Raw genomic sequence first — 260,654 nt, 5'->3', positions numbered from 1 at the left:
GAATTTTTACACATTAATCAAGCAATCTAACTTAGCCAGCCAGCAGAAAATAAGCAGAAAATATTAATATTTATATTTATGAGGGTTATGTCAGGGTGGTTTAAACCTATTCTTGCAACTCAATTGTTCGTAGCCCAGGAAAAGTAATTTTATTGATATAATGTAACACCTTTTTTATTTTCATTTTAGCAGAGGGAATAATCAACGAGGAGAGGTTATAAATAAAATGCAAATTTGGTAAAATGTTTGTTTATGGTATTGATTTAAACGTTTTCGGGTTTAACTAATAATTAAACTGGTAACGTTTTTGTGAAACTGGTGTGCTGATGTGGCCGTGAACTAACCTGGACCTGATTTAAGACGTTAAGCTACAGTGCTATATAAGATATTCTGACATTCTCGTAAGGCCCTACTTTTAAAAATTTAATGTGCAAGTTCGGTACTTTCCCTACATGTTTGGTTATTTCTAGCTGATTGTGCAACGTCTCGCCTTTTATTTTCTCAACTTAGGGTAATTCCCGTATATGAATGACGTACCCAATATTTGTAAAATGAAGGGGTACTAAATTATGAACATCTAAACTACACATTTTGCCTATTCGAACAAGGTATGTGCAATAGTTTTCGCGCTTTGCCCGAAAATTATTTGCCTTTGTATAGGCTATTTTTTGCTTGGTCCTGCGGGTTGTTTTAGTCCCATGTTTAGCCTACTCTTTTTTGTTAACAAAAGGGGTACAAAATCGAAAAAATAAAGATCATATCTAAATCACATTTTTTAAACTTAGCCTAAACTAGATAAACAATTCAGTGCAGCATTTTTTGAGCTTTTTTCCGGTCATATAAGTGCCCATATTTTTATTTAACTATTATTTCCTAATTATAGCCTACATTACACGGATATTAGCTCTTTGTAATTGGTCTTCTTTGTTAATTTTTGATTTTTTGCGTTTTTATTTCTTTGCGTTAATGTGAATGTATTTGGTGTAATTGGTCCAGCGATGAGTTGATTGTTATCGTATTCACTAGTTCGGTAACATCATGGTAGACTGCTAGTAGAAGTAGACGGAGGTTCTTTTTAGCAGTATACGCACTACGCAGTTAAGATAACTGAGACAAAAATACATGTTTTAGTTGTATGCAAACCATTTTTGTATAAGCAGTGTGTCGTAAAAATAAACTTAAAACTGCGATTTTTCTAGTGCGAATTATTTGACTCTCAATTCTTTGCAAAAAATCGGAATGCCGGTAATTCTTCTTTAGTTGCAAATTTTACGCAAGAATTCGACTGCCAACAACAAGCCTCTTTAAACTGCTTGTTTTGCGACGCCAGGCCATGACGTAGTTTTCTGACGTCATTTGTAAGTGACCAAAAAGTGACGGGAGCGTTTTACATGCCATTATATGCCTATAGACTTTTTTTTGCTCATTGCGTCATTAGGAAAAGAATAGACGCTAATTTTCGAACGTCTTATTACGTGCCACTTCCTTGAACGTATTTTACGATTAAATATTTTCGGCTGGGCTCGTCACAGTATAAGTCTGTAATTTTGTCCTGCACCTATATAGTGTATAGTTTATATTTAGTATAACATAACCCTACCCTTGTGCAAAAGTACACGATAAGGAGAATTGTTTGGTCTTTCTGCCAAATGAGCTTTGTAGTGTCTGGGCTGCGACCTATTGTTGTGAGTTGTATAGGTACGATAAAGGTGTCTACAATGAAATCGATAGCGAGCACGTCGGCCGTTATGATAGCGCAGCTAACGTACAAGCCTTGCTTGAATGCGCTTATACAATCCTGTTGTGTTTGGCCTGAACGCCAGAAAGAGAAAAGGAAAATTCCTGTGTAGGGTGAGATGTCCATGAATTTAAGTTTTTTTATCGTTTAAGCTAGCAAAAAACATTTATTGTGGGAACCCAAGCTAGTATTTTAAGTTTTGCGTCTGGTATAGCAACACGGTCTCAGACAATTGGGCTGCCTATAACTGGCAGCTGTGTTAAATCTTGTTTTGCCTGTTTAAAACTAATCTATTTATTACCGGTACTTAGATGGTAACGTATTTTAGTTTCAAGCTGATAAAATGTCAGAGTTGATTTTACCGTAAACTGTGATAAAGATAAAGTTTATGGACTAAATTATCCCGAATAACGACGCCACCAACAAAGCCAATGGATGTATTTTCTAAAACAAAGATAGGTAAGTTTGACGATTCCTATCGACTAAGCATCTGTGGCGTATATGTGCTTCATTTTTGCAAAACTTTTTCACGCTAAAATTAAAACTTTTTTGTCAGACAAAATTTCAATGTTAAGTCTTTTGACTATTTTTACTTAAAACAATTTCCTTCCAATGCTGTTGTTCACGACAAGGTTCAAATCCAAACGGACAAAGTTCAGTTCTAAACAGAAAAAACAAATTTTGTCGCCTATTTTCCAAATTATAGTCTTCAAACCCTACAATTTAGCCGCTACACACGGCCTGGTGGGTGTTGAGAAAAAGCTTTAATGAATGTGTTATTACTTATTAACGTGTCGCCAATACATCAATATACGAGTGAAAATGTTTAAAAATGGATTTGAATAACGATGCTGCCACGCCTTGTAATAACAGCAGCGGAATTGCTTCAAAAGAATCTAGCTGTCCGTACAGACCGACTGTAGCCTACTTGTTTAGTCGTAAGAGTTCGTGGTTTTGCAGTTAGTCTTGCAAATGTCTGAAAAACAAGAAGTACGCCAAGCGAAACGAAAGGAGCATGGCTTTCTCTTACACCGTTTGCATTTGAAATAACGAGAGTGGTAACTCCACTGGCAAACATAGGATCACACTAGGCACTTTGTTTGCTTTGCACATATATCTATTGTTGTGGCGACGCCGCTTCACTTTTTAAGGCGTTATTTTTTTAAGAGGTTGTAAAAGTTGGCTTAGACTTCGAAGCGAAATAATTGGCTAGACATTATAGGTTAACACAGGTCGGTAATGGCAAATGTTTCAAATAGAAAGGCAACTAGAGCAAGCCAGAATAGTGAGCTAAATCTGTAACGTGTATAACACGAACAAAGGCAAAAAGGCAATTGGAAAAGTAATCTAACACTTCAGAAGAGGGAAAAGGACGAACAGACGTGCCTGATCACAAATACACAAATACATATCTGCTCAGCTTAAAAACAAGCACCGACCACAAAAAGGTGGTTGTTTAGTAGAAAAAAGGCCGCCTTAAAGTTCCTTTTGTTGGTGGTCGCCGTTCGGCGGTTGTTAGGACAACTGGCACGGTCGGTCAGTTATGCCGTTCCGCACGAACGGTTGCTGGTTTATCTATGGCGGCTCGTATTGTTCGCGTGGGATTGAATGAGTGTTATATATATATGACTTCCGTACAGCATTGTTACAGTTTGGATCGAAAAGGATACGACCATGGACCATCTTGTGTAAAAATTAGATTTGAGCGCAGATTTTGTCAGGCAACTTTATTGGTAATATTTGCTGACTTTTGATCGAATTTTACCACAAAAGGTATTTTACGCGATTAGCAGTGGACCTATTTTTTACGCGCTTTTTGATTGTTAAGTCCTTTACAGGTAGTGCCGGTGACAACCTAATAACAGATATCCTTAATCGTCGCTTAAAAAACGATAAACTCTGTGTTTTTCTCCATTGGTAAATTAGAAAGATCCTAAATTTGAGTACTGTCAAATGTAAAGTAAAGGGAAAGCAAACGAGAATCTCCTCCTGTTAGTAACGTATTGGTCATTAGTCAATATATATTGCATCGGTAAATTAGTTCGTGGCAGCTAAAAAGAGCATCAAATGCCATAATCGGTCGTGTGTGGATTGCATCGATACGCCACGTTTTCTACTGGCTACGAAACAAACCTTCCACAGACTATGTTATGTAGGTTAATTTTTCACTTCAGATAAAAGTCGCAAATCGGTTCTATTGTTTTGTGAGCTTAACTGTTGTTTTAACCGCATATAGGTCGCGCAATATTAATTGTAAATTAGGAATTTCGGTCGAACACAAGAAGGCTTGGAGCAGCCGGAAAATTGGTTCGTGGACTTTAACTGACTGAATGAAAAAGTTAAACTGCCAAAAAACTTGATTAAACTGGATTAACTCTGGTCTATGAACAAGAGACAGCAATCTGATCAATCCTCTTTGGTATGTCGCGGAAAGACAGAATGAGCGGTCAATCGAATCTCGGCTACGCTCCAATGAACTCCGATGACGAAGGAGGAAGAAACGAGTCCGTTCAGCTCTTCGAAAATCCGGAAGACGCCTTTGGATTTGCCGGAGTCACACCTTCGGGGGGTTACGGGGCCGTTGCTAGGGACCCCGTTGCCAGGTCGCCTTCCCCTGAGGAGGACAAATGGGCCGGACACTACCCCGCCGGGTTTTCAGAGTCGGGGGCCAAGCAGCTCCCGATCCCTGGGGTCCCCGATTCCCAGATCCCTCCTTTGGATGTCTCCACCACTAAGAAGAAGCGTAGGAGGAAGAAGATTGCCCCGATAGACACCAGTGACGTTGACGGTCTTCAAGGTATATTTGCGGCGGTTAGGATTGCTAGATTTTAGTTGGTATTGAATTTTAGAGTTTAGGGTGTTTAGCGTGATTTTACCTTGAAGAGAATAAGTTCCAAAAGTTCCGTTGAATGAATATCAAAGCCCATACAGAAGTGGGTCGCACTTTGTATGCGTTTCAAATAATTCTTTATTCGTTTACAACACGTTCAGTGTCAATCACCCTGACGAAGGCGGCTTGTATAGGTTGCCGAAACGTTGGTTAACAATTACAATTACCAGAGGAGCTGTTTTTTGATTTATATTACCATGCCTGATAGCAACAGTTTATATATGTTAAAACAAGCACTGGTCCAAGACTTATACCAGGCAAGTCAGTCCCTTCTTTGTCATGTTGGAAACTAATACCATCGAAAAGTTCACAAATTTATTTTTACAATTATGCGGGCTCTGATATTAATTGTACGTCTAACTACCACGTATAACCTCCAGCCATTGTGCTCCAAAAGTTTGATGTGTAAGTTTTTTTTTTTGCCTTTAAGCAGTAAGGCATTTAAACTTAAAGGGCAAAATATGTTTATTTTTTATTAGGCTAACAACTAATGTCACTGTTTTGATTCATGATCGAAACAAAAAGATTGACTTTTTGGATAAAAGTACCTTTTGCACCATTCCAATTTTCTAATAGTTTGCTCTATTCGTCAACTTGTTAAAAAAGTTCTATTTTTCGGTTTCAGGCGTATAATCTTTCTAACGAGGAAAAGTAACGAATAAAAAACGTTTTTTTAATGCCCGGGAAAGTCAATAAGCGATTTTCAATCGAATCGACTGGGTCCAGCGTAAATCATAATATTTTTATAACTCAAACTATGTCAGCACTTGTAAATGGAGCTGCTATTTCTCTTTACAATTAAAAAATTAAATTTGTTTTACAAAAAACGCGAAGTCTTTGGGTAACGGCAATGGGCGATGCCCAAAATTGCCTACAGGATATACCCTAGTTTCGTGAGACCACCTTTATGACCATTCAAGTGCCATTAGGAGACACTTCAGTTTAGGCTGGCGACATCTAATTATTTGGGAAAACGCTTTAGCATAGCTCCTTTGCAGCCAACAGAGAGCATCTCATTGATGTATACACAATACTGTTGTTTTACAAGCCAGTTTCGAAAATTCTGCAATGTCCAATTTTTCAGGTCAGTTTTGGTTGCGTAACTTAAAATTGCTGACAGTAAGATCAAAATAACAGTAGTCTGTCTAATAACTTTTCCTAACCATGGTATTTGCGCTCGATTATGAGAGAAAAACTGAGAGCATGCGAATTAAGTTAACAGGAGCATATAGGTTAGCTTAAACACAAAAGTTACTGATGGTATTTGATGAAATTATGTGTTGAATTGATTCGGAGGCAACTGAACAAAGGCGATGGCTTCAGAAAAGAGTCGTTTGTCAAGTTTTTCGTGTCTGCAATGTAAAACGTTTAGTGGCTAAACACGTCGAACCAAATCGCAAAAAAATATCACAAGCCTAGACCCTGACCTATAGCTGATGTCATTGTGTAGAGCAGGTGCTCTTAAACTGTTTTCAAAGCAGACCAGTCAAAATGTTTTAGGTTCACTTGGACCAGTGTCGGCGTAAAATATTTAAAGAAAAACATGATGTTTTGGTCCAAAAATTGTGAAACTAAAATGAAGTCTACTACACGAAATGAAAGTATTTTTTCGACTAAACCCTTTCTTTTACAAAGTTCGTTTTATATTTTGTCTTATGGCCAGTTTTAACCCGGGATTCGGTTTCAAAGGCACTATAATTATAGAAAGCAGATATTTCATAACTAATGATATAGCAACATTTGCTGGAGTTGTACGTGTGTTCAGGTATAATTGTAAGACCACTTGGCATTTAATTGAGGAGAACGTTATTGTCACCGAAATACTTCAAATAGTCACTTTATACAGCCAAGGTTTGGTTTCGATACCTCTATATGCCAGCTGTGAGAATAAACAGCAAAAGTCTGCTATGTGAAATCGAATCGGGTTTCAGCAAAAGACGCCGGACCAAAAGCGCTGACGTAAACAAACGTGAAGGCCCTTTTTCTTAAAATTGAGACTGATTAGCGCCATACCCCGAAGTCACGAAATAAGACAACTGGAGGCCAAGCCATTTCGCTTTGTAGCAGTTCGCAGGCTAAATGTGTAGCCCCCGCAGGCCAAAGATAACACGTTAGCGCACTGTATACGTCAAACTGATGGCAGCCACGCCGGTTGCTAACCGGAAAACGGTAAAAATTTGTACCGGAAAAACTGCAGAATTTTGTTGCGCAGTGAAAGTGTATGTTGTGGTCGTTTCACTGTGCAATTTAAGCTAAAGCGTCAGGTATTTTACAAAATTTTGTGCAATGTGAACCTTTGTTGTTTCAGCAGAAAATGGCTAAGCCTGAGTGATAAACAATTTGAAATGCGCATATTGTGGGATTTATGCGTATTTACTCAGAATGATTAGGATTAATATCGCGTTTAGCAAAGCTTACAGCAGGCTGCTAGTTGAAAAGCTGTAGCACAGAGAATAAGTTATAAGTTGTAGTCAGAATTTTACGGCGGTTGTTTCGCTAATGGTTGAATTTTTAACGCTTGGCTAATTGACTGTTAAGTTGGTTTGGCGATTGTGTCTCGTGGCGTGTAAAATTTCACGAAACGTTAGGTTTAAAGGGCAGAAAGGGAGCATGCGTAAGTGTTGACAGATCAACTCCAAGTAAAGATGACACTTTTTGTAGATTTATGTTTCATTTTGACCCTGTTTTGGGTCCTTTTTTGTATTAACGTTGTGGCCAAAACGTCTGAAAGGTGTAATGCAAAACGATGGTTATATGAGGACTTCATTTTTAATGGACATTAACCTACACCAAAACTTTGATAACATTGCAAGTTATGTACAAGAGGTCGAGGCGACTTTTGCCAGCTTTGGAAACAGATAGTTTACCACGGTGTTTTTACACAGTAATTATAGATATGTGGGGCCTGTTTTTTGAGCAATTATGTTAGCTGAGTAATGGTGTGAAAAAGGGCATGAGTTCTCAAGAGGAACACTGAGAAATAACACGCCAGCTTTCAGGGATGCGAAATTTTCACGAAAGGGGAGCTCAAATAAGGGAGCAGTAAAAATGAGTTTCTGCTTGATAATGTCCTGTAAAACAAAATGCGCCTAAACTCCCCAAGGAAGAAGATGGATTTGGGCACCCAGACCAAAATGGACTTACATTGCTAGATTTACTCAGAGTACTTGAAAATTATAATGTGAAGTTTAGATAATGTATCCAGCAGATTGTCGGAGTTACATTAAAATATTGTTTTGTTATTTTCGGGTTGTATTTTAGGAAAGTTGGCTTCTTATTTAACATATATCTGCAATATTTAAAAAAATTGCTAATACCAAAATAGTTGTTTGCGTTTTGTGCAAAGAAAAGTACCAAGTATATGCTCAGGAAAGTGTATTCTTATATACTGGAGTTTGTACGAACTGACCAAGTTACGTCCCTGTCTTTCAGGTTGTTGTATCTTCATGTTACAACAAAAAACGTAGGGTCGAAAATAGCCAATTTAGGGTAATTGTTACACTTCTTCACATTGTTTTGTCTTATTTAATCGCAAGACGTTTTAAAGGTGCAAAACGGAAACATTTTTCCTGAGACGCCAAAGGCGCCTATATAACAGTTTCAATCAGTCTATAGATAGCCAGGCGAGGTTTTAAAATCCTTCCTAAAATACCACCCTGGTAATTTTCGCCCATCCAATAAGCATCGAGTACCCAGTGTGTGCGAGCTGAACATAACAATGAGTAACCCGTCGACAACGCCCCATATAAATGGCCAGGATGGCACGGCACACAATACAAGGCCTTTCCTTTCCGGGTATGCGTTAATCAGCGAGGACAAACAATGCGATTCCAGCAGGCAACCCTTATTTATTGTAAAGTGTGTACCCAAGGGCGCGTATGCAATTGCCGAGCCCTACAGATTAAACAGAGCACCAGCTAGGATGAGTCATAAACTAGCAGCGTGTTGAGACTGAGAGCCAAGTTTTATCGCTTCAATGTGTGGCATGTTGCCAAGGTTGTTTTACGAGTTTATAACGTTAAAAGTAGTTCGTCGTTAAAATCAGTAGTTTATTCTTTATTTATAGTGAGACCCTTTTTGCTTTTAGCTTGCAAATTAGCTCACAAAGGAAGGAAGTTAGGGAGAAGTAAAGGTTGCATTTTTTGTACGTTTCATTCAAAATAAAAAAAGTCGCGCGCTTTTATGTGCTTTTCTGCGGTTTTGCTTTGCAGAAGTTTTTGTGTAGCGCCCAGTTGGAAAACTAAGGTCGTATAATAAGAAATTGCCTTACTCTTTTAGCACACTGCAAAGTTCACTGAAAGGAAAATACTCGACAAAGGTAACTAAAGTAAAAAGTGTGCTGGATAAATCAATATAGACCAGTGCAGTGGTTCTCGGCGCTTTTCTTTTCTGCACCCCTTTCAAATCACCAACCAATTCTCGCAAACCCTTCTATATTTGCTTATGTATCATAAGTTATGAAATTTAATTGTTAGACAAGTAACTTAGAAAACAGTAACACAATATCAGAATGGAAGTTTTACATTTAACTGAGCAAAGAAAAAAAATTACAGTAATTCATTTTCTGTGTCTGATTCAGAACCCCCGCACCCCCTTGGAAAAGGTTTCGCTTTCCTGGTTAAGAAACCCTGATATAAACAGAATCGAAAGATGTGCTTACTGTATAAATTTATGTATGCAGAATCGAAAGATGGTTTATTTGACGAATTAAGAGCTGAATGTTGTATACCGTACGAAAAACATGTTCTTATTTTACCTTTCTGCTGTAAAGGTGTCACACAATTTTTTTGTTTGACATATCACGATAAATGGAGGACAGAATGGTGTTTTATTCCACGAAATAAAATGCAGAAGAAGCCATAGGGGCATGTTGAATACTTTTGTGCGTTAAAGGTTTTACAAAAGATGTTTGCTTTGGACACAGAATTATATTTGAGCTAATTTTGCAACATTCTCTCTTTAACCTACCCAGAACCTACCAAGGGCGACGTCGAATTCAGAGACGGCGAATTCGTGCAAAAGGCTTTCACCTCACCCACCTACACCGAGCCCCTGCCCCGGGCCCTGCCCCCTATCAACGCTAAGGCGGCCACCTTCGCAGTGACGTCATCGGCCATTCTCGGCCCCACCCTTCCCCAGCTGGACACATTGAGTCGACCCACGCAGCTAGTCGACGATAAGGGCGAGATGTCCCACGACAAGAATGTGAGTCATTACCAGTGTTAAAACAAGTAGTTTTTTAAATGAGTCGGTTTTTTTAAATGACCCAAGTACCAGTCATTTCAAAAAACAATTTAATAAAGTCAAGGAAATTAAAAACACTGCGAGGCAGGTCTGACATTAACGATAACAACACTGATCCACTTTGGTGGTTACGGCACCACATTATACAAGTTTGCAATTTGTTTTGCCATGTTTAACTTCTCAGAAATTTCTTTCAGTCATAAAGTAAGGCGCCAAGGTGGTTGACAAAAACAAGACTCTAAAACCGAGCAGCTTCTCTTTAAAAAATGCGCTGCACCTATGAATATTGTCAAAACTTGAATAACAAGTGTTTTCATAACAAGGTTTTTTTTTTTAAGAGTGTACCCTATTTTACAGGCTTCGGTGAGGCATATGAATCACACCTCGTAACACCAATCGTTAAACGTTAAATCCGCGATGAACGACTATAATAGCGCTGCATCGTATTTGCACTTGTTGTCATTTTCAGCTAGTTGTATAATACAAGTGAATTGCATTGACTTTTCGTCGGCGTTGTAAATGTTTGCTTTCATGGTAAAATTAGGAAGCCTGGAAAATTTACAAATCCCAAAATTGAAATGCTATTCTATTTGTGTTTTTTTTTTGCTTTGCCAAGTTTTTATTATGTCGTCGTTTACCTTGTACGTAAATGTCACACATTTTAACATGAAACACCACTATATTTTAATCAATTTATATTTATTCACTCTACCTAATCCTACTGTTATATATAGTTAAAATATGTTGTAAAATACGCTACATTTGCCCGGCGTCCCAACTGCTATAAAAAAAACTATTTAAGGGTCCACAATACGTGGCATTGTGGCCTACCGGTTGAAAAGCAATTTGCGGGAATAACAGTAGTCAAAGTATACGTTAGTTTTATTTTTACAAAATACAGGACAATAGGACATAACTGTAATGTTGGAAGGGGCATGTTGTAAGAGAGCAAAGTCGCCAAGCGGCAAATGAAATTTTGTATAGAATCAGATCGCAATATTTTTAGTCCAAAATATTAGGTATCGGTTTTTGAATAAAGTCCGTTTCAGACATCCTAAATCCTAAAACTAAGATAGTTTCATTAGGATTTAACTTTTTGTTTTTACCCAGGGCACGCCAAACCCGGCTTTCGACGGAGTGACAGGATTCGTCTCACAATCTCCCGGTTCGCTGAAACAGACAAACATTCAGCTTAAGGGACCCGTTCCGGGACAGACTTCCGATTTCGAAAGGGTAAGAGCCGGATTATCTTGTGCGAGGAAGAAAGATGTTAGGCAACAACTTTCAATAAATGTTTTTTTTAAAGCGACGAGTACGGCCCAAGTGGTCGGACTAGATACGGTCATCACGACTAAATTTTAAAGTGATAAGCAGCACTAGGGGTAACAAATCATCTACTAATAGATACTGTATTTAATTAATTGCCTAAATGTCGGTGAATTTTGTGAATGTTTTTTGCAATTGAGCGGTTTATTTAGTCATTTCCGCGGGAGGTTAGGCAGAACCTTTAATTCCGGAGTAAACTGTAAAAAAACTGTATACATAAACATATTTTAGTAATGACATCTGTAGAACAACCGAATTGCAAATTTTAACTGCTATTATAGGTAACAATAAAAGGGTGCGGTTATCAATATAGTGTATATCCCTATAAGTTATAAACAGTAAACTTTAGAAGTTGACGAAACGCCAAACGACAATAACAGTGAGTGTGGTTTATCATTAGTCGCATGCAAAGTATTATTTTCCTAAATTAGCGTTCGTTTTCCTATTATCACACTCCGCCCAAACAGTGTGTGTTTGCCTATACTTGAATCCGACACACAGAAGTACAACTGTGCGAATGGCTGAACCAACTTAGCTGGCCTTGCGACGTACTTGCACAGAGTGTGCTTCGCCGCCCTGATTTTGCCAGCTGTTTGCATTTTACCCGCAGCCTTACGCGAAAACAACAGAACAACGCAGCTTCGCACAAAAGCTAGATTTGCAAATCGTTATATGCCAGTCTGACAACGCACTTTGATCGACATCTTAGTTCAGTTCTAGATGGGCGGGGCTTGTTTGAAAAATCTTAAGTGATATGCAATAGCAGCTACAACTGGCATAGCGCGTTTGGCTTTGTTTTCTCCTAAACTAAAAGTATTTCGTTATAAACAAATTAGGTTAAAAAGAGCACGAAAACAGATATGGCTAAATAGCATGTTTTAGGTTGTAATATTGTATTGTTTTGTCATGTGGTGTTTCAAACTCTTTGATCACATAAAATATTATAGTACCGCTACATGGCAGTATAGGATTTACTACTTTGAGCTATCTAAACTTACACAGAATGAAATCAGTTCATCGAACCGCCAGGCCCATTGAATAACAATAACCTGACCTGAGTAGCCCTGACTTAATGGTTTTGCTAGCGTGGCTTATGACAATTATTGGATTACTTTCGGTGCTTCCCTGCTGTTTAACTATAGGGTCTCTTGCGTGTATGGAACGTACAACAATCTCCCAAGGGAGTTTAGTTCACAGTATATATCGTGCGTTCTGCGAGATTGCTATAGTTATAAATCTAGCTGAACGACAATAGATTGCGCAGAGTGTTTAGTATATCTTTGTATAGTAGTAGTCTGTGTCGCTAATAGCCTGTACGGTAGTTATTTGTACAAGACTGTTAATTCTATTAGGCTTGCTAAGTGGGTAATTGGTAGTTAGAAATAGCGACGGGGTATAGATATACAGTTGAAAGTAAGTTCAGGTATCCTTTTGATTTTTGTGTCACAGCCAAGATATCGTTACCACCATGTGTATTAAAATACACTAAGAAATAGGTAGGCCTACAACTGAATTGTTAGATCCCAAGCACCGTATTTAATATAGCCTACCAGGGCAATTTTATTGTATTTAAATTAACCTTACAGTTAATAGTTTAAGAAAAGATAAGGCAGTTAATCGGTGGAGTTTGTCATTTTAAAATGAGGCCTAATTATCGCTACGCATGATTGGACACAACCTAACGCTTGGATAGCGATTAGAATACTTGAGTGTCCTTACCCAAAATCATAACTGGTGATATGAAAAGCGATAAAAGTCGTTTTTACAAATACTACTTAGTCTTAAAGGGTCCACGTTCTACACTGACTGTTTTTGCCTCGTCTTAAACGTTGCTGATTGTTAATGCCTTTCCGGTTCAATTCAACGTAAATCATTAATAATATCGTAACATAGCCAGTGCTGCTTTTATTGACAAAGGGGTATTTTGTCGACAATAAATGTTTCATACCGGTAATGTAAACGGCTTAACTTCTTTTTTACTAAAATGATAAGATAAAATGTGGTAAAACAGCGTTATTTTCTTGTGTGTTTTATAGCAATTTAAACTCTTAAACACTTTTAACAATTATCATTTTAACTTTATTTTAGTTTTTTTGAATATACAGTTTGTTGTGTGAATGTCTATGGCCTGCTGTATAAGCAATAGCACTTCCATATCCGCAGTGTTGTCCTACATTAAAAATCCCATTGAATGTGGACCGTGAGATAACTTCTGTTGCTGCGAACATGCGATACACTAGGTTAGTGGTCTAGTACTGCTGCATCTCATGGCAATGTGTTGATGTATCTAGTATGTCTACTGTATAGCCTTCTGTTATGGCAAAACACTTCCATATCCGTAATGCTGTACTACATAAAAAAAATCCGTTCTAATGTGAATAGTTACTGATGCTGCGAACGAGCGATACACTTCCTTCGTGGTCGACAATGGACAATTTATTGATTTTCGGCCCTTCTTCGTTGTATTCCACGCTAGTCAAACACTACTATTCAATGAGCACTCAAACACTGCACAGAGAGGCTTGTTGTCAAAAGGTGGAAGTGCGAAAATCAAACACATCCTGACAGCTTTGCAAAGAAGTATGTGAAATACAATTTAATGTAAAGCCTAGCAAGAGAGAAGAAAGGCCAACTTTCTATGGTCTTTATAAAGCTTCTGATTTCAGTAGAAGTGCTTTTTAGGTTATGATTTCGCTTGAGTTACACTTAGGGTCACATGAAGCCTTTATAAAGTGTACATGTGTAGTGTAGTGTAGTGTAGCCGAGTGTAACGTGAGTTTGGCGGGTAGACTGAGCAGTTTTACAATTAGGTAATCAAGCGCAGCGTGTTAAAAGAGGGAAACGTTGGCGTTTTATTGCCCCATGTCCTCGTCTGGCTTAAAACAGCGCAAAATTAATATTTTACAAGGTCTGGCTCGGGTTTTAGTACAGGGCCGTAATCTGTGACAAGATATGCTGTAAACAGTGTTTCCAGCATTCCGTTTGTTGACCGGACCCTGCGGTTAAACAAATTATATCAACCATGTAAACCCCAAATAATTAGAACTAAATATTTGTACCTTACAACAAAACGAAATGGTTTTGTTACTATAGCTGTAACATCATATTATTCATGTTATTGTTTTAATATAAGTTGTAGTTGGTTTAAAAGAGTTACTTGGTTTATCGCACTTGTCAAAGAAAAATACTTTAGAAGATGACTGCAGATATTAGTATTTTCTAGATTTAATGCATTTATGACGTTTAGAACTTCTCAAAACTACTTTTCCGAAAGCCACGAAGTTTGGGCACGAACATATCTACGAATGTCAAAATTCCAAGTAACCCTGAAAACGGTTTAAAATCGTAAGCTAGCGGTTTCAAAAATTCAAAATACCGATAGAAAGTAGGCAATTTTACTTAACCCCTATGCACATTTTGACCGCGGCAAATCACAATCGCGTGTTTTCAAACAATTCGCACTTTCTGCTAATTTCTCGGTTGGCGTGTAACCTGTTTGCAAGAGCGCTCGCGACTGCATTTTGTCCCTGAATAATGCATGGCCTCGCTGTCCGAACTAGTTGATCGGCCACTTCGAAGGTGTAATGTCCGTATCCAGTTTCGAGAGCAGGTCGCCTAAATCTACAGGGCACCAAGTTACGATAGACTTATTTACTTTGGTTTCAAACGCACTGGAGCGTTCTAATCCATATGTGTTTTACGTAGTTGTCAGCAAAACTGGTTTGTTTGTAAACAGGGCAAAGATTTGTAGAAAGTTGATACAGGTTTTGTTAGAGTTAGATCACGTTTAAGTGTATATACGCTATGGTATACTATTAGCTGAAACATACTTAGTATAAAAAGTGGTAATATCATAGTATTGTATGTATTGTTAGTTGTAAGCCAACAGCGTTGGTTTTGTATTTAATTTGTTCCTTTTGTCCAAAATTTGGCGAACTAGAAGGCGGTATCATGCGGTTTATGAAGTGATTTATCCCATTTTAAAAGTAACTGGTAAAACTGAATCATGAGCAACGAGAACAGTCGAGCAGATAAGTTCGATGCTATCCCCGAAAAATCCGGGAGTTTACCGTCCGCTTCACATCCGCATAGTGTCGCTAGCGAGGGCGACTTGGAACACAGTGGGGAGTCAAGCGAAACCTTTGCGTCGACAAGTAACCTCATGCAAGGAATAAAGGTGGGTGCAGATGTTGAAAAAAAATGGTGAAAGACGGTATTTAAAATGCCAATTCCATCGCGTAAAAAGAAACTGTGCTTAATCTATATGGTACCTATTGAATCCCTTTTTAGGATTTGTAAACTACATTTGTTTTATGTAGTTCAGGGGTTCTTAAACTAGGGTTCGTTGAACCTATTAGGGGGACGCGGACTATTATAGGGGGTTATAAAGGCCTAATTGACATCTTAGTAAACAATTAAAATAAAACGCATTTGGTAAAGAAAGTGAATTTATTTAAAAAACACGCTCTGGCGCCTTTTTCTTAAATGTATTTAGACTCCTTTCCAGTTTCATATTAGTTTGACCGATAACAGCAAGTTTCCTTAGTCTACTTGCTTGATGACGTCAACTTACTCAAAAAATTTACGCCGACCCTGGTCCATAGTAAATTTTTTTTATGGAGTTCGCGTTAAAAAAAGTTTAAGAAGTACTGACACAGTTTTTTTCCCCATTTTAGTTTTCTCGCGCGACAAGGCACTTAAAACAATAACAAGTAAAAAAAGTGTTGTATTTTGGTTTGGAAAAACTCATAAATAGATTTACAACGGCCTTAAAATGACGAGGCAATTTACGATTGTCTTACTATACTATGATTGCAATCTAGTCTGTGACATTTGACATAGGCAAAACGAGGTGGTCACTAAAAACCGGTTTTACAGTTGACACGAATCCTACGAATTGTTTATTGTTGACCGATGCAAACCTGCTAAACCAGTGTTTTTATGTTTTTTTCCGTGGCAGGCCAAACTCTAAGCGTAAGTTTAACAACAAATGTTTGGCGACCCAATTCTTTTCACTGAACGTTTTGTAAGCTGAAAGTGAAATGAATTAATATGGCCCATGTCTTTGTAAACCATGTAAACTACTTCAGTCGGCGGTCCAACCAAATCAAACATCGACCCAATTTCGGTGCGACCCATAGGATAAAAAAAAATATTTGCTAAATCTATCATTTGCTGAATTTAGCAGAACATTTTTTACTCGGTCTTCTTTTTAACCCAAGCATGTTTAAAATCATGTTTAAGCAGGTGTAAGGGTATAGCTAGTTTTACTTAATCTTTTTTAAATGTATACCTATATCCAAAAATTAGCCAATAAAAAACTTGACCAACATCCCGAACTTGATCGACAATTAAAAACCACTGCTATATCGCACGATTTTGTAAGAAAAAGTAAACAGCGGAGTCATTTAGGCTGTAAAAGTGCAAAATTATTTTACAAAGCTAGTCGAACACTATTGCGTATTCTTGGCAAAGTTCGCCTTGGCATATACCTTGCCTAAGGCGTGAAGAAATATTTTGCAAATCAGGTTTGTGGTTGGGATTGGCTTGAACCTACGAGGTGATTGAAACTGTAGCGTGGAAAAGGCATTTGAGTCTGCAGGATATAAACATAATCCATTATGCAGCTGAGAGAGATGGGTGTCGGGCGTCGGGCGTCGGCGTTATTAAGCGTTCTCCAGGGAGTTAATTGAGGTTTGTGGCACAGTACAGTAAGGTTATTGTGTTGTAGCCATTGGAGAGAGTCCAAAAAATAGGACAGTCAGTCAAGCTACAGCGTTGGTCATTGCCAGGGAATTTACAGATATAGCAAACTTTTATCTGATTTTAAGGTTACTATTATACTTCTGCCTTTTAACGGGTATCGTTTTATTTAAAAATTAGAACTGTGGGTAGTCAAAAATTTGCATGTAAGACGTTCATGAAAGAGAGGCTAAAACAAGCGGATTTAAAAACAAACAGCCTTAGCGGTGCCTTGGTGACCGCATTCAAAAGAGGTGAGGCTACCGTAAGCAAATGCGGAAGCAATACATTCCAATTGAATAATGACTACTCGGTACGGTTTTCTAGTGACTTGTCTACCGGTGTATTCCCACGCAGAACACATTTTAGACTAGTTAGTAGTTACGTACTGACATCGTTGTTTGAACAATGATGCCTTGTGTTTTAAAAAGGCCGTCATAATGCACTTTGTTATGCTGGCAAAACATAAAAAGTGTTATCTTTATTGCAAGAGAAAACATTTATGCGCTTTTGAAAAACAAGTGTTTGTTGCGATAGCTGTCAAATTATTTAGGCCAGATGCAGGCGCCTTTTTCTAAGTCACCTGGTTGGCTTTGCTGTGGGTGGATATCGAAAGTGACCGAGATTTTAGGTGATCTTGACGATAAGGTAAGATAAGATTCCAAGTATGTCAGCTTAAATACTAGCTTAGTGAACAATTGTATAATTTATGATGAGCAACTTTTACTTTAAATAAGTCTTAAAAAATCTACAGGTATGAGCAGTTTGATTAATGCTGTTGTAAGGTAGAGATATATGGCAAGAAAGTTAGGTAGGTTCGGTAAACAAGTTAAAACAAGCTGTTGAGCAGAAAAAATCTGAAAAAAGATGCACAGGATAATAAATCTATGAGAATTCTGAAACTAATCTTTATTCATATTTTTGTTTATAATACCTTAGTTAGAGATAAATGCCATGTGCTTCAGCTGCTTTGGTTGCTGCTTTGACGAACGGAGTGAAAAGGTACTTGTTGATGATTGAAACTTCCTGAACTATCAACTGTTAAGATGAATCAGATTTATGCAGGGCCATTAATATTTTGTGCCGTTTTAGTATGACAATTCTTCTAAGTAGATACTCAAGATGGTAAAAATCATGTAGGATTGTTTAAAATTCAGTCAATTAAGATTTACACGAATATTCAGAAAACAATAAAGTTAACAAAGCTACAAAAAATCTTTTTTTGTTATGTTACCACGTTTTATAATTATTCTAAAATATTTTTTATTTCAAGAATAACAAGTTGGTCGCTGATAATCTGTTTAGCTATTTTATATATACATATATTGCTTATTATCACTAATTTTCTAAATCCAACATTCGGAACGTCAAATTAACTTGTTTGGCGTTCACAACGCCTTTTGGTAAAACACAAAGCTCTTCTAATGACCAGATAAGCTCTTCTAATGACCCAAAATAAGCTCGCAGCCTTTCGGAATTCGCTTTTACTTGGTATTCCATACAGCAAAAGCATGAGTATTTGCCTGTGTGCTTGAACCAGCAGTTATATTGAATAGGCTGCACGTTTTTACGGTCAGACTTGACTTGGCCACGTTTGTTTACACTGAAAACAAGAAAATTAGTCCGCTTCTCCCAAATTTAATTGCAAATGAGATATTGCATAGTGCAGCGCTTTTTATCCTTTTTAAATCGCGCAGCAATTTAACAAACTTTTTTCTTCGGGCAAACCGGTGAATCTTTAGCACTATACAGTGCTTCTGTTACAAAGACAAAATGATTCCGAAAACAAATTGTATCATGTGTTCCAGTAGGTTAGTGCTTTATGTGCTCCAACCAATGTTTAAATAGATATCTCAGTTAAAAGTGCACGGCAAAAACTTTGCGTTCCACCGGGTAAGAAGGTAGGATAAGAAAACTTCTACTGCTTTTAAGGTGATCTTCCTGTAACCAATAACTGCGTTTGTAATGTGTGCATTGCACAAATAAACGTGTAATACAAGTATGTAATCAATTTAATTAACAAAAGAGTTTGGCGATTTTTTGGCGCACGCAGTAGACCAGTCATTTAGTTCTTTGTACTTTATTTTATGCAACTTGCTTAAGCGTGAGCGTTTTATGCCTTTATATCGATTTAGCGCTTGATCTTATTTTAGATATTGATTTTCGACGGCAGAGAATGACACAACACATCGAAAAGCGACAGTATCTTTATTCCCAATCCCATCACTGTATTTACCCCCAATCTTTCGACAGCTTATCGATATATGTCAACTGCTGCAGAAAAATGTCAAATTGATTGGTTGTTTATAAAGTTTGTATCAGACCTACTGTCACAAAACCAATGGCAGGGTTACCACCAATCCGCCACTCAAGGACTACAGGAAAAACTGGACAATGAGAAGAAATTTGAGATGAAGACCTCGAAACTGAGGTCACTTTTTACTTGCCATCCCTGTCTATAGGCTAACGAGAGCTTCAAAGCATAGGTTGTTGCGCTAAATGTCGCGTTTACATTTTAAAACGCGTTTCCATACCCAAGTACATGGTGCCCTGACATTGTGGTTGTCTTTACGACAGACAACTACTGTAGAATAACACATCTGCGATTTGTACGCTGCTACAATTTACGGAAATCAAACTACCTTACGCGATGGTGTTTTTTCTGGCCACCCTGCGCGAAATGAGAACAAATTCACGATCAAGACTAAAATGAGACCTTGAAAAATTAAAAAGGACGATGCGGTATCCCTGTCTATAGGTCAACATCATCACTATTCCACAAGATATCTGTATAACAAAGTCAAATGTCGCACAGATTCCGAAAGCGACGCTCTACTTCAAAGACGGCGTGCGCTACATCGATTACGTCATTGCTTACGAGGAGGATGAAGAGGACACAAAATGCGCGGAGAAGAGGGAGAGGTTCGAGCGAGGACTGGAGAAGAAAGGATTGCAGCTTGAACGCGAGCCAAAGGAGGTTTGGCGCCGACTTATATATATATATATGTTTTGAATAAGTCCTGTAATTTGGGGCAGTAAGTTTTTGTTGTGGCTTTAAGGGCAATAGGCCACATTGCAAGCTCTTATTTTTGTTTTACTACATTTTTAGGCCCCCATAAGTTTAAGTTTGAAATATGGCTTTTCGATTTCAAAGTCCCACTTTTAGCGCATTTTTGCCCTAAATTTTCTACACAAACCTTGTATTTGCTTCAGCAATCCAGCGAAAACACTAAAATAGCGTATTTTTGTCCACTCCAACTTTATAAAGTTCTACCTTGGCTTGTCGAAACGCGTTAACGAACCCACATCATTTTGTGCAGGAGTCTCAAGACCAGAAGACCTGCTTCGTGAAGGTTCACGTTCCCTGGGAAGTTGCGATCCGCGCGGCCGAGAGGATGAAGATGAAGATGCCGCTCAAGGAGGACCGCATCACCGATCCGCTGGATAAGGAGGATGAGTTGGACTGCACCTCTTGCACTAACCTCCTCATGAAGGTCCTCAAGCCCTGCATCCTGGACAGCGAAGAAGTCAATGAAAGGGTAAGTCAGGGAGGGGGTATTTTGGGCTTTTGCGGCTTTTCATGGGTTACTTTATCGTGCAACCGTAGGGTGCTAGTGTTACTTTTTTTTAGTTTGGATTTAGAAAAAATGCATTTTTTAACATACTTGATGGAAAAGTGTTTCAGATCTAGCTATCCAGTACAGTCACGCCAACGCTCGTAAAGCATTAACTTTTTGATAAATTGTATACCAGGATTGTTGATTAGGGATGTGTTCTACTTGTTTTTTCGTCCCCATACCTATACCCGAAATAAGACATTGGTCACTTTCCTTTGATTTTTCGGTGTCTGCCAACTTTGTTGTGCAAACGTTTTTGTGGTATTTTATGTTATACATGTGGCTCGAAAAACTGACAAAAATTTTACTTCAGATTTAATTTTAGGGAAAATGAGGAAAAAAAGCTTTATTTTTTACCATATTTTCGAGAAAAAGAGCTTGACATATTTTCTATTCTATTGTTTTAATAGTTTGTTCAGGACGCAAATTTCTGCACTTTTCTCTCCTTGCTTGAAAAAGTAGTTTAATACTCCTATTTAATGTCGAGGTATTCTGTTCTTGCAATGTACATCGGTCCCAAAAGTGTTACAGGCGTTAAACTAGGCGTTGCTTGTAAGAGCGACTGTTCAGTGTTCAGTGTTGTCAAAAAAAATCGCTCGAATATTTGAGAAGTTACCGAAAATGTTAATACTGTCAAACCCGGCAACCTGCATAGCGCCATATATGCAAAAGTTAAAAGTGGCTAAAACAATATTTAAACAATTCAATAAAAGAAGTTCTAAAATTTTAAGTTAACCTTTCAACGACTACATGTGTTTATCGTTATCCTTCTATTTTTGTGCTTAAAATCTGCGTATTGGCGTGTTATGTTCAATGGTTTTGCTGTTGCGGCGCCTGCATTATGAATTATTAACCATGTATTGATTTGTTGTCGTCTGGTTCATATTGGCCGGTTTCGAAAGCCTAATTAGCTGTCAATTTTACGGGCCCCAAATGCACTAACGGTGTAGAGTGTAGACGCTATCGCAATAATCTAACCGTTGTTTTAACTCGAAAATATTTTATAAAACGATTTTTTAACCGTATAAATATAAATTGGGCAATTATTTTTTGGCTTGTCAAAAAAAGTTAAATTTGTGTCAAAATTTACACGTTAGGTCAAAATTGGTCAAAATTTTTTCGAATTAAAATTAATTAAAAATGCGCATGATTCACAAAATTAAAGCAACTATAGTCATTGTTCAGTTGAAATTTTATCAAATTTGTTTTTGATTATAGTAAACGACATTTTATCAGTATTATAATCTTATACGGTATACGCGAGCCGGTATAATTAACCACCCAGGCCTAGTTTATCGCATTAGTTTCAGCTCGAACTGTGTTTTTACTTTATAAAGTTGTGTATGTCTGATTTGGACAAATGTATTGGACAGTATTTGCTGTATTTTTTCATTCAAAAAAAATGTTTCGATTTGATTTGTTGGTTAAAAACGAAACAAATTCAATTGTAAATTCTTTAACCTTTCAAATCGCAATGATTGTTGTCTCTTTTGCACCTAAACAAGCGAGAAACGGACAGGTCCTTGATTTTTTTGATGTTACAAAAAAGTACCTTGCTTGTCAGGCGGACGACGACTGCTATACTGCCGAGTTCACCAAGGAGAAGATGGACTTCTTCGACATCAAAGACAAGAATCACTTCTTTAGCACTTCGGAACGTTCCAGGATCGTGAGTTGCATGAAGCATTTTAATTGCTCCCGAATAAGGTTGTTCGATACTAGACATTTATTCCGATACCGATACACGGTATATTAGACAAGAAGTATCGCGAACCGATCTGATACCAAATGACGTCACTACCATGCTTAAACAAGCAAAACAGATAAAATTGAAACGTTCAATAGTAATTAATATTAGGTTATTAAACCAAAATTTGCGTTAAGAAGTATAGTTATTATAGTTACCTTTAGTTTTTAACCTAGCTGTTTTGATTCACCTTTAAAGCGGAAATCACTGCGTTGAATTGCAAATCATGGCCAAAATCCCGATATTAATTTGGTATCGAATCGGCACCGATATCACGCTATTATCGAACGAGTACCGATACTATACCACTTGGCATCGGGCATAGGCTCCGATACGAAATTATCGGATATTTCTACTCGTAAATTAAGTTCTTTGTTCAACAACATTTTTTTTGTAAATCGATTGTATGTTATATATATAATTTTTTTTAAGTTTTTGTGTCAAAACTAAAAATAATACACCCAAAAAAAACGTTACATTTTTACAATCTCAGCATTTCTTCCTGGTTTTACTGCAGTTCCAAGTCATTGTGGCGTCAATAATGTGTACTATTCTATTGGAACGCCAACACAATGCTATAGTACAGTGCTTTTTAAACTTTTTTTAGTTTTGTTTTGCCCTAGCATCTATCTACAAATTTCATTCACCCTTGTCTCATGATATCATAAAACTATCTCGTCTACATATAACAGCACAAAATGACTTACAGTACAAACCCTTGTATATGTTTCAAAATTTTTACACCCAAACCCACATTGACAGCAGCTATATCCACAGGCTTATCGACTAATGAGTGAGACTCGCTACAGTCCCAAGCCAATCCACGTCGGAGTAGTTCAGCTGATCGCAGATGGAGCATACAAGGCTGCCTTTCCTCTGCACGAGGTACTTATTGTGTGGCTTACAATTTTGCTTGTTATTTTAAAAGACAAAAAAGCTTGAGCATAACAAGTTTACGATTGGGGCTGCAAAAATCAGTCTGTTGCAGAATTCCTTTTAGTCCAGTCAAGTTTTTAAACTGTTTTTGAAAATAAGCACATTTATGGTTATTTCTATGTGGTAAAAAGTGTATTCTGAAGGCGTCTACTTGTTAGATCATGTTTTTAGTAGTTTTCAGCACGTATCAGTTATCACACATGGCGATATGCAAAAAGGTTGGAGAACACTTACAGTTAACGTAGTAGAATTAGCTTTGACCTTTCAGACTTTATATTTAAATCTTAATAAGGAAAATGCGATTTTCAATGTTTTTTTAATTTTAGGCTAGAGCTTTAGTTGGCTAATTTAGTTAAACTTGAAGAACTTAAAAAAACAATTTTTAATATGCCAAAAATTAAACTGGTTTGTTTCTAAAAACAAATCATGAAATTACAAAAAGTGTTGCAACACTTTATCACCTCAGCCGGGATCGAACCCCAAACCCTTTACCTGTGGTTTTATGGTCCAGCTTCTTAACTGTCACACTAAAGTGTTTTTTTGTTAGGGCAAGCACACGAGCAAGGAAACGAAGCTTAAGAGCAACGAGAATATGCGTCGCCTGCTCTACTGGGAATGGGCGAGGTGGGGAAGGTGGTACAAGTTCCAGCCGCTAGATCTTATACGGTAAATTGACTTTTGCTTATATAATTTTGTTGAAATATCCATCCGGTGTAAAAGCTCATGTTAGTGATTTCGATACATCCATAATTAAACGCTTTTTTAAATACTTGAACTTTATTAAATCCAATTTAACGTATCTTTTATCTTAAAATATTTGAAAATTCAAGGTTGTGTCAATTTATTCTTGTTAAGTGATATTAGTTAAAAAAGTATAGCAGTATATTTTATCAAAAAATAACACTATAAAAAGGGGATTTCTCTTCCTTTCAAGCAAAAATCAACATAACGGTTACAACAAAGATTTAATCTTTAAATGGAAATTGCCTTTGAGTTGATTTGCATATTTAAACGTATAAAAACCTTATATTTTTCCAAATTCCTCGAATGTTCTTTGAATTAATTCATCTGTGCACCTTAAGGTATGTGCTTTAAAGTGTAACAGTAAAACAATTTTTAAAACTATTTGATATTTTATGCTGACCATGGCTTACTGTTTTGTTTTCCCAATTATATCCGAATTACGTCAAACGATCCAATTTTTTTTCTTTGAAAAATCTTCGAATGTCTTTGATTTGATTTCATAAAAATGTATGGACACCCCTACAACATCTTCTAACCGTTTAATGAACTCTAAGCGCTAAATATGGCCGCCGCGCCGCAGGATATATCTAGGTGACAAGGTGGGCCTCTATTTCGCCTTCGTGGGCTATTACACCACGATGCTGTGGATTCCAAGCCTGGTGGGTATGGCCGCTTTTGCCTATGGATTGGCCACCCTGATTCTTTGGGAGAACATCAGGTATTGGCGAGCCCTAAACGGGTCGCTTGTATGCGCGGTGCTTGCTACTGTTTGTAGGGGTGGGAATGCCCTAATGCCCTGCCCCACTAAAAAACGACCAACCGCGCGTTTTTGAGCTTTGAATTAAGGCCTAAAGTTGCGTGAGCTTAGAAAAATTCGCTAAAAATTGGCCGAAACTGATTACTGGCTATCGCTTGCGAAAAATTGGGAAGCAACTGATCTAAAGTGGGCCAAACACGAGCTCCAATTACGGCTTTATTCGAAATTGAGACAAAAACGCTAAAATTCTGTAAAAAAACGTGTGGTTTGCAATCGTTTATTTTTGTGGGGCATGGCTGTTGGATGTTGGTGGTTATAGGCGGGATATTGACCTATTGTGCAGTTTATACTAGGTCACCTTCAATGTATTAACTTGTTCACTCGGTGTTGGTGGCATGTGACGCGAATGCCTAAGTCACTTACTCTGCTGTCTGTTGCGAGGCGCGAGGTCTTTGAAACGAGGACCTCGAAAGCCTTAACTACCGTGAACCGCGGTTCTTCCAAACTTTTTAAATGGATCTCGCAAATGTACTTTCCCACTATATAAACAGCAGAAAAATATTTAATCAGGACGTCTAACATAGTTATTGAAATATGAGTATAGAACAGGGGTCCCGGAGTCCATGGACCCCTTAGTAGTACCAGTACGTGAACTAGTATTAGGGGTTCCATCTGCTGTAATTATAATAATGATGTATATTTGTAAAATAAATAATTATTTCAAAAGCAGAAAAAAAGTAGTTTAAAAAGGGTTTGCTGCCTTCTTTTCAAATGTATGTTGTACTAGAGTTCACTCTCACATTTGCTGGCCTGAAACAGGCGCGACAAAACAAGTTTATAAAAGGGATCTGCGCCAAAACAAGTTTAAGCACCCCTGAAGTAGAAAAATCCCATTTTTGACAATAAAATCGATTCAAATTTTAGGGCCTCATTAAAGTCAAACTCTAATAAAACCAAATTTCACGTCATTTGGGCAACTATCTCGACCAACCGTACGTTGATTATTGTAAGTGTTGTGCAATTTTAGCGCGGTTAAAAGCAATCTGTTGAAACGCGCCGCTTGTGAAATATTAATTCGTCACGTGATATGCCTTAGTGTTCTTTTCGCGTTGCGGATTTGCACGACGAATTTAGAACTTTGGTTCCTGGCCTGTATATATACAGTAGATATTTTGGCTTAACCGCACAACGTATATCCAGCTTACGCGACTGCTTTAAAAACGTTTGCTTTTACGACTCAGAAAACTATTTGAAAAAGATAGAAACAGAAAGCATTTTTCGTAATAATTCAAATAAATTGGCGATTTTAATCAGTTAAAAAACAGCTGATATTTCCGAAAAGGTAGAACAGAGTATCAACGTAAATTCTGGCAAAACGTAAAAACGCTACCAGTTTTTGCCTGAAGTTCAATCAAAACCAAAGGTTTCCTGCGAGAAACGATTTTTGCAGACAGCGGTTACAAATCGTTAGTTGATAAGTATTTCTTCTAAAGAAACATATCCCAGCAAGTAGCCTTATGCTGACAAAACCAATTTGCTGACAGTCTCTTGCAAGCTGAAACAAGCTTGCGCCCAGCCCCAACACTACCCCAAAAACGTAGCTTTTAGCTTTTACTTTGCAAGCCGGGTGGCTAAATGCATGTCGATGTTTTTTCTTTTCCGTTTTCGCCCAATCCCGTTCCGTTCCACCAATCGGCTGCGCTTTGCACGACGCGCCACGCCATTGGACAACGCGACGCCCACGTGACCTGCGGCTCGACCAATGGGAGCAGGCAGTACCTCGGCGACAAGGTGGCCCTCTACTTTGCATGGCTCGGCTATTACACGGAGATGCTCATCTATCCTACTGTGGTGGGCTTTATCGTCACCATTTACAGCCTGGCTACCCTGTTCACGTACACTCCCACGTAGGTGTTATAGCCACCAGTTTGGTAGCGATTTCGCGAGCGCTTTGAAACGCTAATAAAAAAGCGCCCGCTGAGTTAAAGTTGATCAGTGGGGCGGCCCCAGAAATTTAAAGTCTCGCGGCTTAAAATCGAATTGGTAGAATATTTGCATGGTTGATTGATAACAACATGTTAACCTGAATAAAAATGCTTTGGAATGCATGATACTTATAAATATGGTGGTGGATTTAAAAAAGGTGTTGCACGAAAATTTCAAAGAAAAAGTGCTTTGTAAATTTCCCACTTGATTTTTAATTTTTCTGTGGCCGCCTGCAGATTATATATACGTGTAAAGTAGTGTTGCACTTGTACGGGTAGAAAATGTAATAGTAGAGGTGTAATGTATGTGGGTATGTAGTAGTGGTGCCTTAGTGATAATTTGTAGTGTTTTATATATTATATATAGTATAAAAATTCTGATTTTTTTAACAGATATATGATTTTACGTTATAAGTTATATAAGTTATTATATAACAATAACTGTTATAAATTATTATATTGTACTGTTAGTTTGTACTAAAACGCTTGATTTATCATTTAAGTGATTCATTCATAGTGCACCCCAAACAATTATACTCTATTCCTAGTAAAAGTTCAGAAATTTTTTTTGTTTTGTTTGATTTGTCCAAAAAAAGTTTTTTAAGTGACCCCAATACAGCAGTAATTACCATATTATACCAACGTTGCTTAATTATGAAGTTGTATACGGGATTTGTCACTATAAACTGACTTTTTCTAATATAAGCTATTTGCGGTGTGTTATATTTAATTAATTATTTACTCTTTTTATGCTGCTACCTGGCCGCTTTATTAGGCTGTGAGTATACGCACTTGTTTTGCGTGTTTGTTTGCTTATATTCACGAACGCTTGCGCCCAATTCTGCCGCTTTTTGCCTGTTTTGCTGGACTGTGTTTGTTTTGATACGCTACAAGAAAATATTGGTTTAGATTAGTGCATTTTAACCAGTGGGCGGCGAAACCAGGCGGAATATTGAAGTAAGCGTGTTTTCGTTTAAAGACAACTCAAAGTTAATTAGTTCATCTTGAAACCAGTGATTCTTATACTTTGTGCACTCGAGGTCACAACAACTTTACATGATTGTCAAGTGCGCCGCAAAACGTTTTTTTTTTCGAATTAACTTTTTGTCATAGTATAGCGGGCATACTGATATGCATGCGAGACTTAAATAAATACTGTTTATCACATAACTCGTAATAGTATGGTTCTAACCTATTTCCTTACCGTGTAAGAAATAAGATTGTCGAGGGAGAATATTCTCATGCCGCTAATATTTTTTTGATTTTATAAGTATTTTGATTTTTAAATCTAAAAAATGTTTGGGAACCACTATTTTAAGCGTAAATCGATCGATCTACTTTGGACTTCTCTGTTCAGATGTGTGTTTTTTTCGTTTTGGCTTTATGGTGTAGTGAGTCAACAAAAAATTGTTTGTTTAAAGGTTAAATGGCGCTAGTTGAACCGATTAAAAGGCTCTTTTTTGTTTTTCGAAATTGAAAATCCTTTTCCACTGATTTTATATCATTTTTGTTCTACTAAAACCGGACTTAATAGCAGTTTGTGTTCAAGAACAAGCCTTGCCATCCTACTAACGTGTTTAATGTAACATAATGCTTGCATCACGTGCACTAAAAAACTAACGACAGAATAACACATTTGCCGGTACAAGTTTTAACGTGACTGGTAAAACGCCTTTTACTACACTTTTTAAAATACACTGCATGTGTTATGTTGTTTGCTAGAAAGTATTGAAGCTAATTACTTTCACATTTTCCGAGCAATATAGAATGAAACTTCGAAGCATGATTTTTTCTGGCATTTTAATATTAACAATACAGTAAGTATTGACCTTTGTAAAAACTTAGATTTGTGAATAGCGAGGCCGAATTCGAAAAAAGTCTATTAATTAGTCTGTTTACAATGATTTCGAACGTAATTTAATACGAGAGTACATTTTTAATGCGATTGTGTATGTTTTTAACGCACTAGGGAAATGTTCTGTATACAGTGTAACTTTGAGACAGGTTTTGTATTATTTCTACTAAGCTTATCAGGCCTACTATTTGCTCTCGTAATTTTGGTCACCTTTTGTTAATTAATTATATATTACTTACTATTAAGGCCCGTTGTTACCTTATTGCGCAAAATTTTTTAGGCCAAGATACATTTATTCTATAGCTTATTCAAAAACTGTTCACAAATTTTCCCATAAAATATGTTACAGTAACTTTTGAATAAGTCTTACTATTTCTAAACGCGAACGTGCTCATTAAAGTTTTCCAAAGTTCGAAAACACTATACCAGTGTATACAAACTAATCAAATTTACGAGCTAAATGCGTTTTTTACATTTCTACTGCAATACCGACAACCCCCCTTGACCATTTCGTCAAACTAACCTATACAATGTTGTGTATGTTTGTGTGTGTGTGTGGAACAGCCTGGAGGTCTGCGACGAAAACTACCCGAGTTACGCGGGAAACATCACGATGTGTCCGGTGTGCGACGCAGACTGCGGCTACTGGAAACTAGGATCTACATGCCTGTCAGCGCAGGTAGGTTTAAAAGCGTATTTTCTTTGCGATTTTTAAACGCTTGTCGCTTCTTTTTAGTTGTTGATTTTGGACCTCGTGGAAACATATCGCAGGTTAATTGTTTCAGGATAACAATTTGCCTAAAAAAGGCACCATTTTGTATATCATACAGTTTGCCAAATCTGTTTTGCCAGATGTAACGCAACAATGTAGTATCTGCCATGTCAAATTTATATTTGTTATTAAAAACTGCCGCTAACAAATCGTAATCGATGTTGTCATTTCTACAGTGATCGTCAGTTCAGTTTTTGGACTCATAATTCCTCACTATCAGTACCGAAATATGTATTTTTACCTGTATGTTCCCACAAATGACTTGCCGCATTTGTTATAATGATACGTTTCTGCATTTGCAGGTGACTCACGTGTTCGACAACGAAGCAACGATATTCTTTGCTGTTTTCATGTCTTTATGGGGTAAGTTCGCAAATGTAAACCTATATATGCGCTGGCGATAACTTTGTTGTTTGTGTGAAACTGCAAAAAAGTTCAAGTAATGTTTTTCTCCTCTCAGACTAATAAAATCAGTGCTACAAAGGAAAAAAATGCAGATTTTAACTGTAGCGAAGTTTTAGGTGTGGAATTCGTCGCAATACACAAGCCGTTCAAAATGAAAAAAACGAGTCAAGATTGCGGCTATTAATTAAAGCAACTACCTTAAGCGTGTATTCTTGTAGCAGTGTCTATGATAATGTCTTGCATTAACAATCTTTGCCTCACTGTAGTTAACCTTACTGGTAAATAAAGCAATAAACGTGTTTTCATAACGATATTCGCCCGAAAAAGAAACTATAGAGTCCTGTAGCCTTCGGTTATATATAATTTTCCCTATCCCCAAAAAATTTTTACCAAAGTTCGCAAAATACAATTGCGCAAAATATTTTCTTTGAGACAATGTTATGACGTCTTTAAAAAGCGCAAATAACATAAAGAGCTAAAAAATTAAAACAAACTTATAAAAAACAAACAAGAAAATAACGCAAAAATGTCGGCGAACAACAGAGCGCGAAAATAAAAAAAATACTAATTTTTCTCACCAGCCACGATGTTCCTGGAATTCTGGAAACGCAAGCAGTTTCACCTGGCTTACGACTGGGACTTGGTGGACTACGACGAGGACCGGGACCTGGTCCGGCCCGAGTACGAGGCCCAAGTGACCCGGGAACGCCTGAACCCGGTCACGGGGCGCCGGGAACCTTACCTGGCCGCCAAGGACCGCTACACAAGGACCTGCCTGTCATTTACCACCGTTATCTTCTGGGTAAGGCTTGTGGAAGATTTTCGCTGTCTTTTTCGGGGTAATTAATTTTCAAAATTAAGATTTTTTTGACATGATAAAATTTGACCAACTGACGAAGTCTATTGACCATTACTTGCTGTCTTTTTTCGGGATAACTTTTCGAATCCAAGAATAGAAATATACAAAGACAATATTGAAGCAATCCTTTTATACAATACAAATACAATGATGATCTTATTGGGATAAAATATAACTATAATTTTGCTCCTAAACGAATTTAAATTTTTTTGTGAGATCTTATACACTTGGACGAGAACAAAATCATTTCTTTTCTCCATTTTAGGGTAGTTATTTGAATATTTTCGAAACTAAAATTTTTTATTATATGATAAAAAATTGGCCGACGAAATGTACTGAACATTACTGATTAGTAAGGATAGTTTGTCAGGTTCGTCAATTTGATCCCAATCCAATTGGATTGATGACGTTAAAAGTAAAAGGAATATTCAGAGTCAGACTTTGTTCGCTTTCTCGTCGTTTTCCAAGTAAAATTAATTTGATTAAATGATGGAAAAAATCACCTGTGTTTGTTGCTAATCGCAACATTTTATAAAAAAAAGTCTAACTCAGGCTTTTTGTTTCGTTTTTAGAGTATTTGGTTTTACGTATAAACTAATTAACTTATTAAAAATTATTGCTCGAGAATCTACGGGTTTAACAAATTCATCTAATTTTTGTCAATTGACTTTGTCTGAAAAATCAATAGATTTTAAAGTTTTTTTGTGGCTAATTTATATTTATTTTGAAGTTAATTGTGGCCACCATGCTTTAAAAAAATGTATTAAACTTTTCTTGCGACCAGTTTTGGCTATCTCGGCTTAAATGTTTACATTAGGGTATACTGACCTACCACTATTAGACGAACAAACAAATTATTAGCCTACAGTCAAGATACATAAGCTTATCTCACACACAACTGCTCTTATTAGTAGCCACAGTTTGTGGAGTACCTTACAGCAATTATGATTTTTTTAAAATATTTTTCGGTCCAAGTATGTTAAACAAATGAACTACAAACGTACATAAAGACTTTACCCCCATTTCCTTACGCACAGGTCCTCATAGTGGTAGCGGCCGTATTTGCCATCATCGTATATCGCCTGGTGATAGCTGCAGTGTTCGCCGCCAACGTTGACCTCTCCAGTCTGGGATCGCTCTCCCAGGTCGCAACTCCTTCAATGCTCACCACCATAACCGCCTCACTTCTATCCCTTATTATCATCATGTCGCTCAACTTTGTGAGTATTAAATTATTGACAGTGGTTTCGTTTGAATATCTATTTTATTATTATTATTATTTGAATTAACAACAAGCAGAACACCTTTTGTCGTGAAACAAATGGCTATTCCGACTGTTAAAAAGCAGAAGACGTTTTAACGTGGCACCATAACTATTCCGACTGTTAAGTTTATTTATCCTTTAATAAACGAATCAAATTCGAAATTCTGTGTACTTCTATTTAAACTTTTTTTCGAGATAACATAACTTTATTATTCTTTTTCGTTAGGTCTACGAGAAGATGGCCCTGATCTTAACGACCATGGGTAAGTTCTCCAGAAAAAAAGTCTTTTCCAAACGTAAAACTTGTAGCTTTTGTTATTTTTCCGAAGCTTTAAATTGTTTTTGTTTCGTTTTCTGGAGTAATTTGCGTAATCAGTGAGGACACTTACGAGAAAGCACTTTTTTTGAAGGATCATTTGACTTATAGAGAAATCAGGTGGCACTGTATAAAGACAAATTGCATTTGATTCTCGACAAGCTTTCGCACAACCGTGCTTCATCAGGTCAAAGTATAAATGAAAACAATTAAAATGCACGTAAAAGCACAGGCGCAAGTAAAAGGCGATAAGAATGGTATTAAAAAAATGGTAGTAAATGGCATTTGACTTATGAATAGGATAAATTACGAGCTACATGAGTAGCTCTAAAAATGTTTCCAAATAATGCTAAAAATTAGTGTTTCTCAACTTTTTGCGCAGCGACTCAAATACTAAGCGAGTGTAACAGCGAAGACTTGGTGACCCAATTATCTTCACTGAATTTCTTGTAAGCGAACAAAATGTAAGAAACTAGCATAAGTTAGTTCGAATTTATGCAATATTAGCCATGCCATGGTATTGCCTCCGCAAATTTAAGTATTGAAAAAATCTTGCCCAGAATCAATCTCAATAAATCTAGCCTTGTGACCTACTTCAGTCGGTAACCCAGCCAAACCAAACGGCGACCCGAATTCTTGACAAGCTTGGGACACGTCCCATGGGTTAAGAAACACTGGCTTGTATACATCACCAAAATAACAAAAATCATCGTGAAAATCCAGCTCTTTATTATAATGCTGCCGTCTGTCGTCAGTTGATCAGAAAAACCTTTGTTTTTTCATCAGAGCTTCCGCGGACGCAGATCGAATTCGAGGACAGCTTCACGTTCAAGATGTTCTGCTTCCAGTTCGTCAACTACTATTCCTACCTCTTCTACGTTGCCTTCTTCAAACAATCCTTTGCCGGTTACCCAGCCGACTACACTTACCTGTTCGGACAGTACAGATGGGACGAGGTAATTGTGTTGTCCTAAGAAAAATTTTCCAAACATTTTGGTCTGTGACCTCGCTTAGTTTATTGGATTTTCACAGCTGTTTGAAATTGACACGAAGAAAAAAATGTCGATTTCCGACTCTGCACGCGTTTTTTTATTTTCAAGTATGTGCAACTATGTAAAATGATTTGTGTTTTGCATTACGTTATGACATTTAAATACCGAAAGTTAGGAAAACACGTTATATAGCGATGTTAACACTTGGCAAAAAACGTAGGCCTTCTCGCTAGCCTCAAATTTATTGTACACCAAGAAGTAATTTCACTTTCAGGATTTTGTTATTTGAAACGTTTATTAACTTTTATGGAATGGTCGCAGCAGTATGTTCTAGAATAGCCGAGCCCCATGTCAATCGCTTTTCCCGCGATCAATGCATTTGCATGCTTTGGGGATGATCTATTTGGTTTGTCAGTCTTTCTAGATATTGCAAACTCGATTTGCATCTCGGTGTGTGTATAAATTCTGAATGGTCTTTACTCAGCATTAAAGAAAGTAATTTGCTTACATATTAAATAAAAATTCGCATCCCTGCCGGGACTCGAACCCGGAACCTCTGGATTAGAAGTCCAGCGCGCTAATCCATTGCGCCACAGAGACGACGTTTGTTTTAGTTGATTTTCATTTGGCCATTCCACATTAAAGCTATTCAATGTAAACCATATAGCTCAAATCCCCACGCGCAATCGCTACATCCGCTTTCTAAAGAAAACAACGATGTCTAAGCTATGCGACTACCGTGCTTACTGCCGCTGAGGGCTACTTGCAGTTCTTGATAAACCGATATAAACCATTACATTCGGTATGTGTATAAATTCTGAATGGTCGGTCACACAGAAAAACTTTAGACGGAATTATAAATGATGTAAAGATTTTTATCCGACTAAAAACTCTTGCCTGTCCTTCGCTTTCGTTAAATTGATATTTTTAAGGCAGAAATAATAACAAAGTTTTAGAAGACAAAAAAATTGTTATTTTTTTTATTTTTACCCCACGGGGTTCACCATCCACCATTCCCGAATTTCGAGATAAATTTTGCATATATATATATTTTTTTTAAAAAGAACTGTATCACTAAACAGAACTAGTAAATTAGCCTTACCCTTAGAACCCATCTTAACATTGCAGTGGTCATTTTTTTTATTGTTTTTTTAGTGCGACGCGGGAGGTTGCATGTACGAGCTTTCCCTCCAGCTAATCATCATCATGCTTGGCAAGCAGATTTGGAACAACTTCATGGAGCTCATGATGCCCTGGATCCTCAACAAATACAGGTGACAAGAATCAAAAATCACGACACACCTTGCTCGGCAAAATATTTTATTTCTAAACGATCACAATATCTTTATTTACGAAATGTGTTTTGTGTATTCAAAGGAATTTCATTGGCCAAACCAGCATTTTGAACTTACCCTGGAGTTTATATTTCTCCAACTAGTACATTTTTAGCATGTTAACAAGTTCGAACTTTGTCATAAATCTTGTTTAGATATAAGTAGAATAATCCCTTGGGGTGAAATGTGTACTGTACAATTAAACATTAAAAATCAGCAACACTTCAAGTAACTGTGAGTTTACCTAAAATAGTATATTATTTTTCTATACTACTTGTACCAAAGACAAACAATAAAAATCTGCTTGTTTTATTTCTTAACACATTTGTGTAGAGACAAAACGAACCAATATTCTCGAACATTCTTAGTCGTAGTAAATTAGTTAACCTGTTAGCTATATTTAAAATACATACTTTTTCGGCAGTCACTAAACCTTTTCTAAACACATATCATATGCCAACCATAAAAAATATACTGGGAATTTTAATGCCTTAAACAGATCTTTGGAGGATAATGGTTGGACATTGTAGTAAGATGTATTGAGAATATCAAAGCCGATACAGAAGTATTATCTTTTGAAACATTTTGAATATATCGAATAAATAAATAGATAACGTTTAAAATGATACCTACTTCTATATGGCCTTTGGTATTTTGACTACGTAACACGGATGTCTTTCGGAAAACAATAAATAAGGAACATTATTGGTGGAACAGTAAATTGGCTAGAAATCGCCGTCACTGTCTGTTCTAAGTACATTACTTTTTTCAACTCACAGGATCTACAAGTCGGCACAGATCTCGAATGAGATGACAGACAACGAGTACACCCGATGGGAGCAGGACTACGACCTCACTGCATTCCGGCAGATGGGACTCTTCTACGAGTATCTTGAAATGGGTGAGTCGATCAACTTTTTTTTATTCGAATTTTTATCGAGGCCGCGATTTTTGTATGATCTTTCGTTAGATAGTATACATTAACTTAAACATGCAATCGTACGTATACACAATGTGGATTTTGTTCGGTGATTAAGCTCTTCTAGAGTCGTACTGGCCAAAAATAAGGGCACCCATATACAGTACGCAAGATGCCATAACTCCAGTTGAGATACCCGGCCTTGCCCACGTATTACAAAGCTAGACTATATTTAAAGTTTACAATTAGAAGGCTATGTACCACTTTCAATTCTTGAATGTATGATCTTGATTTTAGCTCAATCTTTATTCTCTTATTACTCAGCATTAATGAAAGTAATTTGAGTATAAATTTAATAAAAATTCGCATCCCTGCCGGGACTCGAACCCGGAACCTCTGGATTAGAAGTCCAGCGCGCTAATCCATTGCGCCACAGAGACGACGTTTGTTTTGCCTGCTTTTCATTTGGCCATTCCACATTATAGCTATCTAATCTAAACCATATTGCACAACTCCCTGCGCGCAATCGCTACATCCGCCTTCTAAAGAAAACAACGACGTTTAAGTCATGCGACTGTCGTGCTTACTGCTGCTGAGGGCTACTTGCACTCCTTAATAAATCGATTTAAAGAATTACAGTAGGTCTTTAGTGAAAGCCGTATATGTCTTATTTAAGTCGCGTAAATTTGTGTTTTAACATGGACAAACCTTTACACAAACTCACGAGTGTTTTAATATAACCAAACCTTCACATAAATAAGTTTCTCTATTATTTAAAAACATTTTAGCCTGCGTTTCCTTTTAACTTATTCAATTTTTTCAGGGCCCTTTATTGGTAATAAACCTGAATTTTGTTGCTATGCACTTATACATGAAATTACTGTAGTAATGTGCAAGAAATAAACATGAAGCACAAATGTAAGGTTTACGCTCCTAAAGTAAACGAAAAAACGTCCAAAAATTAAACACATAAAAAATAAAGTTTTAAACTAAAATTAAAATAATTTAAATGAAGTTATCTTTGATTGAAAATAAAATAAATTGAACGTTTTTAACACTTTTGTTTCAAAAAATAAATTAATTTTAATTACTTTTTTTTACAATTTAATTTAAAAATACCACGTTTTTATAAGTGTCGCCTTCTCTGTTGTTTTCAGTTATCCAGTTTGGCTTTGTGACGTTGTTCGTAGCGGCCTTCCCATTGGCTCCCGTCCTCGCCCTAATCAACAACATCATAGAAATCAGACTCGACGCTAACAAGTTTATTTGCGAGCTGAGGTAAGTACCGTGGATGGGAAATTTAAATACTCGGCTCGCCTGATTGACGAGTTACTCGCATTGCTTCCTGGGTACTTGAATGCACTCTATGACGTCATTTGTGGATGTTTTAATCAAACGTTTTGCGTCGGCAAATAGTTTATTTATTATATTGATTGAGTGTAGCGTATACAAACGATGTACTGTTGCTGCTCTTTTAACTTACAAAATTTAGATTTTACTTAATTTACATTGAAAATGATTTCAATAGTATTTCTGTAGTAATATTTATTCTTAGCCCTGATGTGCGCAATAATGGTTGATTATTTACCAGTTCGAGTACTATTTTTCGGCTCGTCGCTTCCCGAATAAGTAAAACGAAACTTAGCTAGCCGTAGTGGCATAAGATAAACAAAAAGCCTTATCGCATTTGATTAAGTATCATACTTTGGAGCATAATGGTTGGAGGTTGTTGTAAGACGTAATAAGAATGTCAAAGCCATACAGAAGTGGGAATCATTTTAAAAGTTTCGAATAACTCTTTATTTATTCAACATCATTTTTCATTAAGGTGTTTCAAAAGAAAAAAGAGGTATCCGAAACGTTCAAAATGATGGGCTGTTATACTCTTACTACGTATCTCCATACTTTTGTGACATTATTATGTTGGCCAGCATTAGTTTAAAAAACTGAACAATTTTTTTCTTTTATAGGCGCCCGCTTTCGCAGAAAAGTTCGGACATCGGAGCCTGGTATTACTTACTCGATTTTCTCGGAACCTTGGCGGTCGTCACCAACGTAAGTGCCATAACTCTGCTTTCGTGAATCAACCATGGTCTTAGCACCAGTGTTTTTAAACCTTTTTTGAACCACGGAACAATTATGCAGTAAGTGTTATTGTCGGAACACCAAACGAAGGTTTATAATAAGGCAATAAAATAAACAACAGAACAACATATTTATCACTTTTAGTTTTTCCTCGTGCGATATCTGGGCGTGTTTAGATGACAGCCAATTGATATTCGAATTGTATTTGTGTATTGTAATAGCAGCAACAGGCCCACGAAATTACAAGCGGAATGTAACTTTAATTTTATGTTTTAGGCTTTCACGATCGCCATAACTTCGGATGCAATACCGAAGATGGTTTATTACTACGTCTATTCCGTCAACATTTACGGACAATCGACGCTTGTGGTAAGTAGACATGTAAAAAAATATTTAAAGAAAATACGTTAACGCTTTTCCACACTCACTTTTTTGGAAAAGGTGTGCTAGTATTGATTTTTGTTTGTTAAAGTTTGTAGCGGTATTACTATTCTAACTAAGGTCTGTTAGAAAAGAAAAAAAATACAGTTGTTATTTTAAAATGCCGCTTTTTATTTTTTTTTTTAAATGATATGCATGTATCATTGTATCACCTGTGGCCAAACTTTTTAGCTCTTTCTTTCGCAAGTGGCATTCCAAATTTTAGTAGTTTAATACCACGCGTAGCGTAAATTAACGTGTGTCGTTTGTTTGTTTAAACACGCCAGAGTACGCGGGCGTAAACACCGTGAGTTTTAAAATATGGCCACGAATTATGGGCAATATAAAGTTTAACAAATCTTTCTCTTATATAAACTAGTGTGACAGCCAAACATTGTTTCGGTTTGGTTATTTGAAGCAGTTACACTGTAATGTTACATCGTCCAGATTTTATGTACGTTATATTGGTGTTGAAGTATCCACCCTAAAGTATTTTTTAAAGTACTATTAAGTTGTTTTGTCAATGCCTGGTTTTGGTATAGAAATTCCAAGTATACAGGAAAATAACGTTGTTATGAGGTCGCTGTATATCGCTAAGGTTAACATGCCAAGAAAAAGCAATTCGAACCAAGCTTTAAAAACTGTCTAGTTGTCAAACCAATTTATATACGCACTTTTTTAATTATTTCAACCCATTGAAATTGAAACTTGACACAAATACAAGCGTAGATTTAATTGGTCAGCGCTGCGATGTGACGCGCATTGCGCTTCAACACGCCAATTTCGCTCACACTTACTCGTCGTCTCTGTGGCGCAATGGATTAGCGCGCTGGACTTCTAATCCAGAGGTTCCGGGTTCGAGTCCCGGCAGGGATGCATTTCTTTTTCTGTGCCCTTTAAGATGGGTTTTATTGTCCCTAAGAGTTTACTTTATCAAATCAAACCTAGTGATAGTTACAATGTGTGTTTACATTTATTAATTATAGCCCAATGTCGCAAGGTTTCTTGTTCGAATCCCAGTTAGTAGTCCTTTAACTAAATTTAAGAAACCCTTTTTTGAAAATTTGGCCTTTCATTTTACGACCGATTATTTTCTTTATAGGGGCTCATAAATCATAATTGTTTTTTGTTTTATTACAACTAAGCGGATTTTTGCCGTAATATTAAGTTGTCTCAAAACTATACCTTTATAATAGTACAACATTGCTTCTGTTTACCCAATGACCTAATTTTAGTTCGATTTTTGAGCAGCTGTATTCTCGTCTTCAGAACTTTAGTTTTTGCAAAATGTTATCACTCAAGTCCATGACTTGCCTTAAGTGCACTTAACTCACTGGTTTTAAATGACTTGACTTAACTTGAGTCTTTTAGACAAATGATTTGACTTGGAATTTTCTTTCTGTATACTGAGTTTTTTATTATTTTTTGTTTAGACATTGCTCACAATTAATCGCACGAGTTTACCAATTTTATTATTTTAACCTTTTATTTTAATGTCAATAACCTGACTTGAAGTTGATTGCTCTTATAATGACGTGACTTGGACTTCACCTGTTATTTATTCAAAAAGACTTGACTTGGCCTTATGTTATTTTTAAAATTACTTGAATGGAACTTAAGTCAATTTGAAATGACTCGTTTACAACACTGTGAATTAGTTGATTTTAAATTAAACGAAGTTAGTTTTTTCGGCTTGAACACTATAAAAAAACTTGGTTTAAGTTTAAAATTTAAACCTTCTAACTGGCCAAAACTTGTCGAACGAAAAGGCTATGTTCAAAGTCTGTGATAAGTTTTTCTTTTTTTAGGACAAATAAGTGTTACCCTTTAAATTATGACGCTATATTATCGCACGTCGCTTAACTTCCAATATTCACCAGGGCTACACGAACAACAGCTTGTCCTATTTCGATGTGAACGACTTCAGCAATATTAGCAAGCCGACCCTTAACCCAGATGGCTATACGGAATGCAGGTGGGTTAGAAGCAATCGTTTTACTCTTAGTCAAATGGTAAAAGATACAAGACTAATAATTTGATAAATTAAAAAGCTTAGGCACGTTACGTCGTTTTTTGTTTTCGAATTTTCAAGCGGACGATTTGCTAAAATATTTTTAATTCTTTTTGAAAAAAAACTTAAAGTATATTGATAATAGTTTATCTACGTCCTGTTTGCGTCACACCTAAAATAAAGTATATGCATCCAGGCACCGCCGCGGGAAACAAATTGTTTAAAAATATCATTTTAATTTTACTTTTATCATAAATGTCAACTAACCAAGTCTATTTTTTGGTAAATGTTTTCTCTTACCTAATTTCATTAAAGCCCTTATGGACCTTTTGCGGCATCGTATGCGCTACAGAAAATCACGAGCTATAAGCACCGCTGGTTTCCTCAACTAAGAAAATACTTTTGCTAAATAAAGTCTAAGGCGTCCTGTTTTCCATCTAAAAGCATCTGTTTTCTACACAGGTATCGCGACTACCGCGCCCCACCGTCGGCCCCCGACAAGTATTCGCTTACCCTGCAGTACTGGCATGTTATCGCCGCTAGGCTCGCCTTCGTCATCGTCATGGAGGTAGGAAAAGTTTGCCCTTTTTTTTAATTTTTCTATCGAACTGATATCCGATTATTTTATTCACTTATCCACCTAACAGCCTTAAAAATTTAACCCCTTTCTTATTTTTTTGAATAGACTATCTTGGTTTGGAAACTCTTTTTTGTTTAAGTGTTCCTATTTTTTCGTGTAGTTTAACTCACGTACTATACTATATAACAAAATTTATGTTTTTGTATAAATTTTTATCTCAAACTAATATCCGAAATTTGGAAGATTCTGAATTTTCGTCGATTATTATAAGCTAATTTAAATGCCTAGTAATGTATTTTTTTAAAGTTATTTAATATAATTCAGGTATAATTAAAATAGAAATGTCGTAAACAGCAGATTCTTAGATAACAAAATATTCCATAAACCGCCAGAATTAATCCGAATACACAATGCAAAAACGTCAATGCAAAAACAGCTTGTTTAAGAGTTAGATAAGAGAGTATATAAAGTAAACATATTTATTGAAACGTTACAATTAGGTTTTAAAGACCTATATTAACAAGTGGCGATAATTAAACGTTTGGGTGAATTATGTAAGTAATGCATTTATTTTTTCTGACCTTTAAACTTCGAGTGAAAACCAAGAACAAAATTTGCTTATCTTCTATTAACTTGTCGTTTGTATCGATTTTTACAGCACGTGGTCTTCATTCTGAAGCGTCTCATCGACTACTTGGTGCCTGACCGACCCTTGAGGCTGCGACAGCAAATCAAACGCGAACACTTCCTCGTACAAAAAATGCTCCTCACCGACGGTAAGTAACATTGTTTTATGCCCCAATATTTCTAGCATTATTAATTTTAGTAAATAACTATTTCTTGAAAATGACTGTGAAGTCAATAGGTCAGGTAAATCGACATCGTGTTAAAAAATACGTTTCAAACGCACTTTCATTATTTATCAGGTAAGGTCGGCCTTTTGTTTATTTAGGTTCATTATGCCCGGATCTGTAATGTTGTTTGAAAATAAATTCATTTATTATCAAGTAAAATTATTACTGAAAACGCATACGTGTAGAACAACTGGAATCTAACCCTTGTGAATTGCTTGTTTGATCGACAATAACGGCTTACTGTGTAGCCCAGTTAATGGAACGAGGTAACCGGAGGTCGTGAGTTCAAACCTTAACGCAGGCCAATTGTTTCTCTAGCAAGGCTTTCATGATATCCCTAATTGATCGACTGATTCGATCAGTCTGTTGAAGACCTACGGTTTTATTACTTAATAAAATTTCAATCACATGCCGGCCGTAATTTTATTTATTATTTTCTAACTATAATTATCAGCTTGTAACTTAATAAACAGCGAATGTACATTAGCGATTAGCTTTGTCTGGTCGGTTTAAATCAGTCGCAGCTAGTAATTATAGTAAAGAAAATGATAAATGAAATATAAGGATGCTGAAAAGTGTCATTCTTTGTCCTCTAACATTTATCAATGAATAATTCGATAATGTATAAACGAATGATATTAAAAAAAAGCATCAAATTTTTCATAACTTCGAAGTTTCCGTTATTTGCTTTAAAGGTGCATACTTTTGTCGTATTACGTTTTGGGTTGATTTTAATTTTTAAAAAGCTTCTCCGGTTCGCAAAATTTGAATATTTACCAGTCTGCTAAAAGTTAAGAATCATTTGTCTAACATTTATCAATGAATAATTCGACAAATTGTCTAACCTCTTCTTCTCCTCCACCTTGGATCAGATCCAGAGGAGCGAGCGAGTCTCCTGACTCCTCAACCGTCATCCGCCAGTCCATCCAAGAGCAAGGACGGACGCTTCTTCGTTGAAGACGAGAAGTCCGCATACGAAAAGCGGAACACGACGCCACTCTGATCGGGACTACCCCCTGTACTCTCCCTTACCGGGGCTTTTCCTTATGCACCCCGACCCCAACAAGTCCCGCGTTGCAGTTTTACTCTATAGGTTCCAAGATTCTACCTTGAGCAGTATTTTTTACCTTCGTCAGGTCGGAGTCGGCTTTTTAACATTTAAGCAACCTTATAAGATATTTTTTTTAATTTTTAAATACTTTTGGAAAGTTTCAACATGCCCAAAGTTCACACCGAATAAATTCGCCTGTTTTCAGGAAAATCGGACACATTTTAATATGATTTCCCTTAAATGCGCCTTAAAAACAATGCTTAGCTGCTTAAATTCGAATTAAATAGCAAACAGTGTCCTACCAAAACCTTTTTTCCGCAAACGGCATTTCTAGCTGCATAAAGATTGTGATCAAATTGCGTGAAGTGCGTGGTGTATCGCCATTCCAGCTACCAGTAAGGTGTATAAAGTAGCAAAAATGAGTAGTCCCGCTCAAAAAAGCGTTTATTCGGATATTGTTTCTACCCCTTAACACTAAAATATTACTGGTTTAAATGTTGTTCCGTCCCGCTGTGCATATAGACGTCATTTTCCCTTACACTGCAAAGCCGTTGTTATTTTTACACCTGTCAAAAAAACGCACTGAACAACTCTGTGCATTTCCTGAGAACCTTGAACGTTTTTAATCCACGTAAAGTTAGACTGCTGGAAAAGTAAATAAAATCCACGTAAAGTTAGACTGGAAAGTAAATATATTTCCCCTCGCATTTAATTTTTCTAAACACATGATAGGAGGCAATTTGAAGGATTGTTAAGGGCCTCTTTAAACTTAGATTCGGTTTGTTTAAATTAAAAAAGGTGCAAAAAATCAAAATAGACGAAACCCAATTATCAAAATAGACGAAAGCACAGAACGGCTAAAAATACATTTTAGTCGCCGTTTCAGGCTGTTTTTATGCTTTCGCCGTTTATCGCATGGGCAAGTGTAATTACTAGTGAAGAAGCAAATTTAAACTCTTGTTTGCTACCTTTACGTACCTTTAATAAACAGCTGATGCACATTAGCGATTAATTTTGGTCTGGAAAATGACTCGTATTATAACGCTACCTGTTCCTTTGCGTTCCCAACTACCCTTTTTCATATATCTTCAAGTTACAAAGTGCTTTGCGTGTTACTGGCACCGACGTTGCAAGCCGTTACAATTATTCGTTTATTAAAAGGCATGTTGCGAGCAAATTACAAACTTACCTTTACCACCGCAATCTTTAATTGATTTATAAGCGCGTGTAGCGTACGCAGCTTTATGATGGCTTAATGACGCTTTATGTTTTATATCTGTTTTGCGTTACGGTGATTAAACCACCTGCATTGATGATATTTTTGGTAAAAAACCTTCTGTGTCTTTCCGTTGTAACAAAACAAGCAATCACTTATCCACCTATGAACCTCAAAAGAATTTAATCATTTTCAGATTTTAGAAAGAATACCAGAAATAGATTTATTAGCCCTTATAATGAAACGTGTTTTTTTTGTTTTTTTTAATGGTCCTATGTTTTTCTGTGCAGTTTAACCCTTTACACGTACTACTATATACCATAATTTATGTTTTACTGTGATTTTTTTGTTAGGGTAAATTGTATGTTCATTTCGAAGCAGTAAAACAACCAAATTCCATTTTTATTATTTAGTATTTTAGGATGTAGTTTAGACAAAATTTGATTTACTGCGATTCCAAAAAGATTGATTAATACAGTGTCGTTTTACAATTTGGGTATTTTTGTTTGTTAAGTTTAAGCAGTTTTAAACAACGTCATTCAAAATCTCACATGTAATTATTAGTTCCTCATTTTTCCTTTGTGCATTTTCCATTGTTTCGCAAATACTTTTCGTTGATTACAAGAGTTTATTCACCATCTTCACGCGAAATAAAAATGAAAAAAGCGACGTTTGTTTGACTCGATCAAAGACTAAAGAGTGATATACTCTGTATAATATATATTATTTGTTATGCCTAATTGTCTAACATACAGTATATAAATGTATTACTTAGTTGTCTAATAACTATTGCTAAGATATGTGGCATGCAAAACAAAATGACACGATTTGCAACACAGGCATATAGGTCTAAGCACTTTTACCATTGAAGACAACTTAGTGTTGGTACCCTTTGCTTCTCTATAACAACAAATCTCGCGGAACTATCCGCTTATGAACGTTTGAAGTAGCTGCGTTGTAATAACAATGTCCTCAGTTGGGTTCGAGAGGGATCTCCTCATACACGCTAGGTGTCAGCAGAGGGAGCCTCACATATCGTCATCGGACTCACAAAAAATTTGAGAAATTTAATCTAAAAACGTAGCAATTTTACCTTCATTTGTGGCGCGTAGGCTCAACGATTTGCCTACGCTACGCCGAACGCTCAGCGCTGGTTTTATTTTACTTTCATTTTGTTTTCTTCGGCAAGACTTCCAGCGCCTTTTTCGTATTGCTTCTCTCGCAGCACACCGCTATAGGCACAGACGCACGCAGAGATGTTTCGACAACTTGAAAGTTAAATATAACTTATTATAGCCCGTTATATTGACGAATGAGTCCTCGTTGCAATAAGATGTTGCAAATAAAACACACCTGACACATTTTCAATCGCAATTTTGTTCGTACGTGCGATAAAAATATAAATTTTATTCTCTATAAAGGGTTAAACAGCGACAGACAATTAAAAAATGGAACATGCTAAGCAAAGTTCGTTTCATTTTGCCCTTAAAACGCTTTAAACTTTTTCCGGGTGTGTTTTTCTACCAGCGGCCGGCCGTACTGTAAATCGGCGTTTGGCGTGTTAAGCTTTTAGTGTAAGTAGCAAAATTAAATAGTAGGTTCGCTTCGAAGATACTTCCGACCAAAGTATTTGCTCTACAAATCCCACCTTGTATAGGGTGAAGAGGTTGATCGTGAAAGTAGTTCATTTTCTGCTTTTATATTAATCCGGATATAACGCATTTGTGTGCATACATAACGTGCCCCATGACCATTAAGATATTAATCAGATCAGTCCTAAGCTGCTTTAATTGGCACTCGTGGGTAAACAAAGTAAGTGACGTTTAGGCGTCAAAAATATCGTAGACTGGCGAAAAAAGAAACTTTCAAACTGCATTATGATAGTTTAAAAAGTGACCAGGCTTACAAGCAGTCAAAGAGCGACTTCTGTTAATGACAACACGACTTTAAAATGCAAGTATAAGCCTATGTTTTTAGTTGTACGTGTGTATTTTCTAAGAGAATATTTTATTATGTCAGATCAGCAGTTTAAAAAAAATTTGTATTTTATCTTTAGGGTCCCAGTAAATACCATGCAATAGATATTTTTTTTGGAAGAAATTCAAAAATAACTATAGATTGACAATTTTATTTTCGTCGTTCGGTTGTTATATTGTGGCGAGCAGGTCTTCTATACCAGGGGTCGGCAACCTTTTTCCAGTCGCGGGCGAAAACCAAACTCAGAAAGGTCTCTGCGGGCCGCACAATTTTGAACTTAAGAAGTAAAAGTGTATGTGAAATTGATTTGTGTCCAATTTGTCAAAGAGGCGGCGGGCCGGATGAATTACATCGGCGGGCCGGATGAATTACATCGGCGGGCCGGATGCGGCCCGCGGGCCGTAGGTTGCCGACCCCTGTTCTATACAATGAGCGCTATTTAGCAAAGTGAAAGCGACTAACCCGATGTAAAGCAAAGGCTAACTTTGAGAAGGTTTAAGCAAACGCTACTGACGTGGTTGTAGAAATATGACAAAATGTTCTTATCCTACATGTTTTTTACATTAGGAATGTCTTTTTAGACCGTATAGCCCTAACTAAACGTAAAAAAAACTTGAAAGGTCAAAAGGATTCTCTACTGTTTGATTGGCGAATTTAATTTAGTGCATTTTTTGTACGACATTCTCTTACATGTGCGATAAAATCGAAATTTCTACCGTTATTTTTATAGCCTAAAACCGTATTACCTTTCTTGACTTAAAACCGCTTTAATAGCCGGTTTAAACTCTCTTTTGTAGTTGCTTTCAAGAAAGATTAATAGGTTCTGTATTACACGCATTGCTGCGTTTTTCTACTTAGCTAGCAATGGACGGAATCAGTTGTCAGAACGTGTCCGCTTACAATCCAGAAATGGCCAAGTTTCTTTTTGTTTGCGGTAAACAGCAAATCAAAAAGCGGCGGGACCCCAAAACAGCCTCTCTCTACTTTCACGAAAGCGTCGAAATCTGCCACAAACTGGTTAAAACCGGTTTCGAAACCGAATCAGCGGCTATCCTAAGAAACATCAGGGTTCGTGGCCTGCAGTTCCTCGCCGACATTTACTGGTCGATGGGCGACGAGGAAAGCACAGCCAAGGTGGTTCTGGAAGCTTTGGAAGCAACGCGAGATTCGCAGTCTGGTTTGGTGAAAGACGCAGCCGAATTCGGCGAAGCGCAGTGCTTTTGCTTCAACACCAAAGCAGTCAAAGCCAAAGGAGACTGTTCAGACAAGTTGCATAGCAACACCAGCTGCGTGTCACGCCTGACCGCCACCGTAATGCGCATGTGCGGCGGGGTGCATGGAGACCGCAAGGTGGCGCTGAGGTACGCCAAGATGGCGTTGCGTTTCGGCAAAAGCTCTGGGCGCGAATGCAGAGCCGCCATCTTGGTGGCCGTGGGCAGGCTTTACTTTAATCTGGGGCTTCCCCGCAAGGCCACAAAGTACCACAGGAGGGCGCTAAGCACGCTGCAGAGAGAGGCGAGCGAGGGATCTAGTTTGTCTCCATGAATATATTAGATTTTAGTTTTTAGCTTTAAAGTATTTTAAAAACGCTTTGTTTTAAAGCAGTGTTTTTTCATACTAGGCGCATACCACCTCATACAGTGGTTCTCAACCTTTTTCATCTCGTGAACACTTTTAACTACTATTGAAAAGTAAATTCCCCTTGGGAAAAAACACTTTTAAATACGTCAATATAAAATAAATATCACCTCTATAAAATTGCAATATTTTAATAAGCTACGAAATATTTAGTAATCAACTACTAAATGATGTTTTGATAAAAGCAATATAAATTGTTGCCAAGCACGAAGAGCGCTTTGTGACGTCCGGTGCTAGCTTAATGCAGTGGCTTAATACATAGTAATGACGTAATTTGTTATTAAATTGGAACGCAGTACTTATTTGTTTCGGAATTGTATCGTAAATGGAATAAAATGAAAAAAAAATGTTATTCATAACCTCAAGTGTAATTATTAGTTCTTCATTTTTTTTCTGCATTTTTCATTGTTTCGAAAATACTTTTTCGTTGATGACAAGAGTTTATCAATCCTCTTTCGTCGAAATAAAAGTGAAAAAAGAGTAAAACTATAAACTTATCTTATATAGATAGATATGGAAGTTATTCTATAGCAGTAATGTTTTGCTATATGTTTATTATCTCGAATTGTTTTGAATTATCAACGTTTAAAGTTGTTACAGAAAGTGCACTTGAGTTAACATGTTGCACAGAGAGTTTTTCGAGTGTCGCTAACCCGATCTTTGGAATTTATTCTAGTGGATAACACTATTTGACTCAAGATATGCTTCGTCCGTTGACAGGTATTCGAAAATTCCAATAACCCAATTGTTAGACAGGCGATTAGTGTGCTTCTTCTACTACTCATTGTTTTTACTACTCAGATTACAATTTTCTTGTTAATTTTTTAAATCATATACTGCGACCCTCAACACTCGACCCCTTAGGGTTTTCGAGCCCAAGGTTGGAAATCACTCGACTAAACAAATTAAAACTAAAAAATACTTGTTATACGAAGCTCATTAAATCCATTTCGATAAAAAGTATTAAATATATAACAACAGTCTATGCTGTCCAGCAATGCAGCGAAAAAACACAACTAAAATATTACATTTTAAATGACTGTAGCACAGAAAGTAAAGGCAGCTATAACAAAGGAGACATACAAATTACGGACATTTTAGCAATTAACGGGGCTATATAGGAAGTATAAGAAAATATTTGCGTTCGTCACAAAGAAATGACCATATTTATGGGAGCAACTTCTTGACATCGGTACATGCATGATAGAGCTGGGCAGCCATGATGACAAACGGAAACACGAATTTTATGAATCGAAAAGAGAACGACGGATCCGTAACATACTCGGTAGAAAGTTGCACAAAAATCGCCACCAACACTGCAAAAGTCGTTGAAAGGAACTTTAATATAATACAACACTATTGTTATACCAAAATTTTTAAAAAAGTTATAAAATGTCCCCTTTTTATGTTTCTCAGTCAGTTATTAAATATATTTTAAGACAACAATACAATTTTGTGGTTTCAAATGAACTTAAGTCACAACACAAATATTTTAAAGTTTTTGTTGGCAATTTTTTGTGCGATTAACTCTCGCTTATGGCTCAAAACGTTTTTTTGCGTCAAAGTTATGTTTTTTTTTTCTTTGTAGTTTTGCAGGTTTGTCGATAATATACAAAAATAATTTTAAAGTCGCAAAACCAAAATAGTAAAATCCATGGTGCTAAGCAGCTGATCGCGTACAGGTACCGTTGACATTTTTATCCCAGAATAACAGAAACATTAAGTTTTATAATAAACAGTTGCTACTTTGCGGTTTTGCACGCTTACCCTCTATGCATTGAACAACCAACATCCCGAATGCAGTACAAGCTCGTTCGGAATCAATTTGATCGCAGCAATTGCATTCATCACAATAATATGCAGTCCCAAATGTCACATACGACCAAATAAGCTGTGCCAAAGCAATCTCAATGCAATGGGATCGAACAAACGAAAGTATTTTGTTGAAGGTTTCATCTGGAACTTTTAACTGTTCTCCAGAAGCACAACTGAAAACGTAAACATGTGTGTTGCTGGTAAATTTAACTTTACTCAGATACAGTTCAATAATCTGAAGACAGGTCTTTTATTAGGCAAAGCAACGCTGTTTCAGGCCAGTGGAGAACAACTGTTGTTTTCTCAGGTTAGTGCAGGCTTTGAATTTATGGTAAGTACTAACATCTTACTGAGCAAAATTTGACTAAGCCTGCATGGCTATTTTTATTATAACAAGACTTACCTTATATTCGGATCGAAGTAAATCCATAGCAGATGGACAAGGCCAAAAATGATTTGAAAACCACTCGCAAACAACATAAATTCGGAAGCCGGGCTTCGACGCATTTTTACCGCTGACTACAAAATATAAAAAATCCTAATAACTTTATATCCTACAAAGCAATTTTCGATCACTGCCTTCAGGATTGCGAGATATAGCTAACAGATTTGTTCTATATGCATCATATCTGGGGACAACCCAACCTACTACACGTTCTGATCTCCTACTCGTTTCCACGACATTTCCTTTTATACTTGTTTGGCGGTGCGTAATTAACCAAAGCGCCAACTCAAATCTTGAGTGCTGGATGTTAAACGACGATACGAAGGGGGTATATCCTATACCGCGTTAGGTTAGCATTGATTGTGAAAACAATTCATCGCGTTACACGAGAACAACCTGAAGTCGCGCGTTGCTACAAACACTACTTCGATTTTCTGTTGGTTTCAAAGACTAAACTCACACAGATCAAGTCTAAACTTATTATTCACAAGGGGATAGCAGAAGTGCAGGGATGTTTTAGGTGCTGAGAAACAAGGTTATTTCCCAGTTTGCAAGCACCGTTTTTTATCTTTCGCTGTGCGTGAGCGAGCGTGAAACAGTCTTTGGAATGGCGTCTATTCGAACGGCTATTCCTGGTTTCTTAAACTGTGCGTCGTTTTAATTTTCCAAGGGCGTCGCATAACGTTAAGTATAAAACTCATTTGCGTCAACAATACAATTACAAACGTTGCATTCTTTTGGCATGCGCATTTGAATTATTAGTACAAAAACACTGCACCAATTAAACATTAGGATTTTATGATCAACAGGTAACTAAATATAATAAAAAAATAGGTAAAATTTATTTAGATGAGTGCGCCATAAGTACGAAACATTTTTCCAAAGATGTCGCAAGAAGAAAGATTGAGAACCTCAGGGCTATATTAACGTCGGGGTAACACGGTTGAATGACAAACACACAAAAAAATGGTTTCGAAGCAACAAAAAAGTTCTACTAATAAATAATTAGAACTGTTTTCTTGAGGTAAAATCGATTTTAATTAGTTTCAGTGATTTTTCAAGCAATATACCCAAAACTGGCAACACAAAGTATTCAGCATCTAGTGTATTTTTCGTAATTCATTACAATACATTACTTTCTGCTGGTTGTATTTTTTTGGTGTTTTTGTAAGTATTTCAGTTTATACATGGTTGTAATTGTTTTACAAAAGTTAACTTTGTTTGGCTGGCATTTTTAAAACCTGTATATTTATAAACAACAAATATATGTTTTAATTGTTGCTTTTTATGCCAAACCAGCGTGGCTACATAACACATAAACAGCTGGCAGCGCATTCTAGAGGCAATTTTAAAAAACGCACAATTCGAAGCGCTGCTCAAAAATGTTGTTTCTTCGCGCATGTTTTTTTCTTGTTAACTGATTATGCGATTGACTTGATTTTACTATAGCCTTTCCTTGGGACTCTTCATCGAATTAGACCAGGAGTTCTTAAACTTATTTTACCGCGGAGCTCTAACATTTTTTTTGTTTCGAACTGACCAGTGAAGCCAAGAAATGTTTGGTGATGACGTCATAATACAAACAGACCTCAGAAATTTGCTGTTTCCGGTCCAAAAAATGTGAAATGAAATAAAGTCTAAGTATATTTAGTGCAAAAACGTTTAATTTTTAACTAAAGCCTTCTCTTTTCGTTGAAAAACAGATAGCTTAAATATACACTCATAGTTCAATTAGGCTTTGATGGACCCATAAACCTAGTTCACGTACCCCCATGGACCCCAGTTTAAACCCCCTAAATTAGGCGATATTTAATACTTCTCGCAAATCCAAGATAAAAGACCTGAAATAGAAAATGGGTGGGCGCAAGTAACTCATCGCACTTCTTGACGCAGAAAATGTGCAACGGTTGTTTTTTGGTTGTATTCACAATCGAAGCAGTCGTGCGCAAAAGAGCGAAAAAAACGAGCGCTTGAGTGCGTTTGTGTAAGGGAAGTATAATTCGCCGTGCTGGAAAAGGCCAAACTGCACAGCAGTGAAAATATACACTCAAAAACAAACGTAAACACAAACAAACCTAAGCACATGAAACATCTCTACAACCACTCGAACCGTTGAACGAGTATCGCGTACTTTTTACTCCGTTCCGCCAAGACATTCGAAAAGTCATTCCAACGATTCCGGTATGACACAGTGTCTGGTTAAAAATAGGAAAAGACAAAAAAGTGAAATTTGAGTTGGATTGGGTTTTTTTAATGGAAAACTTGATTTGGGACTATGTGTATTCTGTATTATTTTGAATCGAGAGTAATTTGCAATACAATTTCACTCTGCTGTGTGAATGTAAGATAAATGCCGGCCTCTGCCGATGGCAAGTTCAACTCATATTGGACCAACAAACGCAGTTTACGATTAAAAACAATATTCCCTAACTACAAAAGGGTCGTAATTAAAAAAGAACGGGATGAAGTTCAGTAAAATAAGAAAATGGCTGTACAATACATACACTTGTTCATGTGCGTAGTCCCGAGTACAACTCTAGTTATATTCACCATAACGAGGCTAAAAAAATATCACCATCTAAAAAAACGGCGAAAAAAATTGGAAACCACAAAAAGGTCGCAGCGATACAATCAAACAAAAAACGGGTTAAGCAATGGGACAGGATGTATTGAGTAATGAGTGGTGTGTCGACGTATGCGCGTAACACGAAAGGACAGTTTCACTTCTTGTATAAATAGTCACGTTCATAGAAATAGTGGAAGCAACGAGTGCGGGTTTCAAGCGGCAAATCTCTTTAGCGAATTTTCCCCCGAAAATTCCCGACCTCTATAAGCGTCGCCGATTGCAGTTCAAAATATTGAGCTTGGGGTCGAGCGACGCTCTTAAACATTGAAAATTGCTGACATACGAAAATAACTCAAAGAACATTGCAGAGTTTAAGGTTTTACATTTCTAGATGCTGTAGTTAAAACGCTTGTCAGAACACTCAGTTGAGTTAGCGCGTCAGCTAAGCATTTAGTGCGTGATAAATAAAAGTGCTTGGAGGCAAGGTAATTTCATTGTGTCACGAGTAGTGGAAATGTCGCGGGAACTTTAAGGTGAATATTTATAATATGAAAGGCGCCAAGATATTCATATAATCGGGCGCTGTTCAAAAGAATTTAAAAAATGTGGATCACGTCAACATCACGAATGCTAGTTACGTGAATCACATGAATTCTGTTCATAAGAACTTTATGAAAACGTTTCACAGAAACGGCATAAATACTGGTCACGGGAAAACTAACTAAAGCGTTCACGAGAATATTGCTCATGTGAACAAACACGGGCATGAAAAATTGTTACACCAACTTTACTCATTCTTTTCAAGAGAGTGGCATTACAACAGTTATGAGAGGAATCCATGAATAATGTTCACGTGAACAAGTTGAATACAATTCATGAAAACTTTATTTATATTGTTGATTAAATCGGTAAAAAAAAATAATCAAGAAAACTCTGAACGACGCTCACTGGAACGGCATGAAAACTGAATAAACAATGCTTATAAGAAAGTTAAAAAAAAACGTTTCTAAATTTTATCCGTAGCAATGTAAGTAACGTTTACCTAAACGGCAGAGGAGTGTTAACAGCATAACAAAATGTTCATTTCAATGGAACAGATTGAATACCACAAAACAGACTACGAAATGGTTCGCGAAATGATATGAGTTTTTTTAAGTGAACGAGATGATTACATGTATTGATGAAAGTTTATGAAATAAAATACACAGTACGTTAAAACTTTTCAAATTTGGCGGGTCACAAAAGTATCAAATGCTGTTAAGCGCAATCCAGTTTAATATTTTAACGAGTAAAAATATGTGAATTATGTATTGTAGAGTGTACGGGTTAGTTCAACAAAAGTTAATTTCGACAAGTGCTGTAAATTGTTGGCATAACGGCGACCTGGTCACGTATTACTAAATCGTACTAAAGTGTCTCGAGGTAAATATAAATAAGCCAACTTTAGTAAAAAACGAGACTTTATTGGTTCGGGCACAGAGAAAAAAAAGTTGCACACCTTTAGGTTACCTTGACTAAAAAGTAAAGCACAAAACCGATGCGATCACTACGTATACTACAATAAATAAGAAACACAAAAGCAATAAACGAGTTTTTTTGCATGTGATGTGCAACTTAACTGTGGAGAGAGTGTCAAAATACGGTGTCTTGAAACGTTTCGATTCAAGTTATTGTAATTTATTCTTTAATTTAGGCCTTTTAGTTTTACTTATCGAAGATTCGAGTTGCGTGTTTCGTACTGGGTCATACACTTAAAATTAGAAATATATATTGAAACAGGCGGATGCAACAAAATAGTGGGTCCGATCAAAATAGATATTTCAGTGGTCGACCGACAAATCGTGAGGTTTGAGACTGAAATGGATACGGCTTATTAAACAAACGCAAAAAAAGAGCTTTCTTAAAACAACACGGGGAATAGACATCAAAGTACACACAGACATAAAATGGTTTAAACCATTGCGACAAATATTAAACTAGTTCAAGAACATATACACAAACACCTTTGTATTCGTGCACCCTTACCAAGGCCTAAAAGGACTAAAGTGTCTATTTCAATCAGTCCAGGAACTCAACAAAACTTTACCAAGATCGATTTTCGCGTCTCAACGATGGCAATATCCGAGCGAATTTTTTCGAAAGGCGATCATTTCGTTCCTTCAAGGCTTTTATCGTCGCATTTCCCCAAGAGTACTTTCTTGTACAATCATGATTTTTTGGGGGCGATTTTCGATCGGACCTCAAACATTTGACTCTAGTTCGAGGTGGTCGTAGGAACCTGGCACCGGGAGGAACCGGGCCATGTAGGAACGCTTGGCGTCTTCGACGTCATCGTCCGTCACGGGCCGGTGATTTTCCTCGTAAGCCTGCAAAAGGTTCAAAGAGAAAATGTTTGAAGTATAAATAAGGCTGCCGTGCGTAGCTCTGCGATAGTTTTTAATGCCAATAATTCACAAAACATCATGGTTTTTAATTAAAATGATATTACAGCTTTTGGTGTATCACATTTTTTTTTGGTATCCCAGTTGTTAATGGATTTCAGATGTTAATGACAGTTTTTATTGGCGCTATTTAAGACAGTTTTTAATAGCGGTATCAATATCAGTTAACCAATCAGATTTTTCGAAATAGGTAGTGCACTATATTCGGGGTACACTATATTTCGTGGAATCGTGCGGACAAGTAATTTTCTTCCACACAAAGTCAATAAGATCCAGTAAAACACAAAGTTGACTTTTTTGAAACTTTACCTGAAAATAGTAACAGTGAAGAGTAAAAAGCCCCGCAAGCTCTTAACTAATACTTTATACCAAAGAAACATGAAAAATCATCCCTCACCTCTTTTGCGACCTCGCGCAGGTCTCGGGCTTGGGACTTTCCCGTGGCGTCTACCATTTGCGAGAAGGCACTCTCCTTGTTGGCGAGGAGAAGATGTGGCTCGTCGAACTCCGTCACTCTTCCCGCGTCCATCACCTGAGGAAGAAGAGGGGCATCTTAATCATTTAGAGCAGGAGTCACCGAACTTGTTTCACACAGGTCCGAGTAAATATAAAGACTGGCGATCGCCGAACGGATAAATGTAAATATTAACTATCGCGGGCCGGATATACATATTTGTCCAGACCAGGGTTTCTCAACCGTGGCCCTCGGCCCCCCTGGGGGCCACGGAGCGGTAATTGGGGGGCCATGGGCATAGGCGTGGCCAGTGGGACACAGGGGCCATTTTTCAAAAAAAATTATAATATATTTTACTCTTAATTTTTTGTAGCATTTATTAGCAGTACACAACTGTCGATCACAGGCATGCCACACCTTCAATTGTCATGCACTGTTACGTCACAAACGATATAGTTATTATGTTTGCTGTATACTTATTAATGTAGTTTTATTACTTTTAGTCATTTGTTTTTTCTTTTTAAAAACATTTTAAGCATTGCGTTAAAAGTCGACCAGTTGCTGAGCGAAACATTTTGCTAGTATGTTTATTTGTTTTTGATACGACCGTTAATCAGTTGTAACGAGCCCCCCACTTTTTTGTAATGTTTTATAACACAGTTTTCTAAAACGTTTTTAGACGAGAGATGTTAAAAGTAGAAGCGTGAATCCTTTTCTTTCGTTTATCGAGGAAAGTTAGGCCTTACCCAACGTACATGTGCTGCTTTTATATGTATCCAATATCATCAGCACTTTTCAGGCGGTCGGGCCGATTTGTTGCCGATAAATCATTAAGAGTCCGTCAAATGCCGTTGGGCGAGAACTAACGTATAATCTCAGGTGTAGAGATTTCGCAATTCCCTTAAGGAGTGTTAAGTTGCAAAATAAACATTCCGTAGGAAAACGCATGAAGTACGCTGGAGAGTAACTCAAGGTCATTTTAGGACAATACTCAGCTAGGTTCGTTATGTAAATTAATAGTAATTCATAAACCGAAAATCCATAAATCATCTCGACGAATGTAGTAACATTGGCTTGGCTCAATACAAAACAGAGCAAAAAAATAACTTGGCAAGATCAAGCTTTGCAATGACTAAATAAGTTAACTTAAATTAAAATAACTTTTTTGTTAATTTTGGAGCGAATAAGTGCATTCATTCGTTGATTAATGTCTGTATTTGATATTAACTTGGAGAAGTAAAACAAGAAAAAATACACGTAGAAACAACGCTAAATATTTTTTTATAAGCAAGGGGGCCACGGGTGTTGAGAACCTTTCAAAGGGGGCCACGAAGCATAAAAGGTTGAGAACCACTGGCCTAGACCTTATTTAACTTAATCTAATTTATATAAAACATAAGAAACGTTACCAAAACGGGGTAAGAATATCAAATCCCACAGGGGTAGGTTGCAACTTGAGCGTTTCGAATATCTCTTGCTTTTTTAACGGCATTAGCTCTTGCCACAAATAATACAACTAAAAACCAGTCAAACATGGCACAAACTCAAATAAGCGTTTTTTTGTTTATCTTTTCAAGGAGTAAAACAGTCTTAAAATTTCTTCATAAGAAAAATGGCTTTTTACTTAGTGTTTATGATTCACAAATATTTCTGTTTTTTTTGCAATTAGCGAAAATCAAGGATTGGAGTGCGAGCCGCTTGTAAGACAAACATGTTTAACTAAGGTCTCAAGAAATCATGTCCGATACTTATTGTTCCTATACTCCATATTTAGGACGGAAGGTAAGGCCGTTCTATCTAAGCAATCTAATTTTAACAGTAGAACAGGTATGTTGGTTTGCGAACTATTGGTATACTTTGGCATTTGACATCAAATAGACGTAAGTTTTAATCCTTTAGGAACAGCGTTTTTTAACAGCGCTTGTTAACCCACGAAACATTTCTTTTATCTTCTTTTACTTTATCTTTCGACTTAACTTATTCGGTTATGGGGCGTATAAAATACAAACTTGCAAGGACTTCCAGAGCAATACCGGTCTAACCAAAAATTGAGCTCGCTAGGTGCACCGCCAGGTTCTAGAGGTCTACAGGTGCGCCGTGAGGTAAGAAAAATAAGAAAACAGCGCCTTTGCATGTCAATTTCCAGTTGACAACAATTTGATTGTGAAATCTTGCCAACTTATTTTGTTTGGTCGTAACAAAACTTTCAGTTTTCAGTCATAAATGAAACTCACCAGCACACGATCCGAGTCGATGATGGTGTTAATCCGGTGCGCCACAGTGATGACCGTGCAGGCCCGGAAAGTTTGCCGGATTGTTAGTTGGATCAGCTTGTCGGTTCTGAGCAAAAAATGGTTCATATGTTTAAGTGAAAACCTTAACAAATAAAAAAACTCTACACTGAAATAGTTATAGGAATGAACACTGGAAAGCGTTTCTTGGATATTTGTGCTTGAAAGGTTACATTATCACTACAAATAGTGCAAAAACATTCAATATTTTAAAAGTGCTTTAATCAAAAAGCTACCGTTGTTTACTGTTAACTTTTGAGTGTTTTATTTTATTAAACACTGCTCCTAGTGGCGCGCTTTGCCTCGAGCAGAAACGTGTCTCCTTCGTGTGGTTCATTTTTAACGTGACTTTGTTGGTGGGAACAGCTAACTTTGTTGCTGTTTAAGTTTACATTTACGCTTTGTTGATTAGAGTTGGTAAGTTTGTTTATTTGAATTCTATTTAAAAAAGGAACTAAGTTGTTGTAACCATCATTGTGTTTACTGCCAGTTAACTGATAAAAACTTTAGTCGATCAACTTTTATTAGTTAAAAAACGTTGTTTAATGCTTGCATTTAATTAACTTACTTTTAGCGAAATATAAACATTACACCTAAAACTGAGGTTACAAGTATATATATATTTTTTTTCTTTTGAGCTTGTTTTATCACTACGTTGGTGCGAGTTTGTAATCGCACGATTTGTTATCGCTGTTTTACATGTGTGGATGGTTGCAATTAGTCGCTTTATAAGAAGTCTGTCTTGCATCCTGATGAGGCGTCTTGTATAGGACGTGGAATCGTCGATTGATTACAATAAAACTGCTGGATGAGCAAGCCTCGGTTATACATTATGCCTGGCAGCAATAGCTTATTTTTAGTATTATTGGTATATTTCTTGCCCGACCTCATATCGACGTTGGCGGTCGCCTCGTCCACGATCAGAATTTTGCTTTTCCGCAAGATGGCTCTCGCGAGACATACGAGCTGACGTTGACCGACGCTGAAGTTCGATCCGGCCTCGGCTACTTCGCATTCCAACTTTAGCGGGAAGCTCTCAACCAGATGACGCAGCTGGACCTGTGTGTGGAAATGGATTCAATTATGTTCCGTCGTGTGTAATATCGTTAGCGTGAGTTTATTTTTTTGAGCTAGGCATTTTTAAGGGTGGTCGGATGTAACACATCAAATTGAAATTTATAGAAGTTGATTTTTTTACACTGCTTAAAGTTAACGATTTCCTGAATTTTTCGCAAGTCGTGATTTTTTTTACAAACTTTTATTGTAAAAAGGTCTAAAAAGTTTGCAAAACTTCCAATTCGAGATAAATTAAATCTTCTGTCTAAGAGAAAATGTAAAGAGTTCAGGCGAAACCATTAAAGCTATGGAAACTGAAAATAAGACAGACCAATGCTCCGTTTATATCCTTGTCTCACAGACTTTTTCAAAAAAAAAAGTCGAGCATAAACAAAGCATTTCACTTTTAATTTGATTACCTGCTCCAGAGCGTCCCACAGTTCCGAGTCAATAAAAACCGAAAACGGGTCGAGGTTTTTCCTCAGCGTTCCAGCGAAGAGCAAGGGGTCCTGAAATTGATAAATACGAAACAATATAAAAACGGCATTTGCTGATGATTTAGACACGCAATTTTGTAGCAGACGCTTCTTGTGAAGTTTGCGCGAAAATTTCAAAAAGTTTTTTTTAAGCAAGCGAAAAGCGTTTGCCAGCTTTCTGAAACTTAAAAATGACAATAAAGAAGCAAAAAGACCTAATATATTTTCGAAAATGATTAGCTTTCGCACAAACATGCTTTTTCAGGTTAAGGTATGAATCATTGGATGAAGCAATTGGGTTGCAGTTATAAAAAAGGGGTTTTATAAAAAAAAAAAATATATATATTTTTTGCGATAATTACATTTCTCGCCATTTTCCCAGTGACGTAATTAGGTATTTTAGAGTTGGTTTTGCTAAAACCTTTTAAAAAGTATTTAAGACATTGTACTAAACACAGTTAAGTTTAAGTTGATTCGGGCTTAAATTAAACCACGCTCAACTAATAAAAATAAAACCTTGCGTGGTGATGTACCTGGGGAATCACCGACAACGCCGACCTTAGTGACGTCAGACCCAGTGAAGACGCGGCGATGCCGTCGATGTAGATCTCCCCGGTGGTGTACTCGTTCATGCGGAACAAAGCGGAAATAAGCGAGCTCTTGCCTGCCCCCGTGCGGCCGACGACACCGACCTGCGAAAATAAAAAAATTTGAACTTAAATTTTCAAAGAGTATTGAACTCGAAATTAAACTAAACGAAAAAAAAATTCATTGTACGCTGTATTAAAAAAGAAAGTTTTTTGTCAAAGCACTATTGAGGAAAGAGACTCTACAAAACTGTACATTTCAAGTGAAAAGAAAATAGCAATTTGATTTGCTTGAAAAATATAAAAGTTCTTAATTGATCGACTGATTCGGTTAGTGCGTTAATCTATTAAAGGCTCCCCCCCGTTCAATGCAGCAAGTATGGTTTCATGGTTGTTTATCGACTCGCTTCCCTCTAAGCCTGTGTAGCTCAGTTGGTAGAGCGACGATCACAGTCTGGCCGGAGGTAAGGGGTTCGAACCTCACTACAGGGTAGTTTTTCTAGCCTGACCTTGTTTGCATAAATCAGGGATTCCCAACCTTTTTATGATCTCGTACCACTTGGACGCACTGTAGTGTCACGCGTACCACTTTTTGCAGAAAACTAATTTGATCGAATCATATTTTTTTCTATTTTTAGCGCATTATTCAACGCTAATTGTAGTTTAAGCTAAAAACACTAGATTATATCTATCAAGAGCAATCATTTGACATAACCTTGGACCACTATCTCACAGCGTTGTACGCTTTACAAAGCAACTCTGCTCACAAAATATAAAATAAACAAAATATAAAGTTGTGAATCCAGGGTTTTGTAAAAAAAAAACGAAAGCTACTTGACGAAAAAAACGAAAGCGTACCACCTGAACAGCCTTCGCGTACCACTAGTGGTACGCGTACCACAGGTTGGGAACCCCTGGCATAAATGATAAACGACTGATTTGGTTAGTCCAGTGGTACTCAACGGGGGTGCCGCGGCACTTTAGGGTACCTTTTTTAACGCTCTCAAGGATGCCGAAAGATATTTTAAATTCTTTAGGATTCCAATTTTGCTCTATTGGTAAGCTTCTTGATACAATTTTTTGTGTACAATAAAAGTGCCAAAACGTTATAAGTTTTTTTCGAACGTTGTTGCACAGTAAATGTGCTGTTTCAATCTCGTTTAATGTAACACTGCAGTTTATCACTCAGCAAAAATACGAGCAAGGGTGCCGTAAACTATTTATAATTTCTGTAGGGTGTCGCAAGCCAAAAAATGTTGAGAACCACTGGGTTAGTCTATTAAAGGCTTGATCAAAGTTGGTAAACGTATGTGTGTGTGCGTGTAATGTGTATCTATCATTAGTGTCATATTAGTTCTACTTTCACTCTTTACCTTCTCGTGAGCTTTCACGTTGAGCCTTATCTTGTGCAGTACGTCGGGGCCGCCCCGGTAGTGAGAATAGCACAGGTTGTCGAAGGTCACGACCCCGTACTGGGGCCATTCGGGGGGCGGGGTCGGCCCCTGGTCGTCGTGGGGCGCCTCGGGCTCAATCTTGTAGTACTCCTGGATGCGCTCGACTGACGTCATCTGTAACGTAATGGGATTGTGTGACGTTGCGAAATGTACGGTTGTAATAAAGTAAGGCGGGGTTTATCGTTTGTGTAAGAACTCTTATTTCTCTTTACTGTTTTTTTTTACTTTATGTGTACTAAGCCGGGGACTAATGGCGGTGATTTTATCTTCTTAATGTCTTACTACTGAATAGAGCTCTTTTTCAAGAAACATTTATGACCTGCGATCAATTTATAAATCAAGTAGACTAGAACAGTGCTTCTTAAACTTTTTTAGTTTTGTTCACCCCTAGCATCTATCTCCAGATTTCATTCACCCTTGTCCCATGATATGATAAAACTATCTCGTCTATATATAACAGCACAAAATGACTTGGGTTGTTTCGATTTTTTAATATCAACTCAAGCTAAGTTTTACCTTTGCAAATCTACAATTTCTCGAGTCCAGAAATATAAAGTTACAAAAGCACAAAACAAAGTCACCAAATTTTCGTAGTGATACCCCAAGTGAAACCAACCTCACTATTACAATTAGCAAAAAATAACTAAAAACAGCAGGTCAGTATAGTCGATTTACTGCAGAGCTATCATCCATTTCTGACGGTTCACCCTTATACACCCCTTTTGGTTGGTTCACCCCTGCAAAAATTTTATTCACCCTGGGGTGAACCATTCACCTGTTTAAGAAACACTGGACTAGAACACTAGACTGTCCAAATCAATTGCCTTTCGATCATTAAAATGTTTCAAAAGATAAATACTCTTGCGTTATAGCGGTCATAGATAGGATCTAATATATTTTCCGATATCACCAACAAAGAGTTGCTAAATGAATGCTCTGACGTTATTTTTTTTTGTTAATTGGGCAACTTTGCAACGAATTGAGGACTTATTTCGACAGGTTTTGTTCAATCATACGATTTGGATCTACTGCCCTTGTGGCTTTATTATGTCGTTGGTCTTAATGCTATGGTGTAGATTGCTTTAGATATTGTTGCTTTGTAGCTCTTATTGTCTGTTTCCATCACAGGCTTCACCCAAAACAAAATAAAAACACAGCGGGTTACCTGATTTTCGACCTCGGTGCTTTGTCGGACGCCCCACTGGAACATTCCCATCAGCATGATGGAGTAGGACAGGGTCAGGCCCACCTGACCGGCGTCCAGGTCCATGTGGTGTGATAAGATGACCGAAGAGAAGGCCACGGTTCCGATGAAGAAGGCGCTTAATGTGTCAAGACGAAGAGCCAACCACCGACCGCCACCAAGAAACAGAAACCAAGCGGCTGCAACGAAACTTTGCATGTTTTATCACTGTTAAGGGTCAAAGCAGACTTGGACAACTAGCAATCTTTGTAAATGGTCGTATTTGTCTAATTATTTATAGCAAAACTGAAGATTTACAAAAAAATATAAAAAACAGACTGTTTAAAAAGTATCGCTTGGCCTATTTTACATGTATATTTACGCTCTATGAAAACTTTCATGATAACGTTTTCAGTTGTTCAAAAGTATAACTTCTTTCACGTAAATTCTTGCGAAGTGCAATAAACTTTCATGCGAGCAAAAAAAGGCAAAAGGACGTCGGCCACACCTGGGCCTGTACTTACAGCTGTGCAGATCTTGCATCTGGTGAAATGTCTGTTCGAAGTAGTTCTGCATCCCGAACGCTCTCACAGTGGCAAGACCTTGCAGTGTGGAAGACAGGTGGGAAAACACGGGGCTGCGACCTGCATAAAAAGTAATGTTTAGTTAAAGGACTCATTTCACGTTGCTGAGCGATAGGGTGCGATACGCTGCATTACATTGTGGTAAGTTGCGATACGTTACGGTACGATATGTTATGATAAGATGCGTTACTAAGTGCTACTATAAGATGTGTTACGATTTGTTAGGAATTTAGGATACATTACATGACTTTCATTAATATTCGATACATTTAAGCGTGAAAACCAACATTTTTCATATCCGACACGTTCGATAAGATAAAATATTTAAACCCAAACAACGATTTAAGCTCTTGTACTATTTCGAAGAGCTGGTAAAAGCTGCTTAATTATGGCATCAAAATGTGCGTTTGGAATTTGCCTAAAATTCTGAACTAAAAAAGCAAGGAATCAACTTACTGGCGCCCTCCATTCGCTTAATGTCACGTGACGTCTTAATGTAGTACTGACGTAGCCATACGAAGTAGCACAACAGGGGAAGAACCACGATGAGTACATAGAAGTTAATGATGACAGCGAGGAGCAGGATGCTGAAGATGGTGAAGGATATCTGGGACAATCGGAATATTTAAAATTGGATTACATTGCTTGTGTCGTTTAAATCAATTTAATGTTATAACAAATGTAGGCTGGTTAAGGTGAGCTGCTAAACAACTTAACCAATGCATATGTGGTTTGCTAGTCGTTTAGATTTAAAGCCAGTCGAAAATGCATACAACACAGTTTTTTTCCAATTTCCAAAAAACGCATGCAAGAAAGAAGCTTAAGCCAAGATTTGAATTTAGCTTTATTATTTTAGGATTAAACTTCTAAGCATTGAAAGTTGAACACCACTGACACCTGAATCAGCAGTATGTTTTCGTTGACTCTGGCAGCCAAGATCTTACATAAATAAAGTCCATGAGCGTCAGTGGAAGAATCTCATCGACCTGTCCCATGTCCTTTGAAAATCGGTTCAATATTCGACCTACAAATAAGGAACAACTGAGTTTCATGTGTACTGTGTATACAGTTATAGTACACTCAGAGCGGATGCAGAAGGGGTAAAAACACATTTTTTCTTTTTTTTAAGTTGTTTACTTTCCCGTCAAATAAAACTTTCTACTCTTGTGTTTTAAGTGCAGCTGTTTTTTTTTTATAAAGATATGCTTTTTTATAAAGATATGCTAATTGCTCGAAACACATTGACCTTTCAATAACGAAAATAACAAAAAAGATTTATACAATAACGTTTTTTTAGTTTGCATTGCACGAACATTCCGGCAGGCCAAAATTTCTTTACAAGTAAAATATATATATTAGTTTCAAGATAAACGTGTTTGTAAAGTCACACGGAAGCCACACCTACCGACAGGGTTGACGTCAAAGAAGCGGATTGGCGCGTGGAGGATTGCGTGAAACATTTTGTCGTGCATGGAAATTCCCGATATCACGCAATAGTAGAACTGCGTGATCGTTCGTGAGTACATGGCGACTATGAAGGCCGCAGTCAAAGCTGGAATACAAAGCAGTGCTTATTAAAATCGAAAAAATTAAAACCGACAAATTCATTAGAAACGAAAGTGTCAAAACATAGTGAAGCGTAAAGTATACCATTATACTATTTTATTACAATGTCAAACTTCTGTAAAAAGGTCTTTGCTATCCTTGCGTAGTATTGTCTTTTTTAACAAACATTTTTTTAGGCGCTAAGTATTTTTGTTACCAAAACAAGAAAGTTAGTATCACAGTACAGGGTGGCCACACAGTTTTATAAAATAATTTCAAAGACATCAGAAAATGTCTTGCCAGTCAAACACTTAAAATGGGATCGTTCGAAGTTTTTGACTATATTTCGAAAACAAAACTGTTAAAAGCCATGGTCCACACAATAAAAATAGTTAATTTTTTTAACCGCACTTACTTAACACATAACTTGAAGCTGCACATAAAATAAAGTCAAAGCAATCAAATACTTTCGGAAAAACTTAGGGCTTTTTAAAGACTTTTGAATACACAAATAAAGTTAAAGACCTAGTGGCAACCCTGGCAGCCCTTTGATTCGAATAGTCATTCCATCACAGGATTACAACAAATAAAACCATTGCAATAGTAACAAACTAAAGTATTTCAATTAAGTAGCACAAGCTTACAGCTCTAGGTACAAATAAATTCACAACATTAATCAAGCTACAGGAGCATACAGGTAAAATAAGTACAATAGAGGTTAAGAATTACAGTTCAACGAAAGGCTTAAGATGCTGAAAGTAAACATTCCCTTACCGCCGAATATAGCGAGATAGTAGTTGTCGTTGAAATCTGCGTCGGGGTCACCAATCGTCGTAGTTGCTGTCGCCATGGTCGTTACTTGGCTTATGCTAGTGTTGAACGCTGGAGTGGTGGTAAAGTTGCTGAAGTAACTGGCATTCTTTGAGTTATTTGCGAGTCGCTGTTCGAGCGATTTGTAGAAGATCTCCGACCTATTAGCCCTGGAAACGTCCGAAAAAAGTTGCGGTTTATTTACGAACGTGAAAGTTTGGTTTGTATTTGGCGGCCGTATCAGTGAGTTTTTGGGCTTCGTTAAATACGCATAGAGTGCATTTAAGCGCTTTTTTACAGTAGTGATGGCAAAAAGCAAAATGCTTTATATTTGTTATGAAAAAAATGACTCAATGTGTAGATTTTTCCAAACCATTGATTTACTGTAGAGCCTGGATCAACGTTCATTGCTAAATTTAATGCGATTTATATCGACCAACTTTTAATACAGTCGCCTATCTACAAAATGGCAAATTTGTCTTTTCGTACAAATTCACCGTAAAGGCGTTAAGAAAGTAGTTACTACTATTGGAACAAAAATATGTTAACAGATAAAAAAGTTTAGATTTTGTAAACAAGGACTATTGTGCCCCCACTTATTCATCAGATAGTATTACGTCGTATCGGTCAGGTAACGATACTAAGCTCAGGAATCGGCTCAGATTTAACATTATCGGATTGGAATGTCCGATACTTGGTACCCAAATCCTATAACGAAACACACAATCTTGAGCAAAAGCAAACCTGTTAACGTTAAAATGTACAAGTAACTTGATTTTTAGGATATAAAGCCAAGTTTTGCCTTGACATTAAACGTATACTGAGCCTTGATTGTTAATTCATTGTTTTCTAAAGTGATTGCTTTTAGGTTAGAAAAACACACATTATTGTCTAGTTTAAGAAATTTAGAATAGGTTCGGCACCAATATCGCCCTGGTATCGGACGCGTAGCGATACTGCCACATCGGGTATTGCCTCCGATTCCACATTATCGGACAAACCCTACTCACCAGATCGAGAGCCACCAATCGCAGAGTAGATAGAGCGAGTGGTTGGCGATGATGAGTACGGCGAGAAATACAAGTAGCGGTTTGTTGGATCCCAGGTATTCCTTGTACACGTCGAATCCGATGCTTCCCATCACTCTAGTTTCCTCCTTTTCAACGTGCGCCACGTAGTCGACCTGCGCGTGTGCGACGTAACAAAGCTCAATTGTTGGTTGTTGTTTTTCAAATCGCATTTTAGTTTTTAGCGTTGGTAGCTTAGCAGGTTTGCAGGATGTAGTACGATTTAGCAGGGGAAATACTATTTGACCAAATTCAGTAATCGAATAAATTAAAATGTTTTTATACTATATTTTTTGTTAATGAATATTCAAGTTTAAAATATTAAACAAATTTAATTACACCATCGCATCTGTTAACCTTAGTGTTTTATTTTATTAAAACACTGCTCCTAGTGGCGCGCTTTACCGAGAGCATGTACGTGTCTCGTTTGTTCTTCATTTGAGACGCGCCTGCGTTAGTGGTAACATCTACTCTGTTGTGGTGTGAAAGATTTCAGTGGACATCAACTTTCAGAGCATCGATTAATTTCTAATCCATACAATACGAACCTTGTCCTTTGTGATCAAGGAAACTTGTTCTTCTTCTGAGTCGTGGAGTTCGCTCTTCTCTAAGTTTTCCTGGTTCTGCAAACGAGAAAAACAAAGTTAAATATCAAACGAGCGATTTTTAGCCAGTATTTGTTCGTATTTACGAATCCTGTTTTAAAACAATCGTTTTGTGCGCGAAATAAAGGATTTAGTTTGAAATTTAATTTATTCTGTGTACGACTGTACTACCTTGTATGCAGAAGAGCGTCTTGCTGCCTCCGCATCTGTACCTTCGAATTTTTTTTTTAATAATTGACGTGTTTTTAAGTTGCCTCGTTAAATTCAGTTGACTAAATCGCACCGAAAATCAAACCGACTGCTTTAAAAGTGTTACTGAAAGATGTAATCAATACAGAGTAAGCTATGTTTTTAATAAAAAGTCCATACATGGTATACCGATGTCAAACATGTAAAATGTAACCAAGTAAAACCTAAAAATAAAGGGAAGATAAAAATTATTTAGGCATTGATTTTGGGTATCGAAATCTTCATATTAAAGCAATAAAATTAACAAACAACTTGTGCCAGATTCAATATTTTACCTTTCGAGCCATTCTTGGTGTGGCGAGTGCCACGTCACTTCTTAACGTTGACTCAGCGATTCCTTGGTCTAAAAACAATAATACAGGATGCAATACTGGCAGGTCGATGCATAAAAATAGTCTAGAAGAGTGGTTCCCAAACTTTTTAAGTGCGACACGAATCAAGTTTGTAAATACCTCGCGCCCAATACATGGAAAACTATATCATGAAATATATTAGTTTTGGCTAAATTTAGCCAATTCTCTCGCACAGTGCTCTTTAATTGGTCTGCACGGTGTCGGTGCACCCTAGGGTCCCTCGGGTGCACCAAAATATGTATGGGGTGCACCAGTACGAAAATGTATGCTAGGGACACTAGGGTGCATCACAAACTTTCAATAAACCATCAATATTTGACATTTTTAATAACAAAACAATCATTAAATAGTCTCTTTAAAATTTCCTCAAGTTTGTTTGAATGCTGTTGACATGCAATAGTACTCGCAAGCAGTCTACAGCCATAATAGAACTCTAACCGACAAGTGAATCACTTGACAGCTCCGCTCAGATTATCTGAGATGATGATTTTGATATCCATAATGATTTTTCATATCGCTTTTTACCTCAGTTTACCTTTTAAGTAAACAGGGTGCATGAGTTCGTCACAACAACTTTAAGAGTTTAACAATAGAGCACTGCTCTAGCAAACAATGAAAATCGTTTAATGGAGTTTTACTCCACTAGCATATTTACTTAATTATTTAGCTCCAATATTGTTCCGTAATCAAATGACCTTGTTACAAAAGTGCGCCGCAAACCGAAAAACTTTTAAGAACAACTGCCATAAAGTGCCGATCTCAAAAGTTAGGAGACCCAAGTGTGACGTACCTATGACGTCACCGTCCAAGGGAAAGACGAACTGTGAGGAGGCGGCGCTGAGGGTGGGGCTGGTGGGGTCATCCTCCTCTTTCTTGAGGAGCGAGGCGAAGTCGGTTCCGTCGGCCAGAAGCTCGTCGAAAGTCCCGCGTCCAACGATCTCGCCCTGAAGATAAGGAGCGGTTTGAGAGGAATTTTGTATGTATTTTTCGGCAGGAAGAAGGACGAAAGGCCTTTACCAAATAATATTTTTTTTGAAACTAGTAGAAAACATTTTTAAAACAAGTCGAAAACCATTACCAAAACAGTCATGTTTTTTAAACAAGCAAAAACCATTTTCAAAACAATTCAAAAAGCATTACAAAACATTCTTTTAAAACAAGTAAAAACCATTACCAAAACATTTTTTTTTTCAAAACAAGTAAAAAACATTTTGAAAACATTTCGAAAACGATTACCAAAACAATCATTTTTCAAAACAAGTCAACCATCTTTAAAACACGTCGAAAACCATAAAAACTAAAACTACAACCACTTTTTAAAACAAGAAAAAACATATCACAAACAGGTAAAAAACATTTTCAAAAAAAGTCGAAAAGCATTACCAAAACAGTCCACATAAAAGCAACAACCACTTTTCAAAACAATTAAAAAAGAATTTTTAAAACTATTCATAAACCATTACCAAAACAACTAAAAACCATTTTTAAGATAAGTCGAAAACCTTTACCAAAACAACCAATTTTCAAAACAAGCCGAAAACCATTACCAAAACAAGTAAAAAGTGAATTAAAATTTAAAAAGTGATCATCATCACGCATTGGGAATGATGCGGTACATGTCTTCTTGTTAAATCTAACAGCTTAAAAACAATTGTCGAACTTATTGATATCTGAAGCGTTTCTTGATTGCTTGTCTTTGGTCAATGGTCACACAAATATAAAAACGATATGTAACAATATTACTGATTAAAATCTGGCATTCGAACATTTATTCATTTTGATTTTTTTCTTCTGCAGTGCTACTACAGACTACAGAGTACTTGTTTAAACAACATTTATACTTGGCTCGGAAGCTGCTTTGCCATTTGGAAATTAACTCTTTTAATTATCAAAAACGTTAATAAAAATTATACTGCTTTTTTAGAGATATCAGTAAAAGCATATAGAATAGTGCGTGAATCACATCAAAGTTGGATTAAGTCACAGTGCGCAATGTGTCTATATTAATAATATTGAAATGCGAATATTTCAAAACCTGATGTACTAGGAAAAAAATGAGGGCATTTTCAGAATCAATCTATCACATCTTCCTTTAAAATTTGCTGTTGACCAGTGACCAGCGATAGTCAAAAAGATTTAAAAAAACAACTAACGGAAACACAAGGCAACAAATCTTGTTACATACTTGGTAAATAACAACACATTAAACAGCTGCAGTGTTTTCAAAATATCGTGCAACTTCCCCGTTGCGTGCTATACAACATCCCCGCTGCGTGTAATGAGCATGTGAACGTCATTTTTGTATGAAAACTTGGTCGCATTTCGATTCAAGTCCGCGCATCAGTTCACTTGCGCAGAAAAACATTGGCCATAGACAAAATTCATACTGTACCTTGCGGGAAGTATTACAGTTTAATAAACTAACCAATTCTGATATTTTTAAATTTTATAGTTTTTTTTTCACGAAATATCAAAACTTAAACATAATTGGGTGATACAATCTTATCGGTCATTTTTTTCATAACAACCTTAGGATTTTTTTAAAAATAATTTTTAACATTGAAATTCAAATTATTACCACCATTCGTTATGGCAATAGTTTGCTGTTAATCAATGTCAGCGACAGCAATTAAAACTCTTAGGGGCGTTATTGGTGTGCTTATAAACGCAAACAAACGTTTTAAATTCAAAAGAAATAAACAGAAGTATTTGCTTACATATTTAAAGATGAGAATTTCGTCGGCGTCCTTGAGAAACTGAAGCTGGTGGGTGACCAGAATACGAATCTGTAAAATAACGATAGTTGGCTACTACAGAAACAATCATATACAAAATGTGTATAATGTAATCAAGCCCATCTGAAGTCGTACTGACAAACGATAGCTACAGACATTATATAGTACATAAGATGCCTTCGGAAAGGCCTAGCGAATCAGTTAGCCTGATCAGGATTATACTGGAAGCGTGTCCACTGTCCAGGCTAGAAAACAACTAGCCTGCGGTGAGGTTCGGCGATTAGAAAGATAAAAGTGCACAAGAACTACAATCCAGAAAGTTTATTTTTATTACTTGTTAGGCTAAAAAAGTTTACTTTGATAGCCCAGTAGAAAACTACTTATAGCCTGGTTTCAGTAGCTTGTTAGGCTAAAAAGTTTACTTTGAAAGCCCAGTAGAAAACTACTAAACGTCGGGTTGCAATAATCTTGTGTCAATCAAACCAGTAAAATTCGGTGCAAAAAAGGCCGAACCTTGTCTTTGAGAAATCCGCAAATACAATTGTCGAAGAGCTTATTCGCTACAGCGACATCGACCGCACTCAGCGGGTCGTCCATCAGCAAGATGTCGCTCTCGAGTCGGTAGGCCGCCCGGGCCAGGTTCACCCGGGCTTTCTGGCCTCCGCTCAGGGTAACTCCCCGTTCGCCCACCAAGGTATGGTCTCGCTGAGGTAGAGAGGCAATGTCCTGAAAATATAAGATCGCATTTGTTCAAGATTTGAAACGTTTTATAATGCTTTGTAACGTTATTCCTAAATAATTGACACGCAATTTCATTATGCGGTATGTTTTTGCTTGATGCGGCCCTTGTACCTGTCAACCCTGAATACAAGCATCAGCTGATATATTTTCCATCTCATATAAAATTGTTAGAAATTCCCCTTCTCAATTTGTCGAAATTTTTCGGGGTAATACCCACTAGTTTAGAACCACAGCCCTAAACTCAGTGCTGCGGAGTCGGACTCGGCACTTGGTCGGTTTATTTTTCTGGAGTCGGGACTCTGAACTCGGGCCTCCAGTAAGACTACTTAAGACTACCCGAGTCCGACTTGCGCAGTAACAAATTTTAACTAAAAATTGCCAAGGTGGAAATAGCATATGGTGGAATATTTTCCACCCACGTATTGCCGTGAATAAATTATATTTGCTGAATATCCAACCTATTTTGGTACGTAACAATGGGTGAAAATATGCGTAAATGGGTGAAATACAGGATAGAGTCGGAGCCGGACTCCGCACTCGACGAAATCGCACATTTGGCTCGAGTCGGACTTGTTTATTTTTTGGCAGGATTTAGACTTTGCAGTCGGACTCGGGTTATTTTCGACAGACTCCATAGCCCTGCTTAAATCCATAGCAGAAGACCTTTACCCTAAACAAGTTATAAGACAACTTACGTTGACGAGGGCGCAAGACTTGATCACTTGTCCATAGCGCTTCTCGTGGAAGGGCTCGCCGAAGAGGATGTTGTCTCGGATGGAACCGGAAAATATCCAGGGTACCTGACCCACGTAGGCCACGCTGCCCCGGACCATCAGGGACCCGCCACTAGGGGCGATCTCGCGCAGAATAGCGTTCAGGAACGTAGACTGAAAAGCAAAAATGAGTTGGTCGTTGTCAGGAACGTGGACTGAAAAGCAAAGACATAAATGACCAAGTCGTTGTCGTAATGTAGATGTGTTTGTTAATTTGAAAAACAATGTAAGTATGAAACTTGCTTTTTGAATGCTAAAATTAAAGCCTACGAATTTTTCAACATTTATTTAAGCTTTTGGAAAGTTTTGGAACAAACTGTGCTCTTGTCTCTGTTAAACTGAACAAAAAAATCCGAACCGTTGAAAACGCAATAAAAACTAAGAAAACCACAATATAAGTAACGGGAGACAATTTTAAAACCAACCAATTTCATGCCTTTAAAATGCTTTTCAAGCAAGCGTTTAGCATTAAAGGGTAATTTTGTAAACAAAAGAGTAGGCACTCGATTGAACGAGCTGCTGTAGGTACTCGATTGAACGAGCTGCTGTGGTTTGGCAGTTCAGAATAAAAAAACACTAAACAGAAACAAAATAATAAAGAAAAAATTGCTTACAGAAGCTAGTAAAGGCTTTAGTAATAAATTGGTCACGTTTGTAGAAGCCATGCTGAGGTCAGGGGCGATTATTGGCACTTATCACTTGTTAAAGGCGGCTGACACAGCAATTGCGTCGCGGTGCATTAAACTCTGCCGACACTTACACGTCGTGAGTCGAAAACGCCCAACAAAAGAGACGGTAACATGAGACTTTAACAGTTAGGCAAACACATTATAAAAGATGCCAACTCATTTGATGTCTGTTTTTATACTTCACATATAGTAGAGGTGAGAATCGAATGGTAAGAAGAATACAGTGATATTTAGAGGGCTAATAGCAATAATAGTACCACCAGTGCTATATGGGAAAATTGGGAAAATGGGAAAATTTACTTTGGGAAAATTTACAGGACCGGTTTACAGACTGAATGATAATTTTCTGCTGTACTTTATTAGGAAGGCTTTATTTAGGCGGCCTTTAGAGAAATTTAAGAGACCGTTCTGGTCCTTAATACCTTAAAAAAAAAATTTGTACCATTCAGTTTTAGGGCCAATATTAGAATTTTTCTTTTATATTCGGTCCTTAAAGTGCTTTGTAAAATATTGTTTTTACGTCCACAAAAGTATGGCCACTGACATAATCTGTCGAAACAGGGTACACTAACGAAAATGCATATGCGCCGTTAGTGAATTAAATTATAACTAGACGGCGGTGCTAATATCAGTAGAGCAAAAATTGGTGCCCAAAACCAATGCGAAAAATCGTACCTAACAATCATTGCGAAGACTGCCTTTAATTGTTTTGACCCGTCTGTGGTTATATAAAGGGGATAAATAAATCATATACAAATGTTATTGTTTTTGGTTTACATTAAACATTATAAATGAAAAAAAATGCTTTGTGCAGCAATAAACGTTTCACGAACTGTTCAACCAAACGATAAACAAAATTAGATGACATTGAAAACGAGCGGATATTAGACAGCGTTTTTGCTAACACGTCATACTGCAATCAAGCTACTTTGCGTGGGTTACTGGGTTATGTTATGTCACCCCATCCGTCAGAAATCAGTGCAGGTCTAAGCAAAAAGGTCTACGACAATCAGTGCATTCAAAGGATCAAAAAGTCCGACTTTTAGACTTTGAGGTCTTGGACAATGCACTAATTTGCATTAACAAATGTGCATAAGAAGATTAAGTTTAACAATACTTGACCCAACCAAACCCAAACGCTAACCAGCGCCCTAACCCAAATAATGTGCGATAATTTAATAATTATAACGCTTCAGGCCCCAATACCTCAATTTGTGACGGAATAATCTTAAATACAATGGACGAGAAACCATCTTATGCCCTTACGAGTTTGGGCCTTTTTCCCCAGCATTTAAAGAATTATTAAAATAACGCACATTATTTGGGTTAGGATTCGGGTTAGCGTTAGGGTTTAGGTAGGTCAAGTGTTATTAATCCTATCTCATACTTTTTGTTATCTTTTCTGAACTTTTAATGCATATTTTTAATTTATCTACGCCGGGAGTTTACCTAAAGGTCCAAATCAGTGCATTGCCAGGACCTCAAGGTCTAAAAGTCTAGACTTTTCTGCCATTGGATGCCCTGATTGTCGTATACCTTTTTGCTTAGAAATGCACTGATTTCTAACGGATCGGGTGGTTATGTAATGTTGTACAGCGTTTTACGCGACATGTTCTCCTTCTCCAGAGGAGTAGGCGCTTGTCTCTTTTTTAAAATATTATTGAAAGTTCGTGAGTGCTTAGGATTAATTAAAGGACAATTTCAAGTTGTGCAGTTGTTGCGCGTTTTTTTTTGCAAAAACCGCCCTTAAAATTGTAAACTGATTTTTTTAATCTTTTATTAGTTACAATTGATTTTTAAAAGTCACTGAAAAAACAGTATGACGCCCAGTCAGCATTACGCCTAAACTCATGGTGCAATTTTGCGCACTCCAGGTATCGTTTATTAAAATATGGAAAGCCGCAAATCATATACCAAAGCACGACCGAATGTTGTTGGTGGTATACGCATAATGCAACGGCTACACTTCAAATTATCAGCTTTTTCTTTAAATCTATAATCCAATGCAAAAGATTAAAACCAATTCAGTTTGACCATGTGTATACCCACTAGCTTAAAGTGGTGGACAGAAATCGTTTTGTACAAGCTTTTTCCAGCAATTTTTTAAGGGTTGATCGAACAGGGGTCCATTTGTTTACTAAACGTTGCTTGCTTATTACATAGTTGTTTGCATCACAAGAAACAAATAAAAAGATACAATCCATCATTTAATGTGTTATGCCCCTTTCCCATATTAGCTAGGTGTCGGTGTGATCTTTTACACCGAAAATTTGAACCAGAAACCCTTTTTTCCCACACAGGCAAAACTTATATTTTTAACTTAAAGTAAATACCCGATTTTTATCTTTTGTCTTTACGAGAGTGCAGTTTAAATATAAAAACTGCACTCTCGAAAGGCTTGTAACCACAGGGCCGATATAATCCGACACTTAACTCGATACAATGAGATTGCTATCCAGCAAAAGCGCAGGATCCGCGAACCCGAAATCAGATAAATGTCCGATAATATCAAATCGAATCCGATAATCAACAACAGATTGTATCGGTACTCGTTCGATACTACGTTTAGGAACAACGTACCGGTTGAACAGACAAGTGATTAACGCAGGCATTTTAGCTGAATACCCTAAATTAACTTTTGACATTTTAAGTATGACGTGGTAAGAATATCAAAATGCATACAAAAGTAGGTTGCATTTTGAAGGTGTCGGATAAAATTCTTTATCTATTTTCAACGTAAGTATTAGTTGTCGATTATCCAATGAAACATGAACACACACATGTGTGTTTACACCTGAGATCTAGCCCTTCTAAAGCTGCTTTTCGACAGATTCGGTGAAGAGTCTGCAATGGCTTTCGGTATAATAGTTGTCGATTATTTAGAATGACAGCTTTTTATGCAGGTCAAACCAGGCTAGGTTTTAAAGTTAAACCAATCTTCCTGTGTCCTTGTTTAGAGCTATTTTGTTGACTAAAGTGCGAAAATATTGGGCCTTAAATCTAACGGTCGTACATGTTGTACAACATAAAATCTCTACACGCAAACAAAGTGAAGATTCCACTTTCAAAATGCACTTACCTTACCCGATCCGACCGGGCCAATCACCGCCAGGAGCTTACACGTATTGACTTTGACGTTGATGTCAGAAAGGGTGGGCTGGGCTTGTGAGTCTTCCTGTCAATATCAAGGTATATCACAATCAGTCGTTTAGCACAATTTTTTGCAACCGATTGGTAAATAATAATTGAATTGATGAATATCCAGGAAAATTATTTTAAAAGCGCGTTGAGACAAATATTAAAAATTTAAGTTCGAATTTCAGGCTCGAACGTTGCACAAGCGTAACAAAAATCTTAAAGTCGCATTTTGTCAGTATCGTACGCGGGTTAACTAAACAATAAACTTAACAGGTGCAGACAAGTAATACAAATTTAGGATTAATTACTTTACTACTACAAGTTTGTTATTTAATAGCATGTTTCAACGAGTTTTAATCAAAAAAGGTAAAAATAGGTCTTTTTACAAAAAAGGAAAGCAATTAAACGAAAAAAAAATAATACAAAGTTTATTCCAAATTGGAGCATTTAGTTATACAATTTGATAAAAACTGGACGACCAAGTTAAAGTCGTACTTCTCTGTCGGTCCACGATGCGGTGAAATCCCGAAATTCGATCAACTTTTTTGCGTCCGAGTCAACTTTTTCGTCCGCGTCCGATTTTTCGCCGGGCTTGATTTCGTCGAGCAGCAAAAATTCCTGGTAGAAATATTTTTTGTGAATTTTTACCAGGGCACAAATTCTACTAAAAATCTACAGACTTCCGAAACGAGCTAGAACTGAACGAATAAAAAGCAGTAATAAAACGGTGGAATGCAGTCAAATTCAAGACAAAGCGGCTGAAAAAAGCATTAAAAAAAGTTCAAAGATTTAACAGGGGTCCGCTTTGAAATCCTGGCGAGTCAGCAGGGAAAATAATTTTTTTATATGTATTTACTCCAGGTCGCAATACAAGTTGAGCACAATGCTGATCATTTGTTGCACACTGCATAGCAGTAACGCACAAGTGAACCTGGTTAAAATTATAATTAACCATGCCTAACTAACTTACGCAGACTTCAGAACACAATATACGTTTTTTTAGTAATTTCAATAAAACTACTAAATCCATTATATTCGACAAAATCGACATTTCACTGTTTACAAACGTTCCGTAATACCTCACGCCATCATCACGGTAAAACACATAACAACATAAGTGTAAACTATTTTCGTATTTACACTGATGATGGGATGAGGTATTGCCGAACCGTTTGTAAACAGCTAAATATCGGACATCCCCCAATACACCATACCAAAACAAAAATTAAGAATTTAAGTTATGCCTGTTACCTAATTTTGAGACTTAAGTTAATCATTTTTCTTTTTTCAGTTTTTGGGTCAGTCACGTTATGGTTTTTTACCTATTCCATTTTGCCCGTGTCAATATTACTACTGTTCAACAAGTTTATGCATGCGAAATCCAATAATTGAAATGTCTTCCTAGAAGAATATTTACCGCACTATATTTCCTTTTAGAAATACTTTGCACATTCTATATTTTCCTTCGTTTTTTTTTCAGTTTTTGTGTCAATCACGTTTTGCTTTTTTCACCTATTTCCATTGTTACCCGTTTCAGTATTACAACTGTTCAACAAGTTTACAAATGGCAAATCAAAAGCAAAAATGAAATTCGCGTAAATGGCATGTACAAACGCGTGAGGGGAATCGAAGGGAAGGGCAATGTCAAAAAAAGGTTAATCATTCCCATAAAGACGTGGACAGAAAGGATATCGTGTGCAATTGGGCAAACAACGGCAGCTAATCTAAAAACGCGAGAGTTCACCAAAAGAACAGGCAAACAGCAAAATCAGGTGAAAACTGCTTGGTCATGGGTAAAGCGCTTTTGTATGCTTTGAACAGGGAAACGACTGACTGAACGCAACCTTGTGAGACCGCCTTGCCGGCAGAATTTCGAACTTCGTACCTACGTACAAGGAAGTTATGTGATTTTGCAAAACTGGCAAATTGGATAGTCAACGTTTCACGTTATAAAGTGAACCAAATATCCTTAACATTTTTTTTCTAAAATAAATAACATTTCCCAAATCTTGGCTTGTTGCAACGCGCGATTGTAACAGAACATTTGAATGCTAGCTTAAAGTTAAGACACCTTGATATTTTTTTGCATATCAAAGGGACAATTTAAACGTTTAGTATGTCTTATTTGAAATATTTAAAGTAGTTACAGAAATTACAAGTGTGTTATTTTTCTAGCGAAAAAAAATCCAATATTCGAAAGCTAGTTGGAAGAATATTTACCGCACCTTGTTTTCCTTTTAGCACAACTTATTACAGGAACGTGTATAATGGCATTAGGCTGGTCATATTTTACTACATAGATTAACTAAAGTTGATACAAAGTGCGTATCGAAAGGTCTTTTTTTTTCAAGACGATGTCAATTTACTTGACCTTTTTTATTTTTTTCCTTTTCGGCTATGATATTCATTTTATTTTCATATTAGAGTTGTTACCATTTATTGAAATCCAGCACACATACTCACTGAATACTGGTGGAGTCTTAATAGTAAGTTTAACCACTTAAGATAACATCACACGGTTTAACAAATTCGACCTAATTTTAAAAAAGGTCAAACAGAGCACGTTTAAACGCTCGTAGCAAATTAACGCAATTTTCTGGCACCTTTAACAGCGCACCTTAGGTGAGGCTATAAAAACAGCCTTTTGCGCGTCAAATGTCAAACAACAAGAAACGGCCATCTCAGGCTTCGCTCTGTCGTGGATGTGGGCATCAAAGCACCGACCAGATTGGCATTTAAGGGTATATTTAACCAGGGCAGAGTTTAAAGCGAAGATGTGTGACATACAACGGATGCAACCTGTCTAGGGGTTGGTCGCTAGATTGACAAACAGCCAAAAATGCCCTTTACGAGGTTGCTTTGCTGGGTTGAAACGGTCTAGGGCAGTGGTTCTCAAATTTTTTAGCTTGCGACACACTAAAAGAATCTTACATTTCGCGGCTCACTTTTAAAATAACAACAATAGAGTAATTTGACAATGGCCCCCAATACGATAAACTATATGTAAATGTCTCAACATTACTAATTTTTAATGCATAGTGCGTATTTAAGTCTAAAATGCTTGCGTGTATGCCTATTGGCAACACAAATAATTATTTTCCAAAAATGACAACAGTTTCGCGGCACACAGTTCGGGAATCACTGGTCTAGGGACACGGGTAGAAGTATTTGCTTGGGCAGTGATTTTCAACCGCTGTTCCGCAGTTCAACCAAAATATCGCTAGGTGTTCCGCAACAATTTTTAAATTTTGGCTAATGTTCCATTAAACATTATTTAAAAAAACACTAGTTAGTAGGAAAACGTTGCTTTTGTTGTACAAAATCCTTTGCCAGTTTAAATGTTCTATCAGGATTTTCTTTATTTGGGGGTATTGTTGTGTAATGTTAAAATAAGACTCAACAAGTTTAATAATACATGGTGACTGCAAGGGCCTGCTGCTGCTTATACAGCCCGAATAATAATTTTCTGCTGTTCCAAACAACTCCAGAGGAAAAACTGTAGAGGAATAATTTGGTATTGTATTGTTTTTTTTGGATGCCTTATTTATAAACTTTCGTTTAATGTTCCGCAAAATTATTTTAACGCATAAGTGTTCTGGGGCTCTAAACAGGTTGCAAAAACACTGCGCTAGGGTGTAGGGGGGTGTTCGATAATGGTGTTGAACAAAAGCCCGTCAAAATACCGTTGTATTTTTTTCCTTTGTACTAAAACTATGTCGCATGGGACGTTTTTTTATCCAACATATAAGGGTAATTTATATCGGAATAAAATGCGTACATTATATGGCATATTTAGCGTAAATAAACACTCTTTTTTAGGCGCGACTGAGTCGTGAAATTCAGATGGCTTTAAACCGTGATCAGCCCTGCTGAAGTAGTACTGAACAACGATTATGGCATACTCGTAATAATATACAGGTGCCTTCGAAAAGGCTATTACCGAAACTTTTTGGTCTAATAAGGCCAGTATTGTAAACAAGAAAAGGCTAGAATACTATCTTCTGCGAAGTATATAAGTTTTCACCAACATGGGTTTAATAAATATTGTCAAAAGAGTTATTAATAAATCGCTCAATGATAGTAAATCAATGCTTGCTATGTTTTGGCCGTCCCCGTGGTTCGTCATACAACAATTAAACTACTTTCGGTTTTATATCCTTTGTTATTTTGTGTTTGTTTTGTCAAAACTGGGGATATCGTTTAAGAAAAAACGGTATTTTTGTAATAATATTTAACTATTTTTAGTCTATATTTTTTTCAATGCCACTAGTAGGGATATCCGATACCTTTTCCGATATTTCAGACAAAAAGTATCGATACCACCCTGGTATCGGACGATTAACGATAAAATACCACATATATCGGCTCCGATCTAATATTATCAGACATCCCTGAAACTGTCGTAAAAGTTTTTGACATGGGAAATTTCGACCACATTTTTTTTTTCGACGGCAAAAGTGGCAGGGGCGGGATTCGAACCGGCGCACGCTCAAGTCTCAACCTTTCAACTTCGAAGAGGGTTTTACCAACCTGTATGCGACGCATGCTGATCAGGGATTCGGCGAGCTTCTCAATGGCGAGCGGGAAAAAGATTCCCATCGAGACGCGAATGACGTTGTACAGGGCGATCGCCGAGAAGACCTTGAAAGTGTGAAAAAATGGTTTACTGATGGATCCCGTAACAAGATGCTATAGGCTAGGGTGGTCCAAACTCATCGGGGCCACATGGGAAAACATTGTTTAGTGATGCCGTGTATCAAGTCGAACAATGTTTAATTTAATGATGCCTATTTTTTTTTTTTTTTTAGGCATTTGGAGGTTTCGTAGTGTGTTTACGAACAGCATCTACCAAAAAGATACATTAAGACACATTATATAAATCAAAAACAGCTCCTCTGGTAATTGTAATTGTTAACCAACGTTTCGGCAACCTATACAAGCCGCCTTCGTCAGGGTGATTGACACTGAACGCTCGTGCAATAAATGGAAAGGAAAAAAAGAAAAAAACAGAAATAAACGCGAGCAACAAAACGATAAGAAAGTAATTAGCGACTGCCGCTAGTCCTTCAGCAGGTGCTTGTAGCATGCAGAAAGCATCACGTCAGTTTTGACGTTCATGGTGTTACCCTTCCTATGAATATTCCACGATTCCAAAAATAATCTTTTCCTGTAGTCTGATTCTCGTGCTATTATTGAAGCGCCACCAAAATCAATTTGGTGGTTTCGAGAAACAGCATGGTATGAGAGTGCAGACTTCTTTGCGTCGTTATTTGCCACGTCCCTTTGGTGTTCTTTACGGCGAGTCTTGAATGACCTTCCAGTCTCGCCGATATAGACCAAATTACAATCCGCACAGGGGATTGAATATACCACACCTCGTTGGTCAAAGGAACTGATGGGATCTTTGGGTTGACTAAGAAGCTTTCGAAGAGTATTGGCAGGTTGCACACCAACCGCTATACCGAAGTCTCCCAACATACGTCTTAACACATCGGTTAGTTTTGGTATGTAGGGCAACGTAACAAACCCATCTTTTTTTACAAAACTAACCTGCGTGGCAACAGAATTCGGTCGGTCGTGGAACATCCAGTTGGGGTAACCGTTGGACTTCAGGGCTTCGTGTACCTTTTTAAGTTCCACCTCGCGCTCAATGCTGTTAGAACATAGGCGTCGCGCCTGGTCCTCAAGTGATCGCACGACACCTCTCATTTGGTAAATAGGGTGATGCGAACGAAAATTAACGCGCGAGCGTTCAGTGTCAATCACCCTGACGAAGGCGGCTTGTATAGGTTTCCGAAACGTTGGTTAATAATTACAATTACCAGAGGAGCTGTTTTTGATTTATATTACCATGCCTGGTAGCAACAGTTTATATATTAAGACACATTATCCGGAATGAAAAAGAATGAACAATCTTTTGTCAATTCTAACGTTACAAGGTTAAAAAGACATTAACATAAAATAAAGGCTAATGGCGTTTAAAATGATTATCCAATTACCTATAAAGAATTTTGGATGTCAAACTTTACACAGACAACAGACAGGCTTTTAAGGGCGGCTTGCTTTACTACTGGTTCTTTACAAATGGCTCTATTTTACAATAGCATTCTGTGAACCTTAGTTTATACCCGCTTAGGCCTATTCTTTGAACATTCAAAGGCATCCGCTTAATGGCCAAAATACATTGTATGTGTGTGTTCAGCTTGTGTAAATGCTGTATCAAACAGCCAGCATTTTTTGTTATTACATGTACAAACATTTGGCTATTAAACGGACTTCGCCTTAGCTTTATAAAAACAATCAATGACTGCTAAAAGGCCATAAACTTCGATGGCATGCTACAACGGTTAGCATTATACAAGTCATCATGGCCTTTTGTCGCCAAGCAAGTTAAATTAGGAGCTTGATAAACTACGCACGTGATGGTTTTGCTGAATAATTTCCGGCCACCATAGCTCATAACAGTTCTGTGTTGTTAAAAGGTCAGCAATAAGTTCATTAAATACGTGACAGGACTCGACAAGAACGTCTCTAGTACTTTTGAACATAATGGTTGGAGGTTATAGTTTCACGTAATAAAAATATCAAATTCCATACAGAAGTAGGTAGCATTTTGAACATAATAACTGCTGCTAAAAATAAAATAAGATTCGACCACTCTCAACCCCAAATTTATCATGCTTAGCTAAATAAACATCAGTCTGATAATTTTTTAGTGGGAACACTGGTAACGACTTTCACTTTTTACAAACATTTCGAAAATAGCTCATGCAAGGATGTCCGATGCAGACATTTTATTTCGATATCGATGCGGGATAGTTTAACAAAAAGGATCGCAATCCGATTCGATTTAAATAACGTCATTATTACTATGCTATCAAATGACGCTGTTACTCAATTAAATGTCGTCATTACAACAATTAAAATGAAATTTTGACATTTAAAAGTCTTAATTTATAGGTTATAAGGTTATGAGCCAAAAACTTGCTTTGGCGCTGAGAAACTTAGTTATATTAGGTTTTCTAACTAATTTTTAATTCAAAGTAGAAATCTTTGCATGGGATGAAAAATCAAGTCTGAAAAACCGATATTAATTTGGCATCGCATCATACCACTGAGCATAGAATATCGGCTCTGATACGAAATCATTGCACATCCCTAGCTCACGTCATCAACAAAACAAAATTCCAGTGACTGTAAAAAAACGCGACCTATTCACCTTGGACGCGGTCAAGTGACCTCCAGTCGAGACGTAAATGGCGACTGTGGCGAAAATGAGGAGGCGTGACGTCACAAAGATCATCGAGAAGTTGCAGGCCTTCATGATCGACGACACGGCCACTTTGCGAATTTCCTGCCTGCACGAAAGAAGAACGAAAAGTGAAGTTAAAATTTAAAACGGCAAAATACTCGGTTCGGACACTTTGCCGGAATGTCGGATTAAATAAATAAGTACCTTTAAGCAAGAGCTTCTTTTTATTATACTATGTCTGGCATTACTAGTATATTTACAAATGCCCGTGTATGTGCGAAGCATTGTCAAAAAACAGAACTTAAAATGTAATTTAACTTAGATTACGATAAATTTAACTTGTCGGTCGGATGTAAGGGAGTGAGCGAGATGAGGTCAATATCCGTTGGCAAGGAGGGAGTGCTGTGAAGCGTTTCAGGACATGGCGCAATTTCCCTTTATGCTCAGAAGTTGCGGCATGTGGTTTAACGGGTTGCGTAACACTAGGTAATTTATAGCATTCGCCACGGCGGCGGTTCTTTGAGCTACCTTAGAGTGCGAGAACTGCTTTCTGAAGTGATTTTTTCCGCAATTACGTCAGTGCTTATCAAGCTTTTCCGTTTGCATACCACTTAGTATATTTACTTTCGTAGCGTTCCATCTGTTTTTTAACATTTCGCTAAGTTTACTGACGTTTTTTTAAAGTCTATAAAGCTGCGAATTTTAGATTACGGAGTAATGTAATGCGACAAATGGAGAATCTAACCAACGGCAGCCTCATAAATGTTTCACATTTTAGATTCTTATTACACTTTTGGCGTTAATGTATTACACGTTTTTTACGTAGTTTTTTTTACGTAATGACTTTTTTGCCTTAATTTATTGCATTTTTTGCGCTTCGACAAGAACGGCTAAAAGCCGCTTGAATAATTTTTGTTTTAGCATTACAAAATCAACATATTTGCAACACAAATTACAGAATAAAAACGTAGCTGTTTGCTGTTCAAGTGGAGTTAGGTAAACTGTCCTACATTGCCTAATATTTTTTGCTTTTATATGATTCAGCCTGCGATCACACAAAAAGCCCAACATATCACCACGAAAACTTTATCAACCAATCGTGCTAATTTTACGTAGTAAGAATATCAAAGCCCATAAAAAAGTAGGCAGCGAAAGTGGTTACTATAGTGTTCCCCTTAAAAAATTATCAGGCTAAGCAAATTTTATGCTAAGCATGAGAAATTTAGGGTTTAAAGTGGTCCAATCTCATGTTTTTTATTGCGTTTTTTGTTAAAAAGATATAATAGTACCAGACACAGTGAGAACACCAAAGCCTATATACAGAAGTAGGTAGCATTGTCAATTGTGAACGTTTCGAACATCTCGCTACTCATTCACAATATCTTTTTAGTTTTTTGTTTTTTTGTTCGCCAAACAATAGATCCCTAAGGCATCAATAGGTAATACAGCAGAATAAATATCAACAAATTTTGTGACGGACAAACAATTTTTACTTAATGGCTCCGATGTGTAAGGAAATGATTCCGTAAAAGTCATTTAAAGTCATAAAGTCATTACATATAACATCCGCTATATGTTTATTGTTTGTTTTAGCAAAACGAGGAAAGCTTATGTTTCGCCAAGAACCGATTGGCTGCCTTTTGGAAAAAATACAGGGCCCAATAGTAACCATCTAACACCACACATATACAGGTTTAATGGCTTTGCATATAGCAGCCATAGCACCCCAAGGAAAATGCCTTCAAGCATGAAATTTCTGCGTTCTTATCTAAAGCGTAGGTCGCAGAACGATCGATCGTTTAAATCGCAAAAAGATAAACGGGCGATATAAGAGATTATGCCCGATTTAAGGTATGACCGCATAGCCTGTGTGTGGCGTTATTATGGCGCTATGACAATAAACCGCGAGTACAATGCCCTGGGCGAAATCTAGATGGCACAAAGTCAATGTTACATTGGTCTAGATTTTTCGCATGCTGTCACTAAATGGACTTCGGTTGGACAAACGGTAGCGCGGGTTACGTGACATGACGCTGCAGATTTTACTACTAACATGACGAAGCACATTCTCACCGAAGTTACTGTGGGTTGCGTAACCTTTCAGAACAAGAAACTGCGCGTAAATTGATATTTTGTAAGTTTGTGATTACTCTCATGACCAATCCGAAAATTTCAAGCTTGGCTGTTTCTACTTTTTTTTTTTTTTTTACACGTTTTGGACGCAATTTTCAAAAATCAACATGTGCAAAAAAATTAGAAATGTAGTGTTAGGCCCTAACATGGCTTTCAGGATTATCACTACTATCCATAAACGACGCGAAAGAGTGACAATTGCATTTTAAGCGGTTTATAAATGTGACGTTTAAAATCGTTTAAGATATAACGATAACGTGGTCGTTTGGAGATAAAATAATACTAAGGCCATTTTACCTAAATAAACAAAGCATAAGCACAGTTGCTTAAAAATGGTTTGCTTCACTTTCCTCACATCAAAGGGCAATATGTCGGGTATCTTCGAAAAGGCAGTTATATAAATCAGTTGACCTAATCAGGATTGTGCTACAATTAAGCAAGGCCAGAAAACAACTACCCTGCGGTGAGGATCGAACTCACGACATCGTTCATTTGGGACCGTTGCTCTACCAACTGAGAGACACAGAAACAGAAGGGAGCAAGACAAAAAACAACCGCTTGATCCGTTTGTACATACAACTTTATGTTAGGTCATCAACAACAGAAGCTTAAAATACCGAAAAATAGAAAATACGCATTTGACAACGTAATGGTCGTCCTGCGGCTTATATTAAGTCAGGCTTGAGCGCTCGTATAAAGGCCGCAAACAATTACTGACACTTACCGCAAATTTAAATTGCAAACTAAGCTCCATTTCGGTTTATCATGCAGCGCATTGAAGCGTTCAAGGCGTTTCACCACTTATTACACGCCGTAAGTATATAACAACCCGACTGTTTTGCTGTCCGCGGTTCGTTAAGTAAAGGACTTAAGAGAAACGGGGTTTGGCGGCAAGGCTTTTACCATAATGACGTCATTAAATGGTAAGAACAAAGAACATGTAAATACAGTTACAGGTTTGTCGCTGTTTGAACGTTTATCTTGCAAGGGCGTTTTTCGTTTTTCGTTTCACTGCGATCTTAAACTTTAAGCTTACGACTACACAAAGGTTTAGCCCGGAGGTAATCGGCCACACCTTGCGTATAGCGTGAAATAACTAAAAAAAACGAATAGGTGAAGTGCGTTTTAGATAAAATTAAATAAATACCCTTGATACACCTATAGTTATTGCAAAATTGGGACAAAATAAAACAACACTAAATAGAAAAAGCTGATTATATTATACGCGAAAGGATTTAAAATACTAAAGGTCCGAAGGCAATATTTTTGGTACTTCGCTAATACTAGGAAATAGGTATTATGGCCAATTTGAGCGGACTATTTTTTTTCTTTTGACAAAGAACTAACTTTTAATAAGAGTTAAATTTGAAATAAGAGACACTAAGCAGTTTGATCAATTGTGAAATGATGGCCTAAAATCACAGAACATCTTTTTAAGATATTCAATAATTTTTGTCTAACATTTCACCAGCTCAAAATATAAAGCGTCACTAGTCGTGTTTTAATCGCGACTTTTTCTGAAACGTGACAATTGTGAACTTTTGTTAACACTATACTACACACCCTCTAATGCACATACAGAACACCACTGAAAGAGCACAATTACCGAATATGCCTATTGCCTACCTTCGAATGGAACCGATCAGACTTTCAAATGGCTTTTCCCAGGTGTACATCTTGATGACGCGCATCGCAGTTAGGACCTCGTTCATAGTTCGTACTCGCCTGTCGGTCAAAACCGCCATCTTCGCTCTGCGAGAAAATAAACATACAAATAAAACTCCAGACAAAAATTCGGTAAAAAACGCACCAATCCAAACCGAAAAATAAATTCGGCAATAACTAATGTCCAGAAAATACATTTTCGGCACTATTAACTTAAAGCAAGGGGTTCTAAAACTAAGGTTTAGGACAGCAATTGGGGGGTGCCCGATCGGGATGTCCGATAATATCGGATCGGAATATATATTCTAAACCAGGTCGTGTTATCGCCAATCATTCGATACTACAGGGGTATAGTGAGCGACAAAAACGGATTAATTGTGCATTACGTCCAATTGATTTACTTTCATAGCGTATTCCACCTTAAAAGTACAGTGTTAGAACACTGAAACGTTTATTGATAACTTTTTAAAAATAAATTTACTACTTAACAATCTGGAAATTATTACTTTGTAAGTTTAAATTATAGCCTCTGAACGCACAAGTTTTTCGGCCATAATTTACGTAAGTAACGAAATAAAAAAGTATCGTAAATCTCTAGTCCAGAACAAATTTCTCATATTGACACGATTTTCGACAGCAATCTTTTATATGAGGAAAAGCAGGATTCTTTGGTAAACATCAAGTGTACTTAAAGCGAAAATCATTGCAATTATAGTATATCAACGTGCACTGTTTTATTTACAAACTACACATTTCACCTCAACGTATCAAGTTACGTACACGCCGTTATATTTAGAACGAAGCTTTAACAATTAACAACAATAAAACGGTCTGTAGTTCACCTGAGACGCGCAAACTGCCTTCCCAGCAAGCTTTGAGTTCCCATAAAGACAAACATGATAATGATGCCAGCCAACGAAGAAGGTCCTAAATCTTTCCAGAGCAGGTAAGTTATCACCAGTGAGGTGACCGGGCTGATCCATATAAAGTGCAGGAAAAGGGTAAGCTGTGAAGTAAAATTAAAAAATGTCAAAAAAAATGATAACCTATAGCAGAATTGGACAGCTGGTAGTAGTTCTAAAATGAAGCTCTTCCGGCAATATTTTTTACCAACGTTTCGACTACCTATACAGGATGCCTTCATCAGGGTATGCAGCGAAACAACGTGAAGTAATACAACAGTGGTGGTGTTGGCATCCAATATGGCAGATGAAAGCGTTGGATGAAAGTACCGGAAGAACTTCTTTTTAGTGCACTACTAGCAACAGCATATTATGAGGTAGTTCTGTTTTGCTTGAGAATGCGATCAGAATTAAGTTGGCAAAAACTAGAAGTTGGGCTTAAATTTAAACTAAAATTACCCATCGTTATTTAGTGAATTCATTCCATATCAGGCCTATTTTTAAATATTATGCCTACAGCACTTGATTTCTGCAAAATTGACATAATATTGTATCTTTTTATTGCATTATTCTGAAAAACTTTGTATCTCGAATATTGGTGAAAATATTTTTATTTATTCATTGTGCTACAGAGAGGAGGCCTCAATTTTAGTCTATATTTAAAAAAATATATAATTAGTTTACAGGTTAATAATGTTTGACCTTTTCATGGGCTTAATATAAACCCATTAAACACATGTACTAACGACGTTTTAACAATTGAAACATGCTATATAAATAAAACTCAACAACAAATGGGTAATTACCATGTCAAATCTCATGACATCAGTGGCACCGAGATTAACAATCTGGCCTGTTGTGGCGCTGGCCAAAGCTTTCTGGCTGAGGCGGAGAGTCTGAAATAAACAAATGCAGTTTTAAACAAGTAGATTGCAAATTTGGAATTTAAATACCCAAAAGCTTTTATTGCAGTAATTAAGATATATGTATAACATATGAAAGCAGTTTTTTCTGAGGTGTTTATAGCGCCGATTTTATGAAATCATCTTTGACACATGCCAAACTAGGTTAAATTTTGATGAAATGTTAAACTAAACGACCATTTTACAAAACTAATTATATTGTATTCAAAAATTGCAATTGTTTTCTTTGTTTAATAATAGTCAAGTCAAATAGGTCAATACAAAGTTTTAAATCCAGCCGGCGACATTCAATACCTACAGTTCTCAGGCCATTGTTTGCCAATCCTAGAGAGCTATCGGTCCCTAACTGAAAAAAGTTTGTTGACCCCTGCGTCAAAGGATTATGACCCTACTTTTGGAATCATTGTGCTAGCATCCTTAACACACAACCAATCCAGATGACTAGTGAGTAGAGAAAAAGCCAGAACTTTAGTACCACTCACCTTTTTGTACATCAGGGCGCAAGTTCCTGCCCTTATATGCCATCCCATCCGCTGTAGGTTGAAGAAGTATATGTGGTGAAATAGGCTGATGAAGAATGGCACAACAAACATGCCGGCCGCGTAGCAATAGGCATTCGTTATCGGTTCCCTGCCCTCAAAGTATCTCAGGATGCCAGCAATTAGCAAAGGGTTAATCACCATAAAGACTTCCTGCGAAAGTTGGAAAGAAAAGTTGTCTTCGTAAACTGGCCTGATACAGTTGGAGGATAGGCTGACGTATTTGACCAAAATACATACAGATAAACCCCACAATAGTAGCTTTGCCATGGTTTCTACCAACATTAGGAAAGATAATAGAGCTGCCTACTTCTTAATTTTTTTTTAATATATTACAAAACAATTAAAAAAAAACGATTATTATCAAAAATTCTTATAATAATATAATGGCAGTCTTCTACATATATTTAACCACATCTATAAGCAAAAAAACAAGATTTTTAAATTATATAATATTAATGCAATGGCATTCCGCTACATATATATAATTACATTTACAAGTTTATTTGATGAAAAAAAAGAAATCACTTTTTGATGTAATGAATTCAACAAGTGTTTTATTTGCTTTCTTACCTCTAAGCAGGCAACTAAACCAAAGACCAGCCAGCGAAGAAAGAAAGTTCGACCAACGGCTTTAAAAAGACTTGGCTTTTTGCCGGTGGCATGATATGCCTCAAGCTCTTTATTCCAGTTTCTGAAAATAACAAAACAATTTTAAGCTTAAGTTATGCTTTGATAGAGTGAACAAATGTTAACAATAAAAGATAAGCTATAGGGGTGTTACAAATGATAAACCAGGTATTTATAGAGAATCTTTCACCAAAATCAGTTCGCCTAATAGGGGATTTCCTGCAAGGCTAAAAAATAGTCTGTGGTGAGGTTTGAACTCTTGACCTATGCTAACCTGAAAGGTCAAATACTGGTGCATAGTTCCATATTGATTTTAATTGAACAAAACCTGCTGGTTAGGCCAAATAAGCTAGAAAACCTTTCCGAGCACACACCGTATATCATTTATGAGTATGTGATAGTTAGGGATGTCTGATAATATGAATCAAAGCCGACATCTGATGCCAAGTGATAGTATCAGTTCTCTGAAACAGTGCCAATCTGATACCAAATTAATTTGTGCAATTTAGTCATGTGTTGCATTTTAACCTAAAGTTTTCCACCTTCAAAGGCAAATTTCCTTGAAAACATTACATTTAAAATTAAAGATAAACTAGCACAAAAGCTAATTTCACCCTAATAACCTAAAAATTATCACCATTGCATTTTGATGTATTTTGTTTATTTGACTATAGCAGTGTTTCTCAACCTTTTTTACTTGGGGGCGCACCTAGAGACATATGAAAACATGGCGGCGTACCTTGCGAGCGAAGCGAGTGCGAAATTTTTGAGGTGTACCGGTATTTGTTTTAAATTGCTTGCAATTTTTAATTAATAGGCTTTTAAGTTTCAAATCTTTAAAAGGACTCTTTAAATTGCTTGCAATTTTTCATTATAATGGCATTATATAGGAAGTTGCAAATCTTTAAAGGGAGCCTTGAGACCAAAATTGGAACAACATCAACTTTGGAATAAAAGACAGTTAGGAATAAGGCGTACATAGGACTAATATCTAATAGTCGTAATAATGACGAAATTGGAATCAGACCCATATGGCCCAAATAAGGCCTATACAACCTTTGTCTAATTCCAAATCCAATGCATAACTATCACTAACTCTCTTCATATTTTCAACTCTAACCAAATTGCTAACATCACCCATAAGCCAAAACAGGTGCAAAAAATCCGTGGCCAAAATAGCGGCGTCCAAATGTTGACAGCAAACGGCCAATGCCAGACAGGTTGTCCCCAATCATCCTATACCCTTTCCCTACAGTCTTAGGCGTTATTTTGTTCATTTAAGTCTTATTCAGATTAATTTTGGACTTATTTTAACATGGTCCTATCTAGACTATTTCAGATCTTAATCTGTTGTGGTTATTCCTGCAAATTTGGCGTTATTATGTCGGTGGTTTTATTACTATGGTATTATAGATTATCTGATTTAGATATTGCTGCTTTGTAATTCTTATTATGTTTTCTACTTTAAAGTACTGTGAAATCAATGAGCTAAGCTTAATAGAAGAGTAAAATATATATATATATATTTGTTGTTATTTTTTTTTCTTCCTTTTGCTCGCGGCGCACCTGACAACCTTCCATGGCCCACCACGGCGCACCGGTTAAGAATCACTGGACTATAGTAATGACGCCAATGGTATCAGATAAAATTGCGAAACTTTTTTCCAAAATACCGGGTATTAGACACCCCTAGCCCTAATCATTGGTAAGTACTACTTTATTAGCGCTAGATCATAGGGTTTACCATGTGAATCGCATTACTCAGCTGCTGTTATAAATAAATAATACTAATTTTTATGTGTTGGTTATTTAAAGCAAAAAAAGTCAAATAAATATGGTAAACAGTAAACACCTTTCAAGCTTGTCGCAAATGGTGTTCGACTGATCCATTTTAAGCAACTCAAACATGTCAGTCTCTTGTAGATCGCGCTCTTTACCTTGCCGGAAAAACCCATTAAGCCACCTGAAAGAAAAAGTTTAGCGTAAATATAATGAATAAAGCCATGTCAATTTACTTAAATGAAATTCAATATATTGACCATATTTAACATATTAGGAAAAATCTTCAATCTTGCAAAGAAAAGAGCAATACACTTTATATATTATAAATTTGAAGTATGTCAGAAGTAAATTATTAAAGTTTACTGTAAAACCATGTTTAACACAGCAATAACACTATTGAAAACGTTAAGTAATTAGAATTTATTTATTTCAATAGTTCAAAAGAAGCACTTATCAGAGATGTAAACAAGTCATTTTAAAATGACACAAGTCGCAGTAGAATTATTTGTAAAATAAACATGTAGTTAAGTATTTTGGAGAAAAAACAAGACAAGTCAAAGTTATCAATTACCCAAGTCAAGCCCCAGTCAATATATTATTACAGCCAAGTAAACTTCAAGGCAAGTCATTGACATAATAAATAAAACATTAAACTATTAAAATTGACCACTACATCATTATCTTAAGTCAAGACAGCATTGCTTTTTATTCAGATTGTATCTAAATCAGGGATCTAGTTTCACTTTAATGTTTAAACACACACATAGGCAACTCAACACTTTATAAATATTTAACAAAAATACCAAATTTAAAAACAGTATTTACAGCTTACCAAAAGGTGATCATGGAAAGGTAGTTAGCATTTTTTAAAGGGTTACTTTTCAGCTCCTTCTGTTTGGTGACTTTCATGTTGCACACATACAAAAAACTTTAAATATTACAAAACATTTAACGAATTATACTGGGCAATAAAGAAACTTGTGTTACACAAAACACCTTTTTTATATCTGCTCAAAAATGATTCAATAACATTTATTTAAAAAATACAAGGCAAGGTTATTCAAGTAAAACAATTCCTTTACAAATCTTTAGCTCTTTCTGGAATTCAACAATGAATTATAAATTCATTATAAATTTAAAACTATACCCAAGTGAATACTTAGTAATTACCAATTCCTTTTTACAAACTATTTTTCTACAATTTTTTATAGGGTTCAATGAAGGTTGTTTAATATTTATGCTTCAACATGTGTGGCAATTGAACCTTTAGCATGCTTAAAGACTAAATTTAGAATGGAAACAAAAATCCTTAATGATTAGTCAAATAATGTACCAAGTGAACTTTCTGAAAAGTATAGCAGATCTCGAGAAGACCTGGTATAGGTGCAGGGCAAAAAAGGGGGGTGACCAGCTGTACCAAAAGTCAAAAGTGTACCACACCAGGAAAACCCTGCTGCATATTCAATTTTCGAATTGTAGGTTTGATCTGTTAAAACCAACTTTTGGTGCATTTGCCATACTTTCCACAGTGGCCTAGTATAACTCTTGCCAATTATAGACTTTGTCCCAAAATGATTATTATCGTAAAACATCTTTAAAAGTTAGATACCAGTTGTAAATCAACAATTATATGGCTTAAAATACAGCACACAATCGATAGATTCATACAAAATCTAACTTATTTGTCTTCCACTTGACTACAATAGCTTCCTTCTTATAGCATTAACGCGGAAAGGGGCATGCATTTAATCACTTTAAAAGTCGGGTAGGCCTTTTAAAAGAGCGATTCGAAGAGGCTGGCAAATATATAATGACTTTAAAGCCAGAGAAATGCAATCGCCTCTTGCCTACTGCGTGCGACGATACTGCCAAGCCAAGCCAAACTAAAACTCAGAAATCTACAGCTGTTCCTTTTACTTTTTCTCGGTATGGCTTCGGGGGATTACCCCATGACCTTTGTTCGTCAATTTAAAAATGCACACTTTCAGGAAAAAAATAGGCATGTTAGGACCGCTTGCGTTATTTAGAGTAAACTTGTCAAGGAAATCTTAAACTTGCATTTTCAAAAAGATTCAAACACAATTTTTTAAGAACTAACTTAAGCGGTCCATTGTGCTAGTAAAATATAGTACTCAATTTACACCCGATCCGTTAGAAATTAGTGCATTTCTAAGCAAAAACGTCTACGATAATTAGGGCATCCAATGGCAGAAAAGTCTAGACTTTTAGACCTAGGTCCTGGCAATGCACTAATTTGGACCTTTAAAACTCCCAGCGTAGATAAATTGAAAATATTCGCTGAACATTCACAAAAGATTACAAAAAGTGTGAGATATAGCATTAATAACACTTGACCCACCCTAACCCAAACGCTAACCCGAACCCTAACCCAAATAATGTGCGTTAATGTAATAATTATTTGAATGCTGGTAAAAAAGCCCAAACTCGGGTGGGCTTAAGATAGTTTCTCGTCTATGGTACCATAAGATTGTTACGTCACAAATTGAGGTATTGGAGCCTAAAGCGTTTATGTTATTATGTAATTATTAATTCAATGCACATTATTTGGGTTAGGGTGCTGGTTAGCGTTTGGGTTTAGGTAGGTCAAGTATTATTAAACTTAATCTTTTGAAGCACATTGTTAAGTCAAATTAGTGCATTGTCCGAGACCTCAAAGTCTAAAATTCGGACTTTTTGATCCTTTGGATGCACTAATTGTCGTAGACCTTTTTGCTTAGAAATGCACTAATTTGTAACGGATCGGGTGCAATTTACCAGGTCTCTTCCTTTTACTGCTATTTTTGCACAACGAACTATATGCAAAAAAGTGTGGCCAGTGGCCATCTGCAAACTCTACTGCTTCGTATTACTAGTTTTCCTCTTCGTTATAACTTTGGACCAGTAGTTCTTAACCCTTCGTTGCACGTCCATAAGCTCGTGTAGAGGTTTGGCTCGCACCCACACGTAGCTCCCTGCTCCTAAATAATGATAACTTTTTTTAACGTGCTTTTATTTAATCTATCTAATATAGTAAATGAAGCCTATAACTATTTTTAAAGAATAGGTAAAATACATTCTCGATATTGAACAAAGCACTGTTAAGTTACTTTAATTGGTCAAGGCGTATATCACGGACTTGGACGTAACTTGTTATTTATTTGCACTGGGACTTAAGTAATTTCAAAATGGCTTGTTTATACAACACTGTGTAAAAAACATTTTAAAGAAATCAGTCAGACGGCAACACCCTTTAATTTCCTTTGCGCGAACCTTTACCAGTTGTTTTATTTGCATACCAGTGTTCTGTATTAATTATGTAAAATCTGTATTAATTATGACTAAACTTTATGGTGATCATTGAATAGACAACATCGAGTTATCACACATTAGTTTTTTCTGTTGTGTAGAATATTCCTGTTGATTTTAAGGTTAGTATTTTCGTTTTGTGAGGAGATGATTCCACAAAAACTTTATGCTAACGCATTAATCACGTGATTAAGTTACCCGCTCTCATCGGCCATTCGAGGAAAACATGGTGTGGGCCGCACGCACGCATGCGATTAATAACGATAGCCTATTTGTTAATACCAAAATTTGTTTAATTTTTCGTACTGTTCAATAAATAGCTCGAATATTCACAGAGAAAGTGCTAATACTGTTAATTGTTCAAAAATATTGTTCATTGTTGCGTCACACACTACCAGGTTTATGGCTTTTTAATCATTTTGTTTTCGCTTTGAAGAGTTTTTGCGTGTTTCAGATTTAACTTTTTTTTGAAAAATTATGTTTTCGGCTTGATTTCCCATTATGTGTCACATAAAAATCAGTTTCATAAGTTTATAAAACAATTGGACAAGATTTAGGGGCTCCGTAGACACTCCAAATTACAACAGTAAAATTTGCTAAAATCTGGGACTTCCCCTAACACGATACTGTACGTTTTTCTTTAAAAACACAGAAGCCTTGTAATTTTTATATTAAACAATGGCAAAAAAGCATTACTAATCTATTTTCCAGTTTATTGTAACTTAAAATGTATTCTTAAAGCCCCCAAATCCATACTCCACCCCATTTTTAGAGATTTTTGACGTCATTTTTGAGTGTTTTTAAGGTCCCTGATCTGGAATTGGCCACTGAAACCGCGGTAAATTTGTCAGAAATTCCGCGTTTCAAAATATAGCAACCCTAGGTTAGGCTGGGTTAAAAACAGTTAGGCCGGGTTAAAAACATCCTTTGCATTAATGCAACTTACCTAGAAATAAGTTGCTGTTATGCTTATTGTTTTTTGATTTTGAAACAAGGTGGGGCGCGAGTTTGGTTAAAATTGTAAAAGGGGGGCCTGTCTCAAAAAGAACCACTGTATTAGATAGATATTAAGAGTAAGAGGACTTTGTGATTGACTCTATACTGCTTCTAGTGACTAATTTTTAAAGTACAGTAATAGTATTTTATTAATTTCGTTGCCTGATGCGAAAACAGTTGGCTAACTTGTATCAAGCCGCCAATCATTAATTTATTATAACATGGTTCAAGTATTTGAAATTATAAAAGCGCACGTTAAGGGATTAATTACACTGAGCTGCGTTTAAAATTTTTTTCTCGAAGGTCAAAAATGTTTAACTATTTCTAAATCAATTTTTTGTGCTGAACCCCAAAATAACAGCAGTTTATTTTAATCAGTTCACATTTTTTATTTATCACCTGTTTAATTATTCTAGCTGTTTTCATAATTATGCACAAAGAACTACTAACTGGTCATACACGATGTCATTTTTTTTATTAGAATACGTTTGTGTTTATGCACTAAAAAACTTTTGCTTTGAAGGTTGGAATTGAAAAATCTCTTTTCAGGCACCAACAGTAATCTGCAAGCATATTTACTTCCCAGTATCCTTGGTGCCTTTCTTCCACCTGGTGAAGGTCTTGGTGGAATCTCTCTCCCTGTTCTTCACTGTAGTCACCGCAGTTTTCAGCAATCGGGGTGAAAGTGCATTTTCACCGACATCCGCGCTCCATGATATCGAAAGCTTTTAGGAAACTTTTTAACTTGCTCTTCGTAATTAGGGCTCCTTGAAGACTCCTGCTTGTAGCTATAAGCTTTAGAGATACGGGGAAACTTCATTGGCAAGAACTTGAAGGTTGGACCATCTTTAACAAATGAATTTGTATAGTTTTTCTTGAGAACAAGTTTAATGTGAAGAGGTGACAAAACAATATAATTTGGATTAACTATCCGTAAGAATATTTAACACTTTCAAAAACAGGTGTGAAACTTATTCTACGTGGTCAGCTAACTTGTGCGTTGTGATATCAGCCCTGGAGCCCAAAGACACAAAAGACAGGGATGTTTAGTATAACCAGCCTGTGACCCCAGAAGTATTAAAACCATGTTTAAGTCACCATTTATTTATTTTTCATTTGTATTGGAAATACTGAAAAGATTTCAACAGGAATTTAATGTCTTCATAGCATTCTGTAAGCTTTACTGAATGTCAAACAAGTAGAGAACCAATGTTATTCCCATTGTGTAGTGCAGCGGTTTTCAACATTCTATGCTTCGTGACCCCTTTGATAAGGTCAGGCTCTCAACTCTCGTGCCACACTGCTTATAAAAACTCGCATTGTATTTAATGTGTTTTTGCTTGTTTTACGACTCCACGTTATTAACAAATACAGCCAATAAACGAAGTCTAACGAATAAATGCACTTACTTTCTAATAACTTGCAAATCATTCATTTTACTTTAAATTAACTTATAGTTAGTCATTGCAAAGCTTGTTTTTGTATTGAGCCAAGCGAATGTCATATTACATACGCCAAGACGAATTTTGGATTTCGTTTCATTGCACGCCAGATCAGAAAGTCCAACTTCGACTTCGTGAAGATAGATATAGCGAATTAGATGCACATTACGACGGCCTTCTTGCTCAGTATTGTGTATACAAATCTCGAATAGACACCAAAAAATGGAGCATCACTTTTGTTATCATATACCAGCTTTCATTGCAATGGTGAGGAGGAAGATTTGGCAGCAATTGCTTTTTTAAACTTAACGAGCCTCTGTGGTTCGTCTGTGATTTATAACGTCTGACGTTTTTACGCCCATCCTTGATTCTATTCTGGACATGCAGTCGATAATACCGAGGGTTTATAATGCCACGATGCTGAATATTGGCTTAAGTTGACCTTATGTAACCGCCTAGCGAAATTTGCACGTTTTACAATGGATGGTTTCTTTGCAACTTAACGCCCTTTAAAAAAATGCGAAATCTCTGCACCTGGCATTTCACGTATGTTATTTGCTTGCCTAACAGAATTTTATGGATCCTTAGTTATTAGGCGAAGGCTATCGGCAAGTATAATGGACGCCCGAGAAAACACTAACGCCACTCGCGTATGGTACGACTAGGCATAACTTTTCGCGACAAGACAAACACATCTTATCGGTTTCAATTACCCGATATAAACGGCTGATTATAATCTGATTACAATTTGGATTCGAATTTTTGGGATTCAAAAAAATGCGTTATAACAGTGGTTCTCAACCTTTTTAGCTTACGGACCAGTAAAGTTACAAAACAAATTTTGCGGACCGCACTGTTAAAAAAATTCTGTAAAAATTACACGATTTTCCTGTGCAGCAGTTTTACATGGAAACACTGTAAAAATTTTACTGTTGAATAACTGGTAAAAATTACTGACTAATTTTTGTAAATATGGATTTCTGCCTGTAAAATTTACTGCGTAATAATGTAATTTTCACACCATTTTTGCAGGTAATTATTACTAGATTTTGAGGTAAAACTGCTGCACGGGAAATTCGTGTAATTTTTACAGAATTTATAGTCTGGAAAATTTTAAGGATTTTTTCTGTAATTCTAATAACACTAAATTTCATTTTTTTAGTACCCCACTTTCCTTTTTTTAGTTTATTTTCAAATAGGCAAGCAAACACGATACTGAACACTGTGTTTGACGTTTATTTGTTGGAATTGGATTTAGGTTCCTTTTGCAATCAAATTGCAAAGGCGTAAAACCCTTGGGTGGACATCCTTCCGCTTCCGCTTTATACCTCTTCTATCTAATGCCGCAAAGTATCTGAAAATAACAAAAAGCCAAAGTGATTGTATCTCAAACAATAAAATACCGCTACAGATTGTATTTTTTTTCTGTTTAAAATTTAATAATGTAACATGACTGCAGGTTAAACGGTAGGCTATACAAAGGATGGTTACCACTAAACCCCTAACCAAAACTATGACCATTATTAACCTAATACATTTACACATGTGCATTTATGGTAACTTATTACTCACTGGCGTCATCTATTGAAGTCGCAAATTGGCTTAGTATATTTAAAATTAAAATTTAATCAATATGATAACGATGAAGCAAAGTAAAAAAACCTACAGGCAAAAAGTCTAAGATAGTCAAGTTATTTCTGTTAAACTTCCCAAGGCGAAAATATGTGTAATTTTTACTATTATCATCCAGTGGAAGCACTGTTTTAAATATTAAATTAAAAAATGATAAATTACAAAGTAAAACCATACCTTTGCACAAACTCCAGCAATATTTCACAGCCTTTTTGGATATACCATGTTGAAAACATAAAATGAGCAAAATTGGTAGACAAATGCTTGAAAAAAGTCACTGAATGTGCAGGCCAAATTTTTTTCTACCAAGACAACAAATTTTGTGGCATCAACAGGAGTCATACCTATTCAACATAACAAACAATAGCATAACTTAACTGACAAAAGTAATATGCTAAAACCCATCAACCTATCTTTATTCAACAACCATTATCAAAAAAGGCAAAGATTAAAGTTAGGCTTTAACAGCATTGTAGCCTGTCTTGGTAATACAGTTGCACTGCACAAGCAACTTGTTTGGTTTTATGGTTTCAGGTTCCAAGTTGAGAAAACATACATGCTCATAAAATGATCGCATAGCGCAACCAATATATATATATAATATATATATATATATATATATATATAGTAATTAGTTATGTTTACTAAGTGATTTTGTAACAACATTATTACTAGCAAAAACTTTACCTAGCACTACAATAAAAGGTGTCGCTGGTGCATCTTCAACTATATTTTCAAAAAGAGTGTTGCTCTGCAAAATAAAACTTATGTAATAAATTACATCAAATATCTGACCCTAAGAATGTACAATTATTATTCTTAAAAACTTTTATCCAACCTTACATAACTATTAAATTTCCTTTAAATTCAAACTATAGCAATTGATCTGGTTTAAATGGTTAGCATTTAGATGTCATAAAATTAACAAATCAGATAGACTTACCGAATAGCATTTGTATATATCGGACACCTCTTCTTTAAAAAAACTTGACAGAATATCAAACAAACTATATGATTTGGCCAACTCTGTGTTTGGTTTTAATTTCAGTTTTTCTTTTATTTCTTTAATGTTCAACTCAGCAAAAGTTCTGTAAAAAGTCACTAACTTTACAAAGTTGAATTTATAAGAATTAACGCTACGACAAGATTTTCTTGCACTAAGGAAAAATGTCATCTTTACACTAAACTATCGTTATAACAGGTTGGTGAAATTTTGATAGTCACAGGCCAAAAAAAAAACACTCAAAATGTTTTGGCAGGCAAGATAAATTCTAAGTGATAATTTTGTTGTTATAACCTGAAGTTCTTAAAACATTTACAACTGAACTTAGGTCTAATTACATTTAAGAGGGTGGTAATGCATTGGCACAAAAAATGTGTAAAATTTGAGTGCACATGGCGTCATCCATAATCACAAGTAAAATGTGAAATAAAACAATTATCAAATGGACATTTTACCTCATAACCAGTCCGGATGTGCAGTTTTAGGTGCCTAAGCAAAGACTTGGAATCACATAAGGTTTTTTGACATATTTGTAAATTGCACTTAAGATTCATTTTAAACTTTCGAATTACGAAATGAGCAGCAAGTAACCTACAATATAAATACATAAATTTACATATTTGACTGAACAACCACAACCTAAAAAGCATCAAATAGAATTGATTATCTTCTCTTACACTGACAGCTCAAAAAATGTGTTACACTAACCCTGACTATACACAAACATTTCTTCTCTTATTACTAAACTCAAATATTTCAGTTCGGCACATGTTATAGGTTTTATCAAATCAATATACCTCGATGCACTACTAACTTAACACTGATATTTTTTTATAAAAATTATGAACTCATTAAAATAAACCAAACCAGAGTCTATTTTGCTATCCTTAAGTTACAAACATATTAACTAATTAAATTATTTTCTTAACGTTTCGTAAGAATTTAACAACCAACAAAATATTTTACTTTTCCGGTTCTACTAACCACGTTTTTTTTGGATGCTCAAAGAAATATTTCCATTTCACTGTTACGTCACCGACTTTTTTCTTTCGTTTGAGACGAGCGATTTGATTGGTCGGCCTAAAGTTCCCGCCAAACATATTAAACATTTTTACACTATTTTAGAGTAAAACGCTTTACAATCACCAATGTAAAATATTTACCGTTGTTCTAACGGTAAAATTTACAAATTTTTTTAACAGTGCGGTGGACCTTTAAAAATTAAAATCAACCCAAAATGTAATTACGACAAAAGTATGTAGTAGGCCAGTTGCATGTTTAACTTGATGGATTCTAAAGGCAATCTTTATATGGTTTACTTTTATAGTGGCCTTAATTTCAAACAATGTCAAATTTCTAGGAATACACAAAAGTTTTTAGATTTATGTAAATCAAATTTAAGCAAAAAGGTTGGATATAACCAGAAATAACGACCAGAAATTGCTCGACAAAACAAAATATACAACAAGACAAAATATTTAAGTTACAAAGAAAGATAATCTAGATGTGTTCTAAACACAAAAAAATAGTTAGGATACTTTGTAGCAAAATACCACGGTTTTACCCACACAAAATCTATTTTTTTAAATTACGGTACCTGAAACTTTTAAAAACAATAAGCTGACACAATATAAATAGCTGTTTTCTAATGAGCTAAGTCAATGACTTGACTTAAGTGCACTCAAGTCATTCATTTTAAATGACTTGACTTGACCTAAGTCTTCTGGGCAATTGACTTGACTTGAGTCTTTCGGACAAATGACTTGGGTTGAAATCAATCAAGTGCTTTTCTTTAGTTCAGTTATTGCTCATAATCATGGGAGTTTAACAACTCCAATAGTTTAACGTGGTATTTTATGACAAGAACGTGACTTGAATTCGACTTGCTCTCAATATGACTTGACACTTAACTGGCACCTAGGCATTTTAAAATGACTTGTTTACAACACTGGTATAGTAAATATTTACTAACCTTCTATAAACGTTTGTCGTCGTTTTGTCAGTAGGATAGTTGTATGACACCTATATGGGTGATTACTGTATATTCACCCTATTGTGGTTACGTCAAAGGATTAAATACAGGCTTGTGGAGTCAGGGAAGGACTCGTTAAATTTGGCTGGGTTTGGAATCGGGGATCGACCATTGTTTTGGCATGGTCGAATTCGTGTTGTTTTAAACCGACTCCTCAGCATAAATAACCCGCTTGTAAACAGGCCAATGTTGTCATCATCATGAACGAAATCTTTACTAACCTTGTATCAATGTTTCGTACTGAACCCTGGGTCATATAAAAGTTCACGCTTACAGAAGCGAGCTTGCGTTTCGGAATGTCGAGGTCGCAAGTTCAAATATCACCTTTGGTTAACTTTCTCAGCATTGCTTTGTAAGCAGAAGAATACTTGCCAGTTAACTAATTTTAAAGACTTTTAGGGGTACCAAGTGTATATAAACTGTTGATACCAGGCATAATATTATTCAGAAAAAAGCTCCTCTGGTAATTATATTTCTTTATCTATATTCTTTCCAACAAACTAAGTGTATTATTAAAGGTATTTTTAGTTGGTGTACAACTTTACGAAGGTTAATTCACATACAAGGTTCGTCTTCATCACAATGGGTTGGTTTCACCAGATTTTATTTTATTTACAGGTGTCGAGACCAGCGCGAAATGCAATACCGCTCGTTAACTCGCCTTGCAAAACAAAGAGTGAAAGAAGAAGCACAAGAACAGCAAAGGCGCGTCTTTCAGGTAGGATATCGCAATTTCTTCGGCTCTTTACACTGCTGCTGTAGGTACGACGTCGAAACAGTTTTTTTTTTTATACAAGATGGCGAGTTTAAAACGGCGACGCGGCAAACAGTAAATTCTGCAAGCGATACACACCGGAATTAAATTTTGGATTTCGTCTAGTGTTAATTGTTTTTCCTATTGACGTAAGCAACGTTGATAGCGCTATTTCTCTTCTTGCTCAAAAAGCGCGACTTAGAAGAAGTAGTAAGCATAATTTTTACATTTAAAGTTCAATATCCTAATTTTCAAGTCCAATAAGCAAAATATAAGTATTGCGTTCCATTGAACAAACGAAAAGAAAAAAATCAAAATGCCGCAGAAAATAAAAAAACGACTGGTAGGTTTTGACTCCATGTTTGAAAAACACTTCTTTTATATCACGAACTGAGCGGGCATTTTAAGCGACGGGCCTCATTACAGGATTGCCACAAAATTTTATGAAGCTGTTCAAAAAAAATTAATAGATTCTCAAAAACGTTAAATTTAACGTTTGTTTGAATATTTTTCAAAAACAACACAGTATAAATGCAATAGTCAACAAAACAACATCAAGTTAAAAAAATTGTTTTCGCAACAACTTTCTAAGCACATAATTTTAGCTGGACATAAAAATTTCAAAACTTAAAAAAAAAATTTCAAAAAAAAAATTCAAAAACAAAAAATGACAAGGTTTTCAAACACTTTTCAAAACGCAAATCACTTCTATGACTTTCATATTCATAGACTTTTGTAGCAATCCTGGATTAGCAAGCGTTCGAAATTCATTCGAAGTTTTGGTGTAAAAGCATGGGCGGCGTTTTAAGTGAACGGTGCAAAGCGTCAGCAAAACGTAAAGGTGAACTTTGGAAACGAAACAACACTGCACGATTTCAGCACAAAGCTCGGATAGGCTTCGCAGGCGAGACGAGTGCTTTACACGGCTATGCAAGCGAGCGTCAAGGGTAGTTTCGTGGCAAAACACTGTACAATTGTAGATCTATAAAATTCTTTCACACCTTGGGATTGAAACGTAAAAGGGACAATATTTTTGACGGACAGGCGCAGTGGAAGGGGAACCATCGGGAAAGCTTTCGAAAAGCATATTTATATCGAGTGGGGATAGAAACATGATTGACGAAAAGCAAGGGAACAGAGCGGGGCGGATAAGATAGACGAAGTGCAATGTTTTGTCTTTCAGGATGATCAAGCAAGCCACGGCTAGGTGGCGCCAAAGGGTGGTTGGATGGCAGATAGCCAAAAAAATGTTAGTTGCGAGTAAGGATGCCCGATGTATCGGTATTGGATATCAAATGATCCCGATTGAAATTATGCGTTTAGTCACGTTTAGCGTTCAAGGTAGGCTTTTGCACTCTGAAAGTTGAATTTCTCAAAAAATTAAACTTTAAAAATCGTTAAACAGGCTTCCTAGCTGAAGCATGTGCTTTAACAATGACAAAAAACTATTATTTTCTTTTTGCTCATATGACCACAGTTATAAATATGATGTAAGCGGTACTTTTTACCCAAAATATCGGGTAACGCTTCGGAATATAATAAAGAAGTATAGGACATCCCTAGTTGCGACTTGCGAGAGGGTTCAACGCACACTGTACACTGTACAGTAAATCGACGCAATTTGGTCGAAACGCCTTTCTGCGATGTTCGGCGTTTAAAAAAAAATCGGTAAAACAAGCGTGAAAGTTAAAAAGCAACGCTTCATAAAACGGTGGGATAAAGCGCGTAAGATAAAAACAGAAACGAACGCAAAAAACAACAAATGGGCTGCCGTTGAATTTCGGGTAAATGTAAGGAGCGGGACGTATGCGAGTGCATGGTCGAAAAAGCGAGAGAGAGAGAGATCTACAAGGTAGTCTGGAGGAACCATTCAGGCATTGTTTTCTTGCTGTCTATATTTAAATGTAATTAGAGTTCATTTCAGTTTTACATTTTTCGGACTGAAAACAGCACGATTATTAAGGTACTGTAACTTGTTAATAACAACATCACTAAAATCTCATGCCGACCCTGGTTCTCGCGAACCAAAAATTGTTTTTTAGGAAGTCAGCGTTACAAAAAGTTTAAGAACCCCTGTTTTAAACCTTAATGATGGGAATTGGGTTCAACCGATTTAAAAGCACCGTCGCTAATGGTTACTCTGTAAAACTCTCGGCAAGCTCAAACTTTGAAGCTTACGAGGGTCGCGGTGCACAGGCAACTTATCAGAATCGTCGTTCGCCGTCGTGAGATTTAGCGGTCGGAATATTCCATTGGTTTAACGCCATCGCTGCGGCAAGAATTGAAAAACTCTGGACTTTGGGAGCGCTGCAAACAGGCCAAGCATTGCCGTGGAAAAGGAGGCCGTGTCCCGGGGTCCGTTTATGTCGTCACAGCTGGGTGCCGTTGGGGGGGAGGTGGAGCTAGAGGGCGCCCCCCTCGTCGAGGGCGTGCAGACAGTCGGGCCCCAGGGGGAAAGCCCCGATGAGCAGGGGCGCGTTGACTTCGCAGTCCTGGAGCGACAGTTCGGGTAGTAGGTTGTTGCCCACTGCCGAGGGGTGGTGCAGTTTCAACACTGACGAATCTGCGAGAGGAAAAGTTCGGGTTTGAGCTCGATCGACTTGGGGGTCGGTGGAAATAACACAAATATAGAGTTGGGAACCGAAAACTAGCCAGCAAATGATTAACGAGTAAAATACGACCAGTGGTGTGGAAATAGATAGTTGTTGCAAACAAATCGGCGATTTCAAGATTGAAATAAGCAAGACCTCACAGTTTTTTACTTTATTACCTCATGTTTCATGAAAACTTGGCGCAAACTTACTCCAGTGCTTTTTTGATTGAAAAAAAAGTTTAAATGAAACATGACCAACGCGGCGTAGCAGTAGAATACTATAATTTAGCATTTTAGGACGATTAGGTTAGTTAGACCATTTTTAGGTTAGTGGATATTTTTAACGAACGAAAATGATAAAATGGGCCAAATTTTCTGGTCCCCTTAAAAAGCGTCCTGTATCCTGTTTGCACTATTTTTCGTCCTCTATAAGGATCCTGTCCTATTTTCTCCTAATCGGTATCGCTATGTTTAATCAGGGTCGGCCCCCGACAGAAACGACAAAAGACTGGTCGAAAAGAGGGCCGGCTGGCCGTTAGTGCGCAAAACGGCCCAAGAAAGCGGCCAAAGGTCAGGTGTGTGCATTCAACGAAAGCGGATTACGCAACAGTAAGCAATCGATGTTTGTCTGTCTGGCGGTGACGCGGCCTTTTTTTCTGCGGCAGCCTGTATTTGGACAACTGGATTTTTTCCTAAGATCGTTAAGGTGAGACAAGAATCGAAATTACGAGTCTTTATATTTCGTCAAAATAGACTTGAATTACAATTACCCGCAATATCACTGAATTCCCAACTAGAATTACATTTAATTAATTAAAATAAATTTTACACGAAATCGCATTTTATTTCCTTTCTGTAGTTATGTCACAGAATGATATGTCACGATTGGGCGCCGTACGATTTACTAACATGGCTGGAACCAAGTTCGGATTAAAAGTCTACAAAAACCAGTTGAAAAAGCCTTTTCGTTCAAATGGAAAGTTAAGTTAGAACTCAATTATTTCTTGTAATAAATTAGAAAGATATTTTGTTCTAATTCGTCGAATAATACATCTATAACAATGATCTAGTAGTCCAGCCTAATCGCGGCAGTAGTTAGCCTATAGGCGCCTCTACAGAAGCACAATGCTGGGAAGCCTAGGAAACGACGGAAAAATACACGAGAGAAAAGGTCGCGGTCGCCGTTTAAGAAGCAAACAAGGCACTGGGAGCAGCTAAGGCGCCACCCTTGGCTCCTATCGTTTATCGATTGCTGAACTCGTCTGACATTTTTGCCCAAATGCTGTTCGCTTTTTGTTTTTGAGCAAAAAAGCACAAAAAACAACGGGTATTTTTGGTAGGTAATGGAACGCAGTTTGTGCCAAGTAAGTTTATTTTCACGCTGATAGATAGGTGTTTTGCGCCAATGGCTTAAATGCCGTCTTGCGAATAAGCAAAAATTAAAAAAGACAGGTATTTGTTGCACACTGGTTGCGTCGTTACTGCGTAAGCAAAAATCGCCAAAAACGACAGACATTTGTTGAAAAAACAAGACGGTGTCAAAACGAAACTGTCGCCGATGAAATAGTCTTTTGTTGAAGTTTCATGGCTTGGTCTCTATTATGAAGTACGTACCTCCTACAAAACCCATTCGTGAATCACATTATGTTTGTCATGATTCATGATTGACATGAATACATAAATATGATGGAAATAATTTAACTTGTATGTTAAATCTTAAATATAACGCGATGAAAAGTAATTTCTACATTGTTCATTAGGCATGCCCACGAATTTTGTTTGCTAGCAAAAAGCGTTAAAGTTTGTTTTAACGTGTTTAAAGAAGCACACGAAAGAAACCCAAAAAGCAATAATAAACAAAAAAACATTGCTGTTTTTATTCCTTCATAAGGGGATTTCGTTTTGATCTAAAATAATTGTGAGTTAAGCCTAAATCGGTAAGACAACAGAATGTGAACTGACAGAAGGTCAAACGTAGCCCCAAGTAATAGACAACCACAATGTAAAATGAACCGATGGCAGGTCAACCTAACACTTACAACCACCACATAAGGTAAGGTTGCAGTGAGAAAATACGTAAAACGACTAACCGCAGACCTATTAAAAAGACCCTTGCCACTTAAGATTTGGGATAAATTTACACCATAATCGTCTTTTCGCAACCATAGCAGAAATAGCTTCGAGAAAGCAATTGATCGCAGGAACACTTCGGCTAATATGTGGCAAGAGTACCTCAGTTCACAGGGGCAAGGTACACATACACAAAATACGTTTTTTAGTATTTGGAAACCCCCAAAAAACGGCCTGGATCCCAAACACAAGGCGAGTAATGATTATATCAGACTATAGCTAAGGATATGAAAAGTATTCACATAACAAAAGTTTTAGGCGTTTTTGTTAATTTTGTAGGCTATTTAGTTCAGAAGGTTGAAGTACCGTGCACTTATAAAAGGGGTTTTGTTTTGGCATGCACCAGTGTTTCTTATGCTGGGGTTCGCGACCTGGTTGCGCAATGACCGACACGGCCGACAGTTTTGCCGAAGGGCAATTGTTTGTAAAAAAAATTCCAAGTCGTGCCATTCGAAACGACGATAATTAGGTGGCCTGGATTTTCCTTATTCAGATAGCTTATAAATGATATCACTGGAAGATGCGGAAGACCACGATAAAATTCCCATTTCAAGCTAACGGGCCCTGAAGGCGCACTAATTTCTAGTTCTCAGCGAACACTTGCAAAGTCACGCTGACGAAGGAAAGTTTAAGATACAATCGAAAAAAGCAAAACTAAATCGAAAAAATTTCCAAAAAAATCCGAATGTTAAAAAACAAAACGATTCTGATCGCACATCAATGATAATTTGATAAATATTGAACTAAGTGCAAAACTTAGCAAGCCGAACATCAGTTTGTTTGGATGTTACACGATAAATATATTTCGCTTCTAAAAGCATCATTACTATATTATTTATGTAGAAACAAATTCGAAATGGAAAAACGTGATTATTGAAATACCCTAGGATAGGCCTGTACAACATATAGCCCACGCTCGACTTGTAATGCGAACCACGATATGATTATAAAATTTATTACTTCGATTTTAATTAAGTGCGGACTCACCACAATTTTATAAATAAATTCAATTTTTTGCTAAACCTTATAGACTATTCAAATCTTCAATTAATGATAACACAATCAGAGATATTCAAATGCAAAAGTCTTTATGGCTACCCTGCGTAACATTTCAAGCAGTTTGTTTCGATTTTTCTAAAACTATTGCATTGTATAAAACGATATATCGTTCACACAAACGTTATAAGGTCAACAAAAAATATTTTTCCTTGTTGCTATCCTTGTTGTTCACTTTTACGCTTAAGTAGAACTAAAATTAAAAAAAGTAAAGCTTACCATTCTGCGTGTTCAGTTCCGGTTGCAATAACGACCTGAGTAGGTAGTCGCCTTCGCTGTTGTCTCTCTGGTCTTCTGCGAATAAAATATAAGGCAGCTCGTTAAAATAGGTGGAAGAACGCAAAAAAAAAAATACCTTTAAAGACCTATTTTAAACCAAAGCTATATTTTTTTTAAGGTTTGAACCCTGCTATCACAAAGAAATATCGAGTTTTGCATGGTTTATTCATTTTTTAAAAGAGAGGACGTTTTTACCCAAATTATGCTTATAACTTACGTTGGTATCCGTAACCGTTTCCAGGTTGCAGTAGAACATTAACCATCTGATGCAGGGGTCTTTGATCTTGAAAGGCCCCTTTACGAAATAGAAGTTAACATGAATTCGCTTTTAAAAACGCATCACAAGCAAGGTAGGACTAAATAAGTAAATGATTAATTTAATCGCGAGTATAGATGAGTGGTAAATCCCGCCCATGTGACTAAAGCCTATTCAAATTAAGATTAAAGGAAATTCCCAAATGAAAATCGCATCTCTGGCGTTGGTTTTTGTTCAGTCATTTGAAACATTTTTTTTTAGCTAACAGCTTCTGTAAATTTGGGATTTGGCGTGTCTGGAATATATCAATGCCCAAATAAAGGTAGGTACCATTTCGGACGTTTAAATATGTCTTTATTGATTTTCAACATAATGAGAAGACAGTGAATCTATGCGCATGTTGTACATGGTTGTATTTGGTTCGACAAGCGTTAATTATTGCTTTTGCCTTTGCGTCCGAAAAGTCCCGTCTTGGAGGCTTTCGTTTTATAAAGTTGGCTTACCACATAGCAAAAAAACACACGTACCTCGCTTCTGCGGGTCCGGATCAAGGGCGGCGCGAGCGTTTCGCTCGAAGCAGCGTCGCTTGGCCAGGTGCGGGGATTCGGGGGGCGGGGGAGCCACGTTCCGCTTGCGCGCGCAGCTCTGGCCCGGCTCCGGCGCCTGGTAAGACGTGACGTAGCCGCGCTTGAGGTTGGCCAAATGCTCCCCGAATTCGTCGCCGCGCAGAGAAACCTGCTGGTAGCGCTGGTGACGGCCGAGATCGCGCGCCAGGGACCTGGGAGCCCCAATTGAGGCCCCTAGGGGATCGTCGAGGACCCCAGGGGGGCTGCCGCAGTAGGCACTGTCGCCAGGGCTGGACGGATTGCTTCGGAAGTGCTCAGAGTTCAACGGCAGCTGCTGTAGTGGCTGTTGGGTCTTGCTCGCTATTTGCGGCTGTTGTAGGTGTACGGAAGGTGGCGAGTCAACGCACATTCTTCCCATGCGTTTTCCGCCTTGTTGCTGTTGGCCCTGCAAAAAGTCACGCGCGCTCTGTTTATTAATCGCTTTAAAACTTGTGGCCAAACAGGAAGGGGTGGAGGGCTTGATTCGATGACGTGCCGACGTGATCGTGGTTGCCGGGAAATTCCGCGATAATGCAACTTTGCAAAAACTTTGGGCGGAAAAACGTACGACTTGTAATAAAATACACTATAGATTATAGAGTCCTGAACTAAGGCTTTGTTGGTAGCCGTATTAGTTAAATTCTAAACCTGGAAAAAGATTTTAAAACAATTTATCGTTAAACAGTGCCATCTGATTTCAAGATCGCGTACATTGTCCAATTCAGCGGTTCCCAATGTTCAATGGTTCTTCTTATACTTCCATCGACCCCGTGGCCCATAAAAAACAATATAGAGAACTTTGCCTCTTAAAATTTGTTTCTTAAATAAAGTTATGCAAAAACATACCAGACATAACTGAATTTTAAAAAAATTTTAATTCACGAATTTGGGAAATGTTTTTGAAAAGCAGCCGCACATCTTTCAACTTTGAACACAATATTACGCTTTATTTTCCAAAACCCATTACGCTTGCGCTTTTTTCGATAAGCAACCGAAAGCAGAAAGCACAGGCCTCGACAAACAGGTGAGTAAGACAACGACCGCCAATGACTTAAATGAAAAACTGGTGACGTGGCGTGACGCGATTGGCTGGCGTGGGTAAGCAGAGGTTGCCTGGACGCGAACCAGTGCATGGTTCCCACCTAACTTCACCCAAAAAATTTGTCACTCAAAAGACTTTATAAGAGAAAATTTTTAGGTTTTTAAGATCTAAGATTGGAGCGCTCAACGTTTTTTTAAAATTTAATTCGAAAACAACACAGTGTAAATGCCATGGTCAACACACTTATTTTTAATCGTTTTTTTTTAACAACACTTTCTGAACACCAACTTAGGTTCAAAATCAAAGAAGATTTCTGGAACACATTAAGACATTTTAATACGCAAATCAATACTTTAAACATTTCAAAGTTTTTTAAATATTTAAAGTATTGGGGCAATCCTGCAATGATGCCCTGCCGGATTTGCGTCACGAAAGGAAAAGCTACTTGCACTGCTTGCTGTTCGCTAAACATTTTTGCAACTTTGCTTGGCTTAGGATTTTTTCACGCCAATTTAAAAAACCGGCGCCCAATTGTGCCTGAAAGATTGCGTTGTAGTCACGTATGCGAAACGTTTTCAAAGTGTATTATCCGGGTCGCGTCAGGTTCAAAACCATGGTTCCCAACCTTTTGGTTCCACTTACAAAAAATAATCGCGACTGATATTTCTTTTTAAGGACCTATACTACAATTTTGCAAAACGAAATTTGCATTTATAAATTTTAGAAAACGTTAAATGCTAGATTTTGGTCCAATTAAAAGAGCATGCTTGAACATAGAGATTTTGAGTTTTAAAAAAAATTTAGCAAAATTTCCAGTGCACTCGCGGAACACCTAAAAGCTAGAACACATTTACGGGCCCCTGGTTGGAAACCGACGTATTAAAATAAAAGGGGTCAGTGTGACAAAGATCTTTAGCGTATATGCCGTTGTAGCATTGACTTTAAGATAAAGGAAATTTTGCAACGTTCTAGGTCTTGCAGGCCGCTGCAAAACGGCCGATCACTAAAGCCAAACAAAAATATAAACTCATGGCCAACGCGGCCTTTTTGCAGCGTTGCGCAAAAAATGAAAAAAAAAGTAAAACAATATGCCGGAATAGCCACCGTACATCAATCTCTGCGAAAAAAAAACTCATAGAAAGTTGCACGTCCACCTTGCATTAAATTCCCCGGGAAGCACGTTAAGCAAACTAACACGATTAGTAACTAACGCGGGAAAGTTTCTAGAATAAACAGGAAAGAGTAGGGGCACGGGCGTCTAAGAGAATCGTGACCCAAATCAGGGGTGGAAAGGGGCGGTTACTTCCGCAACGCAAAGATCCCAGTTAAGCTAACCACTTGCTGGGTCTCGGGGGAAAAAGGTTTGAATCCCAAATGAAGCGAGGTATATCTTAATAGAAATAAAGAACCAAGTCTGTGATTACTGATAAAAAATGGCGGGGCTGTTGTTGCGTGAAATGAACAGTGACCCTGTTTGTGTAATCACTTCACTGAATCGCGGATCAAAACTAGGGACCAATAAATTATGAAATACCGTGGAAGCTGGCCGGATACAAGTAAAAACCATGATTATTTAAAAAAGGTCAGTAATGGAAGAAGTGCCAGTAAAAATACGGATTGGGGGTTACTTACTGCCAAACATAGAGATTGTTTAACCACAACTGGGCTTAGGCCATAATAAGAGGCAACAAGGTTAGAAACTCTATTAAAGTAAGGCATATAATGAAACAGATAACGACTAATCGCACTCCAATGAAACAGCCAAAGACTAAGCACGAATAAAAAATTGGATTCAGGGCAGATGGTCCGGCAAAACGCGACATCCCTGTTAGTTCCACCACGTTTCCAGGCCGCGCACGTACAGGACAAAAGGCCATAAAGAAACACTAAATGCACGGCATCGGCATACCGTGAAACAGCTAGCATTTCGGGTCTTGCAAGCGCCTTTAAAAGATAGTGATTGTGTGAGGAGGGGGTGTAGTTCCGGTATAACACAAAAACGCTGTTTATAAAACCGCCTGCACAGCGGGCCAAAAGGGCAAGTCGATTTCGAAAAATAGCTGCCACACGCCGACATTTAGAGGATTTGGGCAAAAGGAGGTCAACCGAACCCCGACAATCATTTCAACGAACACAAACAAAGATATTTATAGGCGTTTTCTTACCTCAAGACGACTGGCGACTTCGGCTCCATGCTGATTGTTTTCGCTGTCTAGTCCAACGTCAAACAGGTCTTCAAGCCGTTCTGTGTGTTTAAGAATAAAAATAAAAGCTGACAATGAGCGTGTAATTACTGATCGCAGAAGACGTGCGCAGCAATCTATAGAAGATGGAGGACAACATGTGGCACATTGTACGGTTACGTTTACAAGCGGCTCGCTATACTGCAAGTAAAAACAGAAAAAGGGGGGTGCCCAGTTGTAAAAATAATAATACCCGATTTATTTGTTCTAATGTAAATATAGCAACAATTTTTAGCGTGGCGCATCCCAAAAAGAGAAAAAAAATGCGGCATGGTAACAAAAGATAGGCAGCCCCTATTGCAGACGTTTCATTGTTAATGATTGCGTTTGTTGAAAGTAAGAGTATTTTTATCCAATTTGCATTTCTCAATAGAAAGACCCATCCAAACAATAATAAGGATGCACCAATAGGTCAAATAAGCGTTACAATACGCAATGAAAGTTGAATATTTTAAATAAAGATAAATGATGTGTAAATACAACGAGTCGTTTCACGAAATGCGTTGACCTAAAATAATAATGAAATTTATTTCTATGACATGTCAACCAAAGTATCTAAATAATAAAGGAAAGAACTGCAAAGCTTTACGTACCCAATTACCCATCGCAGAATAAATTAAAAAGTCCACAATTTAAAAAAAAGTTGCACACCGGTTTGAACCATTAAATTTGTTTTTTAAGGGTATAGGCAAAAACATAAAAAAAACAGCTTAACATATTAAAAAATCACCTTTCTCGGGCAGAGGCACCATCCATGGATCTCCGATGCACGGGGCGTTGTTAAACAAATCCTCGGACAGAAAATCTACGAAGCACAGTTTATGGTTAGATGCTAAACGGCATTAACATCAATATTGGACAAGGTAAAGGTAACCAACAGTGTCCCATCTAAGGTGCGCAATGCGCTGATAATAATCAACAAATCATATAAAAGCAGTAATAAAATGCTTATTTGGCATTTGCAGAATCTATTTAGATTCAGCAATAAACCTGGTCAAGTGCATTGCTATTGGAAAAACACAAAACAAGAAGTAGTGTGAATTAAACGTGTTTGGTGATATAATTCCATAAAATGACATACTTTTCTTACTCTCAACTAGGTTGGCAATTCAGTTTAAGCCTCTGCTAACTCGGCTAGCATATTAAAAAAATTGCCCTGGATTAAATTTTTTTTTGAAGGAATACTGATATAGAACCCATCACCCCTTATAAAAAAGGGAATAAATTAAAACACGTTTCTGCACCCACAGACGGTAACGGCATCAAATTTTAAATGAAATGTCAATTTATGAAGGGCTGATAGGCGTATTGGGTTCTTCTTTTGACGCGCCTGATCCGTTTACAATGGAAATAAGGAGTCTCTTCGGGCGCCAAATTTGCCGAAATGAAATTCAGATCGATTATTCCAGATCGATCCGCAAGGTCAACAGGAAGTCAGTTACCTTGCGGCCAAAATTTACGCCAACAATTTATTTGCCAAAAAGAATGAGCGGACTAATGTAGAGCCAGATATAGCAGCACGCTACACTTGTGTTTTCTCTTTGAAGTTATCAGGTTGTTTTACTGCGCTGTAGTCTTTTGGTGCGTCATTTTACGGGTAACAAAGTTAACTGCGTATAGTAATTGACTTGCTGTACAACAGTGTTTCTCAACCCACCAATTTGGTTGGGTCGCCGACTGCAATGGTTCACATGGTTCGATTTGTTAACATTCGTTATTAACAAGAATATCAAAGAATTTGATAAAAACTGTGAGAATTTATTTATGCTCTAAGTCTTATGTTTTGTCCTTATACAAAAGGTTCTGAGCAAGATGCGCAAAAATCTGAAAAACTGTGGGAGAAATAGGAAGACAGCGGACATATTTTTTACAGTCGTATTAATTCGTGCTATTCGCCTTTATCTTCTATTACAAACTTTTAGTCTGGAGAAAAGGGTCGCCAAAGCTTTGCTGTTGGACTTAACGCTTAGTATTTGGTTGGCCGCGAAAAAAAGGTTGAAAAAACACTGCTGTACAAGGTCATTGGCCACGTGGTGCCTTAACATTCAACTTACTTTACTTTTATGGTGCTAGTCTTTTGTTTTTTTATGATAAACAATATAACCATTTGTCGGTTGTGTATATATCAAATGGAAAATTTGAATTGCTTGATTGTTTGGGTACGTCATACATACACCAGCTGAACTGACCCAATTAGACACAAGCTCATTTAGGGTGAAGACTGAAAAGGCTAGCTGCCTTTCGCTAAGAAACGACGGTCTATATTATTATACCACACGAGTGTTGTAATCGATTGATATTTAAGACAGACCTGGTGCCGAAATCCAATGCGATTGCTTTATAATTATAACAATGGTATGGTCTATACGTGTTTTTGATTTGTTTTATTGGGGGTTTATTGATTTTTAAGTAACCAGGTGCGGCGAATTCAGTGTAATTTGTAATTGCCTTCCATGATTTACACTTTAAAAAAAATTTTGATGAACATTTAGTCTGATCGACCAATTCAAATTGCGTTATACCCAAAAGTTACACGTTTCAACAGATATAATATACTTTTTTTTACCGTATTTTTTGTGCTGATTGTTTAACCTGGCTGGCACACTACATTGGTAATTGCCTTATGACTGTGATTTACACACTTTATTCTTTTTGATGAATATTTAAGTCAGATGAGCCGACTCTACTGGAAATTGACCGTGTGTTGTACATTTGTATGGTTTTTAATGAATATTTATTATAGACTTGTGGGTCAACTATACAATTTACAGTGGCAATTGCCTTATGAGTTTAATAGCAATTATCGCACGCTCCTTCTCGCGAGCCACGTAAACGATTACGTCATAAAAAAATGACGTGGCGTGACGTAACACGCAAAGCGAGTTAATTTTCTCGAATATTCTCTTACCGTCACTCTCGTCCATGTCGGTGAACTGAAGCGGAACGATCTTGCATTCGATCAAACCTAAAAAAGAAAGGAAGTTTTTTAAGTTGGACACAGACTTGGGACAACTAAATAATTCTAGTTTTCTAGTTCAATGCATAAGAGAAAAATGCGTCTAATTCTAATTCTAATCTTATTTGAGAATTCCATATGTGCGATATTCTAGTTCTAATTCGGATTTAACCAAAAAAATTCTACTTTGTCCCACAGCATTTTTAGTATCTCAGTCGAAACAAAGAATTTGAACTAAAACTCTTTGGTCTGAACGACTTGTGTGTAATTTTTGAAAAGCATATAGGCTATGCTAAAAGGAATAACATCAGAACAGGAATACTTAGCATTCAGATTCTTATGAAAATAATGCGATTTAAATTAAATTCATTGTGAATAATAAATGTAATTCTAGTTCTAATTCGTTTTTTATACGAATTTGGTAATTCTAATTCTAATCTAATATGAGAAAACTTAAAATGATCTAATTATAATTCTAATCTAGTTTGGAAAAAAATGAAATGATTTAATTTTGAAAAGCTAAAATAAATCTAGTTGTCCAAGTCTGGTTGGACATATTCACAATTACGGCGGTGAATTCGAATATAGATTCTGTAGCACAGTGTTATAACAACTGTTACTAACTTACCATCATTGTCGTCCAGATCTGAAAATTCGAGCGGCACAACGCGACATTCGTTGTAGACTGGATCCTCCATTGCTGTTTAAACAAAAGAAAGACCGTTAGTAAGCCAAAGTTGACCAGCAAAGCTAATAATGGGTTACGTTTATCAATGTTGTTCAATATAAACAGAAGCCGGTGTGTTATGCAGTTCCTTGTCAATTTCAAAGTCCTCGGTTGTCGTAAGCTTATAAAAGGGTGTTGTGTCTGCCTTAGGGGCAGCGTCCAACGCTCAAGGTTATGCTTTTAAAGAAATCGTAGCTCGAACTGCTGGTTAATGGTTAATTCCGGTGGGAACACAAAGGCCTTATATAGCGGGACAGCTTCATTAAGAGCGAGGGTTGACAACGGCACACGAAGCGTTTGTGCACTGATACGGATTCGTCCACTTCATTTTAACGAACAATGGAATCATTTTTATCGACGTTTGCCCAAACGATAAGGCTGTCAACATCGCGGTCGATGCTCGTTTTTTGAGCAGTTCAATTAATATATTAAAGCTTTTCAGGGGGCCGTTTTAAAACGGACTTGGTACGAAAATCGGTACTTACGCCGCGACGGTGCGATTTCGCTGAGGCTGTTTTCCAAATAAGCTTTTTCCACTTCTGCCTTTTCCTGCAACAACAAGTTCAGCCTGTTGAAAGGGAAACAAAACCATAGGACCGACAGAATGCGGTGTCAAAATGTAACCAACGTTTCAATCGTGTCGTTTTCTCTTTCTTAAAACTTTATGAATTCCTCAGACCTCTAGTTTTTTAAATAACTAACATTTAAAGGTGTTGCAAAATACAAATAAATTCGGTGTTACAATGTAGGATGTTTAAAAGCATGCTGTTTTCTCTTAAAACTGTCTATAAGAATTCCTTAGATTTATGTTTCTTTAAGTAGCTAGCATTTCAGAGTGTTACAAAATACAAACGAATTTGGTGGAATAAGGTAATTTATAGATCGTTTTGGTGGATTTCTACTACAGACGTCAAACAATACTTTTGACCTTTAGTGTCCAGGCAAATGCTTTAGCCCTCGGGCATGTAGACCTTTTGGCATAAAATTTATTTGTTTTCACTCACAATAATAGTAGATCCCCTCCCACTTTTACGGTTAAAACGTACGAAAGGCGTTATAGTCAAGTGGAACAAAAATAGTACGGTTAAAAATACAAAAATTGAGTGCCGGATTCAGTGAAACAGACCGTGACCATCTAACAAAATGCTAAAAAAATATATGGAACTAATAATTAAAACTCAACAAAGAGCTTATGACAGTTAGTGAACTATGGACAGGGGAATCCTATATTGCTCTCGATTGTACAATCCGTTCGCTTTTGTTCATTATGTTACACTGCTTGTGAGTTCTTAAAGTGATCTACAACCGACAGTCAGTGATTATCGATCGTCAAAGGCAAGTTGATTGGGAAACGAGCTCAGGAAATTTGAGCGTTTACCCTTGGCAAACAACTCAAGCTTGGTCAACTATTTACCAACCACGAGTTTGAGCTGTCATATATACCTGACTTAACGAGGTTGCCACACGTTTTTATGAAAGACATTCAAAGGCGTTTAAAGCAGTTTCAAAGAAAATTTATGGCTGTTCAAAGACCTAAAATTGGATTTATCGACGTGCTTCGAATATAAGATCGAAAACACGGGAGTATTTATAAATGCCATGGCAAACACTGTAACACACAGTTTGTTTTACAACGACTTTCTAAACACATACGTTAAACATAAAACAATAGAAATACTGTTCACATTTCTCCTGCCATCTTATAAAAATACTGACTTTGATTAGGACAGAAAAGTCTACAAATATTTACAATGCCAAAAAATTGCAAAACACAACGCTTTGTTAAAAAATCCAAGGATTTTCATTATTCAAAAACTTTGTGGCAAGCCTGCTAAACGCCACAATCTGTGTGTTTGAATCATGTTCTATTAGCTTGACATAAAAAGCGAACGCACCTTTTCGTCCACGTATGACATGAGGCCGGTGCAGTTCTGTTGGTCCACAGAGAACACGTTGTGTGGAAGAACTGGTTCGCTGCGAATACAGGAAGAATAACACGTTAACAAGATTTAGGCGAACTACACGGGCCAACAGATCAACAACATTTACAACAGCATCCGCGTAAACAAAATATAAACCCGCACAGCATGCTGTAATTCGGGTAATTTATCTAGCTTTGAGTTTCAGAGGCAGCATGGGAAATTGACTTTATAGCTTTTGAACGAATTTGGCGTTGCAAAAGAAGAGAAACGCAGAGTTTATAAAGATATGGGCAGAACAGGGAATTTCAAACTTAATCGTTTGACTATGGTTAGGATCAAATTCCACAACACTAATAAATGAAAGTACGCAAAATGTTCAAGGTCCACTCAATAAAACAATGGAAATTTAAACATTTAGTTTTTACCCAGAAAACTACAGTCGTTAATGTAATGCCAACACAGCTGACTACAGTATCGCCAAGACTTTACAGCACAAAGAAGTGAAAACACTGTTCAACGAACTGTCAACGGCAAGGACGGCCTACCTCAGGACGAAGTGAACGCACACAATACATTGCGGTTTCTGTTTCTTGGGACACGGTATGACGGTGGCCTGCGTCACCACCCAATGGTATCCCCCGGTTTTGGCCAGGAAGCGATACTGCGTGGTTTCGATTTGGTTGATCCGATACACTGTTTCACATAAAAAACAAAAAAATTCTAAAAAGGATAATTTCATTGAAGTATGAATTCTATTGAAGAGTAAAAAGTAGTACAGTGATGGTAGACTGTTTAGGGTTTTGGCTTCAGTAGGAAAATAAATAGACCGAAATACTTAAATCTAAATAGGTAAAATAATCTGTTGAGGATATTATAGTTCCGTTCCTTTATGCTAAAGCAGTGGTTCCAAATCATGATCGTTTCGACCAACAAAACTTTTCCAGAAGGTCCACGATCATACTGAAAACTCGCATTATTTCAAATGAAAAGCCATATTGTATGTTTTGAGCATATTGTTCGACTACAAATTACATTTGAAGTAAGTAGATATACTTTATTTATGGCTAGGGTGATTATAAATAAATTAAAGGTCTATAAGCATGACAATTGCTTAACAAGGTCTGTGAACTAAAAGGTTGGCAGCCACTGCCCTTAAGAAATCTGTTCAACTGTATGTGCTTAGAGATGTTAATTCCACGATATACGTTATAATCATACTACAAGCCTAATTACTACATCACAAAACTTGACGAGAGAACTTACATTTATGGAAAAAATCTTCAATTGGTTTGATGTCCAGGACATGACAGTACTCATAGAAGGACTTGCCCAGCATGTCGCTCTCATGATAGCCGAGAAGTTCGGTTATGCTAAAACAACACAACAGAATCTTTTGAATCCATGCTCTTATTTATGCAGAATAGTATACTATTATAGCCACATACAGCTTTTGTATTTTGGCAAATTAAGCTGGGTAATCGATCTCGTGAGATATGAGAGGGGAACTTATTCACTTCATGGCATGTCACGGTCAGAACAGATTGGCGGGGATTTTTTGGCATAAGGCAAGCTGCCGATAGAATTTGAATGACTGTCGCACAGTTCACGGCTGCACTTCAAAGAAAGGAAGGAAGGATCCAGAAGGGCAAGGCAATCTGCTAAATTATCCTAGCTTGCTTAAAATCTACATTGTGTTGAATGCCATTACACAATTACAGCTGTACAAATTAAACAGGCAAAGGTGGCTTACTGAACAAATAATAAGTAAAGGACAATCAGTTGAGGTTCATTTGTCGCAATACTGTGAATTAATTTCGCCACACGGCAAACAAGCAAATGGCAACATAAAGATATATTCAAAAATAAATGAAATCATCAAAAATACTAGGCATTTTATCAGATGGCTGTAATTCTTTAGAGTTATGTATTTAAAACTGAAAAAGTTTTAAACATTAAAAACTGAAAAAAAGCAATAATAAAACTCATTTTTTTAAGTAGGCCACATACCTTTGATCGCAGTAGGAGAACTTCATGTCAGGAGTGTGCTGAGTGAGAAAGGTTTTGCTGTCCATGAAATGCTCAATGTTAGAGGGGTGGGGAATGGGTTCTGCTTGGACAACAAACAAGCCGCCATCGTTGCCTAAAAAGTTTAAATAGATTAAATCAACTGACGACTGGTTAGATCACAGTATCAGATATCAATGTACAATCAAATATTGAATACTTTAAAAAAAGTAATCTACAAAACAATTGAAATCCTTTAATATAAAAGAGTTTGTGCCCTTCTAAATCCCAAATTTTCTTATTGGTTGAAGGTAGTTAGTTAAATAGGCTGATAAAAGTTAAACAAAAATTTCTGATTGCATAAAATTTAAATCAAACTAAAAACACCAGCCATTCATTGTTCACCAAGCAAGAATAGTACATGGTTAGATTTAAAATCATGAAAATGGCTATTATTCATTTTCAATCCTCTTAGAACAAACACGTTAATATATTTAGTTAAAGTTATACAGATTAAAATGGTATTTTTTGTGTGTTGCATCCCTGATTGTTACCAAAGCAATAAACCTCCTCGTTTTTATGGCTTTATTGTAATTGTAACACATTTACATGAAGACCATTGCCTTACATTGTATGTACACCCCAGGCCTAATCCTGTTAATATCAACACGCATGAATGAATTTTTCAATCAATTAAATTCAGACAGCATAAAATCGAAAACAATAGGCGATTAAAACTAACACAAAGATCGTTTGCCCACCTTTTGCATTCTCCCGAAAACCGGTGCACTGCAGCACCTAAAGAAACAAAAACACAAAAGGTTAGAAAAGTCAGCCGATCGACCGTAAATTTGATTGAAAATATCGCTAGAGATTAACAGGGCATAATGGCGTGATCACAGCAGGTAGGGTTTGGTGTTCTTAAAAACGCCAGAGGCGGTGTTAAGCGTCAGCGAAGTGTTTATTTGGGCAACGGTCAAAGCCCTTCAGGCGGCGACAAACACGAGCGAGAGAGGAGAAAGGGAAAGAGAGAAAGGGAGGTGAGAGAGAGAAAACAAAGAGAAAGGGAGAAACAGTTTAGAAGAGAGAGGGTTGGAATAGAAAGAGAAAATCATAAAAGAGAAATAGGATCCGTTCTCTTTCCATTCTCGAAGATTCTCGTTTTATCACCGGTTTGCTCGCATCGTCCAAAATCGAAAACAATATTTTGCAGATGGACGCTGTGATGTCGAACGCAAATACACTTTTAAGCTGGTTGTTTTTCAGCAATCGTGCTGGCAATGAGCTATAACGGTTGGCGCAGCTAACCATGGCATAGCCTGGAGATAAAACTTAATGTCAATGCGCCCATTTAACGATATGCAAAGATTGGGATTGGTTAAGATAAAAAAAACATTGTTTGTAATGGCAGTGAATTTTACAAAAATATGGGTCAGTCGTACCTTTTCACCATGTATCGCAAATAGCATTTTTTGTGGGGAAGTAAAACCATAACTTAAATTTATATATTTGGCCCTAAAATGCAAATATTAAAATATTATTGAAACCACTTTTACTCAGAAAAATTTGCAACCCAACGCAAATCGTTAAAAAATGTACTGTAAATCACGAATGTGCTAATCGTCGCAAAACTTGTTATTTAAAGAAAAAATATAAAATAATTTGTTTTAAGCTATTCGTCTTAATTGCTTTGGTGGAATACGATTTATGCAATAAACCACTTTTAAAACTTCGACTTCAACGCTTACGCAAAATACAAAAAAGCGTTAACCACAAGTGTAATACAATACGGCGTCAAAAACTAAATTGAGTTTTTAGCCTCGGCATTATAAATTTACCAAAGCAAAATCTCGGAAACCCGCGCGGCGTAAACACGAGTGCTATGAATATGCTCAGCATATTAGCGGAATTGACCAATGGTGAGCGCGCCACGGGCGACCCCGCCCACATCTGGCCTTCTGTACCCAGGGGTAACGAATGACGTAGGCACCGGGTCGGAATGTCCGGCTTCGTGTCCCACTTGGGCCACAGCGGCGGCGTCAAAACAAAATTCCTTTCGACTTGCGCCTGGCGGTTGCGCAATTTGCAAAGACGGCGGGCGCTATGGGACGAACGTCTGCGACCTGTCGTCGGACTAAAGGCGAATAACTAAAATGACGACTTGGTATTTAAGCAATTAACACACATGCAAAACTCATGTGTTTTTTTACACATTAGGTATACCCGAAAAACAATTTTTTACATGTTATAAAAAGATAATTTGAACAACGTTTATAATATAATGTTCTCTGATTACCACTTAAAACGAAAACCATAGACGATTGATGGCGAACTGATACCAAATCAGACTGTGACAACAATCTAGAGCAATGGTTTGTTTATTAAGTGTGAGGATACTTTAAAAGTTAAATTTTACGTGTCACAGAAGAAAATTTTAGACAAAATTGATATAGTATCTTTGATGACTTCTTAAAACGGATTAAAAAATGTCCGATATTGGAAAAAGACGTAGAACCGTGGTTGAACAATGGGTAATATCCACAAAGTAAATTTTACGTTTGACTTAATTGCTATGATATCTTTTATTACTACTTGCAAGTCTTAAACAATTTAAAATCCAAATGTTATTTAAATGCAACTCATTATTATATTTTTTTTGCAACTTGCTTTCTTGTAAAAAAAAAGAATTTAAGCTGAAGGGTCCTTTCGATAAGAGCAACAGAATAAAGAGTAGTTAAAATATTACGACCTTAAATGCTAATTTCAGAAAAAAAAATTTTTTTTACACAAGTTACGATGAACAGTAAACAAGTGATACAAAGCAAAATACAATAAAAATTTGTCACTAAAACCATTAGGTAATGTCTTGCTAATCAAGGTTTTCAGATCCCTTAGTAGCAAACAACAAACAACTGCGTAATTTCGGTTTTTACCACGATTGCGAACGCGGGTTAGAAACAGCACACTTCGGGCAACGCAAAACGGACAGCCCATTGATTACCGCCTTAATAGTGATTGTTGTGCGGAAGTCTTTAACGACAAAAACAGCAGCTTTTGAATTGCGGCTTTGCGCTAAAGTTTGCGACTATTCCAAAACCACGCTTAACGCGCAGTCATGCCGGTAAGAAAAAAAATGCGAAACGAAAGACTCCCGGACAGGTTAAAAGAGATAAACGCACACCGCCGCTCTGACGGGCCAAGCCGGATTGATTCAAGGAAAGCTCAAAACAGGACAAACACCGGCCTAAATCCTAATTGCATTGCAGCGTTCGGCGATGGCATGGAGAGATAGAGAGGTGGCCTGACACGGAGGGGAATCACCACGACGTGAATGCTCCCAGCTACTGGCTACATCTAAAATTACACGGCTCCATTTCTCTGTCTTTCTCTCTCTCTCGCTCGTTTTTTCTTACTTTCCTACTCGGAGCAGTGACGTATGAGAGAAGGCGCAGAGTTTAAAGAGAAAATAAATGAGAGGTGCGTACGTGCAGCTAATTCGACGGGCAATGGCCGCTCGAACTAGTCGAACAGCAGCCACAGTAATCGCTTGTAACTGTCAGTCAGCACCAAGTCAAAATCGCCAAAGGATTTCATTCTCACCTTAAATCGCGATGGTGGCTGAATAGCCAGCCATTTAATCAAAATAAGGACAAGCTATCAACCCCCAAAACCAACTTTAAAAAATTTAAATGTGGTATTGCAAAACGCTTAATACAGTTATACAACCCTATCATAACTGATTTAAACTAAGGTGCTTGAAAAGCAAACGGCAAATGCAAAAAAGATCGTGACATTTAGAATAAACAAGACGACACAGCAGCTAAAATAAGGCAAAATCTTAGCAATTAGGAAGGAATGATAGTCATGTTAGTAGCAGCGCTCCCATACTTAAAAATTTCAAAGTAGTGTAGAAGAATGACATTTCAAGTCCCTACTTATACAAACATTCTAATCACAGACTCTAGAAGCTTCTTCAGGGATTTAAAAGCTCGAGAAACAGCAGTCTATGGACAATCGGTTTTTCAAAACAATGTACAGCGCAATGACGACAGTTAAGTTTCATGTGTCGCAAGCCCAAATAGGATTGCTTTCATTTATGAATGAACGCACGGAAGGCCATGTCCGAATGGGATCGTCTTACCTTGTAGGCGGCGGATTTAAGGTTGATGCTCTTTCCGCTGACCGTCAGCGTGCTTTTCATGCGCAGAAAGAACGACCGTCGCGACTGGATCTCTGCCAAGGATAAAAGTGGTAAAAAATCAGTTAAAATCACAGATTTCTCAACTTTTTGCTTGGCACCCCCTTTGATACTGTTTATTGAAACTCGCGGCCTGTCCTTTAAACGATATGTTTCATGGCCACAAAGCCTGTGTGATTTCACTATTACTGTTAATTCGATATGACCTGCATTATACAGCGTCAAGGTTTTTCAATTTGTATCAACAGCACACAAGAAATTAAAAACAAACTGTTGCTAATCAGGCTTTCACAGGAAGTCCCTATGTCCCCTTGATAACCCTTTCAAGCTGCACTTTTGAAAGCGTCCCTAGCTTAAGAACGCCTGGTTTTAAGCTTTGATTAAGTATTATATTCTAATCTCAAAAAAAAAATTATAATGTCTTTAGAGAGGGTAAAACCAGCGTATTACACAGTGACACACTATATTTTTAGTGTATGTTTATGCTATGATTGACACACAGAAATAATAACTTGACATTACCAAAACGTAATCTCACCCTTTGTATCGTTGAAGCACTCCCTCACTTCATCATGATCTCCCTCGTGGACAAATGAAAGAACGCTTTGGCCGACAAGATCAAACTGAAAAGAGTTCAATACAAATCATGAAGCAATGTTGCTATAAATGTTGAGCTAAACACCTACGAAGTCACTGGCCTAAATTTACCTTGGAGAGGCCCAGATAGGCTTTCACATTTTCCGACACAAAGAGTATATCAAAGTCCGAGGATAAAACAAAAAGAAAGCCGTTCAAAGCGTTGACGAAATCGTCGCTGGCCACTAAGTGTGAGTTGTCAGCTAGAACCTCTTGCTTCACAGTTAAATCTAAAATTAAAAAGTTTTAAAATTTACTTTTGTAAAATCCTTGAAACTGGTGGTTGAATTAGCTCAAAATTCAAGAACCAGTAGAACCCACCTTCTTTATCTAGTGTGTAAGGATTTGCTGGATCCCTGATTAAACTTTGTCTCAGTCGGATAAAGCTGTTTACCAGTCGCATAATGGATGAACTGGAAGAAAGAAAGGGTGAAGGATTAACATATGAACAGGGAATTTATTATGTTGGAGAAAATGCACAGTACAAAAGTTGCAATTCTGTTTTGGGGGATTGGGTTGTGTTTTAATGAAAAAAAAAACTACAAAAATATTTAACAATTGTCATATTTGCCACTACATTTTAAGAGAAAACGCACTGGATTATTACAAAAATATGTGCCAGCGGTGGAGAACAAAATGCAGAAATTTATAGCAACTGTTTTTTAAACAAAAGGCACCTAATGTGACATAAACAAGTCTTACATACATACAAAAGACTGTAATACACTAAAAAATCTTATTCATGATACAAAAACATGCACTTTCGATGGCCATTAAAAAAATTACCGGTCAAGGTTGCTGACAAGGTCGTGTGGCATTGGGAGCATGTCCGTGATCTCATCGAACATTTTCGACTCCTTGTTCCTGCGGTGCCTGGCTGCATTTCTGCTCTTCTCCCTTCTAATTTGCCTGTTTTAACAAAATTATAGTTGAGAACCGTTTAAAATTTCAAACATTATTTCAAATTTTTTAAAATTTTCAAAAAAAGACAGCTAATATAATATTTCTTTTAAGTTAGGAAGTCGGCAAAACAATATGTGCGGATTAACATCATTATAGAGCTTTGAAAGTTCAGAAAAGGCAACTTACTTTTTGACATTTGTTGGCTTCTCGTCAAACATGCACAACATACTTCCTTGTAGTTGGTAAGCTTTCACACACAAAGAATTTTAACGAAACTGTTTGGGTTCACATCACATATCTGCAAAACAGTTCAGCATGCATATTGCAATTAATAAAATTTAAGAAAAGTTTTGTCTGTCTATTTGTTTGAATTCTTATTCATTGCAGCCTGCAATGTTGATCCTTCACATTTGGAAGACTTGCCTAAGGTTTTGTGAGTTAGGTTTATCAGCCTTGATAAAAAAACAAACAGAAAATTGTGTAAATCAACTTTAAGCATTACCTAACTTTAAACTGCACAGATCTAGTCCCTTTTTTAGGTTAAAAAACAAAACCTTGGAAGAATAATAGCTTGTAGAAGTCCTGACATTTGTCCAGGAATTTCTAGAACTTTGCAAGCTGCATAAACAATCGGCTGCCAGTGCTGATACAAAATCAATATCCGATAAAGTTTCCAATTATTTTACACGGGTTTTCTTACATTGTGCACACCTGAAACCTTAAGATTCCTGCCGTTGTCTAGAAACTGTAGTCTCATATTACATTTCTTCCGGCGCACATGAAAACAACAAAGTACTTTTGAGCATATTAATCCAGGGGTTTGGAAATGACATGTGACTACATTTTAACGAAACGTCCACAGTAACGCCGGTTTCAGCAAGCCTCGGCACTTTTCTCCAGACGGCGAACCTATCCAATTTCAACAACACATTTGGTGAAAAGATCTTACCTGACCTTTCCAGAAAAAAATGCTTTTTTCTCTCGTTTCTCTCTTATTTTGATGTCCACTCTCTTTTTCTTTCTGTCTCTCATTTATTTCTCCGCTTCACAGGTTTTCTGTTCTGCTGCAGCCAAAGCAAAGAGGACTGAGCCAAATAAATGACGAAATAAAAATGATGCAATCTAAAACTAAATTGTTCTTGAAAATATTTGAATTGCCAATTCTTTTAAAAAAGTACTAAGTAAAAACTATACATACGGACTAATGGACAGTGCTGGGTTTAGGGTAGTTTGAGAAGTTACTTAAGCAAACGTTTTATTTTTTTCGAAAATTGCAATTGAAAGATATTTATTATGAATATGTTATCACTTGTTCATACCACAGCCGCCATCTATAAATATCAATAGTATGTTGCGATGGGAAAGTTTCACATTTTGGAGGGAGATCAGTGTAAAAAAGACTGTTTTGAATTAATATTGCCACTAATATTGGCACCTTCTTTAAGATTTTGCAGTATTTTTCATTGACAGCTGCTCGTTTACGGCATTATAGAAAAATTTTATATTTTAGGCTACTCATGAAAACTTGTTTATTGCAATATTCAAGTCACGTTTTCTACTCTCTATCTCTGCTAGTGGAAAATCTGTTTGGTATTTTCAGTGACCTCTATATATGAGCTTGTATAGAGATCCGTGCAGTTTCCTACTCAAGAAGATATTTGTGTGGATTAGAATACACTCTCTTTTTTATTTTTGACTCGGAGTACTTCATTGAGCGCCTAATTCAAACTTGGAAGTTATTTTTATAACAAAGCTGCATAACTTTTAAATTGCGCTTTGTAATTTTTGTCTGATGTTATACTTTTTAATAAGGCTCACAGATTATGCATTGCTTTATAATATTTACTCATGACAAAGTTAAAAAAATCCTTGAGACAAATCTCTCTTAAGTACATAATTACCATAAAAATGCACACTATAAAATAGGGCTACGATACATCCTCTTTTTATAGGAATCACCTTTGAAATGACCCTTCGAGGATACTGAAACCTTCCTATATTTTGTCATTTAGCATTTTGTTTTATACTTACAACATATATAAATTATTAGTAGAGTTTTCAGGATGGAACATAAGTCAAAATGACTTTTCGGCGACAGCACCAGTTCTGATCATTTTTCTTATAATTCTTTTAAAAATTCATATTTAAAAAAGTGGAAAACTCTAAATATTTATTATGTAAATTGCTAAACAAAATTGCCGCGTTTTATTCAAAAAACAGTAGATACGTTCATTAAACTTGATATTATTTTCATGGGACTTATGGATTTTTTAGGCAAAATTGTCCTCTTTTTAAGTGACCAGACTTTATATGTTGCGCGACTCGGGTCAAGTCTTAGTTAGGGTCCTCAAAGTTTGTCCCACAGTGGACTTTGTTTCGTTTCGCTGCCAAAATAGCTGTTTGAGCAATAACACATTTTCTATTACTTTATACAAGTAAAGCTGTTTCTCTGCTCGGTGTTTACGGTGTACACACTAAACGGTTGGGAACCACAGTTCTATAGTAACTTTAGTCTGTTCAAAATACTATTTTAACTACACGTGCGCTTAACGGGTTTTACGGTTTATTTTTCTCGTGATAACTGAATGTCTTTGGGTTCTTCAAGGCTTGAGTTCACCGCTGTTGTTTTGCCTCAGCTAATAAATGCCTTATCCTACTAATTCTACAAAAATATTACTTTTAATAATTTTAAAACACTAGACTGCGCACATGCACAACATTTATTAAAACCGTAGACCTGAAAAGAGATGTGTATTGCGTATGGTATATTGGTCTAGTGGCCAAAGTGAAGTACGGCAAAAAAATAAACGTCACGTTTTTTATGATAAACGTCACGTTTTTTTATCACCTCTTATGCTGGTCTCATGGCCCCACGTGATAATCGTAAGATGGTAGCACGATTCACAAGGTGGTAACCGACCTTTAATAAATGGCACAAATATTGTATACAATTGGGGCAATGAGCCCAGTTTACTTATAATTCCCTAAGAATATTTTTTTTAATTTTTTTGAACGAATTTAAAATAAAAACACCGTATTTAACTTAAATTACAGTATACATAACCAAAATCTGCTTTATTTTTAAGTTGACATTGTGAAATACTCGTGTGTAACGCACGTTTATGTTCAATTTAAATGAACACGTCTTTCGTTTCTTTAAGGCAGTGTTTTTCTCAACTTATGTGTCGCGACCTAAAATTACGTCGCTGTTTAATATATAGTTGAGTCGCCGACTGCAGACATTCGGCGACCCAACCAAATCAAACAGGGACCCATAGTTTAAGAAATAAAACAGGCAATTGAATAAATTAGGCTGGACTTCATTAATACTAACCACGTCTTCGTATACTGATTTAACTCAATAGTCGTGTGGCGTTTAATGGATTCCACGAAGTGATTTTTAATAGTTGAAATAAAAACATATTGAATATTACATTGTACATTATGGAGATTTCTGCTGCTTGACATTTTATTCCGATACCGATCCCTGATATTTTGGACAAAAAGTATCGCGATCCGATACCAAATGACGTCATTATTTTGCTCAAAGAAGACAAATAGATAAAATTTAAAAATTCAACTGTAATTTTTCCATTTTTAGGTCAAATCGTTGTTAACCTATTTTTTTGACAAACTTATATTTTATGGTAGACTGCGTTGGGTGTCAAATTATGACTGAAATGCCCCATTTATTCGGTATAGAGCAGGGGTTCCCAACCTGTGGTACGCGACAGTTTATCAGGTGGTACGCGAGTAGCTTCCGTTTTTCACAAAAACATGGATTAATAACTTTACATTTTGTTCAAATAGTCTACAACCTAAACGTAAGAGCCGTGTAAAACTGGTTGAAGAGCCGCATGTGGCTCGCGAGCCGCTTGTTGGCCACCCCTGATCTACTGTTTTACGGCTTAGTCTACAACACTGTGGTCCAACTGCAGGCCCGCGGGCCAAAGTTGGCCCGCGAGCTCCGCTTTTTTGGCCCGCGAACTGATAGTCAGCTTTTCTTCAATCTAGCAATATCACTTCAATTTTTGTTATTGTAATTAACAAAAAAACTTCGTAATTGATCCTTTGTGATTTCATAACTTCCATAGCTGAACAAAGGTGTACATTTTATATAGTTAGTATATATACCATAGGCCAGCGGTTTTTAACCTGGTGATCTTTTGAAGCAAGATAACGTACTGTTTAAATCAATGTGTCGAGCACGAGTAATTTGTTGTGTGGCCAATGCGGAAAGCCTCCTGAATTTACAGTTTAGCGCCAATCCAACCAATTAAACTAAAACAATTTTCCAACAACTCGCGTTACTATTTTTAAATTGTCTAAGTGATATTTAATTGAAAATTCCGAATTGCTTTTTGTAGGGGGGCGAAAGGCATTGCAAAATTACCAAAGGAGGTGCGGCTGAAAAAAAGTTAAAAACTATGTATAATTTGTCAGCAATAAGCCTAAGAATCGCTATTTAAAAATATTGGCCCGCAAGATATAACAAAAATTGTTTTTGGCCCGCGATGAAAAAAATTGGCCCACGCTGGTCTACAAATAGCGTTGATAAATGCTAGTTGTAGGCTAAAAATAGATAAAAAAATGATTTAATGAAATTAGTTTTTCGTTAAGAAGTGGTACGCGTGGCAGTACAAAGCGTCCAAGTGGTACGAGATCGTAAAAAGGTTGGGAACCCCTGGGATAGAGGCTATAAGTCTTTTGCGTGTGATTTAGTATGTATCCGACTCATAAAGGGCAGGCCGTTATAATAACTGTCCGTGTCAATATAATTTCTTGAGCTCTAAACAGAGTCATTTCACTCAGTCAAAATTGCCTGTTATTTATATAGATAGTTAAATCTCAGTACACACCACGATTTAATCCGCTAGTGTAAAGCCGAGTAACTAAAGTAGGCCTACAATATGTCCTCTTTTAGGAGGATTTGTCCTCATTTCTTAAGGAAAGTAAAAGGTCCTACGAGGACGCTAAAAAATGCCCAAATGACCTGTTTTTTCGCATTTCGAGTTAGCTGCTTATACTTTCAACAAGACAGTTAGGCGAGACGTTGCATTTATTTCCAAAAAAATACTGTAGCCATGAAACATGCTGAATGGCTGGTTTAAAAGAGGTTTTAAATTGCCCTACCAGCCCTATACCTTCTTGATTGTTATTGCAAACATTGCGCCAGAAAAATTGCAATAGAAACTCACATGTAAAAAGGCTCATTATTAAAGCAAAGGTGTGAGTCTCGTGGGCCTAGCCTATATCAGTGTCACTGTATGTCCAGCATTATTTCCAGCTTTTTCAGAACCGAAGAAAATGTTTATAGTGAACTGTTAAAGATCGCGTAATTTTACTTTAGCATTATAGCCCATAATGCAAATATTAAACGCATTTTTCTTGCAGCCACAATGGTGCCGAAGAAATAGACAGCCTATTAGTTGGATCAGTTTCGAGCATCTCGAAGTTTGTATATAATTTCACGATCTCAATAAAAATGATCATTCCTTGTTAGAAAAATTAAGGGAACCGCAAAGTATTCATGCAACTATACCAAGGAAATATAAAACATCATCAAACTCAAACGTAACAATTCTACTTTTCGTTTTACTTTAAAAAAATGTTCTCTTTTTGGGTTTTGGAAATATGGTAGCCCTAATACTACAGGCGGCGCAGTTGGGTAATTTTGCCAAATATTACTTGCGCCTGCTATACATTGGCAAACATTTTAATTCCAACTCACCGGTTTTAAACTCAACTTCAGTGTTTTTTTTTACATTTGAGGATTCCAATAATATTGAATCTCGTCGATATCCGGTGCCAACAAGTAGTATCGGAACTCCTGCGATGAATTTCAGCCATGATCTGCGCACCAACGCAGCGATTCTACCTTGAAAGAAAAGTTCAAGAAAAAATTGTAATTTAACATCTAAGACATAACTTAACTTTCCAAACAAAGAAAATTTGGCCACAATAGCGTAAAAAACGGTTAAATATTATCTATTTTGCCTGTTTTGACATAGTAATAACGTCAATCGGCGTCGGATTGCCCAGGACTTCCCAATCTGGGGACCAGTAAGATTGTGCGAGTTTACATGGGACGGTCTTCAGTAAGATTGTGCGAGTTTAATGGGACGGCCGTAAAGCTCCATCAACTCACAAAAGTGTTGTTACTGTAATAATTGTACATTTTCGTCCTTTTGATATGTAAAGTTGCAAACTAATGCAAAACAAACCCATAAAAACCCAATAGGTTACTAACAATTTATGCATGCCAAAACAGGGGACAATAAGTGCTTTGTTTAACAGTATAAGATCTAAGGGGCGTGAAAATTTTTAATTCATTACGTCATGCAAATTTTATGAAATTGTTCAAGAACCACTTGGAATCAAAATTTCCAACCTGCGTTTTCGTATTATAGAACACTTAAAAGGGAGTTACCCCTGGAAAAAATAAACCTACTCAGGCGTTACGTAAGGTCACGTGATCATTGTTATGTTCTTTTTGTAAACATGTAGTTTCTCAAATAAGAATAAAGTTTTTCACCGTGACTTGCCCTGAAACTAATTGCTTTATTTATATATTTAAAAATATTGTATTTTTTACACCACAATGTTGACCAATCTTAGTATTTTGTAGAAACACGTTTAGCATGCTTTAAACTACGTGACTTTTCCCATGTTTGCAATGGTTTTCTTTAATGACACATCATAAACGTTTAGTTGGTCGATGGTAGTTCACTAAAGGCTAGATACAGAGACAAGGACATACATAAACAACAGATAGAGCGCTCAAGATATAAACTTGTAATAAATTTTTATTTATATGTTTTATGTATGGCAGAGCTCATAGTTGCATACCAGATTGTTTCCTAAACATGAGAAGTTTACTTGTATTAAGTCGGATACTGTGTGGACCTGGAAGAACAATTTCAACGTCTACAAAGCAGTTTTCAGGACTAGGAACAGTGTCACTAAACAAAACAGTCTGTGCTCCCCAAGCTTCACAGTAAGTTAGGAAGCACTGGTGATAGCTCACAAAACAAAATTAGAATTTCTTGATTAAATTGACTGTGGGTTATCTGCAGTCCTGACAGCATAATTTGTGGCCTACAAAGATTTCCACCAAAAAATATTTTTTGTGAAATCTTACCAAAATTTGTTATTTACTAGGCCGGCGATATTTAATACAAAATAATATCACTGGCGGGTTTTGGGCACACACATCATAAATCTTTTGCAGCGAAGGACTGGAATGTAATGGGTATGCATTATTTGCATGATACAGTTTTTTTCTCTGTCTTTTTTAGATTAAAAGTTTGTTTTAAAATACTTAAATTTTTTATTTTATTTTTTGAGGATTCAACTAGCCCGACACCAGCATGCCCAGGTTAAAAGTGACAGACAAAGCCTAATATTTCGCCAGGTATTATCAAATATTAAAATATATATTTACCAGTTACTTAAATTTGAAAATCGTTATATTAATGAAAGATACATGCCATGTTAATAATACATACCACTTAAAGGTATAACATTATTTTTCAAGTTATTTCATGATGAATCCTACACTTACACTTACATTCTCGGATGCGCAAAGACTCATAAAGCTGTTATCATTGATCCAGTAATTGAAATGGTAGGTTTTTTTTATTTTTTAGTGACTTTTGTTTATTTGTATGTTTGAGAGCATTCCATGTACTTTTTTGCCTTAAACAAAAGAAGCAGCCTTCAGATTTTACAAGCAAATTCTGCTAGTGAAGAGCTTTCAAATGATGTATTACACAAGGTGATACCTTCTGTGCTCTTCGAGATACAGGCATCAAAAGTTTTCGTTACGCATGAATAAACATGAAAACTGGGCTCCGATTCCCCCCCAAACACAGGGGGAGCTAAGACGTCAATGTTTTTTTAACAGTGAAATATTGTAAAATACATCTGGGTAGCACCAGTTTTCAAATAAACAAATTGATAAACTGATTAAAAAAAAGTTATAGTGGTTTAAACTTATGCTCATGCTTTTATGATATATTTCATGAGCGAGAACCACCTCACAGGACCCAAACTCAAATTGGCGATAACTTTCTCGATTCTCGAGCGATTTTTTTTTTCTTAGACTTAGTTTTTTCAGAATCGTGGTGAAAAGTTCTATAAGACTACCAATTTTCAACAAAATCTGAGAGGGTGGGTTAACTTTTGCTATTTTTCTTGGACGTTTGACATGGAATGACTCAGCAGTATTTTTTATTGTGATTACTTTTTTACTGTTTAATAGGCATAAATTATTTTTTTGATAATTGTGAAAATTTTTTGTTTAGGTGGAACGGGATTTGAACTTTGCCAAGGAAATGAATTTAAATCTTGTTTATGGATGTAAGTTTTTCTGCTTGGTAAATGTTGTCTTGTAAATTACACTGTTTCTTTTACACACTGTTGCAATTTATGGTTCAGCTAAATGTTTATCATTCATTGGAAGTACCTTAAAATGGTATTATCTTTGCCATGTTAATGTTTGATTAAATAAATTTTTAAAACTATTTTTACAGCATAAATGTACATTTGTACGTGGAATTTTACTACAAGCAAATAAAAAATACTTTTATTGAATTCGTCAACAATTTATGACACTAAATAAAAACGAATGTTTTTTTTATAATGACATATATTTTGTATTGCTAGTGAACACTCATGTGCATGCTGATCATGTTACTGGCACCGGAAAGCTAAAGGAGTTTCTGCCCAACTTCAGTTCAGTTCTTTCCAAAGTATCAGGTGGCAAGGCCGATCTGTTAGTTGAAGATGGTCAAGTGATACCTTTTGGAGATCAGGTTGTCTCCTGTTTGTGACCTTTTTCGTTTTAGTTAAAACAAATTTGTGAGCTTTATTTTTACATAGAAACATATTTTAAAGAGAGAGAGAGAGAGAGAGTTTTTTTTATTAAATAGCTAGTGATGTTAAAATTTTATGCTACAGGAGATAGATTTAAGTGTAAAAAGTTTTCCAAATTAGTATAACCATTGTATTTGCTTGTAACACAGCATCAACATTGTAATATTTTTTATTTGTTCATCCTTAAAAAATTGGGGCAAGATAAAGACTATTTTCTTTTCTTATTAATTAATGATCATTATTCCAATTTATTAGGTTAATAAATATTTGTTTGTGTGTGGCAGTCCATCCATTGTTCAGCGACACCCGGTCACACAAGTGGATGTATGACTTACATCCTTCCTGACCACTCCATGGCCTTTACAGGAGATACTCTGCTAATAAGAGCGTGTGGTAGAACAGACTTTCAACAAGGTATTCTATCGTTTATGAGATATAGCTACTTTAGCGAGAAGCTGCATGTAAAAACGTGGACAAAATTATTTTTTTTTAATAAAACAAGTTTATTTTCCCTTTTACACAACCCTTGCATTTTATCTTGCACCTGCACACCTGGGTAAAGTAAGATAGTTATTTAGCTGAATACAAAAAAATCATTTCAAAAGGCAAACATTTTTTAATTAGACCTAATATACCAGTCAAAAACTCCTCATAGTGTTTTCAACAAAAAGTAAGCGATAAACCAAAGCCTAATTGTTTTGGCCATGTTGCATTTTGTGCAAAAAAAAAACGTTTTAACATTTTTGGGCGGTTTTAATCCAGTTACATATTGTAGGTAACTTTAAGAAAAAACTGCTTAATTGTTAGACAGTCTCTCCATTAGGCGATTCCAGCAGATCACGTTTTTCCACCGTGAGCCCTTTTTACTACACAAGTGGATGTCATAAATGCCAACCTGTAACCTGAAACGCCAGCGACCCCATTAATGCCCTGATTAAGCACCTTAAATATATGATAGCTATTATATTTTGGTGAGGAAGTTAAACCAGAGTTAAAAAGCCAGCAAAGTACAGTATCATGCGTTTAAACCCTTGTTTTTTTTTACTTTTTGCGTTTACTTTTTGATTGTTAATATACGAGTAAACGTAGCGAAGTTGAAAGGCAAAAAATTGATATCATTGCTTTCAGATTCAGTAAAAAATACCTTAGTGTTGTAATGTTTTCTGCAAAAGTGTGTGATCCATTGTCAAACACACTGAAAAGGGTGGTGCAACATACTAAAGCAAAATTGTTTACTTCAAAGGGAATGAAGCGTAACAATTTTTTTGTTCTTTTCTCAGAAAACTATTTTTTCCCTTTTAAACAAAATTGAACTTGATTTGTTTTTTGCAGGCGACTCTTCACTACTCTACGATTCCGTGCATCATCGCATTTTTTCCTTGCCTGACCACTACTTTCTCTACCCGGCTCACGACTACTCGGGTAAACTACAACCTTAACTTTCCGACATACGTCACACAGTTGTGTTCGATATTTAGCTCAAAACCAAAATCAAATTCAGTCTATAAGGTCAACGATGTACTTAATGATCCAGTTTAAGCTTTAAATTGCTAAACAGTACGCCGTATGCGTCCTACCTTTGACTTTTAAGGCCGGTCAATTACGAGTGGTTGGCCGGTTGTTGATGGCCAAACAACAAGGAAAGCGTTAAACAGTGAAATAAAGAATCATTGTGCTATAGTTGCGACAAGTGATAAAATGTGTTTGCGCTTGTTTAAGCGTTGCACCGTGTGTTCGTTAAACTCCACGTCATTCCTTCCGAAATTGAATTTGTCAATCGTGAAGAACTACAGTGGGGTATTGTGTCTGAATTAAACTAGACGCCCATGCTTGTTTTTTGTCATGTCCCGCGTATGGGCTCCCTTTGTGTACCTACGAAAATAGCTTATCACAGCATTTTAAATGAGCCAGCAGTTTCTCTCTTTGCTAAACCCGAACCTCACCGTTGAAGGCAGACAGCGTTAGTAATCAAACGAGTCTATTTATAGATTGGGTAAGCTATTATTTGGACTTCTTCAAATGCAGTCAAGTACACGTCTTAACAAGGATTTTCTTTGTCTTTTTCGTACCGAAGTGTCTTGCTATTTGCAAACACATTTTTTAGTTTGTTTTCCCGATATCACAACTTAAATGGATTTTCCCCGGAATCCATTTTACCAGACGGTGTAATGTGCTTCTTTCTTAAACATTGGAAATATTTCTTAATACCTTTATTAACTTTTTGGTGCTTTTGGGGAAAAATCGTTTTTGAATGTATTTAGGGTTGGGTGTTTCGTATAAAATCTATACGCTGTAGTTTTCTAAATATTGACCATGAAATAAAATGCATTAGTTACACCTATTTAAGTTTAAAAAAATATTTTTCATAGGTTTTTCAGTAACGACGGTGGCTGAAGAAAAACTGCTCAACCCGCGTCTGACCTTGCCCAAGGACGAATTCGTTCAGTTCATGAAGGAACTTAATCTCAAGTATCCCAAGATGATAGGTGACTTATCATTTTCACAACTTGTAAATTAAAACCATATTAAACGGTACTAATCAACCGAGTTATCAAGCAAAACAGCTTTTCTAGCTATTGTATTTCTCAGATGAGCTTTTGATTTATATTTCGTCTGACAGGAATAGTTTATATGTTGACTAAGTTATAGTCGTTAAACGGTTTTCCATCACGTGGTTTTCCACCAATTTACATTTTTCACTGAAAGCTTTTTTTTGTGTGCTCCAGTACGTTTTTAAAACGCAACAATTCGAAAATCGTAAAACTGAAAAACTAAAAAGAGCTTTACAGTATTGCAGACACGGTGAAACCGCTCTCAGCAATGCTTTAAAAAAACAACGTCACTCTAAAAACACCTGCGGTTATATGAGGCTGCTGCTATGTCGCGTTTCTATTAAGGTGGTATAAACGGGTAGCTGATGGTGTAACTAATTTTATAATTGGTCACCCGATTGTTTAAAAAGCTTTTCGAAAGGCCTTGTAGAGTTTGTGTCCTTCGGTTCATCTGTGGCGTTCAGTTCGCAGCCTCTAACTAATAATAGGGGGCGTGGGGTGGGCGTGTGAGCTGTTGCCATTGGCTGTAGTGTGTTGACATTGCGACTGCGGCTGTGGGCTGATGTTTGCTTTTAGGTAACGCCTACTGCTGTACACTGTAGGCCCCCGGCTAGCTATGTAAGCAGTGCAAAACGCGTCGTCGGCAGATTTTGTTTATTTTTAAGGTTAAATACACTGCCGTCCTTTGATTGGAATAAGGCTTTGCATAAATTTAATAGCAAGTCATGCGGTAATGTGTCTTTAGGCAGCCTGGTTTATAGCACAAACAAACGCAAAAAGAATTGTGTTTATTGTATGCTAGTAAAACGTAACCGAATAATTGACCTAAGTATTTGCATTAAGTTTAGCTTGGGTCAAAACTTATGTGGTATTGAATACAAAGTTTTACAAATTTTTTTATTTATCGAATGCCACGCAATTCTTACAATTTTTAGTGTTACTTATTGTAAACGTCACACAATTTTCCTTAAAAAAATAAAAATACCTATGCTCAAATGACCATTAAACGTGGATTAGGTTTGACAATCATATGAAATACAAGGTTAATAAGCAAATAATATAATCCATCCTTTCGCTTGTTTATTTATTTTTATTAATGCTGTGCGAAATGACACTAAAAAGGTTAAACCATGACCATAAATAACTAAAATATTATAATTGCAGCCGAATTCAGTATTATAGCGCAAGTGCCAAAAATTACGTTTATTTGATTTAAATTGTCAGCACTTCTAATGTAAAAGGTTCTGTGACGTTGGGCACATAAAAGAGATTCACATGTTGCGCGAAATAAAATAACTAATAGTGTAATTTGACAAAAAATTGAACTTTATAAAGTTTATAACTTCACATGAGGTAACATGCCAGAGTATGAGGGCTGAATAGATGTCCTTAAAACGAAAAAAAAATAAGTATAATTTGGTACAGTGCTTGCCTAATGTTCCGCCCCTGACGGCTGCCCTGTGATAACCCTGCGACGCGATTAACTAGTATTAACTCATATACACGTTTGTCGTTTGTACAGATGTTGCCGTGCCTTCCAACCTGAAATGCGGTAAGCTGAGCAAAGAAGCTTTTATGGGCCAGGGCGATCTACTAAAAAAGAAGTGACTTTCGCCTGCTGATTTGCGATTGAGACGCTGACAATCTCCTTCCTACAGGTTTTGCAACAATTTCTCTTCTTTGTGACTCCATGGCAAATCACCTTTTGATGTAAAACGACTTCCGAAAACGGATTTATTTGAGTAAATTTTATTTTTTAAGATGCAAATAGGTATTGACGTTGCAAAGGGCTATTTTGTTGATCGTAAAATCAAAACAATGTTAGTTGTCATTTTCAGTGTAAAAATCAGTTTTTGAGTAAAATAGGAAATGAAATGATGACGCAAAGTTTTCATTATTTAAAAAAATATTAGCTTTTGTCATGTAGTTTGGGGCGCAAGACGATTTAATCGCAAAGTGAACGCTTTTTTATTGCTTTGTATGTGCTTGTGTGTTGTTAATTTGTCTTCAGTGTTTTTTTATGTACGATGTACACGTAAGTCGTAAAGGTATGTGGTTAGATTGTGCTTATTGTTGCAATTCGCGGTCGTCAACTACGCGCTGATTTTAGCAAAGTTATCAGGTATGTTGGGTGAAATGTAAATAACAAATGTACTTCAATAACACGTTTTGCGATACTTTTTAACTTTCCATGTAACCTTTCAAATCAGTCTGGTTTTTTAAAAAGTGAAATTTTGTGACTGTGTTTCGAGGTATTTTGCGATTTAAGTCATCCACAAAATGTTTGCGAGTTGCCTGTAACCTGTTTTATTCTGAAGTTTAAAGTGAATATTATTCTGAAGTTTAAAGTCTTGATTTGTCACAGCTATGTTATAAGACGACGCGTGAGGTATTTCTATACATGTTTCTGATAAAAATGTATCTTAGCGTAAACTGCACATTACTATATTCGGTATGATGTATACTATCGTCGTCCAAATATGATAAATAAATGTATTTGTGAGTTTATTTTTAGATTTTTATTGTCGCTTTTACGTAAAATGCGTGTATTGCTATGTGCTAATTATACAAAAAAATGTGTCATAATAAAACATAAATAAAAAAGCAATTTTCGTGTATTTTAATAAGAAATCACGCAGTTTTCAAACGTTTTTTCCCAACTCTTTCAGCAGTAGCCTTTTCAGTAGTAACATGTAAAGAAGCATGGTATAAACAAATCTGTTCCAGCAAAATGTCCAGGCGTTTAACTTTTCATTTTCTTCGATATCCATAAAGTAATAGGTTTCCAGTATAGTATGACGAGGCCACTAATTTTAAACGACTTATTTTTACCTGAACTGTTAATCACGTTGAGCGAAATACCTCCCAATCAATTGTATAAGATGTCAATATAATTTTTAATTGCCTATCTCGACTCACATAAATGTTTAGCAGAAATTGCGTCCAATTTTCGGATTTAGGCCTACGTATATTATATTGAGGTGTGAAAGTAGACTAAGTTTCTTAACGGAACCACAAAACAGTGTTTTATCGGAACGCTTGATTTTTAAGATAACATCACAAAGTACCGTAATAATGGGACGTCTAAAGCAAGTAGCATTGGAAAACCTGGGGTTTGTATTCTATGTAGTACACAAAGATGCAATTAACATCTAAGTTTAAGTACATTCAAGAAGAAGAACATTTATTTACCGGTACGCGTACCTGCATAAATTGTTTTTCTGGGGCGCCGTTCCGGACCGTTCTGGCTTACTTTTACCACTTACCATGAGTCTTACAAATTTGGATTTAAACTATAAAAAAAACATTGGTATTCTGGTATTTAACTTGGACATTTCTCAAGAAACTGGTGACTCTGAGTGTCTCTTGCTTAGGTAAAAAACAGGTTATAAACATTGAACTGTTTGGTACAAGGCTATTGGGCATGGCAAAAAACCTGCCGGTCTACATAATTTACAGTTGACATGACACAAGGTGTTGCACTTTTGTTTGTTCAGATTAAAAATTTACAAAAAACACTGTACACATACCTTTACCTATTCATACCCACCAGACAGTTTTTAAGGTATAGTGCTTCTCAACCTTCTTTTGCGGCGACACAAGTACTTAGCAGATATTTATAACAGCTGAGCTTTGACGACCCAAATCTTTTCACTGAACTTTTGTAAAAAGAAATAAGACAAAAAACTCATAGGTTTGAATTTATTTGATGTGAGCTATGTTTTTGCATTATTACCGCGAATTTCTAGAATTTTGTAGCAATCTTGCTCAGAACAAATCTCAACAAATCTAACAATGTGAACTACTGTAGTCAGCGACCCAATTTTGTGTGACGACCCATTAGTTGATTAACACTACTTTATGGGTGAAACACTGGTCAACAGCAAATTTTAAACAGAGATGAGATTGATTTTCAAAGTGATTTTCGGCGCTGATTTTATAAAATAAGTTATATTTCAGACGTTTTTAGGGCATACCATAGCTATGCATTGTTTTCGATGTGTTTTTTTCAAAAATTTAAATTTGAAGATCTTTAAAAAGTTATGGGTTTGAAAAAAACTAAAGGGAAATTCGAAATCAGCGCAAAAAAACATCTAAGATTAAATGCTCATCGTTTAAAAAACTGAAATTTTGTTGACCAGCAAAATTGATGACATTTTATTTTTCATGTACGTTGAAAATGAACTCTTCTGGGTAATGTACATATGGAAAGCATGCAAAGATAACAATGAAACGAAATTGCCCTTATTTATCGCTGATGTTTCTTGCTATTAACCCAGTCAGTTGTACATCACAACTTCTTGAATGATAATCCGCGACGACGAATTCCAGCCTGTCTTGACTTCACCCAGTGGGTATTCCCCGCCGCATTCACCCACCACGAATCCGATGTCGTTAACTCCAGTCTCCAGCCCCCGACAAACTCCAATCACTTAAAAAATAAAAACGAGTGACCATGGGCGCCCCACGGGGGGGGGGGGGGGGTATATGTTTATTAGTTTTACTAAGTTACTATCGGGATAATATTGATTTGTATATAAAAGTCTACTGATATATACAAAAGTCTATTGGTAATAAGTGTACATATTAATATGACAGGTACTGAAGTTAGATGATTTGTATATTTCCATATTTAGTTTCTACCACAATTAATCACTCATATTTCACGCTCTTGGTTTATTTTTTCGCCTGAAGTTAACGATTGCACACTGTGGTTTCGCAGTTGGCGCCTGACAGGATGGTTAACGACGCACGTGGTCGCTTTGCTGGACGTATTTGGCTGTTTCTGATTAGTTTTTTTTTATGACGTCTTGCAATCACCATTCTATGACGTCATACTGTCACTGTTTGATAACGTCATTATTCATTAACGTCAGACGAAAAATAGGGGAATTCGCTAAGTTGAAAATTCATGACCCTCCTTTTTGATTTACTGCGGGCGCCCCTGCTTTAGCTTGGAAGATTTTATCAAATGTAACCACCCAATTTGTTATTATTTATCATTTATTATTTTACCCCATGCCTCCATTTGCAATTGTTTTTATTTTGAAATTGCCACAAGAAAATATTTAAGAAGGACAAATACTCACGCCATTTAGATGCGTTCAAAATAAAGCCTATTAATGATCCCTATTCACTCCCATAAGTATAAGCAAAATGTGGATGTAAAATTCAAAACATCTGCTGTGTTTAACCAAAGAGATTTAAAACAATGAGTAGAAAGTTACGAAAAGGCGGATTTGTTGTGGAGTTTCCACTCATTGCTTGAAATCTCTTTGCTTTTACCTACCGTTCATGCTTCGGTGCACCGTATAATGGTGATCGACGTACACGAGTCCGTCAATAGGCTGAGGGTTTACGCATTCGCCTCCGTTGAACGTAAAGTGCCTGGTGGTCAAGACAGAGGATTTCATGTTTGTAATTGGGTTACGAAACGAAATAGCCGAAAATCGCGAAATGTAGAAATAAATTAAAAATTATATCCGGGTATGAAATGAGAATGTAAAAAAATCATAAAACGAAAAAAACGAATTTAAAGATAGATATAATCGATCGCCCTAAACGCCATAAAATTACCGCATTTTTGGTAAAAACGCCTGGTGGTAGAGTCCTTCTACATTGGTTTATTCCTTTTTCATCGTACATCTGTTTATACCAAACGCAAATTAATTTCAAAGAGAGTCAAGGTTTGTTTTTTTAATTATGCTAACTGGACAAAAAAGGTCATTATCAAACGCAGGTTACAACCTGCCAAAATTTAAAATATATATTGTCTTGCAATTAAAATTCTGAGTAAAATTATATTTAATGACTGGACGATTTGTCACAATGTTTACAACGTTACAATTTTATTTTACGTTGTTTGTCGACGTAACACTTTAACCATCACGAATCAAGCTAAATAAACATGGCGTTTAAAACTGTACCAATGTACTTATCAAAGCATTCCAATTTGGTCAATACAACAGCTGATCAATCGATTTTGTGAGATTAGTTATGCGGTTTCAGCCAAATAATTGCAATGAGCGTACCAATTTATTTACAGCTGCAAGAATATGCTAGATATGGGTATGGCGGTCAACTACAGGCAATAGTTTGCACAATTTCAATATGCGGCAATTGTGACTCATAATACAACATTGGTAAGAATGTTGTCGTTTGAACTTACCATCTGGCGCAGCAACTTGTATTATGAGGTAAACATCTCAATCGAGTGACGCCGTGCCATTCCACGCGGAGAGCTGTTTCAATATTTCTCTGCACAAAAACCTTATTTTCTCAAACTCATGAGTAAATTTATTGAATCAAAAGCGACCCTCTTATAAACGAAGTTTGAGTAGAAAGTTTTTATCAGCAAACCGACCCAAATAGCAATTGCTCCATTTTTAATTAGGAAAGATAGCTTTTCCATTGGGTGCAAACTACTAGTAGTAGAGGCTTGGAACGTTCGCTAATTTTTTTAATTTTACTTAACACACCCCCACACTACTTTTTTGGTAACTTCGTCTGTGACCAGCATTTTTGTAATGACGTAATCAATGACTTGACTTAAATGCGGCTAAGTCACTGTTTTGAAACAACTTGACGTCTTCGGGGGAATGACTTGACTTGATTAAAGTCTTTCGGACAAATGACTTGGTTTGAAATAAAGTGTTTTCATTAAGCAATTTTTTTGTTTTTTAGTTCAGTTATTGCTCATAATCGGACGAATTGACCAATCTTAATAGTTTAACGTTTTATTTTTATGAAAATATGGACTTGACTTGAAGTTGATTTGCTATAAATATGTCTTGGTATGGGGCTGTGGTGCAACAATGCAAAACGAAACACACGCTTTTCGCCTACTCACCTTATTAAAAGAGCAGGTTTGTACTTGGCCGGTGGAAATCTGCATGTTGTGTTTGTTCCACGCGCATTGGCGAACGTGCGTTAATCCAGGGGTAATGCTTTCCTACAAACAAATTCTCCATTACCTGCAGTTCCTAACTTAACGAAACTCGTTGTATAAGATCATAGCGTTTTTGAACTCACTTTTATTACTTTAAAACACAAGTACAGCGGTAAAATTAAAATCAGCCGAAATTTAATCCGCCTTGAAACTGTCACACTGACAAGAAAAAACAATGAAGAGTATTTTACACATTTGTTATCTAGCCGTTAGGACATGTATTGACCAACGCTAACATATATTGGTGACTGAACACTGAATAGTACACCGGGTGCCTTTAGAAAAGGCGTTACCAAACTTAGCGGTCTAAAAAGGGTTTTGTGCAGTGTTCCCTCTAAGAAAATTTTCTACTGCGCAAATATTTTTTGTAGTGCGCAAGAATATTTTTTTTTTCAACTTTTAAAGATGACGCCACAAAGCGTGACGACATAAAACAAGGATATGGCAAACAATGCGGACGCGCGAAAAAAAATCCGAATACTTGGATTAAATTGACAAAAGGTTTAATTTTACAAACATAATGCGTGATGCTTTTCGCGCACAATCAAGAATCACAAACTATCCGCTCATTTGCATTTATCAAGATGATTTTGTCAATTTGTGAGGGCGCCATTATTGACCCCACAGCTGTATCTGCACCTAAATCGCGTAAAAACTGTAATTGTTTTAAAAATTTACGTCCTGAAAATAAATTTCTTGATTTTTCTGAGAAGACATTTAATTCTACGTGAGATAAAAAACATACAAGCACAGCATGGAAGTTGAAAACCGATTAGACAAAGTAATTTATTACGTCACAATCGTCAATGCGAATTTGAGTTATTTACTTGCTTTTAGCTACAAACATCAATAAAAAGATAGCCAAATGCGAAATGCTCAAACTTAAAAAAGTGAAGATTTTTAGATTTTTGGTTTTAGTATGAGAAGGATTTAAGTGCGCAAAGGCAAATTTTACTGCGCAATTTGTCTGGTGTGGCTGCGCAATTGCGCAGTTGCGCACCTTAGAGGGTACACTGGTTTTGTGTATATAAGAGTAAGTTTTAGTGAATCTAGCCCTTGAGGCACAAACAGATGCAGCAAACAACGATTCTTTTAAAGACACATACCTTTTGTAAAGCCTTTTTTAAAGACACCCTATGAAGCTACTCAGAGGATGTTGTTAAGTTTTAGGTCTATCTGAACGTTATATTTCTTACCTTTTCTTTCGGACATATTGTCGATGGTCCTGGTAGCCCCGGGTAGCCCGGTTGGCCTGGAATGCCGGGGATTCCATCTCTACCGGGCGGACCTTGCAAAACGTTTTGCGGGGCGCCGCATCTGCATTGCTCGCTGTCGACATTTGGCCTTGCACGGTTTGATGATTTGCTGTCCTGTGAAAAGACTCGGCTAGTTTGATCTGCCTGAATTGTTTATATTGAACGGGCCATTTTATGAGCTGACGACTTAATTTCATCGGCAAAAGCTATAAAAAAGACAGAGAAAAAAACTTTTTCACCACAAATATTTTCACAGCTCCGCATTTTTAGTTGAATGATTAATAATCATGTAATTATATCAGAAAATACATATGCTAACCTACAGAGGCAATTCGCCAAAGTAAAATCATTTAAGTCTAAGTCAAGACATTTTCAATAAACAGCAAGTCAAAACACAGTACAAGTCATTAGTTACGCAAGTCAATTTCAAGTCAAAGTGTTGGTATCAAAAATCCATATTAAACTTTGGAAAATGGTAAACACGGTCGAATTCGACCAACTTAAGTTAAGCCAAGTCAATTTACCTAAAATACCTAAAAAAAACAATGAGTTAAGGGCAGTTAAGTCATTACAATATTGAATTTTTCGGTCTTCAAAATTAAGATTTTTTTCCGATATGAAATTACATATCACAATTAAGCTAATAGAAAGATAATTATGAAACAAGCATTCTTAGAGAGCTTAACTTTGCATCTCGCACAACGTTTCTTAATAACAGTAAATCATAGCCCATTTCTTCCTATTAGTTGACGAACCTCACTGGGCTATATTTCTAGGCTTTATTTTGTAAAAAAATTAATAAGCTAAATGGTGAGCGTGAGGTTATATCAGTAACTTTATTGCAACACACAATCAGACGAAAAAGAATGCCCGCTTTTGTAATTCATTGAAAGAGTTCGTTACCTTCTTTGACCAGAAATATAAAACAATCGATTAAATACACTGGAAAAATAGTTGCAAAAGTATGTTCAACCGACTCACGTTTGCAGCAGATGACCTGTGAATCATAGTGAGGGCAGCATTTTCCTCCCTAAGTACCCTCTTGCGTGCCGCAACAGTTCTAGATTTTCTGCACTCTATTACAGAAACAAGGCTAATAGTAAGCAACGCAGCAACAACTGCAGCCAACAAGCTCTTGTGCATTTTCTTTTGCGAGCCTACGGGAACTTTAACGAAGAATAAAACAACATATATAAATGCAATCGTAAGTTGGAATATTTCTCGCCAAATCCGGTCTATTTTATAACTCTTCAAATCTGATTTGCAACGTACTTTTATAGCTACATGTAACGCATTCGCACGAAATCCAACGATAAATCACTGTCTTGACAGCCTAAATCGCATTCCAAGTGTGCCAGGACAAGAGCCTGCACCTGGATGTACTGCTTAAATTACACTGCAAAGAAGTGCCGATGTTTGGCGTCAATCACAGCACGTTATTACGGCAATACAATTGAACTTCAGCAGTTTCCTCAATCGGTGTATAAAGGGAACACAACTCGCCCGTGTTAAACTTCTTTGAACTTTGCAAAAGCCTGTTATTTGCAGATTTCCGAAACGGATTGCTACTTTTCTTGTAGCTGTGCTATATGCCTAAGCCCTAAAACATGCCCCCTAGATTTCCATTTTTCCAAAGTAGGTTAGTTGATATTAACTTAAGATTTACCGCCCTTTAGATTTTACAATTAATTGCGTTTAGAACTTTTAGAAAATATTCTGTTTTTTTTTTACTAGTCTACAAAACTTGGTAAATCGGCGATATGTATAATTTGTTTCAAAATAAAAATTATTGAGTGTTCAACCTAGTGGTTTTATTCATTCCTACGTTTTTCAGATATCTAAGATTTACAATGTAAACCTGGCATGTTCTCGAAACAGTAATTCGAGGCAAACTTTTGTCTGTAATTGTGTCTGTTTTTGTTAAAAAAAACGCAAGTCAGCCATCACGGTTCTCAAAAAACGAAAACAAAGAAACTTCGTCACGACGGTCATGCTTCAAAGAACTTAGTTGTTTACTTTTTGTTTACACGTTCGTAACTTTGTTTGTTGTTTTACGTTACGCTGTCTCACTATATCAGCGAGTTGTATTGCTTCTACAGTAAGTGATATAAATTATTTTTGTGCGCGCCCTTTGTCTTTTTTAATTTTGCAATTATTTGGTAGTCGCAAAAAAAATACAGTACGACGGCTTTTAAGTAGAAACACGGCCCCATCACGAGATGCATGTGTCGTCACTAAATAACATCAAGTCACGAGTTTTCCTTTTTTTGCATGTTGGCAAATTCACAATATTTCGGTCAGTATCCATTCCAGTTCTGTCAGTAGTATCCATTCCAGTTTCATTCTAAGTTGAATGACTAATTGTTTACCTTTTCCTCAACCAATAAACTATAGCATGCTCTGTAAGTTCGTTTTTGTTGTTTAATTTGGTAATACTTAATGTATTTTTTCACATTTATTTTAACCAAATACAAAATTTGAAATAAATAAACTGATTTTTTGGGTAAAACCTAAATTTATAGCATTTGTAAAATAGTAAGTGTCAAAATTCCTAGGACTTCAATGTAAAATAAATTATACTTTTTTTACACTTTGTAATCAGTGTTTTTTTTTAATTTTGATAGGTGGTGTTTAAATTTTGCAGTTTTTATTTTAATATTTTGGGCTCTGTTAGACATGAAGGCCTGTTTTTGTATTGTGGTATTGGCCTGTCTGAGCCTTGCCAGTGCAAACGTCGTCCAAGAATTTGAAAAGTTGTTTAAAGCCAACAAGATTGACAATGCATTCAATGGAAAGATATGGGCAGTTTTAGTTGCTGGATCCAATGGTTACTACAACTACAGACATCAAGTAATTTTAATTCTATTGCAATGGTACCTAACTTTCACTGTAACTAACTAAAAGTATTGTAAACTGCAATATTAATCACACTTTATGTAAGTGCATTTGATCTTTATTTGGAAGAAGTAATTTATTTTACCCTGAAGATGATTTTATAGCATTTTAAAGTACAATGTTAGGCACACTTTAAGTGAGTTCATATGTTATTGAAAAAATTGATAAAGAAATACATTTTTGACCTGCGATATTACAGTCTTTAGTAATATTTTTTGCTGAATTAAGATGCAGTTTATATTTGGCATGGCAAAGTTTCGGGCTTGGGTGTTTTCAGGAAAAGTTTTTAAATATTTTATACCATATTTAGTTTGCCAATGTTTCCTTCTTTGCTCTTACAGGGGCAGGATCAATCTAGCGAAAAATTTTTATTTACAACTTGGCTAATACTAAAAAAGCGTGTTTTTATAATGTTGTCTGTTACTTTTAGTAATAAATCGCCTTGATTTAGGGTTGGAATGCAAATTAGGGTATGTTGCTCATTAACTTGAGCAATTCACTTTAAAAGCTTTCATGATTTTTTTAAAAAGATAATAGTCAATAGAAATCTAAAAAGCAATGTTTTCCAATTTTTAGGCCGATATTTGCCATGCATATCAAATCGTTCACAACCATGGAATTCCCGATGAACAAATTATTGTGATGATGTACGATGACATTGCACACAGTTCAGAGTAAGTTAAATTGACACTGGTTTGGTAATTCGTGGTTTCATAGCAAAATACTGCCTAAATTGTTCACCTGCGTTTTTGTAATAGGTTTTCCATTCTGTGATCTTTTATTTTGTCAATAAATGACCTTTTTGTCATAAAGTCACAGTGCAACAAGTGCCATAAACACATAAAATTGTGCTTTTTATTTGAACAAAAGTATTTTATTGCCTTCAATTCGAGATTTTAACAATGGTGCATAGGCACTGCTTGTACCGATACTGCAGTCTGTTGTTTTTGCCAAAGGTCTCATGTGATTTCTGTTGCAATAAATGTTTTGCCTATTTGTGTTGTGCATAGAAATCCTACACCAGGCGTCGTCATTAACCATCCCGATGGCGGAGATGTGTACAAGGGAGTGCCAAAAGACTACATTGGCGATGTAATGACTTTTTAAATTTAATTTTGTTTTTTTAGTGTTTTTGATCAACATTTGGTTTAGTTATTATATATTTATATAACTGGGCTTTATCTAGCTCAATTGGTGTTTGCAAATTTTAATGTACATCACCCTTTATGAATGTGCACAGCCAAAATGTGTTGTTTTAATTATTCCATAATTTACAAATATTTGCTTTGGCAAATTGTTTAACAGTAAACTATTTAAAATTTTCCGCAGGATGTCACACCCAAAAATTTTCTCAACATTCTAACTGGCAATGCGCAAGCAATGGCCGGAGTTGGAAGTGGAAAAGTGCTAAAAAGTGGCCCAGACGACCATGTATTTGTATTTTTTGCTGACCATGGCGCACCAGGCCTTATTGCCTTTCCTGTACAAGAGGTAACACGCTTCTTGGTCTTGAGATATTCTTATTTCTATACTGACTTAAAAATCGCTTCTGAAATTACTTTTAAGCATGAAACTAGGCAAAACCTGAGTACATATAATTGGCGGCCATGTAAAAGCTATTACATATTGTAACATTTTTTTGTTCTGTTTTCAACAGCTGATGAAAGATGACTTGAACAACGCTATCCAAGATATGTACTCCAACAAGATGTACAATGATGTGAGTTTGACACAATGATGTAATAATTAAACAAATTAGGCACCGCAACCTTGAAGGATACCTTTACCACCCAGGCACATAAATAACTTAAAATCCAAGTATAAAAGAGAACATTTTTAACGGAGTGCATTTCGCAGTTTTACTCTAAAGTGAAATGTAGAAGTGAAGCATCATAATTACCTCCCTAAATGAACTTTGAAATTGCGTTGTTCATTTGGTCGATGGACCTACGCCCGTCAGCGCGTTTTTGTACCACCTGGCAGTGTGGTAAACAAGTCTTTTTTTAAATTACTTATGTCCCAGTCAAGCCTTTGTGAATTAAATTAGTTCAAGTCAGCTTATTTAAATAACTCCTTTTTTATATTTACCTTGTCAATATAACCTTATCAGTTACAGTCTTTAATTTTTCATTTTAACCGCAATTTGTCATCCGTTTGCAAAGTTTATTTTTCTTTTTTGTTTGGTCAAACAAACCAAAGCGAAATGACACTCTATCACGAAAAGACGCTTTCGAGAAGTAACACCATAACAAAAAGATGCTACCACAAAAATACTCTTGCAAACAGTAAACACGTCCGATAGCACTTGTCCCCGCAATGACACTACCGTGAAATGACACTACCGCGAAATGATATTGTCGCAAATCCACAAAACTCCGGTAAACCAAAACCTAAAATCACCCCAGATCTGTAACAACGAACGAACTAACCAAAAATCCTCATCGCCTATAGTAGTATCCTGCAGTCAATTCACAAAAAAAGGGTTTGTGCGTCATGTGCTCGGGTACCCAAGCGGCCTATTTTGAATAAGTTCATCCATTTTTAAAAGCATTGATGTTATACAGCGAGGTATTAATTAGGTAAAAAAACTGTTAAAGAGCTTGTGTAAAACAACTTCCTTTATTTCTTTTGGAGACTAAAAAAAAACTGACAATGTTCATATAATTTACTTTTAAAATTTAAACGAATTTTAAACAAGGGTTTGTGCGTCATGTGCACGGTCGTGACTTTTTGGAAAATCGTGACCGGACGTCGTTTTACTTTTAGCTCGTTTTTTACGTGGAAGCTTGCGAGAGCGGTTCGATGTTCGACGGAATCCTGTCCAAGAACATCAACGTGTACGCCACTACGGCCGCCAACCCGGACGAGTCGTCCTACGCTTGCTACTACGACAGCAAGAGAGAGACCTACCTCGGCGACCGATACTCCGTGTCCTGGATGGAGGACTCCGATCAGGTTAATGGCGCGCCAGAGCCAGTTTTTTTTGCTAGGTTCGTGTAATATGTGGAACGGGGGTCGCGTAGCCAAGAGCCTCAAAACTGTCCTTTCCAAAAAGTCTGCGACCCCTTGTATATAAAGATGGACCATGCTTCGACCGATACTTTGCTTCTACCGATATATCGGGAAACTTTGACCGATATTTCGCCGATATTTTAGTACACAAATATATTACAGATTTTCCTAAAAACATAGAAATTTCCTAGTTTGGGGCAAAAAATCGGATATCGAGCATCAGTTAACAAAAACCTTAAAAATCGGCCATCGGTATCGGTCCAAAAAGCGGGATCGGTCGATCTCTGTGCATTAAATGGTCTCGCTACCCTTCAAGTTTAAATGTTGAATAGAACATTTTTGTTTGTCGTCTGCTTCTACACATGTTTGTTTGAGGAAGGTACACATGTTTGTTTGAGGAAGCAACTTACTTGCGAATTGAGTTTTCGTATTTGCTTATCGGAAGTCAGAAAGTGTACAATATATTTAGATGGAAGACTTTGTTTAAAAATACTCCCGACCCCCAAAACGTTTACCTCTCATAGGAAGTGTGGCTCCCCAATTTTCCATTGTGAACCCCCCACCTAGCCTACGAATGGCGCCCGCGCTAATGTAAGGCACTGTTGTAAAGACGTCGGGCAAGATTTTTGCTGTGCTTTGTGTTTAGCGGTTAAATTGTAAATTCGTATTCAAAGCACAGAATTTTCCATCTAAAAATAAATTGCTGAAAGCCATTTTGTCCGACACAGTGTTAAATCCTAAAATTTGTACACAGCTTGCACTGTTTAATTTTTACAATAAACCTTGGCGAAAAAAAAAATTAAAACTGAAAACTTAGCCAAAATCGCTATTGTTGTTTAATTTGCCATTTTTTTGCTTTTTTAAAACGAGCTCGCAAAGAGCTAAAATTTGTAGGTTTATAAAAGTCAAAAATTCCTATTTGGAAATTGCTTGTTGCTTGGCCTCAATTAGTATCTGAAGATTTTTTAATGTTTTACAACTATCGCATTTTTGTTTGCAGGAAAACTTAGAGAAGGAAAGCCTGATGACTCAGTTCCAAATCGTCAGGCAACACACCAATCAGAGTCACGTGATGGAGTATGGCGACATGGTAAGTTGACGTTCTTTCGTAAAAATTATTTTCGTCCAAATTGACATCTAAAAATTTGGTTATCCGTTAGAAAAGTAAAAAAACGTCCCTCATGCTAATAACATTTTTGCATTTTCTTTACATTAAGTTGTTTTAGTTGTGTTAAATAAATGTTTGACTGACATTGCATAAAAGCTACTAAATGCAGAACTTTTGGGTGCTATTGTGCTTAATTTGCCGAGGAAATTTTTGTTATATGAAGTTTTATCTTAACTTTCAGTAAAACAGCGCACGATTTTACAATAGGCACTTTTTTTAAACGAAGTCAATAACATAGTGTTACAAAAAAAACTAGCTTATGCAGAGGGTAAATTATAAACGCGTCGCTGAGTATAAGTCAATTGGAAATCTCGGGACTTTTGGAAACAAAGATTTATTTCCTTGTACTTGCACGACCACGATTTCGTGCCGCCCAAAAAGCTATTTTTAATAAAACTTCCGGCATAAGTCTTAGGACTCGAATGACGTGCAATTCTTGGTATATTTGACAAAGTTTCACCGGGATACTATGTTTTAGTTTTTACCAACTTTGCTGCACCTCTGTACCAAGATGCAGTATAGGTACACGTCTGAAACTAGGCCCATAAAAAGCAGTTTCAGTTTCTTTAAGTTAGATTTTCTACCATCCATAGTAATGTCGTTTGTTATCGCACTGGGACGACCATTACTTCCTCCTAAACCTAAATTGTCAGGATCTGTCCAAAGTACTGTGTTTCGCATATGCTATGCCTGGAAACTTAAACCGAACTTGGTCTAATTTGCAGAGCATCAGCAAGGACAAGGTTGGGTTGTTCCAAGGCGAGCAGACCAGTTCTCGGTCTTACGCACCTCTGCGACCAATCGTAAGTAAACCGTGGAATGTTGTACTTTTGCATGTAAAAGGGTAAAATTTTAATTTTCCAGTGCTTTGCTCTTGTCACGTCTATTGTAACACGCAACATTTGCTGTTTTTCCGGCTTTCATTGTAAAGCGGTGTTGTACGGAATTTGTATAAGTTGACAAGAAGCTAGGTACCCAAGCGGCCCATTTTGAATAAGTTGATCCATTTTTAAAAGCATTGATGTTATACAGCGAGGTATTAATTAGGTAAAAAAAACTGTTAAAGAGCTTGTGTAAAACAACTTCCTTTATTTCTTTTGGAGACTTAAAAAAACTGACAATGTTCATAATGAATTTACTTCTAAAATTTAAACGACTTTTAAACACGTTATACAATATTCAGAGCCAATTGCCTACAAAACTAGGTTTTGCCAGTATTCTAGTGACTTGACTGCTATGAAAATAAGTTGTAAAGTTTAATCAGATTTTCGAGATGATGTAACATTGCTGACTCTCCGGGGGCGCCATTAGTGCAATTACGCGAAATGACATGTTGAAAATCACGTGACATATCACGGGTTTTGTCGAGAAACGTCAAAGACAAAGGAATCCCTGCCCTTTAGTACAAGTTTGCACACCTACCGATTTTAAAACGGAGAAAGTACCATTGTGAGAAAAAAGACCCCCTTTTTACGATTATGAAGTATAGGAAAATCACCTTTGAAAAAAATCATACTATTAATAACGAAATTAAAAAACATTTTTAAATAGCAAAAAGGAATTACCAAATTAGCTTTTTTCGGGACATGCCTTAAAAAAGCTTTTGGAAAAGCAAACCCGCCAATCCAAACAACAACAGCGCAAATAAAAAAATAGCGTTTTCAAAACATGACGGTCTTTCGCTGTTCCCTGGAATGTTAAATATTGAAAACCATTTTGATTTTGTCGGTTTTTCATGTTCCGAATAAATGAACCTATCCATCTCTTAGCGCCGAACGTTAATATACGCTTTGTTCAGTACGACGACGTTCCGTCTCCAGACGTGAAGATCCACATCCTCAAGAAGAGGATCGCGGCTTCCACCAGCTTCCAGAAGACGAGCGCTCTTGAGCTCGAGCTGAAAAAGGAGCTAGAGGTAAACTTGTTTTGTAATTTTCGATAATCAAAAAGCTGTCGTTCTAAACCAGTCCCAAATTCTAAACAAAGTATACAAGAGCGAAGCCTTGGCGACCGGATCCTTTTTACTTAAATGTTTGCAAGCGAACAAAACGCAAGACATTTACATTAATAAGTTCGAATATAATTATTATGAGCCATGTCTTCATATTGCTTCTGCAACTTTCCAAAACTTTCGTTAAATCTATAGCTTAGACCCAATATGAATAAATCTAACCATATAAACACGCTGCAGTCGGCGACCCAACCAACTCAAACGGCGACCCACAACCCATAGGTTAAGAAACGTTGTGCTAAACTATCAAATGGAAAATACGAGCGTTAGAGCGCACAAAAAGCTTGACATAAATATAAAAAACAGAAGTGCAAAAGCAAGCCACTTAACTGAAGGGACTTTTTCCTTTTCCCAGATGCGTCGCCGAATAGAGTGGACAACCAACACTATCGCCGAGCAGGTGGCGCAAAACGACGGGGCGATACTTCGATCGGCGACCAGCGCCAAGCCAAGGCTGACTGAGATGGAATGCTACAAGGACGCCATCCAGCTCTTCGACTCAATGTGCTACGAGCTTGACGACGTAAGTAAAGGCAATTTCGAAAACAAGTCATTTTTGCATAACTTGTGTCCCAGTCCAGTTATTCGAAAAACAAACTGAGATTTAAGTCACGTCGTAAAAAAACTTGATATAAGTCAATGGAATAAATACCAAATCAAGTCATCGTTAAAGCAAGTCAATTCCTAGTCAAGTTATGTCATTAGAATAAAACGTTAAACTATTAACATTGGTAAACTGTTACGATTATGAGCGATAAATTAACTAAAAACATTACACAACGCAACATATGGCAAGCTTATTGTTTACATGCACAAATTGAGATAAATGGCCCAATTTTACAAAAATAATGCTCAATGAAAACACATCATTTCAAACCAAGTCATTTGTCCAAAACTTAAGTCAAGTCATGTCATTTTGCTCAAACTACTTACATCAAGTCAAGTCATTTTAAAACAGCGACTTAAGTTAACTCTTTGAGTATCAAAGTGGCGACTTAAAGCTTATTAGCCATCGGGGCGTTAAAGTAGCGAGCTGGGCTTGGTATTATTCCCTCTTAGTTGACATTTTACCCTAAGCATGCGTCCTATTATCGGGTCACGTCTGTTTGCAAGCAACATGTCTTCGCACAAATCGAAACAAGGCTTTACAATTCTAAAATACCGTATTTCAAACATTACGACTGTCGTGTTTTTGTCATGTATGGAATGAACGGCGGCTGTTTTACCAAGCCATCCTACCCGGGTCGACATCGCTGCTGTAAATATGTCGGTATTCCAATGTTTTACGGCTTATTTTGTTGATTTGAATCTATAAGGTTGCAGTGATAGGAATATAACTATAAATCTTTTTTCCGACAAAAACAATGATGATAGAACGATGTATTGTGCAGTCGTTTTAAGCGACTTTTATACACACGTTAATTATTTCTTGTTAGAAAACGAAAATTTGTCTTAAAGATATGTTCGACGCATGTTTTTTTAATAAAACACAAATTCGGTTTCTATTATTTAAAAACAGCTCCTCTGGTAATTGTCATTGTGAATCATCGTTTCTCCAACCTTATCAAGTCGCGTTTTTAGGCTGATTGACTTCGAGCGATCGTAGTACAATGAATGGAAAATCACAAAGAAAAAAATAGTTTTTTTGCTTTTTTGCTACAAGTTGACTATTCTATGCCGCGCGAAAAGCCGTCTAACGATTAATTTATGTTGTTATTTTGCAGCACGAATACGCATACCGCCGTCTTTTTGTTCTCGCCAACTTGTGCGAATCAGGTGCTGCTCAAAACAGGTGAGTCTCTCTTGTTTGTAATTCATTCAGGTCTATTGCAAAGAGCGGCTCTTAAGAGCCACCTATAGTTTCTGTTACGATAACTGATGTTTGGGCCAAAAAGTACTGCCGTGGTTTTCGGCATCGATGATTTAATTATTAACTTAGCACTTTGAATAACGTTTACAAAGTTGAGATATGAAAAGTCATGCTTCACTGTAAACCTTGTTTCTGGCTAGTACATTTGTTGGTCTAGACATTATTTAGGTCTCAGTGGTAATAACATTTTGGTTTATATCAGTATTTGTAAAAAGAAAGTGGAAAAAAAAGAAGTGGAAAAAAGAAGTGGTATTTGGCAAATTTGTATTTAACTGTAGACAAGCTTTCGCACAAGCGTCCTTCACTACGTCAGTGTGAGACATTGTCGGTTAAAGCACGGTTGTAACACTGACCTTATAAAGACCGGTTGTGCGAAAGCTCGTCAACAGTTAACTATATATTTGTCAACAGTGCCACTTTTTATTGTTTAAAGATTGTCCTGAGCGGCAGTTTCATTTTAAGGTTGGCTTGGTTAAGAAGTTTTAAGAATAACAACTATTTTATCTAAGCATCAACTGCTAATTCTCTGTTGTAGTAACCTAGGTATAGGAATTAGATCTATTTTATGAAAGACCGTTTAAGATATTTGAACGAACGTTTTCGGTCGCTCTAAACACCCTAAAAAGCACTGCCTAAAAATAGAGGCTTTGCAGATTTAGCAATTACAACGTACTTATACACAATTGGTAAAATCATACTGGCCAACGATAACGGTACCTTTTATAAGCACACAAGATGCCTCGAGAAAGGTTTACCGAAATCAGTCAGCCTGGTCAGAATTAAAGTGCAAGTTAGGCCAGGCTTGAAAAACAAATAGCCTACTGTAAGGTTCGAACTCACCACCTCCATACCGGAACCGTCGCTCTACCATCTAAGCTGCACAGGCTCTCAAGGAACAACCATGGCACCATTTCCTGCTGCATCCTGTTCTTTCCAGATTTAACTGATATTCTTAGCTGCTAATTGTCGTATTTATGAATACTTCACCGTAACCGAACAACAAATAACCCAAACAAATTTCTTTCCAGCTAATTTCATGTTTTGAAACATCTTTGCAGCATTCTGGACGCCATTCGAAACACATGCAAGTAAACCTTCGAGAAGTCGTTCGCTCGCCATTGCGTCATATCATCATTTTCACGACACCCAATATATACAGCACAACGATCGGATTTTACAATTCCATACACAATCGAAGCGAATATTACCGACGCCTCTGTCCGCCTGTCAAATAGTGTTGTTGCACTCACTATGCGTGTGAATTGTTATCTTTTTCCCCCTATTGATTTCTTTTACTTTTCATTGTGGCTTTCTTTTCAACTATATTGCCCCTTGAATGACGTGGGAAAAATATTCATACAGTTTTGCGAAAACCGTTTTCCAACTTCACAAAATTTCGAACTTTGCGCGTATTCTTTCCTTGTGGTCACACTTTAATGTAGTATGTTTTTACTCTGATTTTAAAATGTTCCAATTGACTTTTTAGCTGTCAGTTCCACATTTCGTTCCAGCCTCCTGTCGGAATAGATTTCATCGCCTACTCCTAATGCACTTTCTTAAGTTCTTCTTAACTTATCCTTGTTTTACGGTTGATAGTACACTGTCTCCTGACTTTTCTTGATGCCACCTTGATTTTACTTCGCGATTGCATTTGATCGTTCTGAAATATATTCTCACGTGTCTTGCGGATATTTCAATTTTAATTTCTCATGTCACTGCGGATATTTGAATTGTTAGCAGTTTTTATTTTAATTGTTTAATGCGGTGTTTCTTAAGCTAGTGAAGATGTTATCCCTAACATAGACTGGTAAAATAGGGCTTCGTCTTGTAACAACAACAAGAACCCCACCCAAAAAAAAACTTTTACCAACCACGTATATAGCTTAGTTATTATGGTCATATAAGTTATAAATTTGTGTAAACCAAACACATCATGGTGTCGTAGGGATGAACACACCTAAAGCGTTTAAGAAACACTGTTTAAGAGCAGTTTGACCAACATACCGTACCCACGTATCTTTTTGCTCTATTACTTTTAATACTAGACATTGTAGTTAGTTGTTCCAATCGTACGAGTCTGTTCCATCGAATAAGCACTGCTGGTTGAAGGACTGTCTAAAAGTGACAATGACAAAACCAAGAAATGTAAAACTAACAGTAACCAATTTCGAAATAGATAGTATTTACCTGCGAAATGAACTATGTTGGTATATTTACCCGATTTACAATTTTGCTGAAAAGTCCGTACGGTTGATTTAGCATTGCACCTATATAAATGACGAAACTTTGGGGATTGCAGAAATTACAGAAATCAGAACCGTTGGTCTTAGGAGCATTTCTCATAATTGATTACTTACTAAAATATCGAATTAGGAAGGGTGGAGTGAAATATCTCTTTATTTCAATTAAAGCAAAATATTTTATTTTGGTTTACAGGTGTTTTTTATACCACGCAAGAAAGGTTAATATTAGACAACAGTGTTGTAATGACTTGACTTGAGTCTATTGGGCAAATGACTTGACTTGACTTAAGTCTTTCGGACGAATGACTTGACTTAAGTTATTTGGCAAATGACTTGGGAAGTTGTTGTTTTTTTTTGTTAATTAATTTAAGATTTTCTACAAATTTAATGTTGTTTTCCTAAACTTCAACGCAAAATAAAATCTATTTTATGCCAATGAATTGACTTGCTTTTGCTGTAGGCCTAACTAACTATAGGCTTCATGGCGATGACTTGGACAGTAGCCTAACTTGGCTGTTATTTTTTTAACATTTACTTAAATCATTTAGATCATAGAACTTTCTTGTTTATAACCCTGCCATTTCCGCCAACTTTGTAGTGTTCACAATACATAAAGCCGTTTTCCGCTTTAGTCTTTGGTATTTGCTTCTTGGAATATTGCTTAAAATGAATGGGTTACTGTAAATTTATTTTTTCGATGGAAATTAAATTTCAAAGTGACATGTTTATAACTTAAGATTATTGTGACTTTGTGCATTGTGCAAGTAACTTCTCTAGCAAATGTCGGTTTTTAGCTATTCTTTTCGTTTTTATCAACTTTTTCAACATCAGTTCAGGCAAAAAAGTTGCCTTCTGATAATTACTAACCCTAGCGCTACGCAAAATTGCGCTTTTTAAAATTATTCGATAAGTTTAAGTTCTGGAGTTTAAACAAACTATAGTCTTATTATGGTTGAGCAAAAGTGAACTTACTAAAGCATGGAAAAGTACTGCCTGGATTTTTTTTAATTCCCAATTTAGATAAGGTAAAAAACAAAACGGTTAACGGGGAAAAGCTGGGGCGCAATCTTCGACTCGGGGAAAGTCTCGTGACAGAACCATATCGACAGCAGTAAACAAGCAGTAGAACTCACAAGACAAGTTAGCCTCTAGCGATTGCGTCAGAATAAATCGCGAAATGACGCAACCCGTCTGCGTTCTAAATTTACCCGCTCTCGACCAATCAGCGGCCTCCACGCTGGCAATCGCGTAAGGCCACCTCATCGCGTACGCCCAGTCTTTTGTCACAAGGTCGTTTCTCGTCGAAAATGAAGATGTAGTTGCGAATATAGTCGAAAGACAGTTATTTACCGTGGCACGTGTCGTGTAAAACCATCGATGCTACCCTTTTCGTGCTAAGAAACCTTAGAAGACTTGTAGTTTAGTGTTTTTTTAGACTGCTATTTTTTACCGATCGAATCCTGTCAATTCATTCAAAATGGCCCCGACTGCTACGCCGCAAACGATTGTGATTTCGCCCGACAGCAGGCTGATCACAATCCAGCACGCCCCCAAGTTGACCAAGATGGAAGTGCCCCTCACCACCCCCAGCCTTCCTAAATATGCAGTGGGCTTGTTTGATTCAGTTGGGCAAGGACCGAGAAAACGCAAGCGACTGACCCACTTGACACAAGAGGAAAAAGTAATGAGAAGGTAAGCCATATTTAATTTAATTTTTTAACAAAAATTTTTTGTAAGTTATTTTGTTTGCAAACAGTATCAAAAATTATCTTAAAAAAAAACTTTGTTTGTCACATATAAGATTTTTACACTCCAGTATGATTGATTACATTATACTTTAATATTTGAAATTAATTGTTATACTTGTGTTTAAACAGAAAATTGAAGAACCGTGTCGCTGCCCAAACTGCCAGAGATCGCAAAAAAATCCGAATGGAAAGCCTCGAAGAAACGATAAACAAAGTTCAACAACAGGTAACATTTTTACAACCTACGGCGCTGGTCTAGAATCCTACCACAACGTTGAAATAATTATTAAGCAATGCATATTATGTGGGTTAGGGTGTCGGTTAGTGTTTGGGTGTGGGTAGGTCAAGTAATATTGTTTAACACTATTACTGGACTCACCCAAACCCAAACGCTAACCGGCACCCTAACCCAAATAATGTTCGTTGTGGTAGGATTCTAGACGAGCGCCCAAGATACTGTTCTAAAACTAAAAAAATACATTTTACAGGCTTTAAACTGTAATTCAACGATCCTTAACAAAAAAATCATATTTTTTAATTTTCAGGCTAAACAGCTTTTGGATGTGAACTTGAGATTACTGGAGAGGACTGAACATTTGGAGCAAGAAAATACTGATCTCAAAAAACGGCTCGGTTTAGCCTTCGACAATTCCTCATCGATCCCTCAAAACCGTCTCGAAGTGGAAAGAATTAAAATTGAAATGGACGAAACTGTTACTCAAAGTGACCAGATGCTTACTGTCCCTGTTCCTGATAGTATGTTGTCTCCTGATGAGTCTGCAGGTAAAAAAATTATTCGCTAAAAATGACAGTCTTGTCAGAGGGTTTATATATGCTGGCAACCTTATTTTGGTTCGAGAGTTTGGGTGGGCCAAAAATTATTATTACATTTATTCTTTCATTTATTCCTTGCTTGCAATTTCCATTTTGACAACTTGATTTGTTACTGCAAAAACAAAAGTGGTAGGATTTAAGTGCCTATATTTAAACAACAATTAAAACATTTTAACACGCATTTTAAACTACACCTTCACTTGTTCCAACCATTTTTTATAAGATATTTTGAAAGGTAAATTGCACTATATATATATAAATTATATATGATCCAACTTTTGTGGGTTATTTTGGAATAGATTGTTTTTCAACTTATTTTTTTTGTGTTATTTACAAGCATGTCATATTACCAAAGCAATAATTCATGGTTAAACACAGCAATTTCTGAGTAGCAGCTAATTTTTTGGATCACATTTTTGAAAAGTACTACTTGCATAGGGTACACATTTCACAACTTATTAATTTATTTTGCGCAGTTGTTGAACTATTTATGTTTGAATTATGTATTGTTTGAAGGTTTTAACTTATTCACAATTCAAATCACCTTTTTTCATTTAATTGCATATATAGTTTGTAAGAACTTGACTAAAGGCTCAATTTTTGTCTTTCAAAATAATTAATTAAAAAAATGTGACATAATTTTCTTTTGCAGATGAAAATGAGCATCATGGAAGTCTGAAGCGAAAGGTCTTCGATTTTCAGTGTTTGAATGACGCGAAGCGCCAGTGCCTCACCGCCGTCGAGCGTGCATCCTCCGAACCCGCCGTGTCCGGAGCACACGTTATTGGACGACTGATTCCTCAGCAGCAGGACGCTGTCAAGCCGACGCCGATCCGCTCAATGGTAGTGATCCCAGCGCTGTCTTCGCTCCTTCAAACACAGAAACTCGCCGCCCAAGTAAAGACCTCCAGCGATTGCTCAAAGACATCAGTGCAGACTTTGACCAGGACTCCTTCCAGGACCTTACAAACTCTTCCACAGACAGATGTAAGTTTCCCTTTTTTCACCATTTTATTAGTGTTTTTATTTGGGCTCCACACAAGACTTAACTTTTTATATATAACATCTTACTAGCAGTAAAGCTTTGCATTCCCAAGGGTTGTAAGCTTAAAAAGATATGCTGCATTTAATGCGTTTTCTTCACCATACCAATTTATTTGTCAGCTTAAATTATCTGTGTAGTCCTGACAAAACTATGAACTAGTATTTACTTTCATTTGTTCTTTAGTTTAACACAAAGTCTAACATCTCCTTTTACTCCAAGTAAAACAGTCTAAAAATCAAATATTCATTTATCCTGTAACTGTATGACTATTTCTGTTAAACCTTAGTGGTAATTACTCTTTTAGGCATTGGATCTGACCGTTTAATCGAGTCAGTCCACGAACCAGTGACGCGGGAGCAACTTGACTCGATCAAGGAGCTAATCAACGTCGATCATATCTACTCGAAACCCGCCGAAGTTCCCCCAACTGTACGACAGCTTAAAGTCGCCAAAGCTCCTGCAGTCCGCGTTCAGCTCAGTCGCTCCTCGCGCCTCACAAAGCTTATCCGACAGCATTCCGGCTCGCCGCCCAACGAGCACCCAAAGCCCGCCGCCCTTTGTGAAAAGTCGTCGCATTCGCTCGACCTAACGAAGAACTCCGCCGCCGCTTTAGAGAGAAGCGGGCGCATTGAGGCCGCAGAACTAATCAACCCGCAGCCGATGCTTTGCCCCGTCAAAGTAGAGTCCGATCTGTACATGGACGATAGCTCAGAAGCGAGCAGCGTTCTTGACTTGGACAATTTGGACGCAGAGTTAGATCTGCTCCTTAACCAAACATCCGCCACGCCCGGCGGATTCCAAGGCATCGAAATGCCGCAAGAACAGCATCATGTCCCAGCTGTATCGGACCTAACATCGATGCTCGAAACGCCAACGACACTCGGGGAAGAGTTTTCCTTTGAAAACCTGGACTACTGTTCGTCCATGGACAACAGCGACCCCACGTCTAGCGAGCTGTTTCCTCAGCTCGCGTCATTTATGTTGTAAAGAAACTTTAAATCGTCGTTCATTCCTTCTCGTATAGCTTCACCTTACAGAGTAAATTATGTGCCCTCTTTTTCAGGCGGTGTTTATTTGTGAAAGGAGGTGGTTGGGGTTCAACCGATAGGCTGGGTAACATGTGCAATTCCCCGTGTACAGAATGGTGCTCTCTCTCGTGTCAAACATCTGCGGCTTCTTTTGTGCGTTTTTCTCTTTTCTCTCTCTCTTGCGCGCGGAGCAAGTTTCTGTCTTGATGCGATCGGCTTTTCATAAAAGAGATATATTCGAAACTGGCAATGGTTATTTCCATAGGGCATAATTCCAAAAGTATGTCTAAAAATACTTTTCATCAAAACGCGTTTTCTGAAAATAGCATAACAGTAGTTAAAACTAAGGCTTTGCTATAGTATTATTAGGGTCGATGTTTTATTTAATCGCACCCTAAACAGTAACAAAATAAAAGTAGGGTGCAATCCAGTGCGAAAAAGCATAATAATCGTGTATTGTTAGATCGCAAACTGTTTCTCTGAAGTTCAAACAATTGAGAGTTGACAGCAAAGGATAGGGTTTAGAAAGTATAAAAAGGTGAACTTTTCTATTTTCAAACTCACTAAAATTACTCATTTGACAACCGCGTTTCATCATAGATCAGTTTAATAGCCTTCATTTCAATAAAACCTAAACAAAACAATTGCTTTCAATATTTAAAATACGAAATCATCAAAAACAATAATTACTATTTAATTCTCTTTGGTTCACGAAAGACAACACAGCAGAAATAATATGGTAACCGTTTGTGTGGCAGCCACGGCCATGAGAGCCACGATGACCGTAATGGACCAAGAAGGGATTTTGTCACAACTTTCAGGTTCACTTATGGTAGCCGATTCAGGCAAGTATAAGAAGTTCTTCCGCGCGATGTCGCTGTTAAGTCGTGTAAAAACAAACGGATGTTGTTCCTGCAAAGTGAAGTAAACGGATTTATACATTTTATTATGTATCGCAGGTTCGTTTACTTTTATGGAGTGTTTGACTGGTGTATAAAATGACATTTGGCAATTTAGCAGATTGTTTTTTGTTTGCAAGATTTATGCCAATTTAATATTCAGGCTAAATTTATAGAAATATTCGAAAGAGCCCAAAATTTGTTTAAGTTGAGCTTTTCGCACTCCAAACATGAATTAATTGGACAGGTGTAGTTTAACATCCAGCGCGATGATATTCTTACCTTGGCGGGACACTTCAGATCGCTTATTCCCCAAGATGTTGTTTTTTCCCCAACTGGCTCCATCTGGTATCAACACAAGAACTGTTGTTGTATTGTTTGAAGTTCAGTTTCAATAACTTTGGCAAAAAACGTTTCTTAAAAAATCACGTTTCTTATAATTTGTTCTGTCAAAGTTTTATTCTCATGGCATTTCTTTATTCTATTTTTTACTTCAGTTTTTAAATTTACACCCACAGCAGCTCCTACAAATACTGTACCTACCATGTTATTCCAAATGTTGAGGGCTCCTAGGGCGTGACTCTTGTGACTGAAGTGAAAACAATCAGGAGAAAAATAACTGAAATCAACTTTGCCCTCCTTAAAAATAACTGCATTAAACGTTGTAAGTTTACAAAACATAGGAATGTAAATTCGACCAAGGCAGGCTTAATAAGATGTTTTTTAATTAGGCCTATTAGTTTTTGACACGGTTTTTCGTTTTCTTGAATTGTATGGAATGAACAGCCGTAAATCGTATTTCAATGGAGGTTATTTATAAATAACTAAATGCGGAATATGTACAAATATGGTTAAATAGTAAATTCTTGGGCGTTTGGTTATATGCGACTACCTCGTTTAAAGGAAGCACAGTGTTTTTGAAGAAGGGTTGCGCAACTACTGTGAAATCGTCTCTTGTGTCAAAAATTCCAGATCTTATCAAGTCTTCCAGCTGGGTCTGCAAGAAAATAAAGTAGATAATGCTTATACACTCTAGCCCAGTCTTCCATTGTTATCAGCGTCTGTTCGATGAAGACATAAAATAGTCTAATATAGTACTGCTGTGTCCCATATCTTTAAGATTGTGCATGGAGATAGTTTTTTGTTTATCGTTGACAATTATTGTGCAAAAATATTAGTCAAACACCAGTCCTGTATGCATGTGATTTGTTATAATATATGCAATGCGACCAAAATATACTTTCCTTGTATTCAATGTTCATTGACTTCCATAAAAGGCCGAAGTATTATTAGAGATGTCATTTTTGGTCCAATGACAAAAAAATGATCGGACAACCGATGCCAGGTGTTTGGAACGGTTATTATGCGATTCTTTTAAAACTGCTCCTATACATATTCAGACTTATAGGCTATACTTTAGTATCAGTAAATAAGAATTTAATACTGCGAGTCCTCCACTTCAAAATTCGTTTCATACCTGATACTGTCGGTTTATCTCGCGAAGCTCAGTATCGTTTGCGATGGAAATGTAGCGACAGAAAATTCGTTGTATTGGTTTGCAGAGGGGGTTGGCGTTCTCAGCACTCGCCACTTGGGGCAGAACATACATTTCCATCATCAAGGCAACTTGAACGATCGTCCGAGGAAGCTACTTGCAATTAAAACATATTTAATGTACATGAGTATTTTCAAATAGGCCATTGTAGCACGTGTGTGTATCGTAGTTCTTTATCAAAATTTAACAAATCAATGAACTTAATTTAAACAAAATAAATACAATTTGCATCAATCAGACATGCTTGACTGCTTGTGTATCAAGGTCAACCTCTGTTCTTTTTTTAAGTACGTTGAAATTAAAAGCGAGATACACTTTGTTTCGATAAAAACGATAGAAAATGTTAAGCATTGTTATAATTCAAACCACAATAAGATTTATAGCAAGACAAAAAACAAACAAAGCGGAAATAAAAAGTTTTTTACTTTATTTAACTCAGTTATTTGTAGAGAAATTTTTATCCGTTTTGCTTTAGATTCTGTTTTTGGTGACCCAAATATATTGCATGAAATGAGCACTATTTACCTGTTGGTGTAAAATCGTGATGGCCTTTTTGATTTCGTCGACGTAAACTTCGGGCAAGGTTCCGTTTGGGTCCAAATGCACTTGGCAAATGTCGTTAAATCCGATGAAAATCGAAACAAGCTTCCAGTCGTTTTCAAAGTTTGTTCGCTGACCAACAAGTTAACGAAAATAAAGAATTTACTTGCTAATTACAAATAGATCAAAATGCTCATCTGAAGTGAAAAAAGTGATAAACTTATGTTTTTTTTACCAGTAGTTACCACTAAACTTTATCGTGGCGAATAACGCCGCTTATAACTTTAACGCTGGCAGAAATCTTGTATCAATTGATATGTTGTCTGGTAGATGTAAGTCTTTTTAATACTTGTTATTCCGATCGTTATATATCTTACCCAATACAATTTAGCAGTTTCATTGTGTAGTATAGAGCATTTATAAACCCCTTGTGGGTGTAAGTTACGTACGTTGTCGTTTTTCATTGCCGAAACAAGTCGTCTTGCTTGGTTTGTCAAATCACTGGAAAACAACAAACGTGTAAGGTGTAACTCAACGTTTCACCTTTTTCGGAATTTTAAACAATTAAAGCAGGGTTATTAAACTGAGGGGCAGAGTATTCTCAAAGCTAGATTAAAATTTAGCCACTGTTCTTTGAATAATTGCAAAAATACAAAAAATGAACATACGCGGCTCTTGCACCTGGTACAGCCTCGTTGTACCAGTTTTCTTCGCTGCCTTTCTCATCGTAATCATTGCCCACAGAGTAGCCTTTGATTTCCGGATTAAACTTTCTCAGGATATCTGTACGGTTCAGAATTTTACACAAACATAAAAAAAAAATTCCAAAAATATTATTTTTACAAAAGAACTGAGAGATTTTAAAGATCGAAGATATTTCGGGTTAGCATACGTTATGATATTATCCCTAGACTAGGGGTGGGCGATTATTTTTTACCGTGGGCCGCATGAGAAACAAAAAATGTTGTGGCGGGCCGGGTCAAAATAGGATCTTAAATACACGGTATATGACGTCAAACCATGACGCTATAAAATAAGTAAGCTAACGAAGACCTGTTATTACTTTGGGAGTTGTGCGCAAATGCGCGAAGGGCGAAAAAATCGCGGGTGTTTTGTTTAAAATGCAAACTTTAATTCGATTTGGAGAGTGCTTTTATGACGCATTGAGCACAGATAAAATATATGTGCATTCCTTGATATTGTCAATTGCTTGTAGGCATTAACCCTAGGTTAAATAACTCAAGGTTACATACGTGAAAAAAAGCCTTTTTTGCTTTTAAAGCTTTCAGTGGCCGATGTGTGTTTCCTACAATGCACATATTGCAAAGACAGTACAAATCGAGTAACACAAACATGGCATTAACCACATTAGGTTGGAAAACGGCCGCTATACTAATGTACGTTCGTATTTTTAAAACGAAATACTTTGATCGAAGCGCAAAAAATTAATTTGCAAAAAAAAGGCTAAGTTTGACACCTTTTGTTTGAAAGAGTGTCGATTGCAGTGCAGAGGGCGACTTTTGTCTGTAAAGACGATCAAAAACACGCGAAACTTACGAGAAAGACAGAAGAGGTTCGCGCGAAGCCCGAAAACAATTTCCATTTTAGTCTATAAAACAGGCTGAAAATAGAGTTTGGCGGGGACATAACATAGATTCAACCCTGGAAAAAGTGAATTTTTATGTTTCAACAAAGATGTAGAAAGTCGCCCTGGTTTGTATTTTAAGAAAGTGAGCCGTGGGCCGGATTGGAATACTTGGCGGGCCGTACTTTGCCCAGGTCTGCACTAGACCCTAATTCATAGTTGTTAAAGTTTGCTTCTTTTTTGATCATTTTAGTCTTCTTTTTTGCTGATTTCAATCTGTTTTTCTGCTGTCGTTTTTCATTGTAATCAAAATCTGTTCCTTTTTATATTTTATTAGTATTTACTTTTTAGTGTTGACCACGATTAAGGATTTTCTCACCCTGCAACAGTATTGACAAAAATAGACCTAAAAGTACAAAGCCTAGAAAATATATAGAAATTATCCAAGAATATGACTATAAAAACTTTCTTGTGACTGTAAAACTTGCTTGTAACGTTATGTAACACATTTTTCTGACACCTGCTTTGACTCGTCAGTGGGCACCCGATTCGGTTTGTTTCCACGCTCGTAGCGCTCGTATAAGGATAATAATACTTGACCCACCCACACCCAAACACTAACTCTCACCCTAACCCTAATATTGTGCGTTGATTTAATATTGTGGTAGGCTTCTAGACCAGCGCCCTTTTTTAACTTTGTTGCACCCAGTCACCCGAATTTTGATTGGAAACTTTGGATATTGCGCGGGGGAGATGTTTTGCAGCTGAAAAAATGCGCGGCTGAAAATAAAATTTCGACTTGAACTTGCGCGGCTGAAAATAAACCACCAGGCCACCGAACGTTGTAAGTTGCGACATTATAATAAAATCACAGGTTTACAGCGTTCATAGAATACTTGAAGCACTAAGCAATTTTTGTTTGGTGTGCGGGCGCAGCTAAATATTTAAAAAGTTTGATAGTGTAGCATTTAATATGCAATATTACTCGATATAGCCTAATTTGACGTCACTATACACGTGACCGTTGTCCACTGATGCATGACCAAAACGCAGAACTGTGCGTTTTTAGCGTTTCGCAGGGGATTCTATATGATGCATTATATTATATACGTCTTATAAACTAGCGTTAACAATTGTTATGCAACTTCAGTATGCGGCCCGCCAATTTTTTTTGTGCTTGTTTTGGTCCTTGTACCATTTTAGTTATGCAGGCCTGATTTAAGGTGACACATTTTCGGTCATACACGAGTGATGAGTGAATAAATGTGACGTCAGTTTTACAGGAGCCATACTAATGTTTCTATTATGTTAATATATTCTCGTAAATAGTAAAGGTTGTTAAAGTCCATGTTTATATTTTAGCAGTATTACTCATTTTTAGGTAATTTAGTTCCATACAGAAGTTTGCGCGGCTGAAGTTTTGTGCGTTTGCTCGAGTCAGATTTGCGCGGCTGAACACATTTTCTATAAAATGCGCGGCTGTGACCGTGGCTGAAGGTGCTACTGCGCGGGGGATTTATCCCAGGCCAAAACTTTCCAACCAGGGCTTAACCTATACCCAAACCGAAACGCTAACCCGCACTTTAACCCAAATAATATTAGGCTTCAGCAACAATAAAATGATATGTTGTCTGGGTAGGCTTCAGCAACAATAAAAGTCTTTAATCTGCTATTTACTGGGTAAAATTATAAACATCGCATCAACTTGGTACAGTTATAAACTTTTCCGCTTTTATAATATCCAAAACTGTACAAGATAAAAAATCTGTAGTATGCATCGCTTGGCAACGTTTCGTTATGCATGATTAGTCTGCGCATTCGCTGTTCGCCTGTATCCTGTTCTAAAACAGTCCGCAACACATGTTCTAATACAAACGCTTCAAAGCCCCGAATTATCCTAATACGAGCGCTACAAGCGTTGAAAACAAATCGAATCGGGTGCAGTGGGGATGTTCAAAGTAAAATATTGGATCATTTTATTCGTTTTATCGCCCAAAGTTACGCCGCACGTAGGCGAGTGGCAAATTTGGTGAAAGATCTGTCGCTGTGGCGAAACAATTGCTGGGCTGCTATATATGTAGTCATGTAGTGCGGCGTCAGCGTTTTTTCTAGTGGCATATTACTTGCCGATAGCCCGATACCCTTCACCTAAGCATTAAATGTCCGGCAAAAGCTGAAACATTTCAACGTAAAACGCATAAAGTACGCCACAGGGTACTCAAGGTCAATTTTAGGCCAATATTCATCTAGCTTATTTGACAAAAAATAGTAAAGCATTAATAAAACGAAAATTAAGAAATCATCTCCGCGAATGTAGTGGCATCGCTTGGCTCAGTACAAAACAGAGCCGAATTTAAAATAAATGTCATTGTAAGACCAAGCTTTGTAAAGACTAACTAAGTTAATTTAAATTAAAATGACTTATTTGTTAATTTTTTAGCAAGGTAGTGCATGCGTTAGTCATGAAGAAGTAAAACAAGTGAAAAGACGTTAAACACAATGCTAGGCATTTTTTTAAGCAGGGTGCTACGAGGGTTGAGAACATTTCAAAGGGGGCGACGAATCATAAAAGGTTGAGAACCACTGGCTTAAACCTTGTGTTTCCTAATAGTGCTGATAAGCAAAACCGTGTAATTATTTTTCATTTAAGATGGTTATAAGTCCAACAATTTATGACTTATTTTAGTAGTGTGTTCTTATGTTTGTAGAACTGTGATTTAGATGCGTTTTTTGTCCATTTTAAGCATTGTGCAGCTTTCAGCAAACCTTGGGGCAATAAAACGAACAGTTTGAACACTAATACCCACAAGTGCGTCAACTAACCTAACCGCAAATGCCCGAACTTGTTACCTAACGAGGCAAGCATGCGATAAGCGCCGAACAACGGGTAATAATTAATAAATAACTTGTCTGAATATTCTAGCTTAAACCTTACACTTGGTAAAAAATTGACTTCTGAATGAATCAAATAAAGGATATGTCTTGCTAAATGTCCGTTGCAAACCTTAATTTGTTTGGTCGATATATTTTGGCCATTCTATTTTAGACTTACTGCCAACTTACTCGTCAAAGTAATGGAACTTTCCAAAGATTCGTCCCCGCCAATGAGCCAGGATAAACCCCTGTTGTGAATCCCGACATCTAACAAGTTTGTGGCGTTGGCACCAGTACCGGCCTTAACAAAAGTCAGCTAAAACCGCGTGTGCAACAAACAAGTACTATATTACAGACAAACAACAAATAATAGTGGGGTGCAGTGTTTTGCTGCTACTTAGGATCGCTACAAAATATTCAGTAAAATGTTCGGCGTTTAGGGACTTTTGACGTATTTTTAATAGTGTTGTGGTGAAGTAATAAATACTTACAGTGATGGAATCACCCAAAGCTCCTATCACATCAATATCACGTGGTTCGAGTGTGTGAACTGCAATGAAACAAAAAACTTTTCCGATTGATATCAACTTTTTATCAGGATAGGTTTCCTGCCATTAGTTGGGTCAACACAATTTTAATCAATTTGCCCTTGGCGCAGTATTTGCCCCTAAAAACGTTACATAGAGATTTATCTTGGCCATTGCCCAATTTTCCAATTGGGCGTTTTAAGAATTAGCAAATTTTTAAGTAACGTTATTGCTATCAGCAAAGCAGCAAGGACATCCAATTATATAATATTGGCGCTGAGTTATCACTTATAAATGAATGATTTTATGGATTACGTGTTGACGATAAAAAATGAAATCATTGTCTGTGTGGGCTGGTTGTCGGTTACGATTTAACATTTGATTAGATATCAGACATTCTTTATCACAATAGGTTAACCACAGGAAAAAATGAACTATCATCCTTGGACATTCATGTTTGATGTTCGCGTTTGGGCTAAGAGGTTTTAATCAACAATTCACTCAATTTAACTCATAATAAAATTAGCTACGAGCCTTCAAACCTGTTGTTTTCTGTGGTTTTCCCTGAAACTTGACGTCGAAATGAAATGTTCCCAGATTGGATTTCAGATCTGATGACTAACAACAACATGTCACGTTATAATCTGCATATTATCACTTTATGATATCAGTTTAAAATACCGAAAACCTACCGCACCCAACAGAGTCTGTTCTAATGCCAAGGCATCTAGATTTTCTCGAACAAATTTACGTTGTTGGTGATCTAAAATATATAAAGAAAAAATGCGGAACGATAGCAATGTAGGCCTAAGTTTTGGGTAGAAATAATATAAACGATTTTACCAAGATGATGGGAAATATCTTACGTAATATGTCGGCCTGTTGTTGCTTTGTTGATCCTATTGCAATAAGAATAACCAACTTCAATAAAATACCTTTTCGATAGAAATACATGATACCTGGTTTCCTAAAATACTGATTGAGAAGTAAATCCCACAACATGTCTAGAATATTTGTTTATTGTCGTCTCTCGTCTACTGTATATTACAGAATAGACTGCCTACACCGGATTAAAATTAACAATGCAAACTACAAAATATACCGATCGCAAGTTAACGTAGCAGTATAACGCCAAAAAACAAAAAAGCTTGTTGTACATTGTATCACTCACATAAGCCTATGTCTGAATTTTAGCACCTCTCTTTTATATTGTTTGCTCGTGATAAACATTTTCTAAATAACGCGTTCAATTCCAAGGTTTATTATTGTATAACAGAACAACAACATTAGATTTCAAAGTAAATAGTTCAACAGTTTTTGATAACTTTATTTGCCTTGTTTGCCTAAAATACCAACCATAAAATATTTGCGTGTTTATTACAACAAAATATTTTTTTAATTAAGTATAGCCTAATTATATTTGAAACGATGATTGTTTGTTGTTTTCTAGTAATTTTTGTTTGCTGTTTTTATCGCTTTATACGTCTTGTATTATTAGCTATCTTGAGGTTTTAAAAAAGTAGTACGTTCCCCTTATGACAGTGGTTCTCAAAGTATGGGTCGCGACCCAAACATGGGCCTCTATGGTGGAAGTTTATATGAAATTTTAAAGAGTAACTGAAACTGCTTGCCTATTTCAAACCTGGCATAAATTTGTTGATTTTTGCGCTAGTGGACGTTATGCATTATATCATAATTAGTATTCTATGATTATACTAGCTTAGCTAATTTTTTTTCTTAATGTGGTCAGGTGCAAGATATAACTTTAATTAAAATGGTACCAGGTGGTGGAGTATGTCAGCACATTGCTGCTCAAAAGAGTAGCTGGACATAATGGCCAATAGTAGTCTAGAGTAGGCCTATAGGCTACACCAGGTCCAGGGTGGTCCAAACCCAGGTCCGCAGCCCGCAACATCATTGTTCGTGGCCGCGAAGCAATGCTGAATTAATTATTGCATGCGCACCGTTGAAGTTGAATCAAAGAACTCTAAGTGACCAACGGACAGTAAGCGTGCTGCAATTGTATCAGTATAATTACATATTTCCGGTTATAAACCATTTTTTTCGCGATAAAATGTAATTTGGCGATTGTGTAGTTTGCAACACCTCATTTCAGAAAGGTACGCATGGTTTCCGCAAATATTCTACGCTTATAAAACGCAGTCTTCTAAATTAAAAGTTTTGTCAAATACGCAAATTTTTCGCCCCTAGCACGCATGTAGCACTTTATGTGGCCCGCAAAGAATATGCAAGAAATATTGTGGCCCACGATGCTGTCAAACTTGGACCACGCAGGGCTACACAATGCAGTTATTTAAAAAATATGGGAAAATCTACAGCTTGCTTTTAGCATGTAAACAAGGTTAATTTGTTTCTCATTTGTATATGTAACGTGATCACATGGCATAACGCGCTAATTATGTTTTAGGGATTTTTCATGCCATCCAGGGATTTTTTAACATAGCTTTAGGAATTTTCTGGTTTTGATTTGTGAGAGCCCTGGTTTTGATGATGGCAGCCAGTGGCGTAGCCAGCCGAAAATTTTTGGGGGGGGGGTAAAAAGTTGGAATATTTTGTTTAGCTTTTGTCATTGTATTAATTGTCGTAACGAACACAAATACCAATGCTAGCAAACCGTTTCGAGCAGCAACTGACTGAATGTTAACGCAATACTCAAAAACTACTCAAAGAGCAAAAACTGAATGAAGTAGTAAAACTACATTATTGTATAGCAAACGAAGTAGTAAAACTACATTATTGTATAGCAAACGATATATTAACTACATCGTTTGTGACGTAACAATGCATGACAATTGAAGGTGTGGCATGCCTGTGATCGACTTTTGTGGTACTGCTCATAAATCCTACCAAACAAATTATTAAGAGTAAATTATTTATAAATTTTGGGGGGGGCCATGGCACCCCCCTGGCTACGCCTATGATGGCAGCCTGCTACAGTGTTGCTAAGACTGGTGTAAGCGGTAGCCGCAGTTGCTCGTATTACACACATATACCTCAGAATTCTGTTTAACTAGCGTTTTTTTTAAAGTAACTGATAAACTTTGATTAGAATTGAGAATATTGTGTAATATTTATTCGCAATTTGAGGTCCTGAGCAGAAACTCATCTATTTCAGTTTGCGCTATCGGTTCGTTTCTTTTGATACTAGCTATATGTTTTGTTTCTTTTAACTAAGTTATTATAGTTGCACTTGCAGGTAGTATTGGTAAAAGTTAAAATCAATCATTTGTTTGTAACAAATCATTCTTTCATAGAACATTGTAGGCTACTACATCTGGTTGTTTATGTGATTTTTCTATTTCATGCATGTCACTAAAAATATTTATTTTCTAAATTTAAAGCTTGGGTCGTGAGATGTACATAAAACTCAGATTTGGGTCGCGCTCAAAAAAGTTGAGAACCACTGTCTTATGAAAAACCTTTTTCGATAGGTGGCGCGTTATATATACAGCTTAAGTTTTTATGCAATGTTTGTTTTCGTGGGTTTAAAATGGAGACTGCTATTGCAACGTTAGTAAATTAAAAAAAGAAGGGTTTGTAAGTTTAAAAGTGAAAATTGACGTCAATTTGAAGGATAAATATAAGTGTCAACAAATTACCATAAGTAAAACCCTTTGGTTCACAAAAGACAACGCAGCACGAAAAATATGGTAAATGTTTGTGTGGCAGCTACGGCCATGAGAGACACGATGGCCGTAATGGACCAAGAAGGGATTTCGTCACAACTTTCAGGTTCACATATCGCAGCCGATTCAGGCAAGTATAAGGAGTTCCTTCGCGCGATGTCGCTGTTGAGTTGTGTAAAAACAAACCGATGCTCCTGGAAAGTGAAGTAAAAGGATTTTATATAGCTGAATAACGAAGATCACATGTTTACATTTTTTGGTATTTGACCACCGTATAAAATGACATACCAATTTAACGAATTTTAACATTAAAATGCCTCTAATTTTCTGGCTTTGAGTAAAGTATTAATTCCACACACTGTGAAAGTAGAACGAAATCTTTAGCAAGATTTGTGCCAAGTTTATAATTGAAGCTAAATTTTTTAGAACTTAAAAGTAATTGAATTAAGCTCTTCGCATTCCTAACAGTAACTAAATATAAAATGGTCGTTTAACATCCAGCGTGACGGTTTACAACCTGACCGGGACACTTCAGATTACTTATTCCCCATGATGTTGTTTTTTCCCCGACTGGCTCCATCTGGTATCAATACAAGAACAGTTATTGTTATAATAAATCTTAATTAAAGTTCAGATTCATTAACTTAGGAAAAAACCATTTCTCAAAAATTCGCGTTAAGTATAAACTGGTTCTTTTAAACTAACGCCTACAGCAGCTCCTACTAATACTATACCTAACCATGTTATTCCAAATGTTGAGGGCTCCTAGGGCGTGACTCTTGTGACTGAAGTGAAAACAATCGGGAGAAAAATAACTGGCATCGACTTTGCCTTCCTAAAAAATAACAGCAATCAAAGTTGCAAGTTTACAGAGGTCCAGATATTGGAACGTAAATTCAATCAGGATAGGCATTATAAAACTTTTTTTACATGTATTGAATGAACAGCCGTAAAACGAATTTCAATTGAGGTTATTTATAAGTAACTAAATTCGGACTATATTTAAATACGGATAAATATTACCTTTACCTCGTTTAAAGGAAGCACAGTGTTTTTGAAGAAGGGTTGCGTAACTACCGTAAAATCGTCTCTTGTGTCAAAAATTCCACTTCCAATCAAGTCTTCTAGCTGGGTCTGCAGGAAAACAAAGTAATATAATGGTATAAACGCTATAGCCGTCATACAATGTCTGTTCGTAGAAGACAGAAAATATATCTAAGACTTTGTTTAAAGATATTTTTTCGTATACATTTAACCATTATAGTATACATAAATTAAAACAACCCCAGTCCTTCATATAGGTATATATGTGATTTGATACTTTTAAACTCATAATATGTATAATCTGTTACCAAGCCCTTAAAATCGTAAACATATATTATACACATTGTGTATATGAATGTTTCAGTTGATGATACGGGATGTTGATTCCCCTTAAATCAGTTTGGATGTACGAATAGGATGTATCAGGCAAGGGTGCTATATGTTCGTTTCTCGACCAGCTACCAGTCTGCTTATTTTAGTCGGTAGTGCGACGTTCCCGGTTCGGCCGCGGTCGTGAGTTCGAATCTCACAGCAAACTAGTTGATTTTCTAGCCTGGCCTTGCTCGGTCAAAAATCTTAATTTGGCAGACTGATTTCGGAAGCCTTTCCAGAAGAGTCATGCGCAGATGTGAGTTTGTTTATATTGCAATGCGATATTCACTGACTTTTATAAAAATGCAAGAATTTTTATAATGCCTAAGTTGAGATGTCATTATGCCTAAGTTGAGAATGTCATTATTTTTTTGAGATATCTTTATTGGTTCATTAATAAAATACTGATTGGACGACCCAGCGGTTCCCAAACTTTTTGCCTGGTTTATAACCCTTTGCAATTATTTTGATATTTCGCGGCCCTACAAAATTCAAGAGTCAGTTGACCTATGTTTCTTGTAGTACACAAGTGCAGTAAGGATTCTTTCTAAAGTAACAACTTTCCAACTAAAGCGAACGATTTGCTGATAGCAGGTAGTACAGCATAATAGATCCTTTATGGTGTCACAAGAGAAATCATAAAACACACAATATTATCGAATAATAAAGCATAACTGAAGACAATAATGATGACATATATTGTTAAAACATTCGCTAAAGCTTAATGTTGAAAAACTTAAGAACTAATTCTCCTTGCGTACCCTCTGAAACTGTTGTACGGACCCCAGTTTGGGAACCGCTGGGATAACCCATGTCAAAAGTGGTAATTATACGATTCCTTCGGCACTGGTCACATATTCTGACTTTTATTACTCGTAGAAGTAAAAAATAATATATACTGCGTGTCACTGACTGCAAAATTCAGTTCATACCTGATACTGTCGGTTTATCTCGCGAAGCTCAGTCTCGTTTGCGATGGAAACGTAGGGACAGAAAAGCCTCTGGGTTAGGTTGCAGAGGGGGTAGGCATTCTCAGCTCGCGCTACTTGGGGCAGAACATACATTTCCATCATCAAGGCAACTTGAACGATCGTTCGGGGAAGCTAATGCCAATTTAAACAGAGTTAACATCAGTGGTGGGATTCAGCCGGTTCTAAAGAGCCGTCTCACGAAATTTTATGAGTTTAGCGAACCGGTTAGCATTACTGGTTACTGCCAATGCATTTTTGCAACTTATCTGATACATAGATATTTAAGATCCAAGTAGTTCGTGTGTTTCGCGAAAAAATTGCGACTATATTTGTTTTAAAATGCAAACTTTAATTTAGATTTAGAGGGGGTCGTAAAGCATTGACCATAGACAAAAAAAAATACACTGCCTGATATATTGGCGTTTATCCAGTTGTGGGGCGCGTTGACTCAAAAGAATTAAGATTAAAAACATGGCATTAACTAAATTAGGTTGACAAAAGGTGAGTCGGTGTATTTCAGAGTTTAGAAAACGGACGCTATTTCGTTCATATTATAAAGACGGAATACTTTCGACGCGCAAAAATATACAAATATTAGGCTAAGTTTGTTAAACTTTAGGGGGGAGGACGCTTTTTGGCTGTAACGTTGCCAAAAATCGAGTGGAACATACGAGAAAGTAAAAACAATTTCCGTTTTAGTATTTAAAACAATCGAATTTGGCGGGGTCACGACTAGATCCGTCCCTGGAAAAAGTGTTTACGATACAAACAAACATGTAAAAACTCGCCATTGTTTTCGCTTAGACTATGTTTTTTAAGTAAAATAAGCCGCGGGCCGGATTAAACTGCTTTGGCGGGCCGATCCGGCCGGCGGGCCGTATGTTTCTGTGATGGAGTGTCTGAAAATTCCGTTGTTGCGTCATAAGTACAAGTCATGAGACGACTGCTGCTTTTTAGCGTGGATGTTAGCAGTGATGGGATTCAACTGGTTCGAACCATTCGCGAGAACCTTAGGTTGCATCCTGTTATTGCAAATACTTTAATTATTTGCTGAAAAATATGACTTTTTGTAACAGAACCGCCTGAAAAATATGACTTTTTTGTAACAGAACCGCCTTAAAAATATGACTTTTGTGATAGAACCGGCTGACAAAATTGTGAATCCCACCACAGGTTAATATATATAATTAAGTTTTAAAGGCCATTGAAACGTGTGTGTATCGTATTTCTTAAACTAAGCTCGTTTAAATTGTTAAAATTTACAAACTAACGAAACTAAGTTCGTTAAACAGTTTAACGAACATAGTTTAAACAAAATAAAGACATTTTGTATCAGTTGAGCTAGACTTGCGTGTTTATAACGGTCAACCTATTTTCTTATTTGTGTAAGTGCAATAAAACAAAATTTAGTTTGCCTAAATAAAATTGATAAAAATAGTGGTATATTGTTATAATTCAAATCACTTATACTAAGACAGAAAAACAAGCAAGGCAGGAATAAAACGTTTTTTTATTATTTTTTATTATTTTTTTAGTTAAGTTCGTCTGTTTTAGCGATCCAAAGATTTAATATAAAAATGACATTATTACCTGTTGGTGTAGAATCGAGATGGCCTTTTTTATTTCACCAACGTACACTTCGGGCAAAGATCGGTTTAGGTCCAAATGCACTTGGCAAATGTCGTTAAATCCGATGAAGATCGAAACAAGCTTCCAATCGTTTTCAAAGTTTGTTCGCTAAACAATAAGTTCGGGAAAATAATAAATTTACTTGCCATTTGCCAATAGATGATGGAAAATGCTTATCCCGTGTAAAAACTAATAAACTGATTTTTGTTTTCCAGCAGTTACTTTTTTATCGTGGTTAATAACGCCGCTTTTAGTTTTGTTCACGCTGGCACCAAAATTTGTATCGATTAATTTGTTGCCTGATAGAGCTAACCTTATTTGAAATACTTTTTATTCTATCAGTAGCTTACTTATATTGTGTAATATATAGCATTTATAAACCCCTTGTGGGTGTAAGTTACGTACGTTGTCGTTTTTCATTGCCGAAACAAGTCGTCTTGCTTGATTTGTCAGATCACTGGAAAACAACAAACGTGAAAGTTACAATGCTACGCTTTTGCTCTATTTTCATGTAAACCTTTCGAGTTAGAATTCCATAACCAACATTAATTTAAAGATTCGGTAAAATTTAACAAATTACAAGCCTTGGTTACGAAGCGATTACTTTTTTATATTTAACTAGTCCAATTCGAAAAACAATTGATGATGATTCTTTTATTCGCGACTGTTTGCAATTTTTTTTGATACGGAAAAGTAAGAAAAATTACATATATAGATATTTTTAATAAAAGATACACACACATATGTGTTCAACAACTGTAATCTAGCCCTTATTAAGCTATTAAGCTGCTTTTAGTCCAACGATTAGGGCCTGCGATGGCTTTCAGGGTATTATATATTTTCAAGGTTTGACTTTGGTGACCTTTAAGAAGTTTTAGGAGACTTTATTTTAAAAGCACTCTTGCAAACTGGTAAAATTTGCTCAAAGCTAGATAATTTTAACCACTTGTCTTGGAATATTTGCAAAAACAACAGGAGATGAACATACGCGGCTTTTGCACCAGGTACTGCCTCGTTGTACCAGTTTTCCTCGCTGCCTCTTTTGCCGTAATCATTGCCCACAGAGTAGCCTTTGATTTCCGGATTGAACTTTCTCAGGATATCTGTACGGTTCAGAATTTTTAAACAAACATAAAAGATTATTATTTTTTTCAAAACAACTGTAAGAAATTTAAAATATGAAAGTTTTTTTCGGGTTGACATGCGTTATGATCTTGTACCTAATTTATAGCTGTTAAAATTTGCTCCTTTTTTCGATCATTTTAACCTTTTTTATGATTACAATTGTATTTATGCAGTCGATAATTTTTCTAATGTAATAAAAAAATGTTTCTTTTTTTTATTTTTCGTTTTTACTCCTCTTTCTAGAGGTATTAAAAGCCCACTACGTAAAACCACTACGACAACAGGGGAGAATCCCGGATTTATGTTAAGCCTAGGGACATGCACATTTTTACACACATTATTTTTTTAAATTGAGTGCAATAAAGTACGGTTATTAGTTACGCGGCCCACAACTAAATGATAAAACTAAACCATTAAAAAGTAGCTCGCGTCCCACTAAAAATGTATGGTTCTGCGGTCCACAGTTTGACGAACAGACCTCTGACCTAAAGGAACGAACTCTAGAAAATATATAGAAATTAGCCAAGAAGTACCTAAGTTCATTATAATGATTGTGTTCCTCAAAGATTTGTTGATCACATACTGTACAGTGTACAGCTCATAAAACCTAAGACCGTATACAAATACAGACCAGCGAAGTATGCAGGGCATGTGTTCAGCTACGTCAATCTAACAAACAACCTGTACGTCAAACGCGGTTTCCGCAAGTCTAGAGCTCGAAATTAACGCAGCTAAGCCGTTCTCTTTCAAGGCGTAACAAATGCACTTTCCCAACTATACAGTTCAATTTAAGTTTGATATCCAAACAACGTAATTAGAAAACTTCCGGAAGTATTTTTTTCCGGTAAATGCACTGTTAAAGCTTGTCTACAGCTTAATCCTTCTTTTCTTTATAGTGCCAATGAACAAAACCGTGCTTCTCATTTTATTTAAGATAACAGTTATTAGACGAACAAATTTGGAATTATTTCGCTAGTTTGTTCTTACGCCTGTAGAATTATGATTTATATACGATTTTGGTCCATTTTGAGCATTGTGCAGATTTTTAGTAAACCTTGGCGCCGTAAAACGAACTGTTTGAACACTACTAACCGCAAATACCCGAACTTATTGCCGAACGAGGTAAGCATGCGATAAACGATTTAAGGGACAAACTAACGTATCTACACAATATTTAGGCCTAAACCCCGCACTTGATTCAAATTTGACCTCTGAATGAATCAAATAAAGGATATGTCTTGCTAAATGTTAATTTATTGCAACCCTTTATTTTTTTGTCAATATTTTTAGGTCACCCTACTTTACAGTCACTACCAACTTACTTGTCAAAGTAATGGAGTTTTCCAATGATTCGTCCCCGCCAATGAGCCAAGATAAACCCCTGTTTTGAATCCCGAGACCTAATAAGATTGTGGCATTGGCACCAGTACCGGCCTTAACAAAAGTAAGCTAAAATCGCGTGTGCAACAAACAAGTAGGGTACTAATTTAGAAACTCAACAACAGAGATATTGCGCTTACAATAGTGAGCTGCAGTATTTTACTGCTACTTAGAATCGCTACAAAATTAGCGGTAAAATTGTCGGCGTTTAGGGACTTTTACGTATTTATTCAATCTCAACTTAAAATTTTTAATATCCCTGTGGAAGTAGGAAATACTTACAGTGATGGAATCGCCCAAAGCTCCTATCACATCAATATCACGTGGTTCGAGTGTGTGAACTGCAATGAAACAAAAAACATTTTCGATTGATATCAACTGTTTATCAAGCAAATTACATAAAAGTTTATGTTGGCTATTGACCAATTGGGCGTTTTAATATGGCCATTCCAATATGGCGTTTTATGAATTACCAAATTTTCTAGTAAGGTTATCACTGTCAGCGAGGCGGCAATCATACATAGAAATCATCTAATTACACAATATTGTCACTGAGTTACCACTTATAAATGACGGATTTTATGGATTACGTGCTGATCATAAAAAATGAAATCACTGTCTGTGTAGGTTAGTTGTCAGTTACGATTTAGCATTTGATTAGATATCGGACATTACTTATCACAAGTAAACCACAGGAGAAATAAGCTATCATCGTTTGGCCATTCATGTTTGCTGTTCGCGTTTACACTATAGTGGTTTTAATGGACAATTCGCTTAAGTTGACTCATACTAATATCACCTACGAGCCGTCAAACCTGTTGATTTTTGTGGTTTTCCCTGAAACTTGACGTTGAAATGAAATGTACCCAGATTGGATTTCAGATCTGGTGACTAACAACAATTTTTCACTTTAGAATTACCTTTGTAAGGTGAGTTTAAAAAGCCGAAAAACATACCGAGTTCCATAGAGTCTGTTCTAATGCCAAGGCGTCTAGATTTTCTGGAACAAATTTACGTGGTTGGTGATCTAAATAAATAAATAATTTACGCTAGCAATGTAGGCATACCTTTTGATACAAATAATATAAATTATTTTAACCAAGATAATGGGAAACATCTTACCTAATATGTCGGTCTGTTGTTGCTTCGTTGATCCTATTACAATAAGAATAACCAACTTCAGTAAAATACCTTTTTGATACAAATACATCACACCTGGTTTCCTTAAAATACTGATTAAAAAGGAAATTCCACAACCGACTTCCCTGTATAGAATATTTGTTCATTGTTATCTACATAACAGACTAGACTGCCGATCTGGGAAAAAAATTAACAACTCAAACTAGAAAAATAAACCGATATTAATTAGTTAAAGCAGCAATAAAACCCCGAAAATCAAAACTGCTTGTTGTGCACATTGCAACTCTCATATAAGCCTATGCCTGAATTTTAGCATCTCTTTCTTATATTGTTTGCTCGTGACAAACAGTTTCTTCATAAAGCGTCTAATTCTCAAGGCCCGTTATATAACTGCAGAACAAATTATTTTTGATAAGTAGATAGTTGAACCGCTTTTAGGTAATTTGCCTTGTTTGCTAAAATATCAACCAGAAAACCCCTCCTTGGTTTTATCCCAAAATATTTTTAGTGAAGTATAACAGTTGTCTCCAACCTGTGCGTCCCTGTAACATGACATATGCTTATGCTTGTGCACAGGGGAGCTGCAATTTATTGTTGAAAACAAATTGAGATTTTTGTTTTCGTACGTGTGTTCAATTTAGGGAGTCGAACCGTTTGACTTTCCCGGTTCAGGTTAGGTTCGGGTTCAAGGATTTTTTCGAAATTCGGTTCAGTTCCGGTTTCGGTTCGGAGGAATTTAAAAGTTCCCGTTCAGCTCCGGTTCGACCATCGTTATTTCAAAACCGGTTCATAAAGTCTAGTTCGGATACAATATAAGTTGCGTTAAATTTTAAAACGTGGGTGGATAAATGTAAAGAATGATTTTTGAATTGTAAGTCATTTAATCAAAGATACATGACGTATTTAAAAAACAGCAACTCATTACTGAAATATCTAAAAAATATAAAATCAACGTTTTTTATTCAATGTTCATATTTTTTCATAAAATTTCGAACAAAGCGTAACTTGGCTCTGTAAAATAGAAGTAGTGATGTCATGCTGGAGCGAACCGCTCATGTTTACAGGTTCGGGTTCGGTTAAGTTTCAGGTACTTTCAAAATGTTCGGTTCAGTTCCGGTTCGGTTCCTTAAAATCTTACAAAAACCGGTTCAGGTTCGGTTACGGTTCGGCAAAAATTGACCCAAAACCGGTTCATAAAGTTCCGGTTCGGTTCCGGTTCGACTCCCTGGTTCAATTCATATTCGTTTGTTAAATAAAATTTCCTAAAGGCAATCATTTTTATGTACATGTGTACTGCGTAGCCACAGTTCTCTAGAATTGTGAATACATTCGTTCGTGTTACTTTGTTCCAACTGAAGCGTTGAGGGGTCGTAGGGAGCTATAGGAAGGCTGCTGACCCTACAGACGAGGGCCGACGGCTGCCTAAGTCTCTTACAAGTTCTTAATCCGACTCCAAAGGAGCAGGCCGCTAGAATACCTGTCCTTAACTTCTTGTACTCTAAGCAAAGACAATCCACTCAGTAGATAGTTGCTCTTAGAGTATATTCACAAATCTCAGAAATACAGCGATAAACAGAGCGGTGATTCAAGCCGCTAATCAGTAAGACGTATAAAGTAGAATCAATTGTCAAATGCGGAAAAGCAATTCGCTAGGTGCGGCGGTCACACGTCAGTGGACAATGGTCACGTGTATAGTGACGTAAAAGTAGGCTAAATGCTACAGAAGTCCCCTTCCAATGAACAAGCCAGACGTAGAAAGGGTTGTTCATTAATTGGAAAAGAAATCTGGAAGATTGATATTAGGAATTGGTTTGGGTGCATGTCCGAAAGCTGTGGGACATGAAAAGAAATAGCATGCAAAAATGGCGAGCGAAAAACAAGCGTGGCGTTGTAAGAAAACAATATATTTACAACTCAAGAGAGCAACGTTTTATGGGTGTTTTTGTAATTTTTTGGGGGGCGCTTTTGTAAAAGATTTTTCTCCGTGATATAGATGTACACAAACGATTGAAAATGCAATACAGGAAACAATAAATGTTTGGCCGGGCTCTTTTAAGCTGTGGCAACTCAAATGAACAGCTGAAGGCTGTCTATTTGATAAACAAAGTTTGAACGATTATTTTCTTGGTCGCTCGGACCCTTTGTGACACAAATAAATTTCAGGCGTACATTGATGAAATGCGATACATCGAATTATAAATACATGGCGATAAATTTCATGCACAATTCGGTAAGCTTAGCGTTTGGCTTTTAAGTTATTGTTAGCAAACGTTAATTTAGGCCTCTGTGTCGCTGTTCGCGCTGTCAGAGATCGAATTTGTCAACGGTCTTGCCGCCGACTGTAGGTTAGGGGTGGGGGTTTGGGTAGGGTTATTTGTGTTGTTTTGTAAGGGTGGCATATTCGGGTCTCTCCTAGCAATATTGCGTAGGCGACTGCGCCACTCTGAGATGCGAATCCGCATGTTCGCCATTCGTTGTTCGAATGGGTTGTTAGGGAAACGCTGTTGAAGCCTTTCTGATAGAGCTGCGATGGTCAGTTTCATTCCCCAAATGCACGCTTGAATTACAAGGAAGCAAATTATTCCCTGAATCCAAAGGCTTGATATAGATGATATCATGCTTATCAGCGCGTTGTCTAGAACTTTTGCAAGATAGCTGAGTTTTGCGCCTGTTCCGCCTGACGACGTGGTGTTTGCCAGGTCGGTGAAGTAAGCTTTCATTGTTTCAGCAATATGACGTGATTCCTTTATGGAGTTCACGAGAGTGCTGAGGTCGGTTGAACTCGAAGACATTGAAGCAAAAGTGTGGAGCGTGTCCACGTAGTCTTGAGCTGTGAAGTTCAACGCAATTTTTGCGAAATGCATTATTAGCGTTGTCGTTGGGGCGTTTTCGTATTCCAACGTGTAGTTGTTGAAGATGTAAAGAACTCCTTGTATGACAAATTTTTGTACTCTGTTCGGAACGTAATCTTCGAGGGCTTCCACTTGGTCGTATGCAAAGCCACCGTAACCTATAGCTGTGCTGTTCGAGTGGTACCATCGGGGTGACGATAACTTATCAGCGGACGCATCGCGAACCTGCCGTTGTATGTTAGAGAAGTGATCAGTTTCCCATCTATTGTTCGGCAAGAAAGTTGGCTGATTGTGTCCGAATTTGATAGCCCCTCTGAGTTCGTGTCCTTCATGGTTGAAAGAACCTCACTGGGGTAGACGCGTGAAAGCATCTTTAATGTCATAGTTGCACTTCGTTTTATCTGACACTCGAGCAAATTGATTTCGCTTACTATTCGTGTCAGCTGTGATTCGACGTTGTCCTGTAGGTTATTGAGCGCTCGACCCACAGGAGAATATCGATCCAGTGTAAAGTTTTGTGGGGGTTGAAAGTCTTTCGTTGGGATTTTGCAGCGTTGTGGGGCGAAAATTAGTCCGCCCAGGTCACAGAAAGCTGTGGGAACTCGAAGGCATCTCAATGTGTTTTCATCACACATGTTCCACGTGTGTAACGAAATGGCGAGGCTTCGGAATTCCAAACGGAAAAGCTTCTTTTGAGTATTGAAGTGGAGAAGCATCTTTTCTTCTCCGATGGTGGTTAGTTTCGGGCATCCGATGTTTTGCGGAACTTCCCAAATGAACCGATGTGTTCCAGATAAGAAATTGCCTTTTGCAACGTGGCAATCTTGTAGTGAAGTTAGTGTGCTGCTTATCCTTTTCTTTATTGGGTCGTATAAAATTGTCACTTGTGTCAAAATTGCGTTCTGTGCTGTTCCGGTGGATTTGATTGGCCAAACGTATCGGAAATTTGGTTTGTTATTTGTCAACCACTGGTTGGGTGTTTTCTGCGTTAGATGTCCAAATTTAGTCTGTTTTGTTCTTGACCATTCTTGACAAAGATTCCTGCTTGGTGCTGCTTTGAAAGCGGTGTGTTGTTCTTTGGTCTTGGCGCCAAAGAAATACAAGACAGTTGAGTAGGTTGTTACTGTTTGTTGACAGCTGTATGCAGTTAGTTGTTGAAGATGCAAGTCCGGATTGTAAACTTTTGCTGAGCAATGCTTGATTGACCCTGTTTCGTGATAGACGCATTGCTCTGGCGTCTTGATGACGTAATTTGTGAGATTTGAGCCTTATTGCAAAGGCGTAGATTTGTTAGCTGTATGGGGGTTGCTAACGGCAAGAACAATATATACAATATCAACAGTACGAACGAAAATTAGTCTGTTTGCGTGATGCGTTAATCACGGTATCTGGCTGGGAGGCGGATGTTTCGTCCTCTTGCAGTAGTCCGTTCCGTCTCAGGTGGCGTTTCAGTGTCTTCATCTTCGGAGACATCTGTTGAAACATCGTTAGGTGACGGTTGTGTTGGAACAGTTAGAATAGCGTAAGCGGTTTTCAAGCGGTCAATGGAAACGTTATCAGGTTTTCCATTTTTGTCAAGCTTGAAGTATTTGTCGCTTCTGTCAAGAACTTTGTATGGCCCGTCATAGAGTGGGGCCAGGCTTGGTTTTGAAGCGTCGTTTCTCACGTAGACGTGTTTGCAGGTCATCAATGCCTTGTCGACGTAGTTGGGCCTTTTATTTCGCGGCCGTGTCGGCTTGTATCGCTGTTTGTCCATGTAGGAGCGAATTTTGCAAAGAATGCTTCCTGCTGTTGCCTCGCTTTCTGGCGGCGTAGTGGCAAAAACGTCATTGGGCAATTTCAGTGTTTGTCCGTACAGAAGTTCTGCTGGCGAGCACTGTAGATCCTCTTTCCACGTTGATCGTAATTGCAGCATAATGAGCGGCAGGTTGTAGTACCAGTCCTCTGCTGAAGTCTGTGCCCTTAGACACGATTTTAGCTGTCTGTGAAATCTTTCGATTTGGCCGTTGCTTTGTGGATGAAATGAGGTGGTTTTATTGTGTTGTATCCCCAAATATTCCATCATTTCCTTCCACTGGTGTGATGTGAACTGAGATCCACGGTCTGTGGTCAAAGTGTTGCATATTCCATATCTTGAAATCCAGGTGTATAGAAAAGCTTCTAACACAGTTTCGGTTGTTATGTCTTTTAGAGGTGAAACTTCGGTATAACGAGAAAAACGATCAGTCATGGTTAGAATGTACCTGTAACCGTTGCTGTTGTTTAACGGTCCCAATATGTCGGCGTGCACACATTCAAATCTCCTCTCAACTGGTTGGAATCGTCCAATTGGAGTGAAATTGTGCCGTGTCACTTTGCAAGTCGCGCATTCGTGGCATTGTCTGGTCCACATGCGAACGTGCTTTTTCATATGTGGCCATACATAGCGTTTTGCAATCAGTTCGATGGTGGGTTTGATTCCTGGGTGGGTCACGGAGTGTAGAATCCGGAAGACGTGATGTCTGAACCCTTGCGGAATGTATATTCTTGGCACAGAGCTTGAAGTGTCACACCACAATTCCGTCTTCATGGTTGGTGGAGTGAGTTTTTGTAGTGACATGCCAGTTCCGTTGTCCAATAGGGCTTTCAATTCTGGGTCTTCTTCTTGCGCTTGTGCGATGGCTTTCCAGTCGATCGCTTCCGTGTTGAGTTGTATGTGATTGAGCGCGTTTCTAGACAAGTGATCGGCTACGACGTTATCCTTTCCTGCTACATGCTCCATGGATGTGGCGAATTCGGCGATGAAGGCCAAGTGTCTCGCTTCTCGCGGAATTATGCGATCCGCGTTCGATATGAAAGCGTGAACGAGAGGCAGATGGTCGGTGAAAATCGTTGTTTCTCTCTCTCCAATGTAAAATATGAAGTGTTTCACCGCAAGGTAAATGCCAAGTAATTCGCGTCCAAACGCGGAATACTTTTGTTGGGTTTTGTTGAAGGCTTTTGAGAAAAAAGCTAAAGGTTCCCATTTTTGGTCTACACGTTGTTGTAGAACCGCGCCGCATCCATGGTTTGAAGCGTCACTCGTTATTGACAGTGGTGCATCTAATAACGGATGACAAAGTGCAACGGCGTCTGATAATTTGTCCTTTGAAGCTTGAAAGGCCTGTTTCGTCGGCTACAATAAATGTATGTGTTATTTTTGAGGAAGATCCCAAATCTAAAGTTAGAGTTTTCTGTCCATACGTGTTCATTGGCGTTCCCGTTGTCGTCGAAAAGTCGTTTTTGTTATCTGGCTTTGCGTGAGGTTTTGGGCGTATGAAGGAGAAAGGGCTTCCGCTGTCGATTAGGTACCGTTGACCAGTCGTTTTGTCCATTACAAATGGCAAAGTGGCTGTATCATTTCCTGTGACGTTGTTAACTGATTTTTCTTTCACAGGGTGGTCTGTTTTCCAAACGCAGGGCGGTATGCAACCTCTTGATTCGGCGCCAAACTTGTTGTGTTTCCAGCAGTAACGAGAGTTATTTTGGACTTCTGGGCGTCTTGATGTCTGTGGCTGATTCCAACTGCTGTTTCTTCTTGTTTGGTCTTGAAAAGTTCTGTTTCTTTTTGGGTTCCAACTGCTGCTTTTCGAGTTCCAGTTTCTGGAAAATTGTCGATGCTTCGTCTTGTCGGACTCTGGAACCTGAGTTGTTGTTTTCTCTTCTTTTATTCGTGAGAGCTCTAACATTATCTTGGAGAATTGTTTTTGTACTCCATTTTGTTCTTTTGTCTTTGGTTTTGCCTCATTGCTGGTGTCGTCATTGGTGTCGTCGGAGTCGCTGCTTTGTCCGCTGCTCTGATTGTTCCATATGCGAGATTCCTTGCAAAGCTGGTCCGCTTTTTGTGCTCTTGCGGCTAAGTCTTGTGGATCCATTGCAGTTATTGTGGCGCGCTGCCATTCGGGAATTTCGTCAATGAATTTCCTGTTGACTGAAGCTTTGACTTTGTCGATGTTTAATTCATCTTCACCTCCAATCACCCGAATCAGCCTGTCAGCAAAAAGCGAAGGCCATTCCTTCTTTCTGCGTCTTGTCTTTTCCAGTCGATCCATCCAACTTGATTCGTCTTCGAAACCGTAGGCTTTTAAAAGTGCTTTTTTCAAAGTTCCATACTTGTCAGTTGGGTGTCTTCCTGCTTTCCTCACTTGCTCGGTGAGTGTCCAAAACATAGAGCTAGGGATGGCATCTGACAAGTCTTCGTATCGCATTTGGTCCGTTGCCTTGTGACGGTCAAAGGTGTCGTCTGCGATATCAAACCATTGTTTTACTTTGCCTTTTTTCATGTCAGGCACTTTGTAGTCGCGTTTGCGCCTCTTCTTGTGCTTTGATTTCTTCTTCTTCTTTTTCTTCGCCTTCCTTGACTTCCTTCTTGTCTCTGATGATGAGGATGAAGACGAGGATGATGAGGCGGTGTCACTGTCTCCGGAGCGAGTGTCTTTGTCGTTTTCTCCTCCTTCAACTCTTTGTCTGCTTTCTTCTGTTGATGTCTTTGTTCTCTCTGGTGTCTTCTGCTCTTCTCCTAGTTTCTCTAAGTTTGGTTTTGGAAGTGACTGCTGTCCAGATGTGCTTGGTTGATCTTCGTGGTTTTCCTCTTGTGTTGAGGCCTTTTGTTCAGGAATTTGTGAGTTTTCCTGTTGTAGCAGCAGTTTACTCATCTTTTGTGATAATTCTTCGGCTTCCTTTTCTCTTTGGAGTTCAGCTTGTTGGAGTTGTTCAATTTTTTCTTCCAGCAAGCGAATTTGTTCGAGATGGTCGGCTTGCTGCTTCTTTTGGTTCATTTCCAATTTGTGCTCTTGTCTTTTCAATGTAGCTTCCACTTCTGTTTGACGATCTTGTGCCTGCTGTTCAAATACCTTTGTTGCTTGAAGATTCTTTTCAAGTGATTCAACCTTTGCCTGTAAGGTCTCTTGGTTTCCAACTTCATCAGAGGGCTTTTGTTTTGGCATTTTGTTTGTGTGGTTAGTAGGGGGGAGGGGTTAGTAAGGTTTATTGGTTCGAGTTCGATTTCTGACAGAAAACAGAGGTCTTCTCAGTTAGCTAGAGCGTAAACAAGCTTTTACGTCGGTCTCAGTTAAGCGCGGTTTAGAGCGTGAGAACCGGAAGCTATTTTGGTGTTAGCCAACGTTCGCTGTGCCTGCCGTTACGGTTAAGCGCTTTATATTAAGCAGTTTACTCGAAATATAAAAATGCCAATCCAACAGTCATTCAGCACAACACACAACATTCAATGGGCGTAAACTTATTAATGCAAATTATGCGATAAATTTACACAATTATTTTGCAGGAAAATTCGACGATTCTTATTTGAAAATTCGACAAGCGAACTATCAGTTATTTTCGAACGAAAATCCCTTGTCTATCTTACTGATTTTATAGTTGTGACGTGAAGAAAATCGCACGTCCTTCTGAAGTTCCCTGGGGACAAGGTCGTACACGAAGCCGGTTCCGTTCCTCCAAAATAATCCTTTGACGCTAGGTCGTCTTTAAGGTCGCACGCTGCCGGTGCGGGGGATGTGAAGGAATCCTGGGCTGTTCGTCCGAGAGGGTCTTCCCGGAGGCCGTTGAAAGGGCGATGTATCTTCTTCGGGGAGAGACGATTGACTGTCGTCTCTCTAATTGTCGAGATTTTTAGTCCGTTTTTTCTGAGACTTGCCTGCTTTTGATTGCAATGTTCTGTCTTCAGATATCTTCCGAAGAACAAGGGGGTCACCAGTGAAGCGTTGAGGGGTCGTAGGGAGCTATAGGAAGGCTGCTGACCCTACAGACGAGGACCGACGGCTGCCTAAGTCTCTTACAAGTTCTTAATCCGACTCCAAAGGAGCAGGCCGCTAGAATACCTGTCCTTAACTTCTTGTACTCTAAGCAAAGACAATCCACTCAGTAGATAGTTGCTCTTAGAGTATATTCACAAATCTCAGAAATACAGCGATAAACAGAGCGGTGATTCAAGCCGCTAATCAGTAAGACGTATAAAGTAGAATCAATTGTCAAATGCGGAAAAGCAATTCGCTAGGTGCGGCGGTCACACGTCAGTGGACAATGGTCACGTGTATAGTGACGTAAAAGTAGGCTAAATGCTACACCAACATTTTTTGAAATATATTTATTTATATATGAAAACAAAATGGGGTCGTATTTTAAATTCCAAAGTCTCTATAGAAATCATGTCTATGGACTTTGGTAAATTCTAATTAAATTTTATTTAAATTGGGGTCGTTTATTAAAAAGGTTGAAGCCCACTGAATTACAATATTTGAAACAAACATTGTTTATTGTTTTCTGTCATTTTTATTCGTTGTTTTTAGCATTTCATGCCTTTTTTGTCAATATTTGGGTTTTAAAAATTGTAGCCTACCATAGAGCACGTCTACCCTTATAACAAACCTTTGTCGATAGGGGGCGCCTTATATATAATTTAGGTTTTTATGCAATGCTTGTTTGTTTTTTTGTGAGTTTGAAGTGTTAGGAAACTGCTATTGCAACGTCAGTAAATCAAAGAAAGAAGGGTTTGTAAGTTTAAAAGGAAAAATGGCGTGAAGTTGAAGCGTAACTACTGTCAACAACCAATGTTTTAATGTTGGTTAAACATGTGCTGTTAATTAAATCACATGCATCTTGCTTTAGCATTTCGTAACTTCTGAAACTTTTTTTAAATGTTTTCTGTTTCTTCTGATAATTTCGCTCAATATTAAGTAACTTAATTTGTACATGTTTCACAGTTTTAACATAATATTAAATAAACAAATTTTAGTTTAGCTTAAACGTAGTCTCAAAGAGGGGTCGATTTATAAAGTTATCAAATAATTCATTGATTTGGGGTTGAGTTTTTTTTTGCCAAATACAGGTTTCATGTGGTATAAGTCGTAATTAAAGTTAGGTTTTTAAAAACAATAAGTGTCTTAATAAAGAGTGGTAAACATATTGGTCAAACACATACAGTTCCCTCCAGATTAAGTGAATGTTAAATAACCAATGCATTTTAAGTCATATGACTAAATGTATTGTAAACAGGTTAATTGCCAAGAAAGGGTAAGAAAGGTTTTTATGTAATGGTATTAGCCAAACTATCAGTGTTTTTATTGTGAAAAAGGCGCTGCACATTATTGACTAGTTGTTATTTAGAAATGAGAATGCCTATAAATATAGTATGATCACCAACTTTAATAGTTTTGTGGTATTTCACATTTGCATATTTTGAATCATCCCCAAAAGGAATCTTTTTTTTCTCCAAGATAAACACCTTTCGTGGCCAGCCTTCTTTTCATGGCATTTTGCGCCGAGCTTACAAATGTGCTGCACAAATTTCGAGCTGTGTCAATGTGCAATCATGGTTTTCGCACACAGGTTATAAATCCTTTTACAATTCCCCCTTTTTATGAAATTTTAGTATGCAACTTTCTAAATTTGGCTGTGCACGCAAAATCAGAGGAATATTTCATATGTATTTTTTTGTGTTTTACTTTAGCCTTTTACTTGAACATTGTAATAAATATGTGAGTTGGAAATCTATGGATAAATGAAGTCCTAAAATCAGCAAAGTAAATAGTTCTATTAAATCTATTAAAAAAATTTCCAGTGTTGTGATAATTTAAGTGTAAAATGGGTTATTTGTCTTAATTATTGTACGTAAAACTATTTTCATGCTGCATATTGCGTTTGTATTATTTTTAGTTGAGTTATTGCTCATAATCGGACAAGTTTACCAACTTTATTAGTTTAAAGATTTTTTTATGTGAATCTCATAACTTTAAGTTGACTTGCTCTAATAATAACTTAACTGGGACTTTTTGAGTTGTAGTTAAACTTGGAGTCATTAAATTGAACAAATTAATGTAGATATAGTGCATGTTATCTGCAGGACTAAGGTGTATTAAATAATTTATAAAATGTTTTAAATTTTGTTTCTTTCTACTATCTGTGATTAAAAAAGGTATTTTTTTGTATTTTAAGCATTGGTATGAAATTGCTACCGCAAACGAAATATATTTACTGTACAAAAGAGTTTGCTTTAATAGAAATTTATGCATAATACCAAGCTTTTAACATTTGTAAATGCATTAAAAAACTGTCTAAAATAATTGATTCATTCGAATATGATTGTGAAAAAATCGAATGAAGTAAAGTTTTGATTTTTAGTTCCACTAATATCTTTTGTTCTTTACAAAAACGAATTGCAAAGCGATTGCTAACTTGTAAATTTGGCATCGGGGCAATACAACATGTTGCATTTCTGTCCCTAACCAACAGTTATTTAAATTGTATTCTTGTTGCAGACAAAATGTCATCTTCTTCAACTTCGAGGGGAGGAGGAATTATGAAGCTGAGATTAACAGGTTTGTGCAATAATATTTTCATGCAAAAATATTTCTATGACTATTTTTAATTGGATACTAATCAATAAGTTTGGAACAATTATAATTTTTTGTGCTATATTTTTTATAAGAAGTTGTCATAAGTTAATTTACAATCATAACTGTAAGTGTGATTTATGTAAAGTGTTGATTAAAGTTTAAGTAACTGAGAAAAAAGTATATATACAAAACTGCTCAAAAAATTAAGATTGATAGGAAGAACTAGCTTGTATAATTATCTTATAGAAAAGTAATCTTGAGTTAATTTATATGGAATTTTAAGGATTACTGTGTTTTACTTAGACTGTTGATTTAAGATTGGGTCACTCAAAAGAACTGATGAAGGCAAAGTAGCCATATTTTTGTTTTGTAAGTTTTAAACTATTAAATTAATTGTATGGATAAAATGTCTTAACAAAAAAGTGTTTATAGAACTAGGCAAAACATAATCTCAGGGTTAAGTTAAAGCCTACTTGGTCTGGGCATTGTTTGTTGATTTGCCACTGAACAAAAATTAAACATATGTTAGTGTTTGTAGAATGCAAATTGGTCTAATATTTAAATCCTAAGCTTATTCCTATTCACCCATTATGGTTGTATATTGTTTATTAATGCTTATGACATAAAATGGATAATCTTTCGCTAGTGTTTTTTCGAAACCCCCCTAAGTTTATCTAAAAGTAGATTTAAATGTAGATTCATGGTTGGTACATAGGTTTTAAAGAAAAACCTGTTTCTCAATTATGAAACCCAATATGTGTAAATTATTGGGTTTATTGCTTTTGCAGCACTGTCTTGAGCTGGAAGCTTGGAAAACACTACTTGATCAAACAAACATATATGTAGACTGTGTATACTCAGTGTATTACATTTTGCACTCATTAAACATTGATCTTACTGTTAATATTTGGTTGTTTTCTTAAAAAATGTGGCCATTTTACAATTAGACAAACAATTTTTTTATAGATGTGCAACTTATTTGTTTACTACACATGGACTCTCATATTCCTTATTTTTCTAATTGAAAGTTGTTTAAATAAACAAATGTTACTTTTTGTTTACACTAGCAAATTACTTCAGATCTTTGGATGATCTTCATTCTTGAAAATTTCCCTTTGCAAGGTGTCAAAATGCTTCTTTAAAACCTCTGTCACTGAGTGCTGCATTTTATTGAGATTAATTCAATTTATAGTTTCTTAATGTTGATGAGTATTTGTACAACAGTGCAACCTTCAATAGTTCTTTTAAAAGAGACCCCTTGAATGTATTTTGAATTGTTCAAGTGTTGTTTGCCCCAGCTTCCCACATTTATCAGTGATAGAAGATTATTTGCTGTACAAACAGTCACATATAAAATGAACTAATATGTTACCTGAGAATCACCTTTGAAGTTATTGCAAACTTAACTTGCAAGGATTGCACAATGCACTTAGGGGGGCTAAGCAAACCCAAAAGTGGCATGGGTGATCTTTCCGTCTGACAAAAGGATCTGTGTGATTCTCCATACCCAGTTAAAATCACTCTCTTTTTGCTGCGCTTGGCATCCATTGTGCCCCTGTATTGTCGCAGGGAAGCCGCAGGCCAGCCTAATTGGCACTCCTGTTCTTGAATCCCATCTATTGCCGTTCTCACTCCGAAGTAGTGTGGCCTTGCATCTCATATATATTCGTTGCCATCTTTCCACCCACGCACAACGGCGGTTATAGTGGCCCGGTCTTAAAACAGGCCCACGAAACTAGCAAATTTTGCCTGGGTTTTGATGGTCGACCAAAGCTCAAAGCTGGTTTCTGTTTAACAAAGACCGACTATAGACGTCACATGTTGTGTTTTTTTTTCACAATACATGGAATACAATTGAGGACGGTCGAAAAACAAGGAAATATGAACTATAAAAAGACAATTTGTAGCGGAAGAAAAGTTCCAATAAATAAACCGTCGTAGTTTTATTTTTTAGTGAGGTTTTGTCGATACGTTTGTGAATTTAGGTATAAAGCTACATTATATGGGGCCTCCGTTTTTGTAGTAGAGGAATACGAACATAACTGTAGTTAGATATTCCTGTTAAACAAAGGTTGTTCATATAAGAGAGAAAATCAACAGTTTGGAATTCAAAACGTTTCCCCTATGCTATTTGCTTATGTTGGAGTTTATTATTTAACTGTTTATAATTGGAACATTTATTACTGGTTGTATCTGAAGTGCAAAATATGCCTGCAAAAGAATGATACGCAAAACAAGGAATGTAGTCATTTGCGACCGCCAGTGGGTAACTCAAACCACTAATGATATGCAATATCGGTATTCACTTATTGCTTTGTGATAACAAGTGTCCAACACGTTCTGTTATCTTGCAAACACCAACAAGCGAACGGGTAAACGGCAAAGATCACAATATGCTTTGACGCACAAATAAACCAAATGTTGCAGTTTGACAGCAACAAATCTTAACTGTCCATACTAAATTGAGTAACTTTTTGTTTGGTTAACATTAGTTTAATTTTCTTACGTCTTTTTACCAAACCATAAGCAAACATTTTCAGTTTTTCTAGTTTAAAAGGATCCAGATTGAATCAAGATTTATCTAAGTGGTCAAAATTGCCTTTTTTTTGAAAAAAAAGTGTTTTTGAAAATGTAGAGAAAGTCAGGTTAAAAAGAATTTAGTACGATAAAATTCTACATTGTGACAATACAAACTTTAAAAAATATCGATTGGCCATTTTCCCGCTATTTGTGTCCGCAGTTATAATAAGAAAAAAATATTGATTTTAGATCCTTTGTGAGGCTGTGATCCTACTAGTTGTCAAGTATTGAGTTGCGACTATTTGTCAAAAATATCGATTTTTATATTCCGTTGTATTCGCAATTGCGAGTTTTACAAGAATAATTACAAAATATTGATGTTTATCTTTCGTTTTACTCGCAATGCTGACAATTGTAACAATCAAAACATAACGAGATTTGTATGGTACTTTCTAATCGCGATTGAAGATATTGTAAGAATTTACAAAAAAATCGATTTTTATATGTTGTTCTATTCCTACTCGCGAGTATTACAAAAATTCAAAAAAATATCGATTTTATTTCGCATTTGCGAGTATTGTGACAAGGTGTGCGTAGAACCGGTTTGCGTGGCGTCCCAGGACAACGACCGCCCACCAAAGCACGGAGAGATTGTATCTATTTGCGCATTGTAAACCGACAAGGAAAACATCGCTCGCCCTGTTCGCCTTACCACTAAGAGACCAGGCCGCTTCTCAAAACAGCCATCCCTATTTGTTAACCTCTTAAATCGCCAATTTAGCTTTCAAAGTGTGGAAGGAAAAAATAATTTAAGTAAAAAAATTAACATGTCGAAAAAATATTTTGCGATTTGTAAATTAAGAGGGGTGAAAAGTACTCCATTTTAGCGGCTGGTAAAAGAGCCAGGCCGCCAATACCTGGCCAACGCGCCTGCCACCCGGTCCGACGCGGCGCACCAGCCAAAACAGCACGGCCCGGCGTGAGAATAAAATGCCGCGCGGGGCTCTAGCTCCTTCAATACGAAGAGAACGCTCGCGCGCGATCAGACATAGCTTCGATTTCCTCTCTCCTACCTTTCTGCCTTCTCGCCTGGCTTCCTGTGTCTGACGAGACACACTTGACTGGCGGCCGGTCACGTGTGCTCGCGGGTCAAAGGTCGCGCGTGTGCGAAATTGTGTGTGTGCGCTTGCGTCGGTCGAAAGGCGACTCGGGAATGTGAGAGTTGGCGTCGGAGCGAGACGACGGCGCCCGCTCGACCCGTAACGAGTGCGTTATTTGAGTTTGTTGCAGTTGTTCGGGTGGGAGTCGGAGCCCACCGCAGTAGTTACGTAATGCTTTTCTGCCGTTTTCACAGATAGATGGCAGGTCGAACTTCGGCGAGTTTTTTTCAAGTTTTTTAAGTGCGGAAAGTTTGTCGTTGATTTTCGGCTCAGCTCGCTTAAAACCATATAATTTTTAATTCGTCGAGGCTATTTAAAGAGGGCGAGGCTATTCAAAGTCATTTTTTGACTTGGTGGAAGGGCACAGCTTGAATGGTCCTGGCGTGCTGATTGTAAATCTACCTCGATAACCGCATCAATCGTAGTTTGCCCATATAAAGACTGTTTTATATCTCCGCAGGTATTTGTAGCACTGTAAATCCGAAGTGTAAACACGCCATTAAGTATGTTTAACTATTTGCGTGCATGCGACTTTTTTTTAAAAAAAGTTTAAAACTCTTAACATTTTGTAGCCATATCGGCCGGTCGAATGACCCACAGGTCGCAGTTTTATTTTGGTGTCAGATCAAAACCGCCTTACTTTTTTTCTTCCGTTTTGTCTGGCGGCTTAGCTGTAGACAGCAGCTTTAATGGTCATTGAATAATTATGGTGAGATCATCTCTGACTCGTATTGTTAATAGCTTTCGAGTCGACACTAGACCTATGTCTCCTTGGGGCTCCTGAAGGTTCTCGAGATTGTCGAAATGTTTTATTTGGTCTAAGTTTTTGCGACGTCTCGCCAACTGTGTCCTGTCTTTTTGGCGTTTGTCGCGTACGATTTCGCCGCACGCCGCATTGCAACTCCTTCTGTCCATTTTCACTCTATTAGCAAAGCCGCCGTTTCCTGTTCGGCCAAAAACGGTCGCCTGCCCTGACATTTTTTTGTCGCCGTTTTAACTTTTTTGCTTAGTTTTTTAAATCTACGGCCTGTTTCTGCCAATTGTTGGCCCCATGGGTCGCAGAGGTAGCCAGTCTATGACATCATCTCCGTTGATGTGTCCCTCCAGCGCGGCGTAGTCACCCATGTTGGATGGATTCCCCAGACTAGCCGTCGGCTTGTTCTGCCCTCCAAGAGGATATTACTCAGTTAAACGCCAGCGTTTGTTGTTGCACATCTGTATTCTGTATACTTCGAAACCATAATAAAAAGAGATACAAAGAAAAAAGGAAAATAATAAAGAGAGACCCGGTTAAATAAATAAAGAATAGAGAATATGGATAGATTGCTTTCAGTAAATAAAGAAAGGAGTTTATAGTAAGATTGTTTTAAAAAAATAAAGAAAAGAGAATACCGATAGATTATTTTAAATAAATGAAGAAAAGCGAATGTATTGCTTAAAGAAAAAAACGAAGAGAGAATACAGAGATATTGTTTAAATAAAAAAAGAAAAGACAATAAATACAGAAGATTTTTTCTAAAAGAGATGTAAGAGACTCGCTTAGATAAAAAGAAAAGAATAAAGAGATAAACTTCCAAAAAAAGAAAGAAAGTAGGCGTACCTAGATGGGAGAGCCTAAACTCGCCGTTGTCTGACTCTGTTTTCCTGTTAACCCTCCCCCAGCCCTCTCCCCCCAGTTGGCGCAATGTCGCGAATCTAGCAGCGAAGGGCGACGCGACTGGAAACCATTGGTGGCGGTCTCAGGGCGCATGGCAGCACCGGCACTCCGGCACACCAATTTCGCCGATAATTAAATAGTCGACGGCGTTGATGACAGCGTGTCATTTCGCCACTGCTTTTCAGAAGCCCGGACACGGCCTTTTTCGACTGTCTGTGTATTTATCTGCATGTGTGATTGTGTGTGGTGTGTCTGCGTGGGAATTAGGCTGTCACATTCTCGGAAATATTTTTTCTCGCAATTTGCGCCAAAACTGAATGAACAACAGCTGTCTGTGTCCTTTTACCGATTTGTAAAATCAGTTGCAGCAAAATTGACAAGATTCGTCGAAAAGGTGAAGTTAAAGATTATGTGTCCTATCTTTATGAGTGGAGCGAGCCGAGTTCAAACGAACTGACCAGAGTTTTGGTGCAACTCTGCAATGTATCGATTTTTTGCCGCCTGAAAGGGAGTTTTTAAAACGAGGGCGTACGACTTCCGACGAGCAAAACTTCCCGCGGTTTCAGCGGAAAAGGCAATTTAAGGGCGCCGCGAAACGCAACTTTCTGACTTTCTTTTCCATGAGAGTTCAAATGAGTTTAAGGCTTTGTCTGACTGCTTGAAAGGACACTGTTTTAAACCCCGTAGCGCCAAATATTTTTGGTCCTTCAAGTTTTTCAACAATTTTTGACTCAAATCGAACACATTCAAATTGCGACGATTGCCAATAAGCCGCAGATTCGGTAGAATATATTTCCAAACTGTTATAGTTATTCCTATGACAGACATATTGTTTATATGCTATCATAATCTTAAATATCATAGCTTAGTAAAATTTCTTTTTAGAGGGGTAATTTAACACACTGTGCCCTCATATCATTTCGTTGTAAAATTACCTTGCTGGCTGCGCGCTTCACCCGATTACGTCATAGGCTGGGTTTTGTGAAAGTTCTGCCCCAAACACCTTTTGCGGAAACGGACAGGAATGCAGTCGGGTGATTTGAAACTTGCCAAAAAAATAGTTTTGCTCGACACCGGAGAGCTTTGTTCCGAAAAAAGCGTGCTCCTGCGCTATAATTACGCCATTTCCTTTTCAACCCTAAAAAAAGAGTAAAAAACCGTTGGTTCTCGGCCCAACCCTAACCCAACGGACTTCAAGAAATTTAGAAGTCCTGAAACCCGAACCGCAAGTGGCGTGACCTTGGGCCGCTCAAGGTCACCCGAGGCATGTCGAGTTCGGGACTCACGGGGATTTGACAATTTGGCAGCTTGGCACCTACGAAACCCGACCGCCGACATTTTTCTTTCGCCTCTTTGGAGCAACTCTCTAGTTTCGTTTTGCTTTTAATTGGCCAGTTGGAAAAAGTCCGCTTTAAAACGCGCCCGTCTTTTTATTAGGCTGATATGAAAGCACTACTGGTCGTTTTTGCTCTTGTCATTTTACTAGACAAAAATCAGCTGAGAACAGGTTTAAAAAAGGCTTGGTAGCCGTTTGCCTATAAAAGGCCAAAAAATAGCTAAGTTTAACAGCAGTATGCTCTTAATAGGCCAAACATTGGATGAAAACAGAGTTACTAAAAAATTGGCAGCTGAGACTGCCGTTTCAGCACAAAAACGGCCTAAATCGCAAAAAAGAGGAAACCAGGCTTTAAGACCGGCCCTGTAATATGGCTTTTTCTCGCCGAAATCGACTCTTAGCCTAAAGTGGGAAGCTGCTGGTTAGCGGGTGATTGATTTCGCTTTCGGAACGGAATAATCCAGTTTTTGTTTTCGAATGCTTTCGGATTAGTGCTCCGCGTTTTTAAGGTGAAAGTGGAGTAACAAGCTTAACAGACCTGCCTAGTGCCTAATAGAGTAACCCGTTTTGCGTTGAACGAATTTGAGTCGGAATGCGTTACTAAGCGGTTATTGATTGCGGTTCTGTTTACTTTCCACAAAGCGAGTGCGCCTGGTTGAAGTGCAGTGTTTTCAAGTCTCGTGTATCCATTCACCTCGCAAAATATATTTATGACAATCTCGGTAATACGCGTTTTGCATTCAGAACAAGTTAGTGATGTGTTTTGGATTTGATTGCGTCATGAAATCGGAGCGAGCGAGATTCATTTGCAAATTAGTGTGGGCTTTTCAGGCTAAACTTTTTTATGGGTGGGTGGCCAAGAGTTTAAGTGCTCCATGATAAATCAAAGTTGCAAGAGAAATATATGACATTGTGTGAACGTTTTGAATAAGTATGCTTTTTTAATTCAACGGGGACAATGTGACATATTTCTGTATGCCTTTTGAAATTTATCTTTAATTCCCAACCAATATGGCCTGGAGTTAACGATTCAGAGTCTGATAAAAAATAAACTTATTTGCAATAAATATAGTTTTGGTTGACCCGACACCAAATCGCTTAGTTTAGTTTTCTTAACCTAAAACGGAGAACATTTGGTCGTAAGTTCAGGGTTGCCACGAAGTCTTTAAATGTCTTTCAAATGATTTAAGCATTGAAAAGTCTTTGAAACACGTTATGTCCAAAATTGTTAGAACAGTCTTTGAATTTACTCTATGTGCAGCTTTAAATTATGTGTGAAATAAACAATTTTCAAACTGTTTTTTTCGTGTGTTGTCCATAGCATATATCCTGTTTTATCTTCGAATCATGCTAAATAAACATTGGGCAAACCAATTAACGCTTTAAAATGGCGTTGAATTTTTTCCTATAAGTTTAGTGGCAACCCCAAAGTTGCCGTCAAAACTACTTTAAAAAACGTAGACTCCCCATACTCGCAAAGTTTACCAAAGATACATCTATAAAGGCAGGGTCAGAAAAAACGCCCTTTTGCGAATTGGCCGCATCGCCCAACGACCTCTGCAGCGACCCTAGAGCGTAGTATAGCAGCAAGTCGTTCGCAAGCCAGACGCTGCCCAATATCGGCGACGTCCTGCTTAGACGGGCGACATCTGGAGAGGTCTGCAACGCGATACAGCGGGTCAGCAGGTGCGCTGCGCCGCCCAGAACACCCTGGAAAAAAATTACATAGCCAAGGTGCCGCCCCACGCTCGCCCAAGGGGGTAACGCAACACCGAATCCTATACCCGCCCCTATAGGAGAGCCTTGGACGTGTGCGCGCGTTGTTATTTTGGCGCGCCCGCAACAGCGGCACTAGGGGACCGCGTGCTTGGTTTCCGAAGGGCAACGCGCGCGCAGACGCCTTTAATCCAGCACCGCCGCCGCTGCTGCTGATTCCTACCGCTGGCCTTTCGCCTTGCCCCCGCTTGTAGTAGTAGACCCAGGCGCGCATACCTTGACGCAGCAACGCCGCGTGACGCAAGCTGCTGTTCTGTCCCCGGTGGTGGCCGCCGCCGCCACAATATGCACGCCGGGATTTGAAGTGCCAGTTGCGCGCGCCTTTTAAGAGAGATCAGAGAGGCGAGTGAACTGCGGCTCGCTGGTATGTGTTTTGTGACTCTTATAGCTGTGCAGTGATGGATTCCTCTTTTAGTTCGTTACGTTTGTTTTTTCTTGAAGTGCGTTAGAGGTGTTATTCTTGTAGTTTTAAACAAACAACAGTGAAGCATTTGAACGAGGATGGATTAACTTAAAATTTGCTCGGGTGTTAACTTTTTTGCCATTTTAGCGTATTTGTCTCGGCCTAACTGATTTTGCGACTTGCTTGTGCTTGTAGTTGTTCTGTGCGTGCCTTTATCGTTGAGCAAGTTTGTCCTTGGACTAAATTATATGGGCGTATTACTGTACTCTATCGGGAAGCTTACTGTAGTCAGTCGGTCAAAAGTCTAGTTTCTTGGGCTTGGGAAGAAACAGTCGCAGTCGCAAAGGGTGTAGCTAGTCCGGAAACGGGCATGTTTCGCCGTCAATAGACAGACGAGAATCGGGCACGGCTTGTGTGAAAGGAAGCCGTCGCATTTCAAAGGAAATCGCATTTTCAACCCGGTCGCTCGTTGGTTTCTGGAAAAAAATTAGTACTCTTGACTGCCGCTTAGCTGGTAGATTGAAAGTCGCAAAGCTAAACCGGCGATAACTGGCAATTAGCCTGAGTTGTGGAAGTGCTGCTGCTTTTGATTGGGAGGCTCCCGCGAAATGCGGGCTAAAGTCAAACGAGGCCAGTTCTCGCCAACTCGCTGTCAGACTGTGCTGGGGCAGGGCAGCAGCTTGACAAGGCAATAGGTTTCCGCCAGCACGCCTTCGGGTTAACGCTTGTACGACCGGGTTATGATATGTTGTTTGTTGCCTTGTCGCCACTCTGTTCTTCTAGTTGTTGTATCGCTAACACGTGCGCCTTTGTGGAAGAGTTTTATCAACCAGTGCTTAGTTTTTTGCTCATCGAGAAATTGGTTTTTCTATGGGTTGTTGTATTTGTGTGACTTTTGCGAGGTTTTTTTTGTCCTTTGCTTCCGTTTATACCGTCCATCGAATACCCTCCCATCAGGGCTTCAGGCTTTAGGATATTTTAAAAGTGCAAGATTTATTTTTTGTTAGAAGACAAGTGATTATATTTAAAACAAAAGTAAATTATATAGAGCAGAGTTTCAACCGTTTAGCAATCTCCAAAATTTATAATTTGCCAAACAGTACATAAATGGCAATCTACATTGTTGCAAGCATGTCAATTGTCTTGTCTTAGTGCGTCGACGAAAGTTGTACACCGGCAAACAAACCTATGTTTTGATCCGATTAATCTCAACCAAGACTTGATGACCCAGCTAAAGTTAGGCAGACTTTTTGCCTATGTCGCAGTTTATTTCGCCACCATTGCATCTGCAAGTTAAGCGCTGTAGACGTATCGCAATTGCCGTCGATGTCGCAAGTCGTCTGGAAAAAGTGACGAGTCCTCATTTTTTAAACCTTAAAGTCAAGTGCTTGTCTAAGATACGACGCTTAAGGGAAAGTGTTTTTCATCAAGAGTGTCGGGTTTAAAACAGGTTCTAGTGTCGATGCACTTCCAAGGTTGTGTGTTCAGTTTTAGACAGGCCGTGCCTTATCTACTTCGGATTGCCCCGGCTCTATCTTAATGGAATTAGTCGGCGGCAAATATTTGCCAGGCGCGGCGAACGTTTTGTCACGCGAAGCTATGTTATCGAAGAAAACAACAGCAGAATCGCCCAGTTATAAAATTGTCGGCTTAAGCGACGGCCTGTAAATCGCGGGGAAAATATTCGCCAAACCTTTAATGTTTTTTGAGGGGAGCGAAGAAACCCGTAATAAGCTAATTTACCGATTCTGTTTTGTTTGTGAAACCACCGGTAAACACACAAGTCTGTCGGTCCTGTCGGGGTAAAATCGCGCACACAGACTGGGCTCAATGACGATGACCAGTGGCCAAACAAGAGGCCAGGCCCACAAAAAGTCCAGTAAACGCGGCTAATTTCGAACAAGACCGTATGGCGTTGTAGATACACTGTAAAATGGGTAGGCGATAAATAAAAACAGAGTTTGGTGCACATAATGGTTGAAGGTTGAAGTGATCAGGAGAATAAGTAACAAAGCCCATACGAAAATAAATAGCATACTTGTTATTTTTTCAACACTTTTTCGTCCGGCGGTTATTTTGCTACGGCGAGAGTTCAAGTTAGCGTGTGGGTTCACGGGGGTCAACTATCATTAGTAGATTTGTTATCCCATATATATTTCTTCCTTGCAATTTTAATTTTAACAACTCGCTTCGTTACTGTAAAACCGTGGTAGGGTTCTAGACCAGCGCCGGCCATGGTATTCGATATGAGGTTAAAACAGCGTTCTTGACTTTCTTCTAAGTGTATAGTAGCTAGAGTTTTTACATAAATACGCAAAATCACCGCCGAAAATGTTTCCCGAGGCTTGTTGGAGTGCTAGGCCAATACAAGAGTACCGCGCCTCGGGCTTGTCTACGCCGTATCCTGCCGGTCGCTTCCCATTCGAAAGTGACCGAATTCCGTTCGGAAAACACCCCAGACTTACTCGCTATCTCTCTCTCTTTCGTGTCTACCACTCGGCCCTTACAAAAAGCACGTTTTAATCGCCGCTCCAAACACGCGTACCTCTTTGCCGGCGCTGGAATCGGAAGCCCGGGTAAAACTATCTCCCCCCTGTCCCTTGCCGCTGTATGTGTGCTGTGTAACCAGTGACGCAACGTTTTCTGTAACGCGAGATAACGCGTTTCGCGCGCCGCCGCCGATTTTATTCGTAATGTACACTGTACGGGGATTAGTCACCCGCCTACCCGGCCGCGAAAAAACGAAACGGTGGCGGGCTTTTGGACTTAGCCAAGTCGTGCTTACATAGCTGTCATTCCAAAGTCAATATTTCTTTACTTTCCCCAAAAATTTCGCAATCGGGGAAAAAATTCTATCACGAGTTTTTTACAAGACATTTGGATTGCTTAGTCAACTCCCCGTCTCGTCGCCTTTATCGTCTCGTCGCCTTTATGGTAAAGCTAAATTTGTTTTGCAAAAAAAGAAGAGAATTTTAAAGATTTTTCTTTCGCCAGATTTAAAACCACTATTTAATTTGGTCTTATCGCCGTCAAAGCAAAGTTGGTTCACAAATAAATTCTCACAAGGAAAGAAGTGTATTTTCCTTGCGCCAAATAAAAAAAAACCTTGATTTCGTCGTATTTTTAATTACCCTTGAATTGTTCAGCCAGTTCGCCTTCATTTCAAAACCAAATTTAAAATTTGGCACAAGATAATAATTGTAGCGTTATTTTTCTCGAGAGTTTTCAAAGTCTTTTTGTTTTGCCGTGTTTTCATTGACTTTTTAATTGCTTAGCCAATTCGCCGTCTCGTTATTCCATAGGCAAGACATAATATGTTTTCACCAACAAATCCGCACAAAGAAAAAAATCTTCGTTTCGAAATCCGACAAAACAAAAACTCAACCGAAAATTTTCTCCCTTTATTCGAATCGGGACAAAACCGCGGTGGCCCTCGTCTTAAAACAAGGCCCCGCTAAAGCCTAATTGGTCGGCAAACCGCAAACCGGTTCACGTTTCCTAGCCCAGCCCTTGTGCTCAGAAATTGCCGCTGAGTTAATAAAACCAAGTCGCAACTCACCACTCTTTTTTAGCGCGTTGGAATGCTGGAATTGAAACCGTCGCGGTTTTCCTATTAAACGTTTGGCCGTTTATTAAATTAAAAAAATAATGATGCAATGTTTGCCCTAACACCCAAGTCCGTTCTTATACAATAAACCATACCTAATGTGCACAAAATTTTAATTCATTTATCATTATTAAAACTAAAGTAAATGATGGTCTCCTCTATATTATACAGTGTTTCAAACCCTTGCTTCTGAGCGGACGAAAGTTTAAGAACCACTTGACTAGCATTATGTAAAGGGAAGAATTGGTTAACGAGTTTTGTATACGTGAAGTTTATGTTTGGGTTGAGAAATGCGATTTAAGTTTTTTTGTTAACGTAAAGCGTGTACCATAACCCCGTGCCCCGCATGGAAACAAAACATTAGCGAATGCGTTTTACGTATCGTCGCAAGCCGTTTTTCTCTAATTAATGTTTAACCGCGAAGAGGTGATTTGAACCCGTTGTTGATGTCGCCCAGAAGTTGTACGACAAGCAGTAAGCAGCAACAGGCGAGCGTTGATGTGATTTTGTGGCAGTTAAGGCTTCGAAGCGTCTTACTTTTTTCTACATTACCTGATAGTTCTGTTATTCTGCTTAACCTGTCGGAATTGCAATGTCTGCTTTCAGAGCCGTTGCATTAAAATAGAAATGTTGCACCTATGAGAAGATAGTTTTAAGAAAGATGTTCTTAACTATTTGTTGTAGTTATAAATCGTGCCGAAAATAATTGTAATAAAGATGCAATTTTCCAAGCTTTCAAAGAGCGATTTTCTACTTCAAACCTTGGTTGGTTCCATGTGTTTTTCTCCGTGAAAAGGCCACAAGTTTCGCTATGCTTGGGGACTTTAGTTCAACTCTTAATTTTTCGACACGTTTTTTTTTTCGACTGTAACTTTTCCTTGTCGTAAAATGTGACCGCCTAAAAACTAACAGGCCCGCAAATTTTGTCCCGTGTTTTTTTGCCCGAAAAGCCACGGTCGGAATTCTCGCCCTCTCTCCGAATCGCACTCGAGCGTCGGTGTCGCGTTACGCGTTGCGCTTTCCTGTCGCCGCGAAGCAGCAAGACCAAATATTGAACGGGGACCACCACCTGCGCTTGGCCCCCTTACCCCCTCCCTCGCATTTCCCAACGGTTTCCCACGTTTTCGATGCCGTTTGTTTTTGTCGTCGGGGTCACGAGCGTGTCGGATCCCGCGCGCGTTATTTGGGAAACCCGGGAAACTCGTGGATGACGCTTTCCGGGTGCGGTAAGAACAAAAACTTCATCATTAAGACACTTTTGCACAACCCACAGATTAGGCCGTCGCTATCTGACTAAGAATTCTTTTTTTTTTACATTATCCTTTGCTGAAAATGAATGGTAACATTTCGGTATTTCTAGACAGACAAGTGGGTCACTAAAAATGTGTGGTATGTCACTTCGTGACCCGCGGGTCAGTGGTTCGCCATCCCTGCTATATAACCTCAAAAAGAGCGACGGTATTTAAACTGGACGCTGTTTGCAGTGCAGTCGCTTTCTTGATTTTAACTGAATTGTATTAACTGTTTAATACAATAACTGTTTTACGACAAGGTTCGAGTTAATAATGCATTCTGTATTGTGTAAAAACTGTATTGTGTGTATTGTGTTGTTACAAACGCGTACCACATCCATCGTTTGCAGTGGGCCTTGAAAAAAACTCAAAAGTGGCGTTAGTGCGTCACCGAACATAATCACCACAGACCATGATTTAGGGCTTGGGCTTGGGGTTCAGGGTTACGATTGTCTGTTTCACCCCGTCTTTCGACGCGCCTTGGGGTCAAAGTTGTTGTTTCACCCCGCGCCGCGGCAGTCCGCTTTTTTCTCGTCTCGCGAACAGCGGCGCGTCGACGGAAAGGAATGTTTGTTATCGGCGGATAGCCCGCTACTTCCCGGCAGTCGACGAAAGGCGGCCGCAGCAACAACAACGTTTAGCGGCGAATTACGCGGCTTAGAAATGTCGCCCGCCTGAGCTCCCGCGCGGGGAGTTTGGGGGAAAAGTCGGTTTTTTCGACTTTTCGGTTTTTGTTCGATTTTAAAGGCCGACTACTTGTTTTTTGTCACGTGCTATATCGAAGGGAGAACCTTCTACGACTCTCTTTTTCTTAGGTCCATTAAAGTGGGAGGACTGAAAATTGCAGATTTTCATCCGAGGTTGCTTCTTTTGGCGGCGCGGTGCACGCCAATTTGGTTGATAAACAAATTTGCTGTTTTTAAAATAAGCAGCAAGATTGCAATCCTATCGGTTGGTTTTCTCTACGAAATCCGTCGTCAGGGTAAATAAATAACAAATTTTTAATTAACTTCGTGGGTATTGCACAAATTAAGGAATTTTGTTTTTGGGTGGGAGGAATTTTTTTCAGGGATTACGCGACGTCACAAAGTTACATATTAACACAAAGAAGTATTAAAAAAACAACCGCATTGCTGAAATATTTTTTAGTTTTATCTTAAATCTTGTGATAATATTTTTGAGATTTTGTTTTGAGTACCTCCGTTTAAACAGCATAGGCCAAAACTGGTAACAATAATCATGTCAAATCAGCAATAATTTTTTTGTGTAGGAGCTTTTTTTAAATCTGGTATTTTATTTTGGACATGTAATACGCACATTTCAACCAGTTTAAACTGTTTTTTTTCGGCTTTATTTTCGCTAAAACTTTAAATTGCTCGCAAAACAATGAACCAATGACGATAACAGCGGCCACAGCCGTGGGACGACCCGTCACGCATCGCTGCCCTCCTTCACGCTTGGCTTCCCGACGCGGTGATGTCATGCCGCGAAAAAATAAAAATAAAACTCGTACCTGACAGGAATGCGTCTGCTGCCGCCGCTGTCATCGGCCATTATTATTAGCGCAGGCGGTCGGTAGGAATGAGTCGGTTGTCACCAGGTTGAAGTTTGTTGTTGTCTTGTGAGCCTTTTTAGCTGTATGTACGTGTTGTTGTGGTTAAGTCTGTGTTGTTAGAGTCTTTAAGACTGATTTTAAAATCCTTCAATGCTGGGTTCTGAGGGGTCTAAACAGCTACCTTGAACCATTTCAAAAGCCCCCTTAAAAGTTTGTTTGTATACTTACCTACAGCAGAAATTTAGCGTATAATATGCCGAGATTTGTTTTTTGAAGGACCGAAACTGTCTTCAAAACTTTTCCAATAGCCTCTGAACTTCAGTATTTCAACAACAGAAAGTTAGCGTTCAAAAACCTAGAAAATTTTTGAACTGTATTTTTTCTTTAACTTTCCTAATACCCAAAAATCAGACTTTAAATTTTTAGTCAGTGACAGACTAAGTAGCTTTAGGTCTCTTAAAATTCCTTAGCGGTTGAGCCAAACCTAAACGAAAACCTGTTTTACTGTAAATTCAAGTTTTCGGAAGTGGCCACTAGCCGTAGTAGTGGATTTAAATTCCACACGGTGTGTTGATCTGAGCTGATAGGCATAAATCCCAGGCAGCGATTTCTAACAGTTTGACAGGGTTTCTATTGTGCATTTTCTTGCTGCATTTGCTCTCCACTTTCCAAAAGTAATTTGTTCTACTTTCTTTCGCCGTGACACTTATTAAGGGCATTTTGTTTAACGACAAAAAATAGGTGGTCACCTTAATTAATTTTTCGTACATTCGTGTTTTTTTTGCATGCGAGAAAAAAAATTACTATCGTCTCCTTTTTTTATAAAGAAAAATGCGGTTCGCTTTAAAAATGTCTCACCAGGATGCGAAACACGTGTCGTCCGGGCATCAAACCTAACCAACGAACGTCCCTCCCTTTATTCGCACATTTAACGACGAGACTTAAGTAAGTCGAATATCGCTTCCTCTCCGCTACCAAATCGCCCTTCAGTTGCCAAGAAAACCTGTCTGCGGAATGCGCCTTTCGCCTGCAAACGTCGGCCTGTTAAAAATACTCGCGGTTTTTCCATTGCGCTACCGATTAGCGGCGCGTTTAGTCTGGCTTTTGCGGCCAATCGCCGCGGTTAATCCGTAATTACATTTTCGCGTCTGAGCCGTCGCGGCCGCCGTCGCAATTCGTTTTCTTTTTCTGTCGCGACGCCGAAAATCAAAAAAGAAAACCCGACGGCGAAAAAGCCGAGCGGCCAGCCGACATAAAAACAGTGCCGGCATTTTTGCGGTTTTAGCGCGGCTAATCAGCCCACGCTGGGGCCTGAATAGACTGTCGCGATTGTTTTAGGTCCAGGCCCGGGTTTATGAGTCAAAGGGAGCGATCGCCGATGACACGAACACGTGATGTATGACGGGCGAGGTTTTTTCTGCTCGAAAAAAGGGTTTAAGCGACGGTTTGTGTCTTGTGTCGGTCAGAATGCGGCGTGGTTCGTTGGCAGACTTTGATGATTTGTTTCTTACAAATGCTAAACGTTTTGTTAAGAGCTTGTTTGTTTCGGAACAGTTTTAGTTAGACGAAGACGCAGTGCAGACGTGGTTTACGATTAGAAAACGCAGTTTTTCACTTATATATTTGTGTTGTTAAATTTTAAAACAATGTAGGCTATTTCTATGTGAGCTTTAAAATTTCTTCAACAATTTAAAAAAAAACTATTTTTTTGCGCAGTAAGGTAGAAATGAAGCAGTGGATAACTTTGTATTTTGAATAATGATAATTTTTTTCCACGAATGCCGGTTTTCTGTGTTTAGAAAAAAAACATTGACCATGGACTTTTTAACGAGTTTCTAATCCAAAAAATATTAACTCGTCTACAAAAAATATAACCAAACAAAGAAAACCAGTAGAAGGGCCTCTACGTACACCTAGACCTCTCAACTTATAAAAAGCACAAGAGTTTTATGGGAGCGGTTCCTTCCAACTTTTTTTCACACTTTTCTCCCGCATTCTATAAAAAGAAGCGCACAAAACCCAAGCAAATCTGTGCCAGCAGCAGCAGTACAGCCACCTCTAGTTTTACAGTTGGACAGAGGCCGCAAGCACAGGGCTACAGCACCCCAATAGCAGCGGCTCCGGCAACGGTAACGCGTATTGGGTTCTCAAAATTTCCCGTGCGTCATCGCAACCCGAAAAGTTCTTGTGCTAGCTCGCGACCGCCTAGTCGTCCTTGTCGGGAGAATTTCGCCCCCGGAATGTAGCGTTGCGACCCACTTTTCGGGTCCCCATGGCCCCAGCCTGTCGCCCGCCTTTGTTTTTCCGACTCTGTAGACTTCTCATGCGCAAGTGGAAAGTCTGTATGCAACTCTGTACGAACTTTCACGCTTTGCCTAGGATCCTAGATTGTAGGACTTTGTCCAATTTTTGCGCTTGTACATCATTTTTGCTGTTTTTACCCAGTCTTGCCGATGTTTTTAGTTCAAATTTCGCTTTTTTGCTCAAAGTTTTCCAGTTTGTCTTAAATTTTGCGCCTTTCGCAAGCGCCAGGTAAACGAGTGACAAAACCCTTGCAACGTGTTTAATATTATTTCAAGACACATTTTCAGAAGAAAACCGTAATAGAAAAGTACTTTTTATGTTTTTGACATATCAGTAAAATATACTCTAAAATTCCTACGCGGGCAGCTAAGCCTAAACTTCGATAAAAAAACTTGATTCCGTCAAAAAGCGTGATCCCTGAATCGTCTTCAGAGCGCCACGGAAAATATTTCCAGGAAGCATCGGTAGAACACGCGGGCTGCTTCACGCCAGCAAGCCCAAACCAAGCCAAGCTTAAACCGCTTTGGCGGGCGCGAGAAAGCAAAGAAGGTGGCGTAGTTTTAGGTCGCTGCTTCCTGATTGCACGCGACGAACGGGATACGCCGACGCCTGGGGGTGTTCGTATAATTTTTTTTCCTCTGCGCCGTGAAGTAACCTCGCAGTCTGGCAAGGTGAGACGGGCAGTCTGTACACGGAGCAAGCAGTAAGCAGTCAGGCAGAGTTGAAAACAAGCAGTTGTTGTACTAGCGCTGTTTTCTTGACGTTTGCGGTCAGAAGTGAGGCGCTAGGATCGGAGGTATTAGGACGTTAAGCGTTCGACGATCGGTTTCGGGTTTTGGCGAGAGACCCTCTCCGAGCGCGGCGCATTTATTTGAACGATCGTATAGTTTTTATTGCTTACCTTACGCAGTAAAATAGCTTTGCGCTGGAGGAAAATGTCCTGGAAAGTAGCTGACAGCGTCTTTTTAAAATTACAAAAGTGGTGTTTTGAGATTTTGAAGTTCGCAATGTGAGTTTGGGTATTCATACTTTATTTTATAAAGTATTGTTTTGATTTCATACTAAAGAGCAATAATCTGTGTTAACTACGGTTGCAATCGCAACGCGTCAAAATACCGGATAAACTTTTTTAAACATTCAAAGTCTTTGAATCCATGAAATTTATACTACTTCGTTTTTGAATTATACTAAAATAAAACGTCGAGCGGTTGAAATTTAGGTGTTAAAAAAACTACTAATTAACTTTAAAAAGTCTTTGAATGTCTGATGTTTATAAACATAACCTTGTGTGTGACAGTGGCAACCCTAAATATATCGCGGCACACTTACGATTGGCACACAGTCGCATTCACGGAACCTTATTTTCGAAAAGCAGCGAGCAAAAGTATAATAACCCGCCAGTCTCCGAGTCTACAAGACGGCCTTGGAGACAGTCAGTCAGCCAGCAATTTAACGGCGCTGGGCGTCAACAACAGCTTGGGTCTAGCCGCGATCTACTTAATTGGGCACGGATTCGCAATCTTCCCAGGTGGTTAGTATAAGCGCCGACCGCGTTCGCGACGTGCCGTACAAGCGCCCGGCAGCTCTTTTGGTTTTGGCCCGTGGACGGTAAAGCGGCCGTTTTTGTGGGCCACTTCTATTTTGGCCTCTTTGAAATGCGACATGCTCTGTTTGGTGGTTTTTTCGTTTTTTGTCTTGGTTTTGGCAGAAAGAGAGCCGTTCTGGTTTCAACTGATTTTGTAGATCGTGACACCGATAGCATATCAGCGCTACTGAATTATCCGTTTTCACAAGGACAAGAAGGCTTTAAACGCTCCAAGGTAACTGATCAGTATGCTAAAGTATGCTAAAATATGCTGTGAATTTGGGCGGCGCCTTCTAAAGCAGCCGTTTATGGCGTCAGAAAGGATTTTTCGTTCATTAAAATATTAAAATCACCAATTTTGCCATGCAATCCCTTTTATAAAAGAACGGCGTCATTTTTTGCCACCTCCGATCTTAAAGATCACAAACCAGAAAGAAAAGTTCTTCAGGACAACGCTTACTATTTTTTACAACCCAACCTTTTAACCCGGCAAACATCCACGGGCGATAAACCACCCCCAAAAAGGTCTTAAAACCGCCAGCCAGCGACTTAGAAAGTCTGGCCCAGCTGAAGAGGCACTCGACTCTCGTGGCGACATCCGTTGCCCGGAGCGCGGTAATTGCTCGGCGTCGGCAGGAACAGCAGCACACTTCGTGTTCCCGACTCGCGCCACAAGTGCCCTATTAAAGCGTCTGATTCGCGGCCTAATTGAACGGCGCCCCCTCGCCACGGCCTCGTCGCTGGCCCATGTTTTTTCGGCTCGCTTTGTTGTCCAACTGCTGGCCGGTGGCTGTGAGTGGCGAGTGATTTCGGCTTGAAATTGCGTGGATGTGGTCTGTATTTGGTGGGTTGGCGTGGAGTGGAGTTTTACCGGGTAATTGTGACCGCGACTTTGAACCTTACGCGCGCCTGTGTTGTTACATGCTACAGTAAAATAAGAGAGAGGATATTTGTATTTTAACCCACTAAATAGCTGCCAAGTGCCAGCGCTTTCTGGTTTCAAAAAACTACTCGCCTAATTGAAGTTTTACCCTTTTATGGAGCAGTATTTTGCCTTAGTAAAAACTCCCAACACCCTCCAAAAATAACTACTTAATATGCGATGAAGTTTAACCCAATGTAGTGCAGTGTTTGAGTTAATCTTCTAAATATTACTGAGTATTGATAAGATATCATCTCTTACTGTTACGGGGTTGATTTTATGGCTTTCGAAAACATTAGTGTCTGAATGATCTTATTCCAATCAAATAAAATCTGAATGATCGTTGGTCTGCCGGAGTGGTCTTTTGAGACAATAATCACCGCCGCCGGAATCTGTCGCGACATATACGCGCGACATCTGCTCTCGCTTTATTCTCTCGTGACGTATCCTATTTGCGTGGAATTCTGCTTGACCGACTGGTCAGTCAGAATTCGGCCGCTCGCCGTCCGTTTGACCGAAAAGCGTATTTTATCCGCAGCGGAATCGAATTAAGTTTTGAAGAAAACAATTGTTTGGATAGGACGAGATTGTTGAGGCTTGTGAAAAAGAGGCAGGAGGTTTGAAACCTGATCGTAGGTTTGTAAATGAGCGATGTTTTGAAATGCTTTACTTTCTTTAGTTTAATGAACGCTTTTCCCTTATGGTGCTTCAGTACAAATAACACTTTATTTAAAACCTTCATTCGTAACTATAAATGAAAAAATATTCGAAAATCGGCTGAGAGTAAATTGCCTTTAGCTTACCAGTTGAAATAGTTGTTAAAAAGTTAAGCCAACTGTAGCGCACGTAAGGCGGCCATTCTCACAAAGCAGTATCGCATCGCCTGCAATTTTTTCCGAGTCGCACAATGTCCATCCTTAAAGGCTAACGGAGCAGCATTGGCAGCATAATCGCCCAGTCGTCACCCTAATGCCTTGGCGGCGAAATATAGCCTCGGAATTAATTATTTATCCTTCAGCGCGCCTAGCGTCTCGCCAACAGGCGGCTCGCCTTTCCCCTGGCGCTTGTCGCTATTACTATTGTTGTTGTATATGTCGCGAATAAAATCTGCAAGGCGAGTACGATATGAGGCTGACTGACTCGCGCAGATGTCCCTGTACGCGTCCGTCTGACATGCCGCTCTTTGATAAATACGAGGTATTTTTGTTGTTGTCCTTGCGGCGATTAAACGTCGCCCGTTGTTGGATAATAATGTGTCATCTGCCGTATTGTCGCGCTGTTTCATTTTGGAACTATCGCTTTTAATTTAAGTCGATCGTTAGAATTGGCAATAGGCATGGGAAGAACTGCAGCGTTTTCTAATCTTTAAATTAAATGATCTAAAAAGCGTAAAACGTTCAATTTTACATTTTGAGAACAAAGTTAGTATTGTATTATTTTTTCTAGCCCAAATTTTAGAAAAAGTATTTTTTACCATGTTAAAATCCATTTTTTCATTATTATAAACGCAAAGATTTTGGACCGTTCTTATTTCACCTGTTAAAAGAAATTATTATTTTCTGAAAGCTGTTTAAGTTTCAAAGTGCTTTCCTAAATTAAAAAAAAAATGGTTATTTTCCCACATTTAAAGCAAAGTTTTTTTCATTAACCCTCATTCAGTTACGAAAGCTTCGGTCATGTTTCGGCTTCATAATCAACAAAACGTCCATCGCCGCCGACTAGTGGAAATGAATGCTTTGGCGCTCTTAACCTTTCTTTATCTCGTCCAACTGGAATTCTTTCTCGGCAGCGCTGTCACCGCTACAGACGTGCCAGGGGAAGATCTAGGGTCGGGCCATTGTAACAGTTAAGGCATTGTTTCCTGCAAGCTCAGATCTTATCGCGCGTCGCTGCCGCGTCCTTATATGATGAGCGCAGCCAAGGCCAAGGGCAAATTTAAGAAGGATTCCGATAGCAGGAACATCAGAGGCAGCCCACAGTAGTTGCGAGCAGTGTGTGTAGCATTTCGACCTGACTATGCGGTCAGTATGTGTGGTCAATTTTCACAGCACCAACCCTGTAGCTCTTTCACGTATTTTTTATGAAGTGTAGATACATTTTAGAAATTAAATTTGCTGACCGTTGTGGTACTTTTACCAGGCAGTTTTTTTTTTGAATATTTGCTACGTATTTTTTATGGTTGTTGTAGATTTTATTTAAAGTGACCATTAGATTAGATGACTTGAGGGACATCTTGTTCCGAAAGTGGTTGTTATTCGTTGTCTTTGGTAAAGTTCTCGATAAGGTCGCCGGCGGTTGTCGGCAATTTCTCGAAAGGGTAAGCGGCGCCTTCGGATCGCACTTCGTTTCCTGTGCTCTCGCTGCAAACCTAGAGGGCCCTGGCGCCAAGACAGCCAGGCTCGCGGCCCCTGGCTCCTAATTACTGCTGCGACTGTCTCGCTAAAACCGATTAGGAACGCACGTTGGCAAAGGGCGACCCGCGCCACCAGCCAACCTGTTACTTCCACCGCGCGCCGACCTGCCTAGACGGCAGTCACTCTCGTCTTGTCGCAAATGTCGCGTGTTTTAAGCAGGCTTTGTTTTGTTTTTTGAAGATAATAATTAAACTTTGGAAATAAATTGCACCCAGCTCCATGGTTGTCTGCCGTGCGTGATTAACAATAATAATCCTTTCGCGTTTTAATGTATTAAAATATTACCGTCATATGCGTTGTTTTTTTAGCACAATGGTAAAATTTCAACGACCCTTGCCTAAAAATCGAGCAAGAATTCTGTTTTTTTTAGTGGGGCACCGTTGCTTAACCTGCCATTTTATTTTATTTTGCTGCTACATTTCAACAAATAGGTTCACGTAATAGGTATTTCTATTTTGCAGGACAGTATCCTTGCGAGTTTTCTTCTCTGTCTGTAATTTTGATTTAATGCGTAAAATGTCCGCATGAAAGTAATCACGTGCCTGGTTTGGCAAACGTACAAATAAACAAGCCTTCATCGCTTTCTTGATTTTGCAGGATCGGTCGTCGCGTAGGATACATATTTTTACGTAACCATGAACCATTTGTGACCAAACGCTGTCGATAAACGCAGTGTGGGCTTAAAGCTAGACCGAGTTAGTTTCGATTTTATCCGACCAACAAGCCTTCTTCCGCCTGGCCATGGGAGTCAATATGTTCAAGGTGAAGAAGCTTCGCGTCACTGGTAAGTTGTCATCCTAACCTTTAACCTACTGCTGTGGACGACTTCCAAGTGTATAAGTCACAGCAAAGTAATCCAGATGTCTGTGGAAAAGGCTAATTGTATTCTCTCCTAACCTTTCACCCTGTTTTGCGGTGATCCGACTCTAAGAAAGGCTGGATCGATTGGTCATACCACCGTGACTTTCATTGCCAGTAGGAAATTGCTGCCAACATTTCAAGGAATTGATGTAGTTTATTTCGTGCTTTTGTGGGCAGAGGCTTTCAAATCAAATAGCCTTTAATCACCTTTAGTCTAAAATACATTTTACCAATATTATCGCCGTATGTGCATTTTGTACTAGCCGTACAACTTTACTGGTATGTATAAGTCGGTTTCATAGCAACTTAAAAAATACGGCGTGTAACAAGCAGTAATGAACCTTTATCTACTTGTTTCAATTAGCATATATAGCAGTGGTTTGTTAACGCGACCCTTTGTTAACGCGTAAGTTGTTTTTTGTATAATCTAAATAAACCAGGGGATTTCGGTCCAACGAATTTAAAACTGTAATGAAGTGTTAATACATTTATAAGAAGAAAACTTTTCTTTAACAAATTTCGTCCTAACAGTACAACCCAACCAACCAGAAACAGTACAACCCAACCAACCAACGACCCACTAACAATTCGTAAAGAAATCACAATGCACAGAAAATGTCCTTTTTTGAGTTTACGACCAGTAGCAAAAGCAAAAGCCAATACAACCTGGCAGCGACAAAATTTAAATGACCAGTAAGCTTCAGCTTAAAATCACGGATTTGACTGAAGAAATAGGAATAAAAAGGGACATACTATGGCGCACTGAGACAAAAAGCGTCAACATTACCGCAGCGACAAAAAACTCGTACCGTTCTTTTGAAAGTTGATGCATACCGAAAAGACACGTTGCCGGAACCGAGACTCGAGAACGGGTCGTTTCAAAGCGTCGCGGCCCGCAATTACGCCCAGCGCTGGTCGTTGAATTTCGAGCTGCGCACGGAGATCTGTAGCCTCGGGCCAGAATCGAAAAAATGTCGCTTCCTGCGAGAGATCGGTATCTCTGCTGCATTAAAAGATGCCGGCGCGAAAATCGCTCGAGATAAGGCGGCGGTGGCGCTAAACCGGTCTGCTGGACTGAGAGATCGGCGATGCTCATTTTTGATCCGTTATTTGCGCCTGTGAAAAATATGGTCAACTTGGACAATCGTGTCTGCGGATTTTTTTGGCGAGCGCTGGCCATTTGGGCGAAATTGGACTCTTCCCTACATAAGTGCTTTTTCATTTCTCGAATTTTTTACAAAAACAAACTTTCAAGTTTCACCGAAACAGCTTTCCGGGCTGTTTTTTTACTTCACCAAAATTTAAACCGTTGAGATCCACACATTTGCTAGAGACACGCCTAACTCGCAGGCTAGTGCCAATATAGTTACCGGCATCGACCTGTATAATAGCGTTATACATGCAATCCGAAAGATGAAATTCGGGGGGACTGTTGAAAAGTTTCACTATAATTTACGCAAGTCTTTGCACCACTGTGCTTCATCACATCTAAAGTTAGTTAAGTTATTTTTGGTTTTGGGTCGAAAATAGTCTATAAGTACGTTGCACTCTAATTCAACGCGCAAAAAACATTACGTTTCGCAAAACAAATGCTAAACAGTAAATACAATGGACTCTTACACTGCGTGCAAAAAATGTTTTTATAATTGCAATTCTACGACTAAATTGAGCCTCGAGAGAGTTCAGGTGTTCCGCCGCAAATCGAATCAGGGCAAAAACCGAATCGCCATTTTCGAGTGCGGGCTGAAATTTCACACGAGAACGATCTCCGTTGAAACTCTTGATCTCAAATGCACAGGTACTAACCAGAGGGGACACTTTAACGCGATACGCGACGCAGAGTATAATTAAGTCCACGGCCCTAAAGAGCACTTCACTTTGTTGCGACCGAGTCCGTTGCTACTTAGTTGATCCACGTCAGGGATGTCCGATAGTATCGGATCGGAACCGATACCCGAAGCCAGGGATGTGGTATCAGGACTCGTCCGATATTAAGCGGGTATCGGTGCTGATCCGACCAAGTCAGTTTCGGAACGCAACGTTTTTTTAGGTATATTTTTAAGAAAGTGTAGTACGAATGAAAGGTAACCACGTATTCATGTTTTGGGTTGAACAACCTAAAAATAGACGTTTGTACGTTTTAATTTTACCTTTATTGGATGTTTGACCATACGATCGGACAACCTATAAACGCCCTATGAAAGGATGTGTGCCGTTATCGTTGTCCAGTACGCCCACCATAAGAGCTTAATTACAGAATAGACATTGTGTATATGTGCGTTTCAAAAGCACATGTAGAACCGAAATACAAAAAGTTTGCGGAACGCCAAACACTTTAAGCCTTGCGATCCGGTAATGCGATAAAATACATTAATAAAGTGAAAAAATGTTAATTTTAGGCTGAATGCTGTACCGAATAACCCCGCGGTCCCGAGCCCCGACATTACTAGTGAACTTTGCCCCGACTGAAAAGCGCACAGGAAAAACAGACTCGAAAATGGAGCGGTGCAATTTACGCAGCCTGCACTTATATTCGGAGAAGGAAATAGCTGACGAAATCGCGTAAGGAACGAACGAGCGAAACGCCGCTGCTGCTGGGGTTACGCAGGGAATAAGTGTCGGGTGTGCTTGCGAGCAGCTGTAGGCCAGTTATCCTTTGCCGGCTTACAAGTGACGCCCAAGGAAACCAACCGACTGGCGTGCCGATGTTGTTGTCGTCTTAGCATCAGGCGTTAGGATAAGGTCCGACCGCTGTTGGTGCCTTGCTACCCGCAGGTGCTGTCAGATCGTGGAATGCAGCGCGATTTCCTTTGTCTCTAGCCAAGCCTGTTTCTTCACTACACACATGCACACACTCGGGACCGTTTATTGTGCGAGTTCGTGTGGTATTGGTACCGCCGGGTGGTTTTGGGGTGTTAAAAGTTAGATTCTTTGGGTAGCTCGAGACTTTTTTGAAGGAAAATTTTATAAAAGCGAGGATATAAAACGTTCGTAATTTTTACGTTATAGTAATGTTTTTTTTTGCTCTCGGATGATTTGGATCTGTGCCCGTACACCTTGTTTGTTTGCCACAAGCACAAAAGATGCGGAGCACTGTGTAAATGTTTTTTAAGCGATCGAAACAGCCAATAAAATTAGGGAATGTCTCAAAAAACACTTGTGCAATTGCAGCAGAAAGTTGTATTTGCCAACCTGATTCGTTTAATCTTTTGCGATGAAGCTGGATGTAACCTTTTAGAACTAGCTGTTACTCTTTTTATGATTTTTTTACACGTTCACATCAACTGGTTCCCAGAATGGTTTTCCCACCGCCTGCCATCCGCGTTGTTTTGACTTGGAAGCTGGTAGACGGTTTGTATGGGGAGAACGGGTGTACCGCGACAAGACAAATTGGCCAGGATTTCAAAACGCTCTCCCGCAATGGCAACAAAGCCGTAAAAAAATTAGACGGAATAATAAGTGAAATACCTCATAGCCTCAACAGTTGTATCGATTATTTAATTCCAGTTAACGAAAAAAGGAAATCGGCCAACGTTTGCTAGGCTACATCAATTTATTACCTCAACCCAGTCTAAAAAACACATTAACCAACTTCAGCTTTTTGCCGAAATCGTAGTCGCTTAACGAATCGAAACGGCGGTTGCAATACATTGTAGAACCTTTCATCGCCAAAATCTTGATGGATAAACTTCTCGATTTGCCCTCATTCAGGGTGTTGTGTGCGCTCATAGTTGACCCAGCAGCGGGGAGTTGTACCTATAGCACTATCAGTAGCTTAGTAAGGGTCGCAGCGAGTCAAATCAGCAGTAACAACTATGTATCAACAGCCTTAAAAAACAGATAGGCTCGTTTTTTGATGCGATTTGCGGATCGCGGGTGGTCTCCTTAACACACAGACCTCGGCATCGATCATTAAGCGTCGGTCGAGTTTGATAAATGCGCGGATTTTCTCGCTTTTTGTCGCTCCTTATAAGTCGAGCCGTTTTCTTTTCTGGCGTCGAAAATCGTGCCTGGATTTTACATGCCGCTAGAGATGTTTCCTTGTTGATGGGTTAAAGGTATTTTGGATCAACGCTTGTTGGATGGTGCTCAGCTCATAAGAACACAGCAGAGCATAGTCGACACTGCGTAAGCCGCGTTTTTAATCCGAAAATGTGGACATACTACTTTTTATTTATTTGAGAGATAAACTAGTTTTTTTACGTGGTTAACACTCCAAACATTTTTTACGGAAAGCTTCCGTTTTTATCCTTATGCACTGTTCCAAAAATACATTGGAATGTTCAGGAAAACAGTGTACCAAGCATAGGTATTAAAATATACAAGATATTCGTGTAACGAGGTATTGGAAATAGAGGGAGAGTAGTATTCACAACTAAGAAAGACTTGATTTAGGAAAGCGCTTTCCAGCAGCATTCTTGAAAGGACTGTTTTGGTTAAAATCGAAAGTTAACCGTAAATTAGCGCGATGACTCGGCATTATTGGGCGCGCATTCACCCAAACACGCCCAGCCTTGAGAATTGCCAGACGCTTAGTCACCACGTACAGGTTCCGACTTCCATGCGAACCTTCCCAGCTTTCATACCGCCAAAGCAAACTTAAACTTCCCGTCGCCCTCAAATCGCGCTTAAACCGCCCGTCGGTCAGTGGGCGGTCATTTAAACCGACTGGCCGGTGAAATCACCGCTCAGTGCTCAGCTAAAGGCGCCTCGATCTTGCAACTGAATACCCGCCGCTTTCGAAGCCGACCTCGCCGCGAGCTTTCGACGTGATTCACCGAATACTTTTAGCGCTTCGTGGCTCAAGCTTCGCTTAATGACGAAAGCTGCCCGGGCCCTTCTCGGAAAGCAAACATTTGCGACTGCACTTGGAGCAGATCAAACGGCGATTTCCTCGCTTTCTTAATGGTTAACGTTGGTGTGTTCGTCGACAATAACAACAGGTCGAATGGGGCACACGAGTTCATTACAGTAGCATTGCGACTTGGAGTAGTTTGTATTTGTCACTTTCTAAAACCCCATAATGCAGGGTTGAGCAATTATTTTTTGATAATTGTCGACATAAAAGACAAAAATGTCCAAATTTAAAATAAACAAATATTTAAAGTGTTATTTCTTTGTAAAGATAGAAATAAATGTTTTAGTTTGGCAAGCTGGTAAGAGTACAGGAATAAGTGAGGATGCCTTGCATGTGTAATTCGAATTTTACAAAATTACGACAAAAAACGTAAAGGCATTTCTATTAAAAAAAATTTTATAAGTAAGCCGCGGGCCGGATTAAATTGCTTCGCGAGCTGTGTTAATGTATATTTGCCGCTAACTTCCGTTTCACGTCACTTAAAAAAACAACAACAACAGGTTTAACAGGACACACGAGTATTTTACTCGCGTTAATTGTAGTTTTGGTCGTTAAATTATAATCATTTCCAAGGGTTTCGTTGTGACTCGTACGTGATACCTGGAAGTTAAAATTGCCACTTTTTAAATACGCCGAGTTCTTGCCACTTAACATACACCACGTTGAAGTGATTTTGTCTGAAATATCTGCAGCGTGTTGTCGGTCACCGAAAGAAGTTGTCACACAAATTCCTCCGGCCAATTGGGAAAAGGACACCAAGGACTCAAACGCACACACACACATACACACAAAAAATACACGCATGCTTGCAGGAACTAAACGACAATCTAGCATACTTTGCTTTGTGCCCAAACAACCGCCCGACGAAAGGAAACAGACACCAGATCTCAATTAGCCTGGAATGCTCTCAAAAATCACGGGCAATCTACAATTACGGGCTCAACGCTGCAAACCGCCACCCAGCGCGTTGTTGCCGTTGAATCGAAATTTCCAAGCTATTTCCAAGCTTGTCTGGCGACTGGTGACAAGAGATTGATGTTGCCAGGGCCAATTTGAGATCTCGTTGACAGTATGTAAGCGAGTGGGTAATGCAACCCCATTAGGCAAGGGCTTAGATCTTTTTTTCTCAAACTGTGTGCCTCGAGATATTGATGATCGTTCCGCGGAATTTTTCTTTTTTTTTGCAAAAAAAAACGATTTGTACTTTTAATAGGGATCTAACCCCTAAAACAATTTTGTATTTTACTTATTCGGGGCATTGTAAATATGGAGTTGTGCTTACTACGCTTATTGCTTTAAAATTTAACCTAAAAATGTTTTAAAGCATAAGTTTGTAGAAAGTGTGTGTTAAGGTAAAATAATTCAAGGATCACTGGCAATATTTTAGCGGTTCTCCGCTGTTTTGTCAAATGCGGGACAAATGCATTAGGCTTGCTTATCTCGGGATTGCCGAGGTTTTCGCGATCGCTTTCTCGTTTGCGGTGATCACGTTGCAGTAAGGAAAATCCGAAACCTCGCATTACCAAACCAGCGCTTGTGTCTTTCTTCGCTAACCCAAGAGCCTTTATCTGCATAGCTGTAAGCGACTGGGCCGTCTCATCTTGCGGCTTATGGCGTTTTAGTGGCGTCGCAATTATCCGGATCAAAAATTCCGCTTTGGCTCTTCTCAAAACAAGAACGTAAGTCTTCCAGTGTCCAATGTCGCTCAAGATGTGCACGGAATGTTGTTCGAAATATCCACGGCATGCAGCGGTCTAGTTCATGTAAACGCCTTTCAACGCGGTGGGGAATTATCTGGACGCGGTCTTTATTCGCTTGAGTTTCCACAAATACCTTGCCAGTTTTCAGCGCCCCCATAAATCCTACGTTTATAAAGCGGCGTTTAGTCTTCAGTCAATGCCTTGACGGAGATTGTGCGGGATTGATTACACTTGGCTCTTAATCCGGACCTGGCCAGTTTAAGTGTCTGGAGTAGACAAATATCGTCTCATTTTTTTATTGTTTTGTAGCTTAAGCTATAGGTTGAACAACGACTAGAAAACAGGATAAATCATTATAGCCATTGTTTTTCAAACAGTCATGTAAAAAATCTTATAGGGACTACGATATATTTAATTACCGCTCTAGATGACATGACGTGAAAATAAGCTAAAAAAATATGGCAGATTGATTTAAAAAATGTCCGCCTTTATTACCCCACCAAAGAAAAGAATAAAGCCCTTATGCAAATACATGTGGCACTAAAACACAAATCAATCTAAATTTCCGAATTAACAAAAAGGATAGGTTAAAATATTGCACAAAAACAGGCTGGAAATGAAAATTAGGACCCAACTTTATCAAACAGTCATGTAATCTAGCGCCAAGTGGCGTAAAGACGCCTCAACGGCTCGCCTGCAAAAGGTTGCATTCAAGGAGAGGCCTTGTAAGCGGCACTAAACACAACGTAAACAGCAAACACGCGAATTCGATCCTCCTTTGCCCTAATAATCGCCTGGCAAGTCCGTCGTCGGATCGCGCCCTACCGCAATCTTTCCGCTCACTGACTGATCGGAATTCGCCGCTGTTTACTTTTGCCGCTCGCGCCCTTGTGCCTTTTTGTTCGGCGTTTGTCTTTCGACCCCGGAATGCGTCGGACGCCTGTGAAGCTTTTTTGGCCGTTTTCAGTTTTCTTTTATTATTTTTTTTTCAGGAAATTGTGGCAAAGTTTGATGTCGAAACGTTAAGCCGTAGAAACGTCAATCGTCACCCTCTGCTCTATTTTGTTTTTTTTACAATCCCCCAAAAATTATAAAATTATACGATTCCGTCTTTTGGGTTTTATTTTGCTTTGCACTTGTGCGATTCCGCAATATTTGTCTTCAGGAGGCATTTTGTCGATTCAGATTTATAGTGCAATCAAGGCCAGGCTAGAAAACTAACTAGCTTTCTGTGATGTTCGAACTCACAACCACCGGTCATACCGGGAACGTCGCTCTACCAACTGAGCTACACAGGCTTAGAGGGAAGCACGTTGAGAAACAACCATATCACCCTTGCCTGCTGCATCCTTCTCGTACCTACAACCTCAATTGAAGGGGATCAAATTAACCTTGTTATAATTTTCATGTCCTGGACTATGACGGTTTAGTTTGATTGGCGCCACACCTTCAGTAAAACAGCGCCCGTGCCTTGTTAGACCGTCACTATTAGGTTGCCCCCTAAACTTAACCTCCTCTTCCTTTTGTACAGTTTTCTGCGCGAAGAACATCTGCAAGAGGGACTTCTTCCGTCTTCCGGACCCCTTCGCCAAGATCTTGGTTGAGGGATCGGGTCAGTGCCACGCCACCGGAACCTGCAAGGCCACCCTGGACCCCAAGTGGAACCAGTATTACGACCTGTAAGTTGCAATAGTGGCATACAGAAGTAAGCGTCGAAATGTGCTAAATGTTCGAATCAGTAGCATATAGTGATATGTATATAGTAATATGTCAGATAACCCAAGTGGAATGAATTAATACTACGTCCTGTAAGTTGCAGTAGTGGCATACAGCAAGACATGGGTCGAAATTTGCCGCCCATGATTGCAGTTCAGTATTGGGGTTTTCGTTTTCGACGAAATAATAGAATCGTCCTAAATTTATCAAGGCAAGAAAATCGTGCCAAACAACACCGAAACGTATTAGTTATACACTGCGTTTGTTTCATAATCTTCAGCCTGCTAGTTAGGAAGAAACCTAAATTTCGATCAAAGGACCTTAAAGCAAAAATCGCGCGACTTCAACGACGTCGTTTGTTTAACGTTGCGAACTGTGTAGTCCTCGCTACGGCGAATTCCATCGAAAAGTCACATACAAGAGTGACATATCTTCGACGAACTAGAACTTTGGCCCAACTCCAGAAACGCGCGCGTATTGCGATTGTTATGACGCGCTCTGTGTGTTGCCACCCCACCACAACCTCCCGCGTAGCCACGTCGTCACAACACCGCGGACCGCAGCCGCCTGTAACGCACCTATACGCTTTTATAAAAGTTGGACTCTTACTATACAGAGATCCTAAAGCCGGAAATTAAATCCAGCTGTAGAGTGTTAAAAAATAGTCTATTTCCCAAGTTATTTTACAATACCTTAAAATGATTTTAACACAAGACCTGTCAAATAGTTTCCTCCATGAATAATGATTAGATAAATAAGCAAAAAGCGAACTACTGCCAATTTATGTGCAGGTAGAAACATATTGTTGTATAAGCTTTTAAACCCCGTTTTTGGCCAGTTTTGCATTACTGCTGCAAAGGCCTGACAAAATTATACAAGTGACGTATACCGAGTAGTCCGCTGATTTGTAAGTTAGAAGTTCCGATGACATTGAGCGCAGGGATTTAAGTTGAAACCATAAAATCGTCGTTGTTGTGCTTTCTAACTGGATGTTATTGAGCTTGGCATATTCGAAGCTGGTGTTGTACCTTAAAAGCAATAGACTGTTTTAAAATACACAACACAACGAATATAACCGTTTTGCATTAAACCACAGCTAGTTCGCCAAGAGCTTTAAACGCTGACACGAAATCCACACCAGCAAACCGCGTTTTCGTCTCCAAGGCCCCCTTACCCACAAAACCTATAACCCACGATGCCTTTGTTTTACATTTCGCTGTGGCGCCATATGCGCGGTCGTGACGGCTTCCGCCAGTTTACAAGGCTTTAAAACCAGCGAACTCACCCGAAATCGCGCTAAAACCGTCAGACAAACCTAAAAAAACGAGAACGGCGCCGCAAAAACGCCGGCCTTGGCGTCTGAAATCCGCCGCAGCCCGCGAAAGGCCAACAAACAGCAGGATCCAGCACTTACAATCCCGCCCACCTATCACCTACAAGTGTGTAGAGAGCTGCTTGCTTGAAGCGTTCGTGTCCAAGGCACTCGGCTCTGTTTACGCGGCCAAGTCACGTCGGCGCCGCCTTCGCTTTATCTACTTCTTTTTTTCGACCGCCGTTTCTTGTCGCTCCACTGCTTTGTGCCCCGTTTCCTATGTTGTTGTGATTTGTCAGTGGCTACTGCGGCGGCCAAAGGAAAAGGCTCCGTCATGGCCGTGAAGCGCTTTTTCGGTTATCCGACGTGCTTTTACATGGCGGTAAAAAAATAAAAATGGGCCTTCTAGATACTTAAACTTTATATAGGGTTGGGCAGCACAGATAATGAGCTGTGTCGACCAGGACAAATTTGGTGACACGAAGCGTTTTAGGAAGTATTTGGAAGTCCACTTTAAGTGACTTTAGTCCATGTCAAGTCATTTTGTTTAGCAAACACCTAAAATTAAACCGTACAACATCTAACAAACTGCTATACTCGCAGAAATTGAGGTTAATTATCCAATATTACCAAACAAAAAAAAAACACACTGAAGTTAACGTCAAAACTACGACTTGCGTTCAAGTTCAGTATTTTTTCAAAAATAATTGAACTATTTTGCCAAAAATATGTAACAAAGTCTGTTTAACGAAAAAATATGACCTAAACACACATTGTTGTTTTCCAGGTATGTTGGCAAGTCGGACTGCATCACCATCTCGGTATGGAACAACCGCAAAGTACACAAGAAGAACGGCGCCGGCTTCCTAGGCTGCATCAAGATCATGTCGAACGCCATCAACCGACTAAAGGACACCGGCTATCAACGACTTGACCTGGTCAAGCAGGGGCAGAATGACCACGAGCCCGTCCGAGGTGACCATTACTGTTGTGTTGTTGTAGCATGTTGTCATCTTTTGAGGTTTATCTATCGCAGTTGGCAGTGTTTCTCAACCTAAGGGTTGCGACCCAAAATTAGGTTGCCAGTTGGTTTGTTTGGGTCGCCGATTGCATTAGTTGCTTGCGATTAATTTGAGGTTGGTTCTGGGCACTATTTGCCCCATATACTGGAGAAAATTCGAAAAGAGTCGTATTGCTTCATACTCGTTTTCGGAAGAGTTTACCTAAAATATATACAAATCGTAACCGTATATTAAACGAGTAATACTTGCTTGGAAGAATGGCATACGAGAAGTGTTTTAAAATCTATACAAGCAAAAGAGTCACATCTTCAATTATAATCTTCCCTCCAGGCCAGATCGTGGTGAGCATCGAGAGCCGTGACCTTGACGACCGAGTCCCCTCAAACCTGGTGATCGACTCCCGATCGATTCCTCCTCCCAACGAGAACGACCTCCCGGAAGGATGGGAGGCGCGAAGAGCAAACGGGAGGATTCAGTACGTCAATCATTACGCCAGGTCGGTGAAAAAGCTTTTTTCGTATCGACAGTGAATAAGTTTTTAGGTTATTTCATTTTTTTAAGGTTGAATTTCTACAAGTTGTATGGTTTGAATATGTTATTATTTTTGTAGTTTTTCTTCTAAGAGTGAGATGTGTCTTTTTTCAATTGTCAGGTCACAGTTCTTCAAACGAAAATCTTTCTATTTTTCTTGATGATATGTGAAATTAGATAATTTTTTTTTTAATAATATGGTTTGAGATTGTAGCTATATATGAAATATTTTATACAGACGCTAACTATTTATGAGTGTGAACGAAAACAACTGAAACCTGTTTAATTCTGCTTCAGTAGTACCCACACAAAAACGCGACACGATAAGCCGCCAAAACACTTCACAATAACAAAATCTCACCCAATTTCGCCAAAATCCATTAAAAACCTCTCTCCTTTCAGGACGACGCAATGGGAGCGACCCACCCAGCCAGTCCAGCGCCGCTCACGGCGACCCCTCAGTGCAATAGCCCCCTCCGAGTCCCACCAGGGGCGTAACCGGCCCGCCAGCACCAGCGTGGAGCCGCACACGCCCCCTACCCCGCCACCAACGTCGGCCCCTTCGCCCCCTAACCCCACCCGCCCCACCGGGGACGAGCCCCCTCGCTCGCGACGTCACAAACACTATATGACGCGAATCCAGCTGCACGGGACGCCCCTGCCAGAAGGGTACGAGCAGCGGACCACGCCCCACGGTCAGGTGTTTTTCCTGCACACCCAGACCGGGGTATCGTCCTGGCACGACCCCAGGGTACCCCGAAACCTCACACACATTAACCCTGAAGACCTGGGTCCGCTTCCTGATGGCTGGGAGTCTCGGTCGTCGGCCACCGGTCGCCTCTACTACATCGACCACTCGAGCCGCACCACCCAGTTCACCGACCCCAGGTTGGGGCGCTACATGGGTCGGCTGCAGGACAGGGGTGAAACCAACGGTAGGTATCCCCAAACTTAGAACTGTAGATTTTGCTTGCTGCTGTTACGTTTCTCGCTGTTGATTTCGTGTCTGTTGTTTTGTAGTATTTCGTTGGGTTAGAGTTAGACGCTCTGTAACAAATCTTGGTTTTATCTCACTTTATTTTTCATTATTGATAGTTCATTATATGACCTTGTTTAATCTGGTCACAGTTAAAATTTGTATTATAAAAATCATCGAACATTACCCCTAATACTTTGTTGTGGCAACAGAAGCTGCGTCAGAACCGGTCGAGGCCCCGCCCACCGCACACCTCCCTCGTCACAAGCGCGACCTCGTTCACAAGCTGAAGATCCTACGCAGCGAGATCCAGTCCCAGCAGCCTCAAACCGGTCACTGCCGGCTCGAGATCAGGCGATCAGAGGCCTTTGAGCAGTCCTACAGGTGAGAGGCTAAACAAATACTTTTTGGGGGGTCAACGTTATATAGTATCGAACATAATTGAGATCAAACTACTTCAGGCAGTCATCTTGTCTTGCTTACCTTAAAAACCTAGTCTATCACTTATACGTCTGCCAATATCTATATAGTGTACATGCCTATAACTTTTAAGATGCCTGGTTTTCGTTTAATAACGCTGTTTTTTTCTCTGTATTTGCAGCCTCGTAATGAAGATGAAACCAAAGGACCTAAAAAAGCGACTAATGGTGAAGTTTTCTGGCGAGGACGGACTCGACTATGGTGGTTTGGCACGAGAGTGGCTCTACATCTTGTCACACGAGATGTTCAACCCCTACTACGGACTCTTCCAGGTAAGCCAAGTTAATCGTTTACAGGCGATATGTTTTCATGTTGTCTTAGACCGAAGCTTATTTTTATTTACAAAAGTCAGTGTTTCGAGACTTGGAGTATGTGCTTAAAGAAAATGCTGTTAAGTGGAGATTTTTTTTCTTTAATATATATAAAAATCTATTAAAGTAGCGTGTTGCATTATGTTATGTCCATTTTATGGCCATAAATTATATATTTGGTTGATAAGCTGATACACCTAGTAAACGAACTCTTGCACTCGCTTGCTACTCGCTTCCTACTCGTAATCACTCTACCTGTTCTAACCAAATAGGTTTAGCTTGCTAACTCGTTCCCCTTTTATTTATGCTACTCGTTCCATCAAAAATGATCTTTACTCTTGTTCTATATCCCAAACGCATTCCCACCCCTTAGTATCAAACCAAACCAACTAACTCGTCTACTCGTACTCGCAGTACTCGCGCGAGGACATCTACACGCTGCAGATCAACCCTGACTCGCACGTGAACCCCGACCACCTTTCCTATTTCCACTTCGTCGGTCGAGTGCTGGGGATGGCGGTATATCACGGCCACTACATCGACGGAGGCTTCACTATGCTGCTCTACAAACAGCTGCTGGGAAAATCAATCTCGCTGGAGGATATGGAGGAGGTGTGTAGAGAGACAAGCGTTTCGGAAAGCTTTCTGGCTTTTTTATAAGTTTAACCTGTGTTTGGCGAAATCAAAGCAGAATTGAAAATTGTGCAGTTCTGCCTAGTCAATGTTTCGCCTATTGCCCGGGACCGACATTACTTGGCAAAGTTAAAAAGTAGGGTTTATTAATAAACGCCTAAATTGTGAGCAATAGGCATTTTAATACAGAAACCGATTTAAAAAAACAGCCCTTTGAGTGAAATTAATGCAGTACGTGATACAGTCTATAAAAAAAATTATTCGAGTTCCATATTATTCGAGTTTGTAATGGTGAGGTGGCCCAATTAAGCAACTGTACTTGCAACGGCCACAATTTAGGCAATTTTTTTTTCTTTAAATCATCAATTTGAAAACCAACGTTTGGATAAGGGCACTTTCAATAACTTGTGCTCTTTTCGAAGAAAAATTCCTCTTCCGATTATTCGAAAATTGCTCGTAAGCGACGGACAAAGGGGACGTTTGTTGCCAAGGCTGCCCCGTAAATTGCCCTGATAATAACTTATCAATAAGCCGCAACTGCTAGGTTTTCATGCCCCCTTAAAGACAAACTATAGTTTTTCCCGACGTTTTGATCGGATTACGATCACTTTTAAGGGCGGATTACGCTTAATATATGCTAAGTATGGAAACATCCCTACAGGCTTTGACTGAAATTGGAATAGGCCTTAACCAATGTTTTGTCAAATGAGTTCCTAACAGTTTTTTTACCTTTAATATCAATCCGCGACCCACCAGAAAATTCTGAAATTAAATGTTTTTTGGTATTTAAATCAGCGAGATTAACAATAAGTCTGGGCAGCAATATGCTAAAATTCGCTACTGATACCACATTGCACGAAATTGACATACATTTCGACAGAAGTCTGCAAAAAACGGCTGTAAATATGAAAAATATAAAAAAAAAAACGTTTCGTTTTTTTCTTACAATTAACGACCCAAAAATAAACAACAACAAAAAATCGGCCGACATACCTCCACTAAATTCTCAACGTTTCGTTGTTTCCTTTACAAAAGGTCGACCCCGACCTGTACAATTCGATGAAGTGGATTCTGGAGAACGACATCACCGACGTACTGGACCACACCTTCTGCGTCGAGCACTACTCGTTCGGCGAGCGAGTCTTGCACGAGTTGAAGCCCAACGGCGCCGAGATACTCGTTTCTGAAGAGAATAAGCGCGAGTACGTAAAGCTCTACGTGAACTGGCGCTTTCTGCGAGGCATCGAGGCCCAGTTTCTGTCACTGTCCAAGGTAAACAACTATGGTAGAAACCTTAACGGAATTAGGTGATAGCAAACTGAATGCTTTGTGAGCTGTCCCATTTTTAACGGTGTTAACTCCAAATAACGGACTTTAAACAAACGGGATTGAATTACAATCTTGTTCTGAATTTTTTCTCTAACATTTAAGATAAACATCTCACTGTCCAAGGTAAACAACTATATATGGCAAGGGTAGAAACATAAACGGTATGAGGTGATAGCAAACTAAATGCTTTGTGAGCTGTTTCATTGTTAACGGTGTTAACACCAAGTGACGGACTTTGAGTAAACGGGAATAAAATAAAAGCTTGTTCTAATCATTTTTTTTCTCAAGATTTAAGATAAGCAAGCTCTACGTTATTTTTAAAGTTTGTTTGGAAGTTTTAAAAAAAAATCTAAAATTTTAGTAAATAAAAGAAACTTAAAATGCGAACTACAAAGCACACACGACTGGTGGTAAACTGCGTATTAAGCTAATTGTAAGTAAAAATTAAACTGTAAAAATATTTCAATTTTTTTTTGTTTAAGTTTTATTTACACTTAATTTTTAAGTTTGCCCAAAAGTCAACAATCAATAAACTTACATCTATGAAAACATCAATATATCTTTGAATCAACATGCTTAATTTTTTTTAAATAAGCATAATGTTGATATAACACTTAAAAAAACACTAAAAAATAGCTAACGTTTATTTGGCGAATAAACTTCAACTGCATTTGTTGCCGTTTTGCTACCTTAAAACACTATTAGGCATCACCAGCGCAGTAAGCACAATATATCCAACAAACATCGTCCTCAATTTCATCTTCCTCCTGCTCCAGGGCTTCTACGAGCTGATTCCTCAGCATCTCCTGCGTCCCTTCGACGAACGAGAGCTGGAGCTGATCATCGGGGGTCTGGGGAAGATCGACGTAGACGACTGGAAACGTCACACCAAGCTCAAGCACTGCAGCCACGACTCCAATATCGTCAAGTGGTTCTGGCAGGCGATCGACAGCTTCGACGAAGAGAAGAGGGCAAGGTTCGTTTGGATTTTGTTTGTTTTTATGGTATATGGTCGCCACCCGACAGGTTCGATGTTTTTACTGGGCCTAGTTAGTTGTACAGTTCGACTTGTAAAATCAGTTTATGTAGTCTTCGCATTTTATTGTTTTGCTTATCTGTGTTTTATGCAGACCTAGCGAAAACTTATGGCATATACTAGTCCAATTTTTTTTTATGTCCTGTTCGAAATTATATACCGGTTTGTTATGGTTGTTGAACTAATTTCTTTACGCCAAACCCATTTATGGCTCAATGCGTAGTTGACGACTACTTTCCTCGTTTGAATTTTTGGCATCATTTTCTAATTTTGTAAATTTGACCTTCATGGTAAGAGTTCAACCTAAATACCATGCATATTACGGAAATTTCATATTTAATTGCTTAATTCCTCTTACGCAGGGTCCTTCAATTCGTCACCGGTTCGTCCCGGGTTCCACTCCAGGGCTTCAAAGCGCTTCAGGGTTCCACCGGCACCCAGGGGCCCCGGCTCTTCACAATCCAGTTCGTCGACAACAGGACCGAGTGCCTGCCGAAAGCACACACATGGTAAGAAACGCTTGACATTATTTAGGGGTAGATCTCCTCACCACTTTGCTTTCGCGTACTCTCTGAAACTATTTTACATACCTTACTTTTAGAAAGACGGCGGTATAGCACAACTGCATATTTTGTTGGATTTAAATGCCAAACCTTTGCCCATTTCCCTAAATCGTTAGTGTTTTTTTGTCCTGTGGTTTGGCAGCTGTGTGACAAGTCGTTTTAATGATAAACGATATCACATCCGTCAGTGCGACATACAACAGCGAAAAACAACCAAACTAATCCCAAGCTTTTTTGCGCAGCTTCAACCGTATCGACCTCCCTCCGTACGAGACGTTCGACAAACTCCTCGGCAAGCTGACGTGCGCTATCGAAAACACGTGCGGTTTTTTCACAGAATGATCGCGTACCATATTTGCGTCGCACACAAAGACCGCGTACCACATTCGTGTCGCACTGAATGACCGCTTACCATATTCGAGTCGCATCGAACGACTGCGTACCGCGTTTCGTTGGGTTGTCCACCGAGCGAGCTCCGAATTCTTCAATTCGCCGGAAAAAGATGTCTTTGAACGCTGGGAGAGTTGCATTCGGACGGAAGAGGATTTCATTATTTTTATTTTTGGTAATGTTGCAAAATCGCGGCCAACCTCCGCTTTTCGTGTTTGCCAAGGGCGCTTACTTTATAGTCGTCGTTATTTGACGGCGCATTTTTCGCGTTCGCCTGCTATTCATTGTCACGTCACAAAGGCTTTTCGCGCCGACGGCGCAATTTATTTTCTCCGCACACGTACGTATCAAGATAAGCTCATTTCTTGCCCTCGTAGCATCTTGCGTGGGCTTTTACTTTGTAGCAACCGAGTTTTACAAAGCAAGGCAGGAACGCCGATCCACATCACACCTTTGCACTGTTTGCCAAATCAAAATCGACTTACGACTGAGATTTCAATTCATATATTTTGATGAAGAACGTTTTTTTAGTTTTTTGTTTTCTAGGCCAATTTTGATATGGTTTACTAGGGTTTTTGAAAAAAATTGTGGTAAAAAATGCTAAAAATCAAAACAATGTAGCCTGGTAAATAAAAAAATCGACCGATGCTTTCGGAATTTAAAAAAAAAAACTGCTATTCTTTTGTCGAAATACATAAAGCCAAAAATGTACTGTGCGAGAAATTCATGAAACCAAAAATATACGGTTCTTTGAAATAAAAAAAAAACGAGATGGTGATTGCGATAATAAGCCTGGTATTTTTAGCAAACACAAACGAAGCTTGCTCGACCGGAGACATGCTTTCCACTTTTGCATCTACCTCAGGTCCGCCTTGTACATAATATCTCACCTTTTTGACAATCTGGCCTTTTTTCTCTCTACCTTATACTTATTTAAAGCGCTCACCTTTCGTTTTTTTCTCTTCCCACGCGCTTTTCACACTTTTTATTATATTTGTTGTCGTTTTTTTTTTAAGTTCAGCGCTAGCCGTTGTCTGCTTTCGTATTTAATTTAACTGTATAACGCCTTTAAACCCGTTTTCTTTCGCGATGATTTTACTTTTGCCCGCCGCAACCAGCTATACAACGCCGCCGCCTTTCCACGCGATTTCGAAACACTGTTGAGAAACTTCATTATCAGCAAAGCACGGCAAGTCTTCCAATCCGAAGATTGTTTTCTAAAAATCAGCATAACCGCGTAGTGTGTGTCACACTATACTAACCTGTTGTTTAAAAAGTCCGCCTGTAAATACGGGTAATAGCATCGTTGTTTGTAGGGATGTCCGATAATTGGCATGTTATTTCAAAACCGATACCCGATATTATGAAACCAAAGTGTCGCGATTCGATCCGATACCGAATGACGTCATTACAATGCTTTAACAAGCAAAATTAAAACGTTAAAGGAAATTTTTCCAAGTTATAAAGCCAAAATTTGCTTTAGCTTTAAATAAGTCTAGTTGTTACCTCCATTTGTTAAACTCGATCCGATATTATCGGACACACCTAGTTGTGTGTATACCTGTGTGCCATGACCTTATTTTAACCTTTTTGGGAAAAGTCGCGCACCAGAACCACCTGTAGGTTTGCGTTTTCGCTCGCTCTTTCATATAACGCCCGATATTTTGTTGTCTTGTGTTTGTTTTTTGTTGTCGTCAGTCACTTCTTGGCCTGGCCGCTTATGCTACAATCAACTGTTGTCTTGTTGATGTCCAGTGTTAAACCGTCACACTTGTTCGTGTAAATACAAGAGTATATGTCTATTGCGATTTTTCTTTCGTGTCTCATATATGGTGCTTTTTTTCGTTGAACGTAATAAAATTGTTGAAAGCTACTCCCATATTTGCTTCTGATATGGAGCCGTTATCGTTAGGCAGGGCGAAGTGACTGACTCTAGTTGTGTTTTCAAAGTTGATTTATTAGGAACTGAGAATTTCGTTTATTGCGATATATAGTGGAATGAGTAAAACGGTCAGAAGTCGTATGGTCGTTTCTCGAATGGCTTTACTCTAAACTTACTTATCTCATTTAGCGTGACAGATAGTCTAGATTGTGAGTTTGAATTTACCACAAGATAGATTTAAAAAAATCCATGTCGGATCACTGATTACTGTATCAAACGTGGTATTTCTAAATTCATTTCAGTAATGAACGGCAGTGTTGTAAGCAAACCAATATGAAATTACTCAAGTGTCAAGTCCGAGTCAAGTCAATTGTAAATACAAAATAACAAAAACGCAACATAAAGCGAGCACACTGTTTTACGTGCACAAATTGAGATTGTTAAACCAATTTGAAAAAATGTTTCAAGACAACTTTTATTTAAACCTAAGTCATTTGAATCAATGACTTACTGTAAGTCGAAAAGTCAAATCATTTGATCAATAGACTAAAAAAATAGACTTAAGTACAGTCAAGCCGTTCTAGCCCAAATATTTAAGTCAATTCAATTCATTTAAAAACAGTGATTTAAGTGATTTAAACCACAAGTTTAAAGTCAAATTTAAAGTCATCGCAACACTGCTAAACGGTAAAATTTTGCTTGATATCTATATAAGTTGAATACCGGTTGCTTTGGGTCACTTGCATAATCTGATTCTGACTTGTCGCTGCTAAAATTACATTACTTAAATTACACCAGTATGTAATTATAGCCTATTCCTAATTCAACGACGTGAACAACCTAAATTTCCTTATTATAAAATATACAATTTTCCATTTTTAATAAAATGCTGCTATATTCAACGGCTTCAGTCGAAACCAATATAGATTTAATTACAGCCCTGTTCATGTGATTGATTTATATACGAAATGTGCAAAACGTGTCGTGCGACGCTCTTCAACGATATAACTTCAGTTGAAATAGCGCAAAAACTCACTGCCTTCAGTTGAAATAGCGCAAAAACTCACTGTCAAGCTGTGGCCGGCTGTAGTGAACGTCGGCTAAAACTGGCTTCCGTAGGGTGGTGCACGAGGGTTATGTTGACCTGAATGTTAATCTGTTGATCAGCTATTTTTAGAAACATCGGCAATTCCCATTGACATACTCGAATTTGCCACGGGTATGGTGATGTTTTCTTATTGCCCCCTTGTAAATAAACTGTCCAGATTACAGCATGAACTGCAATTACCATACTACCAACATTTTGGCGAATGGATTATAAGACTATGTTAAATATCTAAAGATAACTACTATCACTTCGATTCTGCATTTCTTTTCTTGTAGCGTTATTAAATTTTGTTCGTAAAAACAGTAAAGCCTCACAGGGTTGTATTCAAATGTAAATACAGCTTTTTGTCTTCACCAAAATAAACTTAGTTTTTTACCAGTTACGTAATTTTCTACTGTATTAAACTGTTAGTACGAGTTCTGTCAGGTTTAGTTTTGTTTTACGCAACGCAGATCAAGCAAATAATATAACAGTGACGCAACACAAAGTTGTAATCATTTTTCTTGTAATTTCACCCAACGTGCAAAATAGCGTGTTAAAACACGAGTACAACAACACCGCAACAACATGTCGGACAACCAGTCAGCCACAGGGTAACCACGCTCAAAAATAGCAGCGAAACAGCCTCCCATTCCCAGCTGAACGTTTGCTTTCCCAAGTCGACTGCCAGCAGACGAATTGTACGCGACAGGCGCCGCGCCAAAGCGCCCTGTAATAATCAAACAAGGCCCTTCAAGCCATAGCTCTCAATTGATGGCGTGTTGTATGAATAGAGAAGCTGGTGCCTAAGCACAATACAGGCTTTTGTGAATCCTCGATAATGGTAACGCGTTGATCGGCGGTAAGCGGCGTTTTTTTCGGGGCCACAGTACTTTGTTAACCAGCACACGCCGAAATCCGCTTGGGAATTTTACTTTGGAAAACTGCTGAATTGTAATTTACGATATGCAGGCTGAAGTTCTATGTAAAGTGTGGACGTTTTGCTACAGACACCTGTTAGTTCTGCCATGACTAGGCATAACTAAGAAGTGAAACTTTGTATTTGTTGAAAATGTGTGTGGCAGTCTGTACAAGTCAACTCTTTAAGTGTCAGTCAGTCTGTCAGTCAGTCAGAGACATAACAGGTGTTTGCTAGTTAATCAACTTTACGTACTTTTGTCAGAGTTCGCCATGTTTTTCGGTGTGGTATTACCATGTACTGTTGTCGGCTGGGAAAGCGAAAAACATGATGTTCAGTCCTTATTACGTTTTGTTTTATTGTGTTGTGTAACCTGATGAAGTGTAAAGCAAAAACAAACTCCAGGGGAGCGTCAAATAGTGACGTTGTCGTTTCCACCCGTCTAATATTTCCCAGTAAGCAAACGGGAAAGCAAGCTATGTTAAAGGATTTTACGCCCTACTGCTATTAAAAGCAAATCGGGCAGAGACTCTTATTTGAAGTATGTTTTAAATTGTAGAAAGGCTCGGTTTTCGAATATTGGTATGCCTGGTCAAATTAGCTGTGTTAAACTACATAATTAGACTTCTTAAACCATGAGCAGTTGTACACCGAACGGTACGGTACCCCCATTGCTAGCCATCATTTATCATACTACAATTACAAGTCCTACAGAAAATTACCCAAATGTTACCTGTTACCTGGTATGACATGAACTGAACGCTAAGTTTGGCACGCTTGTGTGCGATTGGCTGGCGAGGTGTGGTTTTAATTGAAGTGGTGGGATTAACCAGAAAGTACCAGTCATTTTCGCGGCCAAAGTTGTACAAAAGCCAGCGAATTCAGTCGTTCGGATTACAGTAATCAGCCAGCCACCACCCCACTATTACAGAACAATGGCATCCCGCCGTGAACCCGTTAATAATTCACCAGCTCGCGGATCAACGCACAGTTTGAGTTTGTAGAGCTTGTTTGCTATCTTTCCAACAATCAACCCAGTTTTTTGCTTGAGGAGTGTACGCGTTTGTTCATTGAACTGCGCTGAGAGAGGCGACCTTTTTAGTTACTGCATAAACCGGATCTGCCTTGTAAAAACATTTGACAATTTCGTGGACGGTTAAAAAATGGGTAAACATTGATTTTTCGTGTTGCGCGTGAAGGTTTCCTAAAACAGGGTTGAAAGCAGGTTACTAGTCAAAGTTTCGGTTCGGCTTGTATTTAGGAGGTATTAGCAAGTTTTATTGTGATTTAGAGCTTAGAACTTGTCGTTTAGTCATAAGTGTGTGACGCATATCTTGATAAGCGCAGGCTACGTAGATGACTGGTGCCAAAACGTAGAGTAAGAGTAAATCTTAGGAGAACTTTTTTTGTCTTTTCGTATGTCTAGAATCATTGTAACGTCATTCAAAACCAGTTGACTTAAATATTTTATAAATGAAAATTGACATCAAAAGACACTGAACCAAATAAAAAATATTTATTTAAAGTGCATGTACCAGTGCCGAATTAAACCAAATTGTGAATATGTTAGGTTCGCAAGTTATTCAGTTACATTGTAGAGCATGCAAGATATATCACAGCCGACTTATGCATTAGTTTCGAGGCTATGACAGCCACGAGATTTATGAAATCACCATTGGTCTTAATCGTGGTCCGCTACAAAGTAATTATATTAATCCTATTTGGTCACATATTAAAATCAAGAATTCAGATGTGGTGCTGTAATTTTAGGCTATATAGGTTACAACCATAACTCGTAACCTACAAAGGTAAATATGTGAGATTTGTGGTATTTAGGGTTGCTGGAAAACGATAAGTGATTCTAAAACTGCAAATATTACAAAACCCAAAGCAATGGTTGGAAAATCATGGTTCTTATTGTAAAATTTAACGTATATAAATTTACAACAGTGCAATTTTTGGCAGGTTTTAATCGTGCATGCGCGTTCCATCTTTTTACCCTTTGCGACCCAGGTTTGGTTCGCGACCCAATACATTTGGGCACTAACCTAAACATTTGGGAACATTTTGGGCTCAAGCATTTGTTTTTTATTCGATAGCAGCTCAATATCATTTTCCCTTGTTACTGATCACATGAGAACGCAATAAATTAGTTTAGGGCAGTGGTTCTCAACCTGTGGTACGCGTACCACTAGTGGTACGCGAAGTCATTTTGGGTGGTACGCTGTACGCAGTATGTTTTTAAGCAAAATTACAGTTTTACTAAAAGGTTAAGCAGTTTTTTTATTGTAAGCTATACCTTCATCGTAATGATCGTATAGTTAAATTTTTTATGCTTCTTTAACGATAGGAACTTTTATCTTTTCGGAACATCTATGCATATTTATTTTATGACATCATAGCAAAACAACAAAGAATCACAAAACTTGACTACCAGTATCTTGCAAGTTAAAAAAGAGAAACTTTTTTGAGGTGGGCCGCATTTGCTTCGAAATTTCCGGGCTAACTAATTAGCTAATCCGCCCCTGTTAATAATCCTATATACATTTTGAGTAAAGTTGAGTTTTTCGACATTTTGTTGGTACGCAACAAGATTATAGAAGCTCGAGGCGGTACGCAGTGAAAAAAGGCTTGAGAACCACTGATTTAGGGTAACTCCAGATTAGTGACTGTCGCTTTAGTTTCCCTATGGGGGATTATTTCAGGTCAAGCTCGTTCAATTTAATTACAGCCCGGTCATGATCGCGTTTTTATTAATCGCAGGTTCGTCGCAGTAGCTTGTATGCCTTGAGCGCAAATAGGCAGCAATCGCATACTACTAGGTCTGTTTTGTATCGTGGTCTGGGTTGATTGCCACTCTGCTGTCGGCGAGACTGTTCGTTTACTCAGAAGGGAATAGAAGCAGCAATCAATTGTCACAAGGACGATGGTGATTCGGGTGTACTGGGCGAGCGTCACGGCAAGTCGCAAGGTAAGTTAATTCACTTTTTTGTTGATTCTGCTGTTTACTCACCAATTTGCCCAATATGTGTATCTTTACACAGTGTTTAACACTGTTGTGTGCTGTTTTTAGTTTTGATATATTATCCCTAAGATTGTAGCCAAAATGTATCAAACTAAACTTTGAATAAGACAACTGTGGTAGCTAGGTTTTTTAGCGGTAACCATGCTACTTAACGCACAACAAAATTTGTATTGAAGCCACGCTATAAAAATTGTAATTTACACAGCGCCAATATTTCGACGCCTAAAAAATACGGGAATTTTTTTTTAAATACGGGAAAGTGTTATTTCTTACTACCCAAAAACATTATTTTAGCTCCAAAAATATTGGTATTTCTAGGAGTTTAGCTGAACTTGATTGAGCGATGGTGACAGCGTACTACTTCACAAATATGATATACGTATTAATTATTTACGACAATCACCCCGTCGTGTTCACATCATATATGCATAGAACGCGCCGCCCGCCTACGCCCACCAATAATTGCCTTTCAATATTTCATGACCACGGGCGTAGCTATGCCCCCCAAAACAGTGTTATCTTTTCAAAATCGAGCACGAACAATTTACCTTCCTTTAAGTTAAATTTTTTCCAGATAAATGTATTTTTTGCGCTTCGTGCAATACGACTTGATATCAAGATAAACTATTTTAAACGACACGTTATAACGTAAATTGATGGCGTCGTTTTTAAATATTTCCGTGACCCCTGGTACAAAAATTCTGGATCCAGTCTTGTTCATTTCCTTATTCAACCTCGGACCTCGCTCGGTTTAAACATTTACCAGCACTTGATCGACTGAGATGACCGAAAAAAATCGCGTTCGGATCACGGACTGTCGACAGCAGGGCGCATCACGGCAACACTCAGTGTAAGCCGGCCCTCAAAAGTCATCGAGTCGTAATTGAATAAACATCGACCCGGGGCCGGATTGTTTTGTCAAGTGCAACGGCGGGCGCGCTTTAAACAGGCCAATCCGAACGCTTAACACTACGCTTCGGGCGACCTGAACGCAAACAAAAACACTATTTCCAACCTGGGGGCCCGCAGGAGGTTGACAGGGGTTCGCCGTGTACTATTAGCCGAACAAAAAAATGACATAAAAAAACAATACAAACAATACAAACAAACTAGCAGTGTAAGGAGTAAAAGAATGTGCCAGTCTAACAATTATGTTAAGGAGATCTGCTTTAGTGAACCAGTCGTGTTTTTGAGTCACCTTTACTCTTATTTTCAACCAACGCAAAAAGAAATTGGGTCGCGTACGTTCTTGAAAACTGGCAAGGGGGTCGCACAACAAAAGGTTCGAAACCACTGACTTAATGGTTGGGGTAATAAGCGCCATTTGTCGTGGTAGTGTAATAAAATACTTTTATTTAATCGCTGAGCTCAAACCTGTCTTCAACTTTTTCTGCGCCCCCTTAGTTCCACATAGCCTATCCCACAAAGAAAAATAAATAAATTGTAGTAAAGTTGCTATTCGTACGGTATTCTGATTCGTGTCGCTCTAAGATTAGAAACAACTATTGGTTTCTGTGTAATAAATGCAAATATCTAACTCCTATATGTCTCTGTGGGTCGCACCCAAACAAAGAAAACAAAGTGTGATTGACGTCGTGATATAATTGAATTCAGTTCTCTGAATGACAATATTGTTATAACCTTATAACGGATTTTTAGACAATCGTTTAAATTTAACTCGATATAAATTATTTTTTACCGACAACTATGATATATTTTTGGTTATTGTGTTGTTAAAATAAATATCATTGTAACGCAGCAATCCACCTAATTTGTGTGCAAACACAAAATGCACTCTTACCGGGTTTCAAACGTGTTAGATGAATAACAAGAAAGCAAAACAGTTTCGGTTTAATGGCGTTTGATTAATTTTAAGGCGACGTCTGATTTTTTATATATACTTTAGCCATTGGAATAAGGTAATCCCTATTTAGGCAGTAAAACCAAATAATTATTATCGCAGTATGGTTAAATGAAAACTTTCAGATAAGAACACTTAGTGGAGTCCAACTTAACGACCGTTATTAAACCAACATTTGTGATGCCCAAACATGAACACTTTACCGTTTAAGTTAATAGGTAAAGCACCAGGCGTCCCAAATAATCGCCTTGACGCTGAAGTTGCCAACACACCCAGTTTCCCGCCAAGATTTCTACTCAATCGACAAACGCGTACTTGTGACAGCAAAGCAAACACCCATGAAGTGTGGATTGCCACGGCGCAAAGGCAAACAACTCCAAGCCGTAAAACGATAGGCGTGGTGGCGAAGGACACGATTTTACGGAGTGCTGTATCAATACAGCCATACCTAGTGTCTTGGCCAGTGGTTTTTAAGATTTCATGAGTGGTGGACCCTTCCATTGGCTCACAACTTGTGGGGAACCCCTTGTTCACGTTTTGGAAAATGTGTCATAGAAGGGAACTACATGAGAGATCTGAATTCAGTGTTGTAAACAAATCAATGACTAAAGTATTAGTCAGGTCATTTAGGAAATAACTTAAATACATCAAAAAAAGTCGCAGTCCAGGTTATTAGTTGCCCAAGTCAAGTCAACACTAGAGCAAGTCAAAACGGTGCTAAAAACACAAAAACGATGTTAACGTACATTACATTAATGAGAAAATTCCAATACATACCAGCGGTCTGTGAATAATATCTCAAACAATGGCAATGGCGATCCCGATTTCCTTTATACACTTTGTTCTCAAGTTCAGTTGAGTCATAGGAGAATATCACCTAATAACAAAAGCTTACCAAATATAACAGTACGATTACGTGACCTAGACTGTTGGCTATATTGCAACAGTTTAAATATAATACTTAATTTACCAAGTTATCCAAAGTACTTGAAAATTGAACTACACCTTCAACTTCAAGTCCGTTGGATTCACTTTAAATATATATGTAAAATGAAACAAACGAAATAAATCTGACTTTATTACATTAGGAATGCTTCACCTAAGTGGTGAAATAGATAAATGAGTAATACAAACATTTTACCAAACGTTTGTAAAACTTAAATAGTGGTTGACTGTTCAAGTAATACTGATTGTTATAAAACTATTTCTTCATAATCCATATATTAAAACAGATTAAACGTTTTTCGCTCAACATATTGCACTTTGTCCTTTGTTAAATGGTTATAGTTTTTAGTTGTAAATAATTTGTCTTTGTCCAGTAATATCAGATGTATACCACGCTGCCACATACACCACATCTGGGCTACAGTAGCGCTTTTTTACTATTGACCTCATGCAATAAATCAGTTTCAGGGCACACTGACCCGTATCCTTTTTGAACAGCAATTTATTTGTAACAATATTACCTTCGTGCCACACAAACCTTTCGTGCCACACAAACCAGAGGCCTTTTTGGCAGTTTCTGAACATAAACAAGTGCTTTGTCATTTCTTTATTAGCACGATCGCACACAACAAGTCCACGGCTCTGTAGCTTTAAATGTAAACAAGTTGTTTGTTTATTTGTTTTGATTAGATCGACGGCGAACAAACACGACTGCGCTACATCCTCAACAGCCTCAAGTTGGAATCGGAATGGATCGACATCGCCGTTGACGCGAAAGTGCGCGAACTTATGCGAACCGAGTGCGGAAATCCGAAAGCGATCCCGCCGCAAATATTCAATGGGGAAAATTATCTCGGGGTAAGCCTAGGAAACGATGACTAGGTTTTGCCTTTATAAAACACTAACTGGCTTGTGGGCTGTAATGGTTATATTAGGAGTTACTGTCGACACAATACTTGATTCGCTACTTAATTTAATTGTTTTTATTCACCAGAATTTAATTAAAACGCGGTATCGTAGAATTCAACTTGCATTGCTTTGTATTGCCTTCTACTTAACTGTTTGTGGCGCAAAATCTAATTTACTTATTTTTAGTCACAACTACCTTAACTTTTCGCCGTGGTTTGTAATATGTTTTTAAAGTATGTTTAAAATACTACTTTGTTAGGTTGAATGAAATAATAATATTATTATTTTGTTTACTGTTTTAACTAGCAATATTTGATACCTTTATGACCGACTTGTTTTTGTTTTTGTTCTTGCATCATTAAATTTACCAACCCATACCCATGAGAATAAAACCGATATTAATACACCTATTGTATACTTTTCACCACATTGCACAATCGGTAAGTAAAAAAATGAGTGTGGATAATGTTTAGTCCAAAAAAAAACATACATATGATGTATAAAAAAGCTTTTTCAAATACTCAGATTTACCCAAACGCACATTTAATAATTAAAAATCAACCTACCAGGACATTGACGCCATGGAAGAGTTCGTGGAGCAGGAAAAAACGCGAGACTTCTTCAAACTGGAAAAAGAGGAGGGATGCGACGCGGTGGACGGCCCTGTTGCAATTAGCAACAACAAAAATCCTCTTCCTAGAATATCGCAAACCGTGGCTCCGGTCCTTGACCAAGCGGTGGACGACAGCGACATGACTTCACGACGCAACAATTCCTCGCCCACCTCGAGCGTCGAGAACGAGCGCCCGACCACGCCGGCCGACGCGCCGGAAAATCCTGCGGCCGTGAAAACCTGCGACGAGCCCTCGGAGAAGCAAAATCAGCCCAAACCGACGCGAAACAGCGTCTTGGCGAGAGCGAGCACCTTTGAGAATGTGATTCTTGGAAATAACCAGCAGCAGCAGAATAAGGGCGCCGAGAAACCCAAGGTGATATTTACCAAGTCGAAAAACTCCGAGGCGCCGCCTAAGAGAGCGCCCATGGACGACGAGCGACGGCGACGCATACTCGGCCTTTGATCGCCACGCGACATGCGACATGCGACTGCAAGCGTCGCGACATTTGCCGTCGATGGCGCTTTTGATTTTTCTTTTAATGCAGTTGCTTTTCGATTCGCTTGACATGACAGTGCTGCGTTCACAAAAGGCGGCAAATCCTGCTATAATACTGTTTTAAACAAAATCAGAAATATGTGGTGAATCAAGTCCAACTAGAAGACAGTTCACATCACCAAATCATAAGAGATTTATCGCCGTTTTTTAAGTGTTGTCGATTTTTTTGAAATAAGGGTTCGGATTTCGGATAAGGGTTTGGAATTCGGTTGAAAAACACTATAGCTGGAAAATACTGCTTAAAAGACGTTCTACTAGGAACTTTTGCTAGAAGAAGCAATAAAACAAATTGCAAAACATTAGTATTTAATCGTTATTGTATACTCGAAATTTATAATATCGCCACATTAGTAAACCACCTCATCGGTGATTCATATCGTTTACTGTACCGAATAAATCTGTAATGAATTGTGTAATGTTGTTGATAAAAATGTGTCTAATAAATATAACTTCCCGAAAAAAAAAACGCTTTTCTTATGCAACCAAATCACAAACTGAGCCTGGACATGGCTTTAACTTCCGTACGCGCGTGAAGTGACAAAAGTTATTCGTTACAAGGTTGTGATGTGTCTGATAAATATACCTTTTCAAATATTTTCTTTTCTAATGCAACCAAATCACAAACCGAGCCTGGACATGGCCTTAACCTCCTTAAGCACGTAGTGACAAAGATTATTATTCGTTACGAGGTTTCTGTATCTATTAGAGGGGTGACCAAACTTTTTTCATAACAACTGGATAACTGCAGGGAATGGCGATCGCAGGTCGGATAATTGTAAAGATAAAGAAGGCGTGACCGAATTATTTTAAACGAAAGAAACGTAAAAAAAAATTATTGTCGTTTAGTTTAAAATTTATAGCTTAGTTTTGCTTTAGATAAATATTTCCGTTCATGACGTATTGAAACAGTATTTTGAAATCATTTCGGAAATAAACCGCGGCCCTAACTAAAAACTAAATGCGGCGGGTCGGTCTGGTCCGCTGGCCGTAAATCGGTGACCGTTGCTCTAGGAAAGAAGTTGCTTCAATTTTGTTCATTATTACCTTAAAACTGTATTCCATTTCTTCCAATTTAAAACAAAAATTACATTAAACCAGTGGTCGGCGAACTTTTTTTGAGGCCGAGAAATACTCGTTAATGGCCAATTATAGGCTCGCTACGTGAAGCAACTACTACAACAGCGACAGATCCGCAGGATTTATGTTTAGGAGTTATGAAAATTGGTAGAATGATGTTACACCGTTCAAGTCTTAACGTTTCGCCGTTACTAAACAACAAATCATAAAAGCCAGTTTGTTTTGAAGCTACCTGTGAGCAAATATGCCGTCGTTAGGTGGCGCACCAAGATTCTAATATTGGTCGAATATTTTTTGTAGAGTATAAGACGCACATTGCAACAAGGAATAAATATTTTTTAGTTTTGTTCGATGGAGTAAAGAGCCAAATAAAAACCACGACTATCACGGTGGCTACAACTACCGCGCGGTCCACAGGTAAGACCGAAAACCCTAATATTCCTTCTCTCCTTGGCGTTATAGTTTGAGCGGATATAAACAGCATAAATTTCGACTGATTAGTTTATTGATGATCAAAAAGCAATACACAGGAAACGCAGAGGGTCGAATGGTATCCAGACTACTTCTTTGATATAATCCAGACCTCGTTGCGGCGTCCAAAGAGACGCATGGGGCTGTCGTATCCAGCAGTCATGTAACTTGTGGTCACGATCGAGTCGTCGCCCACGCCGTTCCGCAAGAGGTCGGTGCGGAGCAGGTAGAGATGCTTCCACCAATCACCACGCGATGCAAAACCGGAGAAAGTCCTGGGAGAAAGAAATTAAGTCTTGTTAAACCTAAAACAGTACTAAGGAACCACCGAAAGTTTGCAGAAACAGCCGCTTCAAAATGCCAGCATTATCGTATAAAAATCATTCCGTTTCATTGGCAAGATTCTGGGTACAATACTACGTGTATGTTGCAATTCGCTGCACGACAAAAAGTTTACATGCAGCCCTAAGAAATGTTTACTCATCCCGAATTTTAAGAACCGAACGTAAATCGTGCCGCGTTTATTCTAGGCTACCATGTAGTCATCATATAGCGTACGTTGGACAAACCGCTCCTCTTATTTAGCTCTTTCTTCCCAAATGGCCGCAAAACATCCACAAACGTAGTAGCCCTAGCTACGTCACGTAACGTTAATCCCTGGCACTCACCGAACGTATACAGTCATAGCTTCCCGGTGTTCAATTCGCACCAGGCTATTGGTGGGAGCCGGAGCTTCGTCGTTCATCGACTGTGGTAGGTAGAACGACATAGTGAAATCGGCGTCGAACAAGGTGGTTCCCAGCGTGAAATGCGTAGTAACTGGCACCGTCATGGCAATAGTGCGACCTGGAAAAGAACTTTTAAAAAGTGTGCCAAAATGACGCTGATCATAACAGCCTTGCAAGTAAAAACGTCCACGGCCACGAATTTACAAAACTGTTAGCCAAGAGTTTGTGCTAGGATGCAATCCTAACAGCATTACACTGAAGATTGCATGGTTGTAGTATTGGCATTCTGTATTACCCATTATTGTAGCTATTTTAAGGCAGGGTGCAATTATCACGCAAAATTTTGTATCGTGCTGTTTTTACCGTCTGCGTTGGAGCCTTGGATGTATTCGAACAACCTCATGAAGCCCGGCTTTAGTGCATCATTGCAATCAGCATCGAGGGTGGTGGTTGTCCAGTTAGCAGCCGGGTAGTGCCGAATCTCGAATGTCTTGTCCTGCAATAAAAATATTGCGAAGTTGTCTAAAACCGACTAGACCAGTGCCAGTTTGAGGCCCATTACCAATGGTTTTATTATTTTACAGGCTTTTCTATTAATTACCAAATTTTAAGGTTCTGATCGAGACAAGATTATTAAATTATTGACTAGAAGAAACACGGTTTCTACGCTTGCACTTGGATCACTGGACAGTTCAGACAAAATCTACGCACCGTGGGTTGGTGGCCCACTTCTTTCCAATCAGGCTGCTCGTAGCCGTGATAAGGCACATATGTCGCGATGGCGAACTGCAGCAGAGAAACCAAGCAACAGGTAACAGAGAAGAACATAATTAGGCAACGCAGGCAACCTTAAAACTGAAATTGAAAGAAGACATTCACAAACCTTAGTTCTTCCCAGAAATATCGCAATTCGCAATATTCCAATCGTTTTATCTCTTACCATTAGTAGGCACATTATAGGAAGCAAATCAACTTCGACTGCTAATAGTACTGTTGACATACAGTCAAAGAAAGTATTTAAAGAAGTATTTACTGTTCACCATTGCCAGCCTACATGTCTATAACTCAGTCCAAACCTTATTTGTGCTAAACAGTATTTTGTGGCCTTATAAAGACGATCTAACATTCCGCAAAATTTAATCAAGGCGAAGTGTCTTTCTCACTTGCCTCTAATCAACGCCCAATAATTATAAAGCCTCCAGCAAGACCAATTATTTGGCTTTGGTTGGTTGGTTTTCGGTATTGGTGGATTCAGCATTTAAAAAAAAAGTTCAAACAAAAGTGTTTAAGATACCAGCGAAGATTAGAATGGATTTAAACTATGGTATTTTAGGTAAAATTATTTTGCCGCGAGTTATGTTTGTCCGTGATTTGTGCGAGAAAACACATTTATTTTTGTCAATAAGTTCTTACTATATTAAATTCCTTTATAATTAATATCTTATTCATAATAGATTTTTCTTATGCTTTAATATTTAAAAAAAGTGCGAAAAGTACAATTAAACAAAACAATTACCAAAGCTTGCTCTTGTCTTGCTTTAAATAACCTCAAAGTTAAGTTATATCAGTTCAGTTGAAGGTAGTTGAGATTAGTGTTTCATAAATTGATGAATGGTTTACCCCAGTGTGAATGTAATCTTCACAAGGGGTGAACCAACTGAGATGGGTGTTCATTTTATATTGTCATTAGTATCCATTTTTAAACTAGTCCTAAAATAAAAAAAAGTCTACCAAAAACTTTATTTCTGAACACTATGCCAATGTAGTGCAACAACAATGTTAACCCCCAAAAACGTAAACAACCGGTGCTTATGCACATCACGTACGTTTATAATTGGTATGATAATATCGGTTTTGCCTAGAAGTGAATCAAATGCAGCATTGTATCGTAGGGGTTGTAATTTCGTGTTATGGTATCGGATTGATGTACAAAGTATCGGGCATCGCTATAGCTATAATATATTTCTAAACTTGAGAAAAGGTACTGTTATTGAAACAAGCATTTACAAGACAGAGATCCAGACGCAAAACACATACAAAGCTTGGTTGACAAGTAGCCTACAATGGGCAAAATTATGGCGAATCCAAGTTGATCGCTTTGCCAAACATTTCTAGCTTTTAAGTCCAACACTTTCCTGTGTTTTGATTTCCACGTTGGCATTGTCGGCAAATAATCTGCTGTGTAACAAATCGTAATAATGGGCACGCCCAAAATAACAGGAAATACGTATTTGCTATTAAGAAAAACAAGTAATTTCGTATTTATCTGCATCCGGAGTAATGTTTTTAGCGAATTGAAGAAGAAAAATAAAAAAGATGCCACCAAAGTCATAACTAACGCGATAAGCTTGAAATTCACTCAAAGCCGTAACAGAAACATTTTAGCATGATAGGAATCACTTACTGCTTTTTAGTGAGGCTTTGGCACTTTAGTGGAGCTTTGGCTTAGGAGGGTTTACAACTAACAACGTTGCACTCAACTCGAGATATGACCAAACACAAATAAAAACGAATAAGACAAAAAATAATGCAATCATCTAGGAATGCAATAATAATACAACATACCCCACATTTTTGTCTATTTGCTGTTCGGAAATATCAATTAAATTCAGTTCATTAGATATAATCGATTTTCTATCTAGCAACACACAATCGTTATCCTCTCAACTTGAGAAACTTAAAATTTGCTAATATTACAGGATTCTTAAGAATGGCATTGGACCACGTAGTTGACACTTAATGGTCCACTAAACTAATAACCGAGTTTTAAAGCTTCAACATGCCAAAGGCAGAGTTAACCATTTTTAGAACCTATTATTTAGAAGATCTTCAGTCTCATACAACTTGATCAATTGAGCATTTTGACAATACATTAGTGTGGCAAATAAGCACATAGGTGTTAAATTAGCTGTGCGACTTCACGTTTTAGTGTTAAGTGTACTAAAGTCACTGTTGTGAAAACACTTAACACTAAAACAATTTACCCAACATTGTTAAATACCTGGATTTGTTCCAAACCCGGCGACTTTTCCCTAAGAGCGTATTAATTGTCACCAATTAACACTAGCTATTATATATTTTTTAAATTGTGATAGTTTTGAGAAGGATTTTTAAAGGCGATCTTTCGTAACAAGCGACGATCCCCCGTGGCTGAGGTACGTTAACGGACGTGTGACAATAATAATTTAAATCTGCTCATAAAACAAGGCTAAGCGTAGCGTAGAGCTTCGCAATCCTCGCGTAGAGCTTTACAATTCTCATTGCCACAAGCAGTTCATTCATCACCCAGATTTGCTTGTCGGCTGAACGGCAGTCTTTGCTGTAAGACAAAACGACGCTTGACGATCGTGTTATAATAATGTTTTAAATCTGTGGTGAATCAAGCCCAACTAGAAGACAGTTCGCATTACAAAATCCTAAGAGATTTATCGCCGTTTTTAAGTGTTGTCGATTTTTCCGAAATAAGGGTTCGGATTTTGGATAAGGGTTCGGAGTTCAGTTGAGGTGAATCATATCGTTTACTGTACCGAATAAATGTAATCAATTGTGTAGTGTTGTTGATAAAAATGTGTCTAATAAATATAACTTCCCGAAAATTCGCTTGTCTTATGCAACCAAATCACAAACCGAGCCTGGACATGGCTTCTTTAACTTCCGTACGCGCGTAAAGTGACAAAAGTTATTCGTTATAAGGTTGTAATTTGTCTGATAAATATACCTTTTCAAATATTTTCTTTTCTAATGCAACCAAATCACAAACCGAGCCTGGACATGGCCTTAACCTCCTTAAGCACGTAGTGACAAAGATTATTATTCGTTACAAGGTTTCTGTATCTATTAGAGGGGTGACCAAACTTTTTTCATAACAACTGGATAACTGCAGGGAATGGCGATCGCAGGTCGGATAATTGTAAAGATAAAGAAGGCGTGACCCAATTAGTTTAAAGGAAAGAAACGTAAAAAAATTTATTGTCGTTTAGTTTAAAATTTATAGCTTAGTTTTGCTTTAGATAAATATTTCCGTTCATGACGTATTGAAACAGTATTTTGAAATCATTTCGGAAATAAACCGCGGCCCTAACTAAAAACTAAATGCGGCGGGTCGGTCTGGTCCGCTGGCCGTAAATCGGTGACCGTTGCTCTAGGAAAGAAGTTGCTTCAATTTTGTTCATTATTACCTTAAAACTGTATTCCTTCCAAATTAAAACAAAAATTACATTAAACCAGTGGTCGGCGAACTTTTTTTGGCGAGGCCGAGAATACTCTTTAATGGCCAATTATAGGCTCGCTACGTGAAGCAACTACTACAACAGCGACAGATCCGCAGGATTTATGTTTAGGAGTTATGAAAATTGGTAGAAGGATGTTACAAAGTGAAGTCTTAACGTTTCGCCGTTACTAAACAACAAATCATAAAAGCCAGTTTGTTTTAAAGCTACCTGTGAGCAAATATGCTTTCTTAGTCGAAAAATTTTTTTTTGGTGTAAAATGAAACTTTTAGTTTATGGTTAGGTGGCGCACCAGATTCTAATATTGGTCGAATATTTTTTGTAGAGGAGTTTAAGACGCACATTGCAACATGCCACAATATGCATTTACTAAGGAATAAGTATTTTTTAGTTTTGTTCGATGGAGTAAGGAGCCAAATAAAAACCACGACTATCACGGTGGCTACAACTAAAGTGAAATAATAATAGTTTACCGCGCGGTCCACAGGTAAGACCGAAAACCCTAATATTCCTTATTTCCTTGGCGTTATAGTTTGAGCGGATATAAACAGCATAAATATCCAGCAGTCATGTAACTTGTGGTCACGATCGAGTCGTCGCCCACGCCGTTCCGCAAGAGGTCGGTGCGGAGCAGGTAGAGATGCTTCCACCAATCACCACGCGATGCAAAACCGGAGAAAGTCCTGGGAGAAAGAAAATAAGTCTTTTTAAACCTAAAAACAGCATTAGGGAACCACCGAAAGTTTGCAGAAACAGCCGCTTCAAAATGCCAGCATTATCGTATAAAAATCATTCGGTTTCATTGGCAAAATTCTGGGTACAATACTACGTGTATGTTGCAAGCTGTTGCACGACAAAAAGTTTGGAACTACTGCGCAAATCAACAGCAAGCACGAAACATGCAGCCCTAACGAAATGTTTACTCATCCCGAATTTTAAGAACCGAACGTAAATCGTGCCGTGTTTATTCTAGGCTACCATGTAGTCTCATTTAGCGTACGTTGGACGAACCGCTCCTCTTATTTAGCTTTTTCCAAATGGCCGCAAAACATCCACAAACGTATAGTAACCCTAGCTACGTCACGTAACGTTAATCCCTGCCACTCACAGTCATAGCTTTCCGGTGTTCAATTCGCACCAGGCTGTTGGTGGGAGCCGGAGCTTCGTCGTTCATCGACTGTGGTAGGTAGAACGACATATTTAAATCGGCGTCGAACAAGGTGGTTCCCAAGGTGAAATGCGTAGTAACTGGCACCGTCATGGCAATGGTGAGACCTAAAAGAAAACTTTGAAATTAACAGAAAACTGACATTGACCATAACAGCCCTGCAAGTACAAACGTTCACAGCCAGAAATTAACAGAACTTTAACCTACGCCAGAACAGTAGTACTACAGTTAAGAGGTCGTATAGGACCGAGGTCGGCAAACGCCGGTCCGTAGCAGGGTTGCAAGATTGAAATTTTGTTGAAAAACGAACTTAAATATCCAAATTTTGAGAAGCTGGCGAGAATATAGGAATTTGGTAATTCTGATATATATACCAGTGTAATTTAGGAAAAAACGTAAAGGCCTAAAAGTTAATGAAATGAGCCGCGGGCTGGGTTGAACTAAATTGTTTTGCTTGTCCGATACCGCTCGCGGGTTTCAATAAGTTCAATAATCTTTAGGTGGGAGCATCTCTTTGCGGCAAAACAAGCATAAAGTTCGCATTGAAAGTTGTAAAAAATTTCATTTCCTGAACATTTGTCGTTTTTTTCAAGGCCGGTCCGCGACAAAATTTTAGTTTCAAACCGGTCCGCAGTGCCAAAAAGGTTCCCGACCCCTGGTATAGGATGCCATCTTAGCTTTATTACACAGATTTTTTGTAGGTCAATACATTAGGCTTTTATACTACCCATTCAAAAATCGGATATATATTTAGGCAAGCCACAATTATTTCGCAACATTGTTTTACCGTCTGCGTTTGAGCCTTGTATGTATTCGAACAACCTCATAAAGCCCGGCTTTAGTGCATCATTGCAATCAGCTTCGAGGGTGGTGGTTGTCCAGTTAGCAGCCGGATAGTGCCGGATCTCGAATGTCTTGTCCTGCAATGCAAATAATCATAGACCGCAAACAATTTAATATTGTATTACAATTTACACCTGCCAGCTAGCACTCGTCAGAATAAAAAGGTCTGCTCGACCCAGCCTTTTTACAAAATTGCTTTGTTATTTAATATACCTTACTATTTTCTGCAATAACTTTTGGATTCTCAGAGACACGTTTCTTAAATTCTCTACTAGAAAACTGGGCCGCGAGGTAATCTGGACACGGTTTCTAAGCTTGCACATTGGACAGTTCAGACAAAACTTACGCACCGTGGGTTGGTGGCCCACTTCTTTCCAATCAGGCTGCTCGTAGCCGTGATAAGGCACATATGTCGCGATGGCGAACTGCAGCAGAGAAACCAAGCAACAGGTAACAGAGAAGAACTAGTTTGCTCCAGAAATATCGCAAGTCGCAATGTTCTCATCGTTCTATCTCTCGGCATTTGTAGGTACATTATAAGAAGCAAAATTAACTTCGATTGCTAATAGTACTGTTCACATACAAAGAAGTATTTATCTTTGAACAGTGGAATCCTACAGGTCGATAACTCAGTCCAAACCTTTATTGTGCTAAACAGTATTTTGTGGCCTTATGAAGGTGATCTAACATTCCGCAAAGTTTAATCAAGGCGAAGTGTCTTTCTTTCTTGCCTCTAATTAACGTCCAATAATTATAAGGCCTTCAGCAAAACCAATTGTTTGGCTTTGGTTGGTTTTTATCGCTATTGGCGGATTTAGCATTTGAAAATCACAGAGTTCGAACAAAAGTGTTTTTCAATACCAACTAAGATTCAAATGAATTTAAACCAAGGTATTCATACAAGGTAACAAAATTATGACCGCGAGTTGCATATGATTAGATTGCAGATCCTTCAAATTTACAGAAAATGTGTTTATTTACGAAGGTTCCAGCAGAAAACAATTTATTTTTTAACACCTAATTTCGAGATTTGCCTCTACTAAGTCAGAGAAAGGCGCTAAAGCTTTGTGATATGATAACAGTTTGATTTGCTGCGGTATGACAGCCTGCAATGTTTGTTTTTACAGGACAAAAAAGATAACATAGTCTTGAAGGCTTGGTATTAAAAATTTGAAACACAGATTCCTTATTATCAGTAATTTGGATAAAAAGTAACTGTAGACCCCCGACAACCATTTTGGCCTAAATCGATAGTCCAAAATCCACCCTTAGACAAAGCAAATCTATTTCCTAGTATATTCGAAAAATATAGCGAAGTGATTTCTGATAATTTTAATGCCAAGTGGTAGCCTAGTATCGTTTTTTTTAAAGGTTTTAGTGCCGATCTGATTTCAAGACTATATGATTTTTAGCCATGATTTGCGATCCAAAGCAACGTTTTGCCGTGAAGATAACATTTGTAATGAAATTGTGATTTGATACCCGTAGCAAACTAAAAACTTAAACGAAATTACCGAGATGCAAATAAACGTTCCCCAATTTCATTAAATCCATGACTCCGTAACTCATTCATTAATACAGATAGGTCTTCAACGCTGCTTTTATGAGACTCGGTCGCTTGCCCGAATTCTTCGCTTACAATTGGTTCCATTGTCTGTTGGAAAGTAAGACATCTATTTGGAAGCAAATTGTAGCTGATTAGGGAGCGATTTAGCAAATCAAAATATGCCATTTTTTTATAATTGACCGTCAGTTGAATTGTGTGGTAACTGAAACCGAATGCAAAAACGTAAATCATATAAACAACAAGTCTTCCTGAAAACAATTCGTAAGACATATAACCGAGCAAAGAGTAATGGTGTCCTATAATGTCGGACCGGAGCCAACAACAGATATGCAATAGTAGGATTCCTCAATTTGGTTATATTGTATCAGTGGTTATGTCATTGGTATCTGTTGGGGCGGCAACACTTTTTTCTCAAAATATCAGTTACCGGTATCGGTATCGGAGTTTTGTGTTTTCATTTTAAATATTCAACCTTTCTAATTGGTCTCAGATTGCTGTTGAAGTGTCGCAGTCTAAAAGTTGGTACAAGTCTTGAGTGTTAAGTCGAAGTCCTTCTTGTTGTCGAGATTAACATGTCGTTCATCCACCTGCGAGGCATAAATTCACAAACTTTTGATCAGTCGTTGCTTACAGACGAGCACAATTGCAACGCTTAATTGTAATTCGCTCGTTTTTACTTTTTACGATACGATAATACGACATAATTGCAGCGTTTAAAGTCTTTACATGCGTAGATTAGGAAATATTGTACAACACGTTTGTAAATGCATACGAAGTCAAATGGGAGAGTAAATTCGCAGTCGTTACAGCGTTGGAACTTAACTCATCACGGCAAACAACTATTTATCAAACCCACAGAATACGTTTTTGTTGCTTAGCCTATTTGTTTTTTAAGACAAACACCTTCAACTGAAATCAGAAGCTAAAACAAAAGCAATATAACTTACAAAAAGTAGAATAAAATATTAATTACACCAATATATGCTCTTTGTTTTGTCTCCATAAATTTCCCCTTCCGCCGACCATACCACGTTAATTAGAAATACAACTAAATTTAATGTTTTTTATATAGCCTTTGTAGCCTCGTTTTTTATTTCGCTAGTAATTATAAACAATATGTCTTCGATTTTAGCTGTTTTTCTTTGGCGTTTAGTTTCCTGCGAGTGGAAATTGGAGCACATTTATACATTACTAAACAAAGTTTTGCGAAGCATGTTGGCGCCGCACAAACTGGAAATAAATATGTGTAGTGAATAGGATTGGATAACCCACTGCAGGAGTGATGTTTGTAGCACTATTATGCGTAATGTCACATGTATTAGTGTTGCACTGAACATGTGAAAAATAGAAATCACCTTGACCCTTGCAAGATAAATGTCGACCTTAATTCCTGATCAGTAACAGCAAAATAATCTAGCAAAGCTAGCAATTCAGGTCAGACACATTAACCAGATCTTAACGATATATATATATTTCGCCAACTAATGCATCGTCAGTATATCTTAATTCGAATGAATGTCACATGTAATGAATATTTATTGTATTGTGTTAACTTGCCATGTATGCCCTTGCGCGCTGTAAGCCTTATTGGCGCTGTTTTTAGTGGAAAATTACTGAAACTTTTTAAGCATGCAGTTTGCAGAAATTGTAAAAACACCGTTTCTAACAAAACTTCCGCCTATAGCGAAATGGCCGCGAGTAAGGACACACATCCGCTGAGCTAAAAACCGACCTAGTTCGCTTTGCTTTAAACTGTTTCTGTCATGAAGGATTTACGGTAAAAATTTTAATACGCAATCGCCAGATTTTACCATATTTGGATAGGAATTATATTTCCGTGTACAAGAGAAAGACAAGAAAACGTTAGTTGCCTCGCTCTTATCACGTGTTAAGCCTACGCAATATATTTTATAAGCAAGAGCTTTGAATGAATAAAATGCTTCGCTTCCTGATAGCCAGACAAACTTGTGTGGACAATTGGACATGTATCAGAATCAGACAACAGTGATATGAACAACTTTCGACAATTTCTCTCCATCTTGAAGAGTTCGGTAACTTCACCGAGGCAAAGTATTCTAATGAGATTCATAAGTAACCTTATTACTTCATGCTAAAGCTCATGCACATTGAACTACCAAAACATAGGGCTACCATATTTTCAGCACCCCAAAAAAGGACATTTTTGTCTGCAAGTAAAACGTAGGATTGTTACGTTTAAGAAAAACGTGCCATACCCACAAGGAATGGCATACAAAACGCAATTCGGCTTTTTGAATTAAATATAACTGAGACAACATTAAAATAGAGAAGAATGTCGCTGGTCGCGCAAAGCGCGAAAAAAATTGTGTTTGATTGGTTGAATTGGCGCTAAACTGTAAATTCAGGAGGCTTTTCTCATTGTGCACACAACAAATTGCTCGTGCACGAGCTGATTTTGACAAACGTGTTGTGAGGGCATTTACTCGACAGTTGTACGGCTGTGAAATCGAGCGCAAATAAAAATGTCAAGCACAAAAATTGAACATTGAGATATCGTGTTTCAAAAGATGTGACGACACACAATACAATGGCAATATTACAAAATCGATTTGCGCAAAAATAATTAAATAGGGCCGTTATACCTTACACCAGGGGTTCCCAACCGGGGGTACTTGGGGGTGCGAGATCGGACATCAAGGTGTACGAAGATTCTTGGGCCACAGAACAACTTTTAAAAAAAATATAGTGAAGAGACTTTGTGCTAAAAAAGTTAACGAAAGTACAAAACAGAAAAGTTAAAAAAAAATTTTTTTTGCAGTTTCAATGTTTAAGTTGGCAAAACAGAGTTTGTACATCGTTGTAAGAAAATCATTGCAAAAAATTAAATATGCTGTTGCTACCAGGCATAGAACATTTAAAACAGGTTCCTTTGGCAATATATACTATTTTCACGATATTAATTTCCATGGGGGCTCTGTTCTTGCAAGAGAGAGCGAATACCGAAACGCCTGTTTCGCGAATCCTGGCGCGTTGTCTTATCGCTTTATATTTTGAACGTTGTTTTATCGCTGTGAATTTTGAACGCGTCTCGCACATTTTTATCTTATTTTTTCTTAGTGTGATTTTACTTTACGTCTTGTTGGCTTTGTGTGTCAGTCCCTTACGAAGGCTTGACGGATAGTAAACCGAAACAAACGTTAGTAGAAAATAATATATATTGCCAGAGGAACCTGTTTTAAAAATAAATATAACTTAGAGCTCCCACTGCGTAGCCTATTTTGACTACAGTAAGTTTTTTTACACGCTCTAGACTGCAGTAGATTTTTGGTTAAGAGATATTTATCTTAAACATGTCTTCATTTATTTAATTTAAACTTGCAAGAAGTCTATAGTTTACCAAATTAAAAAGGTTACTTTAATTCTTTTTGTCTTTCAACCAAGGCTTCTTAAAACTTTTTTAGTTTGCAACGGAGTTCAAATTATATTTTTTTTGACAAACAAAGAATGAATTTTTGTAGGCCTATGTGCTGGAATAGTGAATTTTGTCAATTTGTAACAGTTTAAAATGGTTTAATTGCGACAACTTTTTCAAGAAATGACGTGATATAGTCAGGAAACAGTTAATCCTAAGAAGTGCAGTCTAATCGCGCCAAGCTGATCGAAACAGACAGATTTACGCTCGAGGGGCGAATTAAATTATTTGTCATTTCTAGTAAATCTCTAAACAATATATTTTGTAGGGCATGACCAGGTCCTTTACCCTGGTTCGACGGCCCTGTTTAGTAAACTATTCAGCGCTCATGATTTGCTGCTAAATATATAAGATTATTTATTTAAATTCGACACTTAGGCGCTATTTGGCCAAAAACTTTTAATGTGAATGCCCTAGTTTTTTCGCTTTTTAAATTTTATAGGTTAACTAATTTGAAGAGTGAGAGTGTATGAACTAATAGGATTTTTAGCGGCAGGCAAAAACAAGTGACGAGGAAAAATCTTTACAGAATTGTGTGTAAGACAAAAAATAATTTGTATAAATCATCCACTTGAATTTACTCAACAACATCAAACAATTAAAAAAACAATAAAAAATATGTTTGTAGAATATCATGATTTATTATTATAGCGAAAAAAAAAATGCGAATACACAAGGCAAAAGTGAATACCTTCTTTAAGTTAATTTTAATTAAGCACGAAAAATTCCCCCGTTTTAGCTGCAAGTCAAACAACTGTACAAGGTGGAAAATTACAACTGTTGTTGGTAAGGAGGTACGATACGAACAATAATACAACGATCATGATAAAACAAACTTATATTATTGATTACAGTGTTAATGCAAATCACGTACGAAACAGTATTTACAAGGACAGGAAAAGAAAACATAAAGAGCCAAGTTTGTATTAAACAACCGAACAAAACAAATGGTTGCGAAAATGTATTCCAACTTAAACCCATAATACTCAGGCTGGTGGAATCTTGCCAGCCTTCCGGTGACAAACAGTTTGGACCTAAATTCTTCAGTTTTTTTTTAATCGCGCACCCAAACTTAAATGAAGTGTTCGCCTAAAGAATGTATAAACCTTTGCCATTTAGGCGATAAACAAGACAATTAATAAGCAAACTAGTTATGAAAAAAAAAATGAGCCGAAGCCGAAATTTTTTGTGTGTTTAATGAC

At 37.8% G+C, this 260,654-nt stretch overlaps 12 protein-coding genes and 3 non-coding genes across 17 annotated transcripts; 7 read left to right on the top strand and 8 right to left on the bottom strand.

Annotated features, from left to right (window-relative positions):
• The first annotated feature begins 3,989 nt into the window (after nucleotides 1–3,989).
• Nucleotides 3,990–44,328, top strand: LOC146167083 (anoctamin-5-like). The gene is made up of 24 exons (XM_083390835.1): nucleotides 3,990–4,535; nucleotides 9,601–9,833; nucleotides 10,983–11,105; nucleotides 19,756–19,917; nucleotides 20,261–20,479; nucleotides 22,122–22,226; nucleotides 23,082–23,189; nucleotides 23,788–23,906; nucleotides 26,514–26,648; nucleotides 29,146–29,260; nucleotides 29,656–29,716; nucleotides 30,340–30,560; nucleotides 31,655–31,837; nucleotides 32,108–32,144; nucleotides 32,984–33,153; nucleotides 34,345–34,463; nucleotides 35,303–35,424; nucleotides 36,600–36,720; nucleotides 37,413–37,497; nucleotides 37,804–37,896; nucleotides 39,828–39,922; nucleotides 40,421–40,526; nucleotides 41,197–41,314; nucleotides 42,265–44,328. Exons 1-24 carry the CDS (start codon nucleotides 4,160–4,162, stop codon nucleotides 42,393–42,395), a joined length of 3,357 nt encoding a protein of 1,118 aa, XP_083246961.1. The 5' UTR covers nucleotides 3,990–4,159; the 3' UTR covers nucleotides 42,396–44,328.
• On the bottom strand, nucleotides 33,716–33,789 carry Trnar-ucu (transfer RNA arginine (anticodon UCU)). The gene has a single exon. It is a non-coding gene; the product is annotated as a tRNA-Arg (tRNA).
• Trnar-ucu (transfer RNA arginine (anticodon UCU)) lies at nucleotides 35,809–35,882 on the bottom strand. Its single transcript has one exon. It is a non-coding gene; the product is annotated as a tRNA-Arg (tRNA).
• Nucleotides 38,750–38,823, top strand: Trnar-ucu (transfer RNA arginine (anticodon UCU)). The gene has a single exon. It is a non-coding gene; the product is annotated as a tRNA-Arg (tRNA).
• A 3,202-nt stretch (nucleotides 44,329–47,530) lies between the features above and the next one.
• LOC146167082 (uncharacterized) lies at nucleotides 47,531–49,782 on the bottom strand. The gene is made up of 3 exons (XM_083390851.1): nucleotides 49,493–49,782; nucleotides 49,042–49,262; nucleotides 47,531–48,590 (listed from the first exon to the last, which is right to left on the bottom strand). The coding sequence occupies exons 1-3, from the start codon at nucleotides 49,594–49,596 to the stop codon at nucleotides 48,442–48,444; spliced, it is 474 nt and encodes a 157-aa protein (XP_083246977.1). The 5' UTR covers nucleotides 49,597–49,782; the 3' UTR covers nucleotides 47,531–48,441.
• A 4,532-nt stretch (nucleotides 49,783–54,314) lies between these two features.
• LOC146167081 (ATP-binding cassette sub-family C member 4-like) lies at nucleotides 54,315–92,120 on the bottom strand. Its single transcript, XM_083391051.1, has 31 exons — nucleotides 91,990–92,120; nucleotides 91,228–91,338; nucleotides 89,319–89,439; nucleotides 88,689–88,898; nucleotides 88,090–88,179; nucleotides 87,224–87,387; nucleotides 86,343–86,468; nucleotides 82,551–82,689; nucleotides 79,862–79,972; nucleotides 75,827–75,949; nucleotides 75,273–75,368; nucleotides 71,427–71,618; nucleotides 70,504–70,716; nucleotides 69,973–70,041; nucleotides 68,046–68,199; nucleotides 67,178–67,245; nucleotides 66,597–66,671; nucleotides 65,992–66,164; nucleotides 64,946–65,151; nucleotides 64,032–64,178; nucleotides 63,571–63,650; nucleotides 63,083–63,233; nucleotides 62,567–62,686; nucleotides 62,025–62,242; nucleotides 60,779–60,973; nucleotides 59,352–59,510; nucleotides 58,762–58,851; nucleotides 58,173–58,345; nucleotides 57,230–57,335; nucleotides 54,939–55,073; nucleotides 54,315–54,466 (listed from the first exon to the last, which is right to left on the bottom strand). The coding sequence occupies exons 1-31, from the start codon at nucleotides 92,064–92,066 to the stop codon at nucleotides 54,341–54,343; spliced, it is 4,218 nt and encodes a 1,405-aa protein (XP_083247177.1). The 5' UTR covers nucleotides 92,067–92,120; the 3' UTR covers nucleotides 54,315–54,340.
• A 10,041-nt stretch (nucleotides 92,121–102,161) lies between these two features.
• Nucleotides 102,162–126,198, bottom strand: LOC146167080 (uncharacterized). Its single transcript, XM_083396145.1, has 20 exons — nucleotides 126,059–126,198; nucleotides 125,756–125,878; nucleotides 125,291–125,382; nucleotides 125,042–125,199; nucleotides 124,872–124,956; nucleotides 124,277–124,368; nucleotides 120,897–120,933; nucleotides 120,139–120,271; nucleotides 119,395–119,501; nucleotides 118,677–118,824; nucleotides 118,105–118,183; nucleotides 116,695–116,758; nucleotides 116,111–116,182; nucleotides 115,435–115,491; nucleotides 113,257–113,331; nucleotides 112,449–112,528; nucleotides 109,164–109,647; nucleotides 108,598–108,675; nucleotides 108,321–108,395; nucleotides 102,162–104,885 (listed from the first exon to the last, which is right to left on the bottom strand). The coding sequence occupies exons 1-20, from the start codon at nucleotides 126,097–126,099 to the stop codon at nucleotides 104,725–104,727; spliced, it is 2,241 nt and encodes a 746-aa protein (XP_083252271.1). The 5' UTR covers nucleotides 126,100–126,198; the 3' UTR covers nucleotides 102,162–104,724.
• A 6,240-nt stretch (nucleotides 126,199–132,438) lies between these two features.
• LOC146167079 (persulfide dioxygenase ETHE1, mitochondrial-like) lies at nucleotides 132,439–139,633 on the top strand. The gene is made up of 9 exons (XM_083380402.1): nucleotides 132,439–132,869; nucleotides 133,220–133,286; nucleotides 133,410–133,499; nucleotides 134,179–134,233; nucleotides 134,540–134,688; nucleotides 135,034–135,163; nucleotides 136,082–136,171; nucleotides 137,119–137,235; nucleotides 138,824–139,633. The coding sequence occupies exons 1-9, from the start codon at nucleotides 132,694–132,696 to the stop codon at nucleotides 138,907–138,909; spliced, it is 960 nt and encodes a 319-aa protein (XP_083236528.1). The 5' UTR covers nucleotides 132,439–132,693; the 3' UTR covers nucleotides 138,910–139,633.
• A 1,369-nt stretch (nucleotides 139,634–141,002) lies between these two features.
• Nucleotides 141,003–146,715, bottom strand: LOC146167078 (collagen triple helix repeat-containing protein 1-like). Its single transcript, XM_083389371.1, has 6 exons — nucleotides 146,488–146,715; nucleotides 145,447–145,620; nucleotides 144,152–144,253; nucleotides 143,471–143,559; nucleotides 142,592–142,689; nucleotides 141,003–141,733 (listed from the first exon to the last, which is right to left on the bottom strand). Exons 1-6 carry the CDS (start codon nucleotides 146,647–146,649, stop codon nucleotides 141,582–141,584), a joined length of 777 nt encoding a protein of 258 aa, XP_083245497.1. The 5' UTR covers nucleotides 146,650–146,715; the 3' UTR covers nucleotides 141,003–141,581.
• Nucleotides 146,716–148,134: 1,419 nt separating this feature from the next.
• Nucleotides 148,135–158,159, top strand: LOC146167077 (legumain-like). Its single transcript, XM_083391000.1, has 12 exons — nucleotides 148,135–148,356; nucleotides 148,978–149,075; nucleotides 149,412–149,493; nucleotides 149,731–149,892; nucleotides 150,059–150,121; nucleotides 151,168–151,356; nucleotides 152,414–152,503; nucleotides 153,307–153,384; nucleotides 154,380–154,496; nucleotides 154,948–155,115; nucleotides 156,317–156,384; nucleotides 157,521–158,159. The coding sequence occupies exons 1-12, from the start codon at nucleotides 148,183–148,185 to the stop codon at nucleotides 157,552–157,554; spliced, it is 1,323 nt and encodes a 440-aa protein (XP_083247126.1). The 5' UTR covers nucleotides 148,135–148,182; the 3' UTR covers nucleotides 157,555–158,159.
• Nucleotides 158,160–159,971: 1,812 nt separating this feature from the next.
• LOC146167076 (uncharacterized) lies at nucleotides 159,972–163,625 on the top strand. Its single transcript, XM_083381290.1, has 6 exons — nucleotides 159,972–160,397; nucleotides 160,583–160,679; nucleotides 160,999–161,236; nucleotides 161,940–162,051; nucleotides 162,093–162,274; nucleotides 162,637–163,625. The coding sequence occupies exons 1-6, from the start codon at nucleotides 160,183–160,185 to the stop codon at nucleotides 163,317–163,319; spliced, it is 1,527 nt and encodes a 508-aa protein (XP_083237416.1). The 5' UTR covers nucleotides 159,972–160,182; the 3' UTR covers nucleotides 163,320–163,625.
• LOC146167075 (phospholipase B1, membrane-associated-like) lies at nucleotides 163,392–173,172 on the bottom strand. The gene is made up of 13 exons (XM_083385415.1): nucleotides 173,122–173,172; nucleotides 171,883–171,958; nucleotides 171,305–171,363; nucleotides 171,003–171,114; nucleotides 167,023–167,137; nucleotides 166,804–166,855; nucleotides 166,340–166,486; nucleotides 165,737–165,907; nucleotides 165,152–165,256; nucleotides 164,803–164,898; nucleotides 164,542–164,604; nucleotides 164,105–164,272; nucleotides 163,392–163,562 (listed from the first exon to the last, which is right to left on the bottom strand). The coding sequence occupies exons 1-13, from the start codon at nucleotides 173,170–173,172 to the stop codon at nucleotides 163,392–163,394; spliced, it is 1,386 nt and encodes a 461-aa protein (XP_083241541.1).
• A 1,808-nt stretch (nucleotides 173,173–174,980) lies between these two features.
• On the bottom strand, nucleotides 174,981–182,474 carry LOC146167074 (phospholipase B1, membrane-associated-like). The gene is made up of 11 exons (XM_083385404.1): nucleotides 182,465–182,474; nucleotides 181,791–181,849; nucleotides 181,451–181,562; nucleotides 179,992–180,106; nucleotides 179,409–179,460; nucleotides 178,965–179,111; nucleotides 177,336–177,506; nucleotides 176,017–176,121; nucleotides 175,727–175,822; nucleotides 175,505–175,567; nucleotides 174,981–175,181 (listed from the first exon to the last, which is right to left on the bottom strand). The coding sequence occupies exons 1-11, from the start codon at nucleotides 182,472–182,474 to the stop codon at nucleotides 174,981–174,983; spliced, it is 1,131 nt and encodes a 376-aa protein (XP_083241530.1).
• A 10,884-nt stretch (nucleotides 182,475–193,358) lies between these two features.
• LOC146167073 (E3 ubiquitin-protein ligase SMURF2-like) lies at nucleotides 193,359–236,011 on the top strand. Of its 3 annotated transcripts, XM_083390852.1 has the most exons (13): nucleotides 193,359–193,448; nucleotides 193,792–193,851; nucleotides 225,351–225,498; nucleotides 227,635–227,822; nucleotides 228,200–228,365; nucleotides 228,803–229,335; nucleotides 229,589–229,760; nucleotides 229,978–230,128; nucleotides 230,582–230,779; nucleotides 231,836–232,072; nucleotides 232,906–233,105; nucleotides 233,528–233,674; nucleotides 233,971–236,011. In XM_083390852.1, exons 2-13 carry the CDS (start codon nucleotides 193,797–193,799, stop codon nucleotides 234,068–234,070), a joined length of 2,295 nt encoding a protein of 764 aa, XP_083246978.1. In that variant the 5' UTR covers nucleotides 193,359–193,448; nucleotides 193,792–193,796; the 3' UTR covers nucleotides 234,071–236,011. The 3 variants fall into 3 exon arrangements, with proteins under 3 accessions (XP_083246978.1, XP_083246980.1, XP_083246979.1); XM_083390854.1 differs by lacking the exons at nucleotides 193,359–193,448; nucleotides 193,792–193,851 and adding an exon at nucleotides 216,995–217,184 and having other exon boundaries at nucleotides 229,592–229,760; XM_083390853.1 differs by lacking the exons at nucleotides 193,359–193,448; nucleotides 193,792–193,851 and adding an exon at nucleotides 216,995–217,184.
• Nucleotides 236,012–240,773: 4,762 nt separating this feature from the next.
• Nucleotides 240,774–246,368, top strand: LOC146167072 (uncharacterized). The gene is made up of 3 exons (XM_083389352.1): nucleotides 240,774–240,977; nucleotides 244,528–244,695; nucleotides 245,316–246,368. The coding sequence occupies exons 1-3, from the start codon at nucleotides 240,933–240,935 to the stop codon at nucleotides 245,823–245,825; spliced, it is 723 nt and encodes a 240-aa protein (XP_083245478.1). The 5' UTR covers nucleotides 240,774–240,932; the 3' UTR covers nucleotides 245,826–246,368.
• Nucleotides 246,369–260,654: the final 14,286 nt, after the last annotated feature.

The sequence above is a fragment of the Ascidiella aspersa genome, chromosome 1 (assembly GCF_963924565.1).
Source record: "Ascidiella aspersa chromosome 1, kaAscAspe10.2, whole genome shotgun sequence".
NCBI lineage: Eukaryota > Metazoa > Chordata > Ascidiacea > Phlebobranchia > Ascidiidae > Ascidiella > Ascidiella aspersa.
This window is presented reverse-complemented; position numbering and strand designations above follow the sequence as displayed.

Coding starts and splice junctions, on each gene's coding strand:
- LOC146167083 (XM_083390835.1), top strand. CDS start 4,160: ATGTCGCGGAAAGACAGAATGAGCGGTCAATCGAATCTCGGCTACGCT. Junction 22,227..23,081: donor CTTCGGAACGTTCCAGGATC/GTGAGTTGCATG, acceptor CTATATCCACAG/GCTTATCGACTAATGAGTGA. Junction 37,498..37,803: donor CCTTGGCGGTCGTCACCAAC/GTAAGTGCCATA, acceptor TTTATGTTTTAG/GCTTTCACGATCGCCATAAC.
- LOC146167082 (XM_083390851.1), bottom strand. CDS start 49,596: ATGCGTCGAAGCCCGGCTTCCGAATTTATGTTGTTTGCGAGTGGTTTT. Junction 49,263..49,492: donor TACTTCGATCCGAATATAAG/GTAAGTCTTGTT, acceptor TTACGTTTTCAG/TTGTGCTTCTGGAGAACAGT. Junction 48,591..49,041: donor GGTTGTTCAATGCATAGAGG/GTAAGCGTGCAA, acceptor CGACTTTTGCAG/TGTTGGTGGCGATTTTTGTG.
- LOC146167081 (XM_083391051.1), bottom strand. CDS start 92,066: ATGAAAGTCACCAAACAGAAGGAGCTGAAAAGTAACCCTTTAAAAAAT. Junction 91,339..91,989: donor CTTTCCATGATCACCTTTTG/GTAAGCTGTAAA, acceptor TTTTTCTTTCAG/GTGGCTTAATGGGTTTTTCC. Junction 65,152..65,991: donor GATTGGTGGCTCTCGATCTG/GTGAGTAGGGTT, acceptor GGACGTTTCCAG/GGCTAATAGGTCGGAGATCT.
- LOC146167080 (XM_083396145.1), bottom strand. CDS start 126,099: ATGTTGTGCATGTTTGACGAGAAGCCAACAAATGTCAAAAA. Junction 125,200..125,290: donor TTACACACTAGATAAAGAAG/GTGGGTTCTACT, acceptor TTTTAATTTTAG/ATTTAACTGTGAAGCAAGAG. Junction 118,184..118,676: donor TGCGTTCACTTCGTCCTGAG/GTAGGCCGTCCT, acceptor CTGTATTCGCAG/CGAACCAGTTCTTCCACACA.
- LOC146167079 (XM_083380402.1), top strand. CDS start 132,694: ATGTATGGCAGAGCTCATAGTTGCATACCAGATTGTTTCCTAAACATG. Junction 134,689..135,033: donor TGATACCTTTTGGAGATCAG/GTTGTCTCCTGT, acceptor TGTGTGTGGCAG/TCCATCCATTGTTCAGCGAC. Junction 135,164..136,081: donor TAGAACAGACTTTCAACAAG/GTATTCTATCGT, acceptor TGTTTTTTGCAG/GCGACTCTTCACTACTCTAC.
- LOC146167078 (XM_083389371.1), bottom strand. CDS start 146,649: ATGCACAAGAGCTTGTTGGCTGCAGTTGTTGCTGCGTTGCTTACTATT. Junction 144,254..145,446: donor CAATATGTCCGAAAGAAAAG/GTAAGAAATATA, acceptor ATTTGTTTGTAG/GAAAGCATTACCCCTGGATT. Junction 141,734..142,591: donor GGTGCACCGAAGCATGAACG/GTAGGTAAAAGC, acceptor TTATTTTTTAAG/TGATTGGAGTTTGTCGGGGG.
- LOC146167077 (XM_083391000.1), top strand. CDS start 148,183: ATGAAGGCCTGTTTTTGTATTGTGGTATTGGCCTGTCTGAGCCTTGCC. Junction 149,076..149,411: donor GACATTGCACACAGTTCAGA/GTAAGTTAAATT, acceptor TGTTGTGCATAG/AAATCCTACACCAGGCGTCG. Junction 156,385..157,520: donor TCAGGTGCTGCTCAAAACAG/GTGAGTCTCTCT, acceptor ACATCTTTGCAG/CATTCTGGACGCCATTCGAA.
- LOC146167076 (XM_083381290.1), top strand. CDS start 160,183: ATGGCCCCGACTGCTACGCCGCAAACGATTGTGATTTCGCCCGACAGC. Junction 161,237..161,939: donor GTCTCCTGATGAGTCTGCAG/GTAAAAAAATTA, acceptor TTTCTTTTGCAG/ATGAAAATGAGCATCATGGA. Junction 162,052..162,092: donor CGTGCATCCTCCGAACCCGC/CGTGTCCGGAGC, acceptor TGATTCCTCAGC/AGCAGGACGCTGTCAAGCCG.
- LOC146167075 (XM_083385415.1), bottom strand. CDS start 173,172: ATGTCCAGCTACTCTTTTGAGCAGCAATGTGCTGACATACTCCACCAC. Junction 165,257..165,736: donor AGATAAACCGACAGTATCAG/GTATGAAACGAA, acceptor ATTTTCTTGCAG/ACCCAGCTGGAAGACTTGAT. Junction 164,605..164,802: donor TCAACATTTGGAATAACATG/GTAGGTACAGTA, acceptor TGTTGATACCAG/ATGGAGCCAGTTGGGGAAAA.
- LOC146167074 (XM_083385404.1), bottom strand. Junction 181,563..181,790: donor CTTTGGGCGATTCCATCACT/GTAAGTATTTCC, acceptor ACTTTTGTTAAG/GCCGGTACTGGTGCCAATGC. Junction 179,112..179,408: donor CGGCAATGAAAAACGACAAC/GTACGTAACTTA, acceptor CTTATTGTTTAG/CGAACAAACTTTGAAAACGA.
- LOC146167073 (XM_083390852.1), top strand. CDS start 193,797: ATGTCATCTTCTTCAACTTCGAGGGGAGGAGGAATTATGAAGCTGAGA. Junction 227,823..228,199: donor TGACCACGAGCCCGTCCGAG/GTGACCATTACT, acceptor TCTTCCCTCCAG/GCCAGATCGTGGTGAGCATC. Junction 229,761..229,977: donor GCCTTTGAGCAGTCCTACAG/GTGAGAGGCTAA, acceptor CTGTATTTGCAG/CCTCGTAATGAAGATGAAAC.
- LOC146167072 (XM_083389352.1), top strand. CDS start 240,933: ATGGTGATTCGGGTGTACTGGGCGAGCGTCACGGCAAGTCGCAAG. Junction 240,978..244,527: donor GCGTCACGGCAAGTCGCAAG/GTAAGTTAATTC, acceptor TGTTTTGATTAG/ATCGACGGCGAACAAACACG. Junction 244,696..245,315: donor ATGGGGAAAATTATCTCGGG/GTAAGCCTAGGA, acceptor TCAACCTACCAG/GACATTGACGCCATGGAAGA.